The sequence below is a fragment of the Nyctereutes procyonoides genome, unplaced genomic scaffold (assembly GCF_905146905.1).
Source record: "Nyctereutes procyonoides isolate TBG_1078 unplaced genomic scaffold, NYPRO_anot_genome, whole genome shotgun sequence".
NCBI classification, from domain to species: domain Eukaryota; kingdom Metazoa; phylum Chordata; class Mammalia; order Carnivora; family Canidae; genus Nyctereutes; species Nyctereutes procyonoides.
Genome location: NW_026575042.1, coordinates 38470576 through 38700152, shown reverse-complemented (window position 1 = coordinate 38700152; position 229577 = coordinate 38470576). Strand labels below are relative to the sequence as shown.

Below are 229577 nucleotides of genomic sequence, written 5' to 3'. Positions count from 1 at the left end.
AAGGAGTTTTGCTGGCTCTAGAGCCCAGTATGTCCATGCTCAAGAAAGGAGATGAGCCACAGCTCCACCCACTTTGGAGAGTCACTTCCAGCCCCATCTGCCCAGAAAGGCTGGTGAAAACAATTGAAAGCTGTGTGGCCCAGTGGCATTCAAACAGAAAGAAAGGCAGACAAAGCTGACAGTTTGCAGAGAAAAGCCAGTGGCCCTATTTAACCTGAGAACTTGGGGTGGAGGTTGGCTTGAACTTGGACAATAAAGAGCTTTACTTGTTTTAGAACTTCTTTCAGCTGCACCTGGGCAGGAAATCTAATTTATAGCCCTGCTCATTGCTAATTAGAGCTTTCAGCCTGTCTGATCAGGAAGCTTAACCAGAGCACACAGGAAGCTGCATAACCCATTTAACAGCCCTACACATACAGTGGCAGTTGAATAGAGACCATAGCCTGTGACTTCCCCATCTGCAGAGCAAAACTACTGGCCTCCCCACCTGACCAGGGAAATCAGTGAATTTCCACCAAAGGAAATCAATGACCCTAAAGAAATGGAGATTTATAAACTCTCAAAGAATTCAGAATAATCCTCTTTAAGGATGTTTCATGATCTGCAAGAAAACAAAGACAACTAAACAAAATTAGAAAAATAATGTATGAACGAAACGGGAAATTTGACCAAAAAGCAAATATTAAACAAAAAAACAAGCAAAAAACACAGAAATTCTAGAGTTGAAAAATATAAGTAATGAATTGAAAATTTTAATAGTTTCAAAAATAGACCTGACCATACAGAAGAAAGAATCGGTGACCTGGAGGATAGGACATTGGAAATTACTGTTAGGGGATCGAAATGAAACAAAAGAATGAAAGGCAGTAAATAAAGCCTATGGCAATTATAAGACACAGTGAAAAAAAACAACATTCACATTATGGGAATTCTAAAAGAAGAAGAGAAAGAGAAAGGGACAAAAAATATATTCAAAGCAATAATGGCAGAAAACCTCCTGAACCTGAGGAGAGAAATGACCATTTAGACCGTGAGGCCCAAATGATTCCAAATAGGAGTTGAACCTAAATAGGGTAGCAACGAGACACATTATAATTAAACTGTCAAAAGTCAAAGACAGGGACGCCTGGGCGGCTCAGCAGTTGAGTGTCTACCTTTGGCTCAGAGTGTGATCCCGGGAATCCAGGATCATCAAGTCCTGCATCGGGCTCCCTGCAGGGAGCCTGCTTCTCCCTCTGCCTGTATCTCTGCCTCTCTTCTGTGTCTCTCATGAATAAATAAATAAAATCTTGGTTTTTTTTTTTTAAGTCAAAGACAAAGAAAGAATTTTAAGAGCAACAAGAGAAAAGGGAAATTACATATAAGGAAACTCCCATAAGACTATAGGTAGGTTTCTCAACAGAAACTTTTCAAGCCAGGAAGAAAATGGGATGACATATTCAAAATATGAAAGAAAATAACTGTTAACCAAGAATTCTCTAACTAGCAAAGCTATCCTGAAAATGAAGTAGGGATAAAGACTTTCCCAAACAGGGCAGCCCGGGTGGCTCAGCGGTTTAATGCTGCCTTCAGCCCAGGGCCTAATCCTAGAGTCCTGGGATTGAGTCCCACATTGGGCTCCCTGCATGGAGCCTGCTTCTCCCTCTGCCAGTGTCTCTGCCTCTCTCTCTCTGTGTCTCTCATGAATAAATAAATAAAATCTTAAAAAAAAAAAAAGACTTTCCCAAACAAATAAAAGCTGAAAAAAAATTCATTACCACCAGACCTGCCTTCCAAGGAATACTAGAATACTAAAGGGAGTTCTTTGAGTAGAAGTAAAAGGATACTAATTAACATAATAAAAACACAAAAAGGTAGCATAAATCTCACAGGTAATTTGTATATATATAAGCATAGTTAGATCCTGCAATATGGTAATGATGGTACACAACTCACAATTTAGTTTAAAAATGAAAAACAGGGGATCCCTGGGTGGCTCAGCAGGCTTAGCACCTGCCTTCGGCCCAGGGCATAATCCTGGAGACCCGGGATCGAGTCCCACATCGAGTCCCACATCGAGTCCCACATCGAGTCCCACATCGAGTCCCACATCGAGTCCCACGTCGAGCTCCCTGCATGGAGCCTGCTTCTCCCTCCTCCTGTGTCTCTGCCTCTCTCTCTCTCTCTATGTCTATCATAAATAAATAAATAAATCTCTAAAAAAATTAAAAAATAAAAGTGAAAAAAAAGAATTTAGAAAGAAAAAATAACCATAAATACAATAGTCTATTCTTAATTATACAATATTTTAAAAATGCAAATTGAAATAGCAAAATTTAAAATGTGATGGGATAAGAAGTTCAAGTGTAAAGTATATAAATTCTTTTTTTTTTTAAGATTTATTTTTTCATGAGAGACACAGGGAGAGAGAGGCAGAGACACAGCAGAGGGAGAAGCAGGCTCCTTGCAGGGAGACGCATGTGGGACTCGATCCCGATTCCAGGATCAAGACCTGGCCCAAAGACAGGCGCTCAATCGCTGAGCCACCCAGGCATCCCAAGTATATAAATTCTATTAAACTAAGTTGTTGTCAGCTTTAAATTAGGCATTATAAGTTTAAGATATTTTATGTAAACCTCATGACATCCACAAGGGAAAATCTTACAGTAATTACACAAAAGAATACAATAAAAAAGTCAGATCATACTGACACCAAAAGACTTCAAAATACAAAAAAAAAAAAAAAAGAAAGCATGATAAGAAATAAGGAACAATGGGGTGCACGCATGGCTCAGTTGGTTAAACATCTGCCTTTGGCTCAGGTCATGATTCTGGGGTCCTGGAATTGATCCCCACGTTGGGCCCTCTGCTCAACAGGAAGTCTGCTTCTCCCTCTCCCTCTGCCTCTTCTCACACTCATGCTCTCCCTCTTGCTCACTCATTCTCAAATAAACAGAATTAAAGAAAGAAAAAGAAAGAAAGAAAGAAAGAAAGAAAGAAAGAAAGAAAGAAAGAAAGAAAGAACAATGGATATACTAAACAACCAGAAAACAACAAAATGGCAATAGTAAGTCCTTACCTATCAATAATTACTTTAAACAAAATAGATTAAATTTTCCCACTCAAATCAATCAGTCAATCAATCAATAAATAAATTTCCCCTCAAAAGACATAGATTTGCTGAACAGATTTAAAAAATGATCTGACAATATGTTGCCTACAAGAAACTTAGCCTTAAAGACACACATAGACTAGGAGTGAAGATATGGAAAAAAAGCGGTTTCAAGCAAATGATAACCAAAAAAAAAAAAAAAAAGCAGGGCAGGGCAAGGGTAGCTATACTTGTATCAGAAACAATCCACTTTATACTACAAATGGTAAAAAAAGACAAAGAGGGTCATTACATAATAATAGAGGTTAATATATCAAGAAGATATAACAATTATAAATATTTATATGCCCAACATCAGGGCACTTAAATAATATTAAAAAAATTAACAGAGCTAAAAGGAGAAATAAATAGGAATACAATAATAGTTGATGACTTTAATATCCCATTCTGGAATGGATAGACCATCCAGACAGAGAATCAATAAGGAATAAGAAAACTGTGTATTTGAACAATATTATTGACCAAACGGACCTAACAAACACGTATACAGAACATTCTATCCAATAACAGCAGAATACATATTCTTCCCAAGCACACATATAACATTTTCTAGGAATGACCATATGTTAGACCATAAAATAAATCTTAGAAAATTCAAGAAGACTGAAATCATCTTCTCTGACCAGAATGACACGAAAACAGAAATCACTAAGAAGAAAATTGGAAAATCCACAAACACATGGAAATTAAACAACACTCTCCCGAAGAACCAATGGATGGAAGAGGAAATTAAAGAGAAAATAAAAGTCTCTTGAGACTAACAAAAATGGAAACCAATATACAAGAACTATTGGGATACTATGCAAGAACAGTTAACAATATATACCTACATTAAGAAGCAAGTAGATGGACTCCTGGGTGGCTCTGCAGTAGAGCATCTGCGTTCAGCTCAGGGCATGATCCCAGTCCAGGGCTAGAGTCCCTCATCAGACTCCCTGCGAGGAGCCTGCTTCTCCCTCTGTCTATGTCTCTGCCTCTCTGTGTCTCTCATGAATAAATAAATTAAAATCTTAAAAAAAAAAGCAAGAAAGATCCCAAATAAACAATCTAACTCTGTGCCTTAAGGAACTAGAAAAAGAACAAACTGAGCCCAAAGTCAGCAGAAGAAAGGAAATAATAAAGATAAGAGCAGAAATAAATGGAATTAGGAACAAAAAGACAGCAAAAAAGATTAACAAAGGTAGTGTTGGTTCTTTGAAAAGATAAAATTGACAAACCCTTAGCCAGATTAACCAAGGAAAAAAGAGAAATGACCCAAATCAACAAAACTATAAACGAAAAATAACATAACACTTGATACCACACAAATTCAAAGAATTATATGAGGTTACTGTAAACAACTACACATCAACAGATTGGACAGCTTCGAAGAAATGGCAGTATTCTTAGAAATAGTCAACTTACCAAGACTGAATCAGAAAGAAAGAAAATCTGAATTAGTCAATTACTAGCTAGTAGATTAAATCAGTATTAAAAAAAAAAATCTCCCAACAAAGAGAAGCCCAAGACCAGATGGCTTCAATGGTGAGTTTTATCAAACATTTAAAGAAAAATTAACACCAATACTTCTCAAATTCTTCCAAAATATTGAAGAGGAGAAAACATTCCCAAACTCATTTTATGAAGCTGAAATTATCCTGATATCAAAACCAGGAAAAACACTACTAGAAAAGAAAACTACAAGGAGAATTTTTGCATCTATATTTATCAGGGATATAGGAATAAATTTAACCATGGGGGCAAATGATCTCTTTTTTTTTATTTTATAAATTAATTTTATTGGTGTTCAATTTACCAACATACAGAATAACACCCAGTGCTCATCCCGTCAAGTGTACCCTCAGTGATCTCTATACTGAAAATAATGACATTGTTGAAAGAAACTGAAGTAGACACAAAGAAATGGAAAAGTATCCTGTGTCCATGGATTGGAAGAATTAATATTGTTAAATGTCAATACTACCAAAAGCCATTTATAGATTCAATGCAACCTCTATGAAGATTCCAGTCGCATTTTTTATAGAAGTATACAAACAAATAAAAAAACACTCCTGGAGTGCCTGGGTGGCTCAGTCGGTTGGGCGTGTGCCTTTGATCTGGGTTGGGATCCTGGGGTCCTGGGATTGAGCCCCGCATCAGGCTCCCTGCTCACTGAGGAGTCTGCTTGTCCCTCTCCCTCTGCCCTTCCCCACCATTCATGCTCTCTCTCTCAAATAAATAAATAAAATCTTAAAAAAAAAAAACTCCTAAAATTCATATGGAACCACCGAAGACTCTGAATAATCAAAAAAATCATGAGAATCAAGAACAGATCAGGAGGTTTTCTTGCTTCAAGATGGCTGTGGGGATGTATTTGGAACATTATCTGGACAGTATCGAAAACCTTCCCTTCGAAGTGCAGAGAAACTTTCAGCTCATGAGGCACCTGGACCAAAGAACAGAGGGACAGAAGGCTGAAATTGACAAGTTGGCCACTGAGTATAGGAGTAGCAACCGCAGCTGGAGCTCCAAGGAAAAATCGGCTCTTCTTAAACAAATCCAGGAAGCCTACGGCAAATGCAAGGAATTTGGTGACGACAAGGTGCAGCTTGCCATGCAGACCTATGAGATGATGGATAAACACACTCGGCGACTGGACACAGACCTGGCCCATTTTGAGGCTGATTTAAAGGAGAAGCAGATTGATTGAATCAAGTGACTATGACAGCTCGTCCAGCAAAGGCAAAAAGAAAGGCCGGACTCAAAAAGAGAAGAAAGCTGCCCGTGCTCGTTCCAAAGGGAAAAATTCAGATGAAGAAGCTCCCAAAGCCACCCAAAAGAAGTTAAAGCTTGTGCGCACAAGCCCTGAGTGTGGGATGCCCTCAGTCACCTTTGGCAGTGTCCACCCCTCGGATGTGTTGGATATGCCTGTGGATCCCAACGAACCCACCTATTGCCTTTGTCACCAGGTCTCCTATGGAAAGATGATTGGCTGTGACAACCCTGACTGTTGCATTGAGTGGTTCCACTTTGCCTGTGTGAGGCTGACGACCAAGCCTTGGGGGAAGTGGTTCTGCCCACGCTGCTCCCAGGAACGCAAGAAAAAGTAGAGAGGGGCCTTGGATTCCCATGATTTCTTTCACATCCCTGGACCTGGGCTAGTGGAGAGAGGAGAGCCTGTGCTGGGGCCCCGGAGCTTGGGGAGGGTGGATGGTGCAACTGCTGTCATCTCTTCTCCTCCCTTCCTCCTGGAAACATAGAAACAAAGCCCCTTAACATGAGTCATGGTGATGATGTTTGGATATGACATCTAGAGCACAAGCAGCAAAACAGAAAATAAACAGGTAGGACTAAATCAACTAAAAAGCTTTTGCACAGAAAAACATCAACAAAGTGAAAAGACAATCTGCAAATTGGGAAAACATATTTGCAAACCATATACCTGATAAGAGGAGGTTGACACAGAAAGAGCTCATCCAACTCAATAACAAGAAAATTACCCAATTAAAAATTGGGTAAAGAATCTGAATAGGGATCCCTGGGTGGCGCAGCGGTTTGGCGCCTGCCTTTGGCCCAGGGCGCGATCCTGGAGACCCGGGATCGAATCCCACGTCGGGCTCCCGGTGCATGGAGCCTGCTTCTCCCTCTGCCTGTGTCTCTGCCTCTCTCTCTCTCGCTCTCTGTGTTACTATCATAAATAAATAAAAAAAAAATTAAAAAAAAAAAGAATCTGAATAAACATTTCTCCAAAGAAGATATATGAAAGGCCAACTGGTATCTGACAAGATACTCAACATCACTAGTCATTAGGGAAATGCAAATTAAAACCACAGTGAGATATCACTTCACTCCTATTAGAATGGCCATTATCAAACAGATGAAAGATAACAAACACTGGCACGGAAATGGAGAAAAGAGAAGCTTTGTGCACTGTTGGTGTGATTGCAAATTGGTATAGATACTATGGAAAAGACAGTGAAGGAGCCTCAAAAAATTAAAAATAGAGCTACCTTATGATTCAGCAATTCCACTTCTGGAAATACATCCTAAGTTAATGAAAACACTAACATGGAAAGATAACTGCACTCCTATGTTCATAGCGGCCTTTTTTTATGATAGATAAGATATGGAAACAACCTAACATCCATTCAATGGATGAATGAATAAAGAAATTGTGAATAAAGAAATTGTGATATAGATATAGAAATAATGGAATATTATTTAACCACAAAAAGAGGAAATCCTACCATTTCTGACAACATGGATAGATCTGAAGGCATTATACTAAATAAAATAAGGACAAAGAAAGATAAATGCTGTATGATCTCACTTACGTGGAATTTAAAACAAACAAACAAAATCCCACCAAATTCATAGAACAAAGGATCAGGTTTGTGGTTATCAGAGGTAGGAGATAGTAGGTGGGGAATTGGAGCAATGTGGCCAAAGGTACAAACTTCCAGTTATAAGATACATAAGTACCTGAGATATAATGTACAACATGCTGACTATAGCTAATAGTACTGTATGATGTATAGGAAAGTTAAAGAGAGTAAATCCTAAGAGTTCTCATTACAAAGAGAAAATCTGTTTTATTCTTCTTTCTTTTCTTTTTTATTGTCTCTATATAAGAATACAGATGTTAGCTGAATTTATTGTGGTAATCATTTTATAATATATGTAAATAGGGCAGCCCGGGGGGCTCAGCGGTTTAGCGCAGCCTTCAGCCCAGGTTGTGATCCTGGAGACCTGGGATCGAGTTCCACATTGGGCTCCCTTCATGGAGCCTGCTTCTCCTTCTGCCTGTGTCTCTGCCTCTCTCTCTGTGTCTCTCATGAATAAATAAATAAAACCTTAAAAATATATTTATGCAAATAAAACCATCATGCTGTATGCCTTAACCTCACAGAGTAACATGTCAGTTATTCCTCAATAAAACTAGGAAAGATGAACATTAAAAAGTATTTAAAATGCAAATTTTTGAGCATAACATACCAGGGAATTGTATATTAAAGTCCATTCCAGTATAGAAAGGAGCTTGTAAAATTGTTTATATTTCATTTCCTTAAGAATTCTATTTTAGTGTATATTTATGATGTGAATTATATAGTAAAATCCTAGCATAATACCATAAATGGAGTGAAAAAAAAATCCAATGCATTATGATGGAACTTGCAGAGCTGAACAGCCAGGAATTTGGGCATCCGAGAACTGAGAAGTCCATTTTGCTCTTATTTGGGTTGTGGTGCCACCTGGTGGTCATTTCCCCTCCTAGTTTAAACATCAGTGAGGACAATTCTATGCTCAGGCCGGCTGAAACTTCCAAGACATTGGCTGGAGCTCACCTATCAACTTGAATGAGACCCTGGGCTTAGAAGATACCAAGGTCTCAAAAGGACACCAGGACCCACGTACTTGAAGCTCTCTGCTTCCTGCCTCCCTCCCTCCTTCCCCACATTCCACTCTCCCTAATGATAGAAGGGGAGTGAGAGGAATACAGATACCAGTCAACAGTTGTATTTTGTCCAAATTTACATTATGAGTTTTATTTATACTACAAAATAGTGCTAGGTATATGTGGTTAATAAATACATACACATTAGGATGCAAAATTTCAATGATACTGTTGAACGAATAAAAAGGTTGGGAGGCTCCAGTGCAGAGAATTGACTGGAAGGAAAAGCTAAAGTAAGTGAGGTAAACTAGAATGTTGTGGGAATAATTGTGATGGGTGAAACTAGAATGAGGATGATGGGATTTGGAGGGAAGTAGATTGGTTTGCTTATTTCAGAGGCAGAATTGAATTCTTATCTTGAAGAGATAAGGATAAACTATTTATAGATAAATTGATTTGATGCTGGAGATTTTCTTTAAAATAATCCCACTAGGGAGAAGGCAAATGGGAAGGGTGGTTATAGATGCAACAAAAACTGGCCATATGCAACAATTGTTGAAGTTGGGTGATAGCCACAAGGTGGTTCCTTATTCCAGTCCCTCTACATTTGTGTATATTTGAAACTTTACATAATACAAAGTTGTGGTTGTTTTTTTTTTTTTTAAAGATTTTTTATTTTATTTAACCATGAGAGACACACACACAGAGAGAGAAGCAGGCTCCATGCAGGGAGCCTGACATGGGACTTGATCCTGGGTCTCCAGGATCAGGCCCTGGGCTGAAGGCGGCGCTAACCCGCTGAGCCACCGGGGCTGCCCCATAATACAAAGTTTAATAAAAATAAAGTATCTGGGAAAAATTCCAGAAAAAAATTTCAGTAAAAATTAGACATGTGAAATAAATATAAAGCCCAGAGAGAGATCTGAGCAGAAGCAAAGAATTTGGGAGTAATAAGCTGTTGGAAAGTTTACTGAAGCCTGAAGTCACCTAGGAATAAAAAGAAGAGAAAGGAAGCCAAGTTAGAATCCTAAGGAATAACAGCAGTTAAGAGAATGGCAAAGAGAGTTGTTAACAAGAGAGTAACATAGGCCAAAGGAAGAAAATATCCTCACTGCTAAATGCTGCTGAGTGGTCACAAAAGGACTGATGAGTATCTTTTGACTTTATCCATATATGCATATGAAAGTCGTTGGTGACTTTGATGAGAAGCACTTGAGAGGGGGTGGTGGGTAGGGCAGAGAGAATAGTTTATGTAGATTTAGGACTTGAGTGGGAGGTGAGGAAATAGAATCAGCCTATATGAAAAACTCAGAAAGTTTAATGGGGGGAGAGAAATAATGGGTACCTTGAGGGAGGATGTCTGGTTGGAATAATTGCTCATTTATTGATATACTGCTAAAGAAGTTTGATTTCTTAAAATAATCTGCTACCTTCCTTTTGTTCTGACCTGCACCCTCCCGCCAGATCTGAGTGTAGCTTTGACTGTCACTTTATATCAAATCTTCCAGTGCCTCTTCAGTGCTTACTGAGGTTTGTACAAGGGTCTCAGCCGGACTACTCTAAATGCTCCGTAATATCACCTGAACTGGACCACTAGTCTCTCCCTCCATATGCTTTCTGTTCATACTGCTGCCTCTAATTAGAAATATATTCCTCTTCTCCAATCTTTGTCTTTTCATATCCTCATCCTTCACCGTCCCGTCTCAGGTGTGGTGCCTCATTCTCCTGGAGCCCCTTCCTCATCCACCTCCTCTCCACACAGTATATTTAATCTCTTCCTCTTATATTTCTCCAGTGCATGTTTATCTCTCTCGTGGCATTCATCAGATTCTGCTTTGCTTTTCAATTTCTGAATTCCTATGATGTCCTTCCAATATCCACAGTTTGCACACTACTTGAGACTTCATCATCCTCATCTTTGTGTCACAGAAGTACCTAAAAAAAAAAAATCTTGCATAAAAATAACTTTTTGAAAAAAATTGGATTGCCAAAGCTCTGTTGTTTCCAGTGTTTCTAATGTATACTGCCTTTCAGAATTCCAGTGTTATTTTAGTTTTTGCCTTCCACGTAACATTGTAGTTTTTATAATCTTTCTTCATATCATCTAAAAATACCTAACATCTGTTGCTTTTTCGTTGGTCAACTTTTTCATATGTGCAATCTAATCTAAGCTTTAAAAAAGCTGGCACCTGGGTGGCACAGCTGTTTGGGCATGGGACCACCTTGGATTTGGCTCAGGTCGTGTCTCCAGGATCAGGCCCTGGGCTGAAGGCGGCGCTAAACTGCTGAGACACCCGGGCGTCCCCGAAATCCCTTCTTAAATTTTTTTTTTAAGATTTACTTATTCATGAGAGACACAGTGAGAGAGAGAGAGAGAGAGAGGCAGAGAGAGGCAGAGACACAGGCAGAGGGAGAAGCAGGCTCCGTGCAGGGAGCCCGACGTGGGACTCGATCCCGGGTCTCCAGGATCACGCCCTGGGCCAAAGGCAGGCGCCAAACCGCTGCGCCACCCAGGGGATCCCCGAAACTCCTTCTTAAATATTAAAAGTCGGGAATAGCCTCAAGAAAGTCTGACTTCACGTGGGAAAAACACCCTGCCGAAACAGGAAGGACAGGGAGGAGCCTCGTATCCCGCTAAAAGGACGCGCGGCGAGGGGTGGGAACCTGAGCGCGACCCGCCACCGGGGGCCCGGGATCGAGTCACGCCTTCCACCCGCCGGAGGGTCTCAATTCTCCCTTTCGTGATGCGAGGGAGGCCGGGCCGCTGCCCGTCAAGCCTGTTTCTTTCCCAGAACCCGGGGGAGGTCTCGCCGAGCCGCGCCTCCTAGGACCGGGGCAGCCAGGGGTGCCGGCGAACACCCCAAACTCGCCGCGAACCACGCCCCCAGCGGGAGCCGCGTTGGGAACGTGCCCCCTGCGCGCTCCGCCTCCTTGGCCCCGCCCCCTTGCCGGGCCCCCGGCCTCCCCCGGGTCCTACGCGGAAGAAGAATTACGGCCCGCAGAGCGCGACCGACCGCGGCTTCCGGGAGGAGTTTTGGGCCTGACGAGACACCGTCGGGCGCCGCGCCGGCCCCCCCCCCCCCGCCCGCGAGGTAGCTGTGGAGACGCCGGGAGGCAGCGGCCGCGCGGTTGTCGAGGGCCGCGCATCCTCAGCATGGGCGACCACGGCCTGGAGCTGGCGTCTATGATCCCCGCTCTGCGGGAGTTGGGCAGGTAGGGCCAGGCCCGGCCGCTCCGGGTGCCGCGTCTCCTCCGCCCGGCCCGGCCCGGCCGGCCTCTCACGTGCGCCCCCTCCCCAGCCGCGCGCGTGCCGGCTCCGAAACCTTCAACCCCGGCCCCGGGCGGTGTGTCTCGCCAGTGGCTTGAGCACGTCTCCCCGCCGAGACGGGGTTAAAAATACGCGGGGCGTCGCCGCAGACGTAGGGGAAGCAGGTCTAGGGCCCGGGAGCGGGTGTTCGCCGAGCCCACTGTGCCTCAGCGGCGCCCGGGAGCCTTGCCCCCTGCCGCTGCAGGGAGCGGCCCCTTCTGACCGCTTGCTTCCTGCCGACCTTTCCTTAGGTGAGGGACTCGACCCAGGAACTTGCTCCATTTTCTACTCCTTGCGATCGCTCGTGGAGGACTTGGGTTCTTAGCTTTACGTGTTGACCCAAACTGCCCCTCTTTGACAAGAAAAGAATCGCTGGCTCGTGTGATGTGGAAGGAAGGCCAGTTGCTAGAAAAGGCAGTTTGGTCTTCTTCAAAATGAACGCCTCGGCCGTCCTGAAGATGGGACCCGTTTCCTGTTGGTCATCCAGCGCCCAGTCCGTTTGTTTTAGTCAGAAATCCCAGGGACCTGCCACGACGTCCCCAAAATGTAAATGTGCACAGGATGTTGCCAGGGTTTAAAAATAATTCAATACTGTTTCATTTGCAAAAGCCCGCCTTCTGCAAACGGAACAGTAAAATCACGTAAACCACCGTCCCACCTGAAGAGAGGGGAAGGCTGTTGCTGGCTGGCTGCCATCCCCCCTTCCGCACCCTGGCAACTTTCCCTCAACCAGGCCTAAAGGAGGGAGGGTTTTTATTTTGCTTGCCTTTTTTTTTTTTTTTTTTTTGAGTTTTAACCCATTGCGAAGAAGAAATAAGTGGGTTTGTACCACTAGTGCAGTTGACCTATCAGTTGGAGCAATTGCTTCCCGGTTTTTAAGGCTGTTTGAAAACTTAGCACACAAAGTCAGAGCTAACAGAAAGTCTGTGGGGTATCTAATTCCTTTCTTTTTGGGGTGCAGATGTATTCATCTCCACTTGTTGGCCATACAAGAATATTTAGTCTTCTTCAATCACATAAATAAGAGGGTAAATGAAGAAACCACTCTTGTCTTACTTTTTTTTTTAAGATTATTTATTTATTTATGATAGACAGAGAGAGAGAGGCAGAGACACAGGAGGAGGGAGAAGCAGGCTCCATGCCGGGAGCCCCACGTGGGACTCGATCCCGGGACTCCAGGATCGCGCCCTCGGCCAAAGGCAGGGGCTAAACCGCTGAGCCACCCAGGGATCCCCACCACTCTTGTCTTTACCGGATCATCCTGTTTTTGTGTTTTTTTCCCCCCCCCCGCTTTGCATGAATGTTGCAAGCCTACTTTGTGTTAACATTTTATAAAGTAACATGAATACAAGCGCTCGTTTTAGGACATTGATGTACAGATTTCATTTTTGAGGCTCAATGTGAAGCTCATTTTTTTTTTCCTATCTCGTTTTCATGTAGAATTAACTAATACCTTTCTTCCCTCTTTTTTCCATTATGAGAGTTGTTAATAAAAATAATAGTATCTTGGATTTATTTATAGTGTCTTACATCACCAGAGCTTATGTTACTTTTCATTTCATTCAACTGTGGCTATTCTAAGAGAATAGAAAGAAAAAAAATGACCCATAGAGCATTGTATAATAATAGTTTTTTAACAGTCGTGAGTTTCTCATTTTAATTGCTTCATTCATGCCTATTCAGTCTCACAGTATTTCCATGATGTAGAATAGAGTACATATTATCACTATTCAGTAAGAAACTGAGTCACAGGAATTGAAGAACCAAAGTCAAAGAGATAGCCATTATCAGAGTTGGGTTCCAGATTCATGCCATTAAAGCCTTTTCTCCACCCCCATCTTTTTTTCTCATTAATTGACTGGCAGTTCAATTTCTGAAAAAAGTGAGATGTTAACTGTTCTAATGTGTGGGCGGCTCTGTCTCAGAGATGAATTTTGCTTCTGGTTTTTGCTATGAGCACTCTTCTCTGCCTAGTCTTTCAGGGTGATCCCATCCACTGTCTTCAACTACCATCTGCCATTTAATGACTGCAAATATGTTTCTCCAAACCATATCCATTTCCTATAGAATATTTTTTTTTTGAAGATTTTATTTGTTCATGAGAGACACAAAGAGAGAAAGAGGCAGAGACAGGCAGAGGGAGAAGCAGGCTCCATGCAAGGAGCCAGATGAGGGACTTGTTCCCGGGACTCCAGGATCATGCCCTGGGCCAAAGGCAGATGCTAAACCGCTGAACCACCCAGGTGTCCTCCTATAGGATATTTATACAACTGTATACTGGCAGTTTTAGCTGGGTGTCCTATATGCCATTAAGACAACACAGCTGGGCACCTGGGTGGCTTAGTTGGTTAAGTGTAAGACTCAACATAGTCAATACAACTTCTTCACGTATCCTAACCTCCCCCCCCCTTTTTTTTTCCCTCTCATTCACTGAGGTAGGGACATCTCAGTAGGTGATACCATGGTCACTCTTTTTTTCCAAACCAGAAATGTAGGAATCATTCTTGATTCCCCATGTGACTTTGCTACATCCTTTGTCCTCTTTTCATCTTTACTCTTTCCCTAAGTAACTTCATGTAGTCCCATGGCTTTAAATATCACTTATATTCTGATAACTCCCAAATATTTATCTACCCAGAGATATTAGGTTGCTTACTGTTGAACATCTGTACCTGAAATGAAAATTTACATCATTACATCTTGATTTATGTTCTTAAACTTGGTTCCTGCCCCAGGTTATTGTAAATGTGCCAACCAAAAACCCAGGAATTTTTATTTTATTTTATTTTATTTATTCACGACAGAGACAGACAGACACAGGCAGAGGCAGAAGCAGGCTCCCTGCAGGGAGCCTGACAGGGGACTCTGATCCCCTGTCTTCAGGATCACACCCCGGGCTGAAGGTGGCGCTAAACCGCTGGGCCACTGGGGCTAGCCGGAATTCTTGATTCTTTCTCTTATACCCAAAAAATCTTAACAGCAAGTCCTGACAATCCTGCCTTTAAAATACACTTGTCACTGCCGCTATTCTTGTCATTTCTTATCTAGACTATTACTGTAACCTCTCAGCTTCTGTCTCCATTTCCATGTTACCCACTCACAGTGTATTTCTCACTCAGCAACCAAAATGATTTTAACAACTATAAATTATAGATTATATAGCATTACTCCTCTGTTTAAAACCTTCTTAGTTTTCCAGCACACTTAGGTGAAAATCCAGACTTCTTCCCAAGACCCCTACGGTCCTACATAATCTTGCTTCTGCCTGCCTCTGACCTCATGGCCATATATCCTTCCCTTACTCTGTTCCACTGGCATTGACCTTATTTTTTGTATGCCCCAAGGTCATTCCTACTTTCAGTGCTTTGCTTTTTGCTGTTTCTTCTCTGAACAGACCAGTTTCATTCAGATCTCATTTTGGAGAGGCCTTCTCTGGGCTTTCTGTTTAAAATTACTTTGTGACCACAAGATATTTTCGGATAATGATAGTTGCAATTAAAATATTAAATGGGGCAATGGGTAGGAGATGAAAGTCTAGGGAGCATTAACATTAGCCACTAGAGGAGATTTGAATGGTGAGAAGAAGCCAGTCATGTGAACTGGGAGAAGTATCTGAGATTGAATGGGAGGTTTAAAAGTCTCCAGGTGGAAATGAGCTTACTTTTTAAAGAATAGGAAGGACGAAACAAAGGAAGCAAAAAAAGGGACTGGTGTGAGTTAAGGGTGGAGGAGTAACCATGGGCCAGATCCTTTAGTATCTTATAGGCCAAAATAAGGAAAATTTAAGTGCAATGGGAAACCATTGGAATGGTTTCAGGAAAATAACAATTCAGATTTTAAAAAGTTTACCTTTCACTCTCCTAATTGCAACATTTCAGTGTCTCATTGCTGTCAGTACAAAATCGAAACTCTTTAGTTGGTTCTTTGAGCTTTGATACAGTTTTTCTTCAGCTTCATCTGCAATTACTCCCTCCCTCTTCTTTAGCCATATAGAACTTACAGTTTCTAGAGCAGCCTGTGTTTTTGTTCTAGAGCAGCTTTGCACATGCTGATTCCTCTGCTTGGAATACTTAATCCTTTCTCTTATTTTTCCTGCCTACCCCCTTAGGGATTTAGCTTTTTGTATCACTTCCTTCAGGGAGCTTTGACTGATAGACTCTGCTCAGGGCTGAATGTCCCTTTTGTGTTCTACCTTGGCTCTGTTATAATAACCGTGCTGTGTTAAAATTACCTGTTTACTTTTTAAACTTTTAGTCTACAATTTTTTTTAGGGTTGATGCATGGTATCTTGGTTAACCTGGTATTTGATGCTTGGCCCAGTGGAGATAATCAAGTATTTGCTATTGTCTCCAACCTTCATGTGATACTTAAATTTCCTCCTGAGTATACCCTCTTAGCTCATTTCCATGGCAGAGGTTGTATAAGAAGAAACGCTCGCTCCTATAAGTGATTATTCTAATAGTACCTCTAATGAGTGATAATCAATTCACCTTTTTAAAAAAACTTACTTGTAAGAATTGTTAATTTTAGTAACTTAGTAGTTTCAGTTTGAGAAGATAAAGTTATGGAGATGGTGGTGATGGTGTAGAATAATGTGAATATATTAATGCCATGGAACTGTACACTTAAAATGGTTAAAATAAATTTTATGTTAAATATATTTGACCATAATAAAAAATATATTCAAAGGACATTTTAACAAACTTTTAACTAGATACTGTTGACAGCTTCCTCCTTGAAATTCTAGCCTTAGTTTCTAAAATACGCCTCTTAAGGTTTTTCTTTTTATTTCGCTGGCTCTTTCCCTTTCTCCTTCATGGCCTCTCTAACTTAGGGTTCTGTCTTTGGCTTCCTTATTACTTCTTATATTGCACTAATTTTCAAGGCTTCCACTGCTACTAGCTATAGTAAGGTAGATTATATAATTTCCATGAACATCAGCCTCCTCATACACAAATAAGGGTTTAATATCCCTCTCTTATTGCTTGTGAAATATGCAATAGTGCAGACAATGTATTTAGTCTTGTTTGATAGGTATTATTATATAATGATAACTTGATGTGTATATCTAGGCTAGATAATTCTTGAGAACTAGAGCATTACATTCCCCCCCCCCCCCCTGCAAACTCTACTCCTACTGTGGGGCTTGAATTTACCATCGGGAGATTAGGCCTCGCATACTCTACTGACTGAGCCAACCAGGCACCCCTTGGGACTAGAACTTTAATTCCCAAGATTGTAGATCTTTAATTCCAAGATTGTAGATCTTTTGTGCATCTCACTTAGTTGTTTCCTTGAGATCTTAAATTCAGTATTTCTAAAACTGGTTTTGTTTCCACCCCCCCCCCCCCACCTGTGCTTCCTCCTGTGTTCATTCTTTTGGTGAATGGCCTCACAATCCACCCTGGATAGGCCTAGGTTGATTTACCAGTCTCCTCCACTAACTTGTGCCTTCCCTCTCCCAGTGGTAGCTTCTGGTATTTAGTGTGACACATTGTAGGTGCTCGATAAATGGTTGTTGATTATATGACTGTATAGTTCCCATCCTGTGTGGTAAAGTACAGACTTTCTACTGTATTCTTACATTCTGCTTTGTGCTGGTTTATACCAAATCATGGAGCTTAAGTTCAATTCATTCACGGTTCTCAGATACAATTGCTCTGCTTAATTATTATATCTCCTCTTTTTTTTTTTAAGATTTTTATTTATTTATTCATGAGAGACACACAAAGAGAGGGGCAGAGACACAGAGGCAGAAGGAGAAGCAGGCTCCATGCAGGGAGCCTGATGTAGGACTCGATCCTGGATCCTGGGATCACATCCTTAGCCGAAGGCAGATGCTCAACTGCTGAGCCACCCAGGCGTCCCTATATCTCCTCTTAATATTTATTTTTCTTGATTGGTCCTAATAGTCAATATATGTAATTTTCTCTAATATATTTTTTTAAAGATTTTATTTATTTATTCATGAGAGACACACACATGAGAGAGAGAGAAGCAGAGACACACACAGAGGGAGAAGCAGATTCCATGCAGGGAGCCTGATGTGTGGGACTTGATCCTGGGACTCCAGGGTCACGTCCTGAGCCAAAGGCAGATGCCCAATCGCTGAACCAATTTTCTCTAATATTTTACTAAATTCTCATTGTGGAAAATTTCAAACATCCAAAAGAAGGGAAAATGGTATATCAGTTGCTCATTTAGCCCAATGATTATCAATTCATTGCTCTCTTCCTCTCAACTCAGATTATTTTGAAGTAAATTCCAGAAATCATTTTATCTATAAATATTGGTATTTAAAAATAAATAAATATTAGTATTTATCTATAAAGGATAAAGACTATTTAAACATATCATAATAGGGATCCCTGGGTGGCGCAGCAGTTTGGCGCCTGCCCTTGGCCCAGGGCGCGATCCTGGAGACTCGGGATCGAATCCCACGTCGGGCTTCCAGTGCATGGAGCCTGCTTCTCCCTCTGCCTGTGTCTCTGCCTCTCTCTCTGTGACTATCATAAATAAAAAATTTAAAAAAAACATATCATAATACCATTATCACACCTAAAAATGATTTCTTAATAACATCAGATATCTAGCCTGTGTTTAAATGGTCCCAGTTGTCATATACAGTTTGCTAAAAGTTTTATTTTTGTATTCTTGTTTTAGGGTTTTTTTTTTTAACCAGAATCAAACATAGACTCATAAATTGTAGACTAATATGGCTTTTAAGTCTTTATTATAAGTTTCTCCTCTTTTTTTTTCCCCTTGGAATTCATTTGTTGAAGGAATTGTGTTCAGTAGATTTTCCAGAAGTCTGGATCAATACTGCTTAATAGAAATAAAATGCAAGCCACATGTATAATTAAAAATTATCTAGTAGCCACAAGACAAAAAGTAAAAAGGAAATAAATGAAGGTAATTTTTCGTAATATATTTTACGTAACTCAGATAATGTCATTTCTACATGTAATTAATAGAAGATTATTAAAGAGATATACATTTTCTGGTACGAAATATTCAAAACCCAATGTGTATGTTCTACCTAAAGCACATCTCAACTGGACTAGCCATATTTTAAATGCTTAATAGCTACATAAATAATGACTACTATATTAGTCAGGGCAGGTCTAGATTTTGCATATTGAATGCTGTGGTTTCATTGAGCATATTTTTTTCCTTCTAAATCAGTAACGTGTATTTAGATTTTTTCTTTCATTTTTAAACAGAAGGATACAACAAGTGTCAACATTAAAACTAAACACATTTGGGGGATCCCTGGGTGGCGCAGCGGTTTGGCGCCTGCCTTTGGCCCAGGGCGCGATCCTGGAGACCCGGGATCGAATCCCATGTCGGGCTCCCGGTGCATGGAGCCTGCTTCTCCCTCTGCCTATGTCTCTTCCTCTCTCTCTCTCTGTGACTATCATAAATAAATAAATTTAAAAAAAAATTAAAAAAAATTAAAAAAAAAAAAACTAAACACATTTGATAAATTCAAATTTAGGGAATTTTTTACAAATGATACTGTCAATCTCCTTAAGGTTTAAAAACTTTTTATTTGTATTTTAGTGCCAGTCCGGAAGAATATAATACAGTTGTACAGAAGCCAAGACAAATTTTATGTCAGTTCATTGACCGAATACTTACAGATGTGAATGTTGGTAAGAAACAGTTACTTCTTATATAAATTTTATGAGTTAAATCGCTGTCTTTTCCATATGTAAAATATTACGCTAGCATTTCTCTCCATGTAGTTTTAAATTTAGAGTTAGTATTTATGATAGTTACTATTCAGGTAAGGTAAAGGGTTTTTTCCTCTCAGATTCTAGTACAGTGCTAGGCATATCATAGGTCTTTAATCTATATTTGATAAATGAGTATATAATAGATGAATGTACATGATTCTTAAACATTTAAAATTAGAAAGATAGGACTGTAGAGTTTAGTCCCATTATCATGAGCACTGTCTTGGACACAGTTCTGGTCACCAAAATCTAGTTTTTTAACAAAAAGACTGCCGTTTAATTTGTCATGACTCTAAAATGAATCTTTTTTTTTTTTTTTTTGTAGTTGCTCTAGAACTTGTAAAGAAAACTGACTCTCAGCCAACCTCTGTGATGTTGCTTGATTTCATCCAGCATATAATGAAGTCCTCCCCACTTATGTTTGTAAATGCGAATGGAAGCCAAAGGCAAAATGAGGCCAAAGGCAGTTGTATTGGTAAGTCCTGTTATTTGTGCATTCATTTGCAATTGGTTGTATGAAATCTGCCCTCTTCTGCTCTTCTGAAATATAACATACATTATATACATAATTTGGTCAAATTTGCTATAAATTTAAGGGAGCAAAATGGTAATGGTTAGTTTTATTTTATGCATCCTTATTGTTTTCTTTTGTTATGAAGAATGGAGCAGAAGTAATCATACTTGTTTATTTGCCATTGGACACTTAAGTAGTTTTCTTTTTTCTGTTTTTGATAATTTCTTTCTTCTAGATCAGGCATTAGCAATCTGTGGCCTATAAGCTGGCTGCCTGTTTTTGTAAACAAAGTTTTATTGGAAAATCCATGCTTTTACTCATTGTATTTTTGTCTATAACTAGTAGAAAGGCAACATTGAATAGTTGACACGGGGCCATATGGCCCTCACGCCTAAAATATTTCCTGTCTAGCCCTTTAAGAACAATTTTGCTGAGTCCTAGATGTTGAAGCTTTTTTCTAGGTTTAACCTTATTTTCCCTACTACTTTTGTCCCTTTATTGGTCTTCTTGTAAAGAGATGTAAAGCAAATATCTTTTTTTTTTTTTTCCGGTACAATGCATAGGGCATTTAAAATTTTTTTACTTGAATTTCAGTACCCAACTTTGATAGCATGTCCTCCAAAAAGTTTTTTCTTACCAGTACTCCTGACTACTTGCCCTAGCTCTGGCTTAATTGCTCCCTCTTTATGCTCTGTTAGTACAGATATTCTGCATTTCTTCTATCACAGTGATTACTAAGCTGGATTATAAATAACTCTTTGTATTCTTTGCCACATTATTTTATTTTATTTTTAAAAATATTTTATTTATTTATTCATGAGAGACACACAGAGAGAGGCAGAGACATGGACAGAGGGAGAAGCAGGCTCCCTGTCGGGAACTAGATAGGGGACTCGATGCTGAAACCCCACGATCATACCCCTGAGCCAAAGCCAGTTGCCCATCTGCTGAGCCACCCAGGTGTCCCTATTTTATTTTATTTTTAAGATTTTTTATATTCATTTGAGAGAGAGAGAGAGTGAGAGCATGGGCAGGGTGAAGGATCAGAGGGAGAGGGAGAAGCAGACCCCTCTCTGAGGATGGAGCCTAATGCCAGCTGATCCCAGGACCCTGAGCCAAAGCAGACACTTAACTGACTGAGCCACCCAGGCACACCTTTGCCACTTTTTCTTTTTTTTGAGCAACAGATCACGACCCATTAGTAGGTTATAAAGATAAAATATAATAGACTAGGAAATATTATATTACATTGCATGTGATAAATATTTTCTCATGAAACTTTTGTTTCATGTATTTAAATAAAATAAATATGCATATGTAGACTGAGTCATGGCATAAAATGTGTCTCTTAAGTTTGAGAAACTATTACAGGATGCTTGAGTACTATGACTATTTTGTTTTTGTACACCTGGGACAGAGTTGACAATAAATGTTTGTTGAAGAAGTGATAATAATAACCATTTGTTGAACTTCAAGCACAATGCTGAGAATTTCAGCTTACTTGATCCTCATGGTAACCCTCATTATTCCCTTCTCATAGATGAACTTACCAAGGTTCAGAGAAATGAAAAGTTCATACAACTTGTAAAAGCTAGGACTTTGTCTGACTCCAAAATTGGTATTCTGAATTACCATGTTTCCATTGTGTAGGGAATGATTTAGATTTTGTTAGTGTTATACTTTAAAAATGATTCATCAAGGATTTAGCAAATTAATTAGCGTTTCTGATGTACTTATTTATATCTTTTTTTGTTTATTTCAAAGAATTCAGTAATTGGATCATAACGAGACTTCTGCGGATTGCAGCAACTCCATCCTGTCACTTGTTACACAAGAAAATCTGTGAAGTTATCTGCTCATTATTATTTCTTTTTAAAAGCAAGAGCCCTGCAATTTTTGGAGTAATGACAAAGGAATTACTCTATCTTTGTGAAGATGTGATTTGCCTTCACAGAAAAAATGCAGTGGGACACTTCGTGGAATGGCCAGTGGTAGTTAGCCGATTTTTAAGTCAATTAGATGAACACATGGAATACTTACAGCCAGCTCCTTTGCAATTCGTGAACATGCAAAATTTAGAATTTATTGAAGTCACTTTATTAACAGTTCTTATTCGTATTATTGCAATTGTGTTTTTTAGAAGGCAAGAACTTTTACTTTGGCGGATCGGTTGTGTTCTGCTAGAATATGGTAGTCCAAAAACTAAATCCTTAGCAATTAGCCTTTTAACTGAACTCTTTGAGCTTGGAGGATTACCAGCACAACCAGCCAGCACTTTCTTCAGCTCATTTTTGGGATTATTAAAACATCTTGTAGAAATGGATGCTGACCAGTTGAAACTCTATGAAGAACCATTATCAAAGCTGATAAAAACACTATTCCCCTTTGAAGCAGAAGCTTATAGAAATATTGAGCCTGTCTATTTAAATATGCTGCTGGAAAACCTCTGTGTCATGTTTGAAGATGGTGTGCTTATGCGGCTTAAGTCTGATTTGCTAAAAGCAGCTTTGTGCCACTTACTGCAGTATTTCCTTAAATATGTGCCAGCTGGGTATGAATCTGCTTTACAAGTCAGGAAGGTTTATGTGAGAAACATTTGTAAAGTTCTTGTGGATGTGCTTGGATTTCAGGTGAATGCAGAGGTAAGTCATTTTTAAGATTATTTGATTAGTATGTATTTTGTTTGTAATATACATGTATGCATATATGTAAGATGTAATAATGAGAAAATAGAATATCTTTAATAATAACATTCAGCATGGAATGTTTTTTTTTTTTTTCACAATCCACTTTGGTTCCTTATTATGGACTTTAACTTTGGTATGAGAAGGATTTGTTCACTAAGTTGGCAATGAACTGCCAATGTAGTAGAATGTTTTAAAGTAGAATTTGTGAAGCATAAGCATGTTTAATGCATTCATTATTAACTAGAAGGGAGCCGTTATTAACTTAATCGCAAAGACCTCGAGCACTTACCTAAATTTTATTTTTGACGGGGTATAGTCCATCACGTTTAGAAAACCTATGGGGGAAAAAAGAAAATCTATGGGTACATACTAATAGTCGTGTCAAATTATGCCTTTTTTCTTGCTCAGACTGTGAGAGACAGCATAATAAAATGTGCAGTAACTTGAGTAAATATTTTATCTGTAAGTCTTGCTGGATTTGTAGTATGAAAGGGATTAGTAATTCCCTTATAGAGTTTTTCTTTGTAGCACTTTTTAATAAAGATTTTATTTATCTGAGAGAGGAGAGAGAGCATGAGCAGAGGGAGGAGCAGCAGGAGCCTGACGTAGGGCTCCATCCCAGGACTTGGGGATCATGACCTGAGCTGAAAGCAGACACTTAACCCACTGAGCCACCCCAGTGCCCCACTTTGTATCATTCTGACAGAAAAACAAAGGATTTGTCTTTTTAAGCCTTTCAATACTATAGAACCATAGTTCTAGATATAAAATCATATATATGTCTATTTATAGATTATGAAATTATATAGATTGACTTAGGTCTTTGTTTTACCTGATGAGACTCTGACAGTAGTTTACCTTATTAGAAAACTTAAAACCTAATGAATTTTTACAGTCTTTGAATAACATATTTCCTAAGATATAGTTTTTTAAATAATTTTTACTTTCTCAGTATTTGTTGGGCCCACTTTATGCAGCTTTAAAAATGGAAAGTATGGAAATCATTGAGGAGGTTCAGTGTCAAATTCAACAGGAAAACCTCAGCAGTAATAGTGATGGAATATCAGCCAAAAGGCGTCGACTCAGCTCATCTCTGAACTCTTCCAAAAGACCACCGAAACAGACTGAGGAGTATGACCTTCATTCAGTTTGTATTTAGTCATTTAATAAAACTTCATTCACTTTAAAAATCACATTTAGTTAAATGCTTTGACTTAAATACACAGCATTTGTTCTTTCTAAAGGTAGTCAAAGGAATGCTTAAAATACTTTAATAATTACAGTCCATTCTAGTGTGAAAGATACCATGGCTACATATGGTTACTTAAAAGATTTTTTAAGTTTTTACTTGCTTATCTAATTTAGCTTCTTAATATCTAAAAAAAAGTCCCTGAGATCATACATTCAGCAGCAATTTAAAATGTTGACAAATAAACTTTTGTATGATGTGATCAAAGAATTTTCATATTTCAGTTTGCACTGAAAGTTGTTTTAAATATACTGTACTATAAATCTCAGTAGTTGGCATTGCATGTTATCTTTTGTTTTAAATATTTTTCACATTGGAACCAAATTTATATTAAATAAGAATATCTTTATATTATGGTTATAATTAATTACAGAATTAAACATGTGGATATGAACAAAAAGAGCATTTTATGGAGTGCACTGAAACAGAAAGCTGAATCCCTTCAGATTTTCCTTGAATACAATGGTCTAAAGAATCCTGTTATTGCAACTTTAGAAGGAATCACTATTGTCCTCCAACTGACTGCTCTATGTACTGTTCATTGTTCGCATCATAACATGGACTGGTAAAACAACTTGTACTTTCTGAGTGGATTGTCTATAATAAATTTGGATTTATTGCTTTAGGAGACCTCATTATTCTATTTGTGTTACCTTAGAACAGATTTTCAGTGAAATGAAAAAAATTTGTTTTTTGTTGATTACCTGCTAAATGATGGGTACTGTATTAAGTGCTATATATATATTATTTAATCTTTATAACAGTTCTGTAAGTCAAGTGCTATTATACCTACTTTACAAATTAGAGATTGAGGCTTAGAGAAATTGAGGCCTGTTGATTTGTATATTGGTCTGTATGCACAGGGCAAGGAGAGATTGAAGAAAGAGGCAGACCACCCCAGATTGGTAGGTGGCAGGTTTTGTAAGGGAGCTTACCTACAGAGTTTGTCTTCAGCAGTTGTGAAAGACAAACTGATCTCTCAACTCACCTTCTAGAATCCTAGAAGTTTATATGGAGGATTAATGGGGTTAAGTCATGTATTCAGTCCAGATGGTCTCAACACCACCTTACTCTCAAGGCTAAGTCCTTGGAACAGCTCCCACTGTGGGACTAGTAGGCAGAGTATACATTCCAAGGACAGGAGGGGGGTGGGTAAGGAGACTCTGATGGCCGGGTCCAGTTTGAGGGTCAACCAGTGGTTTCATCCTTTTGATTACTTCCTGTAACAAGACTTTTTGCCTAAGCTAACTTCTGGGCAAAGTACTTTGTACTTTTCTAGAAAGTAGCAGAGCACATTTTTATTTAACTCAAAAGCCAGTGTTGTTTTAGTCAAACCGTCAAAACATTTCCCTTTGATAGGAGTAGGGATTTAAAACTCATTAGAAGTATCTTTTCAGTTTAGTATTCTTAATATGGGTTGATTAGTCTATTAGAAGAAACAAGTGTGAATTTTCTCTGAAGATTTAGTCTTAATTTTACTGCTAAGTTACAGACCAAAACTCTTGTTAGATTTTACATGATCATTCTGTATTTTTTAATTCTTTTAACTAGCCAATAAAAAATTATGAAGGACATTTTAAAGAAACTATATTAATTCAGACTGCAGTAAATTTGGAATTTGAGGCAACTTGAAGGAATAGCTGATAGGCTGCAATCTACTCTTCTGTTATTAAGAAAATGTTTACTAAGCCAGTTAATAATGATGCAGAGATATCTTCTGTCATTTTTAAGCCTGGTGATACCACATTTAAATATCCTAGGATAATTTTAGTTACCAGATCATAAGAGTGATTTAGACTGACATAAAGAGATTAAACTTAAAATAATAATGCATATTAATTAATTTGCATATATTTACTTTGAATTGGTTTAAACTATTAGTTTTATACTCAAAATTTCTTTTGGCTTACTTCAATATTAGGTTGGACTATATCAAAATTGATTGTAATTCTGTGTCTTAAAATGTATTAACTGCAGCCATAATTTTAGGAACTGTCGTCAGAAATGTAAGAAGAAACCTTCAGTAGAGATAATTTGGATGTCTTTGGATTTTTACACAAAAGTGCTTAAGAGCTGTAGAAGTTTGTTAGAATCTGTTCAGAAACCTGACCTGGAGGCAGTTATAGATAAAGTGGTGAAAATATATGACGCTCTGATTTATATTCACAGTAAGTATAAATATAAACAGTAGAATAAAATAACCTTTAAAGATGATCAATATTGAAATAGGCTTTCTCTTTGCCTAAGGCCTAAATGCACAAATGTTTGGAATACCCAACAGTTTTTTCTTGATTTTAGTTCTAGTTCTATTTCAGTAATTCAGTAACTAATTCAGTAATTTCTAACTTCCAAGTTTGTGTAATACTTTGATTTATTACTCTTTTTCAGGTAATAGAAGTTACTTATAACTAATTTTTTTATTTGAGATTTTCTGAAGAATGTTTTATGATCCTTCTAAAAAATGCATGGATGCATATTTTTATAAAGTCACATTCAATTTCTTTGGGTTCACAGACCCCAGAACATCATCTCTAATTAAGAATCTTTGTTTATTGAATGCTATAATTCCACTTGATGTTTAGAACATTTATTTTTATTGAAAAAAAAAGGTAGTATGATTAAGGAAAAAGATATAATTAATCACCTGTTCTGTGTTTCTACAGTGAAAACCTCATTTGAAGATCATATTCTAGAAGATTTATGTGGAATGCTCTCACTTCCGTGGATTCATTCTCATTCTGATGATGGGTCTTTAAAGTTGACCACATTTGCCACTAATCTTTTAGCATTAAGCCAGAGGATTTCAGATAGCTACTGTAAGTGGTCACAAAATTCTGTGTGTGGTTTAACTCCTCTCTATATGGGATGTCTAACACTTTGCTGTCTTTTCAATAATTAAAAGAGGAAGTACATTTTTAACAATTCAAAAAGGAGTTATATTTGTAAAAAGTAACAAATTGAACAAATTATTGGATTTGCATATCCTTATATCTATTATGCAACATTGCTCTGCAAAGATGCCATTCCAGTTTACATTCCTCTTAGCAGAATATGACAGTTCCTTGTTTCACATCCTCACTTTGTCAGACTTTTAAATGTTTGCTGTCAAAAAAAAAAAAATGTCGAGGTAACTAAAAGAAATTATTTTTGCTTCTGATGGGTATGATTTTTAGTTGCATTTCTCTGGTTATCTAGGAAGATTGTACATACATCTTTTTCAGTGTCCATGCTTTATTTTTGAAAAAGGAGCTTTTGGTTAAGTATTATTTGTATTTTAAATGTTACTTGACAAAAAAAAAATAAAATAAATGTTACTTGACTTTATAACAAAAAATAAATATGTATATAAACTGAGTATGTGTTTTAATATATATATAATATAATTAACATTTAGAAATCTTGTTTAATAAAAGACTTAATTTTTTCAGCACCACAGGCACAGTCACGGTGTGTGTTTCTTCTAACTTTGTTTCCAAGAAGAATATTCCTTGAATGGAGAACAGCAATTTATAGCTGGGCCCTACAGAGCTCCCATGAAGTAATCCGGGCTAGTTGTGTTAATGGATTTTTTATCTTATTGCAGCAGCAAAATTCATGTAACAGAGTTCCCAAGATTCTTATGTATGTATTAATATTTTAATTTGAATATATAACTTGATTTGAAAGATTATACTATATGTAAATATATGTATATTGCTAGGTATATAGAGCAAATGTTGCTTTTAGTTTTGGAATTCAAATTTTCTTCCTTCTAGGCTTTGTCTTACCATTACTTTTGCCCCAAATTAAGCAAGACTAGTTAGACCACAAAATAAAGTTTAATTAGTACCTTCTCTTTTTTCTCCCCAGAGATAAAGTCAAAGATGATTCTGACTTTGTCAAGAGAGAATTTGCCTCTATTCTTGGTCAACTTGTCTGTACACTTCATGGCATGTTTCATTTGACAAGTTCCTTAACAGAACCTTTCTCTGAACATGGATATACTGACCTTTTCTGTAAAAATCTAAAAGTTGCATCTCAACATGAATGTTCATCTTCTCAACTAAAAGCTTCCATTTGCAAGCCATTCCTTTTCCTATTGAGAAAAAAAACACCTAGTCCAGTGAAACTTGGTGAGTGATTTGTTGTGATTTATTAAATATTTAAAATCTTTTAAAACTCTTTAAAGTCAGTGATAGAATTAGCTTGAAGCCTTACAAAATTAAATATGCTTGATAGGTTCAGTAGTCATATAATGATTACTTATAAAAGGATGTCTGGTATTAGACTATCACAGAACTAAAAAGGGAAGTAATTTTTGGATTTTTATTTTTTTATTTTTTTAAATATTTTATTTTATTATTTATTCATGAGAGACACAGACAGAGAGAGAGGCAGAGATACAGACTGAGGGAGAAGCAGGCTCCATGCAGGGAGCCCAATGTGGGACTCAATCCCAGGTCTCCAGGATCATGCCCTGGGCTGAAGGCGATGCTAAACTGCTGAGCCACTGGGGCTGTCCAATTTTTGGATTTTTAAATGATGATTTAATTTGGTAGTCTACTTGGGGATAACTGGCATTTGGTTCAGTATCGTGAGGTTCAATATTCTGTATCCTCTTTAGTGATACCAAGGACCTTCCTAATGTGTCCCCTGCTACACTACCTTGGACCTCAGAACTTCAAATTATTAGATCCCTTGCCCAACTGAGGACTATATACAGGTTATATCTTCTTAGCCATTTTCCAATGGTAATGATCTACGAGTTTGTTGAAAGCACAAGATTTACATGAATACTTGTGAGATCCATTTGTTTGGGTATAAGTGGCAACTGTTCTCAAGTTTTCAAAATAATATATAATAGGTAGTTTTTAGAACTCCCCAAATCTTATAAGATTAACAGTAAGGCAAAGATTGCCCTTAGTTCACAGTTCTTTGGATTAGTGAAAAATTTTTCTAGAGGGTGGAGAGGAGCAGAGAGAGGGAGACAGAGAATCTCAAGCAGGCACCACACCCAGTGCAGGGCGGGGCTCAGTCTCATAACCCTGAGATCATGACCTGAGCTGAAATCAAGAGTCGGACACTTAGCAAACTAAGCTACCCAGGCACTGCAGATTAGTGCAATATGCTTTGAAGTCCGTCTTGGTAAAATATAATGATCTACAAAATCTAAGTGACTAGTCATTTAGAACTTAAAAAAATCTAGGGGCATCTGGGTGGCTCAGTGGTTGAGCTTTTGCCTTTGGCTCAGGGTGTGATCCTTGGATCCTGGTATCAAGTTCCACATCAGGCTCCTCACACAGGGAGCCTGCTTCTCCCTCTACCTATGTCTCTGCCTCTCTCTTGTGTGTCTCTCATGAATAAATAAATAAAACCTTAAAAAAATAAAAAAATCTAGAATTTATTTTAGATTCAAATTACTTATAACTGGGGATCCCTGGGTGGCGCAGCGGTTTGGCGCCTGCCTTTGGCCCAGGGCGCGATCCTGGAGACCCGGGATCGAATCCCACATCGGGCTCCCAGTGCATGGAGCCTGCTTCTCCCTCTGCCTGTGTCTCTGCCTCTCTCTCTCTCTGTGTGACTATCATAAATAAATAAATAAATAAATAATCAAATTATAACTTTTATTAGGTATTACGTAAATTTAAATTTGTAAGTATTTTAATCTTCCATAATTCTGTGTGCTGTACTAATTTAAATATTGACATTATAAGGCAAGTTAGAATTCTTTGTATATTGTTTATGGATAATTTTACTGTAAAACTTTGATATTTCATGTGTTAAATTGTACATTGTATGCTCTCACCCTTTAGCTTTCATAGATAATTTATATCATCTTTGTAAGCATCTTGATTTTAGAGAAGATGAAACAGATGTGAAAACAGTCCTTGGAACCTTATTAAATTTAATGGAAGATCCAGACAAGGATGTTAGAGTGGCTTTTAGTGGAAATATCAAGCATATATTGGAATCCTTAGACTCTGAGGATGGATTTATAAAAGAGGTTGATAGTTTCTTATTTTTAAACATTTGTATTTTCATTAACCTGGCTCTAAAAAAATTCTTTAACTAATTAATTTTATTATTCTAGCTTTTTGTCTTAAGAATGAAGGAAGCATATACACATGCTCAAATCTCAAGAAATAATGAGTTGAAGGATACCTTGATTCTTACAACAGGGGATATTGGAAGGTATACTTGGCAGCAGTTTTATACATTTTTTGTTTGCCTCATGTTAGAAATGGTGGTGTGATAGATGTGATATTATAGAAAGAAATGTGATATCAAATGTATTTTATTATGGGTTTCCATTTATATTTGAGACATTGACAATAACTTTTTTTTTCTTTTTTTTTTTTTTAGAGCAGCAAAAGGAGATTTGGTACCTTTTGCACTTTTGCACTTATTGCATTGTTTATTATCCAAGTCCGCATCTGTCTCTGGAGCAGCATATACAGAAATCAGAGCTCTAGTTGCAGCTAAGAGTGTTAAACTACAAAACTTTTTCAGCCAGTATAAGAAACCCATCTGTCAGGTGAGAGTCAGCATTGGCCTTGTCTATAGGAAATAGCAGTACTTTGCAAGAACTTAAAAAAAAACCAAAACTGTATATACATATTATTTGTCTTGCTTTAAAGGATATATTTTTATTTATTTTTTAATTTTTTAAGATTTTATTTATGTATTAGAGAAAGAGAGTGAGAGCATAAGCAGGGCGATGGGCAGAGGGATAGGGAGAATCAGATTCACTTGCTGAGCAGGGAGCCCCATGTGGGGTTTGATTCCCAGGATGACAGGATAGTGATCTGATCCAAAAGCAACTGTTTATTAACCCACTGAGCCAGCCAGGTGCCCCTAAAGGATATATATTTTTTTAATGGATGTATTCAGTGTATTTAAGAGAACCTAAATCTTAGAGTTTTAGATTTTATGATCTTGGTCTGAAGATGTGTATTATAAATGGGAGAGGAGAAAAATCATTTTGTATTGAGTTATTATGTCCTGTTGTTAATCTGTTAAATGCTTCTCTGTTTTAGCCTCTCTTTTAGTGATGATAAACTTTTTTATGGCTTGATATTATGGATAACGTTTGTTTTAAAAAAGGTTGTTTCAATTCATGGCTGAAAAGTTAGGATATGTTAATATACTGGCTTTGCCCTGTTAGTAGTTAAGAAATTTAAATTTCTTAACTAAAGCTGGTTACTCCATCTGTAAAAGGGAGATTATGACATAATCTACCTCATTGAAGTTTGTTAAATAAAAATTGAATGAGCTAATTCAGGTAATATGTTTAGAGTTCTGATAATGTCCTTTATGTTAGCTTAGAGAGTATCTGTTAAATTTCCTTCCTTGTATGAAAATTAACAGATTGTTTTGCTCTAGTTTTTAGTAGAGTCCCTCCATTCCAGTCAGATGACAGCGCTTCCTAGTACTCCATGCCAGAATGCTGAGATGCGGAAACAAGATGTGGCTCACCAGAGAGAAATGGCTTTAAATACCTTGTCTGAAATTGCCAATGTTTTTGACTTTCCTGATCTTAATCGTTTCCTTACTGTAAGTTGTAAAGTGTAGTTGACTTACTTGAGGTTTTCAATTCAATATTTTGTGTTTATTCCATTCTTGTCTTATTATTATTTTTTTTATTTTATAAATTAATTTTTATTGGTGTTCAATTTACCAACATACAGAATAACACCCAGTGCTCATCCCGTCAAGTGTCCCCCTCAGTGCCCGTCACCCATTCACCCCCACCCCCCGCCCTCCTCCCCCTCCACCACCCCTAGTTCATTTCCCAGAGTTAGAAGTCTTTATGTTCTGTCTCCCTTTCTGATATTTCTCACACATTTCTTCTCCCTTCCCTTATATTCCCTTTCACTATTATTCATATTCCCCAAATGAATGAGAACATACACTGTTTGTCCTTCTCCGGTTACTGTGGCCAAGTTCAAAAAGGGTGTTGCCTGAGTTCTCCTCTGGGATTTTGATGGAATCTTGTCTCACATTTAGATCTTTCATCTATTTTGAGTTTATCTTTGTGTATGGTGCAAGAGAGTGGTCCAGTTTCATTCTTCTGCATGTGGATGTCCAATTTTCCCAGCACCATTTATTGAAGAGACTGTCTTTCTTCCAGTGGATCGTCTTTCCTCCTTTATCATATAATAGTTGACCATAAAGTTCAGGGTCCACTTCTGGGTTCTCTATTCTGTTCCATTGATCTATATGTCTGTTTTTGTGCCAGTACCACACTGTCTTGATGACCACAGCTTTGTAGTACAACCTGAAATCTGGCATTGTGATGCCCCCAGATATGGTTTTCTTTTTTAAAATTCTCCTGGCTGTTCGGGGTCTTTTCTGATTCCACACAAATCTTAAAATAATTTGTTCTAACTCTCTGAAGAAAGTCCATGGTATTTTGATAGGGATTGCATTATACGTGTAAATTGCCCTGGGTAACATTGACATTTTCACAATATTAATTCTGCCAATCCATGAGCATGGAATATTTTTCCATCTCTTTGTGTCTTCCTCAATTTCTTTCAGAAGTGTTCTATAGTTTTTAGGGTATATTTTGAGAACCATTTGAATGGTAAATGGTTCTCCAACCTTTTATTTTCAGGTTGTAGGTGTCCTTCTGTCTAAAATGAGTCTCTTGTAGACAGCAAATAGATGGGTCCTGCTTTTTTATCCAGTCTGAAACCCTGCGCCTTTTGATGGGGTCATTAAGCCCATTCACATTCAGAGTTACTATTGACAGATATGAGTTTAGTGTCATCATGATATCTATTTAGTCCTTGTTTTTGTGGATTGTTCCACTGAACTTCTTCTTAAAGGGGAATTTTAAGAGTCCCCCTTAAAATTTCTTGCAGAGCTGGTTTGGAGGTCACATATTCTTTCAGTTCCTGCCTGTCTTGGAAGCTCTTTATCTCTCCTTCCATTTTGAATGAGAGCCTTGCTGGATAAAGTATTCTTGGTTGCATGTTCTTCTCATTTAGGACCCTGAATATATCCTGCCAGCCCTTTCTGGCCTGCCACGTCTCTGTGGAGAGGTCTGCTGTTACCCTAATATTCCTCCCCATGAAAGTCAGGGACTTCTTGTCTCTTGCTGCTTTAAGGATCTTCTCTTTATCTTTGGAATTTGCAAGCTTCACTATTAAATGTCGAGGTGTTGAACGGTTTTTATTGATTTTAGGGGGGGATCTCTCTATTTCCTAGATCTGAATGCCTGTTTCCCTTCCCAGATTGGGAAAGTTTTCAGCTAGGATTTGTTCAAATACATATTCTGGCCCTCTGTCCCTTTCGGCACCCTCGGGAACCCCAATTAAATGTAGGTTTTTCTTCCTTAGGCTGTCATTTATTTCCCTTAATCTGTCTTCATGGCCCTTAATTGTTTGTCTCTTTTTTCCTCAGTTTCCCTCTTTGCCATTAACTTGTCTTCTGTGTCACTCGTTCTTCCACCTCGTTAACCCTCGTCGTTAGGACTTCTAGTTTGGATTGCATCTCATTCAATTGATTTTTAATTTCTGCCTGATTGGATCTAAATTCTGCAGTCATGAAGTCTCGTGAGGCCTTAATGCTTTTTTCTAGAGCCACCAGTAGCTGTATAATAGTGCTTCTGAATTGGCTTTCTGACATTAAAGTGTAATCCAGATTTTGTAACTCTGTGGGAGAGAGGGCTGTTTCTGATTCTTTCTTTTGAGGTGAGGTTTTCCTTCTAGTCATCTTGCTCAGTGCAGAGTGTCCAAAAACAAGTTGTATTGGAACACGGGGGAGTATCACTGGTCCCTCTAGCTGGTCTTCTGGGGGAGGGGCCTGCTGTGCTGATTTTCAGGTGTTAGCACTTGGGGGAGCTGCTCTGCCCCTGCCTGCTGCAAGGCTCAGGGGAGGTTGTTTACCCCGTCAGGCCCCAGGAGGAACAGCCGCAGTTGCTATGGCAACTCTGGAAGCCTGGATTCAGCCTCTACAGGAACTATGGGGCTCGGGGCTCTCTGTCCGCAGGGCCTGGAGGCTCCGGGGCGGGGCCGCTGATCTGCTCAGCTCGGGGCAGGAGCGTCCTCGCTGTCCTGGGCCCTCCCGGCCTCTGCCTGTCCCAGGGGGAGGCCGGATCCTGGGCTGTGTCCCACCGCCCTGTGCTCCGGGGCCTGCGCTGTTGGATTCGCGCTCCCGCCCTGCAGCTCCCTCCCTGGAGCCGCTCCCGAGCCCCTCCGAGCTGCTCCGGTGAGCTGCTCCGGTGCGTGCTGCAGCCCTTAGGGAACTCCGCGCACTCTCCTGCGCTCGCAGGTGTCTGTTAGCGTGCCAGGGAGCCCGAGGGCATCCCCGCTCTCCTGGGTCCTGCTCTAACTCCCTGCGAGCCCCTTTCCACCCGGGAAGGTTGGTGCAGCTCCTGCTTCTCCGGGACGGGGCTCTCCTGTCCTGGGGACACTCGCCCCGGCCTCAGCCGGGGTCCTCGCGGGGCCCCTCCCCCTTGGAGGCCTTTTGTGTCTTTATTTCTTTTTCCCCATCTTCCTACCTTGATAGAAGCGCGAACTCCCCTCACTGTAGCATTCCAGCTGGTCTCTCTTTATATCTCAGGCCGAATTCGTAGATTTTCAGGATGATTTGAAGGTTATCTAGGTAATTTGGTGGGGACAGGCGATTTGGGGACCCTGCTCTTCCGCCATATTGCCCCTCCTCCTCCTCTTGTCTTATTTTAAAGAAAAACTGGCAAGTACATTGAGGAGCTTATAGATCCTAGATGTTCAGATTTACATGTTTTCTTTTGACTTTGATATGATACTGTTACTTATAAAATTTAAGTTCATATTAATTTGAGTTATTCTATATGGTTAGTTATTCTGAAAGGTTAATACTAATTGATTAATGATAACTAATTTAGTTGACTGAATCCTTAATACTTCAGTGCTATGATTGGTTCCATTGGTAATGCACAGTCTAATACCATTTTTACCCCTAAGACATTAGAGTAATATAGTACAAAACTATTGGTATTTTTTACCTTCTGTGATTTCAGATGACAGTTTGTAGTATGGAGTGCTTAGAAGTCTTCAAAATGTCATTAGGGTTGAGGTTTGAAAGATGGATAAGGTAGATTCTCTTCTTCTTAACTTTTCCCAAGGGCAAAGTTATGGTTACCCTTAATAAGTTAGAATAGGGATTCATACTGTCAAAAATGAGTATTTCTCCCTATTATATTACTATATTTAAACAAACTTAGACTGCCTATAAATTGCTCAAATCCTAGAAGGAAATATGATAGTATACAATAAGAATTATAAAGATGTTCTTATCTTTTCATTCAGTAATTTCACTCTGGGAATCAAAAAGTACAGGTGTTTATTGCAACATTTTCCTAACAGCAAAACTAAACAAAACCCTGAAAAGAAAGTGTCTAATATTAAGGTTATAAAGTATTATGGAACTATTAATATAATAATTATTAATACTTTGTATACTACCTTAAAATGCTGTATCAGTCTTGCATGATTAATATTAAGTTGAAAAATATATTACAAGTAAGATGTAAGCATCTCTGAGGGCAGGACCTGTCTTGTTTACTGTTATATCTACAGTATCTAGGATAGTGACTGACATGTAGTTAGGTGTTCTTTAGATACGTGTTTACTGAATAAATGAAAGGCCAACCATTTTTTGTTTGGAATTTTTTGTATATTTAATGAATAAGATCTTAAAGGAAATAGACCAAAATCAAAATAGATTTTTTTGCCATGTTGAGATGATGTGTTAAAATGGTTTTTATTAATATTGCAGCATCAACTTTTTTTTTTTTAAAGACTTTATTTATTTATTCATGAGAGACACAGAGAGAGAGGCGCAGAGACACAGGCAGAGGGAGAAGCAGGCTCCATGCAGGGAGTCCGATGTGGGACTCGATCCCAGGTCTCCAGGATCACACCTCTGGCTGAAGGTGTCGCTAAACCGCTGGGCCACCCAGGCTGCCCCAGCATCAACTTTTTTGTTTTGTTTTGTTTTGTTTTGTTTTGTTTTCAGCATCAACTTTTTAATTAAAAAAACACAAGGGCAGCCTGGGTGGCTCAGAGGTTTAGCACCACCTTCAGCCCAGGGTGTGATCCTGGAGACCCGGGATCAAGTCCCACGTTGGACTCCCTGCATGGAGCCTGCTTCTCCCTCTGCCTGTGTCTCTGCGCCTCTCTCTCTCTCTCTCTCTCTGTCTGTCTCTCATGAATAAATAAGTAAATAATATTTAAAAAAAAAAAACTTAAAATTTTGTATATATGGTTACTCTTGTTTGTTGTCTAAATCCTAGTTAGCCCAAATAATAAATCAAACTTGAAACTTCTGCCTTAGAGCATGAGTATATTTTAACACATACCTATGAAAAATTATTTTCTTTACATATATTAGCTTATACTTATACATTAGCTATAGTGTGAATTCTGTGCTATCAGGGATCTTGGCAATTTTTTTTTTTTTTTAGTATCTGTAGTTTCTGAATCATAGTAGATGTTCAGTAATATCTGTTGAATGAATAAATGATAAATCTGAAGTCAAGTAAGACATTTGGACTACAATTTTATTTGGCATTTTAAAATATTTTTGCACCTAACTTATGTGAATATGTTATTACCTGGGCAAATGTACTTTTTAGTAATTGTAATGTTTCTTTTTCAGAGGACATTACAAGTTCTGCTACCTGACCTTGCCGCCAAAGCAAGCCCTGCAGCTTCTGCTCTCATTCGAACTTTAGGAAAACAATTAAATGTCAATCGTAGAGAGATTTTAATAAATAACTTCAAATATATTTTTTCTCATTTGGTCTGTTCCTGTTCCAAGGATGAATTAGAACGTGCCCTTCATTATCTAAAGGTAATTAAATGTATATATTTTACTCTTTTGTTTAAATTAGCATTATAGGAAAGCTATTGTAACATTCTTGTATAAAGGAGAGTGGGTAATTTATAGCATATTCTATATAAATATAAGTGCAAATAGTATTATGTAAGCAAGCTTTGTTTTGGTCTTAGAGGAGCATATTAAATAGAATTATTCTTTTGTTATTTTCTTTGATCATTTCACCGTTATGGCATATGATAATCATCCATTCATGGATCAAGTTCTCAAATCATTTCATTTCCGATTTTTTTTTTAGTTTATTTTTTAGTAATCTCTGTACCCAGTATGGAATTCAACTCACTCCCCCAAGATCAAGAGTTACATGTTCTTCTGAGTGAGCCAGCCAGGCACCCCTCATTTTAGAATTTTTGGATTGGACCTCTAAGTTGGCTAATGATATTCAAATAATTATATTTACAGAAAGAGGCAGCCTCAACTATGGCATAATGCTTGTGTTATGTAGTGCTCAGATTATAGTTGGGCCCAATGTTTTACTCTTTTTTAACATTTATAGCTTATACTTCTTTTTTGGTGTCATACTAGCAATGATATCTATCTATCTATCTATTTATTTATTTTTGGAGAGCATGTAGGGTTGGGGGAGAGAGAATTTTTTTTAAGATTTTATTTATTTGAGAGTGTGCACGAGAGCATGAGCAGTGGAGAAGGGCAGAAGGACAAGCAGACTCCCCACTGAGCATGGAGCCCAACACGTGGGGCACCAGGCTCTATCCCAGAACCCCAAGATCATGACCCGAGCTGAAATCAAGAGTCAGATGCTTAACTGACTGAGCCAGCCAGGCACAGTAGTAACAATATCTCTGAAAAAATATGAGTCTAAACAGAAACAGGAGAAACTGTCAGATATGTATATGTGACTACTATTTTCTGTGATGTTAATTTATTTCATGTGTTTCATGATATGGTAGCAACAGATTTCTTTCCACATGAGAATTATTGAATATTGAGTGTGTGTATTTATTTTGAGAAAGAAAATCTGTATTGTAGAGGATGAATGATAATATTTTCCTACATGTCAGAACTTTACTAAAGAATTTCATTGAGTCTTCATAGTTATCCAGTGAGATAGATGCCATTATTTTTCCATGTTATAGATGACAAAACTAAGGCAGAAAGAGGTCAGATTAGGTAACTTGTCCAGGTCACAGCACAACTAACAAGTGGCAAAGCTGGAATTTAAATTCAAACAGTCTGACCAGGAAGACTGCTCTAAGCTACTATTAGTAATATTTTCACCAAAGAGTTATGTTAGTATGACTAATGAATCGGTGATATTTTAAGAAAACTGGGACTTCCTTTTTAAAATTTTACTCGAAAATAAAGTCTGATCACTTTTCTTCATTACTGGTAGCTCATTGGAGACCTACCAGGAGAAAATGAGATTAGAATCCTTTTCCAATGCCTTTTAAAAAATACCATTAGTAAATCTTGTCAGATGATCTAGATCTTCTGATTTACTGATAGTGTGTTAAGAACAATATACTTATTTTGAAAAGCCTATTTTTTTTTTTAATGTGTCTTTGGATTAGAATGAAACAGAAATTGAACTGGGGAGTCTATTGAGACAAGATTTCCAAGGATTGCATAATGAATTATTGCTACGTATTGGAGAACACTATCAACAGGTTTTCAATGGTTTGTCAATACTTGCCTCATTTGCATCTAGTGATGATCCATATCAGGGCCCCAGAGAGATCACATCACCTGAACTAATGGTAAGGAGTGTTTAAACGGGTTTTTTGTTTGTTTTTTTTTTTGCCTTTTTGTAGCTTAATTATGAAATTGGAGAAACAGGTATTATATGTATTTTCCAAATGCTAGAGATTTATTTACATTTCAAATTGGGATTTTTATTTTGAAAAGGTTAATGATTTAAATCGCATGGTTACAGCACGGTATTAACATATATTAGTGTTGAAAAATATGTATTTTGAAGTGATTGTAATTTTATTTTGTCACTGGGTAGAACAGTTCAAATTAACTTTTTTTCACTACTTTTTAACTATAGATTAGAATATACATTTGTGACTCCCCCCACCCCCTACTCACATCTACCTGTTTGGCCCAACATACTAACTTTATAAGTTCTAACTATATTTAAAATCCATTGTTGTATTTGAGGGAGAGTTAGAAGATCTGTTATCCCTTTTATCTTTTCCTATCTTAAGTTTGTATGTGCAATCACTTCTTCATGTGAAAAAATATATATAAATCTTCAGGCTTACTATTTTTTTTCTTTTGATTGCTCTAATTCCTTCAAGAGACTCAGAGGGCTATTAGCAAAATATCTTGAGAGGTTTCTATCTCTTCTTTCTCATTTCCCACGCATTTGTTTTAATCTAATTCTGTTCTATTTCACTGAAATTCTTATCCAGGTCAAAAACAGTCTTTCTGATGTCAAATCCAATGGTTACTTCTCTTTTCCTATCTTCTTTGACCTTTCAGTAATGTTCAATACAACTGACCATTCTTTCCCTTGTGGCTTATGTCATACCACACTTTTTTTTCTTTTCTTTTCTTTTTTTTTCTAAACTGTCTGCTCAATCTTTATAGGCTCCTACCCTCTTTATCCTTTAAATGTTAGATTGATTCAGGACTATGTAATTGAATCTTTTTCTCTAGTGACATTCTCTCCTTAAGGGAGAGAGTATCTAGTCTCATCTGGTCCTTTGCTTAATATGGTTTATATTTTGATGACTTCATAGTTGTGGTTTCCATCCAGACCTCTCCTGAGCTTTGGACCTGTGGGTTTATACAAGTTAGGTCCTGGCAGGAAACAGATGGCTCACATAAATGTTTTACTGAAAATAATTTGAAGAAAAGGCTATTTTCATTGTCATGGGCAAAGTTAAGAGAACCAGTAGGGAATGTTAAGGAACATAGGGACTAGGAATAGCAGAAAATTTAGGCTCCCCTTAGTCCTGGCCAAGGAGAAATGGTGTTACCAAACCTAGTTGAAAGCTTAGAGCCATGGTGCAGGGAGAGAGTTGTCATTGTAGAGCGATATGGACAGTGCCAGAACCACCTCAAAACCCAGAGGGAGCAGGAATTATAAATCCCATGCTCTCTCCTCTTGATCTCTGTTCTCTGTGGTGCTTCCTGTTGACTGAATTCATTGGGAAACCAGTTGAAAGGGATCTTGAATAATGAAATCTGGTTAGCCTCCCAGGCACAGAGCACGGCAGACAATGGATCTGAAGGTGAGAGGGGTTGACAAACTGTCCAACTTTCTCTTTGTCATCTCTACTTACCTATCTTTTATGCATCTCAAATCAGTCCAACATAGCATGTCTATTAGAAATCCTTATTTTCCCTCCTCAACCTGTTTTTCTCCTAGTCTTTCCTATCTCAGGAAATGGAACATGTCTACCTAGTTGCTAAATTAAAACTTGGGAGCATTCATGAACCCTCCAGTTTCTTCATCCTTTATTATTAAGTGCAAATCCTAGCATGTCTATCTCCAAAGTATATTTTTCAGTCTCTGCTGCCACTCCCCTCTTATAAGTGACCAACTTCTTTCTCGGGGACAGCTGTAAAAACCTCCTAACTTTTCTCTCCTTTCCCTCTTCCTTTCCCACGTCTTTACTCAGTTATTTATTTACACAACATTTGAAGTGTGTTTTTTTATATATATAGCTTAAATTCATATCATTCCCCTGCATAAATTCCCTTTATGATTTTCATTGCTCTTAAAATCTATAAAGCTGTATATGGAGTACCTTTCCACCTTCATTGTGCAACTCTTTTCTTCCTTTATTGTTTCTTTTGTTGTATGTTTTTTTTTTAAGACCATTTATTTTTTTTTGAAGTTTCTCAAAATTTTATTTTATTTTTTAATAATAAATTTATTTGTTATTGGTGTTCAATTTGCCAACATACAGAATAACACCCAGTGCTCATCCCGTCAAGTGCCCCCTCAGTGCCCGTCACCCATTCACCCCCACACCCCCCTCCTCCCCTTCCACCACCCTAGTTCGTTTCCCAGAGTTAGGAGTCTTTATGTTCTGTCTCCCTTTCTGATATTTCCCACACATTTCTTCTCCCTTCCCTTATATTCCCTTTCACTATTATTTATATTCCCCAAATGAATGAGAACATACACTGTTTGTCCTTCTCCGATTGACTTACTTCACTCAGCATAATACCCTCCAGTTCCATCCACGTTGAAGCAAATGGTGGGTATTTGTCGTTTCTAATGGCTGAGTAATATTCCATTGTATACATAAACCACATCTTCTTTATCCATTCATCTTTCGATGGACACCGAGGCTCCTTCCACAGTTTGGCTATTGTGGACATTGCTGCTATAAACATCGGGGTGCAGGTGTCCCGGCGTTTCATTGCATCTGTATCTTTGGGGTAAATCCCCAACAGTGCAATTGCTGGGTCGTAGGGCAGGTCTATTTTTAACTCTTTGAGGAACCTCCACACAGTTTTCCAGAGTGGCTGCACCATTTCACATTCCCACCAACAGTTGAAGAGGGTTTCCCCTTCTCTGCATCCTCTCCAACATTTGTGGTTTCCTGCCTTGTTAATTTTCCCCATTCTCACTGGTGCGAGGTGGTATCTCATTGTGATTTTGATTTGTATTTCCCTGATGGTAAGTGATGCAGAGCATTTTCTCATGTGCGTGTTGGCCATGTCTATGTCTTCCTCTGTGAGATTTCTGTTCATGTCTTTTGCCCATTTCATGTTTGGATTGTTTGTTTCTTTGGTGTTGAGTTTAAGAAGTTCTTTATAGATCTTGGAAACTAGCCCTTTATCTGATACGTCATTTGCAAATATCTTCTCCCATTCTGTAGGTTGTCTTTGAGTTTTGTTGACTGTATCCTTTACTGTGCAAAAGCTTCTTATCTTGATGAAGTTCCAATAGTTCATTTTTGCTTTTGTTTCTTTTGCCTTCGTGGATGTATCTTGCAAGAAGTTACTGTGGCCGAGTTCAAAAAGGGTGTTGCCTGTGTTCTCCTCTAGGATTTTGATGGAATCTTGTCTCACATTTAGATCTTTCATCCATTTTGAGTTTATCTTTGTGTATGGTGAAAGTGAGTGGTCTAGTTTCATTCTTCTGCATGTGGATGTTCAATTTTCCCAGCACCATTTATTGAAGAGGCTGTCTTTCTTCCAGTGGATAGTCTTTCCTCCTTTATTGAATATTAGTTGACCATAAAGTTCAGGGTCCACTTCTGGGTTCTCTATTCTGTTCCATTGATCTATGTGTCTGTTTTTGTGCCAGTACCACACTGTCTTGATGACCACAGCTTTGTAGTACAACCTGAAATCTGGCATTGTGATGCCCCCAGATATGGTTTTCTTTTTTAAAATTCCCCTGGGTCTTTTCTGATTCCACACAAATCTTAAAATAATTTGTTCTAACTCTCTGAAGAAAGTCCATGGTATTTTGATAGGGATTGCATTAAGCATGTAAATTGCCCTGGGTAACATTGACATTTTCACAATATTAATTCGGCCAATCCATGAGCATGGAATATTTTTCCATCTCTTTGTGTCTTCCTCAATTTCTTTCAGAAGTGTTCTATAGTTTTTAGGGTATAGATCCTTTACCTCTTTGGTTAGGTTTATTCCTAGGTATCTTAGGCTTTTGGGTGCAATTGTAAATGGGATTGACTCCTTAATTTCTCTTTCTTCAATCTCATTGTTAGTATATAGAAATGCCACTGACTTCTGGGCATTGATTTTGTATCCTGCCACACTGCCAAATTGCTGTATGAGTTCTAGCAATCTTGGGGTGGAGTCTTTTGGGTTTTCTATGTAGAGTGTCATGTCATCGGCGAAGAGGGAGAGTTTGACTTCTTCTTTGCCAATTCGAATGCCTTTAATGTCTTTTTGTTTGATTGCTGAGGCTAGGACTTCCAGTACTATGTTGAATATCAGTGGTAAGAGTGGACATCCCTGTCTTGTTCCTGATCTTGGGGAAAGGCTCCCAGTGCTTCCCCATTGAGAATTATATTTGCTGTGGGCTTTTTCTAGATGGCTTTTAAGATGTTGAGGAATGTTCCCTCTATCCCTACACTCAAGAGTTTTGATCAGGAATGGATGCTGTATTTTGTCAAATGCTTTCTCTGCATCTAATGAGAGGATCATATGGTTCTTGGTTTTTCTCTTGCTGATATGATGAATCACATTGATTGTTTTACAAGTGTTGAACCAGCCTTGTGTCCCGGGAATAAATCCTACTTGGTCATGGTGAATAATTTTCTTAATGTACTGTTGGATCCTATTGGCTAGTATCTTATTGAGAATTTTTGCATCCATGTTCATCAGGGATATTGGTCTATAACTTTTGTTGTGTTTTTTAAACAACAAACTTTCTCAAGCTTTTTCCTGCTTCAGTCTTTGCCTTAGTCTTTTTACTTGGAATAATCTCTTAGATCTTTCTCATTCTTTAGATCTCAGAATTTTCTGATCACCCTATCTAAACTCTCACATCCCAGTTCTTCCCTATCATGTGATAATGGTATTTTCCTTATAGCGTTTATCATAACCTTATTTACATATTTATTTCATATCTTCTATGAGTCTCCCATGTAAGCTAATAGGAGGAAAGTGTCTTTGTTTACTTTGTACAGCTGTACCTGGCACAGGGTTCTAGGCATACTTAATAAATATTTGGTGAGTGGTAGATTAATGAACTATTGTTTAAATGCAAGAGCTTTAAAATTAGAATGTTGACAGACTGTGAGTGTCATCTATATCTTCATTTCTTTTAAGAAACATGGGCTGGAACCATACAATTAGTGAATTGTGGCTTGTTAAGCCTAAATTGAGTCTTAATTCAAATCAGAAGTTTGCAAATTAAATGTAGTTTTAGGCTTGACGGATGATTCTCTGTGCTTGGCAAGAGAAAAGTTTATCCCAGTATCTAATCTGGAGAGACAGGTTGAACACCTCACTTACTCTCTACTATGTGCTAATACACACCTTCCTACCATTCTCCCTTTGGCAGTATAGGTAATCTGGAGATCCCTAAATCAGGTGCCTCAATATCAAGCAATGTAACTTTCTTCTAAAGTTCAAAGATACTTTGCTACTCCTCCCCAGCTCTTTTTCTTGCTCCCTTCCTTGCCCATATGTAAATATTTTGAATATTTTTCTTTGCAGAGTACTCACATTCCCAGTTTATAATAATATTAACAACTTAAACATAACACTTTATTCTTTTTTTTCCCCCAAATTCCAAAAAGGATTTATTACATACAGAGGAAAGGGGTTTAATCCTTGGCTGCTGCTTTCCTCCTGGCTGCTAGGACCTTGCTCAGCTCTTTTCTCTTCCTCTTGGCATGAATGTGTGTCCCCACCCGTTTTTTGGTGATCTTGAGGGTGCACTTATCCTTGGAGACCTTGAGAGGCTCCATTGCATGCCACCGTAGGGAGTAAAGCTGCACATCTCTCATATCGTGTCCCGTGTGAACTTGATGTGCTTGATGAGGTACCTGTGACTGCTGCTGTGCCTTGGCCTGCTGTTGTTCCTAGTCACCTGTGGCCCTTGATGAGGCCCATGGCCACAGAGTAGTGCAGAGCCATGGCTGCCGCTTCTCAATGCCTTCTTCAGCAAAAGCAGCACATTACTATATTATTAGTGCTTAATGCATGTTATTTTATTTAATCTCTACAACAACTCTGTGCAATAGGTCTTCTCATTTTATAGACTCAGAGGAGTTAAATAACTTAGGGAAGTAACTTAACCCAGCATCACACACTGGATAAGTCAGAATTGGGATTCAAACCCTGGTTTGGCTTAAAGCCAATACCCTTTCCTCTAGGACCATCTTATGAGAAAGACTTAATCCTCTTCACTTCAGGAGACCCATAGTGCTATGGTCAGTGAAATGTGTTGATTTCCATGGCCTTGTTACCCCTCTACCACTGTTGCCTCAAAGGATTTTGACCCTTGAGTCAGACCATTGTTCTGGCAGGTTAGTTTTTCCTTATTTAAGTACTCTTTTCCCCCCTCATCTTGGCTCTGAATGTTCTAGATAAGGACTTTGTCTTTATCTGTTCTTTTTTTTTTAATTTTTATTTATTTATGATAGTCACACACAGAGAGAGAGAGAGGCAGAGACATAGGCAGAGGGAGAAGCAGGCTCCATGCACCGGGAGCCCGATGTGGGATTCGATCCCGGGTCTCCAGGATCGCGCCCTGGGCCAACGGCAGGCACCAAACCACTGCGCCACCCAGGGATCCCTCTGTTCTTCTTCTTAAGTATTTTCTTCACTCTGGGTCCTTATGTCAGTCAAATCCTGAGGATCCCATCCCAGCACATTTCATAATTATAAAGCTCATGATTTTCTCATTATAAAATACTGTTTAATCATATTTTGTCAGGGTGTTTATAAACCAATTTCACTAATTTTTAAAATACTAGATGTAAAAAGATACTTTTAGAGAAAAATCTGCCAAATGCTTATTACTTCCAATGTTCTATCATAAATAATATAGAAATAGAAATGATGTTAAATAAATTGTTTAATTTATGAAATTTGATCTTTGTAAATATAATATCTGTTTTATGTGTTTTTTTTTTTTTTTTTTTCACTAGGCTGATTATTTGCAACCTAAGTTGTTGGGCATTTTGGCTTTTTTTAACATGCAGTTACTAAGCTCCAGTGTTGGCATTGAAGATAAGAAAATGGTAGGTAGTGATGATAAACAGCAAAGTTTTAGAATTCATATAGAATACATAGGGGATATGACTTCTGCTTATCGCTACAAACATTCAAAGATAAATAATCAAATATGTGATATTCTGAATCCCTCTATTCCTTTATAAGCTTTTGGGAAGTCTAAAAAGAGGAATTATGTCACTTACAGTGTTTTTGTTTATAAAGCCAGTTTTAACTCAAACTGGCTTAAAAGAATTTATTGGCTTTGTGACTAAGTGTCCTTAAGAATAATATAGCTTTGGGATCCCTGGGTGGTGCAGCGGTTTGGCGCCTGCCTTTGGCCCAGGGCGCGATCCTGGAGACCTGGGATCGAATCCCACATCGGGCTCCCGGTGCATGGAGCCTGCTTCTCCCTCTGCCTATGTCTCTGCCTATCTCTCTCTCTGTGACTATCATTAAAAAAAAAAAAAAAAAAAAAAAAAAGAATAATATAGCTTTGAGTATAACTTGATTTTGAACCCAGTGTTCTCAGAATTTATCTCAGCTCAAATTCCCCTGGATTGGCTCTATACATAATAGCCAGGTGATGACCCCAATTGGCTTCAGGCTCATGTCAGCACATCACTTAGCTCAGTGGGGAAAAAAAAAAAAACCAGCATCTCTGATGCCTGAAACAAAAGTTGCGTAATTGAGTTCATTAGTCCAAATTGATGTGTTGTAAGTCATGGCCCATGGTGGTTTTTTTTTGTTTTTTGTTTTTTGTTTTAAGATTTTATTTATTTATTCATGAGAAACACAGGGAGAGAGGCAGAGACACAGGCAGAGGTAGAAGCAGGCTCCATGCAACGAGCCCGATATGGGACGCGATCCTGGCATTTTGGGATCACGTCCTGAGCTGAAGGCAGATGCTTAACCGCTGAGCCACCCAGGCGTCCCCCCATGGCGTTTTTAAAAACCAAAAATGTTAGCTTACATAAAGCTGAGTAACTTCAGTATTTGTCACTTTTTGTTTATCTTTTTTCTCTATCCTTTTTTTTTAAGGATTATATTTACTTATTTGAGAGAGTGAAAGAGCAAAAGCAGGGGGAGCAGGGAGAGAGAGAAGCAAGCTCTCTCCCGGAGCAGGGAGCCCCATGAGTGGTTCTATTCCAGGACCCTGGGATCATGACCTGAGCCAAAAACAAACGCTTAACAGACTGAGTCATCCAGGCACCCCTGTCAGTTTATGTTTAAGTGCGTTTGACACAATGAAGTTTAATTATGACTGCTGTAACAGTTGATCACCATTGGAAATTTTTGTCCATAGATTAGGATAGAATTTTAGACACTCATTAAGTTTCCATTGCTTTCCATCTCTGCAGTCAGTAAAATTATAGAAAAAAATCTATGAGAGGAAGCTTTTATTTCAGTATATATTCTTCTCTTAATAAAGGAGCCAAGAAAGACATAAAATATTAAGCTATTTTCAGAGCTGATACTTATTCTGTTGGTGTCAACTGGTAATTTTAATCTTCCAGACAATTTCTATTCCATCTCCATGGAATCTTTCTTATTATTATCCCGAGTGAGAGAACAATCTCCAATCTAAGAAAACTATAGTTTGTATTTTAAACCATAAAAAGCTTGTATGTTTTGGCACATAGTTAAGGTTGAGTAGAGAGTTTCTTTACACTTTCATTAGAACCTAGAGCTGTTGATACAAGTCTGATTCTATGTTCTACATACAATAAAATATATATTATTTTGTGGGTATGTCATCAGTCTTATTTTACTAAACTTGGTTGTTTTGCAAAATTCAGAGCATCTTGAAATTTGTACCATTAGGACAGAAATGCATGTGTTGCACAATAGTTTGGGGATGAATATAAAGAAAACAATAGGTATTATATTCTTAATAAATTTGAAAATTATTCTTCTAGAGGGCCATGAGGACAAAAATAACAAGTTACCTTCACAAGAAAAAACACACCAGAACTCAGCTTATATTTCTCAAATTCATAATTCTTACATAAAAATCTGAACAAAATGAACTGGCCAACATTTAAACATTGTGTTGCCAGAGAATAGGTACTACTCTGAGATGTGGGTAGGATCTTGTCCTTAGGGTCCATCTACTCCTGCTGACTTGTTTATAGGCTTTATTTTAAAGCCCTACTTACTTTATAGGCTTTGAACAGTTTGATGTCTTTGATGAAGTTGATGGGACCAAAACACGTCAGCTCCGTGAGGGTGAAGATGATGACCACACTAAGAACTGGCCTGAGATTCAAGGATGATTTTCCTGAATTGTGTTGCAGGTAGATTCTAAGTTCATTAGAATTTTGCATTTCCCAGTAGCACTAACTTGAATTCTTACCTCTTTGAAGGATTCAGACTATAAATAATTATGATAAAAAGGATATTTGTATCGAAAGGGAATGTGTTTACTTGTTTAAAGACAAACTAGTACGAAATCTTTTAACATATTGGGAAGTAGAGTAGTAAAATGAATCCCTCTATACCTATTTCCCAACCTCAGTAGTTCTCAGCATTGCTAATCTTATATTAATCTACCCTCCTCTACCTGTTTTATTGTTAGTTGGAATGTTTTAGAGAAAACTCCAGTATCGAATCATTGTACTTGTAAACACTTCAGATGTATCTAATGGATAAGGCATTTTAAAAAATACAACCATAATAATTTACTATGATTAGCAGAATTAATAGGAATCCCTTAATATCATCTTAAATTCAGTCTATATTCAGATTTCCTCAATCGTCTCAAAGATATTTTTCCCAAAGGTGTTGGTTAATTTGAATCGGAAAACAAATAACGTGCATATGTCACATATTTGGTTGTTTGGCCCTTACATATAATCTCTTACAAACAGATTTCCATCTTTAAGATCCTTCCCTACACTTCTTTTAGGCCATTGAGATTTTGGCATGTGGGATTCCTAATTTAAATTAATATGATTTTAATATTCTAATACACTCCTGAATGCAGTTTAAGCTTCTTGAAGGTCCTTTATTTGTTTATTTACTTACATATTTTTATTTTTTTTAGAGGTCTTTTTTGTCCTTAGACTGTGCTTATTGGAGATGGAGAGTCAGAATAACATGTATTAAAGTTATGTGGAGTAATTCTTTCCCGTGTACGTGTGCCACCAACTTGATATTCAGTTAGGTTGTTTCAGTTTGTTTAAAATTTTTTTAATAAAATATTTATTTAAGCAAGAGACAGAACAACAGCAGGGGGAAGAGCAGAGAGGGACAAGCAGACTCCCCACTGAGCACAGAACCTGATGCAGGGCTCAATGCAAGGCTGAATCCCAGGACCTTGAAATCATGACCTGAGCTTACATCAGACTTTTAACCAACTGAACCACTCCTCAGGTGCCCCTACTTTTTAAAGATTTTTAGAAGTCGCTTTTTCCCCTTTTTAATTTTAAATTTATGTAAAACATAAACATTATCTGAGATTATGATTTGTGAATCTAGCTTTCATTTTTGACTATGATAACTATCTTTTTCTTAATTTTTGCATAATTCTCCCCTTTTTAAAAGTAAAACAAATGCACACTTTTTTTTTTTTTGAAAGATCTGAATTTTTTACTATTATTATTCCAGGAAATGTTACACTGAGAAAATGATTGGGAGAATACAAATAGAGTCATTAAAAACACTGGCTACATATCTACTACATTCAGAAGTATGTAAAACAATTTAGTTATATTGCAAAACTGTAATTCCTTTTCCTAACAAAGCATTATTTTATTTTGTTTTTTTTTCAAAACATTATAAAACTGTAGTGTTGTATTGATTCTGTTTTAATGCAAAATACTTATATATGTAATACAGTATAAAAGTAAACTGTGGGATAGTGCCTTCCACAAAGGGATATATTAAGGCACTTTACAAATATGCTAAAATGTTGACCCAATTACTTTTTGCTTTCCATTAAAACAAATGGGCTAAATAAATATTTCACTTTAAATACCAAAGGTGGGCAGCCTGGGTGGCTCAGCAGTTTAGCGCCACCTTCAGCCCAGGGCGTGATCCTGGAGTCCCGGGATTGAGTCCCACGTCAGGCTCCCTGCATGGAGCCTGCTTCTCCCTTTGCCTGTGTCTCTGCCTCTCTCCCTCTCTCTCTCTGTCTCACTCTGTGTCTCTCATGAATAAATTTTTTAAAAAATCTTAAGAATAAATAAATACATACATACCAAAGGGATTTTTGCTTATTAAAAATTTCTACCGTACCTTAGGTAACAGCAGGGGCGATATGTAAAACTTGTCACACTCTATTCTCTAATTTCTAACATATTATTAAGTCAGAATAAAACACACACAGTTTCCACTCAAAATTTTGCACTTTGCAACAGCAGAAGGTAGTACCTTTTTTAAAAAGTCAGTATCAAAGTGACTTCTTAGTCATACATTCTATAGTTCCTATTATAAATAGGGTAGAAAAGATACAGGAATAGGGCCTTCCTTAGAATGTCACTGGATAGGGACACCTGTGTGGCTCAGTGGTTGAGTGCCTTCTGCACAGGTCATGATCCTGGGATCGAGTCCTGCATTGGGCTCCCTGCAGGGAACCTGCTTCTCCCTCTGCCTCTTTCTCTGTGTCTCTCATGAATAAATAAGTAAAATTTTTAAAAAAATAAAAAGAATGTCACTGGACAGTACATAATAGTATCTACAATTACATAATTATAGAACATGTTTTATAAATACTATTGATATACATAAAAAGGGGGTAAGTATAAGGAAGAGTCACAAACTTATTTTAATAAGTCACAAACTTATTTTTGTATTAACCTTGCCCCAAAAGGTAACATATTGTAAGCTCTGTTTTTTACCTTGCTTTTTTGACTTAACACATTAGAAAGATCACTCTATTTGCATATAGAGTATTGATCGTTAGCCATTTTTACGGCTGCCTTTTTTATCTTATTATTTGCATGTATCATTGTTTGTCCAGCTAATAACTCATTGGTGGGGCTTTACAAATAATAAAAACAAATGTGACTTTTAACTTTTATTTGTTTTTTCACATAGAGCTTGGGATTGCTTTGTTCGTTGCCTGGATCATGCTTATCTTGGTTCCCTTCTCAGTCATGTGATAGTAGCTTTGTTACCTCTCATACACATCCAGCCTGAAGAAACTGCTGCTATATTTCACTACCTCATAATTGAAAACAGGTATTTATTATAACTGAAATTAATAGTATAGATAGCAACTTTTTATCACTGTATATTTATGTCTCAAGGTATTAGGATTACTGCTGGTAAGGTGGAATTGTTCACATTCCTTTTAATTTAGAGTGCATCAAACAAAAATAATTGGCATAAGTCAATACAGACTGAACTGATACTATTTCAGTTGTGACATTGATCCACCATAAATATATTTAAAACATTATTAGATCAGCATCTGAAAATTATTTTTAATCAGTTTTGAAAAAAGTGAGACAAACTTTACCTTTCTTTTCATACTTAAAGGCAAACAGTTGAATAGCATAATAAAGGTTAGCAGGGACGTTCACGTACTTTCTCTAACTTACCTTAGTTGAAACCCTCATTACTTCATTGCTTTGGCCTTTTAACCAGCCTCCCTTCCTTTAGGTTTTTATCACATTTCTTCATATTATTCATATTTAAAAGCATCCCTTTGATCAGTATTACTCCAGTATATGGAGACATTCTGTGATTCTCCCGTTATAAACTGATGAATTCAACTTGCTTATCTTGACATTTAAGTCTTTCCAAAATCTGGTCACATCTTATTTCTTAAAATCTTTTTTTAAGATTTTCCAAAAATAGGCTGTGCTGTAGCTTACTTGGACTGCTACTGGAAGAACATATGTTACTCTCTTGCATTTTTGTATTTCACACTGCTTTTTAGCCTGTAATGTGTTTCTATACATTTTTAAATTGTTTCCATGTTTACACTTAACTGTTACATGTTTTATTTCCTTTGCTTCTGAAAAGTTAGGGTTTAAGTACTACCTATTTACCTGCTTACCCACCCATACACATACTACTGCTAATTCCGTTAATCATTTTCAGTAACTATCTAAGCAGGGAGAAAGTACAGAAGAAAAGGTTAACTTTATTTAACCTTTCCAGTTAAAATACTTTTATTTTTGATATTTTAAATAAGATAGAACAACATAAAACTGATCTAGATAACTTTTCAAATACTTTTGGATTATTATGTAAATAGTGTATCTGTGCTTTTTATTATACAACAATTAATCCTCTACCTTTTCATAAAAAAAAAATTCTCTTTCATTTAGTGCTAGTTAGAAGACCTTAAGCCCTCTGAATGAAGAAAATCTTTCATCTTCCCTATTGCTATATCTCTAGTGTCTAGCACATAATGGGACATGATAGTTGCTTAGTAAATATTTCTAGCATGAGTGAAGACTAGAATTTAGAAATGGATTACTGGGACTCAGAAAGATTAGAATATTTGAAGCAAATTAAAAATTGTGTCCTCAATAAGAATTACTTATATATTTTTCTCTAAAATTTTTAAAAGAGAATTTGTTTTAAGGTTGGGTTTGGCTATCTATTGCTGCACTGTGATCACTCCAAAATCCAGTGTCTGAAAATGACAAGCATTTTTATTTACTCATAATTTTATAATCTGGAATGCATTCAGTTGGTAGATTGTTTGATCACTGGTATGGCTGCAGTCAGCCAGCAGGTAGACTTGGCTGGGTTTCTTTCTCTTTCCTTGTAGTCTTAGAACCTCTCTCTTTTCACGTAGCCTGTCCATGTTGGTAACCAGACTTCTTATATGGTGATTTAGGACTCTGACGAGCACAAAACGAGAAGCCAGACGTTTTTAACACTTTAGACGCTAACTTAGCACAGCATTTCCTCTCGCACATTCTTTGTGATATAAAGCAAGTCACATACCTAGACCAAATAGAATGGAAAGTAACTATACATGGATGTGTGTACAAAGAAGTATAGTTTTATTCAGGGCCACCAACATAACATACTGCAACAGGTGATTTACTTAGATTTGATTATTTGCTATTATTAACGACTATACATGGTTAGGAAGAATATTTTTCATCTCATTAATCCACTAGCACTTTTTAAAACTTTTTTAATTATTTGAGGCAAAGGGGCAGAAGGAAGAGGGGGAGAGAAAATATGAAGCAGGCTGTACTGAGCACACAGCCCTACCTATCAGGCTCCTTCTCACAATCCTGAGATCATGATCTGAGCTGAAATCAGGAGTCAGACACTTAACCAACTAAGCCACTCAGGTATCCTGAGGCTCGCCCCCCCCCCCCCCCCCCCCCCCGCTTTTTAAAAGTTTTTAGTTTTAAGTGATTTCTATACTGGATGTGGGGCTCAGACTTACAACCTGGAGATCAAGAGTCATATGTTCTGGGACGCCTGGGTGGCTCAGCAGTTGAACGTCTGCCTTCAACTCAGGGCATGATCCCAGGGTCCTGGGATCAAGTTCCACATCAGGCTCCCTGTGCGGAGCCTGCTTTTCCCTTTGCCTGTGTCTCTGCCTCTTTCTCAGTGTCTCTCATGAATAAATAAATAAAATCTTAAAAAAAAAAAGAGTCACATATTCTACTGACTGAGCCCACCAGGTACCCCCACTAGCACTTTGTTGTTTTTATTTTTTTAAAGATTTATTTTTTATTTATTTATTTATGATAGAGAGAGAGAGAGAGAGAGGCAGAGACACAGGAGGAGGGAGAAGCAGGCTCCATGCCGGGAGCCCGATGTGGGACTCGATGCTGGGACTCCAGGATCATGCCCTGGGCCAAAGGCAGGCGCCAAACTGCTGAGCCACCCAGGGACCCCCCCCCCCCCCCACCTAAAACTTTGAAGTGTGAACTAAATTGGCCTTAGTTTGAACTTCTGCTTTATGTTTTTTTGGTACTCATACTCTTTGCAAATAATTTTTTTTTCCAATTAACTATTAGGGATGCTGTACAAGATTTTCTTCATGAAATATATTTTTTACCTGATCATCCAGAATTAAAAAAGATAAAAGCAGTTCTACAGGAGTACAGAAAGGTATTTAATTTTTTATTTATGTCTGAGGAGATCACTGATACAAAACTGTCCCCAGATTCCAATTCATTGAACAGAGATTCTTCAGAATCATATCTGTGGATAAGAGTCCTATTCTGATGGCTAATTTTTGGCAATTAGATAATCCTATCACAAATTATGATTTTTATAAGGAAATTTTAGCATTTAGATCAAGATGTTACTGCATTACATAGAACAGAGAGCAAAGAATACAGTACTTGGGCCTTTACTTCCCATGTCAATATGCCCCTACTTATAGTCCCCCAAAGAAGAAGCTACCATAGCTTTATGCCCTAAAAAGCTATGGGAGGATTCTAGTTATGTTGTGCTATAAATCATGGGATGAAATGAAATCTTACTCCTGAGCTTTAGAAGGGGAGTAACTTAAAGTTCTATTATCTTGAAGTCCAGTGAATTCTCTGAATTTATGAAAGTATTAATGGTGATTCCAAAGAACTTTAGGGCAGAAAGTGGGACCTGATCTTTGGTGAGAATAGCAGAAGTATTTACTGCAGTCCCTGAGATTGGTTCTGAGGTCTTTACTTCCTTTTTTACTGGGTGACTCATCATAGTCATAAGAAAGTAATCCAAATAAAGGATGAATTTATTGATTTGTGTAATCTATAGATTTGGTTCAAGTCCTTTGTAAAAGTTAAGGGAAATTTGTATTTCTTACCAAGAAGCATTTCTTTTAGATAAGTGGATTCTTATTTGATCAGAATAAAATTTTTCTCCAAGTCTAAAGACTTTAGAATGAAATCCCTTTCCCCAAGAATTACTAAAAATGACATATGCTATATGAAGGAAGAGATGGAAAATTATTATTTCTTTATTTTTCACCTTTAAAAAATTTTAAATTCAATGAACATATAACATATTATTAGTTTCAGAGGTAAAGTGACTTATCAGTTTTATATAATACCCAGTGCTTATTACATCATGTGCCCTTCTTAATGTCAATTACCCAGTTACCCTATTCCCCCTAACCCTACTCCAGAAATTATTTTTTAAAGCCACTTTTAATTGGGGTATAGTTTAATAGTTTAATAGTAACTCTATAGGGAATCCAGACCTTCTGAAATGGTTTCTGAAATCCTTAACTGATAAGGTGTATCTCTCTGTGTTCTTTATATAGGAGACCTCTGAGAGTACAGATCTTCAGACAACTCTTCAACTATCCATGAAAGCAATTCAGCATGAAAATGTAGATGTTCGTATTCATGCTCTTACGAGCTTGAAGGAAACTTTGTATAAAAATCAGGTATATTAAGATATAATTGAAGGATACAGAAAAGAAGGATGTTTAGGCAGCCTGGGTGGCTCAGCAGTTTAGTGCTGCCGTTAGCCCAGAGCGTGATCCTGGAGACCCAGTATTGAGTCCCACATCAGGCTCCCTGTATGGATCCTGCTCTCCCTCTGCCTGTGTCTCTGCCTCTCTCTCTCTCTCTCTCTCTGTGTGTGTGTGTGTGTGTGTGTGTGTCTCATGAATAATTAAAAAAAAGAGTTTAAAGAAAAGATGACAGATTGGTATATTTGCTTGAGATTCATTAGGTTCAATGAAAGAAGTGCTTTTTATTTTACTGAGATTGTCAGACCTGATTTAGAATCACTAATCCATGAGATACTTTTTTAGGCTGAAAACCAGCAATGTGCAGAGATTTTGTTGTTGTTTTGAAGGGTCATAATTTGACAGTTATGTTTTAGGCTATTGCATCTTCCTGAGTAGGGATATATGTGTGCAGCAGCAGCAGTTCATGTGTCTTCTCACATAATTTCCTTAGATATCTATCATATAAAATCTCAGTAATTTTGCCATTTTATATTTTGACTAAATTAACTTTTAGTTTTATGAAACTAAATTTTTAAGTTTACTTTTTCATGACGCCAGTGAACTTTATTCTTTTCTTTGGCAGTGTACTATAGATAAGTGATGACAGTGAGAACTGGTATTCAAAATACTAGATCACTGTAAAGCTATAAAATAGAAAAAAATTACCTGTGGTATTTGTTTTTGCATATCAAGACCTTACATGATAGCATGTGGAACCCTAAAGGGAATTTCAAAACCAGGTTGTTAGTTTACATGATAGAAGGAAGCATTTATTTAGGACGAAGGATATATGTGATGGTAATAAATATATGCTTCTGGGTCAGTGAACTGTATAACCAATGTGGGTAGCAGCTAATGTGGATATAGTCCTACCACAGGTGAAGAGTCCTAAATCTCCTCAAGTGTAAGTTTTATGTTGTCCTGTGAATCTACATTATCAGTGTTACATCCTCATTCTCTGCCCTACACTTACTGCATTGAAACTACTGTACGCCTACCCCTTGCCCCACACAGACCTACTTGGATTTCAGGTAACTTAAAGGACTTCTGGCTTTTTATTTTAATATAGGGATTTATGAATAGCAAAGGATATCTCCCCTTGGCCTAGAGGTTTCCTGGGATAGGTATTTCAAAGCAGATGACATGATCCTGGGCTAACATAAGGAAACTTTATATTGATTGTCACCTCTTAGATATAAATGGCTCAATCTGAGAACTCAAGGAGATTGCTTATATTCTTAGGGAAAAGCCACAGCTGCCCAACTTCGCTACCTGTGTCACAAAAGAAAAATCATATCTGGTAGTACCCTGACAAGTCTTCCCTCAATGTAAAGCCCCAGTGCTAATAAATTAGGCAGAGTAAGGAGGTAAGTGTACCCCCAGGAGTCTTGAAGGTCAGATAGAGTCTGAATAAGGTGTGTAATGGCCATAGATTGTTATAGGCTATTTTAATTTTTTTTTAATTTTTTATGTATTTATGATAGTCATAGAGAGAGAGGCAGAGACACAGGCAGAGGGAGAAGCAGGCTCCATGCACCGGGAGCCCAATGTGGGATTCGATCCCGGATCTCCAGGATCGCACCCTGGGCCAAAGGCAGGCGCCAAACCGCTGCGCCACCCAGGGATCCCTGTTATAGGCTATTTTAAAGTAAGGTTTAATTTAGTTTAGATCAATATATAGCTGGATAAATTTACTTTAGGTTACTAAGCAGAAAACTAAAGGCAATGGTTTGGAGGAGCCAGAGAAAATAAGAAAAGAAGGGAAGACATTCAGAGACACCTGTCTTCTCAGCCATATTCCCACACACACTGGCCCAAAACACCTACAAAAAAAGAAGGAAATCTTTTATCTCCTAAGTTTGAGAAGAAGGTAATGTCAGTGTTGAAAGCAATTTAAGTTCTATAATAGTTCTGTCCAAAAGAATTTTCTATGAGGATGGAAATGGTCTGTATCTGTACTGTCCAGTCATAGCTGCTAGACACATGTGCTCTCTTGAGCACTTAAAATGTGTGATTAAAGAACTGGATACTTAATTTAATTTTGCTTTTTTAAATTTAAATAGTTTCATGTGGATAGTGGCTATCAATTTAGACATTGCAGCTCTAGAAGATGGCTGACCCTATAGCAACAGGAGAGCAAGAAACTGAGGTTAGAAGTCAAAGGGTCTTTGTAGTGAATGCTGTGAGAGTCCATGAAAGAACAAATGCAAAAGATATTCTTTTATAAGTTCAGATCTTAACCAGAGGGAGAGTAAAAGATAATTCAGGAGTAAATTGAAAGGAGGCATTTTAAATAATTAGACCTAAAATTGTATAATTAGTATAACTGACTAAAGAAATAATTGGTTATACTGTAGTGGCAAAGTAAACTCTTAAAGATACTGTGACAGTTAAGATGATGATGGCTGCTGTAGCCTTGGATATTTGATTGTTTTGATGGACTGACCCTGCAAAAGCCCTTTTCTAATGGGTAGTCCCCAATGGGTCATTGACAATGAAAGAAATGACAGTTTATACTCCTTACTTTTAAGGAGGAATCTACATTTTCAAAGGATATAAACAACACCTAAGGTCAGTGGATAGCAGGAAATTTTTATTTCTATGTCAGAAAAATCAGACTATAGCTCAAACTGAGCAACCATATAATCTCTTTCTGAAATTGATGCTACTCACATTGAAGTGAATCTCTATGGTAAAATCCCAGATGGGCAAGTGTATTGAAGCCAAAATAAACTTTGATGCTAATGCAGAATCCTAATAAATATTAAGACATATTTGCTAATGATTAAAAATCAAAAAATAAGCCCATTGAAAATAGGCTGCTAGAGACCTCCAAGTTATACTAGGATAATATTGGATGCCTGAATCTGAATCTGTACACACCATCCAAAACATAAACAGCTAACAAGAAAAACAAATAAATCCATAATCACTCATATCTTCAATGTATATTACCTTAAACTGCATTTATTGCTGCCAACCTAAAGTGATCTTTTATTTTAGTTTTAGCATGTGAATAAATGTTTGTTATTTCTTATATTAGTTTTGCTATTTATTATTAGCTCATTTTTTAAGTATACCTGAATTAATCTGTAATGTTAAGTGATTGACTTTTAAAGATTCTGAATGAGATAAAACGTGTTTATTTTTCTTTTGAAATGTTATTGTAACTTGAATCGTAGTTTTAACATGGAGTTCAAGATGCTCATGTATGCTTTACTTTTGCTAGAAAGAAAATAGTATAAATAAACAAAGGAGTTCTAAAGTATCACACAAATATCTAATTTCAACTGGCTTGAAAATAGTCTCTTAACAGATTTTCATTACAGCATCCTCAGGAAATTGATGGAAAAGATTACTTGAACCAGTGTATTGTTTTCTCATCACCATGGAACCCTTTCCCATTATTTTTTTCTCCTTCTCTGCTGGTTTCATATATACTTTTCAGTCTTGTTTTAAGTAACAGCTATTCTTTGTTGACTTATTTACTTAAGTATCTGTCCTCTGTCCTTGAAACATTACTCTGAATTCTTTTTCATTTTCTTGATTGCTTCCTTACCTTATAAATATATTTGTTATTGTACATATCGTAAGATATTTTATTTACTTACATGTCTGTTTTCCCCTTAGACTGGGAACTTGTTGGAATAAGTCTGTCTTACTTATTTTTGTATACTAATGTAATAATAGTAATTACTTGTTTAATGGATTAAGGATTAAAATTTTCTAAAATTAATGATTCTAATCCTACAGAACATATTATGAACTATATTATGTGCACTCCTCCAACAATAGCTAAGAAGACTGCAGATATAGGAATTTAATTTTATCGATGTCTATGTCATATATTCCTTAATATTTCTAAGCTTTCTAGTTAGGAAAATATACTAGTTTGTAGAAGTCATGTAAAAATTTTTTTGTCTACTTTTAGGAAAAGCTGATAAAATATGCAACAGATAGTGAAACAGTGGAACCTGTTATCTCACAGTTGGTGACAGTGCTTTTGAAAGGTTGCCAAGATGCAAACTCTCAAGCTCGGCTGCTCTGTGGGGAGTGTTTAGGGGAACTGGGGGCAATAGATCCAGGTCGACTGGATTTCTCAACAACTGAAAGCCAAGGGAAAGATTTTACATTTGTGGTAAGTAATGGTAATTTGGAATGACAAAAGAGTTCTCTGTCCTATTTGAGTTTCTGTATTTCATTTACAAAGAACTAGTCAGGTTATTCTTAGTGGCAACATGACCTAAATTAGACAACTTAGATAACTTTAAAATTTATACTTTAATACTATTTGAAAGATGTAGAACCAAAAACAATAAAGTTGGAGCCCAGACTAGTATGCTGTGTTCTTTTTAAATGATGACAAATCATCAGTTAAAAGCTAATTAATTATATAAATATTACTATTTGAGTGCTATTGCTAAGTGTTTTCATGGGAAACTAATTTCCCAGGTTAATAGTGAATGTATAGAAAAATTTCCATGGTCAAATGAGTTTGGGAAATCCCGTAAAAAAAAAAATCAAACAGAACATCTGTATTGTTTAGTGTGCACACTGTGCATCTCCAAGAGGGGGGGTATGTTAAAATTATTTCTTGGGAGTGTCTCAAATGACCAGGCTTCTACAACGTGTAATTTAGGAAATGCTATATACACAATTTTCTTTTTAAGGGTTAAAAAATCAACAAAATTAGGGGCACCTAGTTGGCTTAGTTGGAAGATCATGCAACTTATGATCTGAGTCTTGAGTTCGAATCCCACCATGTTGAGTGTAGAGATTAAACTCTGCACTAAAAACAAAATCTTGAGCAACAAAAACAAAAAATGAAAATTGTTGGAGCTATGTAGGAGTTGGATGATTCTAATGCTGTTTATAAGTAGCCTAAAAAGCCTTAGGTTTGGCTTCTTGGCTACAGATTATGTTTTAGCCTTGGTACCAAACTTAGTTTAAACCTTAATGTCCTTTCCTTTTCTAAGTAAAATTCACCTAGGTAACTAAGTTAAATTAACCATGTAAGACACAGTACAATTTTAGAAAATTTATACACCTTATCCTTGATTTTTTTCTTTTTTTTTTCTAAGACGGGAGTAGAAGATTCAAGCTTTGCCTTTGGATTATTGATGGAACTAACTAGAGCTTACCTTGCATATGCAGATAACAGCCGGGCTCAAGATTCAGCTGCTTATGCCATTCAGGTAAGAGTGTATATAGTCAGTACTGGCTTTATGTTACTGAATTCTAGTAAGAAAGTTGTATATCTATATGTTGAAAACTTATTTTTGTTAACTATCATTATCAAAATTCATAATGTTCATAATATGAGTTTATGATAAAATTTCAGAGTATAGAAATGTAACCTCTTAACAGATTATTATGGATGTACTTAGGAAAATTTTCTGTGTATTTAACAAATATATATGTCTTTTCCACCAAATAAGGAGATATTAATGCTTAACAATGTTCTGTAATTTGATTTTCTTTTGTGTTTAGTTTATCTTGAATAATTTTCTGTCAGTACATTGGTCTCTAATTCATTCTTTTCAATACCTTAATATTCGATATGGATGTACCATAATTTATATAAGAAATTTATTTAACACATTTAGGATGTTTCTATATTTTGCTTTTATAAGAATGTTTCAGGGAAGATATGCATATTTCTGAGCATTTGAGTAAAAATAGCAATGATATAAACATCTAGGAATTAAAATGTGTCTCAGAGCAAGTACAGAATTTACATTTGATAAATTTTATCAAAAAGTTTCATCAATTTATACTTCCTTGACAAACCTGCCTTTATCAAAATTTTAAATTTTTGTCAGTGTGACAGATGGAAAATAGTACCATTTTACTTTAATAGCATTTTTTTTCTTTAATAGCATTTAATTATGAGAAAAGTGTATCATCCTTTATATATTTATTGGGTTTTTTGGGTGAAATTTCTCTAGATTATCTTTGCTCATTTTTCTCTTGGTATAAGATTATTTTTTATTACTAGTTAAGATTTATTTGTATATAGTAGAAATTAACCCTTTGTCAATCATACATTTAATAAAAATTTTTCCAGTTTGGCTCCCTTTGCCCTTTTCATGGTATTTTTTTCAATCAAAATTTGTTTAAAAATTTTTTTTCTTTGTTTTGTTAGATGTTCAGGTCTGGAATTCATAGTGAGTGGCCTGAGTTTCATGTGTAAATTTGGAGGTATTCATTATAGAGATGGTATTTAAAATGGTGATCCTGGATAAGATGGTCAAGAGAGGAAGTACAGGTAAAAAGATTCTAGATTCTAGTAATTGAGCCCTGGACAGTGAGTGAGAAAAGAAGGGAACAAGTAAGAAAACTAAAAAGGAGCTGCCAGTAAGGTAGGAGAATGTGGTGCTCTGGAAGATAAGGAAGAGTCTTTAAGAGAGTGGAAGATCTTTTTTGCAGTGGGTTTGCCACCAGAACACAGGTGTTGTGAAAACCACCGTTAAACCTAAACCAAAATGGGAAAGGACAAGACTCACATCAACATTGTCATCATTGGACATGTAGATTCAGGCAAGTCTACCACTATTGGCCATCTGGTCTACAAATGTGGTGGGATCGACAAAAGAACTATCGAAAAATTTGAGAAGGAGGCTGCTGAGATGGGAAAAGGCTCCTTCAAGTATGCCTGGGTCTTGGATAAACTGAAAGCTGAATGTGAACGTGGTATCACCATTGATACCTATGGGAATTCGAGACCAGTAAGTATTATGTGACCATCATTGATGCCCCAAGACACAGAGATTTTATCAAAACATGATTACAGGCACATCTCAGGCTGACTGTGCTGTCCTGATTGTTGCTGCTGGTGTTGGTGAATTTGAAGCAGGTATTTCCAAGAATGGGCAGACCCTTGAGCATGCCCCAGTGGCTTACACAGTGGGTGTAAAACAACTAATTGTTGGTGTTAACAAAATGGATTCCACTGAACCACCCTACAGCCAGAAGAGATATGAGGAAATCATTAAGGGAGTCAGCACCTACAGTAAGAAAATTGGCTACAACCCCGACACAGTAGCATTTGTGCCAATTTCTGGTTGGATTGGTGACAACATGCTGGAGCCAAGTGCTAATATGCCTTGGTTCAAGGGATGGAAAGTCACCCGTAAAGATGGGAATGCCAGTGGAACCACACTGCTTGAAGCTCTGGATTGCATTCTGCCACCAACTCATCCAACTGATAAGCCCTTGTGTCTACCTCTCCAGGACGTCTACAAAATTGGTGGTATTGGTACTGTCCCAGTGAGTCGAGTGGAGACTGATGTTCTTAAGCCTGGCATGGTGGTCACCTTTGCTCCAGTCAATGTTACAACTGAAGTAAAGTCTGTTGAAATGCACCATGAAGCTTTGAGTGAGGCTCTTCCTGGGGACAATGTGGGCTTCAGTGTCAGGAATGTATCTGTCAAAGATGTTTGCCGTGGCAGGTGTCGCTGGTGACAGCAAAAATGACCCACCAATTGGGCAGTCCCGATAGCCCAGCAGTTTAGTGCCACCTGCAGCCCAGGATGTGATCCTGGGGATGCGGGATCGAGTCCCGTGTTGGGCTCCCTGCGTGGAGCCTGCTTCTCCCTCTGTCTCTGTCTCTCTCTCTGTCTGTCATGAATAAATAAATAAAATCTAAATAAAAAAAGACCCACCAATGAAAGCAGTTGGCTTCATGGTTCATGTGATTATTCTGAACCATCCAGGCCAAATCAGTGCTGGATATGCACCTGTGCTTAATTGTCACACAGCTCACATTGCTTGCAAGTTTGCTGAGCTGAAGGAGAAGATAGATCGTTATTCTGGAAAAAAGCTGGAAGATGGTCCCAAGTTCTCGAAATCTAGGGATGCTGCCATTGTTGTAATGGTTCCTCGCAAACCTATGTGTGTTGAGAGCTTCTCTGACTATTCTCCCCTGGGCCGTTTTTTTTTTTTTTTTTTTTTTTTTAATTTTTTATTTACTTATGATAGTCACAGAGAGAGAGAGAGAGAGAGGCAGAGACACAGGCAGAGGGAGAAGCAGGCTCCATGCACCGGGAGCCCGATGTGGGATTCGATCCCGGGTCTCCAGAATCGCGCCCTGGGCCAAAGGCAGGCGCCAAACCGCTGCGCCACCCAGGGATCCCTCCCCTGGGCCGTTTTGCTGTTCGTGACATGAGACAGACGGTTGCTGTGGGTGTCATCAAAGCAGTGGACAAGAAGGCAGCTGAAGCTGGCAAAATCACAAGTCTACCCAGAAAGCTCAGAAGGCTAAATGAATATTTTCCCCAATACCTGCCACCCTAGTCTTAATCAATGGTGGAAGAACGGTCTCAGAACTGTTTGTGTCAATTGGCCATTTAAGTTTAATAGTAAAAGACTGGTTAATGATAAGTAAAACCTTCAGAAGGAAAGGAGAATGTTTTGTGGACCATTTGTTTTTTTTTTTTTTTTTTTTGTGCATGCGTGGCAGTTTTGAGTTATTAATTTTTAAAATCAGCACTTTTTAATGGAAACAACTTGACCAAAAATCTGTCACATAATTTTGAGACCCATTAAAACAAAAGTTTAATGAGGAAAAAAAAAAAGAGTGGAAGAATAAAATAGTAGCTGGGAAGGAATGAGGAGTGAGGTTGGAGAAATAACAGTATGCTTATATTTTGCTTGAGAACAATTCAGCAGAGGGGAGAATGTGATAATGTAGGAAAGAATTGTTTTAATACTTTCAATAAGCAAAAAGATGTGGAATATAGTGTGCAAGTAGAGAGGTAGCCCTAATTAAAAACAGAAGCAATTCATCTGTTGTAAGACAAGAGAAAGCTATGTGCACTTATAACTGATAATGCCAGATTAAGTAGACGTGCATGGGAATTATGGAAGTCTCTTTGGATTGCTTCTGTTTTTTTAAATGAAATATGAAGGAAGGTCTACACTTGTAAGTGTATTAGTCTTTTTAAGAGTATAAATAGTCCCCCCCCCAAAAAAATAGAGAATTGTTGATTTACTTGATTAAGAGGGTTTTTGTTAGCTAGAGTGACTTTGCCAAACAGCAAAAAAAAGCTGACTTCAAAATCTTATTAATATTTTAAGTTTAAATGAAAATGAGTTCTGAATATTTGTATTTGAACTTTTTTGTTTTGTTTCTGAACTTTTCATATACTTCCTTAATTTTACTAAAAAATACTAAAAATAAGTATAAAATACATATTTTCCTAGACAGTGCTTATATTTATAAATATTAGGAGTATATGTATTGCATATGGTCGTTTTTCATGGAATTGGAAAGTAATAGGTGGTAGAAGATAGAATATCCTAACATATTTGTCTTGTTTTAGATATTGATATTAATAACAAAGATTTTTTTCTTCATTTATAAAATCTCAGTTGTTTTATTTCAGTAAAGTAAAATATATCCATTTTATTTCGAGGCTTGAGTAGTAAAATGGTCTTTAACATTTGCATTTTCTTTTGACAATTTTTTTTTAAAGTAAACTCTACTCTAATGTGGGGCTCAAACTCACAACTCTGAGATCAAGAGTTGCTATGTTCTACCCACTGAGCTAGCCAGGTGCCCATTCTTTTCACAAATTTAAACTCAGTATTTTATACCTAGAATTTGAGATATCTTGAATTTTTAAAACTGTTGGATTTGTAGTTGCGTTCATTAAAATCTAGAAAAGATCAAATTTAAAGAATTACACTGTACAAATACAGGTAATTCCACTTTTTCCTCCAAATAGCTCTTAAACTTATATTCCAGTACATATTATATGTGTAGAACACAAACTGCTTCAAGTACTGCCACAGCTTTGTGACCTTAATTAAGTAAGTAACGTAAATGATTTTAAACATTGAAATAGATGTCTTAAGCAGGTTTGCAGCTCCAAAATTTTATAATTCTGTTTTAACATTATTTTTGTAACTATTATGTATAGTTATACTATTATGCTGTTAAGCATAAAGATTTATCTGCTTCACTATAGATTTACAAATGTGAAATATGTATTTGTAGGAGTTACTTTCTATTTATGACTGCAGAGAGATGCAGACCGATGGTCCAGGTCACCAATTGTGGAGGAGATTTCCTGAGCATGTTCGGGAAATCCTGGAACCTCATCTAAATACTAGGTCTGTAAACGTATTAAAAACCATTTTTATAAAATTGTTTTTAACTTTATAAAATTAATGTTATTTTTTAAAAGATCTATTTATATTAGAGAGCATGTGCACAGAAGTGAGGTAAAGGGGCAGAGGGAGAGAGAATCTTCAAGCTAGTTCCCCACTCAGCATGGAGCCCGACCTGGGTCCCAGTCCTACAACCCATGAGACCATGACCAGAGCTAAAACCGAGAGTCAGACACTTAACCAACTGAGCCACCCAGGCACCCCATAAAATTAATGTTATTTTTTATATAATTTTTTAGTATTACACGTATTTTCAGTATGCCTAATATGTATTTTCCACTGTGATTTTGCCTATAATCTTGTCAAAATGAGAAAAGTACAGTCTGGTCATTGATTACATTGTATAATTTTAAGTATTTATATGAATTTATTGAAGCTAAAAGAATTGATTTTTTTTAATTCAGTTGTCAGTAATACTTTGAAAGAATCCACTTTAAATTGAATATGAGTTTAAGCTTTTGATAGGTATAATTAATATAGAAATTTAAGAGTCTAAAGCTAGTTTCAAAGCCATTAGCAACCTCATTTAGAGATTAGAGATTTTCAACCCTCTGACTTCTCCTCATGAAGATATTTTCTTCCTCTTTTGTTATAAAGTGTATTCTAACCTCTTGTTCAATTTTAATAATTTTGTTAAGGCTTATTGAAATCTAAAAAACTATAAATTATTTTTAGTTAGAAACTATAACTTAAAGTACCCTAGATTTCATGCTTATTAGATATGTGATGATGGATACATTACTTCTTTGAGCCTTGGTACAGTGTCTAGCCTTGTAGTAGATTCTTTATATAAGCCCTTAAGTATGCATACATATTTGCTAGATACCTCTTTATATTTAAAAACCTTTTAAATCGGGCAGCCTTGGTGGTGCAGCGGTTTAACACCGCCTTCAACCCAGGGTGTAATCCTGGAGTCCCAGGATCGTATCCCACGTCGGGCTCCTTGCATGGAGCCTGCTTCTCCTTCTGCCTGTGTCTCTGCCTCTCTCTCTCTCTGAATCTCTCATGAATAAATAAATAAAATCTTTTTTAAAAAAGAAAAAAACCTTTTAAATTTAAAATCTCTTATGTGTAAATACAGATGGATAGAGCTGAATTGGTCAATGGAGTGGGTAGAAAATATTAATAAGAGTTCTTGAAATGAAGGACATGAAGATCACGCTGGTTAAGGAAAGAGGTAATGAAAGGAAGGTATTACAGATCAGGAGAGTTTAACAGGGTTAAGGGACAGATCTCAGTGGTAGAGAGCTAATGTGTTAGCATAACTGGATGAAAGAACTAGAAATTTAGAAAGCTAAGACTATAGAGTAAGATATTTAAGTAGTTCATTTTGGAAGTGAAGTTTTTTTTGTAGTGGCAAGGGAGTCCTGATAGAAGTAAAAGAGAAAGTTGTTGAGAAGATTTGAGTCCATTGAAGTTACTCATGATGGTAAGAAATAGGGAATAAAGAAAACACAGAGATGTATTAAAGTTACCAGTGAGTTTAATAGGTGCCCATAATGAGAAATAGAGAATGGTATGCCTGAGTGGCTTGAACCTCAAAGGAACAAGTCTTTCTTACACAGATGGAGTTGGAAGGATTAGAAAAGAGCACTAAGGAAGAGGAGGAGGCAGACTCAAATCCTTTAAAATACTTGGGGTATGCAAGATTGACTTTCCACCCCACAAGGATATAGAAAAGGTAGTGCCTTTAACCATATTTCAGTAAAGGCAAGGCAGTAGTAGGGTAGTCACTGAAGGAGTTGATAAATTTTTTATATGTTTTATTCTAAAGGTCTTAAAAGATAGATATATATTTATGTATTTCTTTTTTTAATGTTTTTTAAATATATTTCTTAATAAATGAATTTTCAAAATTACAGATATAAGAGCTCTCAGAAGTCAACAGATTGGTCTGGAGTAAAGAAGCCAATTTACTTAAGTAAATTAGGTAATAACTTTGCAGAATGGTCAGCATCTTGGGCAGGTTATCTTATAACAAAGGTAAGAGAACTCTGTTCAGAATTAGTTAAATGAACAGAAATTCTAAAGGAAACCAGAACATCTATCTGAATGTATAACATAAATAGCAGGTATTGAAATATCTGTGCTGATAGTGACAGAAAATTTTGTAGAAAGTATTTGCTAATAACTTTCCTACTGCTTCTAGTTTCTGGGTGAGAGGGTAATTGTTTTATCAAGCAAGTCACTATGGTCTTTGCAAAATGTCTGTTACATTTTCATTGTGAAATGATACTATTTTAAAAAATGACAGTGCTTTTTCAAGTTTTTTTTACATAATAAAAAGATTTTTTATAAAATAAAAAGATAATATTATTGCTTTGTGGCTTCTTCTAAAAGAAAATACATTATCTGAACTTCCCCCAAAATAAAAATAAAGATTTTTATGAAATGAAAATTCATGAAAAAATAGAGGTATATTTCTGATGTTTTCCCAATAGGAGATTTTTACATGCCTGACAGTCAAAAATATTCTGTGTGTTCCAAGAAATCTTTAAGGCATATTTGAAATTTATAACTTTTGTTTTTAATTCATATTTCTGTTAGTGTTTAAAAATATTATTACAATAATTTTTATCTGATAATTTCGAGAAAGTTTCTCATGGTTGTTTTTTTTTTTTTTTTTTTTTTTGCTGGATTTTTAGAGGGGGCAGGCAGAAAGAGAGGGAGAGAAAGAACCTTAAGCAGGCTCTGTGCCGAGCACAGAGCCAGGTGCCCTGTGGGGCTAGATCTCATCAACCATGAGACCATGACCTGAGCCAAAATCAAGAATCAGATGTTTAACCAACTGAGTCACACAGGCATTCCAAGTTTCTTGTGTTTTTATGATTATACTAAAAATATGTGAAATGTAGAAGAATATCCTTAAGTTAATTACTTCCAAATCTGGAATCTTTAGTTTAGTTTTATTGTTGTTTTTTAAAGTGAAGTGTTTATATTTGAGAAGGAAAACAAATTTTTAAATTTTATTAAGAGAACAGTAATGTTGGAAAATCTAAGGTTAGATCATAACATAAAATTTTTTTTCATAACATAAAATTTGACTCTAATCCCAAGTAATTTGTTTCCTATTTTTTTCATTTTTCTATAGTTAATTACTGTTAATACTTATTAAATATGTGAGTCTTTTATTTAGTGTACTGGCCCAGAGCATACATTTTGTTTACTTTACTCATCTATGTGCTCTGGAGGTTAATACACTGAATTTAATGTTAGCTAAGTAAAATATACTGTACTTAGGGGTGCTGATCTGTAACAAAACATGATGCATCCAAAAAGTAAGGGGGGAAGGCTTTTTATGTTGAGGTGGTTGACATTGCCTTTAGGGGTCACAGCAGTTCAGGCATTTTAAGATATTTAGAGTGACCAGAGAGGTGTTTATCTGAAATCCTTTTTCCTGAGTGTTTGTGCCCCTCTCCATACAAGAATACCCATTCTGCAATGATCAATTATCTCCTGTGTGGTTTTTTGACATTAATCAGTAGAGTATAATGTATAAAATTACTTACTGTCCCTAAACCATTTGGGTTTACAGGTTCGGCATGATCTTGCCAGTAAAATCTTCACTTGCTGTAGCATTATGATGAAACATGATTTCAAGGTGACCATCTATCTTCTTCCACATATTCTAGTATATGTCTTGTTGGGTTGTAATCAAGAAGATCAGCAAGAGGTGAGAGATACCATATTATTAAGTTTCTGTTTGTCCAAACATTTGTCCACTAGTAATTAGTATTAGAAAAGCTACATGTTAGGGAATGTAGATCAGTGTATGGCTGGCTATGTATATACATGTCTAACTCTTAAAAATCTTTTTAACCCTTTATTCATCAAAGAATTATCCAATGCTTAGTGTAGAAAATTAGAAAGTATATATTATATATGCCCCAGTATACATAGAACTTTTTGAAATAGAGTGTATAAAAAATTACTGATAGTGGTTTTTCCTGCTGAGTAGTACTATGGATTAGGATAGGGGAAGGAGAATATTTTACTTTTTGTTTTATAATATTTTGTTAAGTTTAATTTTTTAATCACATACATGTAACACTTTTTAAAAAATGATTATTTTTTAAAGCTTTATTTATTTGAGAGAAAGAGAGGAAACGTGTTAGGAGGAAGCGCAGAGGGAGAGGATGCCTGACACAGGGCTGAATGCAGAGCCAACTCAGGGCTTGATCACACAATCCTGAGATCATGACCTGAGCAAAAATCAAGATATTGATTCTTTTTTTTTTTTTTTTTTAAATATTTTTTTAAATTTTTTTTGATTTTTATTTATTTATGATAGAGACAGACAGAGAGAGGCAGAGACATAGGCAGAGGGAGAAGCAGGCTCCATGCACCGGGAGCCTGATGTGGGATTCGATCCCGGGTCTTCAGGATCGCGCCCTGGGCCAAAGGCAGGCGCTAAACCGCTGCGCCACCCAGGGATCCCCAAGATATTGATTCTTAACCACCACTCAGGCACCCCCCAAAATGATTATTTTTTTAATAGCATAAATAACATATGCTAATGTTATGTAAATATTCAAATTGTACAAGTAAAAGTATATCCTATGACTACTGTTCCTGATCCCACATTCCCAGAGGTCATCACTGATATTAATTTGATGTGTATGTTTTCAGACCTTTTTTAATGCCATTGGTTCTGTTTAGGGTTTTTTTGTTTTTTTTTGTTTTTTTAAATGGTACAATGTAGGTATTGTTCGCAACTTCCCTGTTATTTTATTTACCAATATATATTTTTTGAGCCACCCTTTTTTTATTATTGCTGTATAATATCCTTCCATTTTATAATTGTACTATTATTTAACTATTGTCATAATAATTATTATTTCCATGGTTTTTGTTTTTACAATGCTATGGTAAGCATTATGGAGATTCTTATTTGTGAAAGCATTTGTGTATGTGTGTCTAGGATGTACTCCAAAAAATAGAACTATTGGGTTATATGGTATGTACATTTAAAATTTTATTAGACACTATGGAATCATCTATTCTGACTTAGAGTTGCCTTAGAATGCTTAATCTTATATGTCAGATAATAGCAAAATGATATTACATGACACATTATTAACCATAAAATGAGTTCTTCTTAGGTTTATGCAGAAATTATGGCAGTTCTAAAGCATGATGATCAGCATACCATAAGTACCCAAGACAGTGCATCTGATCTGTGTCAACTCAGTACACAGACTGTGTTCTCCATGCTTGACCATCTAACACAATGGGCAAGGCACAAATTTCAGGCACTGAATGCAGAGAAATTTCCACAAAGCAAATCAAACAGAGATAAGATAGACTCAGTAGGTGAGTCATAACTTGTGTTATTTTCTTCTCTTAATTATTAACCAGTTAGCTACTTCCTGTACCAATTCTGTAATTTAAGCATTAGCTTTTTAAAGACCTGTGTTTTCTTGCATATCTTTTTTCCCCCTTTTCACTGAGAAAAAGCAGAGAATTTATAGTCAGAAAACCTCTCTTTAAATTCTACTCCTACTACCTTAGGCAAGATAATGCCTAATTTTTCTTTGTATAATATGGGATTATTATTATCTCCCATAGAGGACTGAGGATTAAATGAAGTGATGAATATATACATTATAAAGTATGAAATAAGTGACTGATCCCTCGCTGCTAAACCATTTACTCCATGTCTTTTCAGTGTATTGTGTGTATTTATTGTGTGCCCTCTCAGTGCACTATGTGTATATATACATACATGTATGTATACATGTATATAGTTAAGTGTTTTTTTTATCCTTTTTCACTTATGAATACTCTTTGTAATCTTTATCCCATGTAAGTTTTAAATTTCAAAAGAGATGTTAAATTTCATGTCCTATTTTTTTTTTCTACTTTCTATTCATTTCATTCATAAATTTTATTTTTTTGTTTTTCCTGTCTCTGGTAGTGTTTGGCATCCAGCAGTCTTTCTAAATATGCTTAATACACGTTACTACATTACACCCTGCTATACCAAATATGTGTAGTTTTTTTTCCTGTGATAGTACAATTACCATTAAAGTGATGGAAAAGGGAATCTCGTTAGAGTTAAAAATGTCCTTCAGGATAGAAGCATTTGGCAAGAAGATTTATATTTATTCTGCTTCTGTATATCGCAGCTATTTTAATGGAAATTTTTCCCCCTAGACTTTGAGGCTAATTGAAAAAATTGACTGTTTAACAATCCTTAAAGAGACCTTTACTTTTGCAGTTCTCAGTTTGTGAGCCTCTCTCTCTTGTTCATATACACGAGGAAAGCACATACATTCCTGTTATTAAACGCAATAATTTACTTTTCTAAAAGTTTTTGGACTTGAAAGCAAATATCTGGGGGATTGTTTTTCTGAACACTATGACTAATTGTTAATATATTTTCCATTGATTTAACAATTTAATGTTTGTTCCTATTTCTGCATGTGTAAATGGTTGTATAAAACAAAATACATAAAAAAAAATACAGTCTCTCTTCAACCTCTATCACCATTCCTACTAACATTAACATTGCAAGGGAAATACTAGCTTTTAAGAATAACATTTGCGGGATCCCTGGGTGGCGCAGCGGTTTGGCGCCTGCCTTTGGCCCAGGGCGGGATCCTGGAGACTCCGGATTGAATCCCACATCGGGCTCCCGGTGCATGGAGCCTGCTTCTCCCTCTGCCTGTGTCTCTGCCTCTCTCTCTCTCTGTGTGTGTGTGTGACTATCATAAATAAATAAAAATTAAAAAAAAAATAAAAAAGAATAACATTTGCATTGGTTCAAAGGTACAATTTTTTTTTAAAGATTTTATTTATTTATTTGGGAAAGAGTGAGAGAGGGGGAGAGAGCACAGAAAGAGAGAGAGAAGTAGACTCCTCACTGAGCAGGAAGCCGGATGTGGGGCTCAATCCTAAGACCCTGGGATCATGACCTGATCCAAAGGCAGCTGCTTAACCAAATGAACCACTCAGCCACCCTCAAAGATACAATATTTTTAACATTTCTCATAATTTGAATGATCTACAAATTTTAATGGAATCAGGACTTATTTTAAATATATCTTGGATTTATCATCTTGATTATTTAAATTTTGAAGAAGCATTTCTATTTCTTATTTTCTATATACTGTTATGAATTGCTACTAAAATTTGTAAGTTTTAAATAAGAATTGTTAAACTAGACTATCTTTATTTTGAAGTTCCCAATTTATGTTTTTTCTTAGATTCTTGAAAAAAAATTACTCTGAAGTATTTGTGATTTTACTTCAAAGGCACTTTTACTTTGACTTTTCATTAAAACGGTTGATATTGTTTGTATGGCAACAGAGGAAAAAAATAGAATGTTAAAATCTAAACTTTAAAAACGTTGTTTCTATAAATTCTGCTTTTTCCCTGCTATTGTACTCTAGCAGTGTTTTTATAGTTACTGTTAATAAATAACTCATCTTTGTATCTTTTGTATCACCTTTATATCTTTCCAACATTTAGTTTCAAGTGTACTATATAGTGATTCAGTACTTCATACAACACTCAGAGCTCATCACAAGTGTACTTGTTTATCCCCATCACGTATTTCAGTCATCCTCTCACCTACTTCCCCTCTGGTAACCATCAGTTTGTTCTCTCTAGTTATGAGCCTGCTTCTTGGTTTGCCCTCCCTCTTTTATTCCCTGTTTGCTCTTTTTTGTTTCTTAAATTCCACATTTGAGTGAAATGATACAATATAATACAGATTTATATTTAATCCTCACAACAACGTTGTAAGGAAGGACAATATTAACATTTCCCTATTATATATGAAGAAACAGAAGCTCAAATAAGTTAAATATCTCCAAGTAAGGTAAGTAATAATGGTGGAATTAGAGCAAGAATCCTCTGAGCAATCCTCTGGTAGTTACATTCTTAGTGTGATTCTCTAATACATTTAGATTAATTTATTTAGTTCACTAAATTGAATTTAAAATAAATAAATTGGAATTTAAATTGATACTTTTAAAATTTCACATTATACATCTTTAATCACCCAATTATCTTTTTGTATTCTAGCATCTACGGCGGATTATGAAGACTATCAGAGTGTAACTCGTTTTCTAGACCTTATACCTCAGGATACCCTCGCAGTAGCTTCCTTTCGCTCCAAAGCGTACACACGAGCTGTAATGCATTTTGAATCATTTATTACAGAAAAGAAACAAAATATTCAAGAGCATCTTGGATTTTTACAGGTTTGAAATTAATACAGTAAATTTAATGATGCTTAATATTGCCAGTGTTTTATGTTTATATTCATTTTGTTGAGCATTTTATTGAGTTTTTTAGGTGTTCTGCTAGCTACTAGGTGGTTATTAGCACTTTAGAAGCTTACAGATTAGTGGGGAGAGTTAAACACCGATTTGGTGTAAAGTGATATATATGTGCCATGAGTAAAGACCCTTAAATTATCCTCTGTGTGGGGTAATGTGGGAGATGAGAGTAAGCAAAGGGTCAGTACTGGCTTCATGGAGACAATGAGTAAGTTGGTTCTTAAAGAATGGACAGTAGGTAATAAAAGGAGGTAAGATATTTCAAACAGAGGCATCCATATGGAGTTGGGAAAGAATATGGTATGTGCTAAAGAGTAAAGTGTCAGTTTGGGAATGGCAGAGGAAAGAGAAAGATTTGGGCAGAGGAAAGACACAACTTGTCCAAAATTCTTAGAGGATTTGAACCAGGGAAGTGCATGGTCAGAATGGTATTTTAACTAAATGACTATAGCAGTCATGGAGGGAGGGTTTGAAAGCTATGATGCAAGGGAAGCAGGCCATTGTTATTCTCATGAGAAATATGGGCCTGAATTTGAGGTGAGTGGGAAGGAGGATGTGCTGGTTGTAACAGGAATCAGGTATGACAGTGCTAATGAAATAATGGTTTAGGTGATAATATTTTAATTGTATAAGGAAGGTTAAAAAAGGAAAGGTAGGGCTAATACAGAGGGATTAAATAAGAGATCAAAATTGGTAACTTTTTTCAAGTCAAAAGCAAAAGGTAGTGAGAAACTGAGAAATTCATAGCTTATAGTCCTTTTTTTTTTTTTTTAAAGTTTTTATTACTCATCTAGGTAATTTCTTCACCCAGCATGGGTCTAAAACTCACAATCTTGAGATCAAGAATCTCATGATCTTTCTACTGAGCCAGCCGGGCACCCCAAAAGTGTGTAGTCTTTGGATGAATATTAGCCTTCCCCTGTCTTTATTTTTCTCCCTGGCTAGCTTGTGAGTCTGTTTTTCATTATTAAAATCATTCCTTTACAAAGATGTTCAGTTTCCTTGACTTTCTCCCTTATGCGATACTCACTTTGTAAAACACCATCCGTGGATAAACTCACCCATCTGCCTTGCCAGTGTCTGCATTTAAGCAGTTGAACATTGCTAGAGAAAAATCACATGGTGGGTTTTTAACTGCTTTTACTTTAAATTTATCATCTAAGACCTCAACAGTACTCTTTAACACTGCCTTCACTCCATCTGTGTTTCTCTAATAAGCCTATCTTCTGCTCTTCAATATGACTGTTTCTTCTCATTTCTCAGCTTCTTCTTCACTTACTCTCAACTAGTAATCTTGCTTCATCATCATTGAGAAAATGGAATCCAGATGTCCACCAAATTTAAAAATACACTGACTTCTGCACCATATCCTTTTTTCTTTTCTTCCTTTATTCCTAAGGATCGCTTTCTGTCAAAATTCAATCCTCCTGTGTTTTTGATTTTAATCCTTCAATATTCCTGCTTTTTTTAGTATTAATACTTTGTCTTCTTCATCCAGAGTATACAGACATGCTCAGGTATCTTCCATCTTAATTTTTCATAATTCCCTTGGTCTTATAGTCTCCTTCAGATACTACCCATCTCTCTGTTTCCCATTATAGCCAGTTTTAAAAGAACTGTTTATCCGGACGCCTGGGTGGCTCAGCCATTGAGTGTCTGCCTTCAGCTCAGGGCATGATCCTGGAGTTCTGGAATTGATTCCCACATCGGGCTCTCTGTGGGGAGCCTGCTTCTCCCTCTGCCTCTATCTCTGCCTCTCTCTCTCTCTCTCTCATGAATAAATAAATCTTAAAATATATAAATAAACAAACTACTTTGGTTTCTCTTCTCAGTTTCATTTTTTAGTTCTTTCTCTTTTGATATAGAAATACTCCAGTCTTCTTCCCAGGCCCTGTTTTCTTCCTTTTCTCTATTTTCCTAAATCATGTCCTTTTCCCCACCTTTAAAGAACATCTTTGTGCTAATTGCTGCCAAATTTTTGTCTTCAACCTAAATATATCCTTCAAACTCAGATTTGAGACATCTCAATATCAACATACTAAAATACTTATTTAAAAATTTTGTGACACTTATAAACTGTATTCAGCAGAATTTATCTTAAGTAACAGCTACTAATGTAGATTTGTATTTAAGTGGAACAAGGGTATTAGGATAATAGAAGGCCTGGAAATAAGTTTATAATTTTACTATGAAATCTGCCTTGAAGCAAATACTGTTGCTTTGAGAAGAATTCTCATATGGTCTTTCCACATAAACTGGTGGTTGTATAATTTTATTTCTATTGTGTTTTTTTCTTTTATTTGATTGTTTTGTTATGTTTGAACAAAGAAATTGTATGCTGCTATGCATGAACCGGATGGAGTGGCTGGAGTAAGTGCAATTCGAAAGGCAGAACCATCTTTGAAAGAACAGATCCTTGAACATGAAAGTATTGGCTTACTGAGGGATGCTACTGCTTGTTATGACAGGGCTATTCAGCTAGAACCAGACCAGGTAAGATATTAAATGAGAGACAACAAAATGAAAAGACTCTGAAGTAGGAACTCTGGAAATCTTAGTTTCAGTAGTGTCCCTAGTAGTGTCACAGTGTGTCTAGAAAATATTTAATATTCTCTGAGCTTGAGTTTCTTGATTGATAAAATTAGAGATGTCTAGATGATCTCAAAAATCCCTTCCAATACCAAATTTCTGTGATCTTAGAAACCCCCCAAATGGGGGTGCTTGGGTGTCTCGGTGGTTAGGCGGCTGCCTTTGGCTCAAGTGGAGATTCCAGGGTCCTGGGATGGAGTCCCGCATCAGGCTCCCCAGGGGGAGCCTGCTTCTCCCTCTGCCTGTGTCTCTTGCCTCTCTATGTCTTTCAAGAATAAGTAAATAAAATCTTTAAAAAAAGGAATCCACAAATGAAAGAGGTTTGTTGAGTATATTTATATTAAGCTGTGTATTCAGTTACCCAAATTTATATAATTTTAATTTGCAATTAAAAGTATAATGCATACCCCCCAAAAGTATAATACATCAATTTTTTTAAAAAAAGATTTTATTTATTTAGTCATGAGACTAAATAAAGTCATGAGACAGAGGGAGAGGGACAAGCAAACTCCCTGCTGACCAGGGAGCTCGATGCAGGGCTCAATCCTAGGACCCTGAGATCATGACCTGAGCCAAAGGTAGCTACTTAATTGACTGAGCCACCCAGGTACCTCCAAATAGTACTTTTTTATGAATAAAAAGCTGTCTTGTTTCCCAAGGTATATTTGAAATGATAATTGCTATTTTAAATATTTTTAAATTTCTAGATCATTCATTATCATGGTGTAGTGAAGTCCATGTTAGGTCTTGGTCAGCTGTCTACTGTAATCACTCAGGTGAATGGAGTGCATGCTAACAGGTAATATATTCTTTAAAGAATAATTTTCTTTTGTTACTGTATCTGGGAAAATTTTAATTGGTGAATTGGGTTGACATAACCATTTACTAAAGAAATGAAATCTTTTTTGTTTTCATGATATTAGAGATATGCAAAAAAGAATATTTTTTTCTACTTTGCCATAAGTTGAATTAGCACTTAATAGCTTATCTTCTGTCCCAAGAGTCATCCTTGAATTATAGTTGCTTTAAGACAGAAACTTCTAGAGCTCATCTACTATTGGTAAGGCTCATGTGAACACATCCAAAAATTATCTAAGTTCTGTCTACATTATCAACACCAGTTATTTTCTGTGTTGGGAAGAGGGAAACTTTGTGACTGATTTATAGACCATCACTCAAGACTGTGTGAGTTGATTTTTCCCTAAAGGATTGATAAAAATGAAAGCTGCCTTTTTCCTAAAAAAAAAAAAAAAAAAAAAATGGGTTTGTTACAGCAAATCAAATGATGCAAAAAAGTAGTACGAAGATTAAGGCTGCAGTTCTTCTGGTCTGAGGAGTAACCTTGGAGGTTGGTTTTGCTTTTAAAGCTGCTGTATTCTGAGAGCTAAAAGACTTCTTTCTTGCGAAATTTACCGGATGCCAATTGATTATTCTGGGCAGTGAGATCTGATCAAAAGGCATTGTATCTCAGCTAACCAAAGAGTACACTGGCCACCGTTTTTAGTTAGGACTCTCAAAAAGAGTTCTTCTAATAGAGTTTCTGTAAATTCCAAACTATGATTTGTAAAGAGCACAATTCTATAATGTTTGAGAGCAGAGAAGCTCACTGTTGATCAGATGGCTTCACATTAATGGAATTTATTAAATGAGGGAGGTAGCTTTGCAGAACCAGAGATAGAATGGTCATATGTTTTAGATGGTTCTCTAGGTTACCAACTAACCTCTCAATGAGACCTTGTAAATAAAGTAATTTGGGAAGATTTGTCATGGCTCAAGCCTAGGTGTCAAGTTTCCTTATTATGCACACTGGACAGTTAGACTCTTCTTGGCTTCTTTGGATTTGGGATACATAGAGCCTCCTGATCTTTGAACTGTGAAAAGTCAAGTTTCCATATTCAGCCAAGATTGCTCTATCATATTGGATCAAATGGTCATTAAGGGGATGTGTTTTCTTTGGGGAGAATATTTGCATTTAAACAAATACTAAAAAAAAACAAAACAAAACAAATACTACTCTAAAATCATTGACTGTATTACTATGTTTAATGCACATATTTTTATGGATAAGTTCTCACAGCGTTATCCTTATTGCCTTTTGTACTTCTTGGCATAGTATGGCATTTTGTACTTCTTGGCTGTATGGCACATCCCCTCTAGATAGCAAATCGTGATAATTCTCCTCAGATTTTTATCTTAATTTTGATATTTTGGCATCTGGTGATAAGCTTGTAAAGTTATTCAGTACTGGACTTCAGAAAACTGCATTTCCAGTGTATTTCTTTTAACCTGTTTTAGATTATTTTTGGTGAAATTGTATTTAGATATTATAAGGTATTCAGTAAGGTATGCAGTATATTTATGCTGCTATTATTAGATTTTTTTAAGTAAAAAATTTACTCATTTATTACTTTTTTAAAGATTTTATTTATAAATATGTACCCCATGTGCACCCCCAACTGCCCCTGATCTACTCATCAGTTCCTATATTTTTGCCTTAAATTTAATTTCAAAAATTCCAAGTTCTTAGAATTGCTTACCTCTGAATGTGTTCAGTTGTTCAGTTGGCTCTTTTTTCTCCCGCCTTTGTTTAAATTAAACATGCAGCTAATCTTACAACTGCACTTTGTAATTATGCAGGTATTGATTCTGTTATATGGCACAGTTTGTTAAGGAATGGCATTTTTTGAATGGCATTTATAAATGAACCTTTTAGAAGTCATTATTGAAAAAATGTTTTAGGGGAGTGGAAAGATTAAAAATTGGGTTATTGGGATCCCTGGGTGGCGCAGCGGTTTGGTGCCTGCCTTTGGCCCAGGGCGCGATCCTGGAGACCCAGGATTGAATCCTGCGTCGGGCTCCCGGTGCATGGAGCCTGCTTCTCCCTCTGCCTATGTCTCTCTCTCTCTCTCTCTCTCTCTCTCTCTGTGACTATCATAAATAAAAAAAAAAATTGGGTTATTTTGGATAAAGATAATTATTTCATATCTAAGTACAAAATACAATATAATACAAATAGAGCAATAAATAAATAGAACATCTAAAACAATAAAAAAAATTCTAAATGCCACTTAAATAAATAAGGTTTTGTTGATAACTGGCGTCTCTTAATAGATCTGAATGGACAGATGAATTAAACACATACAGAGTGGAAGCAGCCTGGAAATTGTCACAGTGGGATTTGGTGGAAAACTATTTGGCAGCAGGTAAAATTACTTCCTAAAATATATGCAGTTTTTTTTTAAATGTATGCAGTTTTAATATGCTATAAATATTCAGACTTAAGTAGCTAAGTAACATCTATAATTAATCTTTTAGCTTGTTTTATAATTTCCTAGTTTAGTTGTCCAAAGTAGAGTGAAACCATTTGCTCCAGTATTTCTGCTGACTATTTTACCAAATGATAATAAAGCTAATTTTGGGGCCCTATGGCACTCCTTGACTCTACATTTATTTTTCAGATGGGAAATCTACAACATGGAGTGTCAGACTGGGACAGTTACTATTATCAGCCAAGAAAAGAGATACCACAGCTTTTTATGACACACTGAAACTAGTGAGAGCAGAACAAATTGTACCTCTTTCAGCTGCAAGCTTTGAAAGAGGCTCTTATCAACGAGGATATGAATATATTGTAAGGTATGGGGGGGTTGGTTTCCATTTTTGTGTTCCTGGTCTTTAACTGTCTTCAGTGATAGTATATTTGGTTTCATGTGTATCTACTCACAGTGGCTTTTTTATTCCTTTATCTCAAAATCACCTTAGAGGGTTTTCTTGTTTGTTTGTTTTCGTTTTTGTTTTTGTTTTTTAAATGGTCTCTGTGCCCATTGTGGGGCTCAAACTCACAACCCTGAGATCAAGAGTCACATGCTCTACCAACTGAGCCAGCCAGGTGCTCCTCACCGTTTAGTTTTTAAAAAATGTTCTAATGTATATCCTTTTCATTGAAAAGGCAATTGTGCAGTCAAATGCTCTGGGTGGCACAGCGGTTTGGCACCTGCCTTTGGCCCAGGGCGCGATCCTGGGGCCCCGGGCTCGAATCCCACGTCGGGCTCCCGGTGCATGGAAGCCTGCTTCTCCCTCTGCCTGTGTCTCTGCCTCTCTCTCTCTCTCTCTCTCTCTCTCTCTCTCTCTCTCTCTGTGTGTGTGTGACTATCATAAATAAATAAAGAAAAAAATATATATAAAAAAAAAGAAAAGGCAATTGTGAAACTTCTAAAAACTAAGAAAATATCATATTCATCCTGTTGTAATGTCATATTGTACTTGCTATATAACTAACCTAAATAGTGTAGACATTTACTGTGCCTGGCACTTTTCATGCTCAGTACTTGTTAGGTTTCTTTTCCCTCTCATTTGGAAATGCATTTGACATTTCCCTCCCAAAAAAATGTAGACATTACACCAGTAGAATGGAAAATTAGCTTTCAGAAGTAAGGAAGAAAATGAAATGAAAACATTTCAGATCTGTGAGTTCACCTGAGGAAAACAATAGATGTTATAATTTAAAAAATAAGTAAGAACATTTTTGTTTAATTTAGAAGAATTTACTATAATTTGTATCAGCCCCTTTAGTAACAGTTGAATGAAACCATAGATTGGACTACTGAGATTAATTTTGTTCTGTAGATACTCAACTGTATCCTTGAACACTGAGTCATAGACACTAAGTATTAAAAATGGAAAAAAAGCTAGTGTGAATGTGTCATGAGTGTTTCCATCATTCTTAGAAAAAATAAAATTGCATCATTTCACTTTTTTGCTGGCATCTACCTATGTCAGGCCTATTATAGAAGCACCAGCAAAATATGCAGATATTTCTGTTGATTTATAATGGATCCATATTTTCTCTTATCTTTATATAGGTGAAACTTGATTTGTATACACTTGAATTTAGTTTTATATATCCTTCTCCAATTTAATAGGAATTTGGACTAAACATTTAAATCAACATAAGTGGTGTTTTATATCCAATTTAAAAAGATAAAAATGTTATAGTTTATATACTAAGGATATATATTGGTTAAAGTTCTTCCAAAGAAAACTTCACAATTCAGATTCTTAATAGCTAATTTGAGTATGTGCTTTGTATATGAGATAACATTTTATCTATCTATCTTCAGATTGCACATGTTGTGTGAGTTGGAGCATAGCATCAAACCACTCTTTCACCAGTCGCCAGGTGACAGTTCTCAAGAAGATTCTCTCAACTGGGTAGCTCGACTAGAAATGACACAAAATTCCTACAGAGCTAAGGAGCCCATCCTGGCTCTCCGGAGAGCTTTATTAAGCCTCAACAAAAGGTTTTTCACACTTTTTTTTTTAATGTCAGTGATCATGAATTTACTATTACATTTGTGTATTATTTGGAAGTATTTATCTTCCTTAATTTTCTCTTTGAATCTGTATTTTTCTGTTATCAGTTGTCAGAGCAATACTATATAAGTTGAAATGAACTTAGAACTTGAGAATTACTTTTAAATGCAATGTATCTTTTTTATTGTTAATATATCTGGGAGAGGTGCAGATAGAAGTCAGTATTAGAGTTTTCATAGACTTGTAATTGACAAAAATTGACCACTGTAAGAAAATTAAAATGAGTTTTTTAATAAATTAATCTTCTTTGATTTCTTTGAATTGTATTTTGAGAAGGTTCCATGTTAGGAAGAGAGCTTTCTAGTAAAATTGTTGAATATAATTTAAAATGCTTTTTCTCGTCTTCATTTAGACCAGATTACAATGAAATGGTTGGAGAATGTTGGCTACAGAGTGCCAGAGTAGCTAGAAAGGCTGGTCACCACCAGACAGCCTACAATGCTCTCCTTAATGCTGGAGAATCAAGACTTGCTGAACTATATGTGGAGAGAGCAAAGTGGCTATGGTCCAAGGTAACGGCCAAGAGAACATCATAGATATATTGTTGTATATTATATACTTCCTACCAAGGCCTGACTAAGAGATGATCCCTAATCCAAATTCAGAGTCTCTCTGTCATCTTTATCATTCTACCATAATTTAAAGGAAACCGTTCCTTCTTTCCTGATGTCCCTAAACAAACATTTGTCTTTCCATTTCAAGATGAAAGTGCAATTCTTTCAGTTTTCATCTGTCTTCCTTTGTTGTTCTTTAGAGAAACAGCCAATTTTTAATTTGTCTTTACCTCTTGTATATATACAGGGTGCACGTAGTAGGTGCTCAAGACACTTATGAGGGACACCTGAGTGGCTCAGCGGTTGAGCGTCTGCCTTTGACTCAGGGCATGATCCCAGGATCCAGGATCGAGTCCCACATCGGGCTCCCTGCGTGGAGCCTGCTTCTCCCTCTGCCTATGTCTCCACCTCTCTCTCTCTGTCTCTCATGAATAAATAAATAAAACGTTTAAAAAAAAAAGATTCTTGTGAAATGAAAATAACACTGTTCCCTACTTATATTCTTAGCAGACAATTAGTTTTGGGAGGATTTGCCAGTTTTATTGTCAGGATTAATTTCTAATCTAACCTATCACAAAAGGCTTTGCATAAGAACAAAAGTCCCCAGCTATCCCCAGATTGAAGCAATAGTAATGAGCAAGAGGCTTTTTGATTATCTGAATTACTTGCAAAGATTATTCCCCAGATTTAAATGGTTATTACTTACATATCTCCTTATACTTGCCACCAGTCTAGAATTAGTAGTGAGCATAGCATATTCTGAAATTGACATTTAGCAACTATAGCTGGAGCCATCTGTGATTGTAGAGGCAAAAGTAATGATTCAGCCTATATTTGCCAGTACCTGGTCATTTTCTGAGCTAGTGCTGGTCTGTGTATTATACCTTAAATTCAACATGTTCAAAATCAAGTTCATCATTTACTATTCAATAACTGCTTCTCCTATATATTCTGTTTTTTAAATCGGACTCCTTCGTATCCTCTCATCTAAGATAGACATCTTGGCATCATTTTGAACTTCTTTATTTCCCTCATTTTCCATGTCCAAGTGGAGACCAAATTTTCCTTAGAAAAATCTTTCGATTTTTGTTGTTGTTGTTGATAAGTAAACTACCTGCAACCTGAGGCTCAAACTCATGACCTTGAGATCAAGAGTTGCATGCTTGGGGCACCTGGTGGCTCAGTTGGTTAAATGTCTGACTCTTGATTTCAGCTCAGGTCATGATCTCAGTCATGATCTCAGGATTGTGAGATCAAGCTTCTCACACATTCTCTCCCTCTAAAAACAAAAAACCCAAAAAACCTAAAAAGAGTTACATGCTGTACCAGCTGAACCACCTAGGCGCCCTCTCTTAACATTTTGATACAAACTTCTAGTTATAAATAAATAAGTCGTGGTATAATGTATAGCATAGTGACTATACTTAATAATACCTTATTGCATATTTGGAAGTTGAAAAAGAAACATCTTTTAATCCTCTCTTATTTAACTCTGCTGCTTTCATTCATGCCCTTAGCATTTGTAGTCTCTAATAATATTAATAGCCTTTTTTTTTAGTCTTTCTGTTTCTGTGTACACATGACTGCAGTTTGTAATCTTTCTAAAATGCACATTAAATCATGTAGCTGCTTTGATTAAAACCTTTTGAAGTATTCTTCATGCCTTTATGATTAAGTCTGACCTCTAGAAAGTATACAAGGCTTTTTCTGATTGAGTTCCAGTCTACCTCTTCAACTTCACTTATCACTCACTATTTCATAAGCCCTTTAGACTATAGCTAAAACCATGCTACTTGCCTTTTCCACATAGGGATGTTAATCCTTTTTTTAATTTTTACAACCTTGAGATCGAAACCTGAGCTGAGATCAGGAGTCAGACACTTAACCAACTGAGCCACCCAGGAGCCCCAAATTATTACTCCTTTTACCAAGAATGTCCTTCACTGAATTTACTTCCAGGAATTGCTACTCATTCTTCAAAACTTAATTCAAATTTTCCTCATCCGGTAATCTTTGCTGAGCGCTGCTCTTCTCCATTTTCTTATATCTTCATGTAGTGTGGGAGATTCCCTTCTCTGTCCTTAATATCCATATAAATTTCTCTGTTAATAGCATTTACCATTTTGTCGCTATTTTACATACTCTATTTCTTCACTTGACTGTGAACTTTTTTAAGCTAGAAATTTTGATTTATTCATGTTTGTTTATCCCTAGTCATCTACATATATCTCTCAGTTCCTTATACTTTGATTGACTGTAAAAATGAGCAAATGAATGAATTAATATGAGTTCTACATGAAATGAAGCAATGCTTCCTTTTTAGGATTTTACTTTTGTAGGAGGGAAATGAGATATGAACATGAAGTTACAAAGAATTATACATAAAACATATTTAATGGACTTTAAGTACTAATAATAATGTTTTTCAGAAAAGAAATATCTTAAATTAAAAAGCTTGTTGTTGCCATTTTCCTTTTAGGGTGATGTTCACCAGGCACTAATTGTTCTTCAGAAGGGTGTTGAATTATGTTTTCCTGAAAATAAAACCCCAACCGAGAGTAAGAACATGTTAATCCATGGTCGAGCTATGCTACTAGTGGGCCGATTTATGGAAGAAACAGCTAACTTTGAAAGCAATGCAGTTATGAAAAAATACAAGGCAAGTATATGTATAATGCAGTTATACATATCAGTTGGGGGGCAGGGATTTGGGGGAGTGCTATAAAAAGAACAATTTCCAGAGCTTACATAGAATTGGAAATCATCCAGAATTCTATCACCAGGCAAGAGGCCTCATTGCATACATGATATATAGAGACTCTCAAAGGGCCACACCTTAAAAATGGGTTTAATTAGCCCTACACTAAAGGCTACTCTACATCCACCCTACAAAAGCATTGAAACATTAAAAGGATTAAGCTGATTTACGAGTAAAATTACTGCCTGCCTGATCAAAGTCTACAACTCTCTAAAGGAATATAACAAAATCTAAAACTCCGCAACATAAAATGACCTATGTCTGGCATCCAGTAAAAAATTACTCTAGATATGTAGAAGCAGGAATATATAAGCTATATACAGAAGAAAAATCAGTCAATAGAAAGACACACAAATATGGTAAAGATGATAAAATGAGGAGATAAGGACTTTAAAACAGCTATCATAAACATACTTCAGATAAGAACTTTAAAATCGCTACTATAAATATACTTAAGCCTAGAGGAAAACATGATGATGATAAGGAGAGAAGTGGAAGATATAAAAAGAAAAGACCTAAATGGGACCAAGAGCTAATAAAGCAGATGAAACAAATGTTAATGTTTAAATCCTGGCAGTGTTGAATTCTGAGCAAGATACATAGTAGGAGTCTAGCCCCCTGTTCCCATGTTTACAAGAAGTTGCCATGCAGGGATGCCTGGGTGGCTCGGTCGGTTAAGTGTCTGACTCATAATTCTGGCTCAGGTCATAATTTCCTGGGTGGTGGGATGGAGCCCCACATTGGGCACCACACTCTGCTTGATTCCCCTCACATGCACTCTCTCTCAAATAAATAAATCTTAAAAAGAAAAAAAAAATACACACACACACACACACACACACACATACTATACTAAAGAGCAGTAGTAACAAGGTAAATCCTAAAGTCATTATTATGTTTTACTCTCCCTATTGGAGAGATCTGAATTTCTTCTAATTTGTGAGGCACACAAAACTCACTAATTCTTCACAGCAAAATTTATAGCAGATATTCCAGGTCTTTCATCTCTTGCACTGAAGCCTGGGGTGGAGGAGAAGGAAGAGAGGCCCTCATTATACCAAAGTTAGAATCTGACTAAACAAGCTGCATCACTAAGTCTCTGTCATGATGGCCTAAGTCCCATGAGGAATAGTCTTTTTTTTTTTTTTTTTTTTTTTTTTTTGAGAGAGAGAGAGAGAGTACACTTGTGGTTGGGGGCATGAAAGGGGCAGAGAGAGACAGAATCCCAAGCAGGCTCTATGTCCAGTGCAGAGCACAGCACAGGGCTTAATCCCACAACCCTGAGATTATCACCTGAGCTGAAATCAAGAGTTAGACACTTACTTAACCCACTGAGCCACCCAGGCGCCCCCAGAAAGATAGTCTTTTTAATAAATGTTGTATCATTTGGTTATCTTACAGGAAAAAAAGTCAAACTTGATCTTTTCTTCACACCATTAACAAAGGTAAATTTGAGGCAGGTGGTAGAATTTGAAACATGAAAGTCAAAATAATAAAGCTTCCAAAACTTATATAGGAGAGTATCTTCAAACCTGGAAGTAGGTCAGGACTTCTTAAACAGATCAAAATGACCAACTGTAAAAGAAATGATTGATAAAATTTGACTACATTAAAATTATGAATTTCCTCATGAAAAGATATCATTATGAATGTGGAGGCAAGCCATAGATTAGAAGATACTTGCAACACATAAATGATAAGAGGCTCTTATCCAGAATACAGTAAGAAATCTTAAAAGTTAATTAGCAAACCTGAGGCAAGAACTGTGTAGAAGACTTACAAAAGTAAATATATAAATGACCAAAAACAAATAAAGGATATGTATGCAATTGTAGTAGCCAAGCATAGATGCAAATTAAAAACATTACAAGGCAACACTATATATCTATTAAAAGACTAACGGGTGGCTCAGCCGTTTAGCACTGCCTTCAGCCCAGGGCCTGATCCTGGAGACCTGGGATCGAGTCCCACTTCGGGCTCCCTGCATGGAGCCTGCTTCTCCCTCTGCCTGTGTCTCTGCGTCTCTCTCTCTCTCTGTCTCTCTCTCTCTCTCTCTGTCTCTCATGAATAAGTAAATAAAAATCTTTTTAAAAAATAAAAATAAAAGACTAAAATATAAAGATTGACAACTCAAAGTCAGACTGTAGAGCATTTAGACTCACACATTGTTGCTGAAAGTATAAAGTGGTATGATCATTTTGGAAAACAGTTTGGCAGATTTCACAAGCATGATGTTGAATGAAAAAAACTGGATAGAAAATAATACATGTAGTATGTTTCCATTTATATAAAGTTAAAAAATGGGCAAAACAAAATTACTGTATTAGAAATTCCAAAAGCGGTTGTCAGTCTGTTTGGGCTGTTCTAAGAACAATATACTATAATAAACATATAAACTGGGTGACTTAAACAACAGACATTTCTCACAGTTCTGGAGGCTGGGAAGCAAGATCACAGTAGTAATAGATTTGGTATCTGATGAGGGCCTGCTTCATAGACTGCCATTATTATTACAAGGCAGAAGGGGTGAGGGAGCTCTTAGGGGTCTGGGTTATAAGGGCACTAATCTTACCCATGAGGGTTCCATCATCATGACCTAATCACCTCCCAAAGGCCCCACCTCCAGATATTATCTTTGGGGATTAGGCTTCAACATGAATTTCAGGGGTGGGGAGATAACAAACATTCACTTTATAGCAGTGGTTATTTCAGTGATTGGGAGGGTGAATGGGGGAGCTTGTGTTTCCAGAGGTCTTATATGTGATCACTTTGTGATAATTGACCAAGCTATACACATAAAATTTCTGTATTTTCCTGTTTCTAAATTTTACTTTACAAAATAAATTTTAAAAACTTAAACTAGAAAAGAAGGAAGGAGGGAGACAGGTAAGAGTAAGCAGAGAGTAAAGTGATGGTAAAACCAGACTGAAAAATATCTTTTTTTAAAAGAAATTATACTGTTTCCTTATTCCCTTTGCTTTTTTTTTTTAATTTTTTTTTTTAATTTTATTTATGATAGTCACAGAGAGAGAGAGAGAGGCAGAGACACAGGCAGAGGGAGAAGCAGGCTCCATGCACTGGGAGCCCGATGTGGGATTCGATCCTGGGTCTCCAGGATCGTGCCCTGGGCCAAAGGCAGGCGCCAAACCGCTGCGCCACCCAGGGATCCCTCCCTTTGCTTTTATGACTAGATAAGGGAGGGACACTGGCAGCCTTATCTCTGGCTGGTTGAGTACATGAATCCAGCATCTGTTTTATATGTCTAGTCATGCCATTCTCTCCTCTATCCACAGGCAGGTAGCTGTCTGTAAATTGGCAGGATTAGGTTCAGGGGAAACTCAAGATCTCATTTACAGTTCCTAGTTCAAACTGTGTTCTCGTACTTACTTGAATAAAGAGTGGAAATTCATTAAAAAAATTTATTCTGTTGTCAGCCATTCTATGTTTTCCATCACATTTCAAATAGTATTGTTTTAAAATAAATACACAAATACTTAAAAGGCAGGGGAATAGAAAGGAAATGATACAGGGGACAGGATAAGAGAAAACTTGGAAGATTGTGGCCTCATGGAAGCCAAGGGAAGAAAGTGTTTCAAAGAGGAAATGCTGTGGACAACAGAAACAGGTGCTGAAGAGAGTTCAAATGAGATCAGAATTGGAAAGGATCTTTTAGATTTAAGGAGTTGCTTTTGTGGAATACTGAAGACAAACCATGAAGAAATAGTTTGAGGAATGAATGAGAGGTGAATTCTTAGAAACCCAATTATAAAGGAGTTGAGAGGGAATGCAGTAACCTGTGAAAGATCTTGGAGAAAAATAAGATGTGGTTTTTTTGTTACCATCTTTTTATGCTTTAAAGTCCTATCCTTAGAGGTTTGATATTTTCCTTTCCTGAGATTTTTTTATAGTAAAAATAGACATATAAACACTTTCATAAAATACGTTAGTCCATCTGGAAATTATTTTGATGACATATAAAGTGGCAATGTAAATGGAGTTTCCTTTCCCTAAATAGCTAATTATCTGAACACTATTTCTTGCTGGCCAGTGGACAACTCACCAGATCCAACCAGCCATCCTGAGAAAACCTTTCCAAGAAAATATCTATTCTTTATTCTAATTAAAGAGTCACTCTGCCTTTGACTTTGCTCTGCCTATATGTGGGTTTTACACCTTTTGATCCCTGATCATCTTTTCATAGTTTATTTCCCAGTATAGTATGGGGTTTGCTTAGGTAAGTTTCTGGTGTTGTGTTTTACAGGATGTGACCTTGTTCTTGCCAGAATGGGAGGATGGGCATTTTTACCTTGCCAAGTACTATGACAAATTGATGCCCATGGTCACAGACAACAAAATGGAAAAGCAAGGTGATCTCATTCGGTATATAGTTCTTCATTTTGGCAGGTAAGTATGAGAACTGCATGTGTACTTATTAAATATGTCATAGTGACTCTGTTGATCTTGAAGTGTTATCAATCACGGATCTTAGCATATTCAGGATACTTTCTACTTTACCAATGATTCAGTCTTTAACCTTAGATGAGATAAAAAATTTTTCTATCATTTTTTTCTTCCTTTTAAAAAATTACTTTATTGGGCAGCCAGGGTGGCTCATTGGTTTAGTGTCACCTTCAGCCCATAGTGTGATCCTGGAGACCCGGGATTGAGTTCCATGTCAGGCTCCCTGCATGGAGCCTGCTTCTCCCTCTGCCTGTGTCTCTGCCTCTCTCTCTCTCTCTCTCTCTCTCTCTCTCTCTCTCTCTGTGTGTGTGTGTCTCATGAATAAATAAATAAAATCTTTAAAAAAACTTTATTAATGGAAAAATTAATGTGCACATATATTTTTAATTCAGTAGTACCAGTATTATACCATGAAAATTAAGTTGAGCATCTCCCATCAGCTCAAGTCATGGTTCTGCAGCCCTGGGATCAAGCCCCATTGGGCTCTTTTCTCAGCATGAAGCCTCCTCTTCCTCTACCCTTCCCTGCTCCCTCTTGCTCCTTCTCATATATATGCTCTCCTCCTCTCAAATAAATAAATAAATAATCTTTAAAAAAAAGGGAGAAGGGAATCAAAGTAACCTCTACTAAGAAGAAATATGGATACCATAATTTTTGTCAGAAGACTATGTAAAACTCAAGTAATAGTTTGTCTTTACATTTTAATCCATATAATTGTAAAAAAGAGCACTATGTTAATAATATCTTTTCTATATAATTGCAGATCTCTACAATATGGAAATCAATTCATATATCAGTCAATGCCACGAATGTTATCACTATGGCTTGATTTTGGTGCTAAGGCATACGAATGGGAAAAAGGTATAATTTATGTAAAAATTTTAACAGATAAGAGAAATTTTGATTTTGATATAAAGTTACATTTGGCTCAAGAGTCAACTTATAAAGTTAGGAATGATTTTGATACTTAAGATTGAATGTAAGTGTGAGCATGAATGTTAACAACGAGGAGAAACACTAAACACATAGAAGTTGCAGTTCAGGGCTGCAAATGAGTATCTGTTCATTCCTTCCTGAACCTACACATATTGAGAGATACTAGTTTAAGCCAAATAATTTACCCTAAAAATTATAGTGGAGTGTGGCTTGTTCTGTGTTTCTAGTGAAAATTAATAGCCCTTGAGTTTTTCAGTGACCCTTTTAAATATGTTTTTCTGTTTGGTCAAAGATAGCTATCTTCATCTATTGGCAAGTGATCTAGCTTTGGGTGTGAGAATAACATGTATTGTAAAGTTGTTTTTAACACAAAATTTTTCTTTTATGAAATGACTGATAGACTGTTTTTTTCTTCTCTGTTTTTTTAACATTGATCTTTTTCTCAGCTGGCCGTTCTGATCGTGTACAAATGAGAAACGATTTAGCCAAAATAAACAAGGTTATCACAGAGCACACAAATCACTTAGCACCATATCAGTTTTTGACTGCTTTTTCACAGTTGATCTCTCGAATTTGTCATTCTCATGATGAAGTTTTTGTTGTCTTGATGGAAATTATAGCCAAAGTGTTTCTGGCCTATCCTCAACAAGCAATGTGGATGATGACAGCTGTGTCAAAGGTAATATAGTAATCACAGCAGTGTCTTTTTCCATTTTATACGGGATTGATTATTTAATGCTAATATGAAGATGCAAGTTCCAGTATTTCTTTCTTAGTAAATTAGTAGCAAAACATAAATTTTAAATTCTTGAAAAAAAGAAATTGGGGCAACTGGGTGGCTCTGCTGGAGCAACTACCTTTGATCAGGTTGTGATCCCGGGGTCCTGGGATCAAGTTCCGCAGGGAGAGCCTGCTTCTCCCCCTCCCTATGTCTCTGCTTCTCTCTGTGTCTCTCATGAATAAATAAATAAAATCTTTTTTTAAAAAAATATATTAAAGCATTATGTATCATTTTTAAATTCAGAAATATTTACGATATCAAATGAAAGGACTAATATGTTAAGATAAAAAATTCAGCATGTGTTTTCTCTCTGAAGTCTAGTAAACTGTTAGTGCTTGGTATGAAATGGTAGCCTATTTTTTCAAAGTGTTTAATCCAAAGTATCTAAACTATTAATAGTAGAAAAACTATTGCATTATTAATGGGCATTTATAAGGTGGTAAATATATTTAATCATAAATATTTTAGAGAATTTGAAAAATAGACAAATATTAAGAAAACTAAAATTCACTAATTCTACCATTGATATTTTTCTGTATTTTTGTATATGTAGTTTCTGTGTATATTTTAATGCCAAATTTGGGTTATATAGATACATAATTTGATATTTTTCATCTAAGATTATTACTATAGCATATTTCTATGAATTAAATATTCTTTGAAGGCACAATTTTAATAATTATGTAAAACTCTATAGTAGTTAGCTTATAATTATTTTCTATTATTTATTTAACTGTTGTGTTTCCATTGTTATGTTCTTATAATAAATACATCTAGACACATCTATATTTATTCTTAATTTTGATTATTCCACCAGGATAGATTCTAAGAAGGGAATTCATAAGGTCATAGGATAAAAGCATTTTCATGGCTGTTGAGAATATTGCCACATTGATTTCCAGGAAATTTGAATCAATATGAATTCTCATCTAGAATTGATTTATGTCGATCAAAATTCTGTTTTTAACACCTTGTATAAAACTACATTTAATTTCTTTTATGACAGTCTTCTTATCCCATGCGTGTGAACAGATGCAAAGAAATCCTAAATAAAGCTATTCATATGAAAAAATCCTTAGAAAAATTTATTGGAGATGCAACTCGCCTAACGGATAAGCTTTTGGAATTGTGCAATAAACCGGTATGACCATAAATCTTCCTACTTAGAGTCCAGTATTGGATCACTTATATAAAACTTCCATATGATTTTAGCTGGTTTTCTTTCATTTGATTAATTAAGTTAAAATTCTAACGTAAGTAGATATACACATACGTAAAAATTCATCAAATCATATACTTTAAATATATGCAGTTTACCTTAATAAAGCAGTTTTTTAAATTTCTATCATGTCCCTCTCAAATTTATACTCTGAAATTTCTAAAAGCTCTTGTTAGTGTAGATTATTCTGAGAGTAAATTGTCCATATTAATTAGAAATAATTTAAGTAGAGGAATATGAAATAAGCTGTAAGACTCTATACAAAATACTCAAAATCATCTCTATTATTATTTTGTGTTGTATCTTTAAACTTTCAAAACTTATATACATTAACCTACACATATGAGAGGAAAAGATTTGAGTTTGGTTTTCATTTTATTTCATTCTTTCAGGATGTGTTTATTTCCTTGCCTGTTGACAGGCACTATGCTAAGTGAAACCCAAATCAAGAAGATATATTCTCCTGCATTGAGGTGCTGATAGTGTTGTAGGAAAATAAGCCAATGGCTATAACTACTTTTTTCAGTATACTTGTATCTAGAGTATGAATATGCTTATAGAAGTAGCACATTCTTTTGCCCAAGAAAATGGAGGGGGGGAAATCCCTAAAATATATATATATAGGAAAGGTAAAAGTGAGTGAGGATAGTTCTGAGGAAGAAGAGAGAGACTGTTTACAGGTAAATAGCTAGATTTCACTTTACAAATATTCAATCTATTAGCTATTTATAGGTGAGAAAATATAGGCTATTTCTTACCTTTTCTGTATTACTAAACACCTTGAAAGAGTAATCTGTTTTAGCTATCTACTTGAGCCCTATTGACTTCTAATGTACTTGGCATTATCAAAGACATTGATAATAGCCAACATTTACTAAGCACTGGCACTTTTCTAAATGCTTTACATATACAAGTTTTCAGTTATTTATCTGAAATTTTTGTGGCCAGCTAGGCTGCATTTAGGAATTTAGAATTTTTCAGATTTTTTAAAGGTAATATAGTGTATGTACTCAATATTGAATATCCCTGCTGAGAGTATTCTGATAGAGTATCCCATAATCAGTTTCATAACTGTTTCTATAGTGAGATATACTAATATGCCCTGGGAGAGAAATTCAGGTATCATTTTGCTGCTCAATGAGATTTGATACAAAAAAAAAACAGTTTGATTTACACAGCTCTTTGGATTTTGTAGTGTCTGTTAATAAATCGTAGGCCTTTATTATCACCATGAGTCATGAAACAGCCCTGTGGTATTATTATTGATAAAGTAAAAGAGTATGGAGCAAGTAAAATGAGAAGTATAAAGAATTCTTGGAAAACTGCTGACTGCTTAACCATTGTAATTAAAATATTGTGGAAGTGAAACTTTTGGTTGAAATTAAGTGTTCTATAATACAGTGTAAACCTAGAGAAATTAAAGTGTGCTATTTTTTTTTCCCCAGGTGGATGGAAGTAGTTCCACATTAAGCATGAGCACTCATTTTAAAATGCTTAAAAAGCTGGTGGAAGAACCAACATTCAGTGAAATTCTCATTCCTTTACAATCAGTCATGATACCTACTCTTCCATCAATTCCGGGTGCTCATGCTAACCATGAGCCATTTCCTGGGCATTGGGCCTATATTGCAAGCTTTGATGATATGGTAAAATTCAATATTATATAACTGTAACTGTGATTTTAAAATTTAGTTAAATTAAAATTTCAAATTAAGTTTTTTAAAAAAATGTTTTTCTCAGAAACTAAGTGAATTTTATTTGCAAAGAAATAATGATTAGAAATACAGAAAAATAAAACTTTTAATACTGATGGGATAAAATTAAATGTTAAAATCCTATGTTCCTAGTATCTGTGACCTATAAAAATACCCATATGGAGAAGACTGATACTTTTCTAATGTATATTATGATGAACGAGAGTCATGCATCTTAAATAGCATGATAGGGAGATGGTTCCTTCTCAGTTTTTAGCTTTTTATGTATTCCAGTGAACATGTTTACTCTCCTAAACTTCTTAGTACATATTGCTAATGTTACAGGTCTATTTCCAATCAATTACTACCTTTGTATTGTATTGTCAACTTTTCACCCATATGCATTTATCTTCCCCTATTATTAGATATACACACATAATGTTCATGCTTATTCTCCTTTTAATCTTCTACAACCCCTAAGACAGTGTCCTTAAAGCAAAAACCCATGTTCAGTCAAGTATTTTGATTTTTTTTAGATGCTTGTATTATTTTAGCATGAGTATCATTTTTATTTTTCACAATTTGATTTTTTCCATACTTTCTTTCATCCTAAAAACAGAGGAGAACAAAGTACAGTTTTTGCTTATAGTTTAGGAGGAAGCAAAATTTAGCTAAGAAGAGCTTGATTTTTTTTTAAGTATGTGACTATAAATATGTGACTATTTTAAAGAAATGGCACCAGAGCATTTCTAAGTAAATATTTCTGAAAACTATTTGTTCCAGTAAATCTGTGTATCAAAACATTTGTTTAACTGTTCCAGAGACAGATATTAAACCACATAATGAAATCATTCTTTCTTACTTATAGTCATGCTTTGTTTATAACTTAATAGTATTCAGGTTATTTGCTCACCTCATTAGGTAGACTTGGTTTTGGAAGAGTTTCTTGTTTCAAAAGTCAAGTAACATTAAATTGATAATCACTTCTTACCATTAAAGACGTTTAAAAACAGTGTCTCTGGCTGTAAAGACAGGTTCTCTAAAAAATATTTCAAAAATCTTTTAGAAGGGCCAGCGAGGCTTCTAGAAGGTAGTTGAGTGTCTACCTTCTGCTCAGGTCACAATCCCGAAGTCCTGGGGATTGAGCCCCACATTGAGCTCCCTGCTCAGTGGAGAGTTTGCCTCTTCCTCCCACCCTACCCCCACCTCCTGTCCCTCGCTCCTGCGTGCTCATTTGCACATGCTCTCTTTTTCTCTCTCACTCACTCTCTCAAATAAGTAAAATATTTAAAAACAAAATCTTTTAAACATGGCTGTCCTGAAGAGGGTCCCTCAGTTTGAATGTGTAAGTACTTATATTGCTGATGAAGTAATCCTTTTACTTTATAGTCAATCCTAATGGGTGACAATGGCTTTCTATGCATGGCAACTATTTTTTCATGGGTCATCAGTGATTATGATAAAAGAAATGTTAAGATAATAAACTTATTACATGATATAGGTTATTATATTCTTTTTTGTTAGGTAGCATGATATATATATATATATATATATATATATATATATATATATGAAAATTTAAACAAAGAATCTTGACCTCAACTTATATGTAACTTACTATATTTTAGGTGGAAATTCTTGCTTCTCTTCAGAAACCAAAGAAGATCTCTTTGAAAGGATCAGATGGAAAGTTCTACATCATGATGTGTAAGCCAAAAGATGACCTGAGAAAGGATTGTAGGCTAATGGAATTCAATTCCTTGATTAATAAGGTTTGGAGATAGTTTACTTTAGAGTTTCCATAACTACTGTCCATGTGATACAGTCTTTTCATTATGCACATAGATCATTTCTAAACCATACAATTGAAAGATGAAATTTAATTATTTTTTATACGCTTTTTGTCCCTCTCTATCTTCTCCCCGTGTATCACTAGTACCTCTTTTATTAGCAGGAGAAGTTACAGACTTTTAACATAGAAAAGATACAGCAACAGATAATTTCATTTTTAAGAAAGAACAACTATGGTCTTTACTTTGTGTAACCAAAATAATTTAAAAATTAATATCACGTTAAAAACCCATATCAAAGGCACTGTGAAATAAAGGATTGCTTTTTATTTAAAATGTTTAGTAAATTGGTAACCTAATTCACTGACTTTAACACCATTCGTATGTTTATCCCAAGCTCCCTTGAGTATTTTTCTGGTTAGGAGTATCAAGTGGCCTGGGTTTAGTTTATAAATTTATCTTAATCAGCTTTGTAACTGATTTATTTCATTACTCTTCCCCCACATATAAAATACAATGGCCTGATTGTGAAAAACTACAGTCTGTGTTGGTCTAGGAGACCACAAACTGATCTTCACATGTCATTCTAATGCTGTACATTTGACATTTATGTTGCCTATTTATTCCTAAAGTTTAAAACATGTTTTTGGTTAGTGATTGTGCTTTTGAATTGGACAGTTTGCAATTATAGTTGTGTGCTTAGTTTATTTCATACAGTTTCAGAATTAAACAAAACATCATTTATCTTTACCTAGAATAATTCAGGATTAATCAGATGAAACGTAAAAAGCTTTCTTCTGCTAGGAGGCAGTTTTTCAAATGAAGCCCATAATATTAAACTGTAAGAATAAAATTACATTTTGAGGATATTATAAAACTCGTAGTTTCTTGTTTAGATAATCAAAATTAAGCAGCAGTCTTTGTGCCTAAGGACTTACATTTCAATAATATCTATAAAGCAATAAAAAACATTTTGTCATTGTTAAATATAGAACTATAATATTTTGAACACAATATTGTTGTCACATTAGTAGTAAATAATTAAAAAGGGGGACTTGCCCAAGGCATTTTTAATGATTTGGAAAAAGACTATGGATACTATCCCAGTAGCTTCCTTTCCTGCCATTCCAAGGAATTATTCAGCTGTACCACATAGTAAACTTTCACTGACTTTCTTTTGCTATGAAATGAACAATCTTTAGATGTATATTTGACATATTCAGAAATTTTGAATTTTTAAGTTTATGTGTGTGTTTTTTTAATAGTGTTTAAGAAAAGATGCAGAATCTCGTAGAAGAGAACTTCATATCCGAACATATGCAGTTATTCCCCTGAATGATGAATGTGGAATTATTGAATGGGTTAACAACACTGCTGGCTTGAGACCTATTTTGACCAAACTTTATAAGGAAAAGGGTACTAAAATTAATTCTTAAAATATAAACATATGAGTATAAAACCTAATATGTGTGTAATTATTATTAACATATGCCATTATACCTTTTATTTGTATAAGCAATAGTAGAATTTCTAGGCTAAATGAGATTCTATATACAGAAGTACTTATGTGTTTTTCTTCCTAGGGTTCTAATTTCATTTTTATCGCAAGAGATATTCCAAGAGAATGTGATGTAGCTTACAAGGATGTATATTCAAATTTGTTTTTCACAGAAGTATTGGTTAGCAATTCTGAAACTATGTGTATACTCAACTTCAGCAAAATATAAATATATTGTGGATAATGAGAGCTAGTTTTTTCACTGTGAGAGAAAGAAAAGGAAAGGGAAGGCTAAAATAGAACTGAAAGTATTAGATTGGAATTAGAGTCTCCACCTGGCCAAACCTGAGATAATTTGGGGAGCAAAATAAGTAATGATATAGTATTAGATTATAACTCATGAAATAAAATAGAAATGAATTTGCACTGATATAAATAAATAATAAGTAGGAAAACAGGAACAGTTCTTCCTTATAATAGAATTGCGGTGAATAAATGTAGAGAAATTGATGGAAATAGAAAATCATCAATTAAAAAAAAATCATCAATTAGAAAGTACCACAGTAATAATTGTTACAGGTAAAGGTATCAGTGGGTGGTGGAATGCATGGGCAAAAGTATGATGAGAAACAGGTTATTTGTTCGGTCTCAAAGTATCTCCCCACAACATACTTATGAATTATAAAGGGGGAAAAATAGGAACTTTACAGTGGAGAAACAAAAATATTACTGGTTTGAACTCTTAAAAAATGGTCAAGGTAATAAAAGTCAAAGATAGAAATTTCCCAGATTTGAGGACATTAAGGATACATGACAACTGAAGGTAATATGGGATCCTGGATTGAATCCTAGCCCAGACAAAAAGACAGTGATGTAGTGGGACAGTTGATGAAATTTTAGTAAGGTCTGAAGTTTAGTTAATATTATAACAATATCAATTTCCTGATTTAGGTAATTGTACTATTATTATGAAAGACATGAACATTAATAGCTGAGTGAAGAATGTCGGAGAATGCTTTGTATCATTTATACAGTTTTTTATAAGTCCAGAACTATTTCAAAATAATTTATTAAATGCATATGATACAGTATATTAAAAATAAATAGATCAAAATATCAGAATTAGGTAGAAAATAAGTATATTTGTTTCTCTAGGGCTGCTATAACAAAGTACTACTAACAACAGAAATGTATTCTTTCATAGTTTGGGAGTTTATGAATCTGAAATCCTGTGTCAGTAGGGCCAGATCACTGATAGTTCTAGGGGAAAACCGCTTCCATTCTTTTCTGTCAGCTACTGCTGGCTCCAGCAATCTCTGACATGCCTTAGTTTATAGATGGTTCACTTCACTCTCTTTCCTCTCTGTCACCACATAGTGTTCTCCCTAAGTCTATATGTTTCTGTTTTCTTCTTATATAATACTTTATATACCAGTTATATTATATTAAGGGCCCAGCCTAATGACCTTATCTTTACCTGATTACATGGGCAACAACCCTATCTTTTTTAAGGTCACATTCACAGGTACCAGGGGTTAGGAGTTAAGCACATTTTTTAAGGCTATAATTTAACCTGTAACAATAAGTGATATTAATAAATTATTCTTGTGCTAATTATATACCTTTTTTTATTGTTAACAAGTCTGATTATCCCTATTTTATGTATAGTGCCAGAAGTTAACTGGCACTATACACTTGGATAAGTGACTTATCCAAGTTCACAAAGCTGATAGGTTGTAGAGCGGAAACTCAAAGAATGGAGTCTCATTCCAAGGAACTTGCTATTGACTATCTTATTGGAAAGATAAAATATTGTATGTGTTTTAGTTACTGCTTTGGTTTTTTAAAAATATTTCAAAAAATTTTTTAGTATCATGAACACATAGAAACTATGTAACATTTGAGTCTAAACACCTTAAATCTCAAACTTTTCCATAAAACTTTTGGCTGTGCCTTGCTGTAAAAAGCACCAAACCATGGTGGCCTAAGAGGCACTTAATAGACTGGAGTCATATCACCCATCTAATACAGGCTCATCAATGTGTTAGAAGGAAGAGTTCTTCTGTTTCTCTAGATGATTTGCATTGTACAAGATTAGCTCAAGAACCAGGTATACAGTGAGTCTGATAGGCTAATCTTCAGACAGTAAATTATCTCAAAGTACCATTTTAGGTTTTTTAATAATGATTCTGTGTGGGTTTATACTACATGCTGAGGAACAGAGAAATCACTATAATTTTAGTGAAGGCTGCAGCATTTTTACAATTCTAAGTGTACTCTTCACATTGGATTTATTCAGAGTGACGTTTTCTGGAATTAGTTTATCCCACGACATCAGTTTTAGTTGACATTAATTTTCATCAACAAGAGGCTTCACTTTGGATAAGTATAGTGAAACATAATGTGTTCTATTATTTTATCATAATAAGATAAATTTACCTATGCATAGTGGCAATTTTTCTATTTGTTCTTGATTTTGAAGAATAATTTGAAAAAAAATAGATTTTTTTTTTTTAAAGGAAAATTGCCCCTTTTCTTATTTGGTTTATGTGATTAGTGGAAACCACTTTACTTTGCAGGAGTTTATATGACAGGAAAAGAACTTCGGCAGTGTATGCTACCAAAAGCTGCAGCTTTGTCTGAAAAACTCAAAGTATTCCGAGAATTTCTCCTACCCAGACATCCTCCCGTTTTTCATGAATGGTTTCTGAGGACATTCCCTGATCCTACATCATGGTAAGTTACCAAGAAGATAATACATTGTAATAGTTAATGTTTTAAAAAATATTTTAGGTTTGTATTGCCTCATGTGGCATAAGGATATTTGATAGGCATTGTGTTTTCTTAAGGTACAGCAGCAGATCAGCATACTGCCGTTCTACTGCAGTGATGTCAATGGTTGGTTATATCCTGGGGCTTGGAGACCGTCATGGTGAAAACATTCTCTTTGATTCTTTAACTGGTGAATGTGTACATGTGGATTTCAACTGTCTTTTCAATAAGGTAAGTCATATGACTTACTCTAGTTAATTGTATGTTTTCTCCCAATTTCCTTTCCTCAAGAACTGTTTTTCCTAGACCTACCCATTGGTAATGTTACAGTCACAGTTGAGTCACATTGAGAGTTTATTGACTGGTTTTGATCAGTGAATCCCTGAGTGGTCAGTAAAACAACGTAGGATGAAGAGAACTCAGAAGAGTGATAGAGTAAAACCAGCACTGAACTTGAAATCCAAAGGTTCAAGTTCTGATTCAGTTGGTTCTTAGTTAATGTAAAGATGGACAGATCAGTTCATTTTACTGAGACTCAGTTTTTTTAGAGAGACAGAAGACTTTAATGTGTTGGTTTCCAAACCTGCAGCATATCAGAATCATCCAAAAATTTAAACAAAATACACATATATCTAAGCAGACATCCCAAGAGATTCTATAGGTCCAGAGTGGGGTCTAGGAATAGATTAAGGTAGTTGGACTCTTCCTGATACCCCTCTAATTTTCCAAAGTCATGATCCTGGAAGGCAGGCTGGTAAATTAACCTCCTATTTTCTTCATTCCCATTCTCTATGGATTGCCTTCTGCTGTCACAGGAAACCAAGAAAGGTCACAGATACAAATGAGATGAAATCAAAGATAAACCACTGGTACATACCAGAAAGGAATTTAGGGAACTCAGTAAGTTTAAGGATGAAAAGGCCCTATGGAATGCAGGTTGAGAATGGCAGAAAATAAGATTTAAAATTTTAACATAGTTATCTTTTAATAAAATCCATTGTTTTAAGGGAGAAACCTTTGAAGTTCCAGAAATTGTTCCATTTCGACTGACTCATAATATGGTTAATGGAATGGGTCCTATGGGAACAGAAGGTCTTTTTCGAAGAGCTTGTGAAGTTACAATGAGGCTGATGCGAGATCAAAGAGAGCCTTTAATGAGGTAATTAACTTATGTTTTGTAAACAATTAACAGTAATTTTGAATGTAATTATTGATTTCTAAATATATTTTTTAATAATAGAAGCTGATTTGCATTGGTTGAAGTAGTTTTTTTTTAAATAATAGCTATTAAGGTATAAATTATAGTTCATTATAGTTCATTGCAGCATTATTTATAATGGCCAAGATATGGAAATAACCTGAGTGTCCACTGATGGATAATTGGGTAAAAAAATAATGGTGTGTGTACGTACATACGTACACACACACACACACACACACACACACACAGAAATACTATTCAGCCATAAAAAAAGAAGGAAATCTTGCCATTTGCAACAACATAGATAGACTTTGAGGGCATTTATGTTTAAGTGAAATAAGTCAGACAGATAAAGACAAAGACCATGTAAGATCATTTATATGTGGAGTCTTAAAAAAAGTAGAACTACCTTATGATCAGATAATCACACTGCTGGGTATTTACTGAGAGAATACAAGAACACTAATCCAAAGGAATACATGGACCCTGATGTTTATAGCAGCATTATTTGCAATAGCCAAGATATGGAAGCAGCCCAAGTGTTCACCAATTGATGAATGGATAAAAAAGATGTGATATATATACACAATGGAATATTACTTAGCTATGAAAATGAAATGTTGCCATTTGCAATGACATGAATGGAGCTAGAGAGTATAATGCTAAGTGAAATAAGTCAGAGAAAGACAAATACTATATGATTTCACTCATATATGGAATTTAAGAAACAAATAAGCAAAGGGTAAAAAAAGGGGCACAGCAAGAAACAGACTCTTATTATAGAGAACAAGCTGATGGTTACCAAAGGTGGGTAGGGAGATAGGTTAAAAGGTGATGGGGATTAAAGAGTGCACTTGTCATGATGTACACAGGGTGATGTATGGAACTATTGAATCACTATATTGTACACCTGAAACTAATAAAACACTGTATGTTAAGTAACTAGAATGAAAAAAAATTTTAAAAAAAGGAAAAGAAAAACTGAGCTCATAGATACAGAAAACAGATTGATGGTGGCTAGAGGTTGGAGGTGAGGGTGGACAAAATGAATGAAGGCACAAACTTTCAGCTATGAAATAAAGTCATTGGAATATTATGTACATCATGGTGACTATAGTTAATAATACTATATTATATATTTAAAAGTTGCTGAGAGTAGATATTTAAGTTTTCATCATAAGAAAAAATTTATAACTGTATGGTGATGGATATTAACTAGATTTATTGTGATTATTCTGCAATACATACAAATATCAAGCCATGTACACCTAGAAGTAATATGTTATATGTCCATTATATCTCAATTTTTTAAAAGATATAATTTACACAGAGTGAATTTACCATAAAATTCACTCTGTAAGAGTATGCATTACAGGGGTTTTTAGCATATTCCCGATTGTGCATCCATCACTACTATCTAATTATAAAACATTTTCATTACCCCTAAAATAATTTAATAGTCACTCTCCATCCCTACTCCTCTGCCATCTTCTAGGAACTGCTAAATGTATTTTCTGTCTCAATGGATTTGTGTTTCTGGGCATGCATATATAAATGAAATTGTACAATATGGCATTTTTTGTCTGTCTTCTTTCCCTTGATATTTTCAGGGTTTATCCCTTTTGGATTGTGTATCAGTAATTCATTCATTTTTTATTATAAAATAATATTCCACTGTATACCACATTTTGTTTGTCAATGAATGGACATTTGGATTGTTTATACCTTTTTGCTATTGTGAAAAGTCTGGGGGTGAACATTTATGTACAAGTTTTATGTGAATATATATTTTCGGTTTTCTTGGGTAAACCTGGGTGTTGAATTGCTGGATCATATGTGAACTCTAAGCCTAACATTTTGAGGAACTTTCAAATTGTTTTCCAAAGCAGTCATAATACTTTACAATTCCAATGGCAGTGGTTGAAGTTTCCAATTTCTCCACATTCATACCAACACTTGTTACTTATCTGTCTGTCTTACTTTATCCATCCTAGTATCACATGGTATCTCATTGTGGTTTTAACTTAAATTTTCCCAAAGATCAGACCAGTTATGTTGAGCATCTTTTCATGTGCTTATTGGTCAGTTGTATATCTTCTTTGGACAAATATCTATTCAATTCTTTTCCCATTTTTAAATTGGATTATTTGTCTTTTCATTTTTGAGTTCTGAGAGTTCTTTACATATTCTGGATACTAGATCTTTAATAGATACACAATTTGCAAATATTTTTCTTCCATATATGGGTTGTCTTTTTACTTTCTTTTTTTTTTTTTAAAGATTTTATTTATTTATTCATGAGAGACACAGGGAGAGGCAGAGACATAGGCAGAGGGAGAAGCAGGCTCCCTGTGGGGAGCTCGATGCAGGAATTGATCTCAGGACCCCAGGATCATGCCCTGAGCCAAAGACAGATGCTCAGCCACTGAGCCACCCAAGCGTTCCATCTTTCGACTTTTTTGATGATGTCCTTTTTCACTTGCAAGTTTTTACTTCTGATGAAGTCCAATTTATCTGTTTTAGTTGTTGTTATTTATGAAAGTATTGCATAATCCAAATCATGAACAGTTAAATTACACTTCCATTTTCTTCTAAGTGTTTATAGTTTTAGCTTTTACATTTGTTAGATCTTTGATCATTTTCAGTTATTTTGTGTATCTAGTGTGAGGTGGGGGATCACACTAATTCTTTTGAATGTGCATATCCAGTTTTCCTAGCACTGTTTTTTGAAAATACTATCCTCCTCCACTTAATTGTCTTGACCTATATATGCAAGAGTTTATATCTGGACTCTCAGTTTTATTCCACTGATCTCTATGTCTAACCATATTCCTTCAACACATTGTCTTGATTACTGTAGCTTTATAGTAAATTTTGAAATCAGGAAGTATGTGTGCTCCATCTTTTTCTTCTTTTTCAAGATTGTTTGACTATTATGGGTTCTTTTCATTTCCATAGGAATTTTAAGATTTTATTATTAACTTCTGCAAAAAGCCAGTCTAGATTTTGGTAGGAATGGCATTGAATCTGTTAATCAGTTTGTGGAGTACTGTTATTTTAAAAATATTATGTTTCTGAACTATAAACATGAGATGTCTTCTCATTTATTTAATTCTTCTTTAACTTCCTTCTATAATGTTTTGTAATTCTTAGTTTTCAAGTCTTGTATTTTTTAAAATGTGCTTTTTAAAATGTTATTCCAAATGGAATTTTTTAATTCATTTTTTGCACTGTTCATTATTAATGTTAGAAATACAACTGATATTTGTATATTTATCTTGTATCTTGCAAACTTTGCTGAGCTTATTAGTTCTAATACATATTTTTACCTTAAGATTTTTCTCTCTCCAACAGTACATTATCTGCAAATAGTTTTGCTTTTTTTCCTTTCCAGTTTCATGCTTTCCCCCACCCACCACCCCTGCTTGGCCAATTACTGTAGCTAAATGAGTATCAGATAGGCAAAGTGAGAAGTCTACATCTTTGTCTTATTCCTGATCTTAGGGGTATAGAAGTCAGTCTTTCACTATTAAATGTTATCAGCAGGATGTAGTTTTTTTAAAGGACTTTTAAAGCTTATTTATTCACCTTCTTTCTTTAAAGCTCTCTACCTGATATTTTGGTAGAACATACTGGTTAGACATAGGCAAAGGCAAATTCTCTAAAAGGGGAAGTATTGCATCTTGTGAAATACTAAGAGCCCCTATCCCAATCTGGGAAGTCAGGAAATAATTTCTGGAGGAAGTAGCAGAAATCTTAACGATAAATGGAATTGGCCATGCAAAGGGGAAGAGAGTGTTCTGAATAATAGATATATTAAGGCGAGTGAAGGCATTGACTGCCTAAAAAATGTAATTCTGTTTTCTGTAGAGTACACTTCAAATAGATGGTGCTGTGATGATAGTGCACAGATGAGCAGGGCTAGATTATGAAAAGTCCACATGAGGCTGGTTTACATATTTAAACCTTGCCCTGAAGACAACCAGAACTCATTGCGGGTTGGAGTAAGAAGAAAATTTATTTTTTAATTTAATTTTTTTAAAGATTTTATTTATTTATTCATGAGAGAGACAGAGGCAGAGACACAGGCAGGAGAAGCAGCCTCCACGCAGGGAACCCGACGTGGGACTCGATCCCGGGTCTCCAGGATCCTGGGTCTCCAGGACCGCTGAGCCACCCAGGCATCCCAAGAAGAAAATTTAAAAAGAATAAATGAAATCATTAGATTTTGCACTGTAGAAAAATTACAGTTGCATACTAGACTAGAGGCCAGAAAACTAGTTAGAAGACTGTTGGAGTAACTCAAGAAAACATGATGTTGCATTGGATGAGGTAGTGACAGTAGAGATGAAAGTAAGTAGATTTTTAAAGGGCTTTAGGAGGTAGAATTGAGTGTTAAAAGGAAGAAAGGAAGGAGAGGCAACGATGACACCCAGACTTTTGTTTAGGGCAAAGGAGTGAATGATGTTCTTATAGTTCGGGTCATGAATTTTGGAAATACTGAATTTGAGGTGCCTGTAAGAAATCTGAATGGGTTTTTCCATAGGTAGCTGTATTTGAAGTTCACAGTATGCATTTAGAAATGACACGCAGAACTCACCTTACTCTACTCTCCAAGAACACCTCAGACCCCCCCCCCATCTTCCTTCTACTCTCTTTCCTTTCAACCCCCTCCAAAACAGTAAGTTCACATACCTTACTGACAGAGTACTAATGCATGTTATAAGAATATTGCCATTATTTTCTCATCCTTCACTTATTTTTCACCTAAGTGTTGACTATAGTGACACTTCTTTTTAGAGATGTCATATTATTATATTTGTTTACATTTTAGTGTCTTAAAAACTTTTCTACATGATCCTCTTGTGGAATGGAGTAAACCAGTGAAAGGACACTCCAAAGCACCACTGAATGAAACTGGGGAGGTTGTCAATGAAAAGGTTAGTAGTTCTTTAAAAAAAAAAAGGTTAGTAGAAATGTAGCTTGATATGAGCTGACATCGCATGTCTCTATCAATGAGAATTGATTCTAAATACTGTCAGTGACTGGCTATTGAATCCTCTGAAATCTAGTTCTTTATTTTATTTTTTTAGAGAGAGGGGGGAAGCGGCAGAGGGAGAGGGAGACAGAGAATTTTAAGCAGGCTCCACACCCAGCACTGAGCCTATGTGGAGCTTGATTTCACAACCCTGAGATCATGACTTGAGCCAAAATCAATAATCAGGACACTTAACTGGTGGAGCTACCCAGTTGTCCCTAAAATCTAGTTCTTTAGTATGAAAATGCCAGTGAGTTTTCTTTATTGTCATTACTAATGTTAACATTATTATAATTTGTGTAATGAAGTTCAAGACATACTTGTTTAACTGTAGCCAGTTTACAATTTTGAGATATAGTGAGAAAAAGTTGAACACAGATTGCCTGAACTTACAAAGTAGCAGTCTCAACTTTAATATGTAGCAATTCACTCCTTACTAATATTAGTTGAAGTCTCAGTTTGCAGATAATCGTTTTTATTGTTAGAATATATTGAAGATTGTTATTCTAATAACATCGATCTCACTTTGCATTTTGATAAGCTTTCTATTGAGAGAAATGTGTACCATTCCAAGTAGCTTAGAACTCCATTTGCACATAGTAACATAAGCTTAATATTAGGCATTCAGAGTATTGTTGCTATTATTAGAATATTCATTCAAATGTTGAAGTCCTAACATTTTCCGGGTAAATTTTTTCTAGAATTGTAATGTGGAAGGGATTCCCTGGTATTTCACATAGTCCAGAAAAAATGTCCTTGCAGTTGATGTTAAATCAACATTGCAAGCTTCAAAATCAGTATCTCAATTTTGTTTCATTTCTTCTGTTTTGTCTGTATTTGCTCCTAAAAGGGGGGTAATGATTTGTAAAATGACATAAACATTGGTCAAATACCAGAAAAAGTAGTAATTTCAAATTATCAACATGCAGGGGTTATTGGGTTCTTAGCACTTATGATTTTCAATTTCTTCTTACTAGGCCAAGACCCATGTTCTTGACATCGAGCAGCGACTGCAAGGTGTAATCAAGACCCGAAATAGAGTGACAGGGCTGCCATTATCTATTGAAGGACATGTACATTACCTTATACAAGAAGCTACTGATGAAAACTTACTGTGTCAAATGTACCTTGGTTGGACTCCATATATGTGAAATGAAATTATATCAAAGGATATGCTAATAATCTAAAATTAGTGCATTTGGTATTAACTGTGATTGTATATTCAATTCCAAAGTACAGTATAAATTTATGTTCTCAGAGCAACTGGTATTAATTCCTTTATTGTTAATAATATTTAAAATAATATATGTTGTTAAGAAATAAACTTTCTTTTTTTAAAATATTTATTTATTTATTTGAGGAGAGAGAGCGAGAGTGCACAAGTCGGGGAAAGGGGAAAAGGGAGACGGAGAAGCAGACTCGCCATTGAGCAGGGAGGTAGCTCTACTTGGAGCTCCATCCCAGGAACTCCGGATCATGATTTAAGGCCAAGGCAGACATTTAACTGAGTCCCTCAGGCTCCCTAAACTGCTTTCTCTTTTTTTTTTTTTTTTTCCCTAAACTGCTTTCTTAAGTATATATTGTTTATTAAACTGGGGAAATGGAACATCTTATGTTTTTATGCTCTAAAAAGATGTATTTGCAAGAAACAAGCCTAATTTCATTTTATAACTTTTATTTTCTTTGAAGTTCAAGCTAGCAAAAGGATTAATTTGAGCAACAACAAAAAATTATATTGAATAAATGCTGTGGGCAAAGCACTATGCTAGACTTCATGCACAGAGCTACTACCTCTCCTGCCCTCTAGGAACTTACAGTGTAGTCTAAAAAAAGCAGATATAAACGGAAAGCACACATCAAGTTCACTTCATAAAACTTTTTGAATGGCTAAAATGTAATAGAAAAAACATAAACCAAGGAATATGAATATGAAAACTCAATGTAATTTTAAAGGTACTGTCATACTGAGTTTGCCAGAATACAGAATCTAGTAGTCTTAGAAGACACTTAAAATTTTATAAGATTTTAAAATTAAAGATTTTAATGTTCATTTTTTGTAAATTTTCTTGCAGATGACTTAAAATAATTCACAGTATTTACAAAGTAATGAGGTTATTACATTCAAATTTTACCTAAGTTCGCTTAAGAGAATTATGCTTTTTTGTACGGTATAGTGTGATGGGGGAAAACAAGAAAAACCAAGAGCCATGTATATGAAAAGTGTATCATTTCCTGTGGAGCTTAATGTTGAGTTTTAGGAAGCTGAGCGGGTGGTTGGAGAGGAGTTAGGACATTTGTTTGTTTGTTTGTTTGTTTCAACAAATAATTTGGAATAGGAAGCTGAGTGGGGGTGGAGAGGAGCTAGGACTTTTTTTTTTTTTTTCAACAAATAATTTGGAATAAAACGTTTTTAAAAGCTTTGTTGTAGGGTTATATTCCTGGGGGAGGAGAGCCTCCCCCTCTCCAAACAAAATAAACTAAACCAAATAAATCACCAGATCTTTCCAAATTCGTGTTGAAAAATACTGAGATTGGCAATCGTAGGACACAGAAGCAGTCAGGAAGAAACCAGCGTTCCCACACTGGCGCAGCCGACCCGCGAGGCGTTCACTCCACCCCCACGCCTACTCACAAAGCCCAGCTCTGTCAGCCGACCCGCCGCCGCGCTCGGACGTAACCGCCGAGAGAGCGCCGGGATTAGAGCCCCGCCCCGGCGATGCGGCCTCCAGCCGGCCGCTCTAGGCCCGGCGAGCGCTCTCTATGGTCGGGCGGGCGGTGTGTTGTCATCCGCGGAGCGACGGCCGGAGGCGGCGGCGTAGGCCCCGGCGGGGCGTTTGGTTTCGGTTTGGCCCTGACTGGAATTAGCGTTGACGGTCGAAATGGGAGTCCCCAAGTTTTACCGATGGATCTCGGAGCGGTATCCCTGCCTCAGCGAAGTGGTGAAAGAGCATCAGGTGGGTGAGCGCGGGGCCAGCGGCTCGGCGGGCCGAGGACCCGGGGCCCCGCAGCCCTCCCTCCGCCCTGGGCCGGGGCTCCACAGCCTCCTCTCTGCCCGCCGTCTGCGGGGTGACCGGCGGCGGGAGGGCGGGGGAAGGTTTGAGGAGAGCCGGAGGATCTGAATGAGGGCGACGACGTGGGTTTGGTTTCTGTGCGCAGAGCCGCGGGGATGGCGGCCGTTCTGACAGCTCCGCTGCGGCTCGGGGCCTTCCGGGGTCCTGAAACCGAGTCCTGCGGCGGACGCTTCCGTGAAGTCTCCGCTCCCCTCCCCGGGGAGCCGCGTCCTCCCTCGGAGAGGCGGCGGCGCGGGAGCGGGCGCCCGGAGTCCCCTCCCCCCGGCCCAGGGAAGCGGCCGGTCCACGTACCAACGGCGAGGAGTGGCTCCGCAGTCGAGTCACCTTGTTTACTTTGCCTCCTCGGGACCTGCATCCCGCTGCACCTCCAGCGCCGAGAGTGTTTGACACGGCCGATGGTTCACATTTGTGGTACCTTTTGTTACTCATTTTCCATTATCCCAGAGGTCGGACGAATCCCGCTTTCCAAAAGAAGCAGAAATACACTTGGACGGGCAGGGGCAGTTATTTGGAGGCTTCGGTGTGCGAGTGTGTTTGTGTGCGTGTGCACGGGAGAGGGAGGAAGAAAAAGAGAAATGGATTGCTAGAGCACTAACACTAATAATAATAATATCTGGTGTGTAATCCGGGATGTCATAATATTGCAATGCAAGGATTCCAAAAATGTTTATATATTGGAACTGTGGAAAGAAATAACAAGCAGTTCTCTATTAGGTCAACTAGACTTCGGGTGATGATGTTAGTGTTTGTCACGTTGAATGATTTTGGTAGGTAGATCTCTAGTCCATTTTACATTTTACAGGGCAAAAAAGGTTTTGATATCTGTATAGCCAATGAATCCGTTGTGATGGGTAACATTTTATTGGTCAGGGGAAATAATCTAGCCAACACCATCATGCTGTTTGTTAAATTATGGTTTAATCTTTTAAAAAGTACAGTGAGCGTGAAGATAGGGTTAAACTTCCAGAAGGGATACTTTGTTGTTGGATCCCAATCAGATTCGGTAAATGAAGAAAAGCTTACCAAAAATTCCAGAACAGTAGATTATTTTTCATTTATTTGAGTCAGATTTAGGAAGATATTTCTTCCCAGAGAAGAGATTAAAAAAAAAAAAGAAGAAGATTACTACTACATTGCATAAATAGACATCAACTTTGGGTTTGCCTAGGTCATTCATTCAACAAAAGTCTGAGTACCTGCCATGTATCAGTCACTTTATCTCCAAAGAGGAAAAAATGTGATTGTTATTTGGAATGGCTTGATAACATAATATTTATTCATTGATATTTTTACTCTGTACTCTTCAGTGCAGAATTTGGTTGGATGAAACTGTCCTGGCTTCTCACCATCCTGAGGAGGTTTTTTGTTTTGTTTTGGTTTGGTTTGGTTTTTTTTTTTTTACTGAAGAACAAAAATAGCCTCTCTAAGGCAAAAGCGATAGGTTTAAAACTTGGCTTATCAAAGTGCTGTCCTTCAAAAATATTTGATTCATGTGGTTAACAACAGCAAAGAAAGCAAATGTCATAAAGGGTTACCAGCTACTCTCTTGAGCAGTATTTAAAAGATAGTAAGCCAAAGTGAGTCACAGTGATTTATTTTTTTTTAAGATTTTATTTATTTATTTGGCAGAGAGACAAAATCAGAGAGCAAAAGCAAGGGGAATGGCAGAGGGAGAAGGAGAAGGTAGCTTACCCGCAGAGCAGGGAACCCGACACGGTGCTCCATACCTGGACCCTATATCATGACCCCAGCTGAAGGCAGACACCCAACCAGCCGAGCCACCCAACCACGCCAGTCACAGTGATTTAAAAACTAGTCCTAGAAGGAAGGGATTGGAGGAAGAATAGGTTGTGGGAAGATGGTGGTGGTAAAGACAACAGCATTGTTTTTTGGTCTTTCTGAATCCTCACATAAAAACAGAGCAACTAGATAGCAAAGTTTGAAATCCAAAGAACATTTATGACAAAACCATGTAACACTGTATCCCTGTGAATCCCCAAATACAAGTAGATGGGGACAAACTACCAATAGCCTCTAGACCCAGTTGGTGTTGGCATCCCTGCAAGAGGAAAAAGGAAGCAATGGGGCAATATCTGATGGACCTGAGAACAGGATAACTGCAGATTATTCACAAAAAGACTGTAGGCCAATTATATAGCAGTATATGTAAGTAAGGGGCTTTAAAGGGCAAGAATAGTCAGCCTCCTATGAATTCTCATAAGTGACTTGCCAAGACATTGTTCTGAGGTAGATATAGTAAAGGATAAAACAGATATGCTCCCTATGCAAGAGCAATGGAAATGTTAGCTTGTGTTTCCTTCTGTACAATCTGTAGCAAAATGCATAGACGATTGCCTTTAAAAGTGCAGGCACTGAACCTCCCAAGACACAAGAGTCCAGGGCCAGATGGCTTCCCAGGGGAATTCTATCAAACGTTTAAAGAAGAAATCATACCTATTCTACTAAAGCTGTTTGGAAAGATAGAAAGAGATGGAGTACTTCCAAATTCATTCTATGGGGGGAGGGGCAAGATGGCGGAAGAGCAGGGTCCCCAAATCACCTGTCCCCACCAAATTACCTAGATAACCTTCAAACCATCCTGAAAATTTACGAATTCGGCCTGAGATGTAAAGAGAGACCAGCTGGAATGCTACAGTGAGAAAAGTTCGCGCTTCTATCAAGGTAGGAAGACGGGGAAAAAGAAATAAAGAAACAAAAGGCCTCCAAGGGGGAGGGGCCCTGCGAGGAGCCGGGCTGAGGCCGGGGCGAGTGTCCCCAGGACAGGAGAGCCCCGTCCCGGAGGAGCAGGAGCTGCACCAACCTTCCCGGGCGGGCGGAAAGGGGCTCGCAGGGAGTTGGAGCAGGACCCAGGAGAGCGGGGATGCCCTCAGGCTCCCTGGGACACTAACAGACACCTGCGAGCGCAGGAGAGTGCTCCGAGCTCCCTAAGGGCTGCAGCGCGCACGGCGGGGACCAACCGGAGCAGCTCGGAGGGGCTCGGGAGCGGCTCCAGGGAGGGAGCTGCGGGGCGGGAGCGCGAATCCCACAGCGCAGGCCCCGGAGCACAGGGCGCCGGGACACAGCCCAGGATCCGGCCTCCCCCGGGACAGGCAGAGGCCGGGAGGGCCCAGGACAGCAAGGACGCTCCTGCCCCGAGCTGAGCAGATCAGTGGCCCCGCCCCGGAGCCTCCAGGCCCTGCTGACGGAGAGCCGAGAGCCCCGAGCCCCGTAGTTCCTGCGGAGGCTGAATCCAGGCTTCCAGAGTTGCCATAGCAACTGCGACTGTTCCTCCTGGGGCCCCACGGGGTAAACAACCCCCGCTGAGCCCTGCAGCAGGCAGGGGCAGAGCAGCTCCCCCAAGTGCTAACACCTGAAAATCAGCGCAACAGGCCCCTCCCCCAGAAGACCAGCTAGAGGGACCAGTGATACTCCCCCGTGTTCCAATACAACTTGTTTTTGGCCACTCTGCACTGAGCAAAATGACTAGAAGGAAAACCTCACTTCAAAAGAAAGAATCAGAAACAGCCCTCTCTCCCACAGAGTTACAAAATCTGGATTACACTTCAATGTCAGAAAGCCAATTCAGAAGCACTATTCTACAGCTACTGGTGGCTCTAGAAAAAAGCATTAAGGCCTCACGAGACTTCATGACTGCAGAATTTAGATCCAATCAGGCAGAAATTAAAAATCAATTGAATGAGATGCAATCCAAACTAGAAGTCCTAACGACGAGGGTTAACGAGGTGGAAGAACGAGTGAGTGACATAGAAGACAAGTTAATGGCAAAGAGGGAAACTGAGGAAAAAAGAGATAAACAATTAAAGAACCATGAAGACAGATTAAGGCAAATAAATGACACTCTAAGGAAGAAAAACCTACGTTTAATTGGGGTTCCCGAGGGCGCCGAAAGGGACAGAGGGCCAGAATATGTATTTGAACAAATCCTAGCTGAAAACTTTCCCAATCTGGGAAGGGAAACAGGCATTCAGATCCAGGAAATAGAGAGATCCCCCCCTAAAATCAATAAAAACCGTTCAACACCTCGACATCTAATAGTGAAGCTTGCAAATTCCAAAGATAAAGAGAAGATCCTTAAAGCAGCAAGAGACAAGAAGTCCCTGACTTTCATGGGGAGGAATATTAGGGTAACAGCAGACCTCTCCACAGAGACGTGGCAGGCCAGAAAGGGCTGGCAGGATATATTCAGGGTCCTAAATGAGAAGAACATGCAACCAAGAATACTTTATCCAGCAAGGCTCTCATTCAAAATGGAAGGAGAGATAAAGAGCTTCCAAGACAGGCAGGAACTGAAAGAATATGTGACCTCCAAACCAGCTCTGCAAGAAATTTTAAGGGGGACTCTTAAAATTCCCCTTTAAGAAGAAGTTCAGTGGAACAATCCACAAAAACAAGGACTAAATAGATATCATGATGACACTAAACTCATATCTGTCAATAGTAACTCTGAATGTGAATGGGCTTAATGACCCCATCAAAAGGCGCAGGGTTTCAGACTGGATAAAAAAGCAGGACCCATCTATTTGCTGTCTACAAGAGACTCATTTTAGACAGAAGGACACCTACAACCTGAAAATAAAAGGTTGGAGAACCATTTACCATTCAAATGGTTCTCAAAATATACCCTAAAAACTACAGAACACTTCTGAAAGAAATTGAGGAAGACACAAAGAGATGGAAAAATATTCCATGCTCATGGATTGGCAGAATTAATATTGTGAAAATGTCAATGTTACCCAGGGCAATTTACACGTATAATGCAATCCCTATCAAAATACCATGGACTTTCTTCAGAGACTTAGAACAAATTATTTTAAGATTTGTGTGGAATCAGAAAAGACCCTGAATAGCCAGGGGAATTTTAAAAAAGAAAACCATGTCTGGGGGCATCACAATGCCAGATTTCAGGTTGTACTACAAAGCTGTGTTCATCAAGACAGTGTGGTACTGGCACAAAAACAGACATATAGATCAATGGAGCAGAACAGAGAACCCAGAAGTGGACCCTGAACTTTATGCTCAACTAATATACGATAAAGGAGGAAAGACGATCCACTAGAAGAAAGACAGTCTCTTCAATAAATGGTGCTGGGAAAATTGGACATCCACATGCAGAAGAATGAAACTGGACCACTCTCTTGCACCATACACAAAGATAAACTCAAAATAGATGAAAGATCTAAATGTGAGACAAGATTCCATCAAAATCCCAGAGAAGAACTCAGGCAACACCCTTTTTGAACTTGGCCACAGTAACCGGAGAAGGACAAACAGTGTATGTTCTCATTCATTTGGGGAATATGAATAATAGCGAAAGGGAATATAAGGGAAGGGAGAAGAAATGTGTGAGAAATATCAGAAAGGGAGACAGAACATAAAGACTTCTAACTCTGGGAAATGAACTAGGGGTGGTGGAGGGGGAGGAGGGTGGGGGGTGGGGGTGAATGGGTGACGGGCACTGAGGGGTACACTTGACGGGATGAGCACTGGGTGTTATTCTGTATGTTGGTAAATTGAACACAATAAAAATTTAATTTATAAAAAAAAAAAAAAAAAAAAAAAAAAAAAGCTGGAAATATTCCAAAAAATAAATCTTTAGTTATTAATTACAACACTATTTCTAAATAGTAAAACACAGTATTCAATGTGCTTCAATAGGAATATTTACAGCCACAAAACAGAGACCTTGAACAGTATACAAAGGATGTCGAGTAGCTATTCAAAATAGTGTTGGAAGTCCTAGCATCAGGCAATCAGAACAACATAAAAGCACATTTAATGGCATTCAAATGGCAAAGAAGAGTCAAAAACTTCCCTCTTCGCCGGATTGACATTTTACTCTACATAGAAAAACCCAAAAGCCTCCCCTCCAAGATTGCTAGAACTCATACAGCAATTTGGTAGCGTGGCAGGATACAAAATCAATGCCCAGAAATCAATGGCATTCCTATACACTAACAATGAGACTGAAGAAAGAGAAATTAAGGAGTCAATCCCATTTACAATTGCACCCAAAAGCATAAGATACCTAGGAATAAACCTAACCAAAGAGGTAAAGGATATATACCCTAAAAACTATAGAACACTTCTGAAAGAAATTGAGGAAGACACAAAGAGATGGAAAAATATTCCATGCTCATGGATTGGCAGAATTAATATTGTGAAAATGTCAATGTTACCCAGGGCAATTTACACGTTCAATGCAATCCCTATCAAAATACCATGGACTTTCTTCAGAGACTTAGAACAAATTATTTTAAGATTTGTGTGGAATCAGAAAAGACCCCGAATAGCCAGGGGAATTTTAAAAAGGAAAACCATATCTGGGGGCATCACAATGCCAGATTTCAGGTTGTACTACAAAGCTGTGGTCATCAAGACAGTGTGGTACTGGCACAAAAACAGACACATAGACCAATGGAACAGAATAGAGAACCCAGAAATGGACCCTGAACTTTATGGTCAACTAATATTCGACAAAGGAGGAAAGATGATCCACTGGAAGAAAGACAGTCTCTTCAATAAATGGTGCTGGGAAAATTGGTCATCCACATGCAGAAGAATGAAACTAGACCACTCTCTTGCACCATACACAAAGATAAACTCAAAGTGGATGAAAGATTTAAATGTGAGACAAGACTCCATCAAAATCCTAGAGGAGAACACAGGCAACACCCTTTTTGAACTCGGCCACAGTAACTTCTTGCAAGATACATCCACGAAAGCAAAAGAAACAAAAGCAAAAATGAACTATTGGGACTTCATCAAGATAAGAAGCTTTTGCACAGCAAAGGATACAGTCAACAAAACTCAAAGACAACCTACAGAATGGGAGAAGATATTTGCAAATAACATATCAGATAAAGGGCTAGTTTCCAAAATCTATAAAGAACTTATTAAACTCAACACCAAAGAAACAAACAATCCAATCATGAAATGGGCAAAAGACATGAACAGAAATCTCACAGACGAAGACATAGACATGGCCAACATGCACATGAGAAAATGCTCTGCATCACTTGCCATCAGGGAAATACAAATCAAAACCACAATGAGATACCACCTCACACCAGTGAGAATGGGGAAAATTAACAAGGCAGGAAACCACAAATGTTGGAGAGGATGCGGAGAAAAGGGAACCCTCTTACACTGTTGGTGGGAATGTGAACTGGTGCAGCCACTCTGGAAAACGGTGTGGAGGTTCCTCAAAGAATTAAAAATAGACCTGCCTTACGACCCAGCAATTGCACTGTTAGGGATTTACCCCAAAGATTCAGATGCAATGAAACGCCGGGACACCTGCACCCCGATGTTTCTAGCAGCCATGTCCACAATAGCCAAACTGTGGAAGGAGCCTCGGTGTCCATCGAAAGATGAATGGATAAAGAAGATGTGTATTATGTATACAATGGAATATTCCTCAGCCATTAGAAACGACAAATACCCACCATTTGCTTCAACGTGGATGGAACTGGAGGGTATTATGCTGAGTGAAGTAAGTCAATCGGAGAAGGACAAACAGTGTATGTTCTCATTCATTTGGGGAATATGAATAACAGTGAAGGGGAATATAAGGGAAGGGAGAAGAAATGTGTGGGAGATATCAGAAAGGGAGACAGAACATAAAGACTTCTAACTCTGGGAAATGAACTAGGGGTGGTGGAAGGGGAGGAGGGCGGGGGGTGGGGGTGGAATGGGTGACGGGCACGGAGGGGGACACTTGACGGGATGAGCACTGGGTGTTATTCTGTATGTTGGTAAATTGAACACCAATAAAAATTAATTTATTAAAAAAAAAGTGCAGGCACTGGTGTAACCATGTGAATGCACTTAACACTGTTGAACTGTACACTTAAAAATGGTTAAGATGGCAAATTTTGTTATGTATATTTTACCACTGTGGTAAAATGCCGGCATCAGAGTACGCATTATGAAAAGGAACAATATCGCTCCAAGGAGGCCAGAATTGTTGAGAGGGTGGAGGGTTACATATTAAAGTGCCACAGTGCATAAACAGACAGTTTAGCTGTGGTAATAAAATTCCATTGGAGTAAGAAAAAAACAAATCTGAAGAGCTACCTGCAAGAGGGACAATAGTGACAGAAGGTTAAGAAATACTGCTCCACAGCAGTTCTGCTTGGTTTCAAGTTTAGCTCCAACACTTACTTTCTAGAAAAAGTCACAAAAAATCATTTTGTGACTCAATTTTCTCAGCTACAAAATGGAGATAATAATTCTAGGATTGCTATGCTTAAGTAAGTGAATGCACATACAGTTGGCTTTGAAAAAATTGGAGCACCGACTTCCCACACAGTCAAAAATCCAAGTATAACTTTGACTCCCCCAAAACTTAACTGCTATTACTACTGTTGACTGGAAGCCTTACTGATAAGATAAACATCTAATTAACACATATTTTGTATGTTATATGTATTGTATATTGTATTCTTACAATAAAGTAAGCTAGAGAAAAGAAAATTATAGGAAAATACATTGACAGTACCGTACTGTATTTATTGAAAGAAATCCACATGTAAGTGGACCCATGCAGTTCAAACCTATGTTCAAGGGTCAACTGTAAAGCATTTAAATCTGTATAGTTTATGGCAAGTGCTTAACAGATCTTAGCTGTTATTATTATTGTTATTATTACTATATTTTGAGAGAGAGACAGTACTCGTAAGCAATCTAGGGGAAAGGGGGAGAGAGAGAGAGAATGGGAAGCAGGCTCCATGCCTCCAGCATGGAGCAGGGCTAGATCTCACAACCCTGAGATCCTGACCTGAGCTGAAATAAGACTTGGATGCTTAACTGACTGAGCCACCCAGGCACCCCAGATCTTAACTATTACAATAGTGCTGTACTAGATTGTAATCACAAAGAGAACTGCATATGCTCTAAGAGTTTGTAATCTTAGTTGTATGACCTTAGTTTTACAAAGGCCAAGTTTTCATCAGATATATATGTTCCTCATTACAATATCATCTCTACTTTTGTGGTACATAATAGGTCTTCAGTGAATAGTTATTGAGTGAAGGAATTTATTAATCATAGCATATTATTATAACATATAAAGAATCATAGTATGTAAAAACATTGCATATAAAAATATGCATAGTATATGTAGTATGCTTTAAAGTATGCTTGTTAAAGGGGTGCCTGGATGATTCACTTGGTTAAGTGTCCAACTCTTGATTTCAACTCAGGTCATGATCTCAAGGTTGTGAGAGTGAGCTCTGTGCTGGGCATGGAGCCTGTTTAAGATTCTCTCTCTCCCTCTACCCCTCCAAAATAAAATAAATAAAACATGCATGTTAAAAAATGAATTGAAGCAATAAAATCTTGGGATTCAGATAAATAGGATTAAAGGACTCTGACAAAAGAATTGGTCACAACTCTCTTAAACAGTCATATATTGTCTTTTTGAAAAAGACATTTTGCCGCCACACTAAGTAGGATACAAAGTTACACTAACAAAAAGAAACTACTGTTTTGAGAAAATTAGATACTAAAATGTTAATACTTAACCACAACTTAAAGCAGTGAGAATGCAGATTCAAAGTGTTAGAGCCTGCATGTGCTTTCACATTCAGTAAAGGGAGAGCTTAACTTTTTATTGATTATTAAATATTTTTATTTGCAACTTTGTGTCAGATAGTGTGCCAAGAGTTCTAAACATGACCAGATACTTAAGTGTAATAATGTCTGTCCTTTTCTGCTAAATCAGAGACCTTGCTTTTGAGGAACTCACAGTTTAGCAGGAAAAGACAGACATTACACTTAAGCATCCAACAAAAATGTATAGAGCATGTAATATATGTACCTGGCATTCTTGTATACCTTGGGAACACAAAAACAAGATATGACATAGAGAAAAGAGCATTATGTCCCCTTGGGTAAGTACAGAAAAACTTCTAGACAAAGATACCTGAGCTGGGTCTTGAAAGCTGAGTCAAAATCTGCAAGATCAGTGGAAGAAAAAGCACAAAGGAAAGAAAAGCATTTCAGGAAGTAGTAGCAGTGTCTGTAGAGTCACAGAGGTTTGGAGCAGCCCAGCACATTTAGGGCACTCAAAGTAATGTACTGTCTGTAGTTAGCTTGTAGACTATATGTTGTTAACAGGAAAGAATATGGAATTGATGGGAGAGGTAACAGCCAGATCATACAGAACCTTTTATGGCATTAAGGGTTTATAGTATCATACAGCTTTAAGTATAGAAGCAACATGATCAGATTATGTATTAGAAAAATGGCTAACTGGGCAGTCTGGGTGGCTCAGCGGTTTGGCGCCGCCTTCAGCCCAGGGCCTGATCCTGGAGACCCGGGATCAAGTCCCACGTCGGGCTCCCTGCATGGAGCCTGCTTCTCCCTCTGCTTGTGTCTCTGCCTCTCTCTCATAAATAAATAAAATCTTAAAAAAAAAAAAAAAAAAGAAAGAAAGAAAAGAAAAATGGCTACCTAAGATGTGGTGGAAGAGAAAATGAAGCAAGCAGTCTAGTTGGAAAACTGAGGGCTTGAACTCAGGCAGGAAATCTGGGGATTGGAGAAAATAATGAGATTGACTAGCACAATGGGAATGGTTAGGAGGGTAAGATTCTGAGACATTTTGGAAGTTAAATTTAAAAAACAAAACCTAAGTGAGTAATTAGATACAGAGATTGAGGACAGGTAAAAATATAAAATAACATCAGAATTTCTAATTTACAGAGGTCTTAACTCAGTATTATGCATTTAGGGTTTCCCCTCCCCATTTTTATGTAAATCCCAGTTAGTTAACAAACAGTGTAATAGTAGCTTCAGGTGTAGAGTTTAGTGATTTGTCACTTACGTAAAACACCTGGTGCTCATCCGGTGCTCATCCTAACCGCGCGCTGTCCTTAATTGCCTTCCCCTATTGAACAAACACCCCCGCCCCGCGCACGTCCCCTCTAGCAATCCTGAGTTTGTTATCTATAGTTAAAAGTCTCTTTCTTGGTTTGTCTCTCTCCTTTTTTGTTTTGTTTTTTTTTTCCCCCCAATAATATGTATTTGTGAAGGAGCAAGATTCTATTGAATGTTCTCATTTTCTTCACTGAATTAGACAGTGGTTATTCAGTCATTCTGTATTTTACTTACTAATCTGGAACCTAAGAGAATTTTAAAAATTTCTCTTACAGGTTTTTTTCAGATTATAAAGGTATGTGCTCATTATGTAAAAATTAATATAACCCAGAAAGATGTAAAAGTTGTTATATTGTCCAAAGGAAAATAAGAAACAACTGAAATTTCATCATTGAGGGTTAACCAGTAACATCTTGTTTCCATGTACTCTTGACCTTTATAGGCAGATACACATGTAGATATTTTCTATAAATGGGATAATATGACTACTGTTTTATAGTCTGCTTTTATCATTTGACCATTTGTATTATACACAATATCTACTGTCAAATAAGAATGTATATCATAATTTGTAATAGCTATGTAGTATTCCATTGTGTAGATGTACCATCATCAGTTTTCTATTCTTAGGCTTTTTTTTTTTAAGATTCTATTTATTTATTCATGAGAGACACAGAGAGAAAGAGAGGCAGAGATATAGGCAGAAGGAGAAGCAGGCTCCCCGCAGGAAGTCCAATGTGGGACTTGATCCCAGGACGACAACCCAAGCCAAAGGCAGACACTCCACCACTGAGCCCCCCAGGCGTCCCTTATTAGGCATTTTTATTTCATTTTTTACCTTTTCTAAACAGTACTTCCATTAATATTCTTGTGCTTATATCTTTGTCCACATTTCTGATTATTTCTCAGAATAAGTTTCCTGCAGTAGAAATCCTGGTCAGAGATGTACATGCTTCAAATTTTGACATATATTTTCATATTAGTTACACCAGTTTATAGTCCCATCACACTACTGGGTGTGAAAGCCATCTCTCTCTTTTCTAGCTCTGGGATTTTCCTCTTCTGTAAATAGGGAATCTAAATATTTCTCTTTAAAGTTATCATAATTTAGTGAAATAATGAATAATAAATGTTTGGCCCAATGTTTGGTACTTAATGAGTGCTTAGTAAATGCCGACTGTTACTTTTAATGATATATGAAATATCCATTTCCCCAAAACTTTGCCAATAACTGGGTAACATCATTTTTTTTAATCTTTGCTAACATGAGGGGGGAAATGATATATTATTTTAATTTGAAATTTGAGCATGTTGAACTTTTTTTCATATGCTTATCAGACTTTTGTCTCTTTTTGGAGTCGCTGTGCATTTTCCATGCTTACTTTAAAAATTTGCTCTTCTTCTTACTTATTTTTGAGGATTTTATGTATATTGAGAATGTTGACTTTATTTCTAATTTGCAAGTATTTCCCTACATTTTGTCATTTTCAGTTAAACCTGTTTTTAGCACTTTTTTTTGACCCTACAGATGTAAAAAATAGATTGCCAACTTCACCATTTGTTTGGTTTGTGCAAAGGCTTTCCCCACCCTAAAAGTACTAAAATATTTGTATATAACTTTTTTACTTATATTTCTCACTTTAAAATTTTTAATCTCTTTCTGGAATTTATTGTGTTATAAGACGAGATACAGTTGTGTTTTATTTCCAAATAGTTAACTAGGTACCACATCCCTTTCTTTTACTGGTTTGAAATGCCTCTTATATATACATATGGACTACTTATAAAATCTTTTTGTTTAAGCCTTTATAATTTTTAATCATATAAAGCAGATTTCCTTTATTTACTTTTCTTTTTTATATTCTTTCTTGTATATTTATTGTCCTAGGGAAACTGTAAAGTGTTCACCTTGAGATTTTGATTGAAGTTTTCAGAATTTTTGAAGCAAACAGTAAATCTTGAGTGTACTTTTAGAATCTCATGCTCACAATTGTAAGAATTACATTTGAGCCTATTACTCAATAAGAGAATTCACATTTTTTTTTTAAGAAATTTTGTTTATTTATGAGAGACACAGAGAGAGAGAGGCAGAAACACAGGCCGAGGGAGAAGCAGGCTCCATGCAGAGGGAGCCTGATGTGGGACTTGACCCAGGACTCCAAGATCATGCCCTGGGCCAGAGGCAGGCGCTAAACCGCTGAGCCACCCAGGGATCCCTGAAAGTCTTTTTATAAAGAGTAATAACCTTAGCCAAAGCTTGGGAAATTTTTAATCCACATATCAAAAACAAGAAATCAGTTTTCAAAGTTCTAAATTATTTGGCATAATCTAAGCTTTCTAAATTAATATGACCAAATCAGTGACTCTGCTTCAGTGAAACCAAATATACACTCAGGCTTTAAATCATTTGTAAAATCTCTTAATGACCATGTACAAAGAGCCTTTTAAATGGGCATCCTATTACCCATGTATAGAGGAAATTGAGGCTTTAAGAACTTGATGTCAAACTAATAGTTTGAGTCCCAAATGAACCAAGCACTTCATTTAGTATTTTCCCAGGTTATCTATCTTATTTTAAATAAGTAGATCATTTCCTGACAGTAAGTTTGATCAATCTGTTGGGGCATCATATAGCCATATGTCTCCATCTTGCCAATTTCTCCTGTTCATTTTTTCTTTACTTTTTTTATTCAACTGTAATTATTTTCTCAATTTTTATATAATAAGAATGCCCCTATATCCTGCTTTTTATCAGCTGCTTTTCCCAGCTGCTTAAGTATCCATTGTTGATTATAGTAACAATCTTGATCATTTTTCTTTATTTTTTTAGATTCCTGAATTTGACAACTTGTACCTGGATATGAATGGAATCATCCATCAGTGTTCCCATCCTAATGATGATGATGTTCACTTCAGAATTTCAGATGATAAAATCTTTACTGATATTTTTCACTACTTGGAGGTGTTATTTCGCATTATTAAACCTAGGAAAGTGTTCTTTATGGCTGTTGATGGTGTGGCTCCTCGAGCAAAAATGAACCAGCAGCGGGGAAGGCGTTTTAGGTAAAATATTTGTGGTTTATTTTAGAATACTATTTATTTATTTATTAAAGATTTTATTTATTTATTCATGAGACATAGAGAGAGAGAGAGAGAGAGGCAGAGACACAGGCAGAGGGAGAAGCCAGCTCCATGCAGGGAGCCTGATGTGGGACTCGATCCCAGGTTTCCAGGATCAGGTCCTGGGCTGAAAGCGGCGCTAAACCACTGAGCCACCCAGGCTGCCCTAGAGTACTATTTAAATTAGTAAAATGTATTATTTTAAAGATAATTGACTTAGTGCACTGCATCTTCTGTTCAAATATCTTTTCTGCTTAAATTCCCCCAGAAATGGAAGTAACTAATTACATCACATTTTATCAATCAAGTATACAGATTAGTAATTCAAGTGAGGTCATTCTCAAACATGTGTTGGGCTGTTGTTACTGTTCTATATCGCAAATTTTTCAAACTTCTCAGTAATTTGGAAATAGCGGTACAGTTGACGCTGGACACTTGAAATGTAAGGAGCACCAGTCTCCACATGGTCAAAAATTCGCATATAACTCCATGCCCCAAAAACTTAACTACTGTTGACTAGAAGCCTTAGCAATAACATAATGCATATTTTGTATGTCGTATGTATTATATACTGTATTCTTACGGTAAAGTAAGCTTAGAGAAAAGAAAATGTTATTAAGAAAATCAGAAGGAAGAAAAAATAGATCTATAGTAATATACTGTATTTATTGAAAAAAAATCCACGTACAGGTGGACCGACTCAGTTCAAACCTGGTTGTTCAAGGGTCAGCTGTAGTAGAGAAAGCTCCTCTAATAGTCTGCCCTGAACTAGAGAACTACAGAGTGAAATGAGAGATTGTTCTAATGTAAACATTGACAATTTAATTCAACAAACATTTGTTGAATGCCCACACCCTGGGCTAGATGCTGACTCTGATTGAGCATGGGTCCAAATTGGATAGGTAGATAGGCAGGTGAGACTAAAGAGAAAGTGATTTGATGGAGTATGAGAGTAGAACTGAGTTAGGACACTTGAGGTATTACCAGCCCCAGTGTGTGAATTGGACAGTAGGAAAAGTAACAGGATGAGAAGAGATATATAGAGTTTTAAAGTCAAAACCCTGGGCCTGTGGAATAGTTCTAAAAAACAATGAGATCATGCTGTGTCCTGTATATGAGTAGGATAAGTAAAGTTAAGAGGGTTGTTAGAATTGATGGATAGAAACTCTGAGTCCAGTGTGTGATGGGTTCTTAGAATAATGAATCCTTTCATCATTACAGCAGGTTAAGGAGTAGAAAAAGCACCTGTAAATCAAATATGGAAATCATCAAGGAAGGTGGAAGTGTACGGTGAAAAAGAGGAAAGAATGATAAAAAGTAGTGATTTAAATATCAAAAGGGAAAAGACACTGAAGGTATTGGAACAACTTTGAAATCTTTAAGGACAAGGACCATCTTTTACTAAAATTTAGATCCTCACATACCACCCAAACTTAATTAATTTGAATCTCTAAAAATTGGGCCCTGGAAACTGTTTTTACCAGACTCCCCTGATATTTGTTAAACTAATTTGGGGGAGCTACTGGGCCAGAAAATCTAGTGTTGAGAAAGGATTATATGAACCTACTCTATCAATCATTGTTCAGTTGCAGAAATAGAAGCCTGGCTATTTTAAGCAGAAGGTGATATAATACAAAGAACAAGGTGTTTATAAAAATTATTGCAAGAGCCAAAAGGATAGGAATTTAACTGACCCTTCAAGAATGATTTTAGAACAGCACCACAGAACTGACCCACCAGTGGTGCTATTACTACATTCAGGAAGGTGAGCAGTTCAGAGGCTCCAAAATATTGGCTCCAAAAATATATCACTTTAAAGTTCAGCAATCAAGAAGCCATCACTGAATCTGTTAGCTCCAGAGCCTGAGTATACCTGGCCGATCTGGCCTACACCTTGCTTCTCAGTACCTACAAAACTACTGAATATTGAGAGCTCTTCTACTATTGATGAAACCCACAGCCCACAAACCCAGACTTCACCACACTTCCACCTTCCAAACCTTTATGGAAGCGTCAAACTGACAATATCTAAGTTATTATATCCAATCACCTGGCTGCAAGGAACCCTGAGACTTTACTTTTTAGCTTTCTAACCTCTCCAGTATCAGAAGACAAACTAAGAGAATAGAATGGATATTGAGGGCCAATCGACCATAACCACAACAACCATTTACTAAATACTGTGCTGGCATTGAGTGTACCATATTTCCCTGAAATCCCGCGGTTAACTTTTTCTCCTTCTCCAAAGAGATTCTTTTTCCTCCATTCATAGTCTTTAATTGTAATCTTTCTGCATCTCTTACTTTTAAATCTGCTGCCGTCTGGCTCTTATCCCTACCACTAAAACTTCCTTATAAGATTACAAATAGATGCCTTACGGCTAAATCTGAAGAATAATTCTCCCTGTATATTACTTAATTTATCTATAGTGTTTAACAATGTTGACCATTCTTTCTTTCTTGAACTTCCTTTCCTTGATCTTTTTTTTTTAAGATTTTATTTATTTATTCATGAAAGACCAGAGAGAGAGAGAAGGGCAGAGACACAGGCAGAGGGAGAAGCAGGCTCCATGCAGGGAGCCTGATGTGGGATTCGATCCCTGGTCTCCAGGATCAGGCCCTGGGCTGAAGGCAGCGCTAAGCTGCTGAACCACCCAGGCTGTCCCCTTTCCTTGATCTTTTTGTGATGACACTCTCTTTGTCATCATGTTATCTTCTCTTCTTCTGCCTTTTTCTTTTATACTGATTTTTATTAAGGTTCTATCCTTGGTCCTGAGTGATCTTAACCAGTGGTATTAATTACTGTGTCTATACTGATGACTCCCAAATTTATCTTTCTGGTGGATCTCTCTCTCTCTCTCCAGAACACTTATATATCCAAATATCTCCTAAATGTCTCCTTTTGGATTCCACAGATACATTTCAGGTTTAATATGTTCAGAACTGAAGTTCATTTCAAAGCTACCTTCTGTTTCCTATTTCAGTGAATGACAACACCATGCAAATAGCTACAAGAAAAAATGGCTTCCTTTGGAGAAATTGCAAACAAGTTGATATCTTAAGAGTGTTTGTTATATTGAGGAGATTGGTAAGAGAGAGGTTACATATGAAAAAGAGTTTGTTTATCATAGAAATACAATTCCACAGGGCACAGTAGATAGAGCTAGTAGCAAGGCAGTAGGAAATATACATAAAGGAGAGCTTCCTAACTTAAATGCCAATGGCATACAGTGTGCCACAAATAGGTTCCAGAACAGGAATTGGGATACCTGTATTCAGACCTAGGTCTTTCTGACTCTAAAACTCATGTTCGGGCAGCCCGGGTGGCTCAGCGGTTTAGCGCTGCCTTCAGCCCAGGGCATGATCCTGAAGACCCGGGATCGAGTCCCACATCAGGCTCCCTACATGGAGCTTGCTTCTCCCTCTGCCTGTGTCTTTGCCTCTCTCTCTCTCTCTCTCTCTCTCTGGCTCTCATGAATAAATAAATAAAATCTTAAAAAAAGAAAATAAAATAAAACTCATGTTCTTTCTAGTAAATTCTATTGCCTCAAAAATGAGATGATTTTGGCAAATGATGTCATTAATATTATTAGTCTTAAATAAAAGACTAATCTTTGAGTTTCCTCTAAAAACATTTATAATAAATGTTTTTAGAGGAAACTCAAAGATAACCATTACAACTTTAAGTAATTTTTATATAATAATCTTAGATCATTTTAATAGTGTACTTCTTGTTTGATGTTATTATTAAACATAGACGATAGTATATATAATGAATCCGTAATGCTTAACTTTTGAGCTTATTTGTAAAACTGATTTGTTATATACTTATAATAAGAAAAGAATTACTTTATAACTATTTATAATGTTCTGTCTCAGTTTTATACTGTTATAATACTCTACTTCTATAGTCCTTTCTCAGAAAAACTCAATTCTTTAAAAATAGACAATTCTGAGGCTCATCTTTATCAGTTACTATCAAAATTTGTATTATGTTTTGAACCTAAATTGATTAAGTAGCATTTTAGTTACAAAAGCATCTAAATAACAGTTTACTTGATGGGAAGATCTGTACTTTTCCCCAGAAACTTTAAGATATTTTTTTTCCTTAACATTTAAGGTCGGCAAAGGAAGCAGAAGACAAAATAAAAAAGGCATTAGAAAAAGGAGAAACTCTTCCTACAGAGGCCAGATTTGATTCCAACTGCATTACACCAGGTAAATTCACTGAGAGAAAAATTCTGAGAGATTTTTTTTAAGATTTTATTTATATATCTGAGAGATAGAGAGCAAGATTGAGACCAAGCATATGCAGAGGGAGAGGGAGAAGCAGGTTCCCTGATGATCAACATGGGGCTAGATCCCAGGACCCCAGGATCATGACCTGAGCATAAGGCAGACATTTAACTGACTGAGCCACCCAGGTGCCCCAAATTCTGGGAGATTTAAATGTAAATGTAATTTTTTTTTCAAAAGTGTTTTGTTTTGGGATTTTGTGTTTTTGTTTTTGTTTTTTTCCCTAGCCTTTACTTATTTTGTCCTTAAGATTACACTTACTGTTTTCTCAGTTGTGTGTCCTCAGGAGATGTTTTGGTCACCTTGATTATAAGTGCTCCTATGAAGATCCACTCTGGGGATTTACAGATGTCAATAAGAGTATTTGTGCACAGGACTCTCCCAGATGCACAGAACTCCAAACCTAGAAGGATCTTACAAGATCCATCCTACTCCCACCATTTATTTGTATGAACACTGACCCAGTGAGGTTGTGGCTCAGCCAGATTCAGTGTGTTCTTTCAGGATAGGGAACCTATTCTCCTAGTCCAGGATACTTACTATTGCATTTCTTAAAGGCAGTTAAAAATTCTATGACTTTAATGAATTTATCATTATTATAAGTTTAATTTAACTTTGTATGCAGCAACAAACTCTATACTTTTTAGAGCTTTGTCTACTATCATTATAAACCTTTACTTTGAAAAACAATCTTAAAATCTTACTTACTCATGGATTCTTCACTAACTGTGGTATTTGTCTTTCATTTAAGTGCCTTTATCATATATTGCTTAATTTAATAACCAATTTTATCCTAATTGTGGTTTAAGACTGCATTGCCATTGACTCTTGACCATTTAGACTTTTCCTGGAATGTAATCATTATAGACTCAGTTTCCAGGATAACAATAATTTTCCAGGTAAAGAGTAGTAATAATAATAATAGTTGTGGTGATTAGCAATCTGATTAAAGCTGCATACCTTTAAAAAAAAAAATTGAGAATCCAGCAAAGGAAATAGAAGATTGAATTTCATTAGAGAGTTGAAACTGCCCTGGTGTGAAAATATGTGAAGCATAGCTTGAGGCAGTAGTAATATTTCTTGACTTACCTATGTGACATTAACTTCATTTTAGGGTAAGCAGTGAAATGAGAAACAGTTGTAATATTTGCTAGAGAAAGGTACAAGATGACTTGCTTTTCAGAATAAGCATAAGGGGTTTTGACTTCCTTTAGAGATCTTATATCTAAGACACTCAGATCCAATTTCATGTTGTCCCTGGGAACTCACTCTTTTATGTCTCTCTCAGATTAAACTTTTTAAAACTTTTTATTTATAGGGACTGAATTCATGGCCAGGTTACATGAACATCTGAAGTATTTTGTAAATATGAAAATTTCTACAGATAAGTCGTGGCAAGGAGTTACCATCTACTTCTCAGGCCATGAGGTTATTATCTTTTTTTATTTAAAGAGGTTTTTAAAAATTTAATGTTCTAAAGCATAGCATTATTACCACATTTTTTTTAAACATATATTTAGACTCCCGGAGAAGGAGAGCATAAAATCATGGAATTTATCAGATCCGAGAAAGCAAAGCCAGATCATGATCCAAACACCAGACATTGTCTTTATGGTTTAGATGCTGACTTGGTAGGTATAATGTTTATTATTATTATAACCTTATGCCATTGTAGTTAAATATCTAAGAGACTTACATAAGGAGCTTTCTGGCTGTGGAGATAAATATTGGAGACATAATAAAGATTGCTACTTCTGTTATTAGCAGGGTTCTAAAACAGTTGGAAAATGAACTCTTGCCATAGTTTATGATCAGTGGATCTCTATAGTCTTCACACTTGACTGATCCTAGGGCTTTGAATATTCTGCCAAGATCAGGGTAGAGGGTACTTTTACCTTCATGCTTGATATATAACTTTTAATAATGCTTGATTTGCTAACTCCATGACCCAAATAACTTTACTATGCTTTTTTTTAACTTTTTAATATGGAAATTTTCAAACATAAAGTAGAGAAGATAATATAATGAGTCTTCCTCTTCCTATGTCCTTTATCCAATTTAAATAATTTTTTACTTTAATCCACCTTAATTAATTTTCATTTTCTTATTCCTTTTTTTTTTCATTTTCTTATTCCTAACCATCTGTCGTCTCCTTTCTCCTATTCCCCTTGACTCTTGAAGTATATCCCATTGTATTGTTTAATCTGTAAGTATTTCATAATGTTTCTCTAAAAGAGAAAGGTTGTTTTAAAAAAAAAATAATGCCATTATCCTACATAAAACAAAAATTAACAATCACTGTTTAATATACAAATAACCATTTAGTATTCTCATTTCCCTAATTTGTTTCATAAGTGTTTCATCTTATTTTATTTGAATCAAGATTGAAATAAAATAAACAATATATTTTGCAACTGGTTGATATGTCTTACCAGAATATTTTACTTACTTTGGGCGTTAAAATACTATATGAGAAAATTAAATGAAAATGCCCTTTTCCAGTTTTTTTTTTTTTTTAATTTTCACATACTAGAGGTATTCTAGCCCCCAAAAGAGTCCTACATTCCTTTATCATGGAAAAGCTACAGTCCTTAATTTCTTACCTACTCCCTCCTGGCAAGTGGAAAAGTGTGAAAACCAAGAGGGAGAATTAGGAGAGGGGATGGTGGTGTGGGGAGAGTAGCAGTTATTAGAGTCATGTGACTCTAAGGTAAACATTTTTTCTTAGAAAAGTGTACTTACCTTACCCCATTCATAACCTATAAGGGGGATCACATTTTGATATTTGTATGTTTAATGTGCTAATAAATTGTTTTTATTAAATAAGCATGTGTTTTTCTTATATAGACATTTTTTATTTGGCTGCTTTTATGAACCTCATACTATAAAAAATTAGAGAATAGAAACATTTTTTAATCATTTTCAACAGATTATGCTTGGATTGACAAGTCATGAGGCACATTTCTCTCTTTTAAGAGAAGAGGTTCGGTTTGGTGGCAAAAAGACACAAAGGTAAATCATACTGCAAATATATATTAGAAGAAAGAACAGCAATTAAATTAAGAATAGTAATCATTTAACAGAAAAAATGATCTGTAAAGATTTTCTCCCATTCCACAGTTACCCTTTTCCTCTGCTGATAGTATCATTTGTTGCACAAAATTTGGTTTTTAATTATGACAATGTTCAGTCAGGTTTTTTCTTTTGTTGCTGGTGCTTAGAGTATAATATCCAAGAAATTGCCAAATCTAATATCATAAAGTTTTTTCCCATTTTAAGAGTTTTATAGCTTTAGCTCTTACCCTTAGTTCTTTGCTCCATGATGCTAATTATAGTATATAGTATAAAGTAAGAGCCAACTTCATTCTTTACATGTGGATATCCAGTTTTCCCAAAACCACTTGTTGAAAAGAATAGCTCTTCCTCATTGAATGGTCTTGGCACCTTGGTTGAAAATTGCTTGACATATATGCAAGGGTTTATTTCTGGGCTCTGTATTCTATATGACTGATCTTTATGTTGTTTTTATGTCAGTACCACAGTATTTTGACTACTGAAGCTTTATAGTAAGCTTTGAAATAAAAAGGAGTGAGACCTCCATCTCTGTTCTCCTTTTTCAGGATTATTTTGGCTATTTGCAGTCTCATGAAATTAATAATTTTTAGGATGGATTATTTGTTTTTGTAGAAAACATCACTGGGATTTTGATAGGGATGGCACTGAATCTGTAGATTCTATTGGGTACTATTTACAGATTGATAATAAGTCTCCCAATTCATTAATATAGGATATTTTCCATTTATTATGTCTATTTTAATTTTTTTCAGCAGCATTTTATAGTTTTAGTGCATATATCTTTTGCCAGCTTTTTTTCTTACTTGTTTTTCCTTTTATTTAAAAAAAATTTTTTTTAAAGAGTTTATTCATGAAAGACACACGGAGAGAGAGGCAGAGGGAGAACCAGGCTCCTTGCAAGGAGCCCGATGTGGGACTTGATCCTGGATCCTGGGATCATGCTCTGAGCCGAAGGCAGACGCTCAACCACTGAGCCATTCAGGCGCCCCTAAAAAAATTTTTTTAATGTAGTCACCATACTGTACCCTAATTATATCTCCAGGACTCACTTATCTTATAATGGAAAGTTTACACCTTTTGGCCACCTTCACCCATTTTGCCCAAACCGTCACTCCCCGACCTTTGGGAACGATCTGTCTGTTCTCTGCATCTATAAGTTTGTTTTTTTGCCTCTTTGGTTTTTTGCCTCTTGTTTTTTTTTTTCTTTTGCCTCCTTGTTCAAGTTTATTCCTGTGTTTTACTCTTTTGGGTGGTATTCTGAATGGGATAATTTCTTTTTTGGATTATTTGTTGGTGGTATATAGAAATACAGCTGATTTTTGTGTGTTGATCTTGCATCCTGCAGTTATACTGAATTCAGTTTTTGGCTCTAGTAGCTTTTTGTGGATTCTGTGGGACTTTCTGTATATGGAATCATGGCATCTGTAAATAGAGATAGTTTTGGGGTATTTTTGTTTTTGTTTTTTGTTTTGTTGTTTTCAATTTGTATGCCTCTTATTTCTTTGCTTGCCTAATTACCCTGGCTAGGACTTCAAGTACAATATTGAATAGCTATAGTAAAAATGGGCATCCTTGTCTTTATTCCTGACCTTAGGAGGAAAGCCATCAGCCTTCCACCATCAATATATTAGATGTGGGTTTTTCATAAATTCCCTTTTCATATTAAGGCGGCTCCCTCCTATCCCTACTTGGCTGAGTACTTTTATCATGGAAGGGTAAAATTTGACAAATATTTTCTTTGCTAGTTGATTATATGGTGTTTTTCCTTTGTTTATTAATGTGATCTATTACATTGATTTATTTTCTTATGTTGAGCCATCCTTGTATTCCTGGGCTAAATCCACTTGTTCATGGTATATAATTCCTTTAAAATGCTGCTGTCAATTTATATTCTTACTTCTGGTTAAACTTGGAGTATTGGCTAAAAGCTAGGAATATAGACCCCTAAACCATACCAGGGAAAGATAAGAGGAAAGAAGTGATGGTGCCTCACCACTGAATCCTGAGACTGTACTGCAGTAGGTGGAAAAGTATATATACTCACTTATCTATGAGTATGCTTTCTGCTGGCAGCCAACCTTAAATGGGCCAGATCCCACTGGTTTCTTATATCTGTTATATTTTATTTAGGCTTTCCTAATTCTGAGAATTTTTCCACAGAAAACGTAATGCAGACCAATTATTTTGAACTTTATGTTACATCTATTATAATTATACTTTTGTCTTTACACTACCCTGTAGCTTTCATATAAATTACATGCCTGGATTACAAGAATTAATTATCTGCTAATGATAAGTTTTATTTTAATCTTTGCTGCATTTTTAAGCTTGAACCTTAAAAATGTAATTAACTCTGTTGATAATCTGACTGATTACAGGGTATGCGCACCAGAAGAAACCACATTTCACCTCCTACACTTGTCTTTAATGAGAGAGTATATTGACTATGAGTTTTCAGAATTGAAAGTAAGTATTAATATAGCTGTGGACCAAAGATGTGTTAGCAGGAATTTCCATATGATTTGATTTTTTTTCTCCGTTTTGCTATAGGCCAAGATCACTTTTAAATATGATATTGAAAGGATAATAGATGATTGGATTTTGATGGGATTTCTTGTTGGCAATGATTTTATCCCTCATCTACCTCATTTACATATTAATCATGATGCACTGCCTCTTCTTTATGGAACATATATTACCATCCTGCCAGAACTTGGTGGTAAGAAAAGTTTAATATTCATTGGATGCTACTTTGATTTTGTATTCAGTTAACCCTAAAAATTTCATTCCGTTTATTAGATTATTGCATGCACAACTACAGTAGGAAAAGAATTGGAGATTTCTTTTGGTCAAAGGCACCAAGCTCGAGGGTTGTAATTTTCAGTGGTTTGCCAAGCAAAGAAAATGACAAGAGTTAAGCAGCTTCGTTTATTGGTATCTAACTAATCTCTGCCTTTTACTGTTTAAGAAAGCCAGCAGAAGTTGTTGGTTTCCCTTAGCTCCTTTCATTTTAAAACATAGAAGTTCATTTTTCTGAATGGATCGGTATCAGAATATTTAATATAAGGAAAAGATTTTTCAATTAAAATGAGAAATTGATAAATAGTAGTGAATACTGAACAAAACAAACAGCAGAATAGCAGTGCATTAGTTCACCTAAAAGTTAATATATCAAATGAATAATCTGGATAGATTGTAGAACATATTTAATTAATTGTTATCACATGTTAGAAATGTGAGAGGATTGTTATATGAACCTGGAATTTTTATTTTGCTTTAATTCTTACATATTTTATATTATAGTAACATCAAGTTCATAGAAACTAGAGCCAATTATAAAGCCCAACACTGATTGTTTTTTCTTGATTATTAGAGTACCAACATTCAATATTTTGTAAAAAGAATTTTGTAGAACTGTTTAGAAAAAATAGTGTCAGCTTTTAGTACAAATTTAGATTTTGTTCCTTTTAGGTTATATTAATGAAAGTGGGCATCTCAACTTACCTCGATTTGAGAAATACCTTGTGAAACTATCAGACGTAAGTAACTAGATATTTTTATTTTCTTGTCCCAGGGTAGCTATAAATGGGCAGAAACCAATTATATCAGAAGAAAAAGTTTTGGTACTTTTACATCAACTGATCATTCTGTATAATTTCACCTCAATTACTTTTATTTTTATTTGCTTTTTATTTTTAATTTTCAGCGTAGTAGATAAGGTCCCCATAAGAGAGTAACATTCTTTGATTTCTTATGCCCTAGAAGTAGCAACTGTTAAAAGTTTGGTTTTTATTCTTCCAGACTTAAATTATTTTTTAATGAATTTAAATATTTTTGTACAGTTTGATCGGGAACACTTCAGTGAAGTTTTTGTGGACCTAAAGTGGTTTGAAAGCAAAGTTGGTAACAAGTACCTCAATGAAGCAGCAGGTGTAGCAGCAGAAGAAGCCAAGAACTACAAGGAAAAGAAGAAGTCAAAGGTGTCCATTTTTTTAGGTGTTCTTTCATTTTTCTAGCTGTAAAGTGAAACTGATATTCCTTGTTCCTCATTTTCCCTCTTGTGATTTTTGGAGTTGCCTCATTTCATTTTCATTTATTTTTTTCTATTGAACATTAAAAAAAAATTTTTTTGTTTCTTCTCTGTTAGATCCTGTTATTTAAACCTGGTTTTTAAAAATCAGCTTCTTATTTTTATCCTAGAAGTAAAGCATTGTGTTTTCATACTATTAATAAGTGTAGAGAATCTTCTAGAAAATTAATTATCTTTTGTAAAATATGGCTACTTATAACATTTAATATTGAGATAGCAATTAGACCTGTGGTTTTTCTTCAGAAATAATTTATATAAGGCAGCCCGGGTGGCTCAGTGGTTTAGTGCTGCCTTTAGCCCAGGGCATGATCCTGGAGTCCGGGATCGAGTTCCACGTCAGGCTCCCTGCATGGAGCCTGTTTTTCCCTCTGCCTGTGTCTCTGCCCCAGTCTCTCTCTCTCTCTCTCTCTCTCTGTCACTCATAAATAAAATCTTTAAAAAATAATAATTTATATATAAAGTCATTTATGAAATACAGCAATAGGCTAGTTTAAGAGTAAGTAATAGCACAATAGCTAATAAATGCTAGGTGCTCAATAAATAGTAGAATCAGAATATGCTAGTACCCTACGAAACATCACTAATGAGCTCTAAAGAATGTCTTGTATGTGTTAACTTGGGAAATAGACCTTTTCTGAAATTTTCCTCAGCTTATTTGTAATTATTGGGTTCAGATAAAATTGAGGAGTTTTCTGTACTCTCCTTGCTATACTGGTTCTTTTTAGGTTCAAAGCTAGTAACTCTTGCTCCATGAAGGGCATTTATGCTGATTTTCATTAGGGTAGTCCTTCTAATTGATTAGTTTTTCTCAGTGAAACTAAGGAGCAGTCCGTCTACATTCTTCTTTGTTTTTTCTCTTACAGAAACAGGCTCAGCAACTTTTTAGGAATCTATACTTTACTCACAAAACTTACACATCAGTAATCCCTGGCTCCACCCATCTTAGCCCAGTCCTTAAGCTTCACAAGTCTTCAGGCATATGTAGTTACTGTTAGAGATACTGGCAAAATGAGGGAAACCAGAAGAAGAGCCAAAGCACAGGAAGTTAGCAAAGACCCTAGTTTGGATGAACAAAGGGAAATGGGGATAAGGGAGTAGGAAGAACTAAGTCACTGTCGATAGATAGGCAATCAGAAAATAGAGGAAAGAAAAGTTGAGATCACAAGGGAGGAAAAGCAGATGGGCAGGATATAAAGAATGTGATGAGATGGGATAAATATAGAAAAGCAAATGCGTTGCATGAGAGAAAAATTTAGAAGTAGAGAATAGAAAACATGTAATATTTGTAACCTTTGGATTCAATCATGAACAAATAGATTATAGTAACACAATAGATGAGAATTACCTATTACATATTTTAGAGCAGCCTAAATGTTAAGTTCTGCATAATAAAGATTTAGAAAGCAAGTGACACAAAACCGAAAACATTTATACAATATTTGAGGATTATTTTTTGAATGAACTTTTACAGTGTTGTCACTGTAAAAGGATCATTCAGTCCTTTGTAGTATTTTTTAAATATCCCAGTTCAATGTCTTACTTTGCATTAATTTTATATTTATAATTTTTGTAGGGCCAGGAAAATGCCATATGTTGGGCTGCTTTAGACAAAAATGGAGAAGAAGTGGTAACTTCTAAGGGTGAGTACAAACTCTATTCATTGTGTTATTTTTTTGACAGAATAGTCATTGTATCTTTCCTTAGTAAGCACTGATTTAATAATATTAGATGGAACAGATTTCTATGTTAGTTTATAAGCATCTGCTTTGATATGTATTTATCAAAGAGATAGGTGGAAAAACAAAATATTTGTAATTGTCAGCCACTTTCTGACCTTTTTTCCAGATAATTTAGAAGATGAGACTGAAGATGATGACCTATTTGAAACTGAGTTTAGACAATATAAAAGAACATACTACATGACGAAGATGGGAGTTGATGTAGTATCTGAGTACGTTTTTAACTAATGCTTTAACTTTTTTATTTTTAAAGATTTTATTTATTTATTCATGAGAGACAGAGAGAGGCAGAGACATAGGCAGAGGGAGAAGCAGACTCCTCGCAGGGAGCCCGACGTGGGACTTGATCCCAGACCCCAGGATCATGCCCTGAGCCAAAGGCAGACGCTTAACTGCTGAGCTACCCAGGCATTCTGCTTTTACTTTAAAATAGAAAAAAATAGATTTTTTAGATTTAAATCTAAAATTAGATTTTTTTTTTAAGATTTTATTTGTTTATTCATGAGAGACACAGAGAGAGAGAGAGATAGAGAGAGAGAGAGAGAGGCAGAGACACAGGCAGAGGGAGAAGCAGGCTCCATGCAGGGAGCCCGATGTGGGAGTCGATCCTGGGACTCCAGGACTACACCCTGGGCCGAAGGCAGGCACTAAACTGCTGAGCCACCCAGGGATCCCCTAAAATTAGATTTAAATCTAATTTTAAAATCTAAAAAGTTAGATTTTTTTTAAAGATTTTATTTATTTATTCATGAGAGACACAGAGAGAGAGAGAGAGAGCAGAGACACAGGCCGAGGGAGAAGCAAGCTCCATGCAGATAGCCCGATGCAGGACTCCATCCAGGGACTCCAGGACCACACCCTGGGCCAAAGGCAGGCGCTAAATCACTGAGCGACCCAGGGATTCCCCTAAAAAATTAGATTTTATTTATCATAATGTCAGCCTTTCAACTGCTATGGTTTTGAAGAAGGTAATGTTAACAGACGTGTTAGATTCCTGTGATAAAAAGTTGGCAAGTAGAAAATGGTTAGTTTTTTTTGTTTGTTTTCCATTTTCTGGACTCACATCAAACTTATCCTAAAGGCTACCTGGCTAAGCCTCAGGTTCATATCTAGTCCAAAAGTTCCTTAAGAACTTGACCTCTAAAAAAAAAAAAAAAAAAAAAAAACTTGACCTCTAGAATGGTAGCTTTCATACTTTTAAACTGCAGCCCACAGTATAAACTACATAAGTTTGTATTTTATTTAATTAACAAAATCTTATAAAATGTTTATCAAGTGCTAAGTGCTATTCTAAGCATTTTAAAAATATTGACTAATTTAATTCTCACAATTCTTTAAGATAAGTAAATTAGGGATCCCTGGGTGGCGCAGCGGTTTGGCGCCTGCCTTTGGCCCAGGGCGCGATCCTGGAGAACCGGGATCGAATCCCACATCGGGCTCCCGGTGCATGGAGCCTGCTTCTCCCTCTGCCTGTGTCTCTGCCTCTCTCTCTCACTGTGTGCCTATCATAAATAAATAATAAAAAAAAATAAGATAAGTAAATTATTATTATTTTATAATAGAAGAAATTAAGGAATCGAGAGGCTTTTTTTTTTAAAGTAGATTTTTTTTTTTTAAGTTGTTATTTTTAAGTAATCTCTACACACAACCTAGGGCCTGAACTTACAACCCCGAGATCAAGAGCCATGTGCTCTACCAACTGAGCCAGCCAGGTGCCCCAAGGATTCAAGTGACTTGCCCAAGGTGACATAGTCAGTGAGTGGCAGAACCAGAATTGAACATAGGCAATCTGACTTCAGAGTTAATACTTTCTCTTTTTTTTTTTTCAGTTTACATATTTTTTTAAGTAATCTCTACACCTAACATGGAGCTCACACTCATGACCTTAAGATCAAGAGTGACATGCTCTACTGCCTGAGCCAGCTAGACACCCCCAGTTAATATTCTTAACCAATAGATGAGGCTGCTTCTCTATAAGTGAGATAAGAATTTCATGGAAGGCTATGTACCCTTTCACATGCTTAAATATTATACTTAGATATTTTCTGTACTATAATTTTTACCTTTTTTTGATATAATAAAGCACTAAATATTAGATCTTTTCTAGAGTGTGCCCAGAGGTAGACTGAAGCCTTCAGATATTGCTTATGTACTCTCAGACTGCCTTCTAGTCTAGTCTAAACATAGTATTCCCAGTCTGTATTCATACTGACTGACTTCCAGGAACTAGAGGTGTAGGAATTCTAGTACAATTCACCAGCTCATTTGAAGCTTTGTCAAGTATCATTAGCATGTAAGACTTTTGAGACTTGAGAAACAAAATATTTGAAATAGTTATGCTTTTGATCCTTTATTCCCTAGACTTTTTATTTCCTTGATTGCAGTTATATAGAGCTGTAATATCTGTTATTGGCACTAAATGCTTAATTTGATAGCTAATAAATCTGTTTCCCTTCCCTTTTATATATTAAAATATGTGGATTATGAAAACGTGATACCATTTGCTTGCCTGGCAAATAAGTAAATCTCTTAAAATTGTTATATTCAGTATTGGCCTAGAAGGAATAGTAATATTCTTCCCAAATTATTGGTGGAAATATAAATTGGTAACATTATTTTGGAAAGTACGTATCCAAAAGTCTTTAAAATATTTATCCCTTTGACTCAGTAATTCTAATCATTAATCTATCTTAAAAATATAAACTTAAACACAGAAGATCCTTATACACAAAGATGTTTATTAAAAAGTTTTTTATAACAGTACAAAATTAGAAATGATCTACATGTCCTTACAATCATGTCCACTTCTTTTTCATAGTAACCATCTTACCATAACACTGTCTTCAGAATCTGTAGAACTACTAAACTGGTACTTATAAAAAGTTCATAACAATTTGGAAAGATATTTACAATATATTATTAAGAACAAATTTCAAAAGCAGGACACAAAATCATGTATACTGTATACTCTCATTAATATTAAACATAAAAAAACAACTTGGGCATGAAAAAAGTCTGAAAAGAAACCTATCAAAATGTAATAGTGATTGCTGTAAGGTGATAAAAATGCTTTTCCTCATTTTCTAGATTTTTCAATAATGAGAAAAACATTAATGAAAAATTAATGTTTCATTTTCAAAAGTATACCTCCCAGAAATATTGAGATATGAAATTTCTTTTTTTTAATATTTTTTTTAATTTTTATTTATTTATGATAGAGAGAGAGAGAGAGAGGCAGAGACACAGAGGGAGAAGCAGGCTCCATGCACCTGGAGCCTGATGTGGGATTCGATCCCGGGTCTCCAGGATCGCGCCCTGGGCCAAAGGCAGGCGCCAAACCACTGCGCCACCCAGGGATCCCGAGATATGAAATTTCTAAATGCCATCTCTACCTGAATTTTAGTAACAGATACTAACAGGTTTATGACTACTTTTTGGCTTTAGCCCAAGTCTCGTGTGTGTGTGTGTGTGTGTGTGTGTGTGTGTGTGTGTGTGTTTATAGATGTATTTTACCTTAAATAGTGATCTTTGACAAAGAAAGGATTAGAAGGAATATTGTCCTTCTAATCTTTCAAAGCATGTTCTAGCTGCAATAACCAGATTCTTAAACAACCAGATTCTATGATCTTCCTGATTTCTCCTGTGATTCTCTCAGGCATCCTTCCAGATAAAGTTTCCCATTCCTGTCTTCCATTACACTCTGACTACTTAGGAAAGTGGTAGTACCACTCTACAGAAAGCTTCATTGGCCAAATCCTCAAACTTTAAATCACAGGCATAGTATATTGACTGAATAAATACGCACGGTAGATTTAAGTATTCTGATAGTTGATGTAATAAAACTATAAGACAAACCTTTAATCTGACAGGATGGAATTTTGTTTTAAATAATATTTGGAATTTTTATGATTATAAATTTTAGCTTATTCATTGATTATATAAAACATAAGAGGCAGAGTGTGTAAATATCATGCTCTAAAGACAACTTGGCCTGTCTTCAAAAATTAACATTATAATAAAAATATTCTATTTCCAGCGACTTTCTGGCTGATCAAGCTGCATGTTATGTTCAGGCAATACAGTGGATTTTGCACTATTACTATCATGGAGTTCAGTCCTGGAGCTGGTGAGGAATACAAACAAAATTAAAGTTTTGATTTTTTTTTTTTAATGATGGTTCGTTCTATAATCTCTTTTGGGATTCTCTTTTCTCTTTATTTCTATTTATGGTGGCATTTTTAAAAAGATATATACAGCCAAATGTAAATGAAATATAGGTAATCTTTTCTTATATGAAAATATTTTTTAAAGACCTTTGTGTAACAAAGACTCTTCCAGCCCTAGCAGATGGTCAATAGTGAAAGTTAAGGATTTAAAATTCTTTATCATGATGAATGACTGTGACAAAGTCTCAATAATAATTGGGGCTGACTGATGGTTACATAAGGTTGTTCATTATATTCTTTGCTACATTATTGTGTGTTTGAAAAAATTTTTCTATTAAGAGTAGTTAAAGAAGGAGTAATTGAATGTTAGACTGGGAGGGGTGAAAAAAAAAAAGAAGAAAGGAATTATTTGCTTTTCCTAGAAATAGTAATAATTTTCCATTTCTCTCATTTTTCCTATTCCAGCAAGTTCCATCTATATTTCCAAACCACCCACCAAAATAGAAAAATGAGAAACCAAAAAATGATGCAGGGAAAAGTAGAGACTTTTTAAGTGATGAGATCATTTTTGTTTTGTTTTGTTTTGATAGCACCTTTGCTTAGACTTTCTTTTAAAGCACCATACAATAAAACAAATCAGTGCAAATTATATCAGTTATTTCACTTAATAATAATCTGTTTAAAAATCTCTGTAATAACTAACCTAATTCTCAGGGCATCTCTGAAGAGCATTCTAATAACAAAAATCCTTGATTTGCCATTTCTTAATAGGGTGAGTGTAAACTATTCTTATTATGTATCATGCATTAAGGCCAGACACTTGAAAGGCATGTTCTCATATAATCCTCACCACTATAAGTATTGTCTGACTTTTATAGATAAGGCTCAGTTATCTTTATTACTTTAGAAAGTAATATTTCTTTCTTTCTTTCCTTCTTTGTTTTTGTTATTGTTTTGAGAGAGAGAGAATGAGACGGAGGGGGAGGGGGAGAGAGAAAATCTTAAGTATACTCCATGCCCAGAATGGAGCCCAACACAGGGCTCGATCTTCCAACCCTGAGATCATAACCTGAGCCAAAATCAAGAGTCAGACACATAACCAGCTGAACCACCAGGCACCCTAGAAAGTAATCTTTCTAAAGTTATACACTCAAGAATGAATCTAAGACTGATTTCAAAGCCTATATACATTTTCCATTCTAAATGCCATCCTACCTCCTAAACTTTCTCATTCTTTTGAAGTATGTCATAATTGTGGGGAAAATTAGTCAAACATTAAAAACACTGAAAAATTTTAAAAATTGTATGTTTAAAGCTTTGTAAAAAATAAGTATACCTATAGTTAAAGATGGAGCATTAAAAACAAACATAATGTGTATCATTGATAAATGGTTTAATCTTATCACAAATACAGTAATATATATACCAAATCAGAGATATAAAATTTCTTAGAGTTGACTAGTAACAGCCACATGAACTCGAACTCACTCTTCTCTCTACCTCTTGAGAGAGTCTCCAGCTCATGTGTGCTAACTGAAGGTCTTCTGACCACCTCATTACTTCATTCTAAGAAGCTATTGATTGGAAGATTTACTCTCAGTATCTTGGAAGTTAAAAGAACCATTGTATTATATATATATGTTTATTTATGTTATTATATATGTATATATATGTTTATACATATTTATAATATGTGTATATATAAACATATATTTTATATAAAATACATACATATATACACACATGCATTTTATATATATATATATATACATCTATGTGTGTGTGTATATTCTTCAATTACATATACATCCCAGTTTTGGAAATGTTAACTTATACTTTAAAAGTTAAGGAAATACAACAGTTGCTATCATATTATCTAAATATGCTAGCACTGCTGATCTCTTAAATTAAGTGGTAGAATTATGAGTCATTGTTTTCTTTAGAGTTATTGCTGTGTTGTTAAATAAGGAAAAGTGTATATTTAATACTGACCTGTTTCATAAAGTTGCCAACTGTTTAAAACTCAGTTTTGTTTTATAGGTATTATCCCTACCATTATGCACCTTTCCTATCTGATATCCGCAACATCAGTACACTCAAAATCCATTTTGAGCTAGGAAAACCTTTTAAGCCATTTGAACAGCTTCTTGCTGTACTTCCAGCAGCTAGCAAAAATTTACTTCCTACATGCTACCAGGTAGGTTTTAAAATTAAATGTTTTTATGTCCTTTTTGATACTTAAGAGCTCCTCATTTAAGCCTAGAAATGTAATACCCAAATTACTTTAATGGCTAAATAATATTTATTTTCAGTGTCAAATTTAGTATTTCTCACAGAAGTTACTTGAGAAGTAACCCTGTGATTTAAAAGTGGTTTAAAATGAAGTTAGCTTTTTTTAAAAAATGCAAACAAACTCCAAAAGTCATTCAGAGCATAGCTTCTTTCTTTTCAGCACCTTTAAGCACATTTTTAAGTGTCTCTACACTGATGAAAGTGAACTATGACAGGTAAAATCTGAAGCCATTTACTTTGTTCAAACAATTTTGGATTCATTCTGTTCTTTTACCTTCTCCCTATTAGAATAGGGATGTCCTTCTGAGTCATTCATCTCAACAAAAGTATTATTTCAATTAATATTTAGGTTTTAAGCATTTCTTTTATCAAACTATAGAATGAAAAGCTTGTCTCTGGTTAAGATATTTTGCATAACAGGAGGAAGATATTTCAGGGATGATTGTGTCACCAAAGTTAAAGTAGGCCTACTAAGCTGATTCTGAAGACAAATTTCATTTATTTCTTCTAATTCTGTGGTCTTGTCCCAAGAATTAGAGTATACACACACATACAGACCCTTTGCTGTTTGAACAGTGTCAGTCTCCATTTTTTTTTTTAAGATTTTACTTATTTATTTATAAGAGACACACAGAGAGAGAGGCAGAGATACAGACAGAGGGAGAAGCAGGGTCCCCACAAGGAGCCTGATGTGGGACTTGATCCCGGGTCCCCGGGATCACACCCTTAGCCAAAGGCAGACGCCTAACCCCTGAGCCACCCAAGCGTGTCCCCATTCTTCTTTCTCCTAAAACTTAATCAATCTATTTAATCTTGGCCCTCTGGCCTCCGTTTCCTCTTGAGTTTCTTTGATGCTTTTTCCTCCAACTTTCAGATACAGTAAGGATTGATAACAACTCCTGACCAGTTTAATCATGCAAGTGACAGCAACATCCGTTTAATTATTCTGTGCCCATGCCATACTGGGTATTAAATATTTTTAGTATTACCCTGAGAAATACACTGTTTTATTTCTTTAAAAAGTGTTATACCATAATCTTCCATATTATTTCCTAGAAAACATCCTTATGTTTTCTTCATCTATATCTGTTATAAAATCTCTAATAAAAAACATATCTTATTGGACCTTTCATCTTTGCTATTAGTGGTGAAGAGATTCTTGATTCTAGGATTTTTTTCTTTTTAACTTATCTTAGATACAGTTCTTATATTACTTAACAAAATCAATTGATTAGGACACAAAAGTACTGCCTTTTAAGGTTAAAAATGGAGGAGTCTTGGAGGCCTGTGAAATGAAGTCTGAGAACAGAATATAAGTGGAGTGATAGAGTGATAAGTGATAAGAGTGATATAGAGTGATAAGACGATAAAAGAAATGGCAAAGTTGAAATTCAGAGGTGAAATTCAGATGGTTTTGCTACATAATTTGATCACTGCAATGGGAAAGTGATGAGTAGCAGTGAAATTAGAAGTCTCATAGTTGAAAATCAAAATATAGCCAGGATATTGCAACATTTCTAAGATGTAAAAATTTAATTTTACTTAGGAATTTTAAACTGTAACAAAAGTAAATATTGTAAATATATTAACAGAAAGTTATATTGATGTTAGTTCTTATATTTCTATTACTCTTTTATCTTTCCATAGCACTTGATGACCAGTGAAGACTCACCAATTATAGAATATTATCCACCTGATTTTAAAACTGACCTAAATGGGAAACAACAGGAATGGGAAGCTGTGGTACTAATACCTTTTATTGATGAGGTCAGTACATGAAATAGTCATATACACACATATATTCTTTTTTTCTTCCAAGTTTTTATTTATATTCCAGTTAGTTAACATTTAGTGTGATATTAGTTACAGGTATAGAATTTAGTGATTCATTACTTATGATACCCAGTGCTCATCACAACACTTGTCCTCCTTAATCCTCATCACCTGTTTAATCTGACACCCTGCCCACCTTCTTCCCAGTAACCATCAGTTTGTTCTCTATAGTTGAGTCTTTTTCTTAGTTTGCCTCTTTTTTTTCCCTATGTTCACTTGTTTCTTAAAGTCCATATATGAGTGAAACCATATGGTATTTTTCTTTCTCTCACTTACTTATTCAGTGTAATATTCTACCTCCATCCACATCATTGCAATGGCAAGATTTCATTGTTTTTTTTTTTAATGCCCGAGTAGTATTCTACTGTGTGTGTGTGTGTGTGTGTATACACACACAAAAACCATATATACACACATATGTGCATATATTGTATATCACATATATATACCATATTTATATATATACACACACACCCATATAAATATATACATACACACACACCCATATATATACCATATATATATACACCTATATATATACACACACACACACACACCCATATATATTTTTTTATATATATATATACACCACATATTCTTTATCCATTCATCAGCTGATGAACATTTGGGCTCTTAGTTTGGCTAGTGTTGATAATGCTGCTATAAACATTGGAGTGCATTTATCCCTTTGAATTAATATTATTCTATCCTTTAGGTAAATACCTAAATGTATTTACTACTAGGTCATAGGGTAGTTCTATTTTTAACTTCATACTTTTTTCCAGAATGGCTGCATCAATTTGCATTCTCACCAACAGTGTCCAAGAGTATTCCCCTGTCTCCACATCCTTGCCAGCAATTTTAGCCATTGTAGTTTGGGTTTTTTTAAGATTTTTTTTATTTATTTGAAAGAGAGAGAGAACAGAGGGAAAAGCAGACTCCCTACTAAGCAGAAAGTCCAAAGCGGGGCTCAATTCCAGGACACTGAGATCATGACTGAGCCAAAGGCAGACACTTAACCAACTGAGCCACCCAGGCACCCTTCATTGTAATTTGATTTGTATTTCTTTGATGATGAGTGATGTTGAATATCTTTTTATTTGTACACATGTATTCTCTCTCTTTTTTTTTTTTTAAAGATTTTATTTATTCATGAGAGACAAAAGAGAGAAGCAGAGAAATACGCAGAGGGAGAAGCAGGCTCCTTCAGGGAGCCTAATGCAGGACTCGATCCCAGGACCCTGGGATCATGACCTGAGCCACAGGCAGACGCTCAACCACTGAGCCACCCAGGCGCCCCTATACAGATATATTCTTAATCAGAGGTTTCACATAAGTTAATGAATGAGCAATGGGTTTTAATCACCATTTATCTTTTATTAATGAGGTTTAACTATTCTCTTCATTTTGTGCATCAAAACTTATAGATATGCTAATTATAAGAAAGCTAGAGTGGTTTTACTAATATTAGACAAAATAGACTTCAAGACAAGGAGTATTACCAGTGATCAAGTGGAATATTTCATATTGATTAAAAACTCGAGTCAGTTTGGGACACCTGGCTGACTCAGTCCGTAGAGCTTGCGACTCTTGATCTTTGGGTTGTGATTTCGAGCCCCATATTGGAAACAGATTACTTAAAAAAAAAAAGTCAAGTCATTTCATCAAGGAGACATAAAAATTGTAATGTATATGTACCTTATAATAGAGCTTCAAATACGAAAAGCAAAAGCTGTCAGAATTGAAAGGAGAAAAAAACTTAAAAGGGAAATTCAAAAATACTGTTATTTAAATGATAATAAAAATACAACATAATCTGTGATAATGCTAAAGCAGTGCTTCAAGGGATGCTTAAGTTTCTACTTGTTTATACTGAACAAGGAAAAGGTTTACTATAAATTATCTAAGCTTCCTACAAGAAGCTAAAAAAAAGCAAGAGAAATTAAACCCAAACTAAGCAGAATGAAGGAAATAATGATAGGAACAGAAATCCATAGAAAATGAACAAAAAATAGAGAAAAATCAATGGAACCAAAAGCTCTGAATGTAAATTATGCCTCAAAAAAAGTGCCCTCTCAAAAAAAAAATCTGACATAATTATGAAGTAGAGGAAACAAGTGTTTATTCACCTCTTATTAATTTTATTTTTATTTTTTTAATAATTTATTTTTTATTTTTTTAATAATTTATTTTTTATTGGTGTTCAATTTGCCAACATACAGAATAACACCCAGTGCTCATCCTGTCAAGTGCCCCCCCCCTCAGTGCCCATCACCCATTCACCCCACCCCCCGCCCTCCTCCCCTTCCACCACCCCTAGTTCATTTCTCAGAGTTAGGAATCTTTATGTTCTGTCTCCCTTTCTGATATTTCCTACCCATTTCTTATTAATTTTTAAATAAGAATGTTCGTTATATATGAAACATATAGCCCCACCAGACAGGATTAAGTTGTGACATAATCATTATAGTCTGCATGCATACAAACTTAGTTCCATGGAGATAGTTGTTTATCCAATTATCACTTTAGTTCATTGTGATTGAATTTTAACTTAAGGTTGGACACCTCAATGAGATTTTAAACGTTTTCAACAAAATTGCATTATGATATTACCACTGAAATGAAACTTGTAACTGGCAAAATTACCATATTCTTCTATATTTTTTGGAAACGAAAGCTCAGAATCTACACAAAAAGTTATCTCAAAGTAGGTACATAAGATGTGGAAAGAAAAATTCCTGTTACAGGATAGTCAGTCAAAGTATATGGTGGTGGAAATTACTAAATAGGAATAGATGATAGAGTTTTCCGAACTGAGAGATTGATAGGACCCATTTGTACCTCATGAAGAATTACTACACTAACTGGTACTAGAAAGAGTTTACCAGCAGATTTGAGCTGCTTGGCATGCATACTCTCACTTTTGCCTTTATTCTTAACCTTGCTCTCCAGTGGAGTTGGCTGTCTGAGATAATCTCACTGATATGATCAATGGTTGGTCTTTTTTTTTTTTTAAAGATTTTATTTATTTATTCATAGAGACAGAGAGAGGCAGAGACACAGGCAGAGGGAGAAGCAGGCATCATACAGAGAGCCCGACGCGGGACTCGATCCAGGGTCTCCAGGATCACACCCTGGGCTGCAGGTGGCGCTAAACCGCTGCGCCACCGGGGCTGCCCCGATGGTTGGTCTTAATTGTAGTCAGAGCCCTCTATGTGATGATCACTCACCCTCCAGGAGGCTAACTCAGGGCTGTTCTCACAGTGATCTTGGGTTCCAGGAAGGTGAGAACAGAAGGTACAAGGTCTCTTGAGCTTTGGAATTTGCATAGTATCACTTTTACTACATTATTTTGAATAAAGCAAGTTGTAAGATCAACTTGGATTTAAGGAGTAGGGAAATAGACCATTTTCTTACATTTAAAGGAACTTACATATGGATGTAGAAGGAATTATTATGGCTATCTTTGCAAACCATCTACTACAGTCTGCCCTCTTTGGCTAAAATTTATATTCCATCTCCAAATACAAAACACACTGACATCTCCCAAAAGTTTCATCTCATTATACATCAGGCTCAAAGTCTAGAATTTTATCTTTAAATTGAGTCTAGATGTGAATTAACCTCCACAAATGCAGCTCCTCAAGGACAGCTCCCCTGACTCAAAGACCTGTGAATTTAAAAAAACAAATTATCAACACTCCCAACATTCCCAATTTTATAATGGAGAGACCATGACAGGATAACCTCAATAAGCAGCTCCTATCAAAAAAGAGCAGGAAGCAGATGCACAATCACTGATCCATAACAATTTCGAAATCCCAACCAAGCAGCATATAGCAAGTCCCTAAACTCCAGTGACACAGATTGTTCCTTGGTTAGAGCCTAATTAGAGCCTAAATCTGTTCCCTGTGAGTGGCTCTGTGGTCTGTCTTCTAGGTTTTTGGCCCCTGATCTGGTTTCTTTCTTTTTTTTTTTTTTTAAGATTTTATTTATTTATTCACAATAGACACAGAGAGAGAGAGATGCAAAGACACAGGCAGAGGGAGAAGCAGGCTCCATACCAGGAGCCCGATGTGGGATTCGATCCCGGGACTCCAGGATCGCACCCTGGGCCAAAGGCAGGCACCAAACCACTGAGCCACCCAGGGATCCCCGCCGATCTGGTTTCTTGAAGCTACCCCTCTAAGATGTTGGGTAGAGGAAAGAAACAGGATTGGTCAGGACAGGGTGGGCTACAGTGCTGTCTCACAAAGGCCTTGGCTGACCCCAGAAGTCACCCTAAAGTGCAATGGCCCATTAGAGTTCCCCTAAGTTGCTGTAAAGGGCCTGAGACTTTGTATCCTTCATCTGCCAGTCTGGGATGCAGACTTCATTTTGGAAGGGTGCATGACCTTGTGTGAGATAACTTTTCACCTAAGGATATTTCGAAGGGATAGCTGACAGCCGAGGGAGGGTTGCAGGCCAGCAGCACTTTCAGCATCTGGGCAAATAAGACCTTCAGTACTAATGGGGGTCACAGCACATCACAACATCCATTACATCATTCTGCCTTAATGTTATCTTGTCTATCCTAAAGATGCTAACATCTTCAAGATTATAAGATTATGAAGATGCATGCATTCACAGGACCAAGCAACAAAAATTTATATGTATATGTGTGTGTGTATATATTTGTATATATATGTGTGTCTGTGTGTTTTAAGATTTATTTATTGGGGAAGAAGAGGCATAGAGTGGGAGAGAATCTCAGGCAGGCTCCCCATTGAGTGTGGAGCCTGACATAGCACTAACTTCCACTACTCTGAAATCATGACCTGAGCAAACATCAAGAGTTGGACGCTTAACTGACCGAGCCACCCAGGAGCCCTAATATATATACATATATTTTTTAAAACTTTTTGTGTCTTAAAGAAGAATTAGACTCAAACTTTGAATGTGAGATTGGAGAAGAAAATAGGATGTAAGTAAATGCCATTATCAGTAAACAGTAATTATGGAAATTCAATTTATTGTTTATTCCTGAAAAATTGTTATTAATTTTATTGTACTGACTTATAGAATCAATAGCATCTTAGAATTAAGAAATTATGGTATAGTATTATCTGTTTTATTCTATAATCTTTTCCAGATTTTGCTACTTTTTTCCAAATATTTTGAAAAATGGCATAGATAATTATTGGACTAAAAGTCTAAAAGGCCACTCTGGAAAATAGTTCAGCAGTTTCTTATAAGTTAAACATACATTTACTGTACAACCCAGCTGTCACACTCTTAGATATTTACCCTAGAGAAATAAAAACTATGTCCACACAAAGCACACAAATGTCCAGAGCAATTTATTTGTAATAACCCCAAACTGGAAAAAATTCAAATGCCCTTTAATTGAGTGAATATATAAACAAATTGTAGTATGTCTGTGTAGTAGAATACTACTGAGCAATATAAAGAGCTATGAATATAAACAACTAACTTGGATGAAAACAATTCAATTGAGTGAAAAAAGTCTGAGTGAAAAAGTCTCAGAAGGTTATATATTATATTGTTTCATAGATATAATATTCTTGAAATGACAAAATTACTGTGATATAAAACATGGAGTGGTTGCTAGGTGTTAAAGTTGGGGATATGGTATGATTATAAAGGGATAACAAAGGGGGCAAGTGGGTGGCTCAGTCGGGTAAGTGTGTCTGCCTTCAGCTCAGGTCATGATCCCAGGATCCTGGAATCAAGCCCCACATCAGGCTCCCTGCTCAGTGTGGAGTCAGCTTCTCCCTCTGCCCCTCCCCCTTGCTCATTTTCTCTTTCTCTCTCTCTCTTCTCTCTCCCCCAGATAAATAAATAAAATCTTTAAAAAAGGGGGGGTGGAGGATAACAAGGAATTTCTTCATGATGATGTAACAGTTCTGTATTCCAGTTTTAGTGGTAGCTATATGAATCTATACATATAAAAATTTCATAACACTGTACACAAAACATCACATATAAAAATCAGTGAAATCTGAATAAGTCTATAGTTAATAGTGTTGTACTCATGTCAGTTTCCTGGTTTGATAATATACTGATGCTTTGTGTAAGATGTTATCATTGGGGAAAGCTGGGTGAAGGGTACATGAGAACACTACATATTTTGCAGCTTCTTGTGAATCTTCGTGTTTTATGCCTCTGTACATAATGCTATGATAAACTAGTTGTGTATTCGTGTGTTCTTTTTGTTTGCTTATGGAATCTTAGGTAATAGAAGATTTTGTTTTTTTAAGATAGACTCCTAAAAGCAGGATTGCTTGGTTAATGGGAATATGTATTTTTATGTTTAGTGAATATTCTTTTTCAAAAAGACTAGTCTAGGGGCAGCCTGGGTGGCTCAGTGGTTTCGCGTCGCCTTCAGCCCAGGGCATGATGCTGGAGACCTGGGATCAAGTCCCATATCAGGCTCCCTGCATGGAGCCTGCTCCTCCCTCTGCCTGTGTCTCTGCCTCTCTCTCTGTGTGTCTCTCATGAATAAATAAAATCTTTAAAAATAAATAAATAAATAAACTAAATAAAAAAGAAAAAGACTAGTCTAATTCACTCAATATTTAGTGCTACTTCTCTGCATCTCCAGACCTGAATATTATTGCTTCATTTATTTTTGGCCAATCTATTGATGATGGTGCCATTTTGTTATTTTTCAAATTTGTTTTTCTCTAATCCCTAATTTGAGTATATTTTTATATGTGTTTACTCTTTTAAATTACCCTACAGGTAATTTCTGTAAATTACCTGTTTATGTCCTTTCCCCCATTTTCCTTTCTTGATTTTTGTCAGTTCTTTGTATGTTATGAATATTCTTTCCCAGCATGGCATTTGTCTCTTGTTTTGTTGATGAATCTTCTGTCATATACATTTTCTGTTATTTAAAAATGTCTTTTCCCTCAAGACTCTTAGGCTTTTTTCCACTCTTACTTAAATAAGAGTTTATCACTCCTACTTACTGATACTCTCTCCTAGATTTTCTTCTAATACTTTTATTATCTTATTACTGGATAAATATTTTTAGATGTGGTATGAAGTTGGGAAGTATATGTGCTTTTCTAGCTGGATAGGTAGTTATGATAACACCATTTTTTAAATATTTGAAATACTATGTATGATAAAGATTTAGATTTGTTTTGAACTCTTTATTCATTCTTGTGGTCTATGGGCTTCTTGTGATGTCAATATTAAAGTGTTGTTTATTACAGTAGTAGCTTTATTAAAAGTTAGGATCTGGTAAGACAGGTCCCCAGTTTTTACAGTTTGCACGTTCATTCTTCCATAAGAACACCAAGATAATTTTGTCCTTTAAAAATTTTTTTAAACCATTTTTATTTAAACTGGAATTATGTAAGATAATTTGGAGAGATAAACATTTTCTATACCGTGGCAGAATTTATAAAGCAAGAGATTAATGTTTTATGAGTTATGATATATTATAATAACTGTGGTTAAGTTCAAATTTAAAGTTTGATTCTCTGCTATTCTTATTCACACTTAGTGTCTGTTGTTGGAATATTAGGTTCAGAGTAATTTGTAATGACAAGCAATATTCTGGGGCCCTTTGAAACAGTTTTTCATGTAATAAAATGAAAAGGAATTCCATTACTTAAGATTTTTGTTTTTCAAGAACACAAATAATGATTCTGTGTACTGAGGGAAAAGATCTATTGCATATGTTGATACTACAGAATTTTTATACTTTTAACCAACCTCTTTAATCTTTAAATTCAGAAACGATTATTGGAAGCCATGGAAGCATGTAACCACTCCCTCAAAAAGGAAGAAAGGAAAAGAAACCAACATAGTGAGTGCCTAATGTGCTGGTATGATAGAGATACAGAGTTCACTTACCCCTCACCATGGCCAGAAAAGTTCCCTGCCATAGAACGTTGTTGCACAAGGTAATGTTATTTGGTAATTTTTCAACAACAGCAGGGAGCTCCCCCTGGTGGGGAGGGTGGGGGCAGAGGATCCGAATATCTTGAGTATCTATTTGAAGAATTAACAAATAATTTATGATAGGTATAGTCAGTTGATAATGAGTTACATCCAACTTGCTAAAGACCCTAGCATCTCCCTCTCACAGTTGTTTTTGTAGTTCTCTGCTTTGGTTAGATTCTGCTTCTCTCTTCATTTTCTGTTAAAGTTGGTTTTTTGTTTATTTATTTATTTTCCTCCCTAGTGTATATCTCTACCCCCCCCCCGAAGAGGATGTATGAATTTTTGTTTCCATTGTCAGTGTCTGCTTCCAGAATTATTTGATGTGCTATGACTTTGCCTTTTATATTCCCAACCACCCAACTAGAAAGAAGAAAAAAAGAAATTAAAAAGTTCCTATATTTTCTTCCCTCAAGCCCATGTCTCCTTTCTATTCCTCATTAAAATGTCCTTGGTTTTCTTTTTTTTCTTTTCTGTCTTTTTCCCTGCAAATAATCTACTGAGATGGCACCTAAAGTGAATATCTCCCAGTTATCCTTTTTACTTCTGTAAAAGCAGAGAAAGGTAGAACAGACATTAGATGATGTTGGTTTTTCATAGTTTTAGAACATGGAGATTTGTAACATGTTTTGTATGTTCCTTTACTTCTAAATTTAATAAAAATGTATAGTTTTATTTTAAGTTAATGGGGAAAAGTTCCATTCAGTAACCTATAGGCATAGTTGCATCTAGATCAATAATAACAGTGAATCTGGGTTGTCCTGCTCTATTTTTTCTTTGTTGCAAAAGACAAATTATCATTCCCTTGCTTAAAAGCAAGAATGAAAAAAAAAAAAAGCAAGAATGACTCTTGCAAAATATTCAAGAGAATACTGAAAAACTGTGATTGCTTTTAATGTATAAATTTTAAATTAAATACCTTGATTTATTTTCTAGGTATAAAATAATATCATTAGATGCTTGGCGTGTAGACATAAGCAAGAACAAAATAACCAGGGTTGACCAGAAGGCATTGTATTTCTGTGGATTTCCTACCCTGAAACACATCAAACACAAAGTCAGTGGCTGTTTAGTTCAGAATTTTTTCACCTTATTGAATGTAACATGATTATGGAAAAAGGATTAAAATTGAATTATCTGAATTCTTTTAAAGTTTTTTTTGAAGAAAAGTGGGGTTCAAGTATTCCAGCAAAGCAGTCGTGGAGAAAACATGATGTTAGAAATTTTAGTGAATGCAGAATCAGATGAACTTGTAAGTATTTTCTTTATTACATATTTATTAGGTGCTTATTATGCATAAAACTGTTCTGGCTGCAGTGTGTTTATCAAAGAGGTATAACATGCAGTTACTCCAAAAGTTCATAGTAAATAAGGATAAAGAAACATTTACACAAATTTTAAAGGCAATGTACAACTGTGATGTAATGAACAAAAAAGAACTCCATGAATTTTGAAAAGGTGATAAGTTTTGTGAGCTAAAGATCAAGATAAATGAGACTAAGCTTGAGCTGGGTGCTAAGAAAGACCATCACAGAGAGGAGAAAAGGAGGGGAAGGGTATTCTAGGTGAAAGGAATAACATGAGCTGGAAAAAAATGTGTGATACATGATCTTATTCTTCTTAACCTTTTTTGTATATCTGAAATTTTTCTTAATACTTTTTCTTTTTTTAGAATAAATATGATGTATTTGAGGAGAAGGAATAGATAAACCTGACTGAAGCAGAGGACTTGTGTTGGGAAGTAGTAGAAGATAAGGTTGAAAAAACAGATTGAGGCCAGATTATGGAGGACCTTGAATACCAGGCTAAGGAGTTTGGACTTTTTTTTCCCATAACTGTTATCTTGAAATCATATTTTCATAAGGATTAATTTGGTGGCAGTATAATAGACTAAATTGCACTACAGAGAAATGGAAGAAAATGGAAAAGCCTGCAAGTTCAGAGGTTGTGGTTACAGAAGTGTTAGGTGGTAAGGACAAAAACTGGAAATAGTAATATATTTGGATGAATAAGACTGATAAAATTGACAAGCTTCATCATTTGTTCAAATATAGAGAATGAAAAGAGGAAGAAAATATTAAATATGATTCTGAGATATCTAGCCTAGTTAATTAGAAAATAATTGCTGTTTATTGGAATAAGGAAGTTAAAGTGGGAAAGTCACTGGCTTGAGGGAGTGATTGAATTTTAAGGCGAGGCTAGAATGTTTCACTGGTCACTGCCCTGCCAACCTTTCTCAACAAGAGTTCCACAAGAGATTTAAGCCCTAATGCCCTAAGTTATCCATTTGAATGTAGTAGATTATTTATCTTCTATACATCTATTGTGGGACTGATTGAGTACCATCCTTGGGAGAACTGTAAAAATAGTCAAATTATTTTTTGTGTTCCATGGCTCAAATGAAAAACCTCAGTAGAGAAAGGCTGCTTATACACAATTAATACCTGAAGCTAGAGCTTGGAAGGAAGATAGGGATATATATGAGTAATTAGCAAGGAGGTGATGGCTGAGGCCTTACGGCTTATTTTCCTGAAGAAAATGGACTCTGAGAGTTCAAGATCTCACACAAAGAAATACCCATAGTTATAAAGGGTAGAAAAGGAACCAGTGAAAATGACAGTAGTGTTCAGAGAGGTGAGAGAGAATGATTTCCAAGTTGAATAAATGACAGAAGCATGGAGTAGAAACTACATACAGTGCAAAAGAATAAAAACTAAAACAAGATCTATGAACTTGTCCTTCAGGCATCATTATTGGCCTTTGAGGATTTCATTCCAGTAGACTGCATTCCTAACTCCTAAGGACTAGTGGAGGGACAAGGTAGAGGGAAAGTAGAGGTAGCAGGGAGTAAGCCCTTGATTAAGAAGATTATCTTTAAAAAGAAGTCTAGAAACATAACTGTAGGTAGAGAAGAAACTGTTTAACTGCTAAATCAATGCAAAAAGAGAGAGGTAGAGCTAATGGAGGAAGGAGGTCTTAAAAGACACTACAGGAAAGGGATATTTATAGCAAGACCTCATGCAGGTTATTAAAGGTCTAGTATTAGGCTTAATCTGAGGATTAATCTGAGAAATGACAACTTTTGCTTCAAAAACTAAAAGAGTGGGAGAATAAAAGAAGAAATAGATGTATAGAAGGGAAAAGAATAATTATGGGATCCTAGTTCTAATGTTGAAACTTGTGTTATCAGAATAGTCATTCTTGGGCAGCCTGGGTGGCTCAGTGGTTTAGCGCCGCCTTTAGCCCCGCCTTTAGCCCAGGGTGTGATCCTGGAGACCTGGGATTGAGTCCCATGTGGGGTTCCCAGCATGGAGCCTGCTTCTCCCTCTGCCTATGTCTCTGCCTCTCTCTGTGCCTCTCATGAATAAATAAATAAAATCTTAAAAAAAAAAAAAAGAATAATCATTCTTTGGTTTTATATGTTCACATTAAGAAATGTCTAAGTATAATTAAAAGTTACTGCAAAAGTCTAAAAATAGTCATCTGTAATTTTTAAAGAAATATTTGCTAATTAAAATAAACAAAAGAATTGAATGAAAATTTGTTTTTAAAATTCACTTGCTGCCACGAACTTGTTTAACCAATAATAATGATAGTATTTCCTTTTAAAACTAGAATTTTTGGGCAGCCCGGGTGGCCCAGCAGTTTAGCACTGCTCTCAGCCCAGCTCGTGATCCTGGAGACCCAGGATCAAGTCCCACATCGGGCTCCCTGCATGGAGCCTGCTTCTCCCTCCGCCTGTGTCTCTGCCTCTCTGTCTCTGTCTCTGTCTCTCATGAATAAATAAATAAAATCTTAAAAAAAAAAACTAGAATTTTTACGTAAGATATTTCATACAGAATATTTATATAGCATTTTACTGTTCATAAAAACTTTTGCGTATATTATTTTGTCACCAAATAAAGACTGTGAGGTAGATATTATTTCTTATTCTCATAAAAGAAAACTGCCTCAGTGGGATTTGAATGATTTGCTTGTATGTATAGCTGGATTCTGTACCTGAAAGAGGTAGAATGCAAATTTGGACCCATGATTCCTAGTCTTAAGTCTAGGGTTCTTATTTCCTTATACCAACTACAAATTGAAATGAAGTCAGATTTCTTAGATTCTGTTATCTGAATATGTGATATGAAGCAATGAATGATAGCCCTTTTCTAGACATTTCTGCTATTCTTGTCATCTCTCTCAGTTTCTATGAGAATAATAGAATCATAGAACTTTACAACTGCGTTGAATTTTGTAAGGCATCTATTCTAACTCATTAATTTTACAAATTAAGAAACGTAAATTGAGTTAGCAACAGAACTAAACCTAGGTTTCTATAAACATTATTTTTAGTAATGTTGGCTATTATGGACAGTGGTATGTTAAAGGTCAGTGCTTTTCAGTTTAATCTCACTGAAATTGTCACCAAGTAATTTCATTCAGGATTCAAGTCAGTGGGCCGCCCTTTACTAACAAGCGCCATTGCTGTTGAGAAAATGAGGCAGACTCCTGGTTTCATAATGTTTATACTGCAGAATAGTGCTTTAAGTTGGTCATGGTGCCTCTCTAGTAAGAAGCGACTGGCAGAGGGGAAGGTAAACTTTAACAGATTCCTACTAAAATAAAAGCTAAAGAGAGATAGGTAAAAACAACTGAAAAATATACTTTAAAATAAAGGAAAGAAAGGGCACCTGGGTGGCTCAGTTGGTTAAGCATCTGCCTTTGGCTCAGGTCATGATCTCAGGGTCCTGGGATTGAGCCCTGAGTCCAGTCCTCTGCTCAGCAGGGAGTCGGCTTCTCCCTCTCCCCCTGCCTCTTCCCCTGGCTTGTGCTCTCTCCCTCAAATAAATAAATAAAATCCTTTTTTTAATTTAAAATTAAAGGGGGAGAAAAAATTAAAACTCTAAACAAAAATCCTGGGAAACATCCTAGAAAGAAAAAGAGTAGTTAACAGTAAAGGTAAAACCTAGAGAAGACAAATTAAGAAAACTAACTGAATTCAAGTGAGTGGAATAATTAGAGAGTGAAGTTGAAAAGAGCAGGAACTGTAGGGAATAAATGGCTTGAATGAGCAAACGGTATTTTATATCTGTTTTAATTTTTAAAGTGACATTTTTATTGATTTTAAAGACCTTTATAAATGCAAACCAACTTTAATTTGCCTTTGTAAACTTATTTGTTGGACCTGAAACATGAGTGAACTTTTCTGCTTTTACTTTAAGAGTGTAGAAAATATAGCTTCATCAGTGCTTGGAAAGTCTGTCTTTGTTAATTGGCCTCATCTTGAAGAAGCTAGAGTTGTTGGTGTATCAGATGGAGAAACTAAGTAAGTAAGATTTGATGTATACTTTTTAAATTTATATTTGTTTTGCTTACTTGATGGCTTTTAATGATACTTTTAAAAACTGATATAATTACTGTAAAAATATTTACACTTTATAGTGAAAATGAAAGTCTTCTAATCACATCACTCAATGTTCAACCATAGTACTACATCCCTGAGATATTTTAGACACATTTACTATTTTTTCCCTTTTGCTTTATTTTTCTTTTAATAAGCTGAAAGTTCTATATCCTCATTTTTTGCTAGCAGCTATATTATTTAGCAAATATGTTTCTCTTTCTGACAAGAATGAATAGCATATATTAACATTACCTTAAGCCCCTCCCACTTAAATAATAACATTAACTTTTTAAAATACATATCTTCTATTTAAAAATAATTTATTAAATTATTAAAATCATTTTGTCAATAATTATCTAGACAATTTATTCTTTGTCATCTTTTTATTTATGTAAATTTGGTCTGATGTTATTTTGTTATTTTTCATGTGTCTAGAACCTTTGCAAGTAATTTTTTTTCAGAGAAAATGTTGCATTTTTTGAGTTATTACATATCGAAAAGATTGTTTTTGTTTTCCTCACACTTGGATTTAGAATTTTAGAGGCCCAATCTTTTTTTCTTAGATCTCTGCAAATATACCTCAATTATGTTCTGTCATATAATTTTGTTGATGAGAAGTCAGTGCCATGAAGAATTTTTTTCTTCTGTGGGTATCTGCTTTTCCTGAAGATTCAAGAAATCATGAGAATTCTTTTCTTTTTTAATCATGAGAATTCAGGGGGATCCCTGGGTGGCGCAGCGGTTTAGCGCCTGCCTTTGGCCCAGGGCGCAATCCTGGAGACCCGGGATCGAATCCCACGTCGGGCTCCCGGTGCATGGAGCCTGCTTCTCCCTCTGCCTGTGTCTCTGCCTCTCTCTCTCTCTCTCTCTCTCTCTGTCTCTCTCTCTCTCTCTCTCGCTGTGACTATCATAAATAAATAAAAATTTTTTAAAAATTTTTAAAAAAATCATGAGAATTCAGTTTCTCTCCCTTTTTAATGAAGTCTAGTTGATCCGTTTTTTCTTTTGTGGATCATGCTTTTGGTCTAAGAACTCTATTTAGCCCTACATTCCATAGATTTTCTCCTATATTTACCTCAAAAAGTCTTAATATTTTACCTCAATCTTTTACATTTAAATCCATGATCTACTGTGAATTAATTTTTGTATTGGTTAGGAGATTTAGATCAAGGTTCATGTATTTGCTTATGAATGAATATTCAGTTGCTCCAGCACCATGTGTTGAAAAGGCTGTCCTTCATCCATTAGATTGCCTTTACACCTTTGTCAAAAATCTCTTGAGCATAATATTTGTGTGGGTCTGCTTCTGGGTTTTCCGTTTTGTTCCATTTATCTGTATGTCTATTAAGCAGTACCACACTGTCTCGTTACTGTAGATATACATGTCTCAATCTTAGTATAAATCTAACAAATTACATATAGCATCTGTATGCTGAAAAAAGCAAAACACTGATGAAAGAAATCAAAGACTGAAATAAATGGTGGGATAAATGGAGATCCATTTGGATCAGAAGACTCACATAGTAAATATCAAATTTCCCCAAATTAATTTATAGTTTTAAAGCAATTCTTATCAGGGGCAGCCTGGGTGGCTCAGCGGTTTAGTGCTGCCTTCAGCCCAAGGCGTAATTCTGAAGAGCAGGGATTGAGTCCCACGTCGGGTTCCCTTCATGGAGCCTGCTTCTCTCTCTGCCTGTGTCTCTGCCTCTCTCTGTGTGTGTCTCTCATGAATAAATAAATAAAATCTTTATTTTTTTAAAAGATTTTATATAGTCAACAGTGTGTACACAGAGAGAAAGAGAGGCAGAGAGCAAGGCGGGGGAGAAGCAGGCTCCTCACATGTGGGACTCGATCCCTGGTCTCCAGGGTCACGCCCTGGGCTGAAGATGGTGCTAAACCACTGAGCCACCGGGCTGCCCTAAAATCTTTAAAAAGATAAAATAAAGCAATTCCTATCAAAATCTCTCCCAGATTTTTATGGATGCAGAACATGTATTCTAAAGTATATTATATGAAAAAGCAAAGAACAAAAATAGCTAAAACAATTTTGAAAAATAGAAATAAGGCAGAAGGAATCACCTTAAGTGTTTAAATTATTTTGGAGCAACTATAATTGATACTATGTTTAAAAAAATTTTTCCCCACCTAATATCCAGATATACAATTGATTTCTGTGTGTTGATTTTATTCCTGGGACCTGGCTAAACTTACTTCCCTGCCTCTTTCCTTGAAGTGTGCAGGCCAATTATTTTGTAGAATTCTGGGTTTACCTGGTTGTCTCCTCATAGTGTCGTTTAAATTGATCCTCCATCCCATATATTTCCGGTCAACTGGAAATTAGGTATAACGGCTTGATAAAATCAAGTTAAACTTCGTAGCAAAAATACTTTATTGAATTTGAGGGTTTTTTTTTAATTCTTTAAAAATTATTCTTTAGAAATTATTATATATTTAGTTTAAGAGAAAATATTTTTTATATTTTGATTGAAAATTTTTAGAAGTCCTTGTTCTAAAATTTATAGTACGGTTAAAAAAAAAGACGCCTGGTTTTTTGCTATTATATCATGTAGCAACCTTTCACTCTGAAGACTCATACTGCTAGAACACTGTATTCAACCATAAATTTAGGGGTAATATAAATTTTATTTTAATTTTTAAGATTTTACTTGGAAGAACCACCAGGAACACAGAAGCTTTATTTGGGAAGAACTGCCCCACCGTCCAAAGTGGTCCATCTTGGAGACAAAGAACAATCTAATTGGACAAAAGAAGTACAAGGAATTTCAGAATAGTGAGTATAATAAAATGTATTTAATGTCATAAAACTGGAATGTGATCTAATGTACTTATCATCTAACTTATTTCTTGCTTAACATAGAAATCACTCTGAATACTGACTACATCTTCATTGTTGTAAAGAAAACAATGAGTTCTAGTTTAAAATAATACTTCGTGGGATCCCTGGGTGGCGCAGTGGTTTGGCGCCTGCCTTTGGCCCAGGGCGGGATCCTGGAGACCCGGGATCGAATCCCACGTCGGGCTCCCGGTGCATGGAGCCTGCTTCTCCCTCTGCCTGTGTCTCTGCCTCTCTCTCTCTCCTCTCTGTGTATTCTCATGAATAAATAAATAAAATCTTTAAAAAAAAAAATAATACTTCGTTATCAGCAGTTATAGCCTTGCCTAGTTTTTCACTAAAATACTTCATGATGTACAAAAAAAGAGAATAATACTAGGAATGTATTATTCCTATATGTATTAGTAATACATAATATTAGGAATAGCAGTTAATAATAATTAATAGGCTGCCATTGAATTTCTTGGCGGCATTTAAATAATGAAAATAGGGATCCCTGGGTGGCGCAGCGGTTTGGCGCCTGCCTTTGGCCCGGGGCGCGATCCTGGAGACCCGGGATCGAATCCCACATCGGGCTCCCGGTGCATGGAGCCTGCTTCTCCCTCTGCCTGTGTCTCTGCCTCTCTCTCTCTCTCTCTCTCTCTGTGACTATCATAAATAAATTTAAAAAAAAAAAAAATAAAAAAATAAATAAATAAATAAATAAATAAATAATGAAAATAGGAAGGAAAATTTTCCTTTGTTCCTCACTCTCACTCTCTGATCACTCTTCTAACCTCCCTACACCTAAGTCCTTTATGTCCCTGAATTCAGAAATGCAAAGTGTGTACCAGCCAAATAACTAAGAAGCTGGTGCTCTTCCATGATTCCACCATGACTTCTCTTTCTTCATCCAAATACCAGAATTCTCTAAACCAAAACAGAATAATAGAGACTGGCAATGCACATGGAATGGTGTTATAAATGAATATCCATCACCCTTCCTGTTAAAACTATAACATCCTTTGGTAAATGGGGAATTTAAGGAGATGCCTCTTACATAATTTTGGAGTTAATACGAGGCTATAATATCCTATTCAAGGATGAGTAAATAGGGAAAATGTAAAAAGGCTATAAAAACCATCTAGCATGGGGCACCTGGGGTGTGTAGTTGGTTAAGTGTCCAACTCTGGGTTTCGGTTCAGGTCGTGATCTCAGGATTATGAGGTCAGGGTTCATGCTCAGCATGGAATCTGCTTGAGATTCTGTATCCCTCTGCCCCTCCCCCTGCTCTCATGTTTCTACACACTCTTTCTCTCTCTCTCTAAAATAAATAAATAAATCTTAAATAAATAAACCATCCAGCATAAAACAAGGAGATAAACATAGCCTTCAGGAGGTACAATGTATTTTGCCTTCTGACAATATAGATACCCCTGTCATAGTTCATACTATACCGAATTTTATTTTCTACTGTATAATCACAATAATCAGTTTACTTGTGTGATTACTTTAATGTCCATTTCCTTAGATAGTATGCTCCGTAATAGTAGGGAACACATCTATTTTTGTTACCACTCTGTTCTCATTTCTAGGCTAATGCTAAAGCGATCAATAAATATTTGTTAGTTTGAATGAATAGAGATTGTTTTGTTCGACTCCTTTGATTGAGAAGTATCTCATTCAAAATACTATAAGAGTTTAGATATTTGTTCATGTATTCAATAATTATTGATACCTGCTAGGTACAGTAGTTGGCACTGTGGATACCATAGTGAATAAAATCACACAGTCCTACACTCATAAAACTTATAGCTGGTAGATGAGAAATAGGCATTAATATCTTGTGTGAATTTAAGATTTATTTATTTGAGAGAGAGAGACAGAGTGTGCATGAGTAAGGGGGAAGAGGCAGAGGGAGAGAATATCCAAGCAGACTCCTTCTGAGCATGGAGCTTGATGTGGGGCTCAATCCCACAAGCCATGAGATCAGGACCGGAGCTGAATCCAAGAGTCAAATGCTTAACCGACTGAGCCACCCAGACACCCCATCTTGAGTGAATTTTTGCTCAAACTGCAATTACAATTGCTTTGAAGGAATAGTGCTCTGAGACTATATAATAGAGGAATTTGACCTAGCTAAGGAGACATTTGCCATAGTCAAAGAAACTTTACAGAGGAAAATGTTGATTAGACTGTTATCTGAATGTGGGGTAGGAGTTAGGCAGCATGAAAAGGGAACATGTATCAGGATGAGGGAAAAGGTACATGCAAAGTCTACATGGCAGAAGGAAAAGCAGCATGTATAACATTAATGATAATGTCCAATGTGGCTTGAGTGTTGGAACTAAAAGGGAACCCCAATGAGGAAGATAAGGCAACAAAGGAAAAAGAACAAAACAATCTGAGAGGTAGGAGAAGGACCAGCAAAGTGTTACATCATGCAAATCAAAGAAAAAGAGTGTTTCAAGAATAAGGGAATAAGCCATGTCAAATGTTATGAAGAAGATTAAACAAGAGCTATTTTGACTGAGCTGGGGCTGCAAGCCAGACCAGTATGAGTGGAGGAATAATTGAGAGTAAGAGAAATGGAGACATAATAGGAGTAAACAACTTCAAAAACTAGTTGTGAAGTGAACCAAAAGCTCCTGACCTCTTGTTCTACCTATTCTTTCCCATGCGGATGGACTTGCTCTTCTGTGACAGTCACAAAGAGCAGAGATAACAATCAAGGCAGCAGACCGCTGAAGTTGATGGCAGTGTATGTTGAGTCACACAAGAGAATGATTTTTAGTGCCTGCCAGTTCAGGATCTCTTGTTCACCACATAGGGTCGACAAAGCTATGTGGATCATAAGCACTTAGGTTTATTTATTCTGGTCACCATTTTCTTGGACTGCTTTTTTTTAACCACCATATTCCTCCCTCATATCACCTCACGTTTTGTCCTCTCTCCCCACAATTCCCCACCTCTTCTGTAATCTTTCTTCTGAGGTGAAAATCACAAGGCCACTCATACTGCCACTGAGGATTTACTTTACTTACTTGGGATTTTGCATACTATGTCAGCATAAGGATCTCATGGCTCTAATGATCAGGAGAAATGCTTGTGCCCACCATCCTTAGCTCTGAGAACTCTACAGTGAGAATGTAGAACCTATTACTTATTTCAGTTATATCTCCGTATATCTTACTAACCAAGACATGTTCTCCTAAGTTCAGTACATCTTTTTTTTTTTTTGTGAACATAACACATGTTTCAATGAGTACCAAATTATGTGATTTTATTTTCAGAAATTCCCTAGCTAAGCATATATAACAATACTGGTACCTTTTTGTATTCCTGTGTAACAGATTTCCTTTCTAAAAAAACTACCATCAAGATACAGCTGAAGAAGGATATAGAATTGAGTGGACTTGGTGTTGAGATATGATCATATGTAAAAAATGAGAAGAGAGGTGTGAAATTCAAAAGAAATAAAACAATATATTTAAAGATGGAACAAAATATTATTTTTTAAATTTATTTAAATTCAGTTAATGAACATATATTATTGATTTCAGAGGTAGAAGACAGTGATTCATCAGTCTTACATAATACCCAGTGTTCAATACATCACGTGCCGTCCTTAGTGTTCATCACCCAATTACCCATCCCCCACACACCCCCTTGAGCAACCCTCAGTGTGTTTCCTATGATTAAGAGTCTCTCTTTTTTTTTTTTAAAGATTTTATTTATTTATTCATGAGAGATGGGGGCGGGGCAGAAATACAGGCAGAGGGAGAAGCAGGCTCCATGCAGGGAGCCTGATGTGGGACTTGATCCCAGGACTCCAGGATCATGCCCTGGGCCAAAGGCAAGCACTAAACCACTGAGCCACCCAGGGATCCCCTGATTAAGAGTCTCTTATGGTCTGTCTCCGTCTCTGACTTTGTCTTGTTTTATTTTTTCCTCTCTTCGTCTATGATCCTCTGATTTGTTTCTTAAATTCCATTTATCAATGAAATCATATAATTGCCTTTTTCTGACTGACTTATTTCATTTAGAATAATATCCTCTAATTCCAACCACATTGCTACAAATAGCAAGATGTCAACTTTTTGATGGCTGAGTATTATTCTATTGTTTATATATACCACATCTTATATATGGATGAAAGATAGTCCCTCTATTTTAACAGGATGGTATGCGACTGTAGGTTAGTATGTGTATTTGGCATGGGGCAGATGAGACACTCTCATTGACTGCCTTTTGTTTTCTTTGTAAAGTAAATGTTGAATTTAGCTATTGAGAATTGAAGCAGGGAAAGAGAGGTTGGTCTTAAATTTGAGTAAAATAGAGGAGGTTTGAAAATAACATTTGGGGAGCACCTAGCTGGCTCATACATGTGAGCCAGTACATGTGACTCTTGATCTTGGGGTCATGAGTTCAAGCTTCATAAACTTAAAAAAAATATTCCTTGGGGAAAATGAAAGAGTCTGTCAGTTGATCAGAAAAACATTGTTGAATTATAGGCAATATTCAAGGCCATTTTTGAATTTGAATGTCATACATTTATAATGTAACAATCTGCCCTATCTTTTGGTAGTAAAGTTCAGTTGATCACTTACAGACCTAGAAAAAATAGATTTAACCAGCACTGGATTTTCCCAGATGGAGTCAATGAAAAGACAAAGAGGCAAGGAAGCTTAGGATATTGGCAGGAATGTTACTGAAATAGTGGACAATAAAATCTAAGTGGGATAGTAAGAGAAGCGAAGAAAGTAGAAGGTTAATAGTTTCAGAGAAAGTAGAAGGATCAGTGGGTCGGAGATCCCAAATTAAGTTAATCATAAAGTGGTTGAACAAGCAAGTTGGATGGAGAAGTTTTTAGATAATAAGATATTGGGATTAATGATTTTGGAGGTGAAAGTGTTATGGGTAAAGTCATGACCCACGTATTAGCCATAGGACTAGAGGGCTGGAGTGAAAGAGAAGGTCATTGGCGACGAGGAGATTGTGAACTTGAATTCCTATGGTCTTGGATAAGTTATATATGTAAACATTGAAGGCATTCTGGATGGTGGTGGACATAAGGATAGAATGGAAAAGAGTAGAGTAGTTTACTGTGAGGGATCTGAATGTCAAAGTGGGTTGTAAGGAGAACACCAACACCCTCTCCTTCCCATACACAGTATGAAAACAAACAGCTACTCCTTGAGAGGTCTACACAGAGAACTGATACCTTCAGTTAAAGAGGTGGATATTGAGGATATAATGGAATGAAAGGATTGGGAATTGGAGAAAGGGAGAAGACTTAGAGAAAAGACACAAGGAAGTATTTTATGGGATGCTGTGGAGAAGGTGATGTACTTGGAAGATAATTTGAAAAGTTCCAAAACCTTGTACCTCGAACAAGCAAGAGATGAATCAACCCCAAAAAATGTGGTTACCAAAGGATCAGTGATAAACACCAATTATTAATTCATTATTAAAATACAGAATTAGGGACACCTGAGTGGCTCAAAAGTTGAGCATCTGCCTTTGGCTCAGGGCATGATCCCGGGGTCCTGGGATCAAGTGCCACATTGGGCTCCCTGCAGGGAACCTGCTACTCCCTCTACCTATGTCTCTGCCACTCTCTGTGTGTGTGTCTCACATGAATAAATAAAATCTTTAAAATAAAAATAAAATACAGAATTAATTTTTAAGTACTAACTCATTTTACATAAGAGAAAGTTAAAAGATAGTTTTGTTTATAATTTGTTATAATTTGTTTTGTTATAATTTAGAAGAGACATATTAAATATTATTAAAAATTTAATGCCCCACATCAGTTACATTAACCCTCGGGACCTTAACCCTCGGGACCTGCACTAGAGAGATGAGCCCCAAAACATCTAGCTTTGAAACCAGTGGAACTTGTATCCAGGAGAAACATGGGGCTGTAGGAAATGGAGATTCTGCTCTTAAAGAGCTCACACGTGGACTCAATTATCTCAGGACCCAGGCAGGGTAAAAGCTGAAATTTGTAAAGCACCTAGACCATATGAGAAGGACATTGATTTCTAACCATAAGGTAACTGTTGGAGGGATAGAGGCCTGTTGGAATTCTTTCCAGGGACTGAGGCATTGACAGATACCATATTTGCATTCTTTCTCTACCTTCCTAGTGCCGAAACCAGCAGGTGCCAGGTTTGTACTCTCCCTATATAGTAACAGTATCACTAATATAATGCTATATGTTAATTATACTTCAGTTAAAAAAGAAAGAAAGAATACAGACTAGGGGCACCTGGCTGGTCAGTAGAGCATGTGACTCTCATCTTGGGGTCATGAGTTCCAGCCCCACATTTGCACATAAAGTTTACTTAAAAATAAATAAATAATCAATAAACACAGGGACTTTAAAAAAGAATACAGGCCACAACACTGACCCCAAATCTATAAAAGTGTAAAGTAAAAGCAATATAAATAGAAAGGGGTACCTGAGTGGCTCAGTCAGTTTAGCCTCTGACTCTTGGTTTTGGCTCAGGTCATGATGTCAGGGTCCTGCAATTGAGCCCCAGGTCAGGGTGTGCTCAGCCAGGAGTCTGATTGAGGATTTCTCTCCATCTCCCTCTGCTACTCCTCTGTACATGCATGTACTCATGTGCTCTCATGCACACACTCCCTGTATATAATAAATAAATAAATCTTTTTTTAAAAAGTAAATAGTGAAAAATCTTCCTACCACTTCCACTTGAAAATTTAAAGATACTATTCCAAATTATTATTTGTTCTTTTCCTAATAGAAAGTCTTTATTGAAGTATACATAGAAAAGAATATATACAAATCATAAATATATTACTTGATAAATTTTCACATGTATTACTAGACTACAAGTTGAGAAATAGAACCAACAGAAAGGTTGTCATAATCCCACAAAGCCCCTTATGCTGCCATCTAGCCATTACCATCCATTTCTCCTCTCCTCCAGATGTAACTATTTTGATTTGTAACTCTAGAGATTAGTTTTTCCTACTTTGAACTTCATATGAATTGATTCATACACAAAGGAAAGAAAGAACCTCTTTTGCTCAGTACTGTGATTCTAATATTCATCTGTGTTGTTACATATAGTTTAGTTTGTTCATTTTCACTAATGATTATATTACATTGTATGAATATAGCACAATTTATTTATCCATTCTTTTGTAGGTAGACAATTGAGTTGTTTCTTATTTGAGACTTTTAGGGAATACATACCATATGCATTAGTATGTATTACTGTTAGGTACATAATTAAGAGTGGAATTATTGCTTTATAGGATAATGCTTAAGCTCAGCTTTAATAGAACCACGAAAAAGATTTACAAATTGATTGTACCAGTTTACATTCTTCCAGCAATTTATAAGAATTTCTTTTATCTCTACTCTCATCAATACTTATTATTGTCTCTTCCATTTTAGCCATTGTAATATAGTGATATTTCATTTGGTTTAATTTGCACTTCCCTGATGACTATTGAAGCTCTGTATCCTTTCATATTTGTTGGGCATTTGAATATGCTGTACAATGCCTATTCAAATATATTGTCCTTTTTCTGACTGAGTTGATTTACCTGTATCTTATCTGGTTTTGTTTTGTTTTGTTTTGTTTTAAGATTTTTTATATGTTCATTTGAGAGAGAGAGCAAGCACGAGAGGAAGAGCAAAAGCACACGTAGCAGCGAGGGTCAGAGAGAGGGAGAAGCAGACTCACCACTGAGCAGGAAGCTGACTTGGGGCTCGATCCCAGGATCCTGGGATCATGACCTAAGCCAAAGGCAGATTGCTTAACCGACTGAGCCATCCAAGTGCCCTGCTGATTCTTATTTGTAATTTTCATTATTGATTTATGGTGTTATTCTCAATTTCAGAGAAAAGCCTTAAATGATTCATTATAAAATATGATGATTGCTATCAAGGGTTTTTTTTTAATCAGTATCCTTTATCAGATAAAGGAATATTCCTTCTATTCCTAGTTGGTTGAGAGTTTTTATCATTAATTGGTACTGCTTTTGTCAATTTTCTTTTCGGCATGTATGAAAATGACCATATGATTTTTCTTTTTTCTTTTAATCTGGTGAGTTACATGGACTGAATTTCAAATATAAATCTAATCCTGAATTCCTGGAGAAAATCCTATTAGACTATGATGTATTATCCTTTTTATATGTAATTAGATTCAATTTGTTACATTTTGTTTTGGATTTTTGCTTTTATTTTCATAAGAAAGATTGGCAGATAATTTTCCTTTCTTGTAATATCCTTGTCATATTGGTAGCAAGATTATTGGCTACATAACTTTTGAGTGGAAGTAGTCGGTTTTCCCATTGAAATTTTTTAAATGATACCAGGGGATCGATCCTTGGGTGGCTCAGCAGTTTAGCGCCTGCCTTCGGCCCAGGGTGTGATCCTGGAGTCCTGGAATCGAATCCCGCATCGGGCTCCCTGCATGGAGTCTGCCTCTCCCCCTGCCTGTGTCTCTGCCTCTCTCTCTGTGTGTCTCTCGTGAATAAATAAATAAAATATTGAAAGAAAGAAAGAAAGAAAGAGAGAGAGAGAGAGAGAGAGAGAGAGAGAGAAGGAAGGAAGGAAGGAAGGAAGGAAGGAAGGAAGGAAGGAGAGAAAAGAAAAGAAAAGAAAAGAAAAGAAAAGGCCCATTGAATGCCCCTGCCAACCTCTTCTGTCTTTTTGGATTCACCTATTCTGGATTTTTTGCATAAATGGAATGTTATATAATATGTGGCCTATTTCATACACTTAGCATGCTTTTTTTAGGCTCATACATTTTCTCATGTATCAGTACTTTCTTTTTGTGGCCAAATATTTTATTGTCTGGATATACCACCTATTGGTATATACCAATATACCACTGGATATACTGGATATACCACCAACACCTTCCAACCATCTGTTGGAAGACATTTGGGTTCTTTCCACCTTTTTGCTACTGTGAATAATGTTGCTATATACATTCATTTATAAATATTTATTTGAGTACCTTTCTGGTTCTTTGTGTATATACTTAGACAAGGAATTGCTAGACTTTTTTGCCAAACTGTTTTTCACAATGAGTGCACCATTTTACATTCCCTCCAGCAATGTACAAGTGTTTCAGTTTCTCCACATTCTTTCCAACACTTGGCATTTTCACTTTTTTTGTTATCCCCATCCTAGTGATTATATGAAATACAAGAATTTCTTAGAGCTCTTAAACGAGTTCTCATTGAATCACATAGACATTGGGAGAGGTATCCATAGAGTAAAAAACTAATGCAAAAAAATCTTAAGGTAGGTACTCAGAACTGCTAGCATATTTATTTAAATTTTGTTTTAATTTTATTTAAACATTTGATTATGAGTTGGTAGTTTGATTATCACCCTAGAGTATACACATGCTCATACATATCTACATTTCTTTTTTATTATTTCTTTTAGCTACCTAAGAAGGAAAGGAATAATAATAAATGAAACATCTGCAGTTGTGTATGCTCAGTTGCTCACAGGTCGTAAATATCAAATAAATCAAAATGGTGAAGTTCGTCTAGAGAAACAGTGGTCAAAACAAATTCTTCCTTTTGTTTATCAAACTATTGTAAAGGTAAGTCTCCATCAGGTCTCAGTTGTATCTTAATGCACATTACTTCATGCTGAATAAAAAAAAGACTATATCATATTGGTATTTATTTATGAATAGAAAACTAATGTAGCAGTATATATAATGGAGATTATGATTTAATATAATTTGAAAAAACTAGTCTTTTTTATTTATGTATACTTGACATATAACATTATATTGATTTCAGGTGTACAAAATGATTCAATGTATACACTGCCAAATGATCAGCAGTATAAGTCTAGTTACCATCTGCTATCATACAAAATTACACAATTTTTTAAGATTTACTTTTTTAGCTACTTTCAAATATGTAATGCATTATTATTGACTAAAGTCATCATGCTGTACCTTACATCCCTATGCTTTATTTATTTTATAACTCTAAGATTGTACCCATTAAGCCCCTTCACCCATTTCACCCATCTCTCCAAACCCCTTCCTTCTGGCAGCCACCAGCCATTTCTCTGTATCTGTTAGTTGTGTTGTATTTTGTTTTATTTGTTTGCTTTGTTTTTAAAATTCCATATTAACTGGTCATATGGTATTTGTCTTTCTCTGTCTTATTTAACTTACCATAATACCCTCATGGTTTATCCATGTTGCAAATGGCAAGATTTTCATTATTTTTTATGGCTGAGTCGTATTCCTCTCTCTCTCTCTCTCTCTCTCTCTCTCTCTCTCTCTCTCTCTCTCTCTCTGTGTGTGTGTGTGTGTGTGTGTGTGTGTGTGTGTGTAGAGGGAGAGAGAGAGACCACATACATATGGCGGGTGGGGGGTGGGGGGCATGTGCCTGCCAGATTTAGCAGGGCACATGCAATGCTAGCAAAGTAAAGAAAGAGCACAAAAAATGGCACCTTGCTAACACTTCAGTACCCAGAAAAAGTCCCAACAGGCCCTTGTTCCTCTGGCAGACACTTTAAGATTAGCAAATGAATCTTTTTTCCATGGATCTAGATTACTTTCAAACTGCTGCTTTTACCCTAGGTCTCAGGGCCAATGAGTCTGCACACAGCCCTTTAAGAGCAGAATCTCCAGTACCTATATAGCCTTTTGGGTCTCCTGGATGTAAACCCCTTTGGTTTTCAAAGCCAGATACTTTGGGGGTCTGTCTCTCCAGTGCAGTTTCCAAGGGTTGAGGTGCCTGATACGGGACACAAACCCCTTGCTCCTCAGGAAGATCCCTCCTTTGATTGTGTGTCTCCACATCAGGGGTAGAGTTTTTGGCAAGAATATGTCTCTGCCTCTCCTATTTGTATTGATGTATGCCTTTTAATCTTTTGTTGTGGAGTTGTTCAACTAGTTTTCAGGTCTTTTTCAGAGGATACTAATTTGTCCGTAGGTAGCTGAAGATTTGTTGTGTCCATGGGAGGAGAGGATTTCAAGATCTTCCTAGGCTGCCATCTTGAACCACCACAAAAAATGTAGTCTTTAAAAGGATTATTTATGCTCAGACACTCTCTTGGTGTGTGATTAGGGAACTTGTCTTTTTTATTTATTTATTTTTTAAACTTAATCTCTAATTGAAAAAGCCCCGCATTAGCTTAACACTGCAGTTTTAGATACTTACTCTCCAAAACGTGTTTGCCTTAAATAAGTTAGAAAGGAAAGGAAAGGGAGAGAGAGAGAGAAAGAAAAGAAAAGGAAAGAAAAAAAAAGAAAGAAGAAAGAAAGAAAGAAAGAAAGAAAGAAAGAAAAGAAAGAAAGAAAAGCAGGCTTTTGTATTTGTAGTTTTGGGTATGATAAAGGATACAAAAATTTTTTAAATCATGTACTCATCCTATAATTTTGGGAAACAGTATAGTATAGTAATTAAGAGCATAGACTGCCTGAGTTGACTTCTTGCTGTACGACCTTGGGTGAGATTTCACTCCCTTTCTGTTGCCTTAGTTTCCTTGGGTTTTGTAAGGTGAGGCTAAATAATGATCTGTGCTACAGAGGGTTGTCTTGAGGATGAAATGAATTAATAAATGTATGAAGTACCTAGAAGAATGGCATATAAAATCAACACATTTTAGCTACTAGAATTATATAGAAAATCTTTATATTTCACATTGGCAGACAGCATAAGTCATAACCCCATAGGAAGAAAAACTTGATGTGCAATCCATAGAAATTTTGACTATGATAATTACTTTTATATTTCATTCTATATAGGACATCCGAGCTTTTGACTCCCGTTTCTCCAATATCAAAACATTGGACGACTTGTTTCCTCTTAAAAGTATGGTCTTTATGCTGGGAACCCCCTATTATGGCTGCACTGGAGAAGTTAGTTCCTGTTATTATTACTAATTAAATTTCTTTAGTTTTAAATTAATAGGGTTATTACCTCAGTTATTACCTGAGTTATACCTCATTTAGGTATAAAATAAAATGTAATACTGAAGGGGAAAAAATGTATTTGTCTAACTTAAGAACACAGTATTTGGTATGTCTTTTGTGTTGAGCAGGTTGGGGTCAGGAGGCGGGGGGAAGAATTCAAATCATAATCGTTTATTTAGCAGGTTTATTTATTGTGATAGTATGGATGAAGCAATTCTGAAATCATTTTAGTTGTATTATTCAGTTAATGAACTTATAAATGTTGATGTTTGAGAAACTCCAGTTCTCACATGGAAAAAGATACATGTAAATATGAAATGGAAGAATGCAAGAAAGAATCTGGGGACAGATTAGAATTGGAGGTATTAATATGAACTCATGATTTTTAAAATACATACATGTTTGTATGTGTATGAATGCATATATGCCTGTACATACACACTTTCTAGCTCTATTTGCTCAAAAGGATAAGAAGCAAAAACACTCTGGTAACAATGAATACATATAATCTCCAGGTTTTGACCTCTAATAGCATACTCCACTGAAAGCTTCTCAGAAATGGCCCATTACAGGGCTGGGACAGGGTAGGTACAAGATAACCATTTGTTATGCCATAAAGTAAGGAAGTGCTCAAAAAAGTGATGGGAGCATATCCCATAAATGCAGGAGCCAGATTAAAGGGGCTCCTACCAAACTGGCCAAATCTGGGACAGTTTGAGTGCTAAAATAATAAAGTACAGTAATGAATTATAAACCATTGAGGGGAAATAGGAATTAATGATTCCACAGTGATAATAAATAAGTAAATAGGGAATGGAAGGGCTCTTGCTTATACTATCGTGTCAAAGGTAAATGGAGAGAGTGCTAGAGTTGGAAAACCACCTTTTTATAAACATTATGATAAAGATTGAATAGGGCAACAATCATCGTTGGAAATTAAATCTAGGGGGAATTTTTTATCTGAATAGGATATTTTCATGGTCTTATAATGTATCTTCCCACAGACTGTTAATTAGGTGTAAGAGGAAAAAAAACCATAATTTGACAGTAAAGAAATTGAGCATTATCTTTGATATAATCAAAGTTTTAATATCACAGTGAGGGACAGGTGAACATCATGTACCTCCATATGTGATACCCTAATAAGGACACATCATCCATGCACTATTCTGGCTGAGAATATATGAGCTTACTCTAATCACAAGGAAGCATCAGACAAATCCAAAAAGAGGAACTTTTGTTTTTAGACGCAAGATAGAGGGGGTAGAATGACCGGTATTCTTCAAAATATCAATGTTATAAAAGACAAAGAAACACTTTGGATATAGTTTAGATTTAGGGAGGTAGAGAGAGATGACAACTAAATGCAATATCTGATCCTAGCTTAGATTCTGTAGTAGAAAGAGAAAAGAGTTTTCTTTATTAAAAGGAACATTTTTTTTAAGATTTTATTTATTCACCAGAGACACAGAGAGCAGAGACACAGAAAGAGGGAGAAGCAGGCCCCCTTTGGGGAGCCTGATATGATACTGTATCCCAGGATCATGACCTGAGCCGAAAGCAGAGCTCAACCACTGAGCCACCAGGTTCCCCAAAAGGAACATTTTTAGATCAACTGTGACAAAATTGGGATATGAACAGTAGATTAGTATTGTTATCGATGTAAATAAATGTACTTACTACTGTACTACGGTTATATAGTAAAATATCCTCCTTCTTAGGAAATATACACCAAAATACTAAAGGATAAGGGACACGATATACGTAATATACCCTCAGAAAGTTCAGAAAAATAATTGTTTTTTTTTTTTTCAGAAAAATAATTGTATGTAAATACACAGTGCACAAATATGTTAAAGCAGATGGAGTAAAATGTGAACATTTACGTAAATGTTTTACAAATGATCTTTGACCTATTTTTATTTTTGCAATTTTTTGGTAGGTTAAAGTGATTTGCAAATAAAAAGTTAATTTAGAAAAAAAAAAGACTGGCTAACAGCAATTGAAGCAAGTACAATGATTCAAATTTACAATATAGTCACATTCATTTACAAATTCTAAGAAAATCTCCAGTATCCAGCTTTACTGAAATACACACTGTCAGAAATGTCAGAAATAAACACTGTTCAAATAAGTAGAAAAGTAAATAAAATAAAGTGACAGAGACTAAAACATACTTTTGATTTTTTTTTTTTCCTTCCAAGGTTCAGGATTCAGGGGATGTGATTACAGAAGGTAGGATTCGTGTGATTTTCAGCATTCCATGTGAACCCAATCTTGATGCTTTAATACAGAACCAGCATGTGAGTACTATAGTCCATATTGTTTAATTTAGAATTGATGAACTTTAAAAGTGTTAGAAAAATATTTTTACCACCTCCTTTGAATATACTGTAAATATTTTATTTAATGCTCAGTGTGAGGAATCTGTGCTCAAACTTCATGCAAATCTTCGGGGCGGGGGAAATCACTGAAATCCCATTATTAATCTGTAACAGTTTTTATGGGTTATCATGTTCAAGCTTAAGAAGGGGCATGTTTTTTAGCATGCCCTCTAGGAATACTTAGATTTTTTAAAATAAACTTTTCATAATCAAAGCCTACATTTTAAGTTATAAGTGACAAATGGCATTCTTGCAATGGTTATGTTTCTACTCAGCTAAAGATGAGTAGTCCCTAGAAGAAATTGGGAAACTGCATTTAGATTCATAGCATCCTTTTTTAGGACCTTCTTCTCCAAAGATGTTCACTCCTTTTATTTTTCCCTTTACAATAGGAGGAGGATTCTGATATCTGTCATATATTCTTCTTGATTGATTAGACAATTAATTTGACTGGAACTAATCCTCAATCAACCAGCTATTGCTTCTTACACTTTTATTTTCTCTAATAGTAAATTATAAAGCTTTAGATCCTGTAAAAAAGGAATTCAAGGCTTTGAACATTAGCATATACTTGAGGAAACTAAGGAAGGCAGACAAGTCCCTAAAGTCCTACCATCAGGTCTCTTTTGGAGAAAGAATTCAGAAAGCACAGTTAGGAAACCAGAGAGTCCCCATTTGATAAAAATGCTGGAGCTCTTGGTTCTGAGAGTTAGTGGAGGTAGAGGAACTTATTTATGTTTCTTCATCTCTAGCTTTTTCTAAATCTGAATGAACATGCCCACCTCTAGCGTGCAGTGTTGCTAGGCATGTCTTCTCCACTGTGCTCTCTTTCCATTTACATATCTTCCTCAACTTTTACTCAAGCCTTCTTTCTCTACCCCAATGTTCTCTGCTTTTTACTGTACATTTTCTAGAATATTTGTGATGATCCTCATCAATTTTAATTATACCATAACTGATTATTTCTCAAATACTATTAGTATTTTGGATGGGACAACTATGTGTAAAATGGGACTGTCCTATATATGACAGCTCAGCTAGCATCTTTGTCCCTGGACACTAAGTGCTTGTAGCGCATGCCAATAATTGGATGTGCCCCTATACATTTCCAGGTGCTTATTAGAAAAAAAAGTGATACTCCTGTGATAGAGAACTACTACCTTAATTCTTCTATATCTATTCTAGAAAGTATACTTGATTTGTCTGTATTATTTCTAAACCTAATAATGCTCTTGATGGAACAACTGTATTACATTCTTTACTAGCATATTAACATTTTAATAATAAATTTATATATTCCATGCAACTAAAAAAATTTATCCTTTTGGGGGTTATTTGTAGACATATAAGATATGCATATAATTCATAAAGTGTGTATTTATATACATTCATATGAATATAGTATATGAAAACCACATAAAATATGTGTTATTATTATGTACATTATGTTAGGATTATACGGTAGCTTACACTAGCTGCTACTGGATTTGTAATTTGCTTCCTGGTTAAAAATTGTATGGTCTGATACTTTATTTTTTAATCTTCATAGTTTCTTTCCTTAAGTACACAAATTAAGGTCACATTTCATTGACTGTATTGAGTATAAACTTACACATATTTCTTATTTTCATATGATAATAAATATTAAGGGAAATGAGTTTATATTTATATATGAAGAACATTTTAATTTTGTTCAGTAGCAACTGTTTTGATGACATATTCATGTTTTAGTTCAATATAATAATCATCAAGGCCTCATTATGTCCCAAGTACTTTACTAGTCCCTACTTTGAATATGAAAATTAATGTTTAAAAAATAGTTCTTGCCTGCAGAGTTTGCCATTTAGACTTACAGTAGACTTTATTTCTTGAGACAGTTTCACAAATTGTATATTTCCTCCCCCTTTCATCCATCCTTGGGAATTCTGTCCTTTAAGGAGAGAGAGGAGCAGAAAAATTCTGCCTACAGATCCTTTCAAAAAAAAAAAGGGAAATGGATCACTTACTTTTGAGAATCCTTATATTGCCACATTCCAATGGTTAGTGATGTCTTGATTATCTCCAGATTTTAAAGGTAAAGAAATAACATTTGATGCTTTGTGTTTCCATAATTGACCTTTTTGTTTTTATATTTAAAGAAATATTCTATAAAGTACAACCCAGGATATGTGTTGGCCAGTCGCCTTGGAGTGAGTGGATACCTTGTTTCAAGGTTTACAGGAAGTATTTTTATTGGAAGAGGATCTAGGAGAAAGTAAGTTTATGTTAGAGAAATTTACTTAAAGTGGCAGAAAAAATTAAATGATAAACTGGTTAATATTTTAGTATTTATTTTCTTTTATTAATTGCTCTGAATTTTCTTTAAAAATTATGCATAAATTCCTCTGATGGTGATCTTTCATCTAAATGGCACATGTTTTAGGTGTTTGGAAAGACAGTTCTTATTTTTAGCAGCTAACAAATTGAACCTTGAAAAAAGGTATCAGAAAGTGTGTGTGAATCTCAATAATATATTTCCCTGCATTTTCTTATTTATTCTCTTCTCTAGTTACATAATCTATTTATATGATTTATTAGTTTGGGTTTTGAAGCCTTTCCTCTAGTTTCTCAATTATTGCTAGTTTGGAAATAACTATATGAAAACTGTAGAAAAACAATCAAAATTAAGTTTTTCTAAGATTGAAAGCAAACTTTGTATTCTTTGAACAAAATTTTAAAACGTGTGTGTGTGTGTGTGTGTGTGTGTGTGTGTGTGTGTGGTTTAAATTCAGCCCTCATGGAGACCATAAAGCAAATGTGGGTTTGAATCTCAAATTCAACAAAAAAAATGAGGAGGTACCTGGATATACTAAGAAAGTTGGAAGTGAGTGGATGTATTCATCTGCAGCAGAGCAGCTTCTTGCAGAGTACTTAGAGAGGTAAGTGCCTAACAGGATCCTACTAAGTATTCAAAAATTTGGGAATGTAGTAAATGTTTTGCTTTGCTGATACCAATTTTAGACAAAAAAATGTTTCCTTTGGTAAAATGTGACATGTATTACATATAAACTTAATTTTGTATCATAGAGCATCATAGCTATTAGCTAAAAGAAAATAGAAAAATATTATATATTATTTAAATGAAAAAAGATGCTAAAAATTGGCCTCCTTTTATCTTTTTACATTAAAAAATTTTTTTCTAATATTTTTTTTTTAAGTAATCTGTATACTGAACTTGCATCTCAAACCTACTACTCTGAGATCAAGAGTTGCACTCTCCACCAAGTCAGCCAGGAGTCCCTTGTCTTCCTTTTAATTAAAATTTTCCTTAACTTACTATCATAAATTATTCACTACTTTGCAAGTCTGTGTTAGTAGAAAGAGAATTGATATGGATAAACAAAACAAGTCTCCACATGGTGGATTTTCTGAGTCTTAAAACTCCAGCCAGATGATAGATTACTACCTTAAAATTATTGAATTTTATGCTAAAATGGTGTAAGAAATCAATAAATCTTAGCTCCTCATGATAAAAATGAGAAAACTGTATACTGAGGTTAACTGAGTTACTCAGTGACAAAGATTTATAGGAAAAACCTTTAGTTGTGATTCACAACTGAATGTTCTTTCCTTTGTTCTACTGGTTTCTAACCTTGTTTTTGAGGATCCTCTTAGTTTACTAGGGCTGCCATAACAAAGTACCATGAGCTGGATGGCTTAAAACCACAGAAATGTAATGCTTCACAATTCTGGAGACCAGAAGTCCAAAATCAAGGTGTTTGGTAGGGCTATGCATCCTCTGAAGATGGTAGAAAAGGAACCATTTCATTCCTCTTTGCTAGCTTCTTGTAGCCTCACACATTTGTTCTTAACTTGTAGATGCATTGCCTCCAGTCCTCCATCTTTGCATGTGTTCTCCCTGTACATCTTCATATCATCTTTCCTCTGTTAATGTCTGTCTCTGTGTCCAAATTTCCCCTTTTCATAAACACACAGTCATGTTAGATTAGAACCCTCCCTGGAGGCCTCATTTTTATTTTATAACCTCAATAAAACTGTATTTTCAAATAAAGTCACATTCTGAAGGTAATAGGAGTGAGACTTCAATCTATCTTTTTGGGGGAAGGAATGTATTCAATACATATTACCATCTGAAAATTTATTTCTTCTGTTCACTTCCATATTTCTTTAAGATACTGTATTTACCTTTTCATGATTTTCAACTTGACATATCCATTGATTTCCAACCATGAAAGATGAAGCTTTAGCTCTCTTTAGTTACTTCCCCATTCTATTCCTTACCTCCCTGCACACACACGTGTGTATGTATGTGTGTATGTATGTATATATATACATATATATTTCCCCTTTCATTATAGTTGTATTAAATCTGTATTTAAGGTTTACTTGATTGAGATAATATAAATGGTCAAAGGTGGACCTTGTAGAGTATTATGGTTGCATTTCCTTTCTTGTACACATTTTTTCCCCATCTGGTTTAATCATTTGTTATTGTCTATATTTATGTAACTAATTCAACCCTAAACTCTTTGTCATAACTGGAAGAATTATTATGGTCAGGCAGGTCAAGAAATTTTTCAGTTCCATTTTCTTCTTGTAGACTTTCTCCTGAAACCATCTGTCTTCCTGCTTCAGTGTAAACTAATTGTTTTCTAGGGCTATCATACAGTACTGCTCTCATTCTAGCCTTTTTCTATACTGTCATCTTAGGAATTCCCTACACCGTTCTCCTTTGTAGGGTTCCCTTATTTCCTGGCTTTCATACCTTACTTTTTCGGGTTTATGTCTCCAGTTTGATGGAGCATTTACTTCAGTAGCTTCCTAAGAAAGCTTATGAGTCTGGAGATGTCTTTATTCTTCCCTGATCAGACTTGATACCTGGCCTGGGTATAGAATCCTAGATTGGAAATTATTTTCCCTCAGAATTTGAAAAGTACTGCTCTATTCTCTTTTTGTTACCTGTGCTGGTGAGAAATCTGGTGCCATTTTGATTCTGAATCTTTGTGTATGATCTATTTTCATTTTCTGAAATCTTTTTAGAATCTTCCCTTTACCAGTGCAGTTTTAATAATGTGATAATGTGTGCCTTTGTCTGGATATTCTTTCTTTCCTTTGGCTGTTTAGTTCTTTCACACTTAAAACTGATGCCCTTCCGTTCTGAGAAAATTTCTTGTATTAATTCTTTGATAATTTCATCCTCTTCTTTTTTTTCTGTTCTTTCTAGGGCTTATGTTAGATGATAGACCTCTGGATTAATCCTCTTAATTTTCGTATCTCTTCTCACCCATTTTCTATATTGTTATACTTCTGTTCTACTCTCTGGGAGATTTCTTCAACTTTATCTTATATCATTTTTATTTTTATTTGATTTAATCATTTTTAATTTCTAAAAATGTATCCTTATTCTCCAGCATTCCTTTTTTTATAGTATCTTGTTCTTATAATGAATAAAATATCTTTTTCTTTGAAGATGGTAGTTCTCATTTTCTTCTATTCTCCATATTTGCTCTTTTCTCCAAAATGCACTTTTTTTCTGTTTTGATTCCACCTTTCATATTCAAGATTTTTTTTTTTACTTGTCTGGTGGTTCTTGGATGTCTACTCATATTTAAGAGTGAGGCATTAAAAAGCTGATTGGAAATTTAGTGTGTTTCAGTGGAGTTTGTCAGGTGGGACTTTGCTATTTCTGCAGAGGACCTCCAAATGTTACTATCCATGTATGTATGTTTTCTCTCAGGCTGGCTAGTTTCCCTAGAGAGATATCCTCCAGCCTTTTTTTTTTGGAGGACAGATGTGAGAAACAAAACTGACATAAGTGTTTTGGAAATTAACCAGAGAAAAGGGATTTTATTATGTAGTGGATACTATGAAATGCCCTCCAAGCCTCCCTATAAGACTAGAGGTCTTACTTCTTTGGCTGCTAGGATGCTATTGTCTGACAGCCCTCAGCTGTGTGCTCTCTTCATAAATTACCTTGCAGAAGAGAAGTGCCCCACCTAAAGTTTTGTCCCCTTTTCCACAATAGCCACAGATCCAACACCTGATCTACAACGAGGTGTAAAAGACCCAACTAACCTGATTGACCTAGTTCAGGATACATCTGAAGGGCCACCTTAGTTTGAAATCTCTGTAGGACTGACCAAGGAGTTTAATAACAGTGGATCACAGCCCAGCTTCTCCCTACTCAGTGCTGCTTCCTTTCTTTTTTCCTTCCCCTCTATATGTGTTAATTCCACAAGAGCTCTCTGATAAACTTTCTTGTTTACTTTCATCTCAAGAGTGTGCTTGCTAAAGAAGTTACACTTCCTAGTCTGCTTCCTAGCAACACATCGTAGTTACACTTTCATTAGTTCCCTGTCATCTCCTCACATCCTACCCGCCCATCTTCCATGCCTTGTGTACCTAAAGGTAGAGCATCCCCTGTTCAACCTCTCCAAAAGATAAACTACAGACAGTTCTTATGCTGGGTGAAGGTGAGTAATCATGTGATTATCCAACTGCTTATTATACAAAATTTTCAACTAAAAGCCTAGTAAACTTCACCCTGCCCATACTACAGCATTAAAATGTACTTGGAGCCCATAATTTCTAAGCTTTTGCAGACTTGCACATTTTAAATAATCTTGTTTGTTGTTGACTTCCCACCCTGGTTGCTTAGGGTGCAGCTTTTTCCCATCTTTCAAATCAATTAATACTTACCCATCCAGTTTCCAGTTCCTAAAATTTTCTTAACAACTCATATATGCTATCAGACTCACCACTTCTCTTTTCCTGCCTTTCTGGATCTCTGGCCTATTTTATACTTTACTCTTTTTTTTTTTTTTTTTTTTTGTAGGTTAGGAAGTGAGCAAAAATTAAGCTCATATGTTCAATCTGCTATGTGTATTTAAAGGTCCTGCACTATTCAGGAAGCAATGGAGTTTTGAGGACTATGAGAAGAAACTTTTAGTTTATTTTATTTTTCTTTATTGTGGGATGATCCAGCTTTGTTGTGAAAATTAGAAAATGAACCTGTAGATATTATTTTTGTCCATTTATCACCTATCATTATGATCTAAAAGTGATTAGAGCCAGTAAATGAAGTTTATAAATAAAGCTTATTATAGTTTATGAATTGAATCATTTCTCCCTCAGCTGCTGGGAGTTTTTTGAGGGCCTATGAATACTTTCAAATCATTTAGTCTCTATTCTTTATTAATACTCTGTGTATAACAGTCAGTCCTCAGTATATTTTATATGTCCCTTTAGGATCCAAAATTATTTGATAACAAGTTTATGTGAAGTTAGCCATACATATTTTCTAAGCAATATTTTTGTTTGTTTGGCTAGAGCTCCAGAACTATTTAGTTATATAGCCAAAAACAGCCAGGAGGATGTATTCTATGAAGATGACATTTGGCCTGGAGAAAATGAGAATGGGTAAGCCAAATTTGTAGTATTTATTGGCTCATAGTTCAACTTAGTAGTTCTAGTGAAAGCTACAGTAGTTAATCAAGAATTTGTATTACTTTTGTGGGGAGGGTTTTATATATACACACACACACACACACACACACTTGTTGCTTTAAGATCTTCATATATCAGTAAAGTACTTTTAAACTAATTTACTGGGTTTTTTTAATTACTGAGAAATAATAGGTCCATGTTGATACTAGATTTATAACTATTTCCAATTAAGTTTAGTGATTATTAATTATTTGCTGTCGTTTATAATTCATAACCCTTAGAAAATTTATATTAGGCATTTTGTATAAACCCTCAGTAAGTTTTAATCATTGTGAAAAAATTATTGTTTTTAAATGTAGTGCTGAGAAAGTTCAAGAAATTATTACTTGGCTAAAGGGACATCCTGTCAGTACTTTGTCTCGTTCTTCTTGTGATTTACAAATTCTGGATGCAGCTATTGTTGAGAAAATTGAGGAAGAAGTCGAAAAGTGCAAGGTACTAATTTTCAATAACCAAGATGATTGATGAGATTTGAAGTTAAATTGTATATCATTCTACAGATAATTTATTTGTGTTTGCATCAAGTAAAACGTGAACTCAGTGTTTCTAATTTATGTCAGGTAATCCTATAAAAAATGTTCCAGCCATTTCCAGTGGTCATTAATAAGTTTATCTGAATAAATAGAAATGTACTTTAATGTATAAAAGCTATTAACATTTAAATTTTATGTCCTAATGGTGTTTCTAATTTTAGGAATTAATACTATGTAATTCTAGCCAAAATATAAAGTTTATGATTAAGAAATAAGGTCGATCCCCTATTCCTTCCTATTCTTTTTTTAAAGACATAGTTCTTTTTATAAAACATAAACACTGTTTAATTCAGTTTTACAGAATCACTTGTAAAATGTACTTTTCCATCCACAAACACATTCAGTATTTTTGAAATCCCGCTTAATCTCCTATTTTTTTGTGTCTTGATTTTTTTTTAATATTTTTTAATTTTTATTTATTTATGATAGTCACAGAGAGAGAGAGAGGCAGAGACACAGGCAGAGGGAGAAACAGGCTCCATGTACCGGGAGCCCGATGTGGGATTCGATCCCGGGTCTCCAGGATCGTGCCCCGGGCCAAAGGCAGGCGCCAACCGCTGCGCCACCCAGGGATCCCTTGTGTCTTGATTTTTAAAAGCAATCATCTTTTGTGTTGTCTTAACTATTTTATTTTGATCTTCTATCTTGATATAATAGAAAATGAATTATATTCCTTTTTTAAAATTTTTTATTTTATTTTCCACACGTTGGCCTTTTTTATTAAAATGATGTTGCTTTGCTAACACAGCAGTCTAATAGCAGACTAAGTTAAGAAACGGGCTCTGAAAAAAAAAAAAAGAAACGGGCTCTGAAGTCATTTTCCCCCATTTCTCTTTCAATACTTAGAACCTTAGGCAGGATACTTAAGATACTTTCCATACCCCTATGTCTTCATTGGTAAAATGAGAATAAAATAGTACCTACTTCATAGGGTCATCAAAAGGATTAACTAAGTTAATACATGTAAACTCCTTCTAGTAATGCCTATTTTTAAGCCCTAATGATGCTTGGCTATTATTACTTGAATTCTTTTATCACATATTCAAGAGCTATGAAGGCAGTCTGGAAAATTACTACTAGATGACTCTTTTTCTCTTTAGGAAAAACTATAAGGCTTAGAGCCAAGAGTCTGATTTTTTTTTGAAAGATCATTGATACTCAGATGAGGAGAGAAAACTACATTTCGGGATCCCTGGGTGGTTCAACGGTTTAGCACCTGCCTTCGGCCCAGGGCGTGATCCTGGGGTCCCGGAAGTGGATCCCACATCGGGCTCCTCGCATGGAGCCTGCTTCTCTCTCTCTCTGTCTCATGAATAAATAAAATCTTAAAAAAAAAAAAAAGAAAGAAAGAAACCTGCATTTCATTTTTTTTAACCTTCATTTCTTTTTGTCTTTCAACCTAGAATAAAATCTATTTGTACAGCATTGTTTTTGAAATGAGTTTTCCACTTAATAAAGGTTTATTACTCTAAGGCCCCAAATCTTACTTTGATGCTTGAGATTCTCCATTTCTAACAAGCTCCCACATGATTGTGAATAGTCAGACCCCAGAACTTTTCATTTAGTAGCTGTGGATTGGAGCCTGTTTTGAAAATTCATCAGTTTATTAATTTCCCTAATGAATCAGGTTTGACTGCCATGTCCTGTAATCAATGCTATAATGTAGTAATACCTAGAGACATATTAAAGCATATGGGTTATTTTTTCATATGCAATACTCCAGGCAGAGGTTTGGGGTCTGTTTTTTATAATTGTTTTATGTTTATTTTTTTCTCCTTCCTGCTGTTTTCAGGGGGTACCAGTTGTACCGTATTAGTCCCAGTCTGCTGTGGGCTGGAAGCATGGACATCCTGTCAGTACTGCCTTCACTATTCATTCTATTTACAATTGCAATCTCTCACCATACTGTGGTCCCCCTTACCCGCTTTATTTTTCTCTATGCTTTTTACCATCAAACATACTATATATTTTCCTTATTTTGTTTCTTGTATGTCTCCCTGAATAAAGGAACAGATCACTATTTTATCCTCAGCACCTAGATCAGTACAAGGCACATAAATGGCACTCAGTAAGGATTTGTTGAAAGAATAAATGAAATGTCTTCATAATAAAAGATAATAGGGTCTGTTTAAAGTCTTGAGCATTTTACAATATATAATATATGAATTCTATAGTATGTGGTCTCTGTAGCTTAGAGCTGTTTAATGCCCTTTTATACTTATTTCCGTAAGGTATGTTCTAAAGATAGGTGGCTGCCAAATAAGTAAACTGTTGCCATTTTTCTTAGTTGATAAAAATTCACTTAAAAATATTTAATGAGAATAGTAGTTATGGATAGCAAGGGATATAAACTATTCTCATGTTTTTACTAGGTAGAGCAGGTATTGTTATTTCTATTTTACAGTAGAAGGAGCCTGATGTTTAAGTTGAGTGTGAGTTCACAAAATTAACAAGAAGTAAACTTGGGACACAACTCTTCTTCCTGCATTTGTTAGATGATCAAAAAATTCAGGCATCAAAGCCAATTTCACAATAGATTCCAAAATCCAGGGCTTTGTTAAATCAGTGCCACCTTAATTTTTATAAGTTGCTAATAGACCAACTGATCTATTGTCATAGATCAGTACTTTATATTTTTTTCCTTTAATATAAATCTTCATTGACTATAACATAAAATTCTTTTTAGAGTAAAAAAGCATTTGAACAAATAGCATTAACATAAATTTCAAACAGATCAATGTAATCTTTTGTTAGTAGTAAGGTTACTTTGGGGAAAGTAGTAACTGGGAGGGAATACAGGAGTTCTTATGTTGTGCTTAGTAATGTTCTCTTTCCTGAACTTGGTATGGTTATACATAGATAAGCTCACACTATAAAAATTAATTGGGTATATACATACAATTTTGTATTTTTCTATGCCTTATATACTTGAACAAAAAACTTACCTTTAAAAACATTTTAAAGGGTACCTGGGTGGCTTAGTCAGTTAAGCATCTGCCTTCAGCTCAGGTCATGATCTTGGGGTCCTGGGATTGAGCCTCATGTTGGGCTGTCTATTCAGCAGAGAGTCCTCTCTCTCTCTCTGCCTCTCCTCTCTGCTATGCTCTCTCTCTCTCCCTTAAATAAACAAAACCTTTAAAAAAATTAAGATTTTAAATTTATTAATGAAAAAATATTTTTTTAAAGATTTATTCATAAGAGACACAGAAAGAGAGAGAGGCAGAGATATAGGCAGAGAGAAAAGCAGGCTCCCCACAAGGATCCCGATGTGGGACTCAATCCCAGATCCCTGGATCATGCCCTGAGCCGAAGGCAGATGCCCAATCGCTGAGCCACCCAGGCATCCCCCCAAAAAATGATTTTTAATTTATTTATTCATGAGAGACACAGAAAGAGAGGCAGAGACATAGGCAGAGGGAGAAGCAGGCTCTCCACAGGGAGCCTGATGCGGGACTTGTTCCCAGGACCCTGGGATCACGACCTGAGCCAAAGGCAGATGCTCAACCCCTGAGCCACCCAAGTTCCCCCCCCAAAAAAAATTTTAAAGTAAGAATTTATTATTCCGGGCAGCCCAGGTGAATCAGCAGTTTAGCGCCACCTTCAGCCCAGGGCCTGCCTGATCATGGAGACCAGGGATAGAGTCCCACATTGGGCTCCCTGCCTGGAGCCTGCCTCTCCCTCTGCCTCTCTCTCTCTCTCTCTCTTTCTCTCTCTCTCTCTCTCTCATGAATAAATAAGTAAAATTTAAAAAAAAAGAATTTATTATTCCTCCCTGCTACATCTGAAGAACTTCAAATATTCTTTAAATTACTCATTTCATTTGGTTTTTAAAAATGAATAAGAATGATGGCCAACTGAATAATAGTAATTTTATGTTTTAATGTAAATCCAAATAATAATTTTATAATTTAATGTTTTTAAATATTTAAAATTTTTTCTTTCTTCAGCAAAGAAAGAATAATAAGAAGGTACGAGTAACAGTGAAGCCCCATTTGCTGTACAGAGTAAGTTTCCTATCAAAGAATTAAAAGTTGTTGTTTTTACTTTAAAAGTATAGAAGGAACAAAATGTTTTTGTTAGAGAGAGTAATAGAAAAATTATTTCAAATTAGAGTTAATAATAATTAAAGCTTTCTTCTCTTCAGCCTTTAGAACAGCAACATGGAGTCATTCCTGATCGAGATGCAGAATTTCGTCTCTTTGACCGTGTGGTAAATGTGAGGGAGAACTTTTCAGTTCCAGTTGGCCTTCGGGGCACCATCATAGGAATTAAAGGGGGTAATATCTCAGTACTTGGCATGTCTTCAACTGCATCTGTAATTATAATGTAAAACACAAATTTCTGTGTCTTAAATCTTAAGCAGAGAGCAACAGTGTACATATAGTTAACACTACTGTACTATACACTTAAAATGATAAAGGTGGTAAATTTTTTGTCACTTGTTTTTTATTAAAAAAAAGAAAAGAAAAGGATGAGAGAATGGAGGAAAAAGGAAAGAAGCAACTAAGGATCTAAATGTGCCTCAAAGGAATGAGCATGAGCAGCTTTACAGTATAGATTACAAAAAAAGTCAGTCCAGCATGAAGCAGCAAATCAGGTGCCAAGGGGTCAAGGTGTTGGCAGTCCTGTTCTCTCATGTCTCAAGCACTCAACCTTGGTCTGATTGTCTGGACTAGGAATGGTAAGGGCCAGATGGGTATAGTGAAACAACCCTCCTAATGCTGTCTGCTCAACCCCCTGCATCAGCTGCTCAAATACTGAGCTTATTGGATTCTATTTCTAGTTAAGTTGTCTTAACAAGGCCTTAGGACTCTGATAACATAGAAGTTTCCTTTCTTCTGATAGTTCCTATCAGTAATAGTGACTGCTTGGACTCTTGTCTTGAGAAGGATTTTAAAGCTGTACATCTATGTTGAGTGGGAAAGAGCTCTGTCATTGATTAACCATGGACGGGGAAATAAAAAGGGGAATTTTTCATTACTGCCCTCAGCTGAGACCTCATTTCCACAGTCAATTTTGCTAGAGGGAGAAAACAATCCTCTTACCTTTTGTAATAATAATCTTTTGAGGAAGTGCCCCTCCCTCAGGGAATAGGAACCTAGGTGAGCTTTAAACCTTCAGAGGAGAAACTGCCTCTCGCTGAGCCTTACTCTTTTGAGTTTAGATTTCTGGTAAAAGTATCAGATTGAAAGGTACAGCTGGGGCCGCCTGGGTGGCTCAGTCAGTTGAGCATCTGCCTTCAGCTCAGGTCATAAACTCAGGGTCCTGGGATCAAGTCCTGCCTTGGGCTCCTGTTCAACAAGGAGCTTGCTTCTCCCTCTCCTTCTGCCTGCCACTCTGTCTACTTGTGTGCTCGCTCTCTCTCTCTCTCTTTCTCTCTCTCTCTCTCTGTGTGTCAAATAAACAAAATCTTAAAAAAAAAAAAAAAAGAAGGAAGGAAGGGAGGGAGGGAGGGTGGGAGGGTACAGCTGGATGTTAGGGAATGGATGAGCTCTGCAGGCCTGGTTTCAGCTGGGCAGTGAAAGACTAGGGATAGGGGACAGAAGATATTCCTCCACTCGTAACCCAGGCTAGGATATTATCAAATATTGTGCTAGGGTTCTTCAGAGAAGCAGAATCAATAAAGTGGAAAAGAGGTGGGGGAAAGGTGGAGAGAAATTGGGGCAGGGGCCGGTAAGCAATGAAGAGAGGGAAGGGAGGAAGAGAAGGAGGAAAGGAAGGGAGTAGGGTCGGTCAATTCTGAAGTAATGCGATAGACTGTATTATTAATTTGGGCTTAGAATTAAAATATAGCTAATTATGTCACTTTACCTTGCTGTTTTGGATTAACTTAATTTTGCGAGATATATATCATCAGCCTTTCTGCCAAATTTTGTTCTTCTTTATTCCTGTTTATTGCACTGTCTTTCTCATGTGTCTCATATCTCAGTTATGATATCCCTAATCTACCAAGTCATCTCAGTCAGAACCTTGGAGTTATCTTTGGCATCTCCATCCTTTTTATCTAGACAGGTCTTACCAATTCTAACTGATAATTTTTCCATTCTCTCCATTCTATTCTCTTTATTAAGTAAACTGCCATATTTTTAAACCTTCATTGTCAAATTTTATCTAGTTTACACAAGGCCTTCTAAACTTTGAACTCCAAAGGTTACCTCTCTTATTAAGTCTTTTATTATGAATAATTTCCAACATAGACTAAAGCAGAGGCAAAATACAATTAATTCCATCCAATTTAAAATATTTACTTTAAATAATACCAGTAAGAGTCTGTGAGTTTATCTACTTTTCACTTACTGTATTCCCCTACACTATTTTCTGATAGTTGTAATGGCTCTTACAATTCAAAAACTTAAATGGTGATTTTTCATCATGTGATTTTTAAATCTCTCTTATTTAACAGCTAATAGAGAGGCTGATGTACTGTTTGAAGTATTATTTGATGAAGAATTTCCTGGAGGCTTAACAATAAGGTTTGTATTTCCTGGTGATAATTACACTTTGTAAATATATCTCCGTGGCCAGTGACTTTACATTACTTTTTTATTTGTCCGCAATTTGAATTCTTATTATATGCAAGACATCACACATACTATTAGGGATGTATCAGTGAGTAAGACAAATATGCTTTCTAGTCTCATCGAGCTTTCATTTCAGTGGGGAATATAATTGTGTAACTGATAATATTATTTAAAATGTGAGAAGTGCTGAGGAGGAGTTCAGGTTTCTAAAAGAGTATGACTTATCTTGAGAATTCTAGAAAGGTTTCCTTGACAAGTGATATTTAAGATGGGACTTGAAAGACTGAGTAATAGTTAACTAGAGAAAGAAGGAAGAAGAATGACAAATGGTCAGGAAGAGGAAATAGTGTGCAACAAAGGATTTATTCATTCATTCAAAAAAAAAAGAATGATAATGTGTCTAAACTTCAACAACTATGGAAGATTAGAGTAACAGATAAAAGCAAGGACTGTGGGTCACCTGGGTGACTCAGCTGTTGAGTGTCTGCCTTTGGCTCAGGGCGTGATCCTGGAGTCCCAGAATTGAATTCTGCATCAGGCTCCCTGCAGGGAGCCTGCTTCTCCCTTTGCCTGTGTCTCTGCCTCTCTCTGGGTGTCTCTCATGAATAAATGAATAAAATCTTTAAAATAAAAAGCAAGGACCATACTGTGCAGGTGCTTATAAGCCAACTTTGAAGACATATTAGGGATTTTGGTTATCTTAATCTTTGTCCTTAAAGCAATGTGAAATCATCAAAATCAGACATGTAACATGATCAGATTTATATTTTAGTGGCATTATGGGTACATGGCCATACTCGCGTGGTTTGAGGAAACAGGAAATTGAGCTGACCCTTGAGGAGTTTGACCATGAAGGAGGTTAGCAGGTTTAAAGCAAGAGGATTGGATTTTTTTGTTTTTAACTTAGAGAGATTTATTTATTTTGGAGCAGCACTGATAGAAAAGTTAAAGTTACAGGAAAAAGGATTATGCTAGAGTGAATGATGTCTGGAATGAGTTCTGTCACGTAACCTTTGTGCTACTTTGAATAGGTAGCTAAAAGGCTTCTGAGGGGTCTATTCTGAAACTTTTCAGAAACGTATCATCTTATAAATGGAGATTTTTCTATGATTTCAAGTTCCTCTACTGAATTTAAAAGTAATGTTTACTAATTCAGACTATGGACTGACTATCTACCAAAAAATAATCTGACTCTTCTTCTCCCTAACACATTTAGTATTATTTCCCTCTGAAATAACTGTTTACTTTTAGGTGCTCACCTGGTAGAGGTTATCGACTGCCAACATGTGCCTTGGTGAATCTTACTCATGGGAGTCGCTCTGAAACTGGAAATCAGAAGTTGACAGCCATTGTGAAACCACAACCAGCTGTGAATCACTATGGCTCAAATTCATCAATTTCATCTGGTCATTTGGGAGGCCTGAACCATTCCCCTCAATCACTTTTTGTTCCTACTCAAGTAAGGCTCCTAGTCTTTAAATTCTTTCTGCCCCCTTAAAATCTCAGGCACTTTGTAAGTAAAACCTAATTTAACTTAGTTTTTTAAAATATTTTTGATTCAAGTCAACTTCAGATTTGTTTTAAGTTAATAAGGCTAGCAAAGGATGTTGTTGGGGCACCTAGGTGACTCAGTCGGTTAAGTGCCTACCTTCGGCTCAGGTCATGATCCCGGGGTTCTGGGATTGAGCTCCATGTCAGGATCCCTGCTCAAACAAGGAGTCTGCTTCTCCCTCTCTGCCTATCCCCTGGATCATGCTGTCTCTCAAATAAATAAATAGAATCTTAAAAAAAAAAAAAAAAAAATGATAGCATCCTACATCTCTTTTCATATATTTACTTTTCAAACTAACATTTACATTTTTTTCTTGTATAACTCAAATGTATTCTATCTGTACGAAATGGCATGAATTTGAAAGGTTAAAAGGGTGAGAATTACATTTATCAAAAGCCATTCTCAATTCCTATCCATGCAACTCATGGGTGATTTTCTCTATTTTATCTTTCTGGGAACAAAAATTGTGACATTTAACCTTGTTTAACTCCATGTCGCCAAATCTTTTTTTTTTTTTTTTTAAGATTTTACTTATTTATTCATGAGAGACACAGAGAGAGAGAGGCAGAGACATAGGCTGAGGGAGAGGCAGGCTCCATGAAGGGAGCCCGATGTGGGACTTGACCCCAAGACCCTGAGATCACAAAGTGAGCCAAAGGCAGAGAGATGCTCAACCACTGAGCCAACCAGGCACCCTTCCGTGTCGCCAAATCTTAACCACATTTTAATTCAAGTAATACATGTTCATTATAGACTAATTAGAAAACACAGAGATAATAGCAAAGGAGATAGAAGTAAAAATCAAGTTTCATAGGTTACCACTATTAAATTTTGGTGCATATTTTTTCAGTTTTAATCTGCACAAAATAAATTCCTCATAAGTATTGGCTGATTTTTTAATGTTAGATTACTTTTGTGTAATATTTTAAAGGTTTTAAAAATAAAATCATTAGATGGTAGCTTGAATGAGATAATTTGTCTGTAATAGAAGACTAAAAACTCTGTTGGTGGGGATATTGATTTAGTTTAATCTTCCAAAGCATTTGTCCTGCTTTAAATACTTTTCAATAAAACCATTCAAAATCAACTACATATGATGAAGACCATTATCATTCCAATAGAATATTTTTATGATGACTATTCTGAGCTCCAGGAAAAAAAGAACTGAAATTTCCGATAATGAAAGTTAATATCCTACCTAATGCTAAATAACTTAAATGATAATTTTTTTTAATCTTTATTTTTTCACACTTCAGTTTTTTAAGAAATTTTTTTGTGCTTTGCCAGGTACCTACTAAAGATGATGATGAATTTTGCAACATTTGGCAGTCCTTACAGGGATCTGGAAAGGTTCAACACTTTCAACCAACTCTACAAGAGAAGGTTGGTGTACCTTGTTGGATGGGCACTTAATTTAAAAAAACAAAATTTACATTTCTTTTGTGGGTATGCAATGATTAGTTTTTTCCTAAAATCTCATAAAATAGAAATAAGTTTTAATCATGAATTTTCATAATTCTCATCAGCCATATATAAAATTTTTTGGACTCATGAGAGGGAATATAGATAATTTTTCTTTTATAAATCAATTATGGATTTTATTTCAGTTGTTTGCAAAATCATAATAAGTATATCTTAAATTCAACAAAGGCCTTAATGCACTTGTTAACTTATTCATTTCCACTTGAATGTGGAGCTTTATGCTAGCAGTTGATTGTCTTAAATATGAATGAGCAAATTCATATTCCTTGATAGAGATTAAGAAGGGAAAAGAAATTCTAAAGTAGTAGACTCAGATTTTAAAAAAAAAGGAAAAAGTAAGGAATAAATTCCTACAATATTTTTTTGCTAGTTACTGTCTTCTCAGCTTAGGTCAAGAAGGAATGTTCTCTCAAGTTTATAAATCAGTAGCCTGCACCATGAAGGCCTCATTTATTCTAATGTCCTCCAGTGATGGTGGCATTTTCGGATTGAAGAGGAGTAAGTAACAAAGGAAATGATGGTAAAATAAACATAAAAAGTGAGAATGACAAAATACATAGGTCTCCTCTGCCAATGTTCTAAGTTTTGCTTAGATCATCCATAAATCTTTTCTACCCAAATGTAGTCCAAATCCAGATTTTCAAACTCTCTCTTCCTCCCTAATATATTTGATACTGCTAATCATTCATTCTTTAGAAATACTTCGTTATCATTCATTTATTTCATTAATTCAGTCAGCATGTATTTATTGAGTTCTTATGTGCATTGTTCTATGTGATGAGAATCTAGCTATAAACAAAATAAAAATTCTGGCCCTCAAGTCGTATTCTAGGGAGGAGAGGACAATAAACAATAAGTAAATTGTATGACATATTAGATGGTAATACAAAAGCTTGAGAAAATTTTCAGAGAAGGAAGATAAAGAACATTGGCAGGAGAGGGAGGAAAAGTTTTGTAGTTTTAAATAAAATGATCAGGTAACATTTGAGTAAAGATTTGAATGAAATGAGGAGTAGAGTATGTAGAAATCTGAGGGGAGAGTATTCCAGACTAATTCAAAGACCATTTTGGCAAAGCCAATTCCAGGTATACTCAAGGAAGAGAATGAAGACCATTTATGGTTTTGAATCAATAGGCTGAGTTGTAGGAACTGTAATTAGATACCATGCAGGACTTTCTGGGTCATTATAAGGACATCATTTTTTACTCCGTGAGATTAGGAATAACAAAGGACTTGGAGCAACAGATTGACATGATGTGATTTATATTTTAATAGAGTCATTCTATCTGCTATGTTAAGAATAGAATGTAGAGGAGCCAGGATAGAAACAGATTAGTTAGGAGACCACTGGAATCATCCAGATAGAGTTGATATTGACTTAGACCAGAACAGTAAGAACCTAGAGAAGTGATCAAATTCTAGGCATATTTGGAAGAAATTGCTATCTAATTATGAATTGGATATGGGGTTAAAAGAGAAAAAAGTGTATAAAAGAGTGTGATTGTTAAGGTCTTAGTAACTAAAATGATAGAGTGGCTGTTACCTGAAAAGGGAAAGATTGCAAGTCAAGTAGGTTTGTGGAGGAAGATCCGGAGTTCAATTTTGGTCATAGAAAGGTTGAGATATATATTAAACATCTAAGTGGAGATACAGAGTTAGAAATTTCAGTAGAGATGTAGAGTTGGACATTGATTCTGATGGTTATGGAGGATGTCCAAACCAGAGAGAGAAATTTGGGCATGTATGTGTGTATCTATAAAGAGTCAAAAGTTTAGGTAAACCTGACAAACAAGACTGAGAAGGAATGACCAATTTACAGGAAGAAAACCAATAAAGCATGGTGTTCTAGATGCCAAGTGAAGAATGGATGTCAAGGAGAGTAATCAACTGTGTCAAATGCTGGCAGTGGATCGGTTAAAATGAAAACTGAAAATCGACTATAGAGTTTTGCACCTGAGGTCATTGGGAATTTTGACAAGAGCAGTTTCAAATAGAGTGATAAGAGTGAAGGAAGAAAAAAAAAAGTGAAGGAAGAGTTTGCTTAATAAGAGAGAAGGGGAGGGGCGCCTGGGTGTCTCAGCAGTTGAGTGTCTGCCTTTGGCCCAGGGCATGATCCTGGGGTTGGGATCGAGTCCCACATCGGGCTCCTTGCTTGTTTCTCCCTCTGTGTCTCTGCCTCTCTGTGTGTGTATGTCTATCATGAATAAATAAATAAAATCTTTAAAAAAAAAAGAGAGAGAAGGGGAGAAGAAAAAATGGAAGTAGCAAATATAGGCAATTCCTTCAAGGAGTTACACTTTAAAAGGAAACATTACCCTTGACTCCCCTCTTGCCTTTTGCTTTTTATTCATCTTCTTTCTTAACTTATTTTTCCAACTGTTCAGAGGCACTGTTCCCAAAAACCAAACAACCGTTTTTTTCTCTCCCTTTTATTTTATTGTTTGGTGATGCTGTCTCTTACTTCACTGCTAATTACCACTTAATCTCTGTGACCCATACCTCTCAATCAGGATCTAAGCCAGTATCTCTAACTTTCTAGAAGACACGTATAGGTGGACACCACACCATCACCTCAACTGCAAGATGTATCAGAATTGACCTCACCTAAAGCTTCTTCTCTTACCCTTATTTTTAACACTACCATTTCCCCAAGCATATATTCTGAAAAGCATGGAATAAAACCTTTTTCCTTTTTTTTTTTTTTTTTTTTGCAGTGAGATTCTAAGTCTTTATATCTTGCCAGTTCCCACAACTGGACCTTCGATTGTCATCCTAAACCCAGATTAACCTCCTATCTGTGCTTCCTGCTTCTTATCTCTTTGCTTTTTAGTCCTTCTTAGTACTACTTGATGTATCTTTCCTAATGATCTTTCTTGGAGATCCTTTCACCTATGTTGGCCCAGTGGCATAATTGAGCAAAATTAATAAGAGTTCCTGGGTTTGAACTCAGTTTATTGCCTGAGGCACTGTGGTGTGATAAATCTGGTACTGGACTCAGAATCAGGAAATTAGATTTGGTGACTCAAATTGAGCAACTCTAATTTCCTTGGGCCTTAGATGACCTCTTTCCCAGCCGTAAAAGAATGTTTTTCAAATATAGAATATATGGGGCAGTACTAGTGAAATTCAGCCTCAACTGAAACTAGTATCTAGGCCTTCTATAATCTAACTCTACGTAATTCTTTTATAAGGTATGTCCAACTCTTTAGTAAAATGGTCTGTTCTAGTAAGATTGGTATCTTTACTTTACTTTCTTCCCACGAGTAGATAATTCCTGTTTCTGGTTATGTGTTCTTACTATTCCTTCCACTTTCCTCTCTATCAAAATGCCCCCTTGATCTCCAGCAAGGTCTGCTAATTATTTTACCACCTATTTCCTTGAGATAAACTCAGTACTTGATACTATACCTCCTCAAGATTTTCTGCATGCTGCTTCTCTTATTGGGTTCTGTTTCATTATTTATATCAGCTAAACACTGTCATGTTGTATTTCCTATTACATTCCAAGAATTACGAGCCACCACATATATCACTTAAAACTGTGAAGCATTTGTTAATAAGCAACCTAGTATTCATCTGATGAGCAAATTCTAGATAACATGATTTTTAAAAACATATTCAAGCTCTGGAAAAGGCAAAACTATGGAGACAGTAAAATCAGTGGTTTCCCAGAGATTAGGAGGAAAGGATCAATAGGCAGAGCACAAAAGATTTAAAGGCATTGACAATAATTTGTATGATACTGTAATGGCTCATGCATGTAATTATGCATTTGTCTGAACTCATAGAATGTATAACACCAAGAGTGAACCCAACATAAACTATGGACTTTGAGTAATAATGATGTGTCAGTGTTGGTTCATTATTGTAATAAATGTACCATTCTGGTGGAGAATGTTGATATTGGAGAATGTGCAGAAACAGAAGGGATATGAAATATCTCTGTATCTTTCAATTTTGTTGTAAATCTAAAACTGCTCTAAAAAAATCTTTTTTTTTTTTGAAAAATGTAAGCTTTTATTGGCAAAATACAGCAATGTGAGTAGTAAATAGCTTTATGTAGACATCAAATAGAAGAACCCAAAAAACTATACCCAAAACTAGAATATTTTCTAATTAAACTTCTGGCATACTTTTTCTCTGATATGGTACTGTGAAATGGGTTTTAGAGTTGAGCTCAAATGTCAGCTCTCTTGTTATTTAGTTCTACAGCCAAATACTTTATCACCTTGAAGAAAATAGTGATAATATTAAGAGTTTAAATAAATCATTTATAAGAATTTTAACTTTCAGGTTGCAGTTCTACCTCAAGAAATAAGTCAAGTAACTCAACATCATAAATCTGGCTTTACTGACAACAGTGTTAAATGTCAGCAAAGAAAACATGAGCCTCACAGAAAATGTAAGTTTAAAGTTAAAAATATATTTATGATGCTAACTGCTTCCTTTTTTATTAATTATAAGTTTTATTGAGTTATAATTCACATGGCATGAAATTCATTTTTTGTAGTATTTAATTAGTGATTTTTTTTTGTTTTTTTTTTTTTCACAAAGTTGTACAACCTATTCCATTTCCTCGATTTAGAAAATTTTCATCACTCCAAAAAGAAACACCATACCTATTAGCAGTCATTCCTCCAGCCCCTGGCAACTATTAATTTACTTTCTGTGGACATTTTATATAATCATAAAATTCGTGACTTTTTGTGACTGGCTTCCTTCACTTGGCATAATGAACACAAGGTTCATCCATGATGTAGTTATAGTATGTATCAATACTTCATTCCTTTTTTTTTTTTCAGTCCTTTTTATGGCTGAATAATAGTACATTGTATAAATACTACATTTTGTCTATCCATTCATCTATTGATGGATGTTTGGATTGTTTCCACTTTGGGGCTATAATGAATAATGCTGCTATGAATATCCATGTAGAAGTTTTTGTGTGAACATACATCTACAATTCTCTTGAGTATACATCCAATTGAGTAGAATTACTTAGTCATATGTTAACTCTGTTTAACTCTTTGTGGAACTACCAAACTGTTTTCCAACTGCTGTTTCCCACCAGCAATATATGAGAATCCAATTTCTCCACATCTTCCATAATAGTTGCTGCTGCCCATCTTTTTTATTACAGCAGGCCTAGTAGGTGTAAAGTTAAATATCTTTGTGGTTTTCATTTGTGATTCATTAATGACTAAAGACATTGGGCATCTTTTGATGTGCCTGTTGACAGTTTGTGTATCTTTGGAGAAATGCTTATTCAAGTCCTGTGCTCATTTTAAAATTAAATTATTTTTCTTTGCATCCTTGAGTTATGTGAGTCCTTTACATCTTCTATGCACTACATGCATATTGAGATATTTGATTTGCAAATAAGTGCTCTTGCTTTTTGGTTTGTCTTTTTAACTTTATAGTGTCCTTTTTTTTTTTTAACTTTATAGTGTCCTTGAAACAAGTTTTTAATTTTGATCAATTCTAATTTATCTTTTCTACTTCCTCTTTAGTCACTTGTGCTTTGGGTATCATAGTCAAGAAACAATTGCATAATCTAAGGTCACAAAGATTTATACCTGTCTTTTCTTCTAAGAGATTTGTAGTTTTGGGTCTTATATTTAGATCTATTTCTAAGTATTTGTATATGGTATAAAGTAGGGATCCATATTCATTCTTTTGCATATGGATATCCAGTTGTTTCAGCACCCTTTGCTGAAAGTCTGTTCTTTTTGCATTGAATTTTCTTGGCACCCCATTGAATTTTTTTGGTACCCTTGTTCTAAATCAATTGACTATAGATGTATGGGTTTATTTATGACTTCTCAATTCTATTCCATGGATCTATATGCCATCTATATGCAAAGAACACACTATCTTAATTTATTATAGCTTTGTTATAAATTTTGAAATTTGGAACTTTGAGTCCTCCAGCTTTGTTTTTCTTTTTCAACATTGTTTTGTCTGTTCTGATCTCTTGCATTCTATATGAATTATAGGATCACCCTCCCTATATCTGCGAAAATGGCAGCTGGATTTTCTATAGAGATTGCATTGAATCTGTAGATCATTTTGGAGAGTATTGTCATCTTAACAGTATTATCTTCCTATCCATGAATGTCTTTCCATTTATTTAAGTCTTCTTTAATTTCCTTCAATGATGTCTTTTTTTTTTTTTTTAAGATTTTACTTATTTATTCATGAGAGACACAGAGAGATAGAGAGGCAGGGACACAGGCAGAGGGAGAAGCAGGCTCCATGCAGGGAGCCTGATACGGACTCGATCCTGGGACACCAGGATCACACCCTGAGCCAAAGGCAGACGCTCAACTGCTGAGCCACCCAGGCATCCCTCCTTCAGTGATGTCTTGTAGTTTTCAGTATACAAGCCTTACATATTTTTAAAAATGTATTCCTAGTATTATATTGTTTTTAATGCTATTTATTATCAGTGGAACTGTTTTTTCTTTTTTTAAATATTTTATTTATTGAAAGAAAGAGTAGAGGGAAGTGCTGAGGGGAGGAAGAGGGAGAGAATCTCCAGCAGACTCTGCACTGAGTGTAGAGCCCAATGTGGGGCTTAATCCCATGACCCTGAGATCATGACCTGAGTCAAAACCAAAAGTTGGATGCTCAAGCCACCCAGGTGTCCCAAGAATGGCCTTTTAAAATATTTTTCTAAAAAGCTATTTTCAAAAAAATTTGTGATTTTATAACCTTGATTCAGGTTGATAATTGCTAAACTACTTTTTGTACCAGTTCCTAACTTATTTTTGTTTTGGTTTTTTTTTACATTTTAACTATAGATTAATGTCCCTATAAATCTGATAAATACAACTTAAATATTTTATGTTTAACTGAAATATGGTGTGATTTTTCTTCAAATCATTATTTACATGAATATATATAAACTACATTATCTGGAATTCCAGTTAGCTTTCTTGTGTGTGTCTCAACAAAGGCTTCATGTCAGTACATATTAACTTGCTTTTTCTTTTCCTCCTTTTTGCAAAAGATTATTTCTTTCCCTTCCTTTTCTTCCTTACCTCCCTTACCTCCCCCTCCTCTGCCCTTTTTATTCCCCTCTCCTATTCCCTGTCTTCCTATATTTGTTCATGTCTTCCCTTCTCTCTTCATCCCATCCCTCCTCCCTGCTGCTTTTTTCACCTTCTCTTTCCTCCTTCCTTCTTCCTTTTTTCCTTTCTACCTTCCTCCTTTTTTTTTTTTTAAGATTTTATTTATTTATTTGACAGAGAGAGCACAAGCAGGGGGAGTAGGAGGAGAAGCAGATTCCCTGCTGAGCAAGGATCCACATTTGAGGCTCAATCTCAGGACCCAAGGATCATGGACTGAGCTAAAGGCAGACATTTAACCAACTGAGCCACCCAGGCACCCTTCGTCCTTCTTCTAATTTATCCTTTTCATTTTTCCTACCATTTTCTCAATGTCCCCTTAACAAGAATACTAAAATAGCTTCTTAGTTTTTCTCTTACACTCCTTCTATCTTTTCAGTAAGCCACTGCCATATTTTAATCTCCGTAAAGCACAATTCTGATCAGATCACTACTTGCTCAAAACCTTTCTGTGATCAGTTGCTGATTGCCTACCAGATTAGTTCCATTATGTTCCTTGACCTCCAGCAGAACTATTCTATTTAAGAGTTCCATAAATACATTCCTTGTTTTGTGCCTCCATTTCTTTTCTCCTGTTATTTCCTTTGCCTAGAATGCTTAACCTCCTACTCTGCCTTTTGCAAGCTTACATACCTTGAGACTCAGTTACATGTCACCTTTCCTTTCCTTTATGATTGTTATCTGTATCTCTTCTCCCACTCATCTACATTATAATTTTTCAAAATGAAGGCCTTTTTCTTCTTAGAATTCTGTAAGTTTTCAACACAGTCTTGCTATAGCAAATATTTGGTAAATTTAACTGTTTGTAGCAGTATTTTTCACTTACCATAATTCCTATTTTCTTGTTTCTAGTTAAAGAAGAGTGTAAGAGTCCTAAAACTGAGACTCGGTTACAAAAAATATCAAATAAGCAGGTAAGCTTTCTTAAATCAAATTTCTAGTAGCCAACTTTTGTTAGTAGCTCTGTGGCATCTGAATTTTACAGCCCAAATCCATAAGGTGTGTGACAAGAAGGTTACTAAAGTATGTAATTACCTCTGACACTTAGATGAGAGGTTACACAATTAGAGTCAGGATTTGGGACTAGAAATGTTCGTATATATGTGTATGTGTATGTATATATACAAACACATATATATATTTAATAGTTGGGTGGCCTTGAGAAACTCATTATACCGCTCACGGCCTCAACTATCTTCATCTTTAAAATGGAGTAAAGAGGCACCTGGGTGGCTAGGTAGGTTAAGCACCTATCTGTCTTTGTCAGAGGTCGTGATGCTAGGGTCCTGGGATCTAGCCCCACATCAGCCTTCCTGCTCAGCGGGGAGCCTACTTCTCCTTCTCTCTCTGTCTGACGCTCCCCCTGCTTGTGCTCTCTCTTTCTATCAAATGAATAAATAAAATATTTAAAAATAAGTAAAATAAAATGGAGTAAAAATAGGTTACTTGTCTCACTCCATATATGTAGTCTATATACATATGTACCTACATACATACAAACATACCTACATAATGAATGTATGTATAAAATATGTGGAAATATGTGTATGTATTCAGTGAATCAATTTAGAATCAACCTGCCAAAGTTAATGGTTAATTCTATGGAGTAGCTTGATGGGAGGAAGCTGAAATCATTTATGTTTTATTTTATATAGCCTCTGATGATTGGTAAGGAGAATATACACATTTTATAATCAAAGAATATCAAATTTTTACTCTAAAAACATTCAACATGTACACTTATGGTATATGTACTTTATGCATACTATATTTTAATATGAAGTTTTAAAAAATTAGATCTTTTATAAGTTAGTAATGTATCGAATTTGTAAAAGAAATATTAGCAGAATATTTGGCACATAACAGGGTCTCAGTAAATAGAATCTGTTAATATTTAGATACCAGTAAATGGTTGACTTTTAAGGTCCTCTTTTTCAGAAACTCTTATGCCATAATTTCCTTTATTCTGGAGAAGGAATCTATAAACTTTTTCATGGATTCTTTCTCAGAATAATATTTTTTTTAATTTTTATTTATTTATGATAGTCACACAGAGATAGAGGGGGGGGGGCAGAGACATAGGCAGAGGGAGAAGCAGGCTCCATACACTGGCAGCCCAATGTGGGATTCGATCCCAGGTCTCCAGGATCACGCCCTGGGCCAAAGGCAGGCACCAAACCGCTGTGCTACCCAGGGATCCCTCAGAATATTATTTTTAATGCTAAAATAAAATATGTAAGATTTGAAAGAAATTTAATTATATTGAAAGACAATTAGAATCACCCCTATTGCCGACATTCATAATTGAAGGAAAACTTCTAAATTCATTTAGAAGTTAATGAAGATAAAGATCTAAGTTTTTGCTCATCCAAGTTTGCAGGTCTCCTTCTTATGATATAAAAGAAAATGGCACATAAAAACACTTGCACCAATTTATTTAGAACACTATTAAGTGTTACTTGCACAAAAAGCTCATTCTTACTCTTTTATAGACGATTGGAGGGCCTGCCAAATGTAATATTAAGCTATTGAAGAGAAATGAAAGTGCAGAAGTCTCAGAAAACCAAAAGGTTGTGACTGGTTACCCAAATGCTATTGATAAGGTAAAAGACTATTTATTCAATTTCTCTTCCCAAACTTTAGCACCTGGGAAGTTGATTGAGTAAAAAGTAAATGATCATTTTTATACCTAAAATTCTTAGCCTTTTCTATGTCCTTATATTTTCATCTTCATGCACAAAATATTTATCCCTTTAGCCTAACCCTGGAATTGAGAACTTTTTAGCATCCTTGAATATCTCCAGAGAAAATGAAATACAGTCATCTCATCGTGAAGAACCTCCAAGTGAAGAACTTTTGTCACCGCAGTCATTTGCTATGGTTCGTAGTTTGTTAGAGCTTTTGTACTAGAGTAATTTCACTGTTGTGGCCTATATGCATATATACCCCACGCAGCTGTTAAAACAGTTTTCTCTCCCATGTACTGGTGTGTTGCATCATTATTGTCATATTGTGAGGAAAACCATGCCTCCCTAGGGAATTTAGCTATCTGTTTTTTGTTTTCCTCTTTAAACCGTATAGCTCCCTTCCTTTTCAAACATTGCTACCAGACAATTTGGTCAGGTTAAATAGAAGGATTAAGTATTATTTCTGTGGAAGAAAACATGTGTATTTTTTTTCAACTCTAGACTTGATTTTGCTTACACCTTATCTAAATGTAGTTACCATCTTAATTTTTAACAATGGAACTCATTAAAAGAGGGTTTATAGCTCTGTAAGTCTAATGTTAACTTTTCTCCACCTACCCCCACCATCCTCATACAATCATTTTCAAAACAGAAGGGAACTCGGATGCTTAAAGAAATACTAAAAATTGATGGCTCTGATGCTGTGGACCATAAAAATGAAATGAAGCAGTTTGGTAATGAAGTCCCTGTGTCCTCTAATAGAAGAGATGAATATGAACCTTCCTCCCAGCCTAAACAAAATAAGAAATTAAGTACGTAAACCAAGTATTATTATTAATAACCAGTATCATTTCAAGTCTTCAGTTCATTTGGGGGTTTTTGTCACAAGCTTTTGAAAATAAAACTACTTGCATTTTTTAAAGAGTATAATTAAGAGTAACAAATGAGAGTATAATTTTTATACTTGTCATTAAATAATAATATAATTATGTAACAAATAGATCTATATAGTTTCTGTCTTATGATTACTTAAATTGTGCTATTGTAGATTCTTATTCTGTAGTACTCAAATCTAGGAAAGTTTTCACATTCTAGCTTTTATTCCTCAGTAATTTAAAAACAATTAGCTTAAATACATTAACTTTATTAAGATTTTTTTCTATTTATAAAATGAGAATAACATTGCAAATGACGTGTTATAATTATGTGATAAATATAAAACAGCACTGTGTCTGGCATACTATAGGAAACAATAATTGATATTAGTATTATGTTACGATAGCTTGACCAACATAAAAATAGAAAAAGTTATAAAATCAATTAAAAATAATTAATGGAGGGGTGCCTGGGTGGCTCAGTTAAGCATCCAACTCTTGATTTTGGCTCAGGTCATGATCTCAGGGTTATGAGATCAAGCCCCATATTGGGCTCCATGCTGGTTATGGAGCCTGCTTGAGATTCTCTCCCTTTCCCTCTGCCTCTCCCCCACCCCCTTTCTCTCTCCCTCTCTTAAAAAAAAATAATGAAGGGAGATATTGGAAAGTAGGTACTTATCTTAAAACTATAAAGCCTATAGCATACCATCTGGCACATGCCAGATTTTAATGCATGTCCATCATGGCTCCTACTATCTGTGTCCCCTATACTTTAGCATTTTGTCTGTGTAATTCTCTGCAAAAGCCTCCTAGGAAGAATAAATAATGCAAAAGTAAGTTGGGCCAGATCAAAATCTGGAGCCTAGCTTCATTTATTTTATATTCCAGTGCATATTAGAATAAATTAATTTTGAATTCCAGTAACTATTAGGAAACTATCATGGTGACAGACATGCTCTTGAAATAGAACAAAATAAAATTTTAAAACAAACTGGAAAAGACCACTGTCAAAAACAATTAGCTTTATTTATTTCAGAATAGTGAAGAATATGATATGTCTTAGAATTAAGAGCTCGTGGTATACCTGGGTGGCTCAGTAGTTGGGCATCTGCCTTTAGCTCAGGCCGTGATCCTGGGGTCCCGGATTGAGTCCCACATCGAGCTCCCCACAGGGAGCCAGCTTCTCTTTCTGCCTATGTCTCTGGCTCTCTCTCTCTCTCTCTCTCTCTCTCATGAATAAATAAATAAAATCTTTAAGAAAAAAAAAAAAAAAGAATGAAGAGCTCAGAAACCAGCCCAAATTACAGAGCTAATAAGTTGTGACTTTGGGCAAGCCACTTTACCTTTTTGTAATCTATAAGAAGTTTAGGTTCATTCTTCACTGAGGTATGCTCTTGTTCTATTAGCCAGTTTATTGATCATAAAGTGAACTTTTAGAATGTTTTAATCATCTTCTAAAAGTACTTTTTAAAAGGGTTACTTTTAGAAAAAACATTTAAGCAGCATCATTTGGGAGCAACAAAACCGTTTATCCACGTGTCTCAGAATATAGGATGGTATTTGGACAAGACTGAAGCCAAAGCCTCACAATTTAGGAATTAATTGTAAATCAGATCAAGAAAACTATTTGCTTGTTCAAATTTTGCTTTGCTCAAATATAATTATATAGTCATTGATCTCTCGAGATGTCCATTTTTAGTAGTCAGCTACTTACCATATTTTAAGAATCTTTGTCGTAGTCATGTATCATTAATCAGTTATAATCATCTAAAAATCTTTACTGAATTCTTGGTAATTTTAGGCAATACTAAACGGTTCCAATATTTGCTTCACAGGAGATTCCTCTTTTCACGTTTTAACAGTTTTCTGCTTGCTATCTGTAAAACCTTACAGTAATTGGATCCTTCAATATAACATTTAGAAATCCTTTTCTGTTTTTGGTAGCTTCTTATATGAATAAGCCTCACAGTACTAGCGAATACCATAATGTTCAGTCTATGGACCATGTGTGTTGGCCTGCTTCCAGCCATATCCCTCCTGTGTCCACACCAGTAACTGAACTTTCTCGAATTTGTTCCCTTGTTGGAATGCCACAACCAGATTTCTCCTTTCTTAGAACACCACAGGTATAGTATATTACTGTTCCATTTATATAAGTTCTTTAACACTGAACTTAAATAAATTGACTGAAAATCTTTGGCTAAAAATAATATAATGGAAAAAAATTTTTAAATAAAATAATAATATGGAGCTGACTTTTTTTTTTTCTTTCTGAGCGACATAGACTTATATTTCCCACTATGGGTCACTCATGTTTATCGCAGAGCCCACAGAGATGAGATGCTGACAGAGAGGAACCTGGGCAGCACATCGCCTGGACAGATTGATAGAGCTAGGGATCTTGGTCTGCTGCTGTAGACCAAGTTTGGGCCTCATAAATTCCCACTTTTTTTTTTTTTTGAGGACCTTCAACAATTTTTGTTTACTTGTGTTCTGTCCATATTAACTTTTAGAAATGAAACTGGAAAACATTAAAAATACTTATTAAAAATAACTTTTCAAAAACTTAGTGGGAAGAGTGGCAACTGCTCTACATTTTTGCATCTTTTCCATCCCTAGCTTAACAGAGAAGCTAGATTCTCATATTTGCTTCTTATTATCAGTCTCTTGTCCTGTATTTTAGTTGAAATACACAAAGAAAAATCTGGCCCAAACTGATTGATAGAGAAAGGGAGAGAATTTTAATAACTTTTTCAGATAGTGGATATTTTTCGCTACTACATTATAATGTGATATTTTCTTAGAAGTTAGTTGCAATGTGGAATCTAAAGCTAAATCAGTGAATTTTCTGTCCTGTTTATACTTGTAAGAAACTGAGAGTGGAAAAGGCAAATAACACCTTAATACTATTATGAAAATAGTTTTGACTTCAAGGACCTCCTTAAAGGGTTTCAGGGACCCCCAGGATCCCCAAAATGTACCTTAAGAACCACTTACTACAGGGAGGATTGTTTTATCCTCTTCATATCCAAGTTCTTGATATAGTCTCACTTAGAAAGCAAACTTAAACTAACATTATTACACAAAAATGACTATCTTTTTAAAAAGTAGAATTTTAAAAAAATTTTTGTAAGACAAAAAATGTATAATAAGAAGTTATAACTTAAATGTGAACATAAGATTGGTCATTACTGCTAAGTCTTTCAGATTTTGGCAATTAATTCATATTAATTAAATATCTGTTTGTGGAAGGGAGTCAGCAAATTTTTTTTTCAAGGGCCAGATAGTAAATAATTTAGGCTTTGTGGACCATATGGTCTCTATCGCAACTACTCAGCGAGGCTGTTAAAGTATGAAAGTAAACATAGGCAACACATGAAAGAATGGACTCGGCTATGTTGCAAAACAAAAATAAAAACACCTTATTTATAAAAACAACCAAAAGGCCTACAACCCTTGGTATAAAGAAAAAAAAAATTGTTGGCTTTCATTTGTATTAGGATTTTTGACCCTTGAGCTAATTAAGGAGCATTTTATTTTATAAGCATTGCAAGATAAGAAAACAATTCTAAAATTTTTGCAGGGCAATCCAAAACTAAACCGATCATCCTTTTTGGATTTTTGAATACTTTTTTATAGACTGTCACATGAAATTATTCTGCTTGTTTAGACTAAGCTTAAGGGGAGGACACCAACATCCTAGACAGATAACTTTACAAACATTCATATTCTTTTTTAGACAATGACAGTTTGCCAGGTAAAGTTATCTAATGGCTTACTGGTACATGGACCACAGTGCCATTCTGAAAATGAAGCCAAGGAAAAAGCTGCACTTTTTGCTTTACAACAATTGGTAAGAATTGATCCTGACTTCTCTACTAAACTTTTAATTAATCTCTATGGATGTTTTTTTGCATGGTCTTCTAACTTTTAAATACTTCCATAGGGCTCTTTGGGAGTGAATTTCCCTTTGCCTCCACCACTATTTCCAAATTATCCTCCTGCTGTACCACCTGGAACCATTCCTCCAGTTTTTCCTCAAACTACTGGTGAGATATTTGGCTCTTCTAAATATTTATTGAGTTACTATTTTTAAAAAGTTATTTCAAGTGCTCATTTCAGCAGCACATATACTAGAAAGTTATTTTAAGAAGTATCATTTTGAGGAAACCAAAAAATTTATCTAAATGTCTAGGGAATGAAAGAAAGAATTGTGGCTCCACTGTGGCTAAAGTAGGACTGTTCTTTGTTCTGGGCAGTTCCTTATTCCCCCGTAGCTGCCACCAGATGAATTTGGATTTAAGTCAGACACCAAAACAGAAAGAAAACAGAGGTAGAGGGATAAAAAACAGGTAAGGCTTGGAAGCTGTGGATGTGAAAGAAACTGCCTTTGATGATGAAGGAGATGAAGAATGAAGGAGTTTTTAACCTTACTATGTATCTCTCAATATTCTCTCATAACTGTCTTTCTCCTTAAGTAGAGCCTGAGTTATCAACCAGGTAGCTCCCTGCTTCCTGTAGCCATTTGGGGTCTTCGAAATGTTCTGAGGGAATGAAAAGATCACTGGAATCAGGATGGTTTTGTCCAGGCTCTTTTACTGACTTTGAGGAAAACGTGTAACCTTTTAGGAACTCCATTTTCTTATTTATGCTAGGCTGTGTCCAGGATTTCTTTGAAATCATTTTGTAATTTCATGATTCTAAATCTTAAGCTCATTAAATATGTCTTTTTATCATCACTTTTTCCTAATAGCAGTTGGCTTCTTTATATCCTAATCATCATCATTTTAAAACCAATCATTTGTTTATTTGAAGTTTAAAAATTTCTTTTCTGAGCTTACTATATGCCAGGTATTATTCTAAGACCTCTATATATCAAATCCTCACTACCAGCATTATAAAATTTAATAATGCGGGCAGCCTAGTGGCTCAGCAGTTTACTGCCGCCTTCAGTCCAGGGCCTGATCCTGGAGACCCGGGATCGAGTCCCACATCAGGCTCCCTGCATGAAGCCTGCTTCTCCCTCTGCCTGTGTCTCTGCCTTTCTCTTTCTCTCTCTCTCTCTCTCTCTCTCTCTCTCTCTCTCTCTCTCTCTCTCATGAATAAATGAATAAAATCTTTTTAAAATTTTAATAATACTGATGAAACAAGTTATCTCTTCTCTTTGCCCAAACTAAATGAAACTGAACAATAAATGATTTTAAAGGTGTAAATCTACAAGGACAGATAAATGAAAGAAGAAATATCAGCAGATTAGAAATTTGAAAAGAGTTCCAGATGAGAAAAGCAATTGAAGGAGTAGTAACTAATTTAGCAGAGTAGGGATAAGTTACCAACTAAAATATCTGTAGAAGATAATACAAATGAGTTGATGAGCAGCTCATCCCTCACAAATCCCAAGAGATTCAGAACTTGGAAGTGTCAGAAGCTAACAGAGCTTCCAGTGAGACATGAGCTGAAAACAGGAGGATTGTTTCAAAGTCTGAATATGGAAGAATGGGACTCTTCTGCATATCCTTCCCCTATACAGCCATGCATTTGCCTCTTCAGACAGAGCACTGGAGGTATGTACTACAGAGGGCTGCATAGATATGGGGATGCCAGGCACAAAGTAGAGTATAAGGCTGATAACTAAGATTAAGGTAAATTTCCTTTTCCCAATCCTATTCTTAGTTTGTAGCCAGCCTTAGCTCATATAGGAAGTGGAAAGATGGTTCTTTTCAGAAATTCATTGAACTCTAAAGAAAAGACCTGGTGACTTGGAAGATATTTCAACCAAAAGAGTGGCTTGCTACCAATGAGAAGTGGATCTCTTAGGACTATCCTAGAGAGAAACCCTCAAGTCATCTAACCCCTTACCACAAACACTGCTTCTAATCACAGTTTTAGTGCCTCACTCTTTAATATGAATAGATACTAGACTGTGAGAGATCCTGAACATTTTGGGAAAAATCTCTAAAATTAAAAGAGCCCAAAAAAAGACAAATGAAAGGAACCTAGACATAGAGATAATATAGGAAATAAATAAGACTTCAAAGATAGTTCACACTTAATATTCTTAGATAAAAACAATATTGCAACTAAAACAGAAGAACAAGAATGTAAGGGGGGAGAAAGAAGAATAATTGGAGAATAAGAACTAAATTGTTTTTTGTTTTTTTTTTTTTAATTTTTATTTTATGATAGTCACAGAGAGAGAGAGAGAGGCAGAGACACAGGCAGAGGGAGAAGCAGGCTCCATGCACCGGGAACCCGATATGGGATTCGATCCCGGGTCTCCAGGATCGCGCCCTGGGCCAAAGGCAGGCGCCAAACCGCTGCGCCACCCAGGGATCCCCAAGAACTAAATTGTTAAGTTGAAATTTTAAATTCCAATAGATAAAGCCCTAGCAAAGTCAAAGAGAGAATAGGGGAAAATCAGAAAGAAGGGAGATTTAGAGGAAGAGTGTACAGATCCAATACCTATTTATTTAAAGTTCCAGACCAATAAACCACAGACAAATAGAAAGGAAGAAAGCATCAAAGAAATAAGATAAAGTTTTCTCGACTAAAGGACGTGCAACTCTAAATTGAAAGAGACATCAAATGCTTATCACGGTGAATGAAAAGAGATAGAGATTGCCCTGAAATTGAGAATACCAGTGGTAAAGAGGATGCCTGAAAAAAACTGGGAAGCCGTTGAGCATTGAATACATCAAAATTCTGAGTCAGAATTTGTTTTATCTTAGATTTCTCTGTATAGCCAAACTATGAATCTTGTGCAAGGTAGAATACATTGTTAGATGTGCAAATCTACTTCTTATGCACCCTTTCGTAAGAAGCTAGAGGTTTATATGCTCCAGCAAAACAAAGTAGTTCTGAGAGAGAAAGAAAAAGGAAGAGAGGGGAAAGGAAAGGAAAGGAAAGGAAAGGAAAGGAAAGGAAAGGAAAGGAAAGGAAAGGAAAGGAAAGGAAAGGAAAGGAAAGGAAAGGAAAGGAAAGGAAAGGAAAGGAGAAAGAAAAGAAAAGAAAAGAAAGAAAGAAGAGAAAAGAAAAGAAAAGAAAGAAAAGAAAAACCATAAGACAAAACCACAGGAGGCCTAAGTATACTTACACAATTTACACAATGAATGGAAGTCCCAGGATGCTAGCAGGTCTAGAAAGTAACTAGTCCCAATTGGAAGAGCAGAGGGAGGTCTTGGCAGGTAAGATAGTTATCTGATAGATGGGCAGCATTTGGAAAAACATTACGGATAAGTACATAGACTAAGAAGTTTTAAAAAGATAAAGTACTTTAAAAAGATAAGTACTTTTAAAAGAATGATAAAAGCTTTACGAGAAAAGAAAAACATAATCAGAGTAGCCTACTTGGCTCTGTAATTACAATATTTACACAACCGCATACTGTAAACCTCATTTATTTAAACAAATATTGTGATATATTTATATTGGAAGGACAGATCAAGTAGCAAGGATGGTATAAAATAATTTTAATTTTAATCTACTTGAATATTGATATATCTTAATAGGAAATCAGTAGATCTAAAAATGCCTAATATTGAAAAATGTAGTAGTGTAAGCAAATTATTGAACAGTGGTAGAAATAAACAGCTTAAATTGTTAAACCTGGGATAATCTGCTGTATTATGTTGAAAATCTTTTTACTACAATATGTATGTACTATTTTGACTCTTTAAGAAAATGTAGGGCAGGCCGGGTGGCTCAGCGGTTTAGCGCCGCCTTCAGCCCAAGGCCTGATCCTGGAGACCTGGGATCGAGTCCCACATCAGGCTCCCTGCATGGAGCCTGCTTCTCCCTCTGCCTGTGTCTCTGCCTCTCTCTCTCTCTCTCTCTCTCTCTCTCTCTCTCTCTTTCTCTCTCTGTCTCATAAATAAATAATTTAAAAAAATATTTTAAAAAAAAGAAAATGTAATTTGCCTAAGGACCTAAGCTCCTGAGTAGCAAAACTGTCATTAATTTAATTTGACTGCCTTTTCACTTTCAAAACTGAATCCAGTAACTATATATAAATTTTTAGTGTAATTAGTATATGTAGATTATGAGAATGTAATATCTAAAAGGAATGATTGTTTCACTTATCAATATTTTACAGCTTGAAATTTTTACCTTTTTCATATTAATTATTGCATTTATGTTCATTACTGTATCATGTTTATAATATTGTATTCCTACCTACCAAGAAGTTTAAGGTTATGATTGGAATTCTTTTGGTCTTATAATAGGTGCCCTCCAACAACCCAATTAAAATTCATGGTATAGGTAAAAGCCAAGAGATTTCAGTGTTAATCAGGGGGAAAAAATGAATTATCAGATTAACATTTTAAAGTTATTTTATAGATTTCTATTTTATGGTATTAAAAGTCAAGCTCTACGTTGGGCATGGAGTCTGCTTAATATTCTCTTTCTCCCTCCGCCCCTGCCTCCGCTCTGAAAACAAATAAGCAGACAAACAAAAACAATACAGACTGCTTGGGTACCTCAAAAAATTGAGAATAAAAGTGATCAGCAATACCACTTCTGGGTATTTACCCAAAGAAAACAATAACACTAATTCAGAAAGATGTATGCACGCTTATGGAAGAAACCTGAGTGTCCACCAGAATAAAACAGAGAAAAACAAATGCTATATGATTTCATTTATATGCAGAATCTAAAAACAAACAGAACAAACTCATAAGTGGTGGTTGCCAGAGGAGAAGGGTGTGGGGATATGGGCAAACAGGTGAAGGAACCAAGAGGTACAAACTTCCAGTTAATAAACAAGGCACAAAAATGAAAAGTACAGCAGAGGGAATATATTCAATAATATTTTAATTACTTTGGTGACAGGTAGTAATCACACTTACCACGGTGAGTACTTTGTAATGTACATAAATGTCAAACTACTGTTGTACACCTGATACTTATATAGTATGTCAACTGTATTTCATAGGCTCCCCAGGTGATTCAGATACTCAAATCAGGTTTGGAAACTACTGGTTCAGTATGCTTTTAATAAGAAACAAAATGTAATTTTTTTTGTAATTACAAATATTAGAATAGGGAAAAGAAAAATTCTACATGTCATATGAAAGTGATCAGATTTCAAGACTTGAGCTTTTTTGGTTTTTTTGTAGGCTGGGATCACTATGGAAGCAACTTAGCATTGGGGGCAGGTGAGATCCTTAAGATTTCTCTCTTTGTGCCCTGACTTTTCTCCCCCAAGGGACAGTGTCATGATCCTTTTAATATTTTTTAATAGTATTAAAAATATTTCTAAAGCTCATATAAGTATATGGTACTATTGTCCTTTGTAAGCCAGACAGCATAATGACAAGCTGACTTACGTAGATATTTCTTGGTCCTAAGGGGGATTACCAAGGTGGAATGTTGTAAGCAAAATTAATCATAAGATAAGTGTATGCCCTTTGCCAAGATGAAAAAAAAAAAAAAAAAAAAAAACAAACAAAAAAGAGTAGCAAAGGGAGATCTTAAATTTCAGGGTTTTGATTATACCATTTTACTAAAAAAGAAAATTTCCATGATTCTTAACAGCTAATATAATGCCTTCATCATCTCACCTCTTTGGCTCCATGCCATGGGGACCACCAGTGCCAGTTCCTGGAAAACCCTTTCATCATACTTCATATTCTGGGACCATGCCCATGGCTGGGGGAATGCCAGGTGGTGTGCACAATCAATTCATACCTCTACAGGTGAGACCTCAAAAGAGAATTACTATATTTTTAAGAGCGTTAGTTTTTTAATGCTTAAGGACTATTGAGAAAATTTTGTTTATTTAATTATTATTCATTCAATGCCAACTAGAAGCCCAGTACTGGTCTGGGTGCTAAGACTATATATTATGACTGGTGGTCAGGGTTCCTGGCTGGCTCAGTTGATAAGGCATGCAACTCTTGATCTTAGGGTCATGAGTTCAAGACCCACATTGAGTGTAGAGATTACTTTAAAAAATAAATAAAAATATTTTTTAAAAAAAGAATGTATATTGTGACCAACAGTGACCAATCTGACCTGGTCCCTGCTATCTCAAGTTTGTGTTCTAATAAATAATAATAATTACAGCAAATAATATCCTTTTCTAGCACAAAGTGATTTTAATATATGTAACTATATTATATAAATTTTCTTTATATTTAAGTTACAGAGAATTTTTAAATTTCATAACTAAATTCCTTTAATTTCTAAAGTCTGGTTTGGAGATTTTAAGTGAAAGTCACAAGTCAGCATGATTGACAGATATTAGCAACATGGTTTATGACACTAGTTTTTTCTGTGTACATTGTTAATTAATGATGCTTTTATTCCTTAAAGGTTACTAAGAAAAGGGTTGCAAATAAAAAGAACTTTGAGAGTAAGGAGGCCCAGTGTTCTCAAGCTACCCCACTTCAGACTAGCCAGCCAGGGTCTTCCAATGTCACCAAAGTGATTCCACAGGAGAGTTCATCAGCTTCCTTAAAGTCCTCTCAGATTACTCAGCCTGCATCTTCTTTTCAAGTTGAAGCTGCCTCCCAAGGCCATAATGTGTCTCACCACAAGTCAACACCAAGCTCTTCTTCAAGAAGAAAATCAAGAAAACTGGCTGTCAATTTTGGCGTTTCTAAACCTTCTGAATAAATTTGGTACTTGGAATTAAATTAATTTCTTTCCTTTCCACTCACCTTTTTAGAAATCCATATCTGTGTCTCATTAAAAATTAGAATATGCTATTTTAAAATAATATGTTTCAATTAAAAATTTTTTTCAATTAAAAAGTTTTAATTTTTCAGGCACTTTTCATGCTATATCAAATTGTGCATCTTAAACATGTGCAGTTTGTTTTACATCAATTATACCTCAGTAAAGCTGTAAAAAAAGAAAAACTAAATTAAACTTTGCATTAAAATAGTATCAGTGGACTAAGCATTAAAATGTAATCACTCTAACTCTTGGCCTATCATCATTAGAAGTATCCTGAACTATGAATTAGACATCGTAGTGCAATAATAAAAAAAACATTTTTACACTATTGAGGGATAATTAAATGGAGCATGAAAATTGGGCCTCAGGTGTAATTTACTGAATGTGGATTTTATTTCTCTTTTTAATGATGTGACAGGTTTGTCAGGAGAATGGCTGTTATTTATAAGTATTTTAACTTACATTTTGTTGTCTCTGAGGGTCCTTTAGACCTGCTGTGAAATGATCACACTTGTTGTGGTGCTGCCAGTTTTGCTTTATTCTAAATTTTGTACCAAAGCAACTTTAGAATACTGAGAAGAGTATTTCATTTAACTGCTTAGAACTATAAATAGCGATCTAGATTTGAGCAATTAATTACAATTTTTTAGATTATTCAAGAACCAGCATTAGAAATTTCTAATAAAATTAAGTTTCAAAATCTACAGGGTACAACAACTACAAATTAATCTTCTAATAGAATAAAGTAAAATATATTAATCATGTTGTTAGTTGAAAATAAGTTGTGTTATTCTTTTGTATAGCTTTTTACCTGCTTCCTCAAACATATATGAGAGCTCTACTGTTTGATCCATGTGTAGTGCTTCTTGGGACTGATGAAATTCTAATTTTTTAAAAAATTCTCTAAGGTGTGCTATTATACAGGCACAATCAGTTTGTACTTTATTTACATGACAAATGCCTGTCTCATTCTGTTTCCATATTTTTAGCTTTATGCTGAACTGTTCAGTGACTCTGGCATTTTGTCTTTGCATGTCATGTGTGGGTGTGTATTGTTCAAGCTGTGGCTGTTGAAATTATTTTAGAATTTATGAAAATTTCTCAGTGGTACCAGGGCCTGAGTTTTTATGTGTGTGTGTGTGTGTGTGTGTATATATACACACACACACACACACACACATATATTTATCCTTTAGTTTTTGTGATATGCTTATATTTTTAAGGAAGTAAGTTATCATACTTTTTTAAAAGGTAGGAACCATAATGTTTCTATGAAGCTGCTTATTATTATATCCAGTTTCATTTAATTCATTAAAAACTCTGCCATGAATCTTAGTCTGTTTGTTCTTTAAATGCTGATATTGAACTAAATGGATTCCTTTCTCTAACTGCTGATTTCAGAGTTTCTCTAAATGTTAATAGGATATTTGTATATTAGTAGTGCCTTTAGTAAGAGATAAATGTTCCTTATCTGTCATTTATTATAGTCATGTGAGTTTCTGTGATTTTATTTTCTGTTTTCCAGATTCAGATATATTCATTGGTTCCCAGCATTTCCTTGTTGGAAATGTTTATCTGTAGTGGGATCTTGAATAATGAGGCTCAAATAATTCTCAGTGTTTGTCCTGAGTATCTCACAAACATGTATTTGTTTTGAAAAGGAAGTCTCTATTATGAGAATACAATACAAAAAAGTTAAATTGTGACAATAATGTTCTGTTAACCTCTTACTACTTTAAAATGTGTAATAATTTTCACCTTATGTACCTGTAAAAATGCCAGCATTCAAGAATTGCCTCACTCATCACTGCTATGTGGCCCCTCTGAGAACAGTGCACAAGCAACATCTTTTTTAGAGTACAAAGGAAGTAGCATGTGCCATCTTCTGAAAACTCTAAGAAAAATTTCAACAAGCATATTGCCACTGAACCCATGAGGATGTTTCCCCAGTGTTGGAGCAAAGTGAGCTGATGATTATACATAGATAGGCAGTAAAAGTGTTTTCTTTTCATTCCTTCCTCCCTTTTTAAAATAAACATAGCATTCTAAAGGTCAAGATTGAAGAGAGATTAAAATAGGAAAGAGCTCGATAATGACTAGATTAGTGGTCAAGGCTTCATCTCTATTCCTTTCCTCTTGTAGACCTATTCCAAATGTGGGCATGAGATCAGTAGGAGATCAACAGGACTTGTGCCTCTCTGTGGAGGATGTACGAAGCAGAGACTGTTTTTAGCTCATGATAATCTTGAGGAGACTAGATTTGTTGATAGTTTGGGAAACTTGTAATTTTTCCCTATTGGATGGGGCAAACTCAGACCAGCTCAAAGTTTAGAAATATGCCCTTTTCGACTATTGAAGCTGCTGTAAACATTCTGTGAAAGCTGTGGTCTGGATAGGGCACAGAAGAGCAGAGTCCCCATATTGCTTCATGCTTCCACATAATCAAAGCAGTTAAATCTAAATATTCTTATTCAGTAATTTCTCTTTTTTTAGTGCATTAAGTGAATTTTGAAATTGATTCTTCTAGTCTCATTGTTCCTTGTTACAATTGCCTGCAATACCTGAGTTTTATAATTTGACAAAATGTGTTGATTTAAACATCATGTAGACTAAAGTCTTAAGCATCTGAGAGTCATTTGCATGAAACAGTAATTTTGCCATTGTGTGTACCTTGATTTCAATGTAAGATGTTCCTTGCAGGGATAAGTAGTTCTTTTAGAACTGAAAAGATAAGGTTTGTTTTTTACTTTTGGGAAAGATGAAGAACTCTTGATGCAGGATTTTCTGGTATTTCTTTTCCTGTGATCAGGTATTTGCTTTGGTTTTAGATTTCCAAACTAATCTAGAATCTTCATTTTAAGGGGAGGGGCAGTGAAGGAATTGGAAGAAGGAAACCAATTAAATAAGATATATCTAATCACTGCATTTTCAGGCTATATTCTATCTTTCTAGCTCAAGGAAATAGATAAAGCTGCAGGGGCTTTTTTATTCACTCACTTTTTAATCATCTGTTCTATCCGAATTAATGAATCATACATTTTTGTAGTGGTTGTCTAACTCTTACCTTAAGATAGATAAAACTGTCCAGATCTCCACTGATCTAATGTGCTTTATGTCATTGTTCAGAGCATCTTTTTTAAAGCAACGGTGTGCAATTTCCCAGCTTTTTGAGCTTGCTGTCTTTCTTAGGATCATCTTGCTTCCAAATTAGAGTTTTACAATGGAGGAGAATTAATTTATTGGAGAGAGATAATCGTAACAAGCATTCTCTATTTTTTTAAAAAAAAATAATCACTGAAGCTCCTTTATCATTTTTCTAGAAATAATGATAGTTCTCAGACTGGCAGTGTTCTTTATGTATATGTTTGTAAGCTTTGTCAGTAGAAGTCTTTTTCACAGGAGCTTCCTTTCCTAGTTGGGATAAAGCTTAAAATTCCAGTAATGAATATTTTTCAAGCTGACCTGGTTCTTATTTCCGTCAGACCTCTCCATCTTCCGCCAGGGTGCAGTAAGAGACAGCGTTGAAACAAACAGGCAACAGTGCCTCACCACTGTAACCATACTAAGTAAACAGCTCAGATACCACTAATCTTTTTTTTTTTTTTTTTTTTTTTTAGAGAGAGAGGGAAAAAAATGTATAAAATAGTTTTAGTAATTAAGAATATCAGCAATCCATAGCTGCTTTTGTGTTTGTGTGTATGTCAGTGAACCAACAATTATGCCTTGCTCAATCAATGCATTCAGCCATCTCAAGTGCAATTTGTGATGGAGACTCTGGTTTCCAGTAGATAGTTTTACATAGTTAAACCTGTAAAAATTAATGTTTTTCCAACAGTACACCCATTGCTATTGATTTCAGCAATTGGTATACTATTAAACTGCCTAGGCCAAATAATTAAGTTTATGCAGATGTTTTAATAATTTGAAGCCAAATTCTCATACTGTTTATCATGAAATAATAGGACTGAGAATTTGGTCCACGGTTTGCTTTAAGTTATTTTATTCCTTTCCCTTTACAGCTAAGGGGCTTTTTCCTTTGTTTGGGGGTTTGGTTTTTTGTCATTTTGTTTTGCTTGCACCTAGTTGCTTCTTTGAGGGCTTTCATCTATTTTAATATATGAGTAATAAATAGTGTGCTGTGTCGTCAAAGTGTTCAACATTCTGTTCACTTAAACAATATAATTCATACATATATACCTTAATTCATTTCTTTTCTCACATAGCTATTTTATAAGTAACTGGAATTTTTCATTAGATCTTATACAGAGCAGTATTTTATTAAAAATTCAAAAGGGAAGACTTTTATGTGCTCATTTTGTAGTTTTTGTTTTTTAAATATCTTTACATTGTCTGCAATTAAAGTGTTTTAAACTTGCATTGGAATGGACTCCAAATGTATTTTTGTGTTGTTAAGTTGTACATTTGTAGATCTCTAGCATGAAGTTAGCCTTAAAATGTTGTGCAGAAGGATTTTAAAATATAAGAGTCACTGAAAGAATTTAAACATCTGTACATGTTAAATGCTATATGGATTTTAATTAAACACTTGAGAATGATTTCATAAGCTGTCCTTGTATATTTGCATTAATATCAAAAGTAGAAACATTACAATATTCACTTAAACCCTCTATCTTTTTATATCTGTATTTTGAATTTATGTCATTTAGAGTAAACTGACATAGCATGATTGGTGGATAAAGTCTGAAAATTGTAGATTCAGATGGCCACTGTTCAAAACCTTTCTCTATTTATTACTAGTTGTATATAAGTCGGTATCATAGTAGCATTGCCAAGTTATATTAACGTCTAAGCCTCAGTTTCTTCATCTTCTAAAGGATGAAAACACTCTTTGTGTTATTAATATGTATAAAGCACTAGATACATATACTAGGTGTATTACAAATGTTAGTAAATAAGGATTTGTCCTGTGTATATGAAGATCTATTGACTGGCTTCCAAACACAGAGTTCTTGTTCTTCACTTGGGCATCTGGGAGACTCTTCTCTTTCTGTTCTTCTTTTCCTTGTCACAGTCCTTTCTATGTCTTTTCTATTATGCAGGGGAAGGTTCTTAGAGAGCCACAGAGAAAGAGGCTCTAATTTCTACTCATACTTCTGGGGAATCCACAAGACAACACCTTGCTAATATTAGCCAGGTCTCACAATAGAACTCTGGTGCATTACTTTACCAAAGTCTCTCAATGGTATGGGTCAGAAGGAGTTGGAAAGAAGGGTTAAGGAGGGAAGAAAATTTCTTCCTACTATATCTGCTTCCATTTCTGCCCAATAAACCTCAGACTGCCTCTACCACTGTACTTCACTTAAGACCCCAAGTAGTCATCACATCCTGATACAGTATTTGGGCCCCTGATCCAGCAGGAGGCCTGTGGTCTAGGCTCACCAGTAGAGACTTAGCTATTTTTTCTCCTCATTCCCCCAGACTCTCAGATCCTCATACTGAGATCCATAGTAACCACCCCTGTTCACCCCAATTCTATAGCATCATTGGTGCTCCCCTCCAATCTCGGCACCAATCTTTTGACATGAACATCAAAACTAAACAAACCAAAACCCACTCAGGCTGGCTTAAGGAAAGTAAACTTGTTGCAAGAAATTAAGGCAATCTTACAGAATCTAATCCAGGAAGTACAATCAGGCCTCTCAGGAACTGAACCTTAGGCGGTTACTGTCCAGTCTGTGGTCTCTGTAACTCTGTAGATCAGGTCACTCATCTGTAGTAGGGGGTGGGCAGGCCATTTTGAGAAACCACCCCTACTGGGCTATGAGTTGATAAGGAAATGACTACCTCTCTAAGACAGTTTCTTGAGCAACAGCCACATCCTGGGCCAGCAGTCCTTACAGTTTTTACATAAAAGAAGGTCTGCAAAACAGTTTTACCCTAATAGCAACCAAAGCTCACTATAGGACCTTGCAAACAGCTCTCATAAAAGGGTCATCCCTGTTAAACTTTAACTTGGAAAATGATTGCCTTTAGAATTTTCCAGTGCTTTTTGGGGTCACTGATTACTACAATTGTAGGAGTCTTAGCCATGTTTCACTGAGTTCCTAGATAGAGGGTCAATAAATAAGTCTACCGATATGAAATGTTTACTAAGTGCCTAATATCCCAGGCCAATATTATAAATGGTTTACATAGATGTCTTCTTTAATCCTCATAACCCTATCATGTAAGTAGGTTTTGCCTCTGCAATAATCTGACTCTAAATCCTACACTCTGAATCACTTTGTTACACTAGAAAGTTCAGGTTTCATAATCAAGTTTTTACATCAACGCTGTATATTTAGTTTTATTATGAATTTGCTCCCATTCATTTCATTTGCTATTTATTGGTATTTTTTAAAGATTTTATTTATTTATTCATGAGAGTCAGAGAGAGAGAGAGGCAGAGACACAGGCAGAGGGAGAAGCAGGCTCCATGCAGGGAGCCTGATGTGGGACTCGATCCCAGTTCTCCAGGATCACGCCCTGGGCCAAAGGTGGCGCTAAATCGCTGAGCCACCCGGGCTGCCCTATTTGGTATCTTTTAAGGGCTTCGCACAAGCATAGCATTAACAAATGTTAGTGAAACCTAGTCTTGACTATCTTGACATAAAGTCAGTAGAAGAGAAAGACAAGTGAAGCACCAGGCACAGTATAATCAGTACACAAGAAGGAAACCTCACAGCCTGGGGGGGGGGGGGGGGAAGTATCACGGTTTCTTTTCTGAAGGAGCTAAGTCTCAAAGGACTTCAGTGAGAGGAGGAGACTGATCAGAACTAAGATATGTGTGGTGCTGAATAAGAGAGGTCAGAGGTAAAAGGGAGGTGAAGGTAGGCGCTAGATCGTAAAGAACATTGCAGACCATTTTAAAGTATTTGAATTTCATCCTAAGACTGTCTTAGCCAAAGTTGTTTTATTTGGCATAACAAAATCCCACTTACACTAGCTCAAGATAAAATAAAATGAGGGTGAGAATAGAAGATTTATCATATGGATGCAGGAAAAATGCCTAGAATCCAAGAGCAAGAACACAGCTGTGCTTCAAAGGGGCCTGGTCCAAGAACAAGAAAGCTACCAGGAACATGAATATCTACCTTTTCTAGTCTCATCTCTGCCTAACACTCATGGCTTCCATGTTCCAGCCATACATTGCTTCAGTTCCAGCAACCAGCCTAGGACTAGCGTGTCTCTATCTCAACTCCAGATGGGCTGAGTTTGTGTCAGATGTTCACCTCTGCCTAGGCGCAACACAAACATGGCTGCCATGGCCCATTCCTGTGGAATAGTGTTCTTTAGAGCAAGAAGGGTTGGGATGGGAAGACATCCCCAGAATGCTCTTCTGTTCAGAGCTATTATGATTTTAAGAAAGGATTATGTGCTTTCAAAATGAAAATGGGTGGCATTATATAGACTAGAGAGAGGAAATCCTAGAAAGCTGTTTCAGTTAATCCAAGTACAAATGAAGCAGCTGCACCAGTTCTTAGAGGCTCTTCTATTCAATATGTTGGATATCACAGTGAAAGAAGACATGTGGAATCAGGATCAATCTCTCAGGCTGACCCATTAATATTTTATCAGAGAGCCTCTCTGGTGCATTGCACTTCATGGTGTATTTGGTCCCAGAGCCTTTCTGAGGAGAATCACCTGCTCCCGGAACATGACCTGCTAAGTCTCTTTTTTGTCTAAGAAATATGAGTTATATCCAGGAAGTCTTTCTCAGCCTGATAACACTTCCTAGAATGTCAAACAAATATTGACTTCTACAACCATATTCATAGATTATCAGGACCTTAAACTCCTATTTCTTACTAAGAAATGTATCACCGGGTCAGAGCTACTCTCAACCGCAAGGTCATGAATGGCAGTGAGGTACTCTGCTTATTATCTTAGAACACATGTTCTGCTTATTAGGACACAAATTGATGGAGAAATCCCATATATGATGCCCAAGGCTGAGCATTACTCCACTGTGTCGGTTGCAGGGCTTTACAGTTTGTATTACTCACAGGTACAAGTCACTTATTGTGTCTCCATGAATATAGCCCTGAAGTTCTACTCAAGGCACAGTACTAATAACGGTTCCTACTTAGGAGGTGTCCACCAGGTACCAGTAACTTTACAGAACACTTTCATCCTCAAAACAATAATTATATTGAAATGGTACTTAATCACTTAACAAATAAGGAAATTAAGACACAAAGAGGTTAACCTGTCCAAAGATAGTATAGTATAGTATGTAATTGAGCTGGAATTCAAAAGAAATCAGTTGAATCCCCAAACCTGTGTTCCAGCCTTCTCTTTTTAAATTAAATTTTAATTATACATGGCTACCTTTCCTACAAAATTTTTAAGCATGACAGGTAAGAGTACAATCTTTTTGTTCACCTTCTAAGGGTAATTCCTGTAAGAGTGTGGTGTGTATCCTCCTAGTCTTTTTTGATACCCATACACTATCTGAACGTATAACTACTTACAGCTGTTTTTTGTTTTTATTTCATGTAAGTGGCATCGTGCTTTATGCATTATTCCTGAGTTTGACTTTTTCCCTGAACAAATATCTCTGAGGCTTAACCTGCTCCACCACTCACTGCTATTCCCCTTCCTAGGTTACCTGCTTCTCTAAAAACTTGGCAGATTAAGAGCTAGTGTTCTGAACCTCAGTACCAGACACCTTTAAGGGAATTTTGTTTCTTGTTTTCAACATTTCGTTACAAAAAATTTATTTAAAAATAGTGAAGTTTAAAATATTATACATCCACCTAGGTTCTACCATTAACACTTTACTTGCTTTATTACATATCCATCCATCTATCCATCCACAGGAATTTTAATGGTAGAAGAGCTCCCTGCAGCACCTTGCTAAGTCACCTGCTCTGCTTAGGTTGTCGAATGACCAATACTATCCCTAACTGGATGAGTAGGGAGCAGTGGTAAGGCTACCTGTGGAATCCAGTTTGTCAGATGTCCGCAGAGGTCTCCATCCTGGAAAGGATATGTTTTAATGGAAGAGTGACCAATCATGCAGAACACCCAAGACTACTTGACTGAAGAAATCACTCAGAATGGTCTAGAATTGTACCTAGGGTTGAAAAGACTATAAGAAGATGGAATACATATTGGACTACCAAAGCAAACTGTCCTGAGTCCTTGCTTTTTTAGAGGGAGGCAGCAAAAGCGTGCCATCGATAATCCTGATGGACTTCAAGGAAGCCATCGCGGTGGAAGCCATCGCTTCCCCAAGTGGATCAATGTCCTTCCCTATCCAACTCAAATCTGTGGAGCAACAGCCCTGAGCCAGCTGTTTGCAGCACCGAGTGGCAGTAACTACTGTACAAAACAGTAAGTCTATCTCTATAGGAATTGGTGGTCAAGATCCTTATTGTGATTAACCGTGTAGTTGAACAGCCTGAAAAGATGAATGAGATCTCTAGGTACAAAGTTGCCAAGTTTTATGTCCCTCTGTGTCTGACATTTTTTTATGGAATGTGGCCAAAAATGAATGAATACAATGATACCTTAAAAAGAGAGCATTCTCCAGCACCTGGAGCTCTGCTGGTTAAGTATCGAACTCTTGATTTTTGGCTCAGGTCATGATCTCAGGGTTGTGAGATTGAGCCCTGCATCGGGCTCCACGCTGGGCATGGAGCCTGCTTGGGATTCTCTCTCTTCCTCTCCCTTTGCCCCTCCCCTCTCAAAACTGGTTTTAATAACTTGCAGCAAAACTTAAGTATACAGCATTCTGGTTGCAGTTTTGTCTGTGGGGATTCTTCAGTTACGTTTGTTCCAGGAATATGTCCCCACTCCAGTGATTCAGGTTATCAGGCCTGTAACATGTAGGCAGAAGTATTCCACAAAGAAAGCAAGAGGTGATGGAGTGCTGGGGAGGACAGCTTTCTGGTAGAGGGCAAGAAATCACTAGAGGACATGCCAGCAGGAAACAGGGGTAGATTTAGAGGGGCTGGCAGTGCAGAAGGGCAGTGCTTGAAGGACATACTTCAAAATATGTTCCACATGTATTAGTTGAGGGCCTACTATGTGCCAGGCACTGCCAGGAAATTCAGGTTTTCAGGGAAGAACTATAAAGAAGGGGGAAGAGCAATGAGGGCTCAGCCAGCATGCAGACTGTGTTCCCTTCATATAGAAATGACTGTGTGTTTATAAAACAACTCTCCTACCTCATTCAGGACCCTAAAGAGCAATTTCCTTTCTCTCTTCTTTAATCAGAACATTAAAAGGTAAGCTGACATGATTTCCAGGCAACGAAGGACTTTTGGCAGGAAATTTTGCTCTTTCCCCTTCACTGCAAAACAATATCTTCCCTTTTCTGGGCAATGATTGCACACAGGTCCTTGGTTAAGAACGGAGATGTTAGTCATAGTCATTGTCTTTGTCTGTTCCTCTCTGGAAAGGAAAAACCATTACAGAGTAAAATCAGAATGTCCTTGTGAGGGGACTTGGCAGAGAAGAGGACACAAAGCCTGAATTAGCAGCATCAGACCAGTGCAGGTGCCCATGGCAAGGAGCACAGGAGCTTAAATGCCAGGATCTGTACACGTTGCAGTATCAGCTGTGAGACAAACTATTAATTCAGGTTTTGTGACTTTTACTTTTTTTTTAAGGCAGAAGTCCATCATTACTAAATAATAAATCTTTTCTGAATTCAACACACACAAATCACTTTCCCCTCTTCAATAGCCTAATCAAACACCAGGAGAGTCTTCACTGGTATCTCTGGAGTTTCGGATGATGCTTTCCCAATTACATTTCTTTAGGGCCACTAAGTGAAAAGGAAGATTTTTTTTTTTGCTTTAATGTCATCATGTGGCATTTCTACACTTACTACTAGCAAAAAATATAGATCACAATCACATGAGTCATTTTTGATTCCTCTCCTGCCACAGTTGGTTCTCAAGTCCTGGTGCATTGTCATCTGAATCTGCCCTCTTCTCTCCATCCTCATTACTGCCTTAATACAAGTCCACTTCCTCTTACATTCAGCCTATTGGAATGGTCCCCCATTTTTCCTACTTCCAGTCTTGGACCACTCCAAGCCCTAAAAAAAAAAAAGTACTGTTCATGGACCAAGTACTTTTTATCATTCTGTCATTTACCTTACCATGTGTTGTGAAATAGACATTTTATTTCATTTTATTGTGATAACACAACATAAAATTACTCCTCTTTTTAAGTTTTTAAGTATACAACTCAGTATTGGTACTATGGGTGCAATATTGTACAGCAGAGTTTTAAAATTTGAGTGAAATGTTACATTTATCGATTAATAACTCCCTATTTCCTCCTCCTTCCAACTCCTAGCAACCATTTCAGATTAATGTCTTCTCTGAGATTTCCTCAGATTGAAGTTTTCCTCAAGCACCCAGCAATAAATACAAATATACAAGGGTCCATTATCATGACATTTTTGGACACAAAGGCCAAAAGTTTTTGAAAGTTTCCAAAAAAAAAAAGATTATATAAAAAGGAGTAGGAACAATAATGACTTAAGGCTTCTCTAGGGCAATGCCAGAAGGTAGAGAATAATGGGGAACTGGCTTCAAAATACTGAAAGGAAATAATTTCTAACACAGAATTCTATTCCCAGCCAATTAGCAATAAAACGTTAGGATAAAGACATTTTAAGATAAAAGTCACAAACAGTTTACTTTCTAAGTATGTCTTCTCAAGAAACTACTGAAGGATATGCAGTAACAAAGTGAGAATGTAAGTCAAGATTGAAGATTTAAACCAAATGGAAAGTTTTCAGTTCACAGGAGAAAATAATTTCCACAGTGATAAAAAGGGAAGTCCTGATTTGAAAGCTACCACCAGGGATCCCTGGGTGGCGCAGCGGTTTGGTGCCTGCCTTTGGCCCAGGGTGTGATCCTGGAGACCTGGGATTGAGTCCCATGTCAGGCTCCTGGTGCATGGAGCCTGCTTCTCCCTCTGCCTGTGTCTCTGCCTCTCTCTCTCTCTGTGTGACTATCATAAATAAATAAAATTTTTTTTAAAAAAATTGAAAGCTACCACCGGGCCTAGAGGCCAACCAGCATAACTAGAAAAAGTTAGGGAGTTCCAGAAAAGAATGTCTTTAAGAAAATGAACTTTGAGAAAATTTCTGACCCAGAAAAGAAAGTCTTTTTTTTTTTAATTTTTATTTATTTATGATAGTCACACACACAGAGAGAGAGAGAGAGGCAGAGACACAGGCAGAGGGAGAAGCAGGCTCCATGCACCGGGAGCCCGACGTGGGATTCGATCCCGGGTCTCCAGGATCGCGCCCTGGGCCAAAGGCAGGCGCTAAATCGCTGCGCCACCCAGGGATCCCCAGAAAAGAAAGTCTTTAAGAAAATGAATTTTGAGAAAATTTCTGATGTTTCTGAACATTTTCAGAGGAGATTTAGAAAACTATAAGAGGTATTTGGGTTGAATTAATAAGTTCAAGTGGAAAAGTCAGCTATATTAATATATTAATTCCAGAGAAAATAGAACAGTTTTACAGAAAAAGAAAATAATATATGTCCAGCAAAAGAAATAGATGGCATAATTCAAGAGAGTTTAATAGACTAATAGTTTTTAGGTATAAGCAGACTTAAGAAAACTAAAAAGACTAATAACAATATAGGAAATATTACTACTCTAGGCCTGAAGAGGCAAGAAGAAGATGCAATTCCTTGGTCCCAAAGACCCAAACACTCTCCTATGGAGGGTGTTTACTTGACAAGAACTGTGGCCTATTGTAGAAGCAGCAACAAACCCAAGACTACCTAGTAAAAGGGAGGGAGCTAGGAAACAAATACTAGGCCCTCATTTTGTCCTTCCTCCAATACCCTGCTAATGCCTTCTATTGGTCCAACTTAACTGAGTAACCATAGCGCAAAGGTGCCCTTTGATAGAGTCTGCGCATATCAGCCTCTGAGACACAGGGCTGAAGAAGGATGGAGAGTGAATTTGGACAGGTAAACAGAAGATATACAGCATAATATCGACACATTGGGTCAACTGTGGATTTTTTTAATGTTGATAATAATGGAAACATGAAATAGTAATCCCAACAAAATCATGTTACAACTGTATGAGGAAGATGGAAAGGATGCACATGTGTGGTGGTGGTGGTGGTGGTGGTGGATGGAAATGTGTGTGTACTCTTCCATGGTGAAAGTCAATAGATCATGCCCAAAGCTGGGGGGAAAAAAAAGGTATGTTACTCACGGAAAGAAAATACAAAGAGATGACTGCCTAAAATAAAATGCAATAAAACAACAAAGCAATTGAAGAAGATCTCTCACTTTCTTGTCAGTCCTAACACCCTATGGTCTCATGGTCCGTAGGTGGAAAATGGTACATTTGACTAGTGAAACCTCTACCTCAAGAACAACGCAGAGATTCAAAATCTATAAATGAAGCTCAAAGTATCACTCCACGATGACTTATGAAGTACAAAGGGGCGAGGGTACCGTCACAGTGTGGAGTTCGGTGGTCACTACCTTCGGCAATGGTCAAGCTTGGCAATACAGGTATCCTCGCTTTTTGAAAGTTCACATTTTGCCACTTTGCTTTCACGAAAGACCTAGTTAGTACCTGCTTTTGCTCACTAAAAGAAATCCAAAGAGGTTGTTCCCTTTTATGAAGAAAGGCTAAAAGCTAAAACTCGCATTCAGTGCTTGTGTTGCAGGCAGCCCGGCCTCGGTGGGGCAGCCCCCCGGGGGAGCAGCAAGAGGGCCCACCCCCCTCCTTCCCTGGGACCTACACTCAGCATCTCAGCATCAAGCCGCCGCAGCTTTGACCTGTGTCTGTGAGCGTTTGTGCTTTGCTCCATTTATTTTGTGCATCCATCAGCAAGGTGTGTCCTAAGGTATCAGAAAAGCCTAAGAGAGGTTATTGGGGGGGGGGGGTGCTGGGAATGCACAAACTTTCTGCCATGTAGTTAATGGTAACTGCCTCTTCACTTTACATCATTTTGGCTTACGAAGGGTTTCATACAAAAGGAATTCTTTCGCACTGTGGGAGAAGCCCTAGTTGCCAAGAGCAGGAGGGGATTGATAATTCTATGTTTCTTGCTGTGATGCAAGGGGAAGGACATAACGTCTCCCATTTGGTATTCTTGCCAAAAATGCCTCTCCTGACTTCAATACACAGAAACAGTCAAACAAATCTGGGTTAATGGAACGGATCCGGTCCAGACAACTGGCCTCATCTCTTCCAAGGGAGGTTGGGGGCAGGGGATACTGGGGGAGATTTAAGAAACCTAATACTCAAAACTAATGTGTGAATCTTGACTAGATCTAGGTTAGGAAAAAAAGATTGATGAGACATTTTGTGGAACAAGGGGCCTCTGTGAGTATGGGTGACGTTGAATTAGTGTCAGTGTTTTCTCGGGTTTAGCAACGATGTAGTTATTTAGGAGATGTTTTTTAATCTGGGAAGATGTACATGGAAGTATTTAGGAATGAAGTGTCCTATCTCTACCCCCCACTTTCAGATGGTCTGGCATGGAGGAAGTCTAGGAAAAGATGGAGGCAGTGTGGTAAGAAGTCGACAGTAGCCCTTCAGGTGAGGATGATTCAGGTATAAATATCTAAGTATTGCTTTCAGCTTTTGTGCAGGTTCAAAAAAACATTTTTTTGAGAAAGTGCTTCTGGGGCAGCCTTGCTGGCTCAGTGGTTTAGTGCCGCCTTCAGCCCAGGGTGTGATCCTGGAGACCCGGGATCGAGTCCCACGTTGGGGCTCCCTGCATGGGGCCTGCTTCTCCCTCTGCCTGTGTCTCTGCCTCTCTCTCTTTTTGTGTCTCTCAAGAATAAATAAATAAAATCTCTAAAAAAAAAAGTGCTTCTGAGGAGGGACAAACATGGGGATGGATGAGCTGCTGCTGTTTCATAATAAGCCCCGTTGAGTATTTGACTCTATAAACTACATGCATGTTTGACTTTGATCAGAATAAAAACCAATAAAATGCCAAGGCTAATTCAAGAAATGTCACAATATTGAGAAATGTTGTATGATAATCAAATCAGAACTCAAATAGGGATTCGTACTTTAAAAATTTGGCACCAGAGGCTGAGGGCTGGAATTTACCTTGAAGAACCTCTCAGCCTGCTTCCTCCATTGTAAGGATTCATTACATGAGGCTCAGGGGAGTTAAGTGACTTGCCCAAGGTCAAGCGCCTGTGTAGCAACAGAGACAGGTCGAGAGGTCAGATCTCTTCACTTCCATTCCAAAAATCTTTCCTTATTTATACGCCACAACTTACCTGCTATTGTACAACACTCTTGCACGGTGAGTAAGCAGCTGTTCAGCACTCTGTGCTCTTTTCTCAAGAAAGATACGGACAGCAGTGGGTGAAAGGGTAGGAGGAAGGAAAAACACAAACCAAGAAAACCACAGTTGGATATTAGCGGGGAAGGGCAATTGAGACTGACATTGCGGAGTGGTTACTCTCAGGCAATAAAGAATTCATTCTCCCAAATTACAGGGTTTCATCTGCTCACACTGTAAT

General features: G+C 36.1%; 2 protein-coding genes and 2 pseudogenes across 10 annotated transcripts; 3 read left to right on the top strand and 1 right to left on the bottom strand.

Annotated features, from left to right (window-relative positions):
• Positions 1–5486: 5486 nt before the first annotated feature.
• On the top strand, positions 5487–6240 carry LOC129507224 (inhibitor of growth protein 4-like; annotated as a pseudogene).
• Positions 6241–11617: 5377 nt separating this feature from the next.
• ATR (ATR serine/threonine kinase) lies at positions 11618–107421 on the top strand. 5 transcript variants are annotated; one of them, XM_055321192.1, is made up of 47 exons: positions 11618–11738; positions 19396–19487; positions 19897–20046; positions 21850–22727; positions 23725–23903; positions 24395–24586; positions 26011–26189; positions 26685–26837; positions 27450–27642; positions 27871–28133; positions 29814–30004; positions 30092–30192; positions 30364–30535; positions 31384–31554; positions 36649–36843; positions 38421–38606; positions 45450–45542; positions 47680–47810; positions 50554–50697; positions 53460–53553; positions 54707–54832; positions 58833–59039; positions 59983–60096; positions 64902–65017; positions 66937–67057; positions 68610–68747; positions 70177–70387; positions 73106–73284; positions 75691–75855; positions 76659–76750; positions 79063–79154; positions 79410–79587; positions 81072–81251; positions 81677–81836; positions 84358–84537; positions 88898–89040; positions 89861–89958; positions 90480–90712; positions 91821–91955; positions 93479–93679; positions 95356–95499; positions 96783–96933; positions 99595–99751; positions 99865–100018; positions 100795–100946; positions 105823–105928; positions 107004–107421. In XM_055321192.1, the coding sequence occupies exons 1-47, from the start codon at positions 11680–11682 to the stop codon at positions 107175–107177; spliced, it is 7923 nt and encodes a 2640-aa protein (XP_055177167.1). In that variant the 5' UTR covers positions 11618–11679; the 3' UTR covers positions 107178–107421. The 5 variants fall into 5 exon arrangements, 4 of the variants coding, with proteins under 4 accessions (XP_055177167.1, XP_055177166.1, XP_055177168.1 ...); XM_055321191.1 differs by having other exon boundaries at positions 25999–26189; XM_055321193.1 differs by lacking the exons at positions 11618–11738; positions 19396–19487; positions 19897–20046 and having other exon boundaries at positions 22663–22727; positions 23750–23903; positions 25999–26189; positions 107004–107384.
• LOC129507274 (60S ribosomal protein L36-like) lies at positions 44121–44433 on the bottom strand (annotated as a pseudogene).
• A 1028-nt stretch (positions 107422–108449) lies between the features above and the next one.
• On the top strand, positions 108450–218639 carry XRN1 (5'-3' exoribonuclease 1). Of its 5 annotated transcripts, XM_055321146.1 has the most exons (43): positions 108450–108980; positions 122827–123059; positions 127236–127333; positions 128730–128839; positions 128932–129042; positions 130341–130423; positions 132865–132952; positions 133037–133205; positions 133958–134025; positions 134329–134466; positions 136150–136216; positions 136422–136527; positions 140352–140441; positions 142522–142678; positions 144421–144540; positions 152356–152525; positions 153499–153619; positions 153716–153814; positions 157770–157873; positions 160611–160742; positions 170230–170392; positions 172565–172678; positions 174937–175035; positions 177255–177370; positions 177888–178034; positions 182446–182535; positions 182922–183057; positions 187103–187159; positions 187300–187432; positions 189559–189628; positions 190928–191135; positions 192516–192611; positions 197005–197113; positions 200694–200755; positions 202334–202444; positions 202599–202721; positions 203181–203340; positions 205348–205529; positions 207143–207256; positions 207350–207452; positions 212520–212558; positions 212938–213098; positions 213718–218639. In XM_055321146.1, the coding sequence occupies exons 1-43, from the start codon at positions 108906–108908 to the stop codon at positions 214018–214020; spliced, it is 5235 nt and encodes a 1744-aa protein (XP_055177121.1). In that variant the 5' UTR covers positions 108450–108905; the 3' UTR covers positions 214021–218639. The 5 variants fall into 5 exon arrangements, 4 of the variants coding, with proteins under 4 accessions (XP_055177121.1, XP_055177123.1, XP_055177122.1 ...); XM_055321148.1 differs by lacking the exon at positions 202334–202444; XM_055321147.1 differs by lacking the exon at positions 212520–212558.
• Positions 218640–229577: the final 10938 nt, after the last annotated feature.

What these genes read in the sequence shown, in the direction of transcription:
- XRN1 (XM_055321146.1), top strand. Translation starts at nt 108,906, where the DNA reads ATGGGAGTCCCCAAGTTTTACCGATGGATCTCGGAGCGGTATCCCTGC. An exon ending in AGCCCCATTTGCTGTACAGA is followed by an intron (nt 187,160 to 187,299) that starts GTAAGTTTCCTA and finishes TCTTCTCTTCAG; the next exon opens with CCTTTAGAACAGCAACATGG. An exon ending in TTTTTGCTTTACAACAATTG is followed by an intron (nt 207,257 to 207,349) that starts GTAAGAATTGAT and finishes ATACTTCCATAG; the next exon opens with GGCTCTTTGGGAGTGAATTT.
- ATR (XM_055321191.1), top strand. Translation starts at nt 11,680, where the DNA reads ATGGGCGACCACGGCCTGGAGCTGGCGTCTATGATCCCCGCTCTGCGG. An exon ending in GCATTGAAGATAAGAAAATG is followed by an intron (nt 45,543 to 47,679) that starts GTAGGTAGTGAT and finishes CTTACTTTATAG; the next exon opens with GCTTTGAACAGTTTGATGTC. An exon ending in AATGGAGTGCATGCTAACAG is followed by an intron (nt 76,751 to 79,062) that starts GTAATATATTCT and finishes GTCTCTTAATAG; the next exon opens with ATCTGAATGGACAGATGAAT.